We start from the raw sequence: 280,571 nt of genomic DNA on the forward strand, positions 1-280,571 counted from the left end.
TATTGACAACCACTTAATATTTCCTTCCATGGTTTTGTCATTAGTGACGATGTGAAATGCCTTGGTTTGTTTTTCTATTATTAGAGATTTGATACCGTGGGCATGTAAATCTCTGCTCTTCTATTCCCTTTAAAGTTGTACGCAGCGAGTGGTAATGACCTGGGGGTTGCTGCCAATGAGGGCGGTGGACGTGGAGAAAAAAAATAAATGATTTCAAAAGGAAATTGGATGGAAACTTGAAGGAAACAAACTTGCTGGGCTATATAGGAGTGGAGCTAACTCGGTTTCCCCAAAGTGAGTCAGCATCGACTCAATGGGTAGAATGGCCTTTTTGTGTGCTGTAAAAGGAGTTCCTCAGAGTAGTATCCGAGGCACAAGTATTTTCAGCTGCTTCATCAATGACCTACCTTCCATCATAAGGTCAGAAGGAGGGGATGTCCCCTGATGACTGCACAATGTTCAGCACCATTCGTGACTCCTCTGATAATGAAGCAGTCCATGTTCAAATTCAGAAAAACTGGACAATAGCCAGGCTTGGGCTGACAAGTAACATTCATGCCACATAAGTGCCAGGCAATGAGCATCTCCAACAAGAGTGGTTACAACCTCTGCCCTTTGACATTCAATGGCATTACCATCGCTGAATCCCCCACAAGTCACTCACCATCATGACCTGGAAATTCTTTCACTGTCACTGAGTCTGAAACCTAGAATTCCCTCCCTAACAGCATTGTGGGTGTACCTACACCACATGGACTGCAGAGGTTCAAGAAGGCAACTCACCATCACCTTCTTAAGGGAAATTAGGTATCGGTAATGAATGTTGGCCTCGCCAGCAACACACATTTAGTGATCACAGACATGTCTGAGGCGAGTGGATAAAGAGAATCTAATTTTATTACAAAGTAACAATCCTCTTCAGATCCCAGCCGGGTCTGACATGTCGGTTCCAAACCTGGCTGTCTTTTATATCACGGCTCCCCATCCCTCAGCAGAGGAGCTCATACTCAACGAGGCTCACGGGGAGACTCATTGCTTCTTCCCCGTAAGTCACGTGCGGGTTATAACAACCCACATCCCATGAATGAATGAAATGAATGACTCTCCGTGACTCTAACAGACATGACAATAACGAAAACGTTTGCATTAAGAAACTTTTCAACAAATGGCTCAGTCTTAGTATCTGTAAACCTAATTGTATTCCACTGCAAATTGATACCTTCCAACCCCACACTGCTTTTACTAGTTTTTGGCAATGAGAGGACATTTTAAAGATGACCCGGCAAGTTTTCAATTAAGACCATAACAGCTTTCATCAACAAAGAACAGCAGTTGGTTAATAGTCTATTAACTGATTATTAACACCTATATTGCTCTTTACTTATAGAAAATTGAAACTCACTCCACTTTATAAAGGACTTATGGACCTTTCATACCGTGCAGGGTAATGAAACAACCCTTTAGAAACTTAGGAAATTGTGCTATCATTCAAGTAACGTTGTTTTTGTCTTCTGAGTTCAAATCTGCAATGCTCTATCGTATCTTTTGTTAACACCTTAATAACTTGTCCCAGCTGAGAAGCTATTTCTGATTCATTGCAATAGGCAAGGGGGATTTTTGGATGCACTTGTGCCAGATTTCTATCACTGAGAAAAGGGTATCTCGATGTAGTCCATTCTATTCTCTCCTCTTCATCTCAAGTGTAAGAAGCTCATGAGCACCCACTTGCCACTTGCATTTTCCAGCTCTCACACTCGAACAAATAATTACAAAGGATCTGGCATTCTTCAGCTCTGAGGTTTCCAGCACAGAATGAGTCACAAAACCTCACCGTGACATCCGTGTCGATAGGAAAACTGACATGATTAAATTCTGTCTCAAATTACTGGTGGGACAACAAACACAGCTCATGCTGACTTTCATGTTACTTGAGATAGGGCTGAGTAACTGCACCTTGGGATACAAGGAGATTTGGCAAATTCGATCCAGAAATGTCTGAGTGCCTGGAAGCAGCGGGTGATGGTCGATGGGTGTTTTCCTGACTGGAAGCCTGTGTCCAGTCAGGCCCCGCAGGGATCAGTGTTGGGGCCCTGGCTATTTGTTGTTTATGTCAATGATTTAGACATGAACGTAGGAGGGCTGATCTGTAAATTGGTAAGTGGTAAATAGTGAGGAGGACAGCCTTTGGTAACAGGAGGATATAAACAGCTGGTCAAATAGGCTGATCAATGGCAAATGGAATTCAATCCGGATAAGTGTGAGGTGGTACACTTGGGCAGGACAAACAGGGTAAGGTATGATGAACGGCAGGACCCTGGGAAGCACCAAGGATCAGAGACACCTTGGTGTGCATGTACACTGGTCCCTTCATGTAGCAAGGTAGGTGGATACAGGGGTTAAGAAGGCATATGGAATATTTGCCTTTCGTAATCGAGGCACAGAGTTTAAGAGCAGCAAGGTTATGACGGAACTGTATAAAATGTTGGAATCTGAGATGCAAGTGAAACACTGCTTAACCTGGAATGAGTGTTTTGGGCCTGGGATATTAAGCATGGAAGAGGTAAAGGGGCAGGTGTTACACCTTCTGCAATTGCATGGGAAGGTGCCATGGGTGATGGGAGAGGTACTGAGTATGGTGGAGGAGTGGACTAGATTATCTCGGAGGGAACAGTCTCTGCAGAATGCTGACAGAGGGAGTGAAGGGAAGATGTGTTTGGTGGTGGCATCACGCTGGAGTTGGCGAAAATGGTGGAGGATTATGCTTTGCAGACGGAGACTTGTGGGATGAAATGTGAGAACTCGGGGGGGCTCTATCCTTGTTCTGGGAGGGAGTGGAGGGGGCGAGGGTAGTGACACAGGAGATGGACCGCACACTGTTGAGGGCGTTGTCCACAACTGTAGGTGGAAAATCATGCTTGAGGGAGAAGGAACACATTTTCGAAGCACCATTTTGGAAAGTGGCATCATCAGAACAAATGTGATGGAGGCAAAGGAGTTGAGAGAAAGGGATGGAGTCCTTACAGGGTGTAGGGTTCGAAGAGCTGTAGTCCAGATAGCTGTGGGAGTCAGTGGGTTTGTAGTGGATATTAGTCTATTGCCGGAAATGGAGACAGAAAGATCAAGGAAGGGAAGGGAAGTGTCTGAGATGGACCAGGTGAAAGTGATGGAGGGATGGAAACTGGAAGCGAAGTTGATGAATTTTTCCAGGTCCGGGCGAGAGCACCAAAATAGTCACCAATGTATCGGTAAAGGAGTTGTGGGAGGGGGCCGGATAGGCCTGGAACAAGGAATGTTCCACATACCCCATAAAAAGGCAAGCGTAGCTAGGATCCATGCGAGTACCCATTGCTACACCTTTGATTTGGAGAAAGTGAGATGAGGTATGTGAGGAAAACCATTTTCACCCATTAGGGAGTCTGGAACTCTTTGCCTGAAAGGGTGGTGGAGGCAGAGACCATCATAGCATTTAACATTCCAGCATCGGCAGTAATTTGCTTTTATCCAGTGTATAAAATGTTGGTTAGGCCACAGCTAGAATATTGTGTACAGTTCTGGAATCCACATTATAGGAGGGATGTGAAAGCACTGGAAAGGGTGCAGAGGAGATTTACTAGCATGTTACCTGGCATGGAGAGTTTTAGCGATGAGGAGAGATTGGATAGACTGGGGTTGTTTTCCTTGGAGCAGAGGAAACTGCGGGGGGGACATGATTGAGATGGGCATAGATAGAGTAGGCAGGAAAAAGCTTTTCCCCTTGGTGGAGGGATCAATGACCAAGGTGCATAGATTTAAGGTAAGAGACAGGAGGGTAAGGGGAAGGATGTTTAGAGGGTATGTGAGGGAAAACATTTTCACCCATTAGGGAGTCTGGAACTCACTGCCTGAAAGGGTGGTGGAGGCAGAGACCCTCATAGCATTTAAGAAGTATTTAGATGTGCACTTGCGATTCCAAGGCATAAAAGACTATGGGCCAAGTGCTGGAAATTTGAATTGTTAAGCTGCTTTATTTTACAGCAAATAAAGATACTTAATCATAGCAGTTGCATTGCAAATTCAATCAGTAAAAGAATGTACAGGCTACGTGCATATGCCACCTTGCATTATTTAAACAAAGCAACTTTGAACTATCCTGTTTTTTAAACCTCTGATTTTTACAAAAGGTTTCTGTGTTTAAGAAAAACCTGACTGGCAATGTTCATCTCTGTTCTGTCTAATGTCTTTACAACCTGTGGGTGGGCTGAAAGCTTACAACTCCTGATGGAAGTTCTAATTCAAGGGATGTGGGATGTTGATTATTAGAGACAGGCTAATGACTTGAAAGTCTGATGAAAGGTTAATGCAAACTTCAGACTAAGGAAGACCTGGATTTGCCCCCAAGTTCATATTGATTGAACTGATAAACCAGCATCTAGATCCTGTTCATAATGGGGCAATGCAGACAGAAATTCAGGCGTTTGGACAGGATTAGGCACAACAGTGATTCTCCAGGATTCAAATGAATAATGACTATTTTAGCAAAATGTAAGACAGCAGCAGGGGCCTGTTGGAAAATACAAGGTGATTAAATGAAAAAAGTCACTGAAGAAATAAACTGAGATGTTCTCTGCTTTCTGAATGAGGATGGCTTCGAAGTGTAGTGTCTCACAAAGAACATCAAGCTATGTTTTGAACAAAGCTAGTTTATTTATACTAAATAGATTTGACTTGCTTGCTAAGATATAAAAGATTACAGATTCACTAAAACTATGATTCTAATTACAGAGGTCCTGATAACATGACTATTCTCTACCTCGCCTAACAATCTTCTCCCCAAATCAAAAGTATCACGTGATCCACGTGTATGCGCTGGATCGCCATCCAGTGGTTGGATGCCGTGACAGTAAATTGTTAACCGTTTATTATTCTTACAATATGCATATTGTCACATAAACGAGAAAAGAAACAATTATAAATAAAGTGAGAAAGTAAAACCTGAATAAATGCAAGCCTAGAAATGGGAATGGAATGAATTAAATGATAAATGTAATATATTTTAAATGGTGCACCAAGTTTATTGTCATTTCCTTCCCCATCCCCATTATTATTATTAGGAATTTCCTGAAAGGACATTTCTGAACATTACATTGATTTGTTTGCTGATATTTTAAAAATCAAAAGTTGATCATTTTGCTCCAAACTTATAGGTCAGAATTTTGTGCTCAGCTTCGAGGCAGGAAGTGCATTTACTTTGGCAGAATGATGGCATACCACCTTCGTGCCTCTGCCAGAATGACGTTCTGGGCAGGATGGCCCAGGGTCAACCTTCCCTCCCCACCCCCCAAATGAGACACTTAAGTGGCCAATTAATGACCACTTAAAGGCCTCATCCAAGTTGTTACTAACCCAGGTGTAGCCAGACCTGTCGATGTACCTGACATGTTAAACTGTGCCGCCAGATTGTCACCTTCCGGCGATTGAATGGGTGGGGGGTGGGCGGTGTTGTTCCAATTAAAGACACTCAGTGCCTAATCGAGGGGACTCGACATTGGGAAGGGGCTGAGGTCCTCCCCCTGTCCCCTTGCTGTCTATCTCCCTGCATCCGTCTCCTTGCAGACCCAACCCATCCCTCCCCCCACACCCCCCATGTTACTTACCTGTGGCCTGGGTCACTCTGCGACCCTTGGACTTAGGAGCCTGTTGTTCTGACAGCAGCCATGCCTCCCAGTGGGGCCGCTGAGAACAAAGAACAAAGAAAACTGCAGCACAGGAACAGGCCCTTCGGCCCTCCAAGCCTGCGCCGACCATGCTGCCCGACTAAACTACAATCTTCTACACTTCCAGGGTCCATATCCCTCTAGTCCCATCCTAGCAGATCTCTGTAAGCAGGAGCTCCATCCCTGGGGTCTTGATTCCGGGGGAAGGCCTGCTGTCATCTGATTAGTGTGGTGGGACACCTTCCCGGAAGAAGTGTCTCACTGGCTCTCTAGCCAGTAGGTCAGATCCCTGGCCCCGCGGCATGATTCTGCCCATAAAGTTTAAAAGAAATGTGCATTTGTGTAACACTTACTGGAAACACCCTGCAAAAAAAGGTGTTGCGACTAAAAACTGATTATATTGCCCCAACAGTAATTGAAAAGCAAATAATTATTCAAGTAATTTCACAGGTTTAATTAAAATGTCATTTTAGATATAATGTAAATCATGTAAATCATTCAAACATTAATAGTTTCCCCAATTCTAATTCACAAGTTAGAATTACTGCGAAGTTGCTTTTGCTCAACTAAGAGAGACAAAAAGAAGGATTTCCAAGTGTTAGAAAAAGACTACACTGTAAGGACTGAAGGTCACAGAAATTCTTTCACAGTCATCAGTTTCTCAGACACTTCACTCTGCTTTGAATATTATTCATAGTTACTAGCCAGTGAGATCAACGTTAGAAATAGTTCAAGCATTGAACACAACATATGAAGAGTTTAACTTGAGCACGCTCTCTTCAATTTTGACAAAGACATTAAATGGCAGAGAGAAGAAATTGCTATATGTTGATGTGTAATATGATAACTGAAAGCATTTTGCTCCAGGAATATAACGCATTGTCTGTCTGCACAAGTTTTATTTTATGGACTGCCGTCTCGACTAGCTGCCTTGAAATTGAATTATCAAACAACTCTACTTGATTCCAGCTATTGTTATATTTGAAACACAGTCAAGTTGGTGTGGTAATGTAATTGCTACTTTTATTTCAAACTCGTTTTAATATTTTCTTTCGTTGGAACATACAATTGCAGTTCTTCTTTTATAAGGTAATTGTTTGCTCCCACCAGACAGCTCTCTGGAGTTCGATTATCAGAATGTAAGTGCAATATTTATCACAGCCCCCACCACAAAATGTTGAGGTGACAATAGCCATTTCCAAGAATAAACTTGACTAACAGCATAAAAAAAGGCTTTACGAAATGCTATCTACTAAAATGGTAAAAGGAAATAAAGCACTCTTCCAGTAATATGCAGGAATGATGGGTTATGCAGACACATAATGAAAACCATTACACTTGTAAATCACCATATGTCCAAACAATTTGACAGTTTCCTTTGATCTTTGAGAATATCTTTGAGTCAGTTTGACAAAGGGGAATGGGGTTTAATAATAACAGTACAAGGGCAGTGGATGATAACTTTGCAGGTTTGGTTTCAACACAATAAGGGTTTCACAGCTTTCTTTTGACACTGTCCCTCAGACATCACAATAGAATTAGGAACATCCTGGATGTGACTTCTTCATTAGCCATGGGAAGAGACAAAAATATCTATGGTTTCTGAGGAGTTGTAATAGCAATTTCTTTAACACGGTCGCACAGTGGTTAGAACTATTGCCTCATAGCGCCAGGGACCCAGATTCAATTCACAGCTTGGGTCACTGTCTGTGCGGAGTCTGCACCTTCTCCCCGTGGCTGCATGGGTTTCCTCCGGGTGCTCCGGTCTCCTCCCACAAGTCCCGGAAATGGGCTTGTTAGGTGAATTGGACAGTAAGAAGTCTCCCTCTGTGTACCCGAACAGGTGCCATAGTGTGGCGACTGGGGGATTTTCACAGTAACTTCATTGTAGTGTTAATGTAAGCCTACTCGTGACACTAATAAAGATTATTAAATTATTACGTAGCTGGGCCATCGGCAGCAGCTGACAATGGTGGAGAGCACCGAGCAGGGAAATTGGCTGACCCCTGTGGGGCCCCTCTCTGCAGGACGCATTGGGGTGAATTCTCCATCCACGTGCATTTCCCAATGGGATAGCGAATCGAAAAATCACATATTGAGTGATTGGAATGCACTTAGTGATTGGAATGCACTTACCTCTCTTTGATGTGGTATGATGATTTGTGGTGTGGGGAATGGGGTGGTCAGTCACGGGGTTCTGCTATCAGGCTGCCCGCTCAAAGTGGTGGCCCAATAGTATGGTTCCCTTGGGAATCCTCATATTCCACGCATGGCAAGGGATGCTGAATTGCTTTGCAACTTGTGCTCCCAGGGGGATCATAAACCAGTAACAATTCTCCTCCAGCGGGAGAAGTCTCCCAAATGGCAAGCTGAGGCGCAGAATCAGATGTCATGAGGCAAGGGAGAAAGCAGCAAGGACAAGTACAGGACTTTTGAGTGGCAGTGTGGCAGGAGCCAAGTCTGTGAATAGGGTAGATTGAAGCCCGTGAGGATGGTTGCAGGCAGGAATTGGAATAGGAAACTTAGTCAGACCGACTGCAAGCACCTCTGAGTCTAAGAAACCTCATCGAGAGAGAGAGAGCGGGAATGCGGACAGGAGCTGAAGCAGCAATTCAGAATCGGGAGTCACTGTATTGAGGAATCAAGGCTACAGATGAGACAGAATCTGGTGCAGATTCACAGGGTCCCTGTGGGGGGTCTCCCTATTACAGAGGTCCTGGGGGGTTGGGGTGGGGAGGGCATGGGAGGGTGTCTGGAGGAGGTGTGGGGAGACAATGCATTGCTGCAGGCGGGGGGGGGGGCCTCGAATGGGCGCGGGTGATCCCTACCAGCATGGCCCTGGCATGGTGGACGTCATGGTGGGCAAAGAGGGCAACCGCTGCCCCCATGGCCCACCGTGAGGCCCACTACAGCATGACCATGCTAATAGAGACCACAGGTGATCCACGCCCACTTGATTCCTGGCTATGGGGCCCGGAGAATCATGGGAGGCCGGATCATAGGGTGCCGGTCCGCTAATTAGATGCAATGGGTCATTAAGACCCATTGGCATTGGAGACTTCCGGTTGCGGCGATGCACTGCTAAGCCGCACGTTTCGGCAGCTCCCGTTTTAACTGAGTTTTGGGCTCTTTTCGGGAGCCCCAACGGAAATTATTTCAGACCAAACCCAGTGTGGGGTGACGAAGGGAGGTGTCCCCCCGGGGGTGTATGGAAAGGACCAGTGGCAGTGGCCAGATTGCAAAGGATCCTTTGAAGCAGCGGCAGAGAAGAGAAGGGAGAGGCAAGATGGTGGCGGATGGAGCCTAGACGACATGGGGCCCGGACCAGCAGGAATTCCTCCGACGGTGTGTGGAGGAACTAAAGAAGGAGGTGCTAGTGCCGATGCTATTGGCAATCGATGGACTGAAGGAAACACAAAAGGTCCAGGCGATAGAGCTCCACGGAGTGAAGGCAAAGGCAGCCGAAAATGAGGATGAGATACAGGGCCTGGTGGTAAAAACGGAGACGCATGAGGCGCTACATAAGAGGTGTATCGAAAGGTTGGAAGCCCTGGAGAACAGCTTGAGGAGGAAGAACCTATGGATTCTAGGTCTCCCCGAAGGAACAGAGGGAGCTGATGTTGGGGCTTATGTGAGCACGATGCTCCATACGCTAATGGAGTTGCTGCTTGCTGAGTGCAAGGGGGAGCTGTCAAGAGAAGAGGTGGTCGGGACGGGAAGGCGCCGCCTGGGGGACAGATGGGTGCGCGGGACCTGGACGGGAGGCTGGCCCAGAAAAGGGGATGGCTAGTCGGCGGGGGGGGGCAAGTGGCCCCCCCAATCCGGCTGATCACGTGGAATGTGAGAGGCCTAAATGGGCCGATTAAGAGGGCCCGGGTGTTCGGCACTTAAAAAGACTGAAGGCGGACGTAGTCATGCTCCAGGAGACGCATCTGAAGGTGGCGGATCAGGTTAGGTTAAGAAAAGGATGGGTGGGACAGGTATTCCACTCAGGGTTGGACGCGAAAAACAGGGTGCGGCGATACTGGTGGGGAAACTGGTGTCGTTCGAGGCTAAGAATATAGTGGTGGATAACGGGGGCAGATATGTGATGGTGAATGGTAGATTGCAGGGAGGGGCGGCCGTGCTGGTAAATGTATATGCCCCGAACTGGGATGACACGGGATTTATGAAGCGGATGCTGGGACGTATCCCGGACCTGGAGGTGGGAAGCCTGGTAATGGGGGGGGACTTCAATACTGTGCTGGATTATCTCGCGGAGCGTTAGAGAAAGGTCGGTCAGCAGCAGCAGCAACCTTGGGGGGGGAGGTGGAGGGGACGTCCTGGGAGGGGGGGGGGAGGGGGGGGAAAGGGGGGACTGCCTGGGAGGGTGGATGAGCAAGAGATAACATGAAGGGTTGGGGAAACTGGCACTTACGGGTGAGGGCCAGTGTACAAAGTTGTGTAAATATATCATTTTGCCATGTATATATCTTGCTCTGCGCGATTTCTCTTTTTTTTTTTGTTACGGGGGGGGGGGGGTTATTGTTTGTAAGGGAGAAAAATTGTGTTAAAAATCTCTAATAAATATATATATATATTTTTTAAATACTGTGCTGGATCCAGGGCTAGACCGGTCTAGATCCAGGACCGGAAGAAGGCCGGCAGCGGCCAAGGTGCTTCTGGGATTTATGGAACAAATGGGGGGAGTGGATCCGTGGAGGTTTGCTAGGCCGTTGGCCAGAGTTCTCCTTTTTCTCCCATGTCCACAAGGTATATTCCCGAATAGACTTCTTTGTTCTGAGTAGGGCACTGATCTCGAAGGTGGCAGGAACGGAGTACTCAGCCATAGCCGTTTCAGACCATGCCCCGCACTGGGTGGATCTGGAACTAGGAGAGGAGAGGGAGCAGCGCCCACTCTGGCGACTGGATGTGGGACTATTGGCGGATGAGGGGGTCTGTGGGAGGGTGCGGGGGTGTATTGAGAGATACCTGGAGGTCAATGACGATGGTGAGATCCAGGTGGGGGTAGTATGGGAAGCGCTGAAGGCGGTGGTTGGGGGAGAGTTGATCTCCATTAGGGCTTACAAGGAGAAACAAGAGGACAAAGAAAGGGAGAGATTACTGGGGGAGATTTTGAGAGTGGATAAAAGATATGCGGAGGCCTCAGACGAAGGACTATATAGAGAAAGGCGAAGACTTCAGACGGAGTTTGACCTGCTGACCACAGGAAAGGCAGAGGCACAGTGGAGGAAGGCACAGGGGATGAGATATGAGTATGGGGAAAAGGCGAACCGGCTGCTGGCCCACCAACTTCGTAAGAGGATAGCGGCGAGAGAGATTGGGGGAGTTAGGGATGAAACGGGAACTATGGAGCAGAGAGCAGGGAAGGTAAATGAGGTGTTTAAGACCTTTTATGAGAGGCTATATAAGTCCCAACCTCCGGAGGGAAAAGAGGGAATGCTACATTTTCTGGACCAACTAAGGTTCCCGAGGGTGGAGGAGCAGGAGGTGGCAGGTCTGGGGGCGCCAATCGAGGTGGACGAGGTGACTAAGGGACTGGGGAACATACAGGCAGGGAAGGCCCCGGGACCAGACGGGTTTCCGGTGGAATTCTACAGGAAATATGTGGACCTGTTGGCCCCGCTGTTGGCGAGAACCTTTAACGAGGCCAGGGAAGGGGGGGATACTATCCCCGACAATGTCGGAGGAGACGATATCATTAATCCTGAAGAGGGATAAAGATCCGCTGCAATGCGGGTCATACAGGCTTATCTCACTCCTAAATGTAGAGGCCAAACTGCTGGCAAAAGTGCTGGCGACAAGGATAGAGGATTCTGTCCCGGGGGTGGTGCATGGGTTTGTAAAGGGGAGACAACTGAATGTCAACGTTCGACGGCTGCTGGGGGTGATGATGGCGCCCCCAGCGGAGGGGGAGGCAGAGATAGTGGCGGCGATGGATGCGGAGAAGGCATTCGATAGAGTGGAGTGGGAGTATTTGTGGGAGGTGCTGAGGAGGTTTGGGTTCGGGGAGGGGTTTGTCAGATGGGTCAGACTCCTATATGGGGCCCCAGTGGCAAGTGTAGTCACAAACCGGCAAAGGTCGGAGTATTTCCGGCTACACAGGGGAACAAGACAGGGGTGTCCCCTGTCCCCATTACTGTTCGTATTGGCAATTGAACCACTGGCCATAGCGTTGAGGGACTCTAAGAAATGGAGGAGGGTGGTTAGAGGGGGAGAGGAGCATCAAGTGTCACTCTACGCTGATGACTTACTGCTATATGTTGCGGATCCTGTAGAGGGGATGCCAGAGGTTTTGCAGATATTGAGGGAGTTTGGAGATTTCTCGGGATACAGGCTAAATATGGGGAAGAGCGAGCTTTTTGTAATACACCCCGGGGACCAGGGAAGGGGAATAGACGCTCTGCCATTAAGGAGAGTGGAAAGGAGCTTCCGATACTTTGGAATCCAGGTAGCTAGGAACTGGGGAACTCTACACAGACTTAATCTGACGCGACTGGTGGAGCAGATGGAGGAGGATTTCAAGAGTTGGGATATGCTGCCGCTCTCATTGACGGGCAGAATGCAGGCGGTAAAAATGATGGTCCTCCCGAGGTTTCTTTTCGTGTTTCAGTGTCTCCCCATTCTGATCACGAAGGCATTTTTCAAAAAAATAGACAGGAGCATTATGAGCTTTGTGTGGGCAGGGAAGACCCCGAGGGTAAAGAGGGGGTTCCTGCAGCACAGTAGGGATAGAGGGGGACTGGCCCTGCCGAGCCTGAACGACTACTACTGGGCCGCCAATGTGGCGATGGTTTGCAAGTGGATGAGGGAGGGAGAGGGGGCGGCATGGAAGAGGCTGGAGATGGCGTCCTGTAAAGGAACGAGCCTAAAGGCGCTGGTGACGGCGCCGCTGCCGCTCTCCCCGAAAAGGTATAGCGCAAACCCAGTAGTGGTGTCAACCTTGAGGATCTGGGGGCAGTGGAGGCGACACAGGAGGGTGATGGGTGCCTCGGTGTGGTCCCCGATCAAGAATAACCACAGGTTTGTCCCAGGAAGGATGGACGAGGGGTTCCAGAGTTGGCAACGAGCAGGAATTAGGCGACTGAAGGACCTGTTTATAGACGGGACATTTGCGAGTCTGGGAGCGCTGGAGGAGAAATATGAGTTGCCCTCTGGGAATATCTTGAGATATATGCAAGTGAGGGCGTTTACGAGGCAACAGGTGAGGGAATTTCCGCAGCTCCCGACACAGGGGATCCAGGATAGACTGATTTCGGGGGTATGGGTCGGGGAGGGCAAAGTGTCCGAAATATATCAGGAGATGAGAGATGAGGGGGAGGCGCTGGTAGAGGAGCTGAAGGGAAAATGGGAAGAAGAGCTGGGGGAGGAGATTGAGGAGGGGCTGTGGGCTGATGCCCTAAGTAGGGTAAATTCCTCGTCTTCATGTGCCAGGCTTAGCCTGATTCAATTTAAGGTTCTACATAGAGCACATATGACGGGAGCAAGAATGAGCAGGTTCTTTGGAGTGGAGGACAGGTGCGGGAGGTGCTTGGGAAGCCCGGCGAACCACACACACATGTTCTGGTCATGTCCGGCATTGGATGAGTACTGGAGGGGAGTGGCAAAGGTGATCTCAAAGGTGGTGAAGGTCCGGGTCAAGCCAGGCTGGGGGTTAGCGATATTTGGGGTAGCGGAAGAGCCGGGAGTGCAGGAGGCGAAAGAGGCCGATGTTCTGGCCTTTGCGTCCCTGATAGCCCGGCGAAGGATCCTACTTATGTGGAAGGAAGCGAAACCCCTCTAACTTTGTTCGTTCACTATGTTATTTAAATAATGTTATTTATCAGTTATTGTATTATTTTTATGTTGATTTGTAAAAACGGAAAAATTTTGTTTGAAAACATTAATAAAATATATATTTTTTAAAAAAAGACCCATTGGCATTTATTTACATGCTCCCACTGGCTTGCGGCATGGACCTCATTCCCAGCGACATCGGGGGTCGGAGCATCGAGTTCGGGCGTCGATCCTAATTTTTCCCCAAGTCTGATTCTCTGTCCCATCAGTGAATGCATTCTGGGCATCCCGGGATGGAGAATCCCACCCATAGTCTCCCAAATGGAGAATTTCGCCCCAATGCTAATCAGCGCTCAGTTGAGGCCTTGCCGATGATTCCCGGAGACCGGGTAAATGCTGCAATGGCATACTTAAATGAGCCTAATAGCTCTGGATCATTATCTGTATCATGCCCAGTGAGGGAATGATCCAGATCCTGCCGGGGGCCATGAGTCATGAAACTCGCAGGCAACTCTGTATCTGTCTGAAGCCCGGTTTGGACCTCTTATGGGATTCACCGATCGTGAATTGGATACAGACCTGGCTTGGTCATAAAAGACAGGGTGTATCAGTGGAAGGGTGAGTTTCTGAATGGAGGGCTGTGACTAGTGGCCTTCCTCAAGGATCAGTGTTGGGACCTTGGGGACACGATTAAATGACTTGATGCGATTCATCGTAAGAGGCACTATTTCTTCTGCCGGGGGTCCAGAATATGAGGCATATCCTGATTGTTGGAACTAGGCCATTCAGGAAAGATGTCAGGGAATTCTACTTCATGCAAAGGATAGTGGAAATCTGGAACTCTCTCACTCAAAAACCTGTTGAATATTGAGATTGAGATTTCTTTGGACAAATTTATTAAAAGATCTGGAACAAAGGTGGGTAACTGGAATTAAGGTACAGATCAGCCATGATCTAACTGAATCGTAGAACCAGTACAAGGGGCTGACCGGGTCAACTCCTCCTCCAATATCTCACAATGTTGGCCAATCTCAACAGCCAAAGACCTGAGATTACAGGCGGGATTTACCGACCAACCTGCCACATGTTTTTCGGTGGTGGAAGCGGCTCGCCAGTCGGACTTACCGACCCCGCCGGAAACCCGTGCGCCGGCGTGGGACTGGATATCCCGACAGCGCGAACAGCCGGTAAATGACGCCCGACATTGCAAATGTTTTTCTGTCATACATGTTAAGATGACCATTGTGTTGTTGCCTAGATTAGATCTGTCGATGTTGTGGGTTCCTGAATCATTGCCAGCAAAGACTTTCAACAAAGAGTATTATATTCACTTGCCTACCAGCTACTTCAACACCTGTGCTCTGTTTACGCTCCTGGGGTAACTCTCGGCTGCCTGCTATCTGACCTCTTATGTAGACGGGTCATCACATTGTCATGCGGTCTACAAGATCTAATTCCTTTTAGTTTCCTTTTGACATGAGTGTTACATTTGTCTTCTCCAGTCCTCTGGCACAAAGTCATACTCAGCAAAACCTGAAATATATTTCTATGGCCTCTGGAATTTTCTCCTTCAACTCATTCAAGATCAAGGCTGTATCCTATTAGAACCAGGTTTTGTCTACCCTTAGCTTAATCAACTTATCAAAACCTTTTCTTTTGTCTACCACAAGATCACATATCTCACCCTCAACCATTCCATGATTCAACTTCTTCCCAATACCATTCCCTTTGTTCAAAGCCACTACAAAGAATTTATTAAACATCTCTGCCATTTTATAATCGCATCTACAAATCCTCTCAGGGATTCTGGGCGAGATTCTGTGATCCTGAGGCTAAATGTTGACACCGTCGGAAACGCCGTCGTGTTTCTCGACGGCGTCAACATGGCCTCAGGATCAGCAATTCTGGCCCCTACAGGGGGCCAGCATGGCACTGGAGCGGTTCACGCCGCTCCAGCTGCTAATCCTGGCGTGAACTGGGTGCCGCGGGATCCGTGCATGCGCAGTGGCACCAGCGCCCATGCGCGCATGCGCAAAGGCTTCCTTCAATTCGCACCGGTCGCGGGGATTCTCTAGCCCGGCCCCGGGCTGAGAGAATCCCACCCACTATCTCTCTTTTAACTATTTTCTATTTATGGATATATTTGTAAAATACTTTTCGTTTATTTTGATGTTTTTGAATTTATTTTCCTCTATTCCCTCTTAAATATTGTTATCTCATTCAACATCTTTACTCTTTATATTAGAATCCATAGAATCCGGTCAGTGCTGAAGGAGACTATTCGGACCATCCAGTCTTCACTGACCTTCCAAAAGAGCACCCTACCCAGACCTACTTCCCCATCCTATCCACCATGATCCCGTAACCCTACCTAACCTGCACATCTTTGGACACTAAAGGGGAATTTAGCATGGCCAATCTACCGAACCTGCACTTCTTTGGACTGTGGGAGGAAACGGGAGCACCCGGAGGGAACCCACGCAGACACAGGGAGAAAGTGCAAACGCCACACAGACAATCTGCTGAGGCTGGTATCGAGCCTGGGTTCCTGGCGTTGTGAGGCAGCAGTGCTAGCCACTGAGCCATTGTGCTGCCCATATTGGTTTAGAATTATTGATACCATCTTCATATTATTGATATCATCTCCAGAGGTCCGCTTGTTCAATTTTAACTTGTTTCTAATTTTGTTCTCCATCCATGGCAACCTAGGTTGCAATTCGTTCCCTCCTCCACCTCTGGAATATTCTTCCTCTGTACCACTTCAGTCTCTTTTGAAAAAAATATATCAAGCTGTTGCTGATCAGGTGTTCTTATGTGGCCCGCATCCTTAAGTTTAAGTTATTCATAATTATCTACCCTAATGAGCATTCTGGATGTCTTAGACAGTTTGGTTCCTCATTTGCAGGGTTGATAATTACAGCCTGTAACTTATACAGCTGTTTAATCCTGATAAATCCCTTCTCTGGTCTCCATTGGCAGGCCATGAATTTTGTTTCAGAATCTGAATATTTGATGTTGAATTGCATTATTTATCTTAAAGCTATTTCAACTTTGTGTCAAAACCTTATTTGAAATTGTTATATACTGTAATTTGAAGTTACAAATGTATTAAGTTTTTACTTTCGCGTAATGAAACTCGGCCTCCTTGCTACCAAACACATGAATGTTAAATGTATCGATCTGGATAGCCTTATGGTGTAATATAGTTAATGCCTTCTGAGTGAGTGTGATTATGCTTAATTTCTACTGCGCCTATTTGTAATCGTATTAAATGGTGCGGTTGTTCATGCCCTGCTGATAGCTAAGCACAAAATTACGAGTTATTACACTGCCAAGTTATTTTATCGTCAGTTTGCTCGGAGCTCAAGCCAGAAACAAACATCATTAAAACTCCCTGGCTAGCCCATATAGTCTGAGAGTATTGATAATTAACTGCTTGATTGCATTGCAAGGATCTTAGAACTATTATTGCCGTGTTACAGCATCTGGCATAATGACACCAGACCTTATAGTCCTCAGGCAGTGAGCCAATTGTCCTATTTTTTTGCTTTGTTATTAATTTAAAGAAAAATTATGCCCCACAATCATCCTCATAAAATCCTGTAACTCTTATTGGACCTTTTTGTGACTTTTCCGAAGGTAAGTTCTCGTTTCTCTTGGACTTCTTGCCAAAGCCACAATTACTGAACACATTTAAATATAGTTTATTTTTTTCTTGGTGATGAAGAGAACCTGCACTCACTTTCTTCATTGACACATCATAAACTCTGTTCTGACTAAACTAAATATTATTTTATTCCACTAATTAGGTATTTTAATGCCTGCACAGCTGTTGCACATGGTCAATCCTCAGTTGTTTGCCATTGTTAACTGCATCTGCCAAGGGGTTACATCTTCACATTAATTCCAGCTGTGATAAAACACCTTAATGTGATATTAATTTCTTTCTATTCCATAATGAGTGTCATCCTGTGATGGTTGTACTTCAGCTAATTTTTTTTTTACCTGTTTGCAGTTTCAGCTGCTTCGGGCTATAATATTTATCTTTTGAGATTAATGCTCGTAACTCTTGATATGGTTACTGACTTGAGTCTGTTTTCCGCTCATCTTTAATTGTTGCTGTGCACTCTATCTGCAGGACAGAAATCACACAAACTTTTCATACTTGCCTCTGTCCAAAAACACCACCTGCAAATTGACTCACCTAAGCTATGTGCTGAACTTTAATCTGTTTAATCTAACAGATTGTTACATTATGACCCAAGGTTTTGACCCAAAGAAAGCATTTGTAAAGACTAGAAGGCTGGAGACTGATGAAGTGAGGAATATAAGGAAAGGAGGAAGAAACTTCAGCAAGGAGCTAGGAGGGCTAAAAGGCGTCATGAAAAGTCATTGGCAAACAGGATTAAGGAAAATCTCAAGGGTCTGAGCAAGAGTGTAGCCAGGGAAAGTGTTGGCCCACTCAAGGACAGGGGAGAGAATCTATGCGTGGAGTCAGAGGAAATAGGCAAGGTACTAAATGAGTACTTTGTGGCAATATTCACCACAGAGAAGGACATGGTGAATGATGAGTCTGGGGAAGGATGTGTAGATAGTCTGGGTCACATTGAGATCAAAAAGGAGGAGCTGTTGGACGTCTTGAAAAACATTCAGGTAGATATGATCTGATGGGATCTACCCCAGAATAATGAGAGAGGCAAGAGAGGAAATTGCTGGGGCCTTGACAGGAATCTGTGTCCTCACTGGCTACAGGTGAGGTCCCAGAGGACTGGAGAATAGCTAATGTTGTTCCTTTGTTTAAGAAGGGTAGCAAGGATAATCCAGGAAATTACAGGCCGGTGAGCCTTTCATCAGTGTTAGGGAAATTATTGGAAAGGATTCTTCGAGAAAGTATTTACTTCTATTTGGAAGCAAGTGGACATATTAGCAAGAGGCAGCATGGTTTCACGAAGGGGAGGTCGTGTCTCACTAACTTGATTGAGTTTTTCGAGGAAGTTTCGAAGATGATTGATGAAAGTAGGGCAGTGGATGTTGTCTACATGGACTTCAGTAAGGCCTTTGACAAGGTCCCTCATGGCAGACTGGTACAGAAGGTTAAGTCACACGGGATCAGTAGTAAGATGGTTACAGAACTGGCTCGGTCACAGGAGACAGAAGATAGCATTGGAAGGGTGCTTTTCTGAATGGAAGGCTGTGACTAGTGGTGTTCCACAGGGATCAGAGCTGGCACCTTTGCTGTTTGTAGTATATATAAATGATTTTGAGGAAAATGTAACTGGTTTGATGAGTACATTTGCGGACGACACAAAGGTTGCTGGAATTGCGGTTAGTGATGAGGACAGTCAAAGGTTGCGGCAGGATATAGATCGGTTAGAGACATGGGTGGAGAGATGGCAAATGGAGTTTAATCCAGACAAATGTGAGGTAATGCATTTTGTAAGGTCTAATAGAGGTGGGCAAAATACAGTGAATGGCAGAACCCTGAAGAGTATTGACAGGCAGAGGAATCTGGGTGTACAGGTACACAGGTCACAGAAAGTGGCAGTGCAGGTGGAGAAGGTAGTCAAGAAGGCATACGGCATGCCTGCCTTCATCGGACGGGGCATTGGTTATAAAAATTGGCAAGTCATGCTGCAGCGTATACAACCTTAGTTAGGCCACACTTGGAATATAGGGCAGGATTCTCCGACCCCCCCCCCCCCCCCCCGCCTTGTCGGAGAATCGCCGGGGGTCGGCATGAATCCCGCAGTCCTCCTAATTCTCCGGCACCCCAAAAATCGGCATGGCATGAGTCGCGCCGCCCGCCTCGGAGAATGGCGGGGTCCGGCTCGACTCAATGGGCACCGGGGCAGCCCGAATTTTCTGGCCCGCGATGGGCCGAAGTCCCGCCCGTCTTTTGCCAGTCCCGCCAGCATAAATTGGAGTAGGTCCCTTACCGGCGGGACCTGGCGGCGCGCGGGGGCTCCGGGGTTCTTGGGGGGGCATAGGGGGATCTGGCCTTAGGAGGTGCCCTCATGGTGCCCTGGCCTTCGATCGGGGCCCACCGGTCTGCGGGCGGGCCTGTGCCGTGGGGGCACTCTATCCTACTACACCGGAGGCTGTACCGGTCCGCCATTCCCGGTGCGGAAACTAAGCCCTCTGCGCATGCGCGGGGATGGCGCCAGCACATGCTGATTTCCACGCCGGAGTGGTTCACGCCACTCCGTCCCGCCGGGACCATCTGCCCCGCCGGGTAGGGGTGAATCCCAGCCATAGTGTTTAATTCTGGTGTGGAGGCTTTGGAGAGGGTACAAAAGATATTTACCAGGATGTTGCCTGATAAGAAGGGCATTAGCTATGAGGAGAGGTTGGATAAACTCGGTTTATTCTCACTGGAATGATGGAGGTTGAGGGGCATGGGCAGAGTGGGTGGTGAGAAGCTTTTCCCAGGGTGCAAGAGTCAATTACTAGGGGACATAGGTTTAAGGTGCAAGGGGTAAAATTTAGAGGAGATGTGTGAGAGAGCTTTTTTACACAGAGGGTAGTGGGTGCCTGGAACTTGCTGCCAAAGGAGGTGGTGGAAGCAGGTACAATAGTGACGTTTAAGAGGCATTTTGATAAATACATGAATAGCATAGGAATAGGGGGATACTGGTCCCAGAAGTGTAAAAAGGTTTTAGGTTAGACGGGCAGTATGGTCGAGGCAAGCTTGGAGGGCCAAAGGGCCTATTCCTGTGTGGTACTTTTCTTTGTTCTTTGTTCTAGGGTGTGTATAAAGTTATAGCTATTCTAATAAATGGTTTGTTGTTGTTCAAACCTAGTGGTCGCCAATCACTCTGATACTGCATTGGCGATGAGGACCATCAAAGCAGCTTCGAATTGCCACGTAAAAGAGGAAACAGACCTCATGTTCAGATAATTCAAGTCAAGCCAGTCTACAACCAGTAAGCCACCAAAATGCCTCTTTATGGCAAATTCGACCCATTTGAGCCTCTCTCCGAAAATTGGATTCAATATATAGAACATCTGCAGTACTTTTTCCAGGGGAACAAAATGGGGGGAAGGAGAAGAGAAAGATCAGATTACTTACAGCCTGTGAAGCCCAAACTTACAATTCAATCAGAAATTTGACATCTCCAGACTTTCACAGAGTTAATAGATCTTGTGAAAGGGCATTACCATCTGAAGCCCTTGATAATTATGCAACAGTATAAATTTAATTTGACTACCAGAGCACCTGGAAAAGCCATTGCAGCCTTTGTGGCCAGATTAAGGCAAATAACAGATCACCAGCAGATATGGACCCGCCCTTAATGACATGTTAAAAGATCGTCTAGTCTGTGGAATAAATAACACTGCAAAATATTGGAAACTGTTGACAGATTCCGAGATAATCTCGAAGAAGGCACTGGAGGTTACTCTAGCTATGGAAAGTGCAGAACAAGGTGCTCTAGAGCTTTAAACCATGCAGGGCAGCCAAGTCCACCAGATCTGGAAAGAAGCTGGCAGCGGCAGCAACGAGGAGGTTGAGGATATGGGGTTGAATCAGCAGGCAAATGCAGAAAGTGAGAGATATAAAAGATCCAGTCAGCAGCCCAGGAGTAGTGAAGAGTGCTATAGACATGGGGGCAGTCAACTCACAGCAGAAATTTCAATTTAAAGTAGCTGAGTGTTTTGCCTGCAGTAGAATAGGGCACAGAAGACATAGGTACAGGAATAAGCAGTGCCTGCCCAGTGAAAGCAGAGTCAACAATTCAGCTCCAGTGCACAGCATGGAAGGTAACTCAGAAAATTGAACAAACATCTGTAGATCTAATAATATAAAGGTGGACTGAGAAACCCACCTGAGTTGCCAATGATAGGTGTGTCCAGAACTAGGGGTCCCAGCCTGACGATTCAAGTAAACAATTTCGGACAGAGATCAGGGGCGAAATTCTCCCCCAACGGCGCGATGTCCGCCGACTGGCGCCCAAAACGGTGCCAATCAGACGGGCATCGCGCCACCCCAGAGGTGCGGAATGCTCCGCATCTTTGGGGGCCGAGCCCCGACATTGAGGGGCTAGGCCGGCGCCGGAGGGATTTCCACACCGCCAGCTGGCGGAAACGGCGTTTGTTGCCCCGCCAGCTGGCGCGGAAATGACATATCGGGGCGGCGCATGCGCGGGAGCATCAGCGGCCGCTGAAAGTTTCCCGCGCATGCGCAGTGGAGGGAGTCTCTTCCGCCTCCGCCATGGTAGAGACTGTTGCGGAGGCGGAAGGGAAAGAGTGCCCCCACGGCACAGGCCCGCCCGCGGATCGGTGGGCCCTGATCGTGGGCCAGGCCACCGTGGGGGCACCCCCCCGGGGTCAGATCACCCCGCGCCCCCCCCAGGACCCCGGAGCCTGCCCACGCCGCCTTGGCCCGCCGGTAAATAGCTACTTTGCCGGCTGTGCCGGCGGGACAGGCAATTTCTTGGCGGGACTTCGGCCCATCCGGGCCAGAGAATTGAGCGGGGGGGCCCGCCAACCGGCGCGGCCCGATTCCCGCCCCCGCCCAATATCCGGTACCGGAGACTTCGGCAACCGGCGGGGGCGGGATTCACGGCGGCCAAAGGCCATTCTCCGACCCACTGGGGGGTCGGAGAATGACGCCCCAGGAGACACTTCTTCACATAAAGAGTGGTGAGCCTGTGGAATTCATTACCACAGGAAGTAGTTGATGCTAAAACGTTAAATATATTCAAGAGGCGGCTGGATATAGCATTTGGGGAGAATGGGATCAAAGGGCATGGGGAGAAAGCAGGATTAGGCTATTGAGTTGGATGATCAGCCATGATCATGATGAATGGCGGAGCAGGCTCGAAGGGCCAAAAGGCTTCCTCCTGCTCCCATCTTCTATGTAACCCCAATTACAATGGTGTTAAGGATCAATGGTCGTCTACTCGAAATGGAGGTGGATACAGGAGCCTTCACCACAATAGTTGGAGAGCAAATGTACCGATACCTCTGGGGAGGGGTTCAAGCCCTGAGATTTGTCATGTGAGAGTACCTTTACAAAATGGGTGTTTATAAATGGGTGTGTATATAAATATCTGTAGTGAGAGTCCCTTTAAGAAATGCATGCTTATAAATGGGTGTGTATATAAATATCTGTAGTGAGAATACCTTTAAGAAATGGGTGTTTACTACTGCAGTGATGTCAGAGAGTGGGTGGAGCTGGGCTGTCTGTCAGCTTTTTACTTTCGTTTTTGAGCAGGCTGCAGGGTGTGTTTTAGTTTTGCTTTCAGTATTGGAGCTGAAGCCAGACCAAGCTGGTGTACTGCTGTTCTCTCTGCCATCAAAAGACTATCTCTTGATCATTTGGTGAATTCAGAATTATAAATGTTTTCATTAGTGACTTTAACCTGATGTGCTTCTGATAAAGGTTTTGTTTTTAAGTCGTATAGATGTTAAAAAGGAAAGCTTAAAGGATTACTTAGTGTTGTATTCTTTGGGGGTTGTATTTGAATTGATGGTTGCTGAGATGTTCACTGTATGTTTCAAAAAGGTTAACTTGAGTTCATAGAATAAACATTGTTTTGCTTTAAAAAAAATACTTTTCCATTTCTGCTGTACCACACCTGTAGAGTGGGCCGTGTGCTCCCCACACCACAATCTAGTAAAAGTTGTGGGTCAGGTGAACTCCATGATAAACTTTGGGATTCTCTAAACCCTGGCCCATAACAGATTAAAGAACACTGTAGCCAAGCTGGCCACATATACGGGTGAGGCTATCAAGATCGTGGCACAACAACGATCCCTGTGAATTACAGGCGACAATCTGCCCAGCTCCTCTTAATCATAATTTCAGGCCGGAGACCATGTTTGATGGGGTGTGATTGACTCCAAGAAATCAAGCTAAACTGGCTGGAATTTTTAACATAGATGAAGGAAGCCTGTTTGAAGTCCGAAGGAAATACCAAGAGGTATTCCAGGAGGAATTTGGTAAAATCAGATTATTAAATCTAAGATTCATATGGGCGGCACGGTAGTACACTGGATATCACTGTTGCTTCACAGCGCCAGAGTCCCAGGTTCAATTCCCGGCTTGTGTCACTGTCTGTGCGGAGTCTGCACGTTCTCCCCGTGTCTGCGTGGGTTTACTCCGGGTGCTCCGGTTTCCTCCCACAAGTCTCGAAACACGTGCTTGTCAGGTGAATTGGACATTCTGAATTCTCCCTCAGTGTACCCGAACAGGCGCCGGAGTGTAGCAATTAGAGGATTTTCACAGTACTTCATTGCAGTGTTATTGTAAGCCTACTTGTGACAACAATAAAGAGATTATTATATAGATCCTGAAGCTACACTGAGATTCTATAGGGCCAGACATGTGTCTTATTCATTGCATGAAAAAGTGGAGACCAGGTTCAGGTGATTAGAGGATTTGGGCATCATCAAGCCCGTACAAGTCACAGAGTGGGCAGCACCCATTGTTTCTGTAGTTAAAACCGACAAGACCATTCACATCTGCAGAGACTACACGTTGATGGTAAACCAGGCAGCAAAATTAACAGGCGCCTAGAGGCTTTTCACAGTAACTTCATTGCAGTGTTAATGTAAGCCTACTTGTGACAGTAAAGATTATTTATTTATTTTATTTATTTTCAGACAGGTACCCCATCCCCAAAATAGAGGACCTGCATGCGAAGTTGGCTGAGGGTCTAACATACATCAAGTTAGACATGAGTCATGCATACCAGCAATTGGAATTGGATGATGCTTCCAGAGAATTTGTTAACATTAATACTCACAAAGGGCTACATCTGAATACTTAATTACCATTTGGGGTCTCGTCAGCTTGTGCCATTTTTCAACATACTGTAGCGAGTCTGCTGCAAGTTTTACCAAAAGTAATCATTTACTTAGACGATGTGTTGATAATGGGAGCCACAGAGAAGGAGCCTTTATCCAACCCTGGAGGAAAAAGATTCCAAAATGCTGGAGTGTGATTAAAGATTAGAAGTGCAATGTTCAAATGAATGAGGTGGCTTATCTAGGCTATAGAGTGGATGGACAAGGGTTACATCCAATGCAAAATAAAGTAAGGGCTATTAAAGAAACACCAGCCCAAGGAATACATCAGAGCCAAAATCTTTCGTCGGAATGGTAGATTACTATGGGCTGTTCATTCCCAATTTATCAACAATGCTAGCACCCCTGCATGCACTATTAAAAAATACCAGAAATGGTATGGAAAACACCGCAGATGGAAGTATTTAAGAAAGTGAAACAAGCCCTTCAATCAATGTGTTTACTAGTCCATTTGATCCTCCCAAAGAAACAATACTCACTTGCTATACGTCACCAGATGAAGTTGCGCTATTTTGTTACATACAATGAATGATGGGACAGAAAGATCCATTGGCTATGATTCAAGGACCCTCATTAATGCAGAGAGGGGATATTCACATATCGAGAAGGAGGACCCATCCATCATCCACGGTATCAGAAAATTTCATCAGTGCATTTATGGGTGGCACTTCACAGGCACCATCAATCATAAACCTTTACTTGGGCTTTTCAAGGAAGACAAACCAATCACCCCCAATTGTGTCTGCAAGAATACAGCATTAGGCTTTGCTATTGGCTGCTTAAGAGTACACTAGACAACATGAGCCAACGGCACACATCACCAATGCAGATGCCTTAAATTGTCTTCCATTACCAGAAAGTATGCCACCCCCATCCGTGCCTCAGGAAATCATCACAGCCTTAAATTTTCTTGATGCATTACCTTAATCTGCAAAACAGGTAGGTTACTGGACCCAGAGAGTTCTGATATTGCCAAAAGTCAAGTTTATGCCTCCATGTGATTGGTGTCATGACAGGACGTCAGAAGAGTTGAAGCCTTATCAAGCAAGAAAGATGAACTTAGCTTTGAGGACAGTATCCCCCTGTGGAGAGCAAGAGTAGTCATCCCCATACCTGAAAGAAAGCTATTACCTGATGATTTGCACAGCGGCACCCTAGAATGTCAAAGATGAAGATGTTGGCATGTGGTTACGTTTGATGGCCTGGGATAGACACAGAAATCGAAGGAATGGTAAATCAGTGCATCCAATGCAAATTGCAACAGAAGTTACAGCATTCCTGCTATTAGTCGACGCACATTCAAAGTGATTAGACATTTACGAGATGAAGTCCACCACGGCCTAGACTAGAGTGGAGAAACTGATTTGCCCTCCACAATCTGCCAGAGGTACTAATTTCAGACATTGGGACACCATTCACCAGTGCTGAGTTTCAACATTTCCAGTCATCAAATGGGATTGTGCAGACCTTTAAGGCAGCCATGATAAAACAACCACCAGAACCCCTGAAGACAAAATCGGTGCGTTTCTTCATTACTTCCATGCCACACATGACCACTGGAGTAACACTGCTCAATTAATGATGGGTTGTTGGTTAAGAACCAGGTTGAACTTGGTGTTTCCAAATTTGGAGGAGAAGGTAGAGTCAAGGGAAAGTGTTCAGAAGAAGAATCACCATGCTTCAAGGGATGAGAGGGCATTCGAAGTAGATGATCAATGTTTGTCGAAAATTTTGGAAGCAGGCCGAGCTGTGTCCCAATTGTTGCGGCGCCTGAATGGGCCCGCTATCATGAGAGGTGGAGGTACAGAGCAAGATCCACAAAAAGCACATGGATAATCTGAGGAGATGGGAGTCACTTTGAGAACCAGTGTGGGGCAGTCCTCTCCGATTGTATCAGCTGTTGGAGCTGTTAGTCAAGGAACTGAAGAGGCAAGTCAGCCTGAAGAGGGCCAAGTATTCTTCCAGTGGGAACAGTAGAAGTCAGGAGCACTGTTGCACCCTTGCAAGAACCCAACAGGCGGGATTCTCCAGTCCCCCAGTCACATGTTTCCTGCAGCGCGCCTTTCGCGGTGGTGGGCTTCTGTACTCCCGCCGCTTGTCAATGGGCAGGGGTGCACGGCCAGTGGGAACAGAGAATCCCACGGCCAGAGAACTCCGGCCAATCTGTTGAGCTACATCGCTCCCAGAGGACGAGGGAGTCCCCAGATAGACTGAGTCTGTAATGAACTGTGTTAAAAATATTTATTATTGACATTGCCTTGTAAATAGTTTAACTTTTTAGATTATGTTGTAGTAAGGGATTTAAGGGGGGAGAGATGTAGTAGCGGGCCCCTTGTAGGAACGAGGTTTTGAAGGTTCATGTGATCCAATCTGCCGGTTGGGCCGTAGCACTCTGTGTATAGTTATAATTATTCTAATAAATAGCTGGTTGCTGTTCAAACTTGGTGGCCGCCAATCACACAGATATCAGAGTGAATAATTACAGAAATGAGGAATGTAAATAAGCTGCCAAGAAAATACCTTTCTGCCAATATGAAAAATCATTAATAAAGACCATTGGGAAGCCAACAGCACTGACCCTGCCTGCCACCAGCTGGGAAGGAAGATAGCATAAGTCACAGGAAAAGATGGAGGGATTAAAATAAAGCATTCAGTTTCCAAACATCCTCTCAGAAATTGCTTGACAGCATGCACCCAAATATTTCCTTAATCTATGTGATGATATACGTAGAATACTGAGTGGGGCAAAGGAAAGAGGTTATGTTTATATGCTGTAGTGGAGCTTTTGACTTATAAATACGCATCGATGATTGAGACATTTTCCAGAGTAACTTGGCCGGATTCTCCATTGCTGAGACTAAATGTTGACGCCGGGGCAGGATACGTGGAGTTCTACGACAGCAAAACTGGCACCGCACCCACGTTTCAACGACCATCAAGGGCTATAATAGAATTTACAGTACACAAGGAGGCCATTCGGTTTATCGAGCCTGCTCCAGCCCCCGGAAAGAGCACCCACTTAAGCCCACACCTCCACCCTTTCCCCATAACCCAGTAACCCCACCTAACCTTTTTGGACACTCAGGGAAATTTAGCATGGCCAATCCACCTAACCTGCACGTCTTTGGGCTGTGGGAGGAAACCGGAGCACCCGGAGGAAACCCACGCAGACACGGGAAGATCGTGCAGACTCCGCACAGACAGTGACCCAAGCCGGGAATCGAACCTGGGACCCTGGAGCTATGAAGCAACTGTGCTAACCACTGTGCTAGTGCTGCCCCTTTCACCGGCGCAACGTGGAGCACAATCGATTCCAATGAGAAACGGGCGGGATTCGTCGGGTCCAGTATTGGCACTCAGGAGGCTGACCAGCTGCAGCCTCATATACACACCTCACTCCGCACACATACCATCCCAGCCAACAAGATGGTAGCAAGGCACGTGGCCCCGAGATTCACTGACGGGGAACTGGAGACCCTGCTGGGCGGCATAGAGGAGAGGTGGGCGACCCTGTACCCTGGGGTGGGAAGGAGGCTGCCTGCCGCCGCCATTCGCCATGCCCGGGTCCAGGTGGCAGAGGTGGTCAGCACCATGGGCAACATCATCCAGACTGGCACGATCTCCTCAGGGCAGCCAGGGTGAGTAGGCAGCACCGTGCCCCTGGCACCAAACCCCATCCCACACATCTGTAATCCTACCCCACCCCCCCACACCATATGCCGGAACACATATAAGCTGCCATGGCCCGGTGCACGGGCCACTGAGGCCCCATCTACCCACCCCCTGGGCCTTTACTGTGTCTCCCACAGAAAGTACAAAAGGTGCACTTTTAATACGCCATTTGGACGGTACTGCTTTCTCAGAATGCCGTTTGGCATAATTTCGGCCATCAGAAACTTTTCACCGTGCCATTAAGCACATAATCAAAGGCATCATAAAGTACGTGTGAACGTGAATGATATCATCATTTGGGGCTCAACCATAGAAGAGCACGATACGAGGTTACTTAAAGTTTTAATGAGTGTCAGAAGAAATGGGCTGAAGCTCAACAAGCAAAAGTGTCAATCTGGACGAACTGAGATCACATTGCTCGGTGGTTTCGGTCATTGGTCAACATGTCCAAGGCCTGGGGCAATCTGTGCAGGAAGTGGCCGAGGCCTAGGACAGGGCTGCCATCTCACAGGCAGCCATTTGCCAGAGCCACCTGGCGCTCTTGAGCGGAAGACACCCGTAGGATGCCAGAGCTCCAGGAGAATCAGGGGGCAGAAGTGAATGCAGTGGCCATCACTAAGGAGAAGGTTCTGGGGAAACTGAAAGGTCTGAAGGTGGATAAATCACCTGGACCGAATGGACTACACCCCAGGGTTCTAAAAGAGATAGCTGAGGAGATTGTGGAGGCATTAGTGGTGATCTTCAGGAATCACTGGAGGCAGGAAAGGCCCCAGAGGACTGGAAAGTGGCTAATGTAACATCGCTGTTTAAGAAGGGAAGGAGGCAGAAGATGGGAAATTATCGGCCAGTTAGCCCGACTTCGGTTATTGGTAAGATTTTAGAGACCATTATTAAAGATGAGATCCTGAAGTACTTGGAAGTGCATGATAAAATAGTGTTAAGGGCCAGGGTTTAGAGAACCCCAAAGTGTATCATGGAGTTCACCTGACCCACAACTTTTAATAGATTGTGGTATGGGGAGCACACGGCCCACTCTACAGGTGTGGTACAGCAGAAATGGAAAAGTATTTTTTAAAGCAAATCAATGTTTATTCTATGAACTCAAGTCAACCTTTTTAAAACATACAGTGGACATCTTAGCAACCATCAATTCAAATACAACCCCCAAAGAATACAACACTAAGTAACCGTTATTAACTTCCCAAACAACATCCAGAAGACAAAAGAAACACCTTGGGCAGGATTCGTCGACCCCCCGCTGGGTCGGAGAATCGCCCGGGGGCAGTGTGAATCCCGCCCCCGCCGGCCGCCGAATTCTCTGGCACCGGAGATTCGGCGGGGACAAAAATTGCACCTCGCCAGTCGGCGGGCCCCCCTCCCAGCGATTCTCCAGCCCGCGATGGACCAAAGTCCCGCTGCTGTCATGCCAGTCCCGCCGGCGTGAATCAAACCACTTACCTTAACGGCGGGACTGGCGGTGCATGCAGGCTCCAGGGTCCTGTGGGAGACGCGGGGCGATCTGGCCCGTGCCCCTCCCGGTGGCCTGGCCCGCGATCGGGGCCCACCGATCCGCGGGAGTGCCTGTGCCATGGGAGCACTCTATTCCTTCCGCTTGGCCATCGCCTTCGCGATGGCCGATGCGGAAGTGACCCCCACGCATGCGCGGGGATGACGTCAGCAGCCGCTGACGCTCTCGCGCATGCGCGGACTTCCGCTGGCCGACGAAGTCCCTTCGGCCCCGGCTGGCGTGGCGCCAAAGGCCTTTCCCGCCAGCTGGCGGTGCACCAATCACTCCAGCGCGGGCCTTGCCCCTCAAGGTGAGGGCTTGGCCCCTAAAGGTGCAGAGAAATCCGCACCTTTGGGCCGGCCCGACGCCGGAATGGTTCCCGCCACTCCATCCCGCCGGGACCCCCCCCGCCCTGCCGGGTCGGGGGTAATCCCGGCCCTTTTAACAGAAACACATCGGGCGCGATTCTCCACTCCCACGCCGAAGTGGCCGCGCCATCGTGGACGTCGTCGAGGTTCACGACGGCGCGGAACGGCCCCGATCCCGACCAATTCAGGGCCCGAAAAAGGGCTAGGATTGGGGCCGCGAGAACCTCGGGGGGGCATTCCGCGAAGGCCACGTCGTCACCGTGCGAAGCCCGAATGACGCACCGCTGTGTCATAAATTGCGCGAACCGCACACAGAGGACCCGGAGGAGAACTGAGGAGATGGCTGAGCCCCGAAGAGTCGCACCGAGGTTCCGGGATACGGACCTGGACACCCTGGTGGATGAGGTGGAGCATAGAAGGGACACCCTCTGCCCAACACGTGGGCATCGCCAGCCATCCAGTGCGGTGAGGCGCGGCTGGCGGGAGGTGGGCACTGCAGTCAGTGCGGTGGGGCAGACCCCCAGGACGGGGGAGCAGTGCCGCAAGAAGCTGCATGACCTTACCCGGGCTGCCAGGGTAAGTGCCATGAGGGTGCCCCCAGGCTCCCCCCCCCCCCCCGGCACGGGGGGGGGGAAGTGGGGTTGGGGGGCGTTGGGAGTGTTGGGGGGGGGGACTGGGGCATCAGGGGCAATGTTGGGGGGGTCAGGGGATTTGGGGGGGTCTCGGGGGGTTTGGGGGGGGGGTCACGGTGCCCAACTATCTACTCGACCCACATGAGCCCCGGGACCCCCCTGGAGCGAACCCATGGCGTGCTGTCTCCTGATCCAGCAACAATGTTGTCAATATCTGCATGCCCTGATGATACCCGCCTAATGGTGATGCTTTATCTGACCCCCCCCCCCAGGACAGGACAGCGCATAACCAGCTTGAGCGCATGAGAACCGGAGGGGGTTCTCCGCTCCTGCACCCCCTAACTGTTCACGCGCAGAGGGCCCTGGACCTCGCTGGGGGATCCGCCTCCCGGGAGGTCGCGCCATGCCAGGTCGGAGGCGCAGAAGCAAATGAGAGAACCCTGCATGTCCTCTCCACCCCCAACCCGTCATCGCCCCCCTCACCCTCTGGCCACTGCACCCCCGATCCCATCCCCCCTCACACTCTGGCCACTGCACCCCCGATCCCATCCCCCCTCACACTCTGGCCACTGCACCCCAGATCCCCTCCCCCCTCACACTCTGGCCACTGCACCCCAGATCCCATCCCCCCTCACACTCTGGCCACTGCACCCCCGATCCCATCCCCCCTCACACTCTGGCCACTGCACCCCCGATCCCCTCCCCCCCTCACAATCTGGCCACTGCACCCCAGATCCCATCCCCCCTCACACTCTGGCCACTGCACCCCAGATCCCATCTCCCCTCACACTCTGGCCACTGCACCCCAGATCCCATCCCCCCTCACACTCTGGCCACTGCACCCCAGATCCCATCCCCCCTCACACTCTGGCCACTGCACCCCAGATCCCATCCCCCCTCACACTCTGGCCACTGCACCCCAGATCCCATCCCCCCTCACACTCTGGCCACTGCACCCCAGATCCCATCCCCCCTCACACTGTGCACCCACCACCACCATACACCCGGGCCACCGTGTCTAACGAACCCCAAATCTTTTATGTTCCCCAGGGCCATCGTCCGAACCTTCAGGGACGTCTCGCCCAGGAAGCAGCGCAATGCCACCCACCGCAACGGCACCCAGGGACGCACGCCAGAGGTTGGCAGTTGTTCGGACAGGAGGGCAAACCTCACAGTCTGGGACACAGGACCGGGACGCTGAGACCTCCGGGACAGACATTAGTCAGGGGCACAGGGTGGACAGTCATGCCGAAGCCCACATCACGGCCACACACCCGCTGGATCTAACTGGAGGTCAAGACGACATGGCCCGCATGGAGCTTGCGCCGGGCCATGAGGGGGACCAGTACACACCAGACCTCTTGACGGATGATGACCTCGAGCTTGCGGCACTGCTGTCTCCCACACCGTTCACCATCGCAGAGACACTCACCTCGGTTGGGCATATAAGTGATGAGGCTCCCGGGTCACAGCCTGGTGCGCACCCCACAGCCGAGCCGGTACAGCAGGTGGAGTTTGGAGCAGCCGAGGGGCTGGACGGTCGGAGGGCAGCCCAGGCCCAGCAACCAGCTGCCACCCAGATGGTTCCCGGGTTCCTGGATGTAATTGACCCACCCGGACAACCGATGCGTGTGGACACCCAGGGACTGAGTAACGGGATGAGGGCCATCTTCCAGGACCTGCACACGCAGCTGGAGGAGTCTATCCGCGTCCAGGAGCAGCCACCCAGGCCGACACCGCACGGGTGGCGTCCGCGGTGGAGGCAATAGGTGAACGGGTTTCGGCCATGGGTCAGGTTCTGCAAGGCGTTGGGCTTCACGTGCACGCGTCATCCATGGTCCAGGAGAGGGCTGCCCTCTCACAGGTAGCCATGTGCCAGAGCCAACACGACATTGCCGCCGCTCTCCGGGCCCTGGCTGAGTCTCACCATGCCATGGCCCGGTCCCAGCAAGCGATGGCACTGTCCCAGCAGTCGGTTGCGGAGAGCATAGACCGCCTGGCGCACGTGATGGATGGCGTAGCGCACTCACAGGTCGCGATCGCACAGACCTTGGCAGGAATGTGGCCCTCCCTGGGCCCCGTCTCAGCGAACATTCGGACCGTGGTCGATACCGCTGCAGGCCTCCAGGACTGGCAGCGCCAGGTGTCGGGGGTGCGACGGGGCATGTCTCAGAGCACATCTCCGTCCCACAGTGAGGCCCAGGGGCCACCGGGCTCCCCGAGGGAGGAGGACGTTCTGGGGCCCGTCCCGGTAGCTCCACCAAGGGAGGTCCCAGTACACTCGGCCTCCCCCCGTTCCGTCCCTGGCACATCTGGTGGGGAGCGGGCAGGTCAGGGTGGCACCACGCCATCCAGCATGCCAGCAGAGCAGCCTGGCCATCGAAGCCGGGCCGCCCCAGGAAACGTGTGCCAACGGGGAGCCATGTCGAAGGGCGTGATTCACAGCAGTCCACCTCCACTCCTGCTGTACCATCTGGGAACACACCTAGACGTAGTGGTAGGGCCCGTAAGGCAAAGTCGTTAGGCACGTAAGAAGTTGGCACGGGTGCAGGGCACAGTCTAGTTGTAGTGGGTAGGGCACCTAAGTTTACCACACGAATAAACGCACTGTTAAATTTGATTTGTAAGACTGTGTGCTATATCCGGTGCCAGGGGGCTCGTGAGGGTGCCCGATTTGCGTAGTGGTATACGAGCCGTTCAAGGTCTGTTCCGGATGTGGTGACCCTTCCCCCCCGCCCCCCCATAATCGGACACCGTTGTCCTCGGTACACCAACGCCAGGCACCACACGGGCATGTGGTGAAATATCCGTCACGAAGGCTGTGACCACCGGAGTGCATGGTTCAGCTATAGCCATGAGTCAGACCTCGGCTGGCGAATCTGAGCACACAGCTCATCGCAGCTCATCGCAGAGCGGGCTGTCATCATTCAATGTGGCACTGTTCACACCCACTTACCCAATCTTCACTGTTGTGCAATCCCGTAGTGCCGCAGTGGTAAGGTGATGTGGAATTGTTGCCGTGACCGCAGTTTATGGGTGCGGGGGGGGGGGGGGGGGGTGGGTGCCCGTGTACAGGAGTGATGGTGCAAGTGGCAGTGTTCAGCGAATCCCACCCCCACAGTGCGTGAACCGTGCGGCCATCAACGCGTCGCGTGCCCGCTGTCCGCGGCGGTGCCGTCGCGCAGCCTCCTGGGCGTAACAAGCAGCCGGGCAGTGTCTGTGTCCTGCGCCCCTCCCCCACACTGATGCACCCCATCATCCTCATCCTCCGCATCCTCCTCTTCCCCATCCCCCTCGTTTGCGTTGGCTCCGGTGCCGTCGGGTCCTCCCTCCGACTCCTCCACCAGGTCATCTCCCTCTGCATGGCAATGTTGTGCAGCGCACAGCAGACCACAACCATGCGACCGACCCTGTCGGGTTGGTACTGCAGGGCCCCTCCTGATCGGTCCAGGCATCTGAAGCGCATCTTCAGCAGGCCGAAGCACCGCTCCACCACACCCCTGGTTGCTGCATGGGCCTCGTTGTATAGGCTCTCCGCATTGGTGTGAGGCCTCCGTATTGGCGTCAGCAGCCATGACCTCAATGGATAGCCCTTGTCGCCCAGCAACCAGCCCCTCAGCCGGGGGGGGCATCCATCGAACATTGCGGGGATGAACGACTGTGCCAGAATGTAGGCGTCATGCACACTGCCGGGGTACTTTGCACACACGTGCATGATCTTCATGTGGGGGTCGCACACCACCTGAATGTTCATGGAGTACGCGCCCTTCCTGTTCATGAACACGTCCCTGCTGTCTGCGGGCGGGCGCATGGGGACGTGCACACCATCGATGACACCCTGGACCATCGGTATCCCGGCCACCTTGGCGAATCCACGTGCCCGTGCTTCCTGCTGTGCTCGGTCCTCGGGGAATTTAATGTACGTGTCCGCGATGGCGTACAAGGCGACGGCCCTGATGCACCTGTGGACTGATGCCTGTGATATCCCGGATAGGTCCCCGCTCGACGCCTGGAAGGAATGGGTCGCATAGACGTTTAGGGCCACCGTCACCTTGACGGAGACTGGTATCGCGTGTTCTCCTCCCATTCCACGTGGTGCGAGGTGCGCCACGAGCTGGCATATATGTGCGACTGTCTCCCTGCTGAACCGTAGTCTCCTCCTGCATGTGATGTCCGGTAGGGCCTCGAACGACATTCTGTCACGGTACACCCTCGGCCTTGCTGGACGCCTGTGGCGCCCTGGCACCACCATCAGTGGATCCTCCTGCTCCACCTGCTCCTCCTCCTCCTCCTGCTCCCCCCCAAGCACTTCCTCTGCATTCCTCGTCGTCGGGGGGGTCAATGTTCCCCTCGGCATCCCCCTGAACATTGGGGTCCTGAGCGCCTGCGGCCTGCGCGGCGACAACGGGCCACTCCGCGGCCATCCCCTCTGCTGCACCGGCAATCGCTGCACCTGCAGCCACTGTGGGCCATCCGACTCTACGCTGCCGGATGGTAAACTCCAGAGCTGCGGCTCCAACCACGGCAGTGAACATCGCTGTCTGGTTGGCATACATGGTGACCTGCAGGAGGGTGGTGGGGGGCATAGAAACGACATGTCACACGGAGGTTCTTCCACACCTTGTCAGCCGGGCTGCATGGGATCCCTGTGTGCCCCGGTGGCCTGGTCGCGCTGCAGACACGCAGCCAGCCTAACACCTGGTCACTGTCTGCGCCCAACGGTCAGTTCACACCGTCCTCCTCACCAGTGTGCCACTCGCCTGTGCCCATCAGCCACACGCAACCTGCGGCCGTGTCCTCGTCACCGTCCTGCCATATCAGGGCGGCTGACATGTGGCATCCGCGGATGGACGATACCCTCCACACTCTCCCTCGCCCCCCTCCCACCTGAACACTCTCCCGCACCCCGCCTCCCACCTGAACACTCTGCCGCACCCCCCCTCCCACCTGCACTCCGCTCCCTCACCCCCCCACCTGCACTCCGCTCCCTCACCCCCCTCCCACGTGCACTCCGCTCCCTCACCCCCCCACCTGCACACTCTCCCTCGCCCCCCCCCCCACCTGCACTCCGCTCCCTCACCCCCCTCCCACCTGCACTCCGCTCCCTGACCCCCCCACCTGCACACCGCTCCCTCACCCCCCTCCCACCTGCACTCCCTCCCTCACAGGTGGGAGGGGGGGGCGAGGGAGAGTGTGCAGGTGGGGGGGTCACCTGCACATTCTCCCTCGCCCCCCCTCCCACCTGCACTCCGCTCCCTCACCCCCCCCACCTGAACACTCTCCCGCACCCCCCCTCCCACCTGCACACTCTCCCTCGCCCCCCTCCCACCTGCACTCCGCTCCCTCACCACCCCCACCTGCACTCCGCTCCCTCACCACCCCCACCAGCACTCTGCTCCCTCACCCCCCCCACCTGCACACTCTCCCTTGCCCCCCTCCCACCTGCACTCTGCTCCCTCACCCCGCCCACCTGAACACTCTCCCGCAACCCCCTCCCACCAGAACACTCTCCCGCACGCCCCCTCCCACCTGCACTCCGCTCCCTCACCCACCCCACCTGCACACTCTCCCTCGCCCCCCTCCCACCTGCACTCCGCTCCCTCACCCCCCCCACCTGCACTCCGCTCCCTCACCACCCCCACCTGAATACTCTCCCCCAACCCCCTCCCACCTGCACTCCGCTCCCTTACCCCCCCACCTGCACACTCTCCCTCGCCCCCCTCCCACCTGCACTCTGCTCCCTCGCCCCCCTCCCACCTGCACTCCGCTCCCTCACCCCCCTCCCACCTGCACTCCGCTCCCTCACCCCCCCACCTGCACACTCTCCCTCGCCCCCCTCCCACCTGCACACTCTCCCTCGCCCCCCTCCCACCTTCACTCCGCTCCCTCACCCCCCCCACCTGCACACTCTCCCTCGCCCCCCTCCCACCTGCACTCCGCTCCCTCACCCCCCCACCTGCACACTCTCCCTCGCCCCCCTCCCACCTTCACTCCGCTCCCTCACCCCCCCCACCTGCACACTCTCCCTCACCCCCCTCCCACCTGCACTCCACTCCCTCACCCCCCCCACCTGCACACTCTCCCTCGCCCCCCTCCCACCTGCACGCCGCTCCCTCACCCCCCCACCTACACACTCTCCCTCACCCCCTCCCACCTGCACTCCGCTCCCTCACCCCCCCCACCTGCACACTCTCCCTCGCCCCCTCCCACCTGCACTCCGCTCCCTCACCACCCCCACCTGAATACTCTTCCGCACCCCCCCTCCCACCTGAACACTCTCCCGCACACCCCTTCACATCTGCACTCCGCTCCCTCACCCCCCCCACCTGCACACTCTCCCTCGCCCCCTCCCACCTGCACTCCGCTCCCTCACCACCCCCACCTGAATACTCTTCCGCACCCCCCCTCCCACCTGAACACTCTCCCGCACACCCCTTCCCACCTGCACTCCGCCCCCTCACCCCCCTCCCACCTGCACTCCGCTCCCTCACTCCCCCCCCCACCTGCACACTCTCCCTCGCCCCCTCCCACTTGCACTCCGCTCCCTCACCCGCCCCCACCTGCACACTCTCCCTCGCCCCCCTCCCACATTCACTCCGCTCCCTCACCCCCCCACCTGCACACTCTCCCTCGCCCCCCTCCCACCTGCACGCCGCTCCCTCACCCCCTCCCACCTGCACTCCGCTCCCTCACCCCCCTCCCACCTGCACTCCGCTCCCTCACCACCCCTCCCACCCGCACTCCGCTCCCTCACCCCCCCCACCTGCACACTCTCCCTCGCCCCCCTCCCACCTGCACTCCGCTCCCTCACCCCCCCCACCTGAATACTCTCCCGCACCCCCCCTCCCACCTGAACACTCTCCCGCACACCCCCTCCCACCTGCACTCCGCTCCCTCGCCCCCCTCCCACCTGCAATCCGCTCCCTCGCCCCCCTCCCACCCGCACTCCGCTCCCTCACCCCCCCCACCTGCACACTCTCCCTCGCCCCCCTCCCACCTGCACTCCGCTCCCTCACCCCCCTCCCACCTGCACTCCGCTCTCTCACCCCCCCCACCTGCACACTCTCCCTCGCCCCCCTCCCACCTGCACTCCGCTCCCTCACCCCCCCACCTGAACACTCTCCCGCACCCCCCCCACCTGCACACTCTCCCTCGCCCCCCTCCCACCTGCACTCCGCCCCCTCACCACCCCCACCTGCACTCCACTCCCTCACCACCCCCACCTGCACTCTGCTCCCTCACCCCCCCCACCTGCACGCTCTCCCTCGCCCCCCTCCCACCTGCACTCCGCTCCCTCACCCCCCTCCCACCTGCACTCCGCTCCCTCACCACCCCCACCTGAATACTCTCCCCCACCCCCCTCCCACCTGCACTCCGCTCCCTCACCCCCCCCCACCTGCACACTCTCCCTCGCCCCCCGCCCACCTGCACTCCGCTCCCTCAGCCCCCCACCTGCACACTCTCCCTCGCCCCCCTCCCACCTGCACTCCGCTCCCTCGCCCCCCTCCCACCTGCACTCCGCTCCCTCACCCCCCTCCCACCTGCACTCCGCTCCCTCACCCCCCCCACCTGCACTCCGCTCCCTCACCCCCCTCCCACCTGCACTCCGCTCCCTCACCCCCCCTCCCACCTGCACACTCTCCCTCACCCCCCTCCCACCTGCACTCCGCTCCCTCACCCCCCCCACCTGCACACTCTCCCTCGCCCCCCTCCCACCTGCACTCCGCTCCCTCACCCCCCCCACCTGCACACTCTCCCTCGCCCCCTCCCACCTGCACTTCGCTCCCTCAACCCCTCCCACCTGCACTCCGCTCCCTCACGCCCCTCCCACCTGCACTCCGCTCCCTCACCCCCCCCACCTGCATACTCTCCCTCGCCCCCCTCCCACATTCACTCCGCTCCCTCACCCCCCCACCTGCACACTCTCCCTCGCCCCCCTCCCACCTGCACTCCGCTCCCTCACCCCCCTCACCTGAACACTTTCCCGCACCCCCCCTCCCACCTGAACACTCTCGCGCACGCCCCCTCCCACCTGCACGCCGCTCCCTCACCCCCCCCCACCTGCACACTCTCCCTCGCCCCCCTCCCACCTGCACTCCGCTCCCTCACCCCCCTCCCACCTGCACTCCGCTCCCTCACCCTCCTCCCACCTGCACTCCGCTCCCTCACCACCCCCACCTGCACACTCTCCCTCGCCCCCCTCCCACCTGCACTCCGCTCCCTCACCCCCCTCCCACCTGCACACTCTCCCGCACCCCCCTCCCACCTGCACTCCGCTCCCTCACCACCCCCACCTGAATACTCTCCCGCACCCCCCTCCCACCTGCACTCCGCTCCCTCACCCTCCTCCCACCTGCACTCCGCTCCCTCACCACCAACACCTGCACTCCGCTCCCTCACCCCTCACCCCCCCACACCTGCACTCCGCTCCCTCACCACCCCTACTTGAATACTCTCCCGCACCCCCCTCCCACCTGCAATCCGCTGCCTCACCCCCCCACCTGCACTCCGCTCCCTCACCACCCCTCCCACCCGCACTCCGCTCCCTCACCCCCCCCACCTGCACACTCTCCCTCGCCCCCCTCCCACCTGCACTCCGCTCCCTCACCCCCCACCTGAATACTCTCCCGCACCCCCCTCCCACCTGAACACTCTCCCGCACACCCCCTCCCACCTGCACTCCGCTCCCTCACCCCCCTCCTACCTGCACTCCGCTCCCTCACCCCCCCCACCTGCACACTCTCCCTCGCCCCCCTCCCACCTTCACTCTGCTCCCTCGCCCCCCTCCCACCTGCACTCCGCTCCCTCACCCCCCCCACCTGCACACTCTCCCTCGTCCCCTCCCACCTGCACTCCGCTCCCTCACCCCCCCCCCACCTGCACACTCTCCCTCGCCCCCCTCCCACCTGCACTCCGCTCCCTCACCACCTCCACCTGCACTCCACTCCCTCACCCCCCCCCCCCACCTGGACACTCTCCCGCACCCTTCCTCCCACCTGAACACTCTCCCGCACGCCCCCGCCCACCTGCACTCCGCTCCCTCACCCCCCCCACCTGTACACTCTCCCTCACCCCCCTCCCACCTGCACTCCGCTCCCTCACCCCCCCCACCTGTACACTCTCCCTCGCCCCCCCTCCCACCTGCACACTCTCCCTCGCCCCCCTCCCACCTGCACTCCGCTCCCTCACCACCCCCACCTGCACTCCGCTCCCTCACCCCCCTCCCACCTGCACTCCGCTCCCTCACCCCCCCCACCTGCACACTCTCCCTCACCCCCCTCCCACCTGCACTCCGCTCCCTCACCCCCCCACCTGCACACTCTCCCTCACCCCCTCCCACCTGCACTCCGCTCCCTCACCCCCCCCCACCTGCACACTCTCCCTCGCCCCCTCCCACCTGCACTCCGCTCCCTCACCACCCCCACCTGAATACTCTCCCGCACCCCCCCCACCTGAACACTCTCCCTCACACCCCCTCCCACCTGCACTCCGCTCCCTCAACCCCTCCCACCTGCACTCCGCTCCCTCACCCCCCCCACCTGCATACTCTCCCTCGCCCCCCTCCCACCTGCACTCCGCTCCCTCGCCCCCCTCCCACCTGCACTCCGCTCCCTCAACCCCTCCCACATTCACTCCGCTCCCTCACCCCCCCACCTGCACACTCTCCCTCGCCCCCCCTTCCACCTGCACTCCGCTCCCTCACCCCCCCACCTGAACACTTTCCCGCACCCCCCCTCCCACCTGAACACTCTCGCGCACTCCCCCTCCCACCTGCACGCCGCTCCCTCACCCCCCCCACCTGCACACTCTCCCTCACCCCCCCCACCTGCACTCCGCTCCCTCACCCCCCTCCCACCTGCACTCCGCTCCCTCACCCCCCCCACCTGCACACTCTCCCTCACCCCCCTCCCACCTGCACTCCGCTCCCTTACCACCCCCACCTGCACTCCGCACCCTCACCCCTCACCCTCCTCCCACCTGCACTCCGCTCCCTCACCACCCCCACCTGCACTCCGCTCCCTCACCCCTCACCCTCCTCCCACCTGCACTCCGCTCCCTCACCACCCCCACCTGCACTCCGCTCCCTCACCACCCCTACCTGAATACTCTCCCGCACCCCCCTCCCACCTGCAAACCGCTGTCTCACCCCCCCACCTGCACTCCGCTCCCTCACCACCCCTCCCACCCGCACTCCGCTCCCTCACCACCCCCACCTGAATACTCTCCCGCACCCCCCTCCCACCTGAACACTCTCCCGCACACCCCCTCCCACCTGCATTCCGCTCCCTCGCCCCCTCCCACCTGCACTCCGCTCCCTCACCACCCCCACCTGCACTCCGCTCCCTCGCCCCCTCCTACCTACACTCCGCTCCCTCACCCCCCTCCCACCTGCACACTCTCCCTCGCCCCCTCCCACCTGCACTCCGCTCCCTCACCCCCCCCACCTGCACACTCTCCCTCGCCCCCCTCCCACCTTCACTCTGCTCCCTCGCCCCCCTCCCACCTGCACTCCGCTCCCTCACCCCCCCCACCTGCACACTCTCCCGCGCCCCCTCCCACCTGCACACTCTCCCTCGCCCCCTCCCACCTGCACTCCGCTCCCTCACCCCCCCACCTGCACACTCTCCCTCGCCCCCTCCCACCTGCACTCCGCTCCCTCACCCCACCCAACTGAACACTATCCCTCGCCCACCTCCCACCTGCACTCCGCTCCCTCACCCCCCTACCTGCACACTCTCCCTCGCCCCCCTCCCACCTGCACACTCTCCCTCGCCCCCTCCCACCTGCACTCCGCTCCCTCACCCCCCCCACCTGCACACTCTCCCTCGCCCCCCTCCAACATTCACTCCGCTCCCTCACCCCCCCCACCTGCACACTCTCCCTTGCCCCCCTCCCACCTGCACTCTGCTCCCTCACCACCTCCACCTGCACTCCACTCCCTCACCCCCCCCCCCCCACCTGGACACTCTCCCGCACCCTTCCTCCCACCTGAACACTCTCCCGCACGCCCCCGCCCACCTGCACTCCGCTCCCTCACCCCCCCCACCTGTACACTCTCCCTCACCCCCCTCCCACCTGCACTCCGCTCCCTCACCCCCCCCACCTGGACACTCTCCCTCGCCCCCCCTCCCACCTGCACCCCGCTCCCTCACCCCCCCCACCTGCACACTCTCCCTCGCCCCCCTCCCACCTGCACTCCGCTCCCTCACCACCTCCACCTGCACTCCACTCCCTCACCCCCCCCCCACCTGGACACTCTCCCGCACCCTTCCTCCCACCTGAACACTCTCCCGCACGCCCCCGCCCACCTGCACTCCGCTCCCTCACCCCCCCCCACCTGTACACTGTCCCTCACCCCCCTCCCACCTGCACTCCGCTCCCTCACCCCCCTCTCACTTGCACTCCGCTCCCTTACCACCCCCACCTGCACTCCGCTCCCTCACCCCTCACCCCCCTCCCACCTGCACTCCGCTCCCTCACCCCCCCCACCTGTACACTCTCCCTCGCCCCCCCTCCCACCTGCACACTCTCCCTCGCCCCCCTCCCACCTGCACTCCGCTCCCTCACCACCCCCACCTGCACTCCGCTCCCTCACCCCCCTCCCACCTGCACTCCGCTCCCTCACCCCCCCCACCTGCACACTCTCCCTCACCCCCCTCCCACCTGCACTCCGCTCCCTCACCCCCCCACCTGCACACTCTCCCTCACCCCCTCCCACCTGCACTCCGCTCCCTCACCCCCCCCCACCTGCACACTCTCCCTCGCCCCCTCCCACCTGCACTCCGCTCCCTCACCACCCCCACCTGAATACTCTCCCGCACCCCTCCCACCTGAACACTCTCCCTCACACCCCCTCCCACCTGCACTCCGCTCCCTCAACCCCTCCCACCTGCACTCCGCTCCCTCACCCCCCCCACCTGCATACTCTCCCTCGCCCCCCTCCCACCTGCACTCCGCTCCCTCGCCCCCCTCCCACCTGCACTCCGCTCCCTCAACCCCTCCCACATTCACTCCGCTCCCTCACCCCCCCACCTGCACACTCTCCCTCGCCCCCCCTTCCACCTGCACTCCGCTCCCTCACCCCCCCACCTGAACACTTTCCCGCACCCCCCCTCCCACCTGAACACTCTCGCGCACTCCCCCTCCCACCTGCACGCCGCTCCCTCACCCCCCCCACCTGCACACTCTCCCTCACCCCCCCCACCTGCACTCCGCTCCCTCACCCCCCTCCCACCTGCACTCCGCTCCCTCACCCCCCCCACCTGCACTCCGCTCCCTCACCACCCCTACCTGAATACTCTCCCGCACCCCCCTCCCACCTGCAAACCGCTGTCTCACCCCCCCACCTGCACTCCGCTCCCTCACCACCCCTCCCACCCGCACTCCGCTCCCTCACCACCCCCACCTGAATACTCTCCCGCACCCCCCTCCCACCTGAACACTCTCCCGCACACCCCCTCCCACCTGCATTCCGCTCCCTCGCCCCCTCCCACCTGCACTCCGCTCCCTCACCACCCCCACCTGCACTCCGCTCCCTCGCCCCCTCCTACCTACACTCCGCTCCCTCACCCCCCTCCCACCTGCACACTCTCCCTCGCCCCCTCCCACCTGCACTCCGCTCCCTCACCCCCCCCACCTGCACACTCTCCCTCGCCCCCCTCCCACCTTCACTCTGCTCCCTCGCCCCCCTCCCACCTGCACTCCGCTCCCTCACCCCCCCCACCTGCACACTCTCCCGCGCCCCCTCCCACCTGCACACTCTCCCTCGCCCCCTCCCACCTGCACTCCGCTCCCTCACCCCCCCACCTGCACACTCTCCCTCGCCCCCTCCCACCTGCACTCCGCTCCCTCACCCCACCCAACTGAACACTATCCCTCGCCCACCTCCCACCTGCACTCCGCTCCCTCACCCCCCTACCTGCACACTCTCCCTCGCCCCCCTCCCACCTGCACACTCTCCCTCGCCCCCTCCCACCTGCACTCCGCTCCCTCACCCCCCCCACCTGCACACTCTCCCTCGCCCCCCTCCAACATTCACTCCGCTCCCTCACCCCCCCCACCTGCACACTCTCCCTCGCCCCCCTCCCACCTGCACTCTGCTCCCTCACCACCTCCACCTGCACTCCACTCCCTCACCCCCCCCCCCCCCACCTGGACACTCTCCCGCACCCTTCCTCCCACCTGAACACTCTCCCGCACGCCCCCGCCCACCTGCACTCCGCTCCCTCACCCCCCCCACCTGTACACTCTCCCTCACCCCCCTCCCACCTGCACTCCGCTCCCTCACCCCCCCCACCTGGACACTCTCCCTCGCCCCCCCTCCCACCTGCACCCCGCTCCCTCACCCCCCCCACCTGCACACTCTCCCTCGCCCCCCTCCCACCTGCACTCCGCTCCCTCACCACCTCCACCTGCACTCCACTCCCTCACCCCCCCCCCCACCTGGACACTCTCCCGCACCCTTCCTCCCACCTGAACACTCTCCCGCACGCCCCCGCCCACCTGCACTCCGCTCCCTCACCCCCCCCCACCTGTACACTGTCCCTCACCCCCCTCCCACCTGCACTCCGCTCCCTCACCCCCCTCTCACTTGCACTCCGCTCCCTTACCACCCCCACCTGCACTCCGCTCCCTCACCCCTCACCCCCCTCCCACCTGCACTCCGCTCCCTCACCACCCCTACCTGAATACTCTCCCGCACCCCCCTCCCACCTGCACTCCGCTCCCTCGCCCCCCCCCCACCTGCACACTCTCCCTCGCCCCCCTCCCACCTGCACTCCGCTCCCTCACCACCCCTCCCACCCGCACTCCGCTCCCTCACCCCCCCCACCTGCACACTCTCCCTCGCCCCCCTCCCACCTGCACTCCGCTCCCTCACCACCCCCACCTGAATACTCTCCCGCACCCCCCCTCCCACCTGAACACTCTCCCGCACACCCCCTCCCACCTGCACTCCGCTCCCTCACCACCCCTACCTGAATACTCTCCCGCACCCCCCTCCCACCTGCAAACCGCTGTCTCACCCCCCCACCTGCACTCCGCTCCCTCACCACCCCTCCCACCCGCACTCCGCTCCCTCACCACCCCCACCTGAATACTCTCCCGCACCCCCCTCCCACCTGAACACTCTCCCGCACACCCCCTCCCACCTGCATTCCGCTCCCTCGCCCCCTCCCACCTGCACTCCGCTCCCTCACCACCCCCACCTGCACTCCGCTCCCTCGCCCCCTCCTACCTACACTCCGCTCCCTCACCCCCCTCCCACCTGCACACTCTCCCTCGCCCCCTCCCACCTGCACTCCGCTCCCTCACCCCCCCACCTGCACACTCTCCCTCGCCCCCCTCCCACCTTCACTCTGCTCCCTCGCCCCCCTCCCACCTGCACTCCGCTCCCTCACCCCCCCCACCTGCACACTCTCCCGCGCCCCCTCCCACCTGCACACTCTCCCTCGCCCCCTCCCACCTGCACTCCGCTCCCTCACCCCCCCACCTGCACACTCTCCCTCGCCCCCTCCCACCTGCACTCCGCTCCCTCACCCCACCCAACTGAACACTATCCCTCGCCCACCTCCCACCTGCACTCCGCTCCCTCACCCCCCTACCTGCACACTCTCCCTCGCCCCCCTCCCACCTGCACACTCTCCCTCGCCCCCTCCCACCTGCACTCCGCTCCCTCACCCCCCCCACCTGCACACTCTCCCTCGCCCCCCTCCAACATTCACTCCGCTCCCTCACCCCCCCACCTGCACACTCTCCCTCGCCCCCCTCCCACCTGCACTCTGCTCCCTCACCACCTCCACCTGCACTCCACTCCCTCACCCCCCCCCCCCCACCTGGACACTCTCCCGCACCCTTCCTCCCACCTGAACACTCTCCCGCACGCCCCCGCCCACCTGCACTCCGCTCCCTCACCCCCCCCACCTGTACACTCTCCCTCACCCCCCTCCCACCTGCACTCCGCTCCCTCACCCCCCCCACCTGGACACTCTCCCTCGCCCCCCCTCCCACCTGCACCCCGCTCCCTCACCCCCCCCACCTGCACACTCTCCCTCGCCCCCCTCCCACCTGCACTCCGCTCCCTCACCACCTCCACCTGCACTCCACTCCCTCACCCCCCCCCCCACCTGTACACTCTCCCTCACCCCCCTCCCACCTGCACTCCGCTCCCTCACCCCCCTCTCACTTGCACTCCGCTCCCTTACCACCCCCACCTGCACTCCGCTCCCTCACCCCTCACCCCCCCCGCCACCTGGACACTCTCCCGCACCCTTCCTCCCACCTGAACACTCTCCCGCACGCCCCCGCCCACCTGCACTCCGCTCCCTCACCCCCCCCACCTGTACACTCTCCCTCACCCCCCTCCCACCTGCACTCCGCTCCCTCACCCCCCTCTCACTTGCACTCCGCTCCCTTACCACCCCCACCTGCACTCCGCTCCCTCACCCCTCACCCCCCTCCCACCTGCACTCCGCTCCCTCACCACCCCTACCTGAATACTCTCCCGCACCCCCCTCCCACCTGCACTCCGCTCCCTCGCCCCCCCCACCTGCACACTCTCCCTCGCCCCCCTCCCACCTGCACTCCGCTCCCTCACCACCCCTCCCACCCGCACTCCGCTCCCTCACCCCCCCCCACCTGCACACTCTCCCTCGCCCCCCTCCCACCTGCACTCCGCTCCCTCACCACCCCCACCTGAATACTCTCCCGCACCCCCCCTCCCACCTGAACACTCTCCCGCACACCCCCTCCCACATGCACTCCGCTCCCTCGCCCCCCTCCCACATGCACTCCGCTCCCTCACCACCCCCACCTGCACTCCGCTCCCTCACCCCCCTCCCACCTGCACTCCGCTCCCTCACCCCCCCCACCTGCACACTCTCCCTCGCCCCCCTCCCACCTTCACTCCGCTCCCTCGCCCCCCTCCATCCTGCACTCCGCTCTCTCACCCCCCTCCCACCTGCACTCCGCTCCCTCACCCCCCCCCACCTGCACACTCTCCCTCGCCCCCCTCCCACCTTCACTCCGCTCCCTCGCCCCCTCCCACCTGCACTCCGCTCTCTCACCCCCCTCCCACCTGCACTCCGCTCCCTCACCCCCCCCCACCTGCACACTCTCCCTCGCCCCCTCCCACCTGCACTCCGCTCCCTCACCCCCCCACCTGCACACTCTCCCTCGCCCCCCCTCCCACCTGCACTTCGCTCCCTCACCCCACCCACCTGAACACTATCCCTCGCCCACCTCCCACCTGCACTCAGCTCCCTCACCCCCCCCATCTGCACACTCTCCCGCGCCCCCCTCCCACCTGCACTCTGCTCCCTCACCCCCCCCCCCCCCGCACCTGAACACTCTCCCACACACCCCCGCCTCCCACCTGCACACTCTCCCTCGCCCCCCCCCCTTTGGCCGCAGCCTTCTCAGGGATGCCGACCCGGTCTCCGGGCGCTGCGCTACAGTCCGCTCACCTCTTCCCTGCTCAGTCGTGCTGGCTGACGACTTTAAAAATCAGGTGTGAACGGCGTCGGGACTTCGGCCCGTCCGGGCCTGAGAATAGCAGGGGTGCCGGAGAATCGCCGTTTTGGGTGTTTCGGGCGATTCCCCGGCCTGCAGCTCGCGAAACTCGACCGTGCCGTTCCCGCCGCTTAGGAGAATCGCGGGAGGGCGTCGGACCGGCGTCGCGGGAAATTTTGGCGGCCCAGGCGATTCTCCCAACCGGCGCGGGAGTGGAGAATCGCGCCCCTTATGTTTACATTCACTACTGAGAACATTTATAATTCTGAATTCCCCAAATGATCAAGAGATAGTCTTTTGAAGGCAGAGAGAACAACAGTACACCTGCTCTGTCTGGCTTCAGCTCCAACACTCAAAATGAAGCTAAAACACACCCTGCCGCCTGCTCAAAAACAAAAGTAAAAGCTGACAGACAACCCAGCTCCACCCAGTCTCTGACATCACTGCAGTAATAAACACCCATTTCTTAAAGGTACTCTCACTACAGATACTTATATACACACCCATTTATAAACACCCATTTCTTAAAGGTACTCTCACATGACAACAGGTTGATACTGATTTTGGAAACCAAGCTTTGATTTATGAACTAATTCATTATCATCTGCCATTTCTGCTGCTAATCTCACAGTTTTAACCCTCTGCTCTTCCACATGAGTTCTCACTACATCAGGAATTGAATTTTTTAACTCCTCCAAAATTATCATTTCTCTGAGAGCTTCATACGTTTGGTCTATTTTCAAAGCCCTTATCCACCTATCAAAATTACTCTGTTTGAGCCTTTCAAACCCCATGTATGTTTGATCAAATTCTTTCCTTAAATTTCTAAACCTTTGGCTGTAGGCTTCAGGCACTAGTTCATATGCACCTAAAATTGATTTTTTTCACCTCCTCATACGTCCCAGATACCTCCTCTGGTTGTGATGCAAATACTTCACTAGCCCTACCTATCAACCTTTTTTGAATCAGTAATACCCACATGTCCTGTGGCCATTTCATTTGTTTAGCTACCTTCTCAAATGAAATGAAAAAGGCTTCCACCTCCTTCTCGTCAAACCTTGGCAATGCTTGCATATATTTAAATAGATACCCACCAATCCTTTGACTATGACGCTCTTTCTCACGTTCCTCATCACTGTCATCCAACTGTATGTTTCCCTTTATGTCTTCCTATTTTAACTGACTGTCATGTTTCATGGCCATTTTCTGAAGTTCAAACACTCTCTCTTTATCTTTTTCCCTGATCTGTATCACCCTTTCTCTTTCTTTTTGTTCTGCTAGGGCTATTCTTTCTTTTCTTCTTTCTTCTCTCTCTCTTTCTTTTTCCTCTCTATCTCTTTCGTCTTCAAGCTGCTTTAATTCTTTCTCATGTTCCATTTGCTTAAGTTGTAACCGAATTTTTGCCATTTCCAATGAGTCAAACTGTATTTCAGGCAATTTTAAATGCTTAGCCACCGCCATAATTACCTCATCTTTTTGCATTTTGTCAGGTAATGTTAACTGCAATGTTTTTGCCAAATCTAACAGTCTGCTTTTATTCTCTGTCCATAAGGTACTGCGTGTAAACGTCTACACCCTCAAAAACTTCAAAGCCTCTGAAAGCCATTGTCCACAACACACTCCCTACTTAAACTAAAATACCACACCTGAAAAGCAACCACAATATGCTCACCCCTCATTGTCTTTAAGTTCACTGGACTTTTATCCCCCTCGAGCCCCCAATTTGTTATGGGCCAGGGTTTAGAGAACCCCAGAGTGTATCATGGAGTTCACCTGACCCACAACTTTTCATAGATTGTGGTATGGTGAGCACACCGCCCACTCTACAGGAGTGGTACAGCAGAAATGGAAAAGTGTTTTTTAAAGCAAAACAATGTTTATTCTATGAACTCAAGTTAACCTTTTTAAAACATACAGTGAACATCTTAGCAACCATCAATTCAAATACAACCCCCAAAGAATACGACACTTAGTAATCCTTAATAATTTCCCAAACAACATCCAGAAGACGAAAGAAAAACCTTTTAACAGAAACACATCAGGTTTACATTCACTACTGAGAACATTTATAATTCTGAATTCACCAAATGATCAAGAGATAGTCTTTCATGGCAGAGAGAACAACTGTATACCTGCTTTGTCTGGATTCAGCTCCAACACTGAAACAAAACCAAAAAAACACAGACACACCCAAGCTTTTCTCAAAGTGAAACTAAAAAGCAGAGCCAGAGCTCAGCTCCACCCACGCTCTGACATCACTGCAGTAACATGAGCAGCCAAACATTTCTTAAAGCGACATTCTCATGACAATAGGACTGAGACAGCACGGCTTTGTCAAAGGGAGGTCATGTCTGACAAATCTGTTAAGAGTTCTTTGAGGAGGTAAGGAAGTTAGACAAAGGAGAACCAGTGGATGTCGTTTATTTAGATTTCTAAAAAGCCTTTGACTAGGTGCCACGTAGGAGACTGTTAAATAAGTTAAGAGCCCATGGTGTTAAGGGTAAGATCCTGGCATGGATAGAGGGTTGGCTGACTGGCAGAAAGCAGAGAGTGGGCATAACGGGGTCTTTTTCAGGATGGCAGCTGGTGAGTAGTGGTGTGCCTCAGGAATCTGTGCTGGGCTCACAACTTGTCACAATATATATTAGTGATCTGGGGGTCATCAATATCCATCACCAAGAATGGCTTGGTAGTACCACCTCAGATAGTACAGACCAAGCTGGATGGGTCTTAAAGGACATAGCTGCTAGACTGGGACTTCAGAAGGTGATGAGGAAACCAACAAGAGAGAAAAACATACTTGAGTTGATCCTCACCAATCTGCCTGCTGCAGATGCATCTGTCCATGACAACATCAGTAGAAGTGACCACCACACAGTCCTTGTGGAGACAAAGTCCCATCTTCACATTGGGGATACCCTCCATCTTGTGTGGCACAACCACCGTGGTAATTGGGATAGACTTCGAACAGATCTAGCAATTGAAGACTGGGCTTCCACGAGGCGCTGTGGGCCATCAGCATCAGCAGAATTCTACTTAACCACAATTACAACCTCATGGCCTGGCATATCACCCACCCTACCATTACCACCAAGCTGGAAGATCAACCTGGTTCAATGAAGAGTGCAGGAGAGCACGCCAGGAGCAACATCAGGCAGACCAAAAAATTAGGCATCAACCTGGCGAAACTACAACACAGGACTACTTGTGTGCCAAACAGCAATAGCAGCAAGTAATAGACAGAGCTCAGCGAATCCACAACAAACGCATCAGATCTAAGCTCTGTAGTCCTGCCACATCCAGCCATGAATGGTGGTAGACAATTAAACAAATATCCCCATCCTCAATGATGGAGGATCCCTGCACATCTGTGCTAAAGACAAGGCTGAGGCTTTTGCAACAATCTTCAGCCAGAAGTGCCGAGTGGATGATCCATCTCGGTCTCCTCCGGAGATCCCCAGCATCACAAATGTCAGTCTTCAGCCAATACGATTCACTCCACGTGATATCAAGAATTGGCTGAAGGCACTGGATACTGCAAAGGCTATGGGCCCTGACAATATCCCAGCAATAGTACTGAAGACATGTGCTCCAGTACTTGCCGTACCCCTACCTAAGTTGTTGCAGTACAGCAACAACACTGGCATCTACCCGGCAATGTGGAAAATTGCCCAAGTGTGTCCTGTGCACAAGAAACAGGAAAAATCAACCCCAGCCAATTACTGCACTATCAGTCTACTCTCCATCATCAGCAAAGTGATGGAAGGAGTCATCAACAGAACTACCCAGCAGCACCTACTCAGCAATAACCTGCTCATGGACGCTCAGTTTAGGTTCCGCCAGGGTCATTCAGCTCCTGACCTCATTACAGCCTTGGTTCAAACATGGACAAAAGAGCTGCATGCCAGGGGTGAGGTGCGAGTGACTGCCCTTGACATCAAGGCAGCATTTGATTGAATATGGCATCAATGAGCCCTAGCTAAACAGGAGTCAATGGGAATCGGGGGAAACTCTCCCCTGGTTGGAATCATACTTTGCACAAAGGAAAATGGTTGTGGTGGATGGAGGTCCATCCACCAGGGACAGCACGGTAGCATTGTGGATAGCACAATTGCTTCACAGCTCCAGGGTCCCAGGTTCGATTCCGGCTTGGGTCACTGTCTGTGCGGAGTCTGCACATCCTCCCCGTGTGTGCGTGGGTATCCTCCGGGTGCTCCGGTCTCCTCCCACTGTCCAAAGATGTGCAAGTTAGGTGGATTGGCCATGATAAATTGCCCCTAGTGTCCAAAATTGCCCTTCGTGTTGGGTGGGGTTACTGGGTTATGGGGATAGGGTGGAGGGGTTGACCTTGGGACGGGTTCTCTTTCCAAGAGCCGGTGCAGACTCGATGGGCTGAATGGCCTCCCTCGGCACTGTAAATTCTATGATCTATGTCAGCTCCAGGACATCACTGCAGTAGTTCCTTGGGGTAGTGTCCCAGGCTCAACAATCTTCAGCTGCTTCATCAATGATCTTCCTTCCATTATAAGGTCAGAAGTGGGGATATTTGTGAATGATTGCACAATGTTCAGCACCATTTGCGACTCCTCAGGTAATGAAGTGGTCCATGTGCAAATGCAACAAGACCTCGACAATATCCAGGCTTGGGTTGACAAGTGGCAAATTACATTTGCGCCACACAAGTGTCAGGAAATGACCATCTCCGACAAGAGAGGATCTAACCATCACCCCATGACATTCAATGGCAATATCATCGCTGAATCCCCCACAATCAACATCCTGGGGGGGGTAACCATTGATCAGAAACTGAACTGAACTAACCACATTAATACTGTGGCTACCAGGGCAGGTCAAAGGCTAGGAATCCTGCAGCGAGTAACTCACCTCCTGACCCCCCAATACCTGTCCACCATCTACAAGGCACAAGTCAGAAGTGTAATGGGATACTCTCCACTTGCCTGGATGAATGCAGCTCCAGAATTGAGCTCAAGAAGCTCAACACCATCCGGGACAAAGCAGCCTGCTTGATTGCTCCCCTTTCCACAAACATTCAAACCCTTCACCACCAATGAACAGTGGCAGCCGTGTGTACCATCCACAAGATGCACTGCAGTAACTCGCAAAGGTTCCTTAGACAGCACCTTCTAAACCCATGACCACTATCATCTAGAAGGACAAGAGCAGCAGATACCTGGGAACCCCACCACCTGGAGGTTCCCCGCCAAGTTACTCACCAGCCTGACTTGGAAATATATCGCTGTTCCTTCACTGTTGCTGGGGCAAAATCCTGGAACTCCCTCCCTAAAAGCAAAGTGGGTGTGCCTACACCACCGGGACTGCAGCGGTTCAAGAAGGCAGCTCACCACCACCTTCTGAAGAGCAATTAGGGATGGGCAATAAATGCCACCTAGCCAACAAAGCCCATATCCTCTAAATGTATTTTAAGAAAGTAGGCGTAATCTCGCTTTCGCCAGAATGACAAAAGTTCAAACCTCAATCCAAAAACTTGTGCATGTACTTTTAGTTGATGTTGTTGTATGTTAGTTGTGACTGGATGGCGAATGATTGCTGAGATATTGGTATGTCTGGATATAACTGGCTCATTGGATAAACATAAAGATGTTCAGATATACATGACTTGGTGTTACTCTAGATATGCTAAAATAGCTCTCGATATATTGTGTCGTTTGTTTGCTGCCTGTCAGTTACCAGAGCAAAATGTGTCCGACGTTGGACCTAGGTTTTGTTCAGTATAATGAATAAATTTTGTGAGAATGAATGGAGTAAAACACACTGGAGTTCCACCATATCATCCTGCTTGAAATGGAGCAGCAGGGTGCAGAGTACAAATTGTTAATCATGCTCTTGTTGAACAAATGTGAGATACAAATGAGAAGATAGGTTATGTATCATAGCACACCTCACAGTACCACAAGCAGAATGCCAGCTGAATTGTTTCTTAGAAAACAGCCCAGAATTAATTTTCATTGCTGAAGCCACATTTAGCACAGATAACAGAAGAAAAACAGTCCAGGCAGAAAGAGAGCCATGATAGGGGTAGAGTGAGAGAAAGAAGTTTGAAATTGAAGCAGAATATTAAGCTGAAAGAGGATCATCATAACACCACAAGAAATAGGAACAGGAGTAGACCGTTCAGCCTCTCGAGCCTGTTCCGGCATTCAATAAGCATTGCTGATCCGACATTTCACATGTCCACTTTCCTGCCTTTTCTCCATAAACCTTGATTTCCTTACTGATCGCAAGTCTATCTCAACCTTAAATACCTGTGGCAAGGAGTTCCAAAGACTCACAACCCTCTGGAATTGGATTTGGATTTTGTTTATTGTCACGTGTACCGAGGTACAGTGAAAAGTAATGCGAGCAGCTCAACAGATCATTAAGTAGATGAAAAGAAAAGAAAATACATAATAGGGCAACATCAGGTACAGAATGTAACTACATAACACCGGCATCGGGTGAAGCATACAGGGGTGTGATGTTCATCAGGTCAGTCCATAAAAGGGTAATTTAGGAGTCTGGTAACAGCGGGGAAGAAGCTGTTTTTGAGTCTGTTCGTGCGTGTTCTCAGACTTTTGTATCTCCTGCCCGATGGAAGAAGTTGGAAGAGTGAGTAAACCGGGTGGGTGGGCTCTTTGATTATGCTGCCCACTTTCCCGAGGCAGCAGGAGGTATAGATGGAGTCAATGGGAGGCAGGTTTGTGTGATGGACTGGGCTGTGTTCACGACTCTCTGAAGTTTCAGAAATCTGGAAGAAGAAATTCCTCCTCATCTCAGTCTTAAATTGACACCCCTTTATTCGAAGACAATGCCCTCTGGTCCTAGACTCCCATGAGAGGAAATATCCTCTCAGCATCTACCCTATCAAGACCCTTAAGAATCCTATATGTTTCAATGAGATCACCTCTCATTCTTCTAAATTCTAATGAGTAAAGTCTCAACCTCTTCAACCTTTGCTCGTAAGACAATCCCTCCATATCGGGGTTCATCCTAGTGGACCTTCTCTGAGCTGCCTCCAATGAAATATCTTTCCTTAAATATGGGGGCCAAAACTGTGCACAGTCCTCCAGATGTGGTCTCACCAGTACATTGTACAGTTGCATCGAGATTTCCCGACTCTTATACTCCAACCCCCTTGAAATAAAGGCCAACATTTCATTTGCCTTCCTGATTACCTGCTGCACCTGTGTGCTAGCTTTTTGTGTTTTGTGCACACGTGCCCCCAAGTCTCTTTGTATTGCTGCTTTCTGCAGTTTTTATACATTTGAATAATATTCTTTTCTTTTTTTCTTCCTTCCAAAATGAACTTCACATTTTCCCACAATAAACTCGATTTGCCAACTTTCTGCCCACTTACTTATCTCTTTCCAAACTGTTTGTATCCCTCTCACAACTTGCCTTTCCACCTATTTTGTGTCATCTGCAAATTTGGCGACAGTACATTTGCTTCCTTCCTCCAAGTCATTAATATAAATTGTAAACAATTGCAGTCCCAGCTCTGATCCCTGTGGAACCCCATTGGTTACACGTTGCCCTTATCCCCACTCGCTGTTTCCTGCCCATTAGTCATTTCTCTATCCATGCCAATATACTACTTCCAACACCATGGGCTCTTATCTCATGCCTTAACCTTTTGGTGAGGTACCTTGTTGAAAGCCTTCTGGAAGTCCAAATTCAACACATCTACTAATTCACCGCTATCCATCCTGGTTGAGATTCCTTGAAAAACTAATAAATTAGTCAGACACAATTTCCCTTTCATACAGCAGTACTGACTCTGCTTGATTGGATTGTGATTTTCCAAATGTGCTGCTATTACTTCCTTAATAATTGATTCCAACATTCTTCCAACAATAGATATTAGGCTAATTGGCCTATAGTTACCCCCTTTTTGCCTCTCTCCCTTTTTGAATAGGGCCGTCAGTTGGCAGTTTTCCAATCTTCCGGCACTTCAAGGATTTTTGGGAAATTACAACCAATGCATCCACTATCTGTGTAGCTGCTTCTTTTAGGAACCTAGGGTGCAAGCTATCAGGACCAGGGGACATATCTGCCTTTAGCACCATTAGTTTGTCGAGTGCTGCTTCTCTATTGATGGTGATGGTATTCTTTAATATTATTGGGATTTTCAAAGTATCGTCCATCATAAAGACTGATGCAAAATATCTGTTTAACTCCTCTGTCATTTCTTTGTTCCTTTTCACTATCTCCCAGATTCATTTTCTAAGGGGCCAATGTTCACTTTGACCTCTCTTATTTTTTATTTATTTAAAGAAGCTCATTGTCAGTTTTTATATTTCTCGCTAGTTTCCCTCGTAGTTTATTTTCTCTCTTTATTATCTTTTTAGTCCTCCTTTGCTGGATTCTGAATTTATCCCAGTATTTGGGGCTTTGCCAGCCTTTTGCCTTCTTTTTATGCTTTTTCATTCAACTCTATATTCCCCTTAACTTCCTTGTTTAGCCATGGTTAGTTTATCCCAATCTTTGAATCTTTCCTCCTTACTGGAATACATTTTTGCTGAGATTCATGAATTACCTCCTTAAATGTCGACGTCTGCTTGTTTACTGTCTTTCCTGCAAATCTATCTGCCCAATCTACTTTAGCTAACTCTATCCTCATTTCATTGTATTGCCCCTTATTTAAGTTAAACACAGTTGTTTCCGGCCTGCACCTCTCACTCTCAAACTGAACATTAAATTCCGTCACGTTATGATCACTACTTCCCAGGGGATCTTTTACTCTGAGGTCATTTATTAAACCTGCCTCATTATCCATTGCCAAATCCAAGAGAGCCTGTCCCCTGCTTGGTTCCATGACATAATGCTCCAGGAAATAACCCCTAATGCACTCTATGGCTTTGTTAGTGTAGCTCCCCTTTCCAACTTTATTAAACCCATCAACGTGAAGATTAAATTCGCCCATAATTATTAATCCCAGAGTTGAGGGGGTTGGATTACGAGGCGAGGTTGAGTAGACTGGGACTGTACTCATTGGAATTTAGAAGGATGCGGGGGGGATCTTATAGAAACATAAAATTATGAAGGGAATAGATAAGATAGAAGCGGGCAGGTTGTTTCCACTGGTGGGTGAAAGCAGAACTAGGGGTCATAGCCTCAAAATAAGGAGAAGTAGATTTAGGACTGTGCTTAGGAGGAACTTCTTCACCCAAAGGGTTGTGAATCTATGGAATTCCTTGCCCGGTGAAGCAATTGAGGCTCCTTCATTAAATGTTTTCAAGATAAAGATGGATAGTTTTTTAAAGAATAAAGGGATTAAGGGTTATGGTGTTCAGGTGGGAAAGTGGAGCGCAGTCCACAAAAGATCAGCCATGATCTCATTGAATGGCGGAACAGGCTCGAGGGGCCAGATGGCCTACTCCTGCTCCTAGTTCTTATGTTACAACAAAGAACAAAGAACAAAGAAATGTACAGCACAGGAACAGGCCCTTCGGCCCTCCAAGCCCGTGCCGACCATACTGCCCGACTAAACTACAATCTTCTACACTTCCTGGGTCCGTATCCTTCTATTCCCATCCTATTCATATATTTGTCAAGATGCCCCTTAAATGTCCCTATCGTCCCTGCCTCCACTACCTCCTCCGGTAGTGAGTTCCAGGCACCCACTACCCTCTGCGTAAAAAACTTGCCTCGTACATCTACTCTAAACTTTGCCCCTCTCACCTTAAACCTATGCCCCCTAGTAATTGACCCCTCTACCCTGGGGAAAAGCCTCTGACTATCCAGATTATTACTTTTTTCTCTTTACATTCTCCTCTTATTTGTTGATTTACACACTTTCCTATTATGTGGGCTATATTGTGGCTACTGTTTGGGGGTCTATACAGTCTTCTTTCCCTTGCTGTGTATTACCTCTACCGAAATAGACTCCACATCATCCAAGTCTAGATCATCTCTCACAACAGTCCTCATTTCATCTCTTACTAACAGTGCTACCCCACCACCTTTTCCTTCCCTCCTTCCCTTCCGAATGGTCAAATATTCCTCGATATTAAGTTCCCAGTTTTGATCTTCTTGTAACCATGTTTCGGTATTGACTATTAGATCATATCCATTTACCTCGGTTTGCGCTGTCAGTTCATCTACCTTATTCTGAATGCTTTGTGCATTAAGGTACAAAGGGCTGGATTCTCCGCAGCCTCGCGCCGAAATCACGTTTGGTGCAGGGCCGGAAAATCGGCGTTCCCGATCAGATTGCGACTGGTGCTGCTCCGGTGATTCTCTGGGCCCCGGAGAATCGTTCATCAGTCAATCACGCGCGCGGCTGGGGGGCCATTGCCAGAGGCCCTCCCAGCGATAACCCAATCCAGACCGGCCGATTTCCCGACGGCGTGGTTCTAACCATGGATGGCCGGTCGGGACTCTCGCGCAGCGGCTGCGGACTCAGTCCGCGACCGCCCTGGTGGGGGGATCCAGCACCAGGGGGGGCCTTGCGGGTGGCCGGGGCAGCGATCGGGCCGGTCCGATGCAGGGGCACGGGGCCAATCGGGGGGGCCTTGTTTGTTGGTCTTGGTCCGCGGTCCGAATCCATCATGGCGCTCAGCGCAGCCGCTGGCTTGCACATGCGCAGACTCGGAACCGGAAGTGCGGAGGCCCGTATCCGCAGACAAAGCTGCGTGAGCTCCCTGGGACCCTGCTAGCCCCCTACAGGTAAGCTCTTTATTTTTTGCGGAAACTGGGAGTGAAACACCAGCATTCTTACGCCAGCATGGGGACATAGCCCATTTTTGGAGAATCCCAGCCCAAAGTCTATAGGCTTACCTTTATGCCATTTTTAATCATCCTAACTTTTCTTTGTACTGTGGTCCTATTTTCCTCTTGCCCTTGATTACCCTGTCTACCGTTTTTGCATGTTACTGTTCTTTCTTTCATTACGGTCCTTGTTTCTCTTTCCCTTGTCACCCTGCTTAGGTTTCCACCCCGAACCATTCTAGTTTAAACCCTCCCGAACCATACTGGTAAATACTCGCCCTAGGACATCAGTCCCGGTTCTGCCCAGGTGCCTGAAGTTAAGTACAGGTTGTCATAGTTGATATGTGTAGTTTAACCACTAGTGTTTATGTTGCATGATAATTGTGTGTGTAAATAAAGTATCCTTGATCTTGAACTAACTAACTGGTGTTTGGCTCTTTGATCGATATCCGGTTGAACCTTGTTGTGGTATCATTTGATACCTGGTGACTCTGAGCAATATAATATCGATATCAAAAGAAAGAAGGGCAACCTCATTGATTGCCATATCTATAGTAGGTAAAAAAGGCAACACTTCGCACCAGGAATATCATGCAGCTTTCTCTTAAAAGCATATTACAACAGAGTGCAGAACTTGAAGAATTTAGATTCCATGCAAGCTTTTAAAAATGAATTGGACATGTATTGAAGAGAACTTATTACTTGCATTATTGGGGAAAATATTGGGATGTGGGCTTAAATTGAACAGCTTTTTAAAAATATCGTACATACCCTATGAACCTATGGCCACTCTCTGCGCTGTAGATTTCTATGATTTTATGAGTAGAATGGCCCCACTCGCTGAAAGCTCCCTTTCCTGTCTGATGTTGCTGTTCACCAATAACAAGCTACAAAGTGATGGAGGCTGCATTCTTTACATAGGCTGCAACATTACAACACTGAAGTTCCCTGCTTTTGAACAATAGTCCAGCAACTTCCAGGGCCAGTTGGTACAGATTCTGTAATTGGCATGGTTATTTTTCACTGACATTCAGTCATGTCGCCACCAGAGGGAGACAGTAGCTACAATAAACTGCACAAAATTAAAGTTTCAGGACTTTTATAACATATAAACTTTCAAAACTGATAAGGTAAATGCGGTTCTAACCACATTTTTTTCCAACATTCTGTTTGAAAAATATATAAACTATGTAAATATATATGTGGTTAAAAAGTAGATAAATGTAACTAAATCATATTTTTTACTCTTCACTCCCCTGACAAAACTATGACAGAAGCAACTAGCAATGCAGTCTCATTGCTTTAATATCATATGTTAAATATCATGTTAATTGATTCATTTTGAAAGCATGATTTAACTAGTTTACTCTGTAAACTAATTAATATTAATTTTACCAAGTGTAAGAAATAGCCTGGTTTGAAGTTAGCACCCATTTCCCAACAGCGTTTATATTTCTCCACAATTTTCTACTTTTACTATATGTCATTGAAACATAGAAACAAGCCTCTCAAGTCTGCTCCGCCATTCAATGCGATCATGGCTAATCCTCGATCTCAATGCCATATTCCCACTTTCTCCCCATACCCCTCGATGCCATCAAAATATAAAAAATGATCTATCTCTGTATTGAATACATTCAGTGACTTGGCCTCCACAGCTTCTGTGGTGGAGAATTCCACAGGTTCACTACGCTTTGAGTGAAGAAATGTTTCCTCATCTCAATCCTAAATGGTCTTTCCCATATCCCGAGACTGGCCCCTGGTTCTAGATTCCTTGACCAGGGAAAACATCCTCCCAGCATCTAGTATGTCCAGCCCTGTTAGAATTTTATATATTTCAAACAGATCTTCTCTCACCCTTCTAAACTCTATTGAATACAAGCCCAGTTGAACCATTCTATCCTCATCGGACAGATCCGCCAACCCCGGCAACAACCTCATGAACTTCCGCTCTTTGGAAAATATATCCTTTCTTAGATAGGAAGAACAAAACTGCACGCAATACTCCAAGGCTCTGCATAACAGCAATGAGACATCCCTACTTCTGAACTTAAATCTTCTTGCAATGAAGGCCAACAAGTCATATGCCTTCCTAATTGCTTGCTGCACCTGCCTCTCCACTTTTATTGACTGGTGCACAAGGACACCCACTTTGTACTTCCACACTTCCCAATATATAATCAATTAAGTAATACTCTTCCTTTCTGTTTTTCACACCAATGTGTATACGTTCACATTTGCCACATTGTACTGCATCTGCCATGTGCTTGCCCACTCACTCACTAAATCACATTGAAGCCTCCTTGCATCCTCCTCACAACTCACAATTCCACCCGTTTTGGGCAATCAGCAGTCTTGGAAATGTTACATTTGGTTTCCTCATCCAGGTAATTTATATATGGCGTGAACAGCTGGGGCCAAAGCACTGTTCCCTGTAGTACCCCACGAGCCACTACCTGCCCTGCCTGCCACTCAGAAAAAGACCCATTTATTCCCACTTTCTGTTTCAGGAACGATATTTCTGTACACCAAGATACACCGAAAAACTTGGCATCTAACGAGTGTTGGTCATTCTCCAGAAATCATTCTTTTATGATTGCTTAAAAAGAGGCTAAACACGAGTGGCACGGTGGCACAGTGATTAGCACTACTGCCTATGACGCTGAGGACCCAGATTCGATCCCGGCCCCGGGTCACTTTCTGTATGGAGTTTGCACATTCACCCCGTGTATGCGTGGGTCTCAGCCCCACAACCCAAAATATGTGGATTGGCCGCACTAAATTGGGTTATATAAAAAAAAGAGGCTGGATTCTCAGTCGGTGGGATTCTCCGTTTCGTCGTCGGCGCACTCATCACCTTGGATTTCCCGACAGCGTGGGGGTGCCCACAATGGGAAAACCCATTGGCCGGCTGGTGGGACAGAGAATCCCGCTGCTGGTGGGCGCGCACCACACTAGAAAACGGGTGTGACGGGACAGAGAATCCCGCCCAATATGTTCTTTTTTTGTTTAATTGTCTTTGGTTTCCTAGTGACCAGAGACAGATAGAAAGACGAGTTCAACAGCAGCACAGACAAGGCTTGCATTAGCTTTTCTTTTTTTTTAAAATATGTTTTTATTAAGAATTTTTCAATAACAATATTTTCAACCTTACAAACAAACCCTCCCCCCCCCCCCCCCCCCCCCACCCCGCCCCGGTAACAAACAAAGAAAAAAGAACTCGCGTGGCCAGACATGAACGTGGCAAGTCAATAAGATACAAAACTTTGTACAGTGGATTTTTCCCGTACATGTCAGTTTCCGGATCCTACCATGTGTTTTCTTGCTCAAATGCCCCCCAGAAACCCCCCCTTCCCTCCCCTCCCTCCCCTCCCCCCCTTCAACCGCTGTCTCCCCCTCCCCCCCCGCGCCCCCTCCTGGGTTGCTGTTGCTGCTGTCCGACCATCCTCTAACGCTCTGCGAGATGGTCTAGGAACGGTTGCCACCGCCTGTAGAACCCCTGCACAGACCTTCTCAAGGCAAACTTTATCCTTTCCAACTTGATAAACCCAGCCATATCATTTATCCAGGCCTCCACGCTGGGGGGCTTTGCCTCCTTCCACATTAGCAAGATCCTTCGCCGGGCTATTAGGGACGCAAAGGCCAGAATACCGGCCTCTTTCGCCTCCTGCACTCCCGGCTCGTCCACTACTCCAAATAGTGCTAGCCCCCAGCTTGGCTTGACCCGGACTTTCACCACCTTAGATACTGTTCCCGCCACTCCCCTCCAGAACCCCTCCAGTGCCGGACATGACCAAAACATATGGACATGGTTCGCCGGACTTTCTGAGCACCTCCCACATCGGTCCTCCACCCCAAAGAACCTGCTCAGCCTCGCTCCCGTCATATGCGCTCTATGAACCACCTTAAATTGTATCAGGCTAAGCCTGGCACACGAGGAAGAGGAATTAACCCTACTTAGGGCACCAGCCCATAGCCCCTCCTCAATCTCCTCCCCCAACTCCTCCTCCCAGTGCTCCTCTACCAAAGCCTCCCCCTCTTCTTTCATCTCCTGGTATATCGCCGACACCTTGCCCTCCCCGACCCATACGCCCAAAATCACCCTATCTTGAATCCCCTGTGCCGGGAGTAGCAGAAATTCCCTCACCTGCCGCCTCACAAACGCCCTCACTTTCATTTACCTGAAGGTGTTTCCCGGGGGTAGCCCAAACTTCTCCTCCAGCGCCCCTAAGCTCGCAAACGTCCCGTCAATGAACAGGTCCCCCATTCTTCTAATCCCTACCCGATGCCAGCTCTGAAATCCCCCGTCCATCCTTCCTGGGACAAACCGATGGTTGTCTCTAATCGGGGACCACACCAAGGCTCCCGTCGCACCCCTATGCCGTCTCCACTGCCCCCAGATCCTTAGCGTTGCCACCACCACCGGGCTCGTGGTATACCTTGTCGGCGAGAGTGGCAGCGGTGCCGTCACCAGCGCCCCCAGGCTCGTTCCTTTGCAGGACACCATCTCCAACTTCTTCCACGCCGCCCCCTCTCCCTCCATCACCCACTTACGGATCATTGCCACGTTGGCTGCCCAATAGTAACCCTCCAAATTCGGCAACGCCAACCCTCCTCTATCTCTGCTACGCTCCAAGAACCCCCTCCTTACCCTCGGGGTCTTGCTTGCCCACACAAATCCCGTAATACTCCTGCTTACCCTCTTAAAAAAGGCCTTAGTGATCACAATTGGGAGGCATTGGAATACAAAAAGAAATCTCGGGAGGACCATCATTTTAACCGACTGTACCCTACCCGCCAGCGAGAGTGGCAACATTTCCCACCTTTTTAAATCCTCCTCCATCTGTTCCACCAACCGCGACAAATTAAGTTTGTGCAGTGCCCCCCAGCTCCTAGCTACCTGAATCCCCAAGTATCGAAAGCTCCTTTCCGCCCTCCTCAACGGTAGGTCGTCTATCCCTCTTCCCTGGTCCCCCGGATGGATCACAAAGAGCTCACTCTTTCCCACATTGAGCTTATAGCCCGAAAAGTCTCCAAACTCCCGTAGGATCTGCATAACCTCAACCATCCCCTCCACTGGATCCGTCACAGACAGCAACAGGTCGTCTGCGTACAGCGACACTCGATGTTCCTCTCCCCCTCAAACCACCCCCTTCCATTTCCCCGACTCCCTTAACGCCATGGCCAAAGGTTCAATTGCTAATGCGAACAGCAGAGGGGATGGGGGGCACCCCTGCCTCGTCCCTCGGTACAGCCGGAAATATTCCGACTTCCGCCGGTTCGTGACCACACTCGCCACCGGGGCTTTCTACAGGAGCTTAACCCAACTGATAAACCCTCCCCCGAACCCAAACCTCCTCAACATTTCCCAGAGATACTCCCACTCTATCTGATCGAAGGCCTTCTCTGCGTCCATGGCTGTCAATATCTCCGCCTCTCCCTCCACCGATGGCATCATAATCACATTTAGGAGCCTTCGCACATTAGTATTTAACTGCCTACCCTTTACGAATCCCGTCTGGTCCTCATGAATCACCCCCGGGACACAGTCCTCAATCCTCATGGCCAACATTTTTGCCAGCAACTTAGCGTCTACATTGAGGAGCGAGATCGGTCTATACGACCCACATTGCAGTGGGTCCTTAACCCGCTTCAAGATCAAAGAGATCGTCGCCTCCGACATTGTCGGGGGCAGGGTCCCCCCCCTCCCTTGATTCATTGAAGGTCCTTACCAGCAACGGGGCTAAGAGGTCTACATATTTCCTGTAGAACTCCACCGGGAACCCATCCGGCCCCGGGGCCTTCCCTGCCTGCATGCTCCCCAGTCCTTTAACCAGCTCCTCCACCCCAATTGGTGCCCCCAAACCAGCCACCTCCTGTACCTCCACCCTTGGGAACCTCAACTGATCCAAGAATCGCCGCATCCCCTCTTTTTCCCCAGGGGGCTGGGACCTATACAGTTCCTCATAAAAGGCATTAAAAGCCTCATTCACTTTCCCTGCCCTCCACACCGTAGTTCCCCTGCCATCTTGGACTCCACCTATTTCCCTCGCTGCCATCCTCTTACGGAGCTGGTGTGCCAGCATCCGGCTCGCCTTCTCCCCATATTCGTATATCGCCCCCTGTGCCTTCCTCCACTGTGCCTCTGCCTTCCCTGTAGTCAACAGGTCGAACTCCGTCTGGAGACTTCATCTCTCCCTGAGCAGTCCCTCATCCGGAGCCTCTGCATAACTCCTGTCCACCCTTAAAATCTCCCCCACTAACCTCTCCCTCTCCCTGCCCTCTCTCTTCACTCTGTGAGCCCTGATGGATATAAACTCTCCCCTGACCACCGCCTTCAGCGCCTCCCATACTACCCCCACCTGCACCTCCTCGTTGTCGTTAGCCTCCAGATACCTTTCAATACACCCCCGCACCCTCCCACTCACTTCCTCGTCTGCCAGCAGTCCCACATCCAACCGCCACAGCGGGCGTTGGTCCCTCTCCTCCCCCAACTCCAGCTCCACACAGTGCGGGGCATGGTCTGAAATGGCTATGGCCGAATACTCCGTTCCCTCCACTTTCGGGATCAATGCCCTGCCCAGAACAAAAAAATCTATCCGGGAGTCGGCCTTATGAACGTGGGAGAAAAAAGAAAATTCTCTGACCAAAGGCCTGGCAAATCTCCACGGATCTACTCCCCCCATCTGATCCATAAACCCCCTAAGCACCTTGGCCGCAGCCGGCCTCTTCCCCGTCCTAGATCTGGAACGATCTAATGCTGGGTCCAGCACCGTGTTAAAATCACCACCCATTATCAAACTCCCTACCTCCAGGTCCGGAATATGCCCCAACATCCGTTTCATGAATCCAGCATCATCCCAGTTTGGGGCATATACATTCACCAGTACCACCTCCGTCCCCTGCAACCTACCGCTCACCATCACGTATCGACCTCCCTTGTCCGCTACTATGTTCTTGGCCACAAACGACACCCCCTTTCCCACCAGTATTGCCACCCCTCTATTCTTCACATCCAGCCCCGAATGGAATACCTGTTCCACCCATCCCTTCCTTAACCAGACCTGATCTGCCACCTTCAGATGTGTCTCCTGAAGCATGACCACGTCTGCCTTCAGTCCCTTTAGGTGTGCGAACAATCGGGCCCTCTTAACCGGCCCATTTAGGCCTCTCACATTCCACGTGAGCAGCCGGATTGGGGGATTACCTACCACCACCCCCACCACCCCCCCCCCCCCCCCCCCCCCCCGGCTAGCCAGCTCCTATCTTAGGCCAGTCCCGTGCCCGCGCCTCCCGCACCCTCCAGTCCCCCAGGCAGGGAACCCCCGCCCCGACCACCTCTTCCATTTTCAGTTCCCCCTCGGAAAATGCAGCAGCAAACCTAAACTCCCCCCCCCCCCCCCCCGCTAGATCCACATCTAGCTCTTTTGCTCCCCCCATATTACTTCCGTGAGTCAGCTGACTTCTGCTGACCCCGGCTTCTCCCGCCTTCCCGTTGATCTCCCCTGTGTGGGAGTCTCTCCTCCTCCTTACCTTCCTCCATCCCCCCCCTTTTGGCGCGGCAAAAAGCCCGCGCTTTCCTGAGCCAGCCCCGCCCCCTATGGTGCAGCTCTTATTGCGGCCATTATCCCAGTTCCCTCATCCCCGAGTCTCACCTCCCTCCAGCACCGACGCCCACATTCCCCATCATCATCTTGTTTGCAGAAAAGAAAATTGGAAATTTTAGGAATTTTAACCCAGGACTCTACCCACATCCCCATCCATCATCCCACCCATGCAATATTCTTTACCCTTATTTACAACTCCCAGTACAACCACATCTCCTCAGTTCGAGTCCAGTTTTTCCGTCTGAATAAAGGTCCAAGCCTCTTCTGGCGTTTCAAAATAATGGTGTCTGTCCTGATAAGTGACCCACAGTCGCGCAGGCTGCAGCATGCCGAACCTGACTCTTTTTTTATGCAGCACCGCCTTGGCCCGGTTGAAGCCAGCTCTCCTCTTTGCCACCTCCGCGCTCCAATCCTGGTAGATTCTGATCACCACGTTCTCCCATCTACTGCTCCGCACCTTCTTGGCCCATCTCAGCACACTTTCTTTGTCCGCGAAGCGGTGGAACCTTGCCACTATCGCGCTTGGCGGCTCATCTGCCTTGGGTCTCCTCGCCAGGACCCGGTGAGCCCCTTCCAGCTCCAGGGGGGTCGGAGAGGCCTCCGCACCCATCAGCGAATGGAGCATCGTACTCACGAACGCCCCGGCATCAGCTCCCTCCACTCCACTCCAGAATCCGGAGGTTGTTCCTTCTCGACCTGTTCTCCAGGACCTCAATTCTCTCGGCCCACCTCCTGTGCACCGCCTCGTGCGCCTCCATTTTTACAGCCAGGCCCAGGATCTCGTCCTCGTTGGTATTCACTTTATCATTCACCTCACGAAGCTCCACCGCCTGGGTCTTCTGGGTCTCCTTCAGCCCCTCAATCGCCAACAGCATCGGCGCCAGCACCTCCTTTTTCAGCTCCTCCACACATCACTTGAGGAACTCCTGCTGGTCTGGCCCCCACGCTGCTCGCTCTCCGCCCTCCGCCATCTTGTTTTTTTCCCCTCGTTCTGGTCTCTGCTCCAGGGCCTCTTTCCTCGTCGCTCCACTGCTGATCTCTGCCATATATTATGAGGGGAGACCTCACTGCATCTTCCCACACGGGATTAAATCAAAACAGCCCTGTTGGGGCTCCTCAGGAGAGCCCGAAAGTCCGTAGTCGCGGGAGCTGCCGAAACGCGCGGCTTAGCTCCGCATCGCCGCAACCGGAAGTCTGCATTAGCTTTTCCACATTCTTCTTGATCATTAACAGTATGAATGCCTGAGGTATGAGAGGAAACCAATTCAAACATATTAAAGTAATTAAATATGAATTCACATAATGTTAGGTATGAAAATTACTCTAATGTGTAGATTTTGTAATGCGTATGATGTTAACACATCCCATAGTGCACTGTCTTGACCGTCAAGGAACCACTGCTATGTTGTCCGCAGTTAGAGAAATGCCAAGAGCAGAACATGTTGACTTGACCAAGGCCTTTGACACAGTCGAGGGCCTTTGGAAGGTAATGGGGAAATGCAGCTGCCAAATGGTTTGACAGTTCCATGGCAACCTGCTTGCGTGTGTCCTGAATGATGGTGAGTCTTCTGCCCCATTACCAGTCACTAATGGAGTTAAGAGGGGCACCCCTTTAACATGTTTTTCTCCACCAGGCTTTCTTATGTCTTCCATAATGACGATCCTAGCATTGAAATCAAATACTGCATGGCGGGAATCTGTTCAGTCTGAAACAACTCCAAAGACAAAAGTGAACCCGCGCTGCTGGTCTATGTTCTGCATTACAAGCCAGCTGTTTAGCCCACTGTGCTAAACCAGCCCCTCTGTGGTATCCTGCCCTATTTGCAGAACCTTCCTGTTGCAAGTGGGGTTTAGTGACCACCTACATACCCTTTGGAACCTTGCGAAATGCCTCAGATGATTGATATGGTCTTCTTTACTTTTTTATTCAATTATTTTTTTCTTTATTTTTAAATAAATTTTAGGGTATCCAATTATTATTTTTTTGCCAATTAAGGGGCAATTTAGAATGGCCAATCCACCTAACCTGCACATCTTTGAGCTTTGGGAGTGAGACCCACGCAAACATGGGGAGAATGTGCAAACTCCACATGGACAGTGACCCAGAGCCGGGATTCGAACCCGGGTCCTCAGCGCCGGAGTCCCAGTGCTAACCACTGCATCATGTGCCGCCCTTATGCTCTTCTTTACTTTGAAGGACAAACCAATACCCGACATGGTGCCAACTTTGAAGGACAAACAACTAACTATCCTGCACCAACTGAATTTTGCTAAAGAAATCACCTTGCTTTTATTGAGAGAAATTGCTGTAATTTCAGATAAGAGTTCTGGGTTTTTTTCTGGTTCACAGAGACTCTTTTTAAGTAGACTGTGGATAGGTTGCTGGTTGAAGGTTGCTCTAGCTCATATTGAGACTCTTGAAGCCTGTGATTGGTGATTTCACTTGAGCCTCTGAGGGTCCAGCTACAGGCTGCTGCATCTTGACTGCTGCTGTCTCACTCTGGCCAAACTTAACTCATTGGCACCATGTTGGGTATTGGTTGAAGAGGAGGCGAAAGTACAGATAGGCCGACAGCACCAGTGCCACTCATGTGAGACCCGTCACTTCCATTTATCCTCTGGAAAGGGGATTGCAGAGGAAGAGTGACTCTTTAATGCCATCCATTTGATCCAGGAACCTGTCCTAGGTGAGCCTCTCCCTCAACAATTTGGAGGTCCAAGCCTGATGGGCAGCTATTTAACCTTCTCCCAAAGCTGCAAAGACTGGGGACTTGGTCTCCTGTAGTAAGGACAGCAATGGGGTGATGTGTTTTCCAATGTAGACTGAGGAGACTGCAAAGTGAGATGACACTTGTATCACTAATAGTCAAGGCTTCCCACTCAGCTTGGATGAGCACTGTGCTATCAACGGTACCTCTCCTGGTCTTGATCCTGTCTCTGGCTGTTTTGCATAAGAGAGGGCAATACTGCGCAGTTAGGTTACAGATCAGCCATTATACCACTGGAGGGCAAAACAAGCTCAAGGAACTACATGACCAACTCCTGTTCCCATGTTCCCAGTTGCTGGCTGTGCAAGTGCTAGAAAGTGAGAAGAGACTATTGTTAGTGTGTGGTGTGACAAAGGAAAAAGACATGTATTTTCATAACACCTTTCAGAACCTCATCACTTTCCAAAGTACTTCACAACAAAGTACTCCTGAAGTGTAGTCACTGCTGTAATGTAGGGAATTTGGCAGCCAATTCACACACAGAAAACGTCCACAGATAATCTGCTTTTGTGATATTGATTGCGGAATAAACGTTGACAAGGACATCAGAAAGATCTCCCTGCTCATCTTTGAAATAACGCCATGGGGTCTTCTACACCCACCTGAGAGAGCAGATACGGCCTCAGTTTAAGCGTCTCGTCCAAAAGGCAGACCCATTGACAGTGCAGTGCTCCATCAGTACTGCACTATCATGTCAGCCTGGGCTTCTGTGTTCGAGAGCCTGGAGTATGACTTATCCTACAGCCACCTGACTCCAAGGAAAGGATGCTACTCAATGAGCTGACGGCACAGGGAAAAGTGTTTGTGGTTGGTGCTGCTGAGAGATATTGAGAAATGAAGAGCTGTGTTAACCATTGCTGCTTTCGGGAGGACCTGGAACCTCTGTGTACATTGAATCCATGCCCTGAAGGGAATGCTGTTGGCATTGACCCTCTCAGTCCTTTCTGCCCAGGCTTGCTGGACAGTAACCCCTGGTTTGTTCCTGGGGATACTGAAGGAGCAGCGCTTCCCTCTTTATCTTCTCCTCCAAGACTTCCAGAAAATCTGGGAACAGCCCTCTGATTCATTACTGTCTACAAACTGTAAGCTACAACTTATCTCATGATTAATTCTCAATTGTAGCTCCGATCTTCCCTTGTGATCTACACAAATACTTGTTTGTGTTTTATCATTGCAAAATAATCGGAAAGTAGGTAACGCAACCTCACTTCAGACTAGTTAGTTCCAGGTCAAAATATAATTTTTTTTTAAAAACAAAGCAAATTTCCCTCAGGACAGCCTATTTCACTATAAAATGGGAGGTTATTTGAACAGAAATAACCCCCCCATAAAAGCAAGGTGGCCCCTTTCTCCCACAGGTGATGTCTAAAGGTTTAACTCTTTACCCGTCCTGATATTATAAACTTGTGACACGCTCTACTTTTCAGAATAAAAGCTGTATGAGTTCAGATTTTAGCATTTTTGTAACACCATGAAAACAAAACAGTGTTTGCGATGTCTGCAAATGTTTACACTTCCAGCAGAGGGCAGACTAACTGTGTGTTCTATTTATTTTCAGGCAGGCTCCGCAGCAGAGGTTTAGGGATTAAGTTTTTGTTCAACTGCACGTATCGTGGTTAGGATAGTAAATATTCGGCACTTGTCTTAGGGGCAGAAAATCTATGGCCCTTGCCACAACTCTAGCGGAAGTGTTGTGGAAACGAAGGGAATGAGTCAGATACAACAATCCAGGTCCGGATCCTTTGGTATCTGTCACATATTTGGGGGTGGGGGCAGGGGTAGGCACGGCCAATCCTCCTAACCTGTGCACCTTTGGAGTGTGGGAAGTAACCGGAGCAGCAGGAGGAAACCCAGGCAGACACGTGGAGAACATACAAACTCCACACAGACAATGCTGGAATTGAACCTGGTGCTGTGAGGCATCAGTGTTAACCACTGTGCCACCCATTCCTCTCTGTGTACTTACTCACATTTTCATCTTTCTATCCTGCACTGACACACATATTGTTACGGACAGGGGGGGAGAGGCAACCTGAACACCATTCTTTTTCTCGCCATGCGTCCATTCACGGTAGGGGCAGGGGCAGCACGGTAGCACAAGTGGATAGCACTGTGGCTTCACAGCGCCAGGGTCCCAGGTTCGATTCCCCGTTGGGTCACTGTCTGTGCGGAGCCTGCACGTTCTCCCCGTGTCTGCGTGGGTTTCCTCCGGGTGCTCTGTCCGGTTTCCTCCCACAGTCCAAAGACGTGCAGTTAGGTGGATGGGCCATGCTAAGTTGCCCTTAGTGACCAAAAAAAAAAGTATTATTCATTCACACATTCAAAGCTTGGGGGTGGTCATCGCAACTACATCTACACACACAAGCAGGAGATCAGAAAGAAAAGTGTTTTACAACTAGGAATGACTTAAAGCAAAAAGAAAATATGGAAATTAATTCAAGTGAATGGCAGAGTCCAGAGCTTCAGAGACCAGTAAGGATTCCTTCACATCGGACTGAAGATTCAGGCGTGTTCAGCCAGCTCAAAGCACGATTTGCTGGAATACTTCAAAATTGGTAACGATGCAGCAAGGTGAGGTCGGTATAGAGGCTCAGCCTTCTCTACAGACAATGGCAGGAATCTTCCAGAAAACCAGGCTTTGAGAAGGATTAGTCTTGAGGCAGGCCTTGTTGTCAGCCTGGATTCTTGCTTTGGATGTTAAAAGAAGACTGTCTTGGGAGCCCAGGTGTTGTCCTTTGATGTGTCAGCTTCAAGTTGACAATCAATTTCTATGGGCGGGATTCTCCATCCAGCAACACCGTAATTGCGAGGCATGATCTGGCGTAGAATCACGCCTCAGCCAGATATCAAGGCAGGAGCCAGGCGCCTGAAGGAATGCCATGCTCCGGTGCCTCGACAGTGGCGTGAATGCGTTCTGCGCCGTACGTACAGTAAACAACAGAGGTATCTCATCAACAGGCCCGTCCTGGTATTCTCTGGGGCTCCCGCGATGCCCCGCCTCCACCACGAGGAATTACTAACAGCGAGGTTCACGGGACCGGGGTGTCCACTCAAGGACAGCCATTGCCGTGGCTGTACACCATCATGCTGTACACCCTACTGACCGCCCAATGTGGCCTGTAGTTGTGCAGAGCGTCACCAGTCGTATGGGGCCAGGATGGGCAGGGCATAGGGTCCGGGCAGCCACAAGAGGTTGCACAACATATGCACCAGGGACACTCTAATCGTCTCCAGGTTCACCGACTAGGGGGTCTGGCCGATGGCGGCACAAACATCCCGGCCCCCACTCCCCCCCCCGGCCCGGCCGACCATCCCTCCCCCTCCCATATCCATCCTCACTGGACCCCACCCCCGCCATGCCTGCAACCCCCTCCGCGATTCCTACCTGCCTCACCATGGGGTACTGGCCCTGGGTTGGCAGTATCAGCAGGTCTGGTCAATGAGACAGAGGATGATGACAACCTGCTCTGCGATGATCTCTGGTGCTCCGCATCATTTGACAACGTTTGACTCCTGCCCACGTAGCACTTTCCACCATCCACCTGAGTGATCTCTGCATGCGATCTGGCCATTACATCATGCGGTCCCACCGAACCAATCGGTGTTGGAGTTGGGATGGGGTCCTGGGAGGGGGTGAGGGGGAGGGGTGAGGGTGAGATGGCGAGGGAGGGGTCCGGGCTGGGTACCGGCGGGATATGCGGTGGCTGACCTACGTGTCCATGCCCTCTCTGCAGCCCGCACGTCCCTCTCACCCTTCTGACAGAGCACCGAGGCTGGTGAACAGGTGTTTATTGTGAACAGCTGAACATGTTTCCACAGGTTTGCGCCCTAGCCTCTAACACTACCCTGTGTGCTGCACCCATACCGACTTAACTGGTGTCTAACTTTACTGTCGTGAAAGTCCACAAATTCTGCGTCGGTTTCAACACTTAATCTCAGAAACTGAGAATGCCGCCCCTTTGTTCTTTTAGAAGATTGTAGTTTGGTCGGGCAGTATGGTCGGCACGGGCTTGGAGGGCCGAAGGGCCTGTTCCTGTGCTGTACATTTCTTTGTTCTTTGTTCTTTGTTCTTTTGTTTCATGATCCTATGATGAAGGACTTGTGGGTGGCAAATAATTACTATTTATGATTAATATAATTGTGTTTAGTAATGTTTATATCCGAGTTTTAACTTTGCCAGTGCAATTAACTCCTGTATTCTGGAAAAGCGATAGTATGATGACATTAGATGAAGATCAATAGTATTCTAACTCTTATCAAACTATGAAAGAATTATAAAAGCAAATAACAGAAGCGAGGCAACCATAAGGCTGAGCTCTTTCCAATAGATGGCAGTCTTATACTGTTAACGAAAATGAAACTGGAAATATCCGAAATACGTAGAGGGTTTGAGAATATGCATAAACACAAATTATGTTCATGCTTAAGGTTTTTAATATTTTAGAATAATCAGCTCTGGTTGTTCGTATTCCTGTCTTCAGTCTCATGAGCTGAACTCTCACCTCCACTTGCCCTGCCAGTCAAACAACCTTTCTTCCCATCTCCAATATGTTTCGAACTTGGAAGCAAAAGTCTTCCTCACAAATTATTTTTTAATGCCCCTTTAAACTTACTGCATCATTTCTCACAGCGTGTTCAAGGTACTGGGGGCAAAACTCAATAGATCCTGAAAACAGGCACCGAACTAGTCAAGAACAAAATGGCACCTTCAGAAAAAAAAAGGCTGTGCGAACAGCCAAAGGTAAAGGTTGATGAAAAAGATGCTGAATTAAAATGCTGGAAAGAGAAGAAACCGTATCACACGACCTGTGTACCAGAAACAGTAACACGACCATTCCTTCACACGGGACAGATAAAGATTGTGAAAAAACTGTCAAGAACATATTTAGAACTGTCCATAGTTAACGCCGACCAATGAAAGTGTTTAAGTTTAAACAAAAAAGCCTCCAGGTCTCATCAATAAGACAGCTCCCCACTGCAAGAATAAAAACCGGTATTAAGTACATAATATGAAACTTCGGTAGCAGATCACGTTAGACTGGAATTATTGTCTCTAAGACCGGACCCCTGTTGTACCATGTAGACATGGAGGGACAGATCGTTCGTAAACACATGACCACTTGTGGAGTAGAGAGACGCTCCAGCAGTCAGTGGTGCCGTCAGCAACAAAGTACCTGATCAACCTGTTTTAAATATAACTGATGTTTCCGTGGAAACAAGTAGTACTGAATCGCCTGTGTGAGAACATAGAACATACAGTGCAGATGGAGGCCATTCAGCCCATCGAGTCTGCACCGACCCACTTAAGCCCTCTATTCCACCCTATCCCCGTAACCCAATAACCCCTCCTAACCTTCTTGGTCACTAAGGGCAATTTATCATGGCCAATCCACCTTACCTGCACGTCTTTGGAGAAGAGGTACTCGTATTTGCCATTCCTGCTAATGTTGATGCTGTGGAAGCATCTCAGACTACAGAATTGTACTTCTCTACATCAAACAGAAAAAACCCTCAAAGACTTGATTTATAATTGTCCAACAAGGACTGAGTAACTTGGTTATTGACGGTTATGTAAAGGAGTTAAAGAGGGAGAGTTGTGGTGATTGTTCCTTTAAGGGAAACACAGCTGAGTAAGGGTCACCATGCTTTGGTGGGTCTCTGAATTGAGATTTGTTGTCCACAAATTGTGTGCAGTTGGAGGTAGCCGGCACTGTGCGGAAGCTCACCATCAGGGCAACCTCTACCTGCTTCTCTCTGGGAAGAGAGAAAGGAATGTATTCCTCTCTACTGGCCCCTCTATAGAATATCAGGCAGCTGCCTTACATAACGGTGGGTCATAACTGCTCCCCCCACTTCAGCCTGGAAGCAGCCTAACATGAAGAATTTCCTGGCCACAGTTTGGTCTACAGTCACTGGCAGTGCTCTACTCACCCTGCTCCGAGACTGCAACAAGTGCCAGACTTCAGTGAACACGTCCTTCATGAAACAAAAGCACCTGATTCGCTGTTCCCTGCTGAGACTCAAGTAGAATGGCGCCCCAAAGACCCGAGATGGATTTGGTCTCCTGCCAAGAGCCCTTCCCCCCCACCACAAACCCCCTCCCCTCTTCAAGCAATTTGTCCTCCTCTGTATCACTTCTGCTCATTCTTCTGGCATACTTGAGGCAAAGGGAGATTGAAATGATTTGCCTTGTGACAGGGAATAAGTCGTCCAAACAGAACCCTTGAAGTGAGAACCGAAACCTTCATCATGTGTTTACCACTCCCTTTAGACCTCACCCATTTTAAATAATATTACGGCCTTTCAAATGCTTCGACTGACTTAGCATCATCCAGTAGGAATCAACCAGCACCTAATCTGGGAGTGTTTAATGACCCCTTTAAATAATCATGATGGGGGATTTGCCAGGGTGGGGGTTGGGGGGGGGGGGGGCGGTGGAGGTTGCGTGGGATGGCGTGGGGGGGGGGGCATTGGGCGCTCCGGAATGCAGGTTTAGTTGTGCAAGGTTAAGAGATGGCAGTGGCTGGAGTGTTGAGGTTGAAAATGGCACTGCTGGCCTCAAAGCAATGCTCGACGCTGACTGATGGTATGTTCCGCTGACTCGCCATATTTTTGGTACCTATTGTTATGCGCGTGCCCGTACCTATTGTTATGCCCTACCCAAAATGATGTCCACATCAGAAGCTATTTTGGACCTGAAACCGCACCTACAGTACTGAAAATATAGTCATGAGGAAGAGACATACCGACTTGAAACGTTGAGTGGGATATTTGGGCCATTCCCGTCGGTAAGATTTTCCAGTCCCACCGACAGTGACCCTTCCCCACCCCCCATCAGCCAATGGCGGGCCCCCTCCACCACCGCAAAACATGCTGGGGTTTTGGGGGGCTGAGAGGGGAACCCACCCATTGACACTGTTTCTCTCTCCATTGACACTGCCAGACCTGCTGAGTTTATCCACCATTTTCTGTTATTACATCTTCAATTTTTGCAGTCTCTGGGGTGGTCCTGCGAGGCATGCAACTAGAGCCAGAACCTGACAAATAAAGCAAGTTTTTTTACTGGCACTGAATAGAATAGAAAATTGGCAAGAAGGAGAAATTAAGATAATCGCTGCCTGATCAAATGTGTCTATTGGAAAACCAGAACGAGGTGAGAAACAGTGGAAAGTGATTGAAGACATGAAAAGACAAAAGAGCATAAAATAGCTAATCAGAGAAACTATACATTCTGGGGACCTGAAATTTTAAAAATAGCACATAATGCTCACAGAGCAAGCTGCCAACAATTGTAAATGGAAAAAATTGTCTAATGTTCTGACTTAAAAATTCTTGTTCAAGCTGTAATCTGACACCCACAATGCAAACCTGACACTCCTTCTCCAGACACCTTTTTACTCTTAATATTTTGTTATAATTTTCCCCTTTCAAACTCCTGTTTCACTCAATTCTGCTAACCTATACCAAGGGGTGAGTGGGGGAAGAAATATTGTACAATATCCAAGTCACATTAAACAAGGCCACCCTGCAGCAATCACATGATGTGGACACCATGAATTTAGTGAGAGTGGGATGTCTGCTCCTCTGTGAGGAACTAAGACCTCACCCTGTTAATTATTTTTAAAACAAATAGAGATATGCTCATTGTTATCTTAAAACATTTCAAACTGAACAAGGATCTAAAATGACTGCCTTTATGTCTCTCTGTGACCCTGAGAAAAAGAAGCTCTGGACATTTGACAGAGAAGAGAACAAAACATAAAATAGCAAATAAAAATGATACCAAATATTTGACCAATATGTTTTGTCCAGCCTGTTTAACTAGCCAAACCCGAACTACTCCTAATGCCCAAAGAAAGACAAGTGCTGTTACATGCTAATGGATGCTTGATTAGGAATCTCTAAGTTAGTTAGGCTGCAAATTATGCTTTCGTGAGAAGCTCTATCCAAAACATAACAATGGCATTATGATATGTTACCCGGCCAGCAATTTGAGAAATTTTTCGTATTCAACTCAATCCGAGGAATCTCCCAAAAGCCTGCCGTGTTCTGAGAAGACTTAGAAATGGTGAATATCGTTAAGGAAAAGGTTAATGCACCAAAACATTTAAGTGAAACATATCCCTGTGGAAAAGTAAACAGTGAAGTGGGGAATGATCTAAACCAGTTAGGAATGTGTTGGGGACAAAGCGCACAGCAGAGGAAGAAGCCTGCGGCAAGGGACAGCAAGCTATTTTGGTCAGGGTGAGAACCATAGATCAAGAGCACAGTATACAAAGGAACAGCATAAGAAATAAAACATTAGGCTAGACGCAGAATTTAATTTTAAAGACGTCTTAGCTAACATAGACTTAACTACAGGTTAATCTAAATATCCCAGGTTACATCACCTTTAGAAAGAACAAGTAAATTAGAAAAGGAGGATTAAAGGAATTCCAATAAAAAGACAGTGAAAACATTAGAAAAATGGGGTGTCAGTTGCATAATCAGTCAATGGAAATGCTGTGGTTTGAGTTAAGAAACAGCAAAAGATGCAAGACTGGTAAAATTGTCAATGGACATGCTAATGATAGTTGGAGTACGTGCATATACAGAGGCCAGAGAAGCATGTGCCAAAAATATGAAGTAATAATAAATTATACTTTCACACAGACAAGGAGTAGATGAACAACTCAATTAGCAAAACAATAAGTTTCTGGAATGTATTCAGGAGAGTTTTGTAAAACAATAAATTGAACCATGTAGTGTGCATTGTTCAACTCTATTACTCTGTGGGACAGAGAATTCCAAAGGTTAACAACTCTCAAAAAGATGAAATTTCTCCTCCTCTCTGTCTTAATTGGGCATTTCATTATTTCTGAACTATGCCCCCGGTTTTAGTTTCCCCCACGAGGTGAAACATCATCTCAGCATCCACTCTGTCAACCCGCCTCAGAATTGTATATGTTCCAGTAAGATGGCCTCTCATTCTCCTAAAGTCCAATGAGTATAGGCCCAAACTGCCCACCCTTTCCTCATAAGACAATCCATTCATCCCACAATTCAACCTAGTGTCCCTTCTCTGAACTGCATACAATGTAAGTATATCCCCCCTTAAACAAGGAGAGAAAAACATTTTGCTGTCCTCCAGTTTTGGTCTCACCAATGCACTGTTGTTGCATTTTGGTGAGGAGGGCTAGAATGGTTCGCCTCTTTTCCTACTCCTCGTTTGACCGCAACAGGCTTGTTTGCAAACATGTTTGCCAATTCTGTGAGTGTTGCGTGTTGTGATAATAAAAGACACAAACAAACAAGTTTCCTTGAGATTTATAAAATGAGAGCTTATTTATTATTTAACCAAATCTAATAAAAATTATTCAACATTCACAAGCACAAAACACATCCGAAGTTTGCACACACAAAAATAGATTACAGAGTGGGAGGATAGATTAAGCAATAAAGGGTACATGGTAACTTAGCTTATTTCATCAGTCCTTGGTTCAGCATCGAGGCGATTTACATATACATGTACGATTTATCTGGTCTTCTGGTGACAGTGGCTATTAGATTGAGTTTGTTTTCAAAATCTCTGTCTGCGGCACATGAATAGTCGCAACTGAAAACAAGGTTCAAAAATTTGCAAGTTTGATGAAGAGGGAGAGAGAGGGCCCCTGTAATGGTTTTTAGCGATCTATGCCTCAATCACTTGTCCTGGTCTGTGGGGAGGAAAACAGATGCTTAAGCACAAAAAGGGTTGGCTTGTCACATAATCATCTCTCACCAACTACCCAGTGACTCAAATATGGCCATCGCTGGTGTATCCTAGTTGTAACTTGATTAGGTCATAGCTGGGAATTCCTTTCACAGCCAGAGTTCCATAGTCTATATGATTATATCCAATAATTTGTCTCCGCCCAATTGTCTGGATGTTTTGCTAATGGGATAATAGATGACCCCCATTCATATTCCTTCAAGGCAATTGTTCCAGGGTGAGGTTTTGCAGACAGGTTCATTCTACTTAATGATTGTGGAATGTAGAAGGTGCAGTGTTGCAAATGTGTAGCCATCTTTGACTATGATTTTAAGTTCCATAATGTAGCTTTAGTCTTTTGAAAAGATTTAATTAATGGTTTCCAACCAGTAAATTCAAAAATCACTATTTGATGTAAAGCATGGTTTTACAACACTTTGAATTTAAATTCAAACTCAGCAAGTCGATTCTGATTGATATTAAACAGCACATCCCTTCAGGTGTTCACAACAGGCAAGTACTAACGTACTCAGCTAGCCCACATTTGGAAAACTCAGAACATAGGTCCAACATTTGATGTGATTCTTTTCCAAAAAATCTAAAGTACACAAATTCATTTTTTTCTAATTAAGGGGCAATTTAGCATGGCCAATCCACCTACCCTGCACATCTTCCGGTTGTGGGGGTGAGACCCACTCAGAGACGGGGAGAATGTGCAAACTCCACACGGACAGTAACCCGGGGCTGGGAGTGAACCCGGGACCCTGGCACCGTGAGGTAGCAGTGCTAGCCACTGTGCCACCGTGCTGCCCATTTGATGTGATTCTGAGATTGGACAACTTACCCTGATTGTACCCTATGAAAATAGCACAATGTGCATTACATGTTAATGAGGACTGAAGCAGTCACCAAAATCAGTGTTATCATCTGTTCAATGTTATAAATGACTACTGGGATATTTGTCAAATTAACAATATTACACAATGCTATTAAACAAACCAGAGAAGTCATGTTGGGATCACTGATAGAGTGCACACAAACTAACACTGCATTATAAAGTTGCTGCTGTTAATTTTAAAGGCAGCATATATATCAGACAATATTTGTAACTGATGACATTGGCAGGCTTTATCATTTTACTTGGACCTTTCTGTGATTGTCTGGTGAATTAATTAGAGAATCTTGAAAGGGGGAAAAATATCATGCATTATTGACGGGGAGGGTTAATGTGGGCAGGGAGGAAATAAGGGGCCTGGAAGCAGGAAAAGCATCAGGACCCATCACTTTTCCCCCTGGCCCAAGGGAAGGTGGTCTAGGGTCTGTTGTGGTCGTGAAGGGGGAGACTCCAAGCAGGGCGAGTCGTGAAATTGAGCCAGGATATACCCATGCTCCTCCTGCCCCGCAAAAGGAATGTAAAATGCTTACTTGGAGAACCTCTTTACATTCTTGTGCCTTCACCTGGAGAGAGCTTCAAATTGCTATCAAGGACTGATCCTATCTTTGGACCTAATTAACATAGTTGAATTAGGACCCAGCCAACTTTAGCCGTCTGCCTAGAATTATTATTTAATATTGGCAATGTGGACATTTGCTATTGGTAAACTGGGTTATTTTAACTGCCTACCCATCCAGTCTCTGAGGAATGGTTAGAGAGGAACGGAGGAAGTCATGCCAAATAAACACCAGATGTTAGGAACTAAATCAATAAATGGGGCCACAGAGTGGTAGTCTCAAGAACCATGCAGCAATTGGTATAGAGATAGACAGATCAGAGAGCGGCAGTGGCGCAGTGGTAATATCAGTGGACTAGTAATCCAGAGACCCAGCGTAATGGCTGGTTTAGCACAGTGGGCTAAATAGCTGGCTTGTAATACAGAACAAGGCAGCGTGGATTCAATTCCCGTACCGGCCTCCCCGAACAGGCGCCGGAATGTGAAGACTAGGGGCTTTTCACAGTACCTTCATTGAAGCCTACTTGTGACAATAAGCAATTATTAATGCTCTAGTGACTCGGGTTCGAATCCCACACATGGCAGATAGTGAAATTTGAATTCAATACAAATCTGGAATTAAAAGTCTAATGATGACTTTTGTTCATTGTTGTAAAAACCCATCTGATTCACTATGTCCTTTAGGGAAAGAAATCTGTCGTCCTTACCCAGTCTGGCCTACATGTGAGTCCAGCTTCACAACAATGTGATTGACTCTGAAATGCCCTCAGCAATGAGCAATGAATGCTGGCCCAGACAATGACACCTGTATCTCTTGAGCGAATAAAAAGTATGTATGGCTGAAAAGATGTTGGACATCTTGAAGAGCAGCATGTTGGAGATTGTGGAGAATCACGGGTTAATAATGAAACCTCTTTGTATCTTGGAAGCAACACGTTTTCCAAGATAAACAGTGTGGCTTTGAAGTACCATTAAAAGGATTGACGTCTTTTCTTCTGCTTTTCGTGTCTGAGTGTTGTATACAAGGACTGCTTCGGCAAGGGAATAAATGGCAGGAATGACAACAACTATGAAGGAGTAACATATAGCCTTTGTGGTAGGTGCAATAGACGTAGATCAAGGAATTTATTAAAGACAACGATTTAAAAAGCTACACTTCAAAGGAATCAGGAATAGTTAAGTTATGAAGATTCCTCTGAGGAAAGTATCTTTGTAGTGCACAACAATGACCATTTATGGAAGCTTTTTTCCAAAGGATTCAAGAACAAACATGTCATGAAGACTTGATAGCAAGTGTACCTTTGAAGTAGCCAAATAAGGTGTAAAATGTAGTATGATTTTCAACAGTTCTTCAGAGGTTCTAAAACATGCAATGATAAAAACTGAAAATCTACTCTCCCTGCATGGTGTAATCTCCTTTGCTGCATTGGTGCATCATATCTGTTCTGTTTACTGTACCGTCAAGTGCCTCTCGTTCACTCTAAGTGTATCATTGTGAACCTTAAGAGGAAGGAGCCGAGTTGAATGATGAGGAGGAGAAGTTCCCTCTCAAAGATTCATAAAATCATAGAATTCACAGTGCAGAAAGAAGCCATTCGGCCCATCGAGTCTACACCAGCCCTTGGAAAGAGCACCCTACCCTAGCCCACACCTCCACCCTATCCCCATAACCCCAACTAACCTTTTTGGGGGATACTGAGGGCAATTTAGAATTGTCAATCCACCTAACCTGCACATCTTGTGACTCTCATGTGATACTGGCACAGCTACTGGGAAAAGGAGGAGCTGGGACAGGCCCCTCATGAACTGGAACTGAACCTGGTCCTAGTCGTATAGATAAACGGGACTGCGGATACAACTTTAAACTAATGAGACTCGGGGGGGTCTGGTGAAAATAGTGTAAACCATGTGTTTGACCACATCCAGTCTGTATGCTTAAAAGAGACTTTTAAGATAATAGAAATAGTAGATGAGAGGGAACAGTAGCATAGGAGTCATGTTGCTGAACTAGCAATCAAAAGCCTGTGTTAATAACCCAGAAACACATAGTTCAAATCCTAATCTAGGGAATTTGAAGACCCAAACTTAATCAATAAATCTAGAATAAAAAGCTAGCATTAGTAATGATGAGAGAAACAATTAAGTTAAACAAATTAAATTGCCAGTTTTGCAATCTTCACAACATCCAAAACAAAATTGGAGGTGGAGACAATAATTTGCAATGATGCAGTCGGAATAATTGAGACACGGTTTAATAAGGAATAGTGCAGGCAATTAAATATTGCATTTAGAAAGATTATAAAAGGAAGAATGGCTTCACTAATTAGTTAGAACATAATGGCAGTAGAAAAATGGACATAAGTAACATCAAGAAATAAACAGAACAGGCTTGAAAGAAATGATATGAAGGGATCAATCATGTTATACCAATTCTGAATTGCGGAAGAGAAATTGACAAATAAATATGCAGGAAGATCTATGAAATTAGTTTTAAAAAAGCATCAGAATGATAATCATTGGGGATATCAACTACTCCCAAATAAACGGGCAAGAAGCAGCAAGAACAGAGTTACAGAGCCACTAATTCGTTTTAACAACAAGGCAAATTGTTCATTCAACGTGGAAAAATTGGATTATGATACAATACGCATTTACTCCTTCCCCCTTAGCTTAACAATTACACACAGGTTTTAGGATTAACATGGATGACAAAGTACATCTTAAGCTACAATAGTCTCATTCACAGAAAGTCTCTTTTAAGCATACAGACTGGATGTGGTCAAACACATGCAATTCATTCTGAAGCCAAGTTAGTGTCTGTGGCTGGCTGTTTCTTCAGAATTCCCCAAATCATTGTCACTTGTTTCCAAACTCAATTCCTAAAAACATGCTTTAAAATCTTCGCTCATAATTATGCTTTCCCTTAACGGTTTGCATTCCGAAATCCAGACCAGGTTTTCCAAATGACACTTCTAAACAAAGTGCTCCAATTTTAACTGTGAATTCAGTCCAGGATTTTACACCACCCTTTTAGGTTCCTTTTGTCTTCAGTGCCTTTGCATAAACTCTGAGATTCAGCCATTGATTGCAATAATTATTTCAATGGACTTTCCACATGTTGTCGTAAAATCTCACAAATCTGAAAATCATTTCAGTTATCTTTCTAGCATCAGCTCTGTATGTCTTTACTGAACAGTGCTCTCTTCTAGTACCTACACCCTCGGACTTCTTTGAAACATCTCTTCATTTCTCTAGTTTCTTCAACTAGCTGCTCTTTAGATTTCTGCATATGTTTTCTGAACCATTACTCCATGGTCTAGCTTTGCTACTGCTGAGAGAGATGTTTCGTCTTTAGCCTTCTAAAAACAAGTGTTTCTAGCAGAACTATGAGAGCTGCCTTCTCTCTCACTACCTATCTTCAACTGCAATCAAATTAGCTAACTAAGCTTAAAAGCTTCTTGATCTTACAAGCAACACCTACATGCTTTTATTTATTCTTCATGCCATAAGCTTCTATAAGCACAGTAGAAACAAAGTGGAACTTAACTAACTCCCACGGATGCAAACATCTTTGTCCAGCATGAATTTAACTATAGGGTTACCCTTCCAGGCATAGAAGCATTAAATTAAACCTATTTGAAGCTATATTCTATTTATAATGTTTACCAATACAACTATAAATCTCTTAAAATTACCTTTTTTTCCGAACTGTATCATCATGTTTGGGTTACATGAAGACATAAGTAAGACAGATACCAACCACATTGGAAAAATATTTTGAAGGAATGAGAATGAGCAAATCAAACAAATCGAGGTCACAATAAACCAGTCAGTTGGTCATCGGAAGAAAGAGAGTGAAAACTTTACTCAAAGATGCAGAGAAAAACACGTAGAAACCCCACAAAAAATTAGTTAGGATGGATTTCAACAGGAAAAGTCACGTTCAGCTAAGCCTATTGAATTCTTTGGAGAAGTAACAGAAATAATAGGGTAATATAGTAGATGTGATATATTTTGATTTTCAAAAACCTTCGATCGGTGAACGTGGAGAGGATGTTGCCACTAGTAGGATAAACTAAAACCCGAAGGCACAGCCTCAGACTGAAGGAATAATCCTTTAAAATAGAGATGAGGAGGAATTTCTTTAACCAGAGGGTGGTAAATCTGTGGAACTCTTTGCCACAGAAGGCTGTGGAGGCCAAATCACTGAGTGTCAAGACAGAGGCAGATAGCTTCTTGATTAATAAGGGAATCAGGTGTTATGGAGAGAAGGCAGGAGAATGGGGATGATAAACATATCAACCATGATTGAATGGCGGAGCTGACTCGATGGGCTGAATGGCCTAATTGTGCTCCTACATCTTATGGTCTTTATGGTCTAATAAGGTGTCACTGGACACTAAAAATACAATAGTGAACACATTATTAAGGTCAGTGTCTCTAGAGTCAGGGGCCAGGCAGCAGAATGGATAGTCAGCTAGATACAACACAGAATGCAGACGATAGAGGTTAAGGGCAGTTGCTCAGATTAACTAAAGATGGGACTTTGTGTGCATAGGAGGGATTGGCATTAGCTCAGCTGGTGGTCACAATTTGCAACAATGATTTAGAATTGAGAATGTGTGGATGCCACCAAATTGGGAAGTGGAGTTTATATAAAACAGTGTGACAGTACGAGAAGACATGGACCTGGACCTTTCGAGCAGCAGCAGTGATGGTCAGAATGCCACTGTGCTTGGAAATTCCCCTGACTTGATGCTGCTACACATCTCTTCTGGGGTTCTTCTTGGCCTGCTTTTCACAGAAATGTGCAGCACTGTAGGGAGCCTTGCAGAACTCGGTCAGAACAGAGTAGTGTGAGAAGGTGAGAAGTCGGGATGTTCGCTGATATTTACACAGTGTTCAGTACCATTCAAAACTCCTCAGATACTAAAGCAGTTCATGTCCGTGTAAGATCTGAACAACATTCTGAATGTTGTTCAGATCTTACACGGACATGAACTGCTTCAGTATCTGTTATACCGTCAATTCACTGTGAGACCGTGAGAATGAGTGAATACTAGGCTTTATTATCCAGGAACTCGCCTGCCAGTGGCCGGTCTCTATATCCCCTGGTGAGGGCGGAGCCAGAGGCGGAGCCCACCGGGGTTCCAGTACAGTACCTGGAAGTAGACCGTATTATCATTTCCAGGTCATAGGTCACAGCACGATACAGACAGTTCATACTTAGGTGAATACATTCACCACATTCACCGAACAGTGTGAAGATGTTAAAAAAAATCAAGTCCAGCGGGGGTGACGTGGGGTCATCAAATGTTCAGTCTGTCTGGAGGCCGGATCGTTCTTTTAGACCTCCTCAGCTCTGGCGATGCGGCGGGCACGGTTGTTGCAGGTGGTGACTCCGGGGGCGTGTTGTCTGGAGCTTGAGCTTCAGTCCGGCGTGTCGGAGACGATGGAAGGGTGGGGGTAGGCAGGGGGGTCGTGGGTGGCGGCAGTGCAGGTGCGGGGCAATACAGGAGACCCAGGGGGGAGTAAGGGGTGCTGGGGGTGGCGGTAGGCAGCGGGGGGGGGGGGGGGGGGGCACGTTGACAGGGAAACCAGCTGGCGCCAGGTCCCGTAGAGAGACCATATCTTGCCGTCCGTCCTGGTGCGCGACGTAGGCGTACTGGGGGTTGGCGTACAGCAGCTGGACCCTCTCGACCAGGGGGTCGGTCTTATGGCTCCTCGCAGGCTTCCAGAGAAGGACAGGTCCCGGAGTTGTCAGCCAGGATGGAAGCGAGACCCCGGAGATGGACTTCCTAGGGAAGACAAACAAGCGGTCGTGAGGAGTCTCGTTCGTGGCTGTGCAGAGGAGTGATCTAATGGAGTGGAGGGCGTCGGAGAGGACCTCCTGCCCAGCGAGCGATCAGGAAACTTCTAGACCGGAGGGCCAGAAGGACGGCCTTCCATACCGTCGCGTTCTCCCTCTCCACCTGCCCGTTTCCCTGCGGGCTATAGCTCATAGTCCTGCTCGAGGTGATGCCCTTACTGAGCAGGTACTGACGCAGCTCATCGCTCATGAACGATGTGCCCCGGTCGCTGTGGACACTTGACCTCCTTAGTGGAGTCGGGCAGGTTGCGGGCCTTAATAAAGTGGGCAAGCTGGGTAAACCCCGGGTGACAGAGGTAATCGTAGATAGCTCGAAGTCGGCTATCTTGCGCGCTGGCGCATGTGCCGAGGGACAGGGCATCTGGGGACTCATTGAGCTTCCCAGGACGATACTTAATATCATAATTGTAGGTGGAGAGTTCGATCCTCCACCTCAAGATTTTGTCATTCTTAACCTGCCCCGTTGTGCGTTGTCAAACATAAAGGCAACCGACCACTCGTCGGTGACGAGGGTGAACCTCCTACCGGCTAGGTAGTGCCTCCAGTGCCGCACGGCTTCCACTATGGCTTGTGCTTCCTTCCCGACCGAGGAGTGTCGGATTTCGGAAGTGTGGAGGGTTCTAGCGAAGAAGGCTACTGGTCTGCCCACCTAGTTGAGTGTGGCGACCAGGGCGACGTCTCTACCTGGAAGGGAACGGACTCGTCCACCGCGTGCATTGCAGCCTTAGAGATGTCGGCCTTGATGCGGCTGAAGGCCGAGTGGGCCTCAGCCGTCAGGGGAAAACTGGTGGTTTTAATAAGTGGACGGGGCTTTGTCCGCATAGTTGGGGACCCACTGGGCATAGTAGGAGAACAGCCCAGACATCGTTTGAGGGCCTTGAGGCTGTGGGGGCGGGGGGAGGGGGGGGGGCGGATTTCCGTGAGAGGGCACATGCAGTCGGGGTCAGGCCCTAGGACTCCGTTCTCCACGACGTAACCGAGGATGGCTAGTCGGGTAGTGCGGAAAACGCACTTCTCTTTGTTATCTGTGAGGTTGAGGGATTGGCCAGCCTGGAGGAACCTCTGAAGGTTGGCGTCATGGTCCTGCTGATCGTGGCCACAGATGGTAACATTGTTCAAGTACGGGTATGTAGCCCGCAACCTGATCCACCATTCGGTCCATCGTTCTCTGAAAGACCGAGACCCCGTTAGTGACGCCAAAAGGGACCCTGAGGAAGTGGAAGAGTTGGCCGGCTGCTTCAAAGACAGTGTAGTGGCGCTCTTCCGGGTGGATTGGGAGCTGGTGGTAGGCCGACTTCAGATCGACCGTGGAGAACACCCGGTACTGTGCGATCTGGTTGACCATCTCCGCTATGCGGGGGAGGGGGTACGCATCCAGTTGCGTGAACATGTAAATTGTCTGGCTGTAGTCCACAACAATCCGATTCTTTTCCCCGGTCCGGACGACCACCACTTGAGCTCTCCAGGGGCTGTTGCTGGCCTCGATGATCCCTTCCCTCAACAGTCGCTGGACCTTTGACTTGATAAACGTCATGTCTAGCGAACTGTACCGCCTGCTCCTGATGGCGACGGGCTTACAGTCGGGAGTGAGGTTCGCAAAGAGGGAAGGACGAGGACTTTGAGGGTCGCGAGGCTGCACACCGTGAGGGGGTAAGGGTCCGCCGAATTGTAGGGTCAGGCTTCAGTGACTGCATTGGAAGTCTAATCCAAGCAGTAGGGGGGGCAGAGGTGAGGGAGGATGTAAAGCTTAAAACTAGCGTACTCGGCGCCTTGCATCACGAGGTTAGCGATACAGTACCCCCGGATCTGAACCGAATGGGATCCGGAGGCAAGGGAGATTGTTTGGGATGCGGGGTGTCATAATATACAATAATGTATACAATGGAGTGCAGACAGGCAGTGATTGACACACAGGATGACCAGTAAGCACACAGAACAGAGCAGCCAATCACAAGACAGGACACGACCACTATAAAGCCAGAAGGCACCAGTTTTCCCGCTCTCTTGGGACCCAGCCTCTGAGACAGTCAGAGCTCATGAGCTAGTCAGTGCCCACACCATGTGGTAGCTAGGTTAGTCTGGTCAGGCTAGTCATAGATTATCATCGAATTTACAGTGCAGAAGGAGGCCATTCGGCCCATCGAGTCTGCACCGGCTCTTGGAAAGAGCACCCTACCCAAGGTCAACACCTCCACCCTATCCCCATAACCCAGTAACCCCACCCAACACGAAGGGCAATTTGGGACACTAAGGACAATTTATCATGGCCAATCCACCGAACGTGCACATCTTTGGACTGTGGGAGGAAACCGGAGCACCCGGAGGAAACCCACGCAGGCACGGGGAGGATGTGCAGACTCGGCACAGGTCTCCAGTCAAGTCAGCATAGTGTCAACCCACAGTTGAACATGTATAATAGTTTGGATGTTGAATAAAATCTGTTGCGTTTGATAAAGTTTCCCATGGCAGATTGATGGAAAAAGTGAAGCCGTATGGGGTCAGGGTGTACTTGCTAGATGGATAAAGAACTGGCTGGGCAATAGGAGACAGAGAGTAGTGGTGGAAGGAAGTGTCTCAAAATGGAGAAAGGTGACTAATGGTGTTCCACAGGGAGCCATGCTCAGACCACTGTTGTTTGTGATATACATAAATGATCTGGGCGAAGGTATAGGTGGTCTGATTAGCAAGTTTGCAGATGATACTAAGATTGGTGGAGTTGCAGATAGCGAGGAGGACTGTCAGAGAATACAGCAAAATATAGATAGATTGGAGAGTTGGGCAGAGAAATGGCAGATGGAGTTCAATCCAGGCAAATGCGAGGTGATGCATTTTGGAAGATCTAATTCAAGAGCGGACTATACGGACAATGGAAGAGGCCTGTGGAAAATTGATGTACAGAGAGATCTGGAAGTTCAGGTCCATTGTACCCTGAAGGTGGCAACGCAGGTCGATAGAGTGGTCAAAAAGGCATACAGCATGCTTGCCTTCATCGGACGGGGTATTGAGTACAAGAGTCGGCAGGTCATGTTACAGTTGTATAGGACTTTGGTTAGGCCACATTTGGAATACTGCGTGCAGTTCTGGTCGCCGCATTACCAGAAGGATGTGGATGCTTTAGAGAGGGTGCAGAGGAGGTTCACCAGCATGTTGCCTGGTATGGAGGGTGCTAGCTAGGAGAAAGATTGAGTAGATTAGGATTGTTTTCATTGGAAAGACAGAGGTTGAGGGGGGACCTGACTGTGGTCTACAAAATTATGAGAGGTATGGACAGGGTGCATAGCAACAAGCTTTTTCCAAGAGTGGGGGTGTCAATTACAAGGGGTCACGATTTCAAGGTGAGAGGGGGAAAGTTTAAGATGTGCGTGGAAAGTTTTTTACGCAGAGGGTGGTGGGTGCCTGGAATGCTTTGCCAGCGGAGGTGGTAGAGGCGGGCACGATAGCATCATTTAAGATGCATCTAGACAGATATATGAACGAGCGGGGAACAGAGGGAAGTAGAATCTTGGAAAATAGGTGACAGGTTTAGATAAAGGATCTGGATCGACGCAGGCTGGGAGGGCCGAAGGGCCTGTTCCGGTGCTGTAATTTTCTTTGTTCTTTGTTCTTTGTTTGACGTGAGCCAGGACGGTATTGGGGCGGTGCTCCTCCAACGGGATGACTCCTCCTCATGGGCCCCAGTTGCGTATGCCTCCAGAGCCATGGCGCACACTGAGCAACGGTATGCTCAGATCGAGAAGGAATGCCTGGGCCTCCTAACGGGAATCGACAAATTTCACGACTATGTGTTTGGCCTCCCAAAATTCACGGTTGAGACGGGCCACAGGCCACTAGTCCAAATAATCCAGAAGGATTTGAATGACATGACGCCTCGGTTACAACGAATCCTTCTCAAGCTACGCCGCTATGATTTTGAACTTGTCTACATGCCAGGCAAAGAACTCATTGTAGCAGATGCCCTGTCCAGGTCTATCACCACACCATGTGAACATACTGACTTTGTCTGCCAAATCAATGCACAGGTGCAATTGTGTGCCCCCAACCTTCCGGCCACTGATGAGAGGGTCATCCAAATTTGTGAGGAAACGGCCAAGGATCCTCTGCTGCAGCGTGTGATGCAGCACCTCACGAATGGCTGGCAGAAGGGACAGTGTCCCCAGTTTTACAACATCAAGGACGACCTGACGGTGGTGGACGGCATCCTCATGAAGCTCGATAGGATTGTGATTCCGCAGAGCATGCGAGCTATGGTGCTCGGCCAACTCCATGAGGGTCACCTGGGGGTCGAAAAATGTCGACGCAGAGCTCGAGAGGCAGCATATTGGCCGGGCATCAACCAGGACGTTGCCAACACAGTCCTCAACTGCCCCACATGTCAGAAATTTCAGCCACCTCAACCGAAAGAAACTCTGCAGCAACATGAGATAGTGACCTCCCCATGGTCCAAAGTTGGTGTCGACCTTTTTCACACCAAGGGGCGTGACTATGTCCTCCTGGTCGACTACGTCTCCAATTACCCTGAAGTGGTGAAATTGTCCGACCTCACGTCGAAGGTGGTGATTAAAGCATGCAAAGAAACGTTTGCCAGGCATGGGATACCGCTCACGGTGATGAGTGACAACAGTCACTGTTTTTACAGCCAGGAATGGTCTGATTTTGCCCGCCTATACAACTTTCGTCACGTAACCTCCAGCCCCCACTACCCGCAGTCAAACGGGAAGGCCGATAAAGGGGTCCATAGCGTCAAGAGATTACTATGCAAGGCTGCAGACTCAGGTTCCAACTTCAACCTGGCGCTGCTGGCATACAGAGCATCCCCTACTCTGCGAACAATGGTTCCAGCCATCCATGTTCCAGACCTTGACCACCTCACGGTCATACAAAAGATGCAGCAGTCTCGGGCCCAACGGAAATCAGCATACGACGCTCATGCCACGGATCTCCCCGAGCTGGTCCCAACTGATCGTGTTCGTGTGCAGTTGCCTGACGGCGGCTGGTCCGCCACAGCTATGGTGGTCAAGCAAGTGGCCCCGAGATAATTCCTCGTCCGCATGGCTGATGGCTCCTTCCTACGACACAACAGACGGGTGCTGCGCTGAGTTCCACGCCCGCCACCTAACCAAGATGTCCTGCCTCACACAATGCTTCCTCCGGACGTGCCCTTCCACGAGGCCACCGATCTACCAGCAATCCTGCCGACCTCTGCGACCACCGCATTGGCGGCTGTCCCAACTATCCAAGTGCAGGCGGCCTCTGATCCACCCTTGAGGTGGTCAACCAGGATTCGTTGCCCGCCGCAGCGACTAAACGTATAGACTGAACCTTTGCACAACTGTGTTACTTTATCGTTTTGAGCTCTGTAAATATCGTTGTTACCGTTTCATCTGCCCTATATCTGCACTAGCGACACCTTCCTGTGTTCATAAGGTCATTTTAGCACATTCTGTGTCTCGTCTCGTACCCGTTGACCCGGACGACCATCATGGAATTTTTCAGGTGCTCGTCCAGCGATTCCCAGGCGCATTGACGGAAAGTAGTGAGGAGGTGTCGGGCAAACACCTCGTTTACGGCCTACACGAAATGCACTTTGAGGGTCGCGACCACCGCCTCGTACGTGGCAGCTTTCTCTATCATTACGGAGATTCGATGGCTCATCCGAGCATGGAGGAGTCGCAGCTTGAGGGTTTCAGAGGGAGGCATTGTGGAGGAGTCGAGGTAGGCCTCGAAACAGCGAAGCCAGTGTTCGAAAATCTCCTTGGCCTCTGTCGCTCACACGTCGAGTTCGAGCTTATCTGGCTTTAGAGCGGCTTCCGTGGTGCTGACACTGGTTAATAAATTATTATACCGTCAATTCACTGTGAGACCATGAGAACGAGTGAATACTAGGCTTTATTAACCAGGAACTCGCCTGCCAGTATCTGTTGTACAAACGAGTGCCACCCACAGGTGGCCGGTCTCTATATCCCCCGGTGAGGGCGGAGCCAGAGGCGGAGCCCACCGGGGTTCCAGTATAGTACCTGGAAGTAGACCGTATTATCATTTCCAGGTCATAGGTCACAGCACTATACAGACAGTTCATACTTAGGTGAATACATTCACCACAGTATCTGAGGAGTTTTGAATGGTACTGAACACTGTGTAAATATCAGCGAACATCCCGACTTCTCACCTCACATTACTCTGTTCTGACCGAGTTCGGCAAGGCTCCCTACAATGCTGCACATTTCTGGTTTTAAAATACTCAATGACTGAGCATCTACAACCCTGTGGGATGGGGAATTCCAAAGATTCAGAAACATTTGAATTAAGAAACATTTACCATTTTAATGGCCCGTTCCTTATTCCGAGACTGTGACCCCATATTCTAGATGCAGCAGCCAAAGGGAAACATGCCCTCGCAAAGGATCCAGGTCCCATGTGTTGCTTATCTGATGTTCAAGAACTGCTACCTCTTTGGACAGGCAAGGAGAAGTAGCAGTTACCTGTAGAATCAAAATCGCTCCCCCACAATGTCAGATTCAAGCAAATGGTTGTTGGCATCCAAATCAACCATCTGTGGCAGATTTGGTATTCTGATATCGAAACCAAGCGTTGTCAGTAGTTTAGCACACTGCTAACAATTAACCAGCCAATCTGACTCACTGATTGAATCTGGTAAAGTAAATCTAACACAAGGGCTTGGAATTCTTCCCACTCAGCTCCAGATGATCCCTTAATGGATAGAGTGATGCTACCTGCACAAACAGTGAGGAGCTTACCAGTGTTCTCTAATAGTCTTTCATCAACTTAAGCTTTTAAATTTCATCAGCCTTTACTTTGGAGTGCCTGAGTCATGGCTTTGTCCACCCACTCTAAGCTCTCTTTAGTTAGTAAGTGATTCATTGAATCATAGAATTGTTACAATTCAGAAGGGGATAATTTGGCATATTGGGCGGGATTCTCTCAGCCCAGGCCGGGCCTGAGAATCGCCGGGCTGGGCGCAAATCGTGCGACGACGCCCCGACGCCGGTCCGCAGATTCTGCGGAGAATCGGCGCCATTGGCGCCGGCGCGGTCACGTGCCGCCGGTCGGAGGCTGCTCTACGCAGCCTCCCCCCCCCCCCCCCCCCCCCCAGGTGATTCTCCGCCATAAAAAAAATCCGAGTCCCGCTGGCGCCGTCCACGTGTGGTCTTACCCAGCAGGACCTTGGCGTGCATCCATCCGGGGGCGGCCTGGCGGGGGGGGGAGGGTGGGTCCGACAATGGGGGGGGCCTCTGCTGTGGCCTGGCCTGCGATCGGTGCGTACCAATCGGCAGCCTCTCGGGCTGGGGGCCTCTTTTGCTCCGCGCTGGCCCCTGTAGCCCTACGCCATGTTGCGTCAGGGCTGGCGCGGAGATGGGAGCCACCGCGCATGCGCGCATTGGCGCCGGTCGCACTGCACATGCGCAGACCCACGGCGCCCATTTGGCACTGGTATCAGCAGCTGGAGCGGCGAGGGTTGCTCCAGTGCCGTGCGGCCCTCTGTGGGGGTCAGAATCATTGCTCCTGGGGGCATGTTGACGCTGTCGTGAAACGCAACGGCGTTTACGATGGCGTCAACACTTAGCCTCAGGATCAGAGAATCCCACCCATCATGTCTACACTGGCTCTCTAAATGAGCATTATGACTTAGTGCCATTCCTTTGCCTTTTCCCTGTGCAATTGCACATTGTTTCTATTCAAGTAATCATCGAATGCCCTCTTGAATTGCTCGATTGAAACCTCCACCACACTTCCAGGCGGTGCACGCCCTGACATGAACCGCTTATGTGAAAACAAAATTCCCAGCTCATATTTGTTTCTTTTGCAAATCACTTTAAATCTGTGCCTTCTCCTTCTTGATCCTTTGACAAGTGAAAACAGTTTCTCCCGATCTGCTTCGTACTGCCCCATTATTATTTTGAACATCTCCTCTTAACCTTCTTTTCTCCGAGAAGAATAATCCCACCCTAAACAGCCCAGAGGCTAAATCGCTGGCTTTGAAAGCAGACCAAGGCAGGCCAGCAGCACGGTTCAATTCCCGTAACAGCCTTCCCGAACAGGCGCCGGAATGTGGCGACTAGGGGCTTTTCACAGTAACTTCATTTGAAGCCTACTTGTGACAATAAGCGATTTTCATTTCATTCCATTTTTTTTTCATTTCATTTTTTTTCATTTCATTTCCAATCTACTCTCATTGCTAGGTAATTTGGGCATTCTGAATTCTCCCTCAGTGTACCCGAACAGTGTGGCAACTCGGGATTTTCACAATAACTTAATTGCAGTGTTAATGTAAGCCTACTTGCAACACTGATTAAGATTATTATTATAACTTAAGTTTCTCATCCCTGAAACCAATCTTCTAAACCTCTTCTGCAATCTCCCAAATGCATTCACATCCTTCCTACAGTGTGGCGCACAGAACTGTACACAATATTCTAGCTGAGGTCTATCTAATGTCTTGTATAAGTTCAGTATAACCTCCCTGCTCTTGTACTTTAATAAAGCCAGAAGACATGATGCTTTATTAACGTAAACGGGTATGAATAGATGTTAAAGGGTATGAATTGGCGTAAATGGGTATGATATAATCAGGATTATGGAGACATGGCTGCAGGATAACCAGGGATGGGAACTGAATGTCCAGGGGTATTGAGTATTAAGGAAGGACAGACAAAAAGGAAAAAGTGGTGGAGTGACAGTGCTGGTTAAAGAGTGAATTAATGCAATAGTGAGGAAGGATATTAGCGCCGACAATGTGGAATCTGTATGGGTCGAGCTGAGAAACACCATAGGGCAAAAGCCATTAGTGGCCGTCGTTATATAGACCCCAAACTGCAGTGGTGATGTTGGGAATGGCATTAAACAGGAAATTAGAGATGCGTGCGATGAAGGAACATTTGTAATTATGGATGATTTTAATCTGCATATAGATTGGGCAAATCAAATTAACCACAATACCGTAGAGGAGGAATTCCAGAAGTGTATACGGGATGGCTTTCTGGACCAATACGTTGAGGGACCAACTAGAGAACAGGCCATCCTAGACTGGGTAATGAGAATGGAATAATTGGCAATCTAGTTCTGCGAGAACCCTTGAGGATGAGCGACCATAATATTATATAATTTTTCATCAAGATGGAGAGTGAAGTAGTTGATTCTGAGACTAAGGTCCTGAAACTTAATAAACGAAACTACGATGATATGAGGCATGAGTTAGCTTTGATTGATTGGGGAATATTTCTTAAAGGGATGACAGTGGATAGGCAATGGCAAACATTCAAGGAGCGCATGGGGGAACTGTAACAATTATTTATTCCTGTCTGGCACAAAAGTAAAATGGGAATGGTGACCAATCCATGACTTACAAGGGAAATTAGAGATAGTATTCCATACAGGGAAGAAGCATACAAATTGACCAAGAAAAACCACAGGTCTGAGGATTGGGAGCAGTTTAAAATTCAGTAAAGAAGTACCAGATGATTGATTAAGAAGGGGAAAATAGAGTATGAGAGTAAGTTTGCAGGGACCATAAAATCTGATTGCAAAAGTTTCTATAGGTACGTGAAGAGAAAAGGATTGGTGATGTCAAGCTTACAGTCAGAAACAGGGGAATGTATAATAGGGGACAAAGAAATGGCTGAACAACTAAACACATAGCTTGGTTCTGTCTTCACAAATGAGGACACAAATCAGATACCAGAAATGTTGTGGGAACGCAGGGTTTAGTGAGAGGGAGGAACTGAAGGTGATCAATATCAGTAGAGAGATGGTGTTGGCGAAATTGATGGGATTGAAGACTGATAAATCCCCAGGGCCCGATAATCTACATCCCAGAGTATTTAAGAAAGTGGCTCTAGAGTAGTAGGTGCATTGGTGGTCATCTTCCAGGATTCTATAGACTCCGGAACAGTTCTTGCAGATTGGAGGGTAGCGAATGTAGCTCCACTACTTAAAAAGAGAGGCGGAGAAAAAGCAAGGAATTACAGACCAGTAAGCCTGACGTCGGTAGTGGGGAGAATTCTAGAATCTATTATAGCAGAGCGCTTAGAAAATAGTGGCATGATTAGACGGAGTCAACATGAATTAATGAAGGAGAAATCAAGCTTGACTAATCTATTGGAATTCTTTGAGGATGTAACAAGCAGAGTTGATGAGGGGGACCTGTGGATGTGGTATATTTGGACTTTCAGAAGGCTTTTGACAAAGTCCCGCATAATAGATTAGTGTGTAAAATTAAAGGGCATGGGACTAGGGGTAGTGTATTGAGATGAATAGGAAACTGGTTGGCAGGCAGGAAACAAAGAGTAGTAATTAACAGGCCTTTTTCAAATTGGCAGGTAGTTACTAGTGGGGTATCGCAGGGATCAGTACGAGGAACCAAGCTATTTACAATATATATTAATGATTTAGATGAGGGAACAAAATGTAATATCTCCAAATCTGCGATGACACCAAGTTGGGTGGGAGGGTGAGCTGTGAGGAGGATGCAAAGATCCTTCAGTGTGATTTGAATAAGTTGAGTGAGTGGGCAAATGAATGGCAGATGCAGTATAATTTGGAGAAATGCGAGGTTATCCACTTTGGTTGCAAAAACGAGAAGGCAGACTAGTAGCTGAATGGCCGTCAATCAGGAGAAGGGACTGTGCAATGAGACCTGGGTGTCCTCGTACACCAGTCACTGAAGGTAAACATGCAGGTACAGCAGGTGGTAAAGAAGGCAAATGGTATGTTGGCCATCATAGTGTCATGTGAGAGTACCTTTAAGAAATGGGTGTTTATAAATGGGTGCATATATAAATATCTGTAGTGAGAGTATCTTTAAGAAATGGGTGTTTATTACTGCAATGATGTCAGAGAGTGGGTGGAGCTGGGCTGTCTGTCAGCTTTTTACTTTCGCTTCAGGCTTTTTGCTGCAGAGTGGGTTTGGTCTCATTTTAGTTTTGGAGAAGCTGAAATCACAGCAGGATGTATATGAATCTCTGCCAGTTTATGAATGTTCATTTGGGGTTTTCAAAGTGGTAACTACTCTCAGTAGTGAATTTAAACCTGATGTGCTTCTGTTAAAAGGTGTTTTTAAGTCTTATGGATGTTAAAAGGAAAGTATTAGTGTTGTATTCTTTGGGTGTTGTATTTGAATTAATGGTTGCTAAGATGTTCACTATGTTTTAAAAAGGTTAACTTGAGTTCATAGAATAAACATTGTTTTGCTTTAAAAAATACTTTTCCATTTCTGCTGTACCATATCTGTAGAGTGGGCCGTGTGCTCCCCATACCACAATCTATTAAAAGTTGTGGGTCAGGTGAACTCCATGATACACTTTGGGGTTCTCTAAACCCTGGCCCATAACAATAGCGAGTGGATTTGAGTACAGGAGCAGTGATGTCTTGCTGCAATTATACAGGGTCTTGGTGAGGCCACATCTGGAATACTGGCCGGGATTCTCCGACCACCCGCCGTGTCGGAGAATCCCTGGGGGGAGGCGCAAATGCCGTCCCGCCGCCCAAATGGCGGCTGCTGTATTCTCCGGCGCCGTTTTTCAGGTGGTGACGGGAATCCCGCCATGCCGGTCGGGGGCCGTTGGCAGTCCCCCACCCCCCCCCCCCCCCCCGGCGATTCTCTGGGCCCCAAGGGTGAGCGGCCGTCCATTTTTGGCCAGTCCCACCGACGTGAATTACTCACCTCAAGCACGGCGGGACCTGGCAGGCGAGTATGCAGGGGCGGTCCTCGGGGGGGGCGTGGGGGAATCTGAGCCGGGGGGCCCCCACAGTGGCCTGGCCCGCGATCGGGGCCCACCAATCTGCGGGCAGGCTTGTTCCATGGGGGCACTTGTTTCTTACATTCCGGGCCCCTCTAGGGCTCCGCCATATTGCCCGAGGTCCGGCACGAAGAAGCGAAAATACGGCAGCCGGTCTGTGCACGCGCGGAATCACGCCGGCCTTTCTGCGCATGCGGGAACTCGCGCCCGCTCTTCTGCGCCGGCTGGAGCAGTGACAACCACTCCGGTGTCCACTTCGCCCCCTAGAAAGGTGAGAATTCCTCACCTTGGGGGGCCGTTGACGCCAGAGTCATTGGCGCCGGTTTTCCTGCCGCGTGGGGACTTAGTCCCCAGAAGCAGAAGGGAGAATCCCGGCCATTGTGTGAAATTCTGGTCTCTTCATCTGAGGATGGATATTCTTGCTATGGAGGGAGTGCAGCAAAGACCTGCTGATTCCTGGGATGGCAGGACTGACGGATGAGGAGATATTGAATCAGTTAGGATTGTATTTACAGGAGTTCGGAAGAATGAGGGGGGCTCTCATAAAACCTATAAAGTTCTAACAGGACAAGACAGGGTAGATGCAGAAAGGATATTTCCAATGGTGGGGGTGTCCAGAATCAGGGGCGTCATTGTCCGTCCCCCCGCCGGGTCGGAGAATCGCCGGGGGCTGGCGTGAATCCCGCCCCCGCCGGTTGTCGAAGTCTCCGGCACCGGAGATTCGGCAGGGGCGGGAATCGCGCCGCGCCGGTTGGCGGGCCCCGCCCGCTCGAATCTCCAGCCCGGATGGGCCGAAGTCCCGCCAATAAATTGCCTGTCCCGCCGGCGTGGATTAAACCACCTTTAGAACGCCGAGACAAGGCGGCGTGGGCAGGCTCCGGGGTCCTGGGGGGGGCGCGGGGCGATCTGGCCCCAGGGGGTGCCCGCACGGTGGCCTGGCCCACGATCAAGGCCCACCGATCCGCGGGCGGGCCTGTTCCATGGGGGCACTCTTTCCCTTCCGCCTCCGCCACGGTCTCCACCATGGCGGAGGCAGAAGTGACTCCCTCCACTGCGCATGCGTGGGAAACTGTCAGCGGCTGCTGACGCTCCCGCGCATGCGCCGCCCGGGGATGTCATTTCCGCGCCAGCTGGCGGGCCAACAAAGGCCGTTTCCTCCAGCTGGCGGGGCGGAAATTCCTCCGACGCCGGCCTAGCCCCTCAATGTTGGGGCCCGGCCCCCAAAGATGCGGAGCATTCCGCACCTTTGGGGTGGCGCGATGCCTGTCTGATTGGCGCCGTTTTGGGCGCCAGTCGGCGGACATCATGCCGTTTCGGGAGAATACGCCCCAGGTGTCACAGGTAGAGGATATGAGGTAGACCATTTTGGACAGAGATGAGGAGAAATTTCTTCACCCACAGTATGGTCAGCCTGTGGAATTTGCTACCGCAGGAAGTAGGTGAAGCCAAAACATCATGGGCGGAATTCTCGGGTCAGCCAGTTACGTTTTCCTGCGGGGCGCGTCCTCACCGCCAGCAGGATCCTCCGTTCTGGCAGCCGGCCAATGGGATTTCCCATTATGGCCACCCCACGCTGTCGGGAAACCCGTGGATGTGGGTGCATTGCTGATGGAGTGGAGAGTACGCCCGATGGTGCATTCCGCCCTTTATGTTTTCAAGAAGCAGTTATATATCGCACTTAGAGTGAAGGGGATCAAATGATAGGGGGGGAAAGCGGGATTAGGCAATTGAGTTGGATGATAATCCATGATCATAATGAATGGCAGAACAGGCTCGAAGGGCTGAATGGCCTCCTCCGGCTCCTATTTTCTATCCTTCTATATTTTTAACTGCTCTCTCCACCTGTCCTATCAGCTTCAATGATCTACATCCAGGTCCTTCTACTCCTGCGCCCCGTTAAGAATTTTCTCACATGACAAGAGATTGCATTCTCCACATCAGGCAAACAGAAACCTCTACAGTTGTAGATATATTCGTACCGTGACTTGTAAACATAGATTTCTGCATGTGTCAGGCAACTGGATGATCACCAGACTAGTAAAATAATTTCCAATGTTCTTGCCACTCCTCAGTTAGAACATTATTCTTTGATTTCTCCAGCAAGTTGCTGCATAAGTATATCTCTATTAATGTGATTTGATTTGGGGAGAATAGATTTCCACTGCCGCTTTCTCAATACATTTGCACAAGTTAAAAGAGGCAGATCACCTGCATCAAAGTGAAAATATCAGAGAATTCTTCACAGTATTAATCACAAAGGTGATTGTCAATTTATTCCATCAAATTTTGGAACTTTGAATTCAAAGTTCATTGTCAACATTATATTAATATTTTGAATCGCCCAGAGATGAATTGTGATATTTTCATTGAACCTGGGATATCAATTCTGGAACTTGTATAAAATACCATACACAGTACAAATAAGTGTCAGGTTTGAGGTTTGCAGATAACAGCTCATGGTGATTTAATATTACTGCTAAGTGTTCAGCTAAACTGATATGTGATGTGTACAGTAAGTTGGTTCAATGTTGACTGCAACTGGATGCAGTGAAACTCGAAACAGGCTTCTGACACAGGAGATGATCCAACACTGTTTTATTGAACTTCCTGATTGCTGTACATAGTCTGCTGTGGGTTGACACTCTATCAATCTAACTGATAACCTCCTACTGGCTTGACCAGACTGGCTCTCTACCTCATGGTGATAGTGCTCACTGGCTTGTGCACTCTTACTATCTCAGTAGCTGTGTCCTGTAGAGAGAGGGAGAGTCTTAATGCCCTGTGTGCTTTCTAGTGGTAGTGTCCTGTCTGGTGATTGGTTGTTATGTGTCGTGTGTGTTCATTGGTTATCCTGTGTGTCAATCACTGCCTGTCTGCATCTCATTATATACATGAGTGGATATTATAACATCTCCCCTTTTTGAAGTAAATTTTGGAACGTGGTGATATATATACAAGCATGATTATATACAAGTGGTGAGTGAATGAACATATGTACATGGGAAGGTGTCTGTCATGCAGATAACAATATGGACCCCTTTTTCGGCCTTCCCGTTTGATTGCGGGTAATGGGGACTGGATGTGATGTGACTGAAGTGGTAGGATCGTGCAAAGTCGGACCACTCTTGGCTGTAGAAACATGTGCCATTGTCACTCATTACTGTGAGTGGTATGCTGTGCCTGGCAAAGGTCTCTTTGCAGGCTTTAATCACTGACTCGGACGTGAGGTCTGACAGTTTCACCACTTCCGTGTAGCTGGAGAAGTAGTCGACCAAGAGCACGTAATCACGCCCATTTGCGTGAAAGAGGTCTATCCCCACCTTGGACCACGGAGAAGTCACGATCTCGTGCTGTTGCAGTGTTTCCTTGGGCTGAGCTGGTTGAAACTTCTGGCATGTTATGCAGTTGAGGACCGTGTTCGCAATGTCCTGGCTGATGCCAGGCCAGTAGACTGCCTGCCGAGCTCTGCGTCGACATTTTTCGACCCCAAGGTGACCCTCATGAATCTGTCTGAGCACCATGGCTTGCATGCTTTGGGGAATGACAATTCTATCTAGTTTAAGAAGGATCCCCTCGACGACCGTTAACTCATCCTTAATGTTAAAGAACTGGGGGCACTGCCCCTTTTTCCAGTCATGGGCAAGGTGTTGCATCACGCGCTGCAGTAGAGGATCTTTGGCAGTTTCTTCACGTATCTGGACAACTCGTTCATCAGTGGCTGGGAGGTTTCTGGCACACAACTGCACTTGTGCCTCGATGTGGCGAATGAAGTCGCCCGGTTCACACGGCATGGTGATGGATCGGGATAGGGCATCCGCAACGATCAGCTCCTTGCCCGGTGTGTAGACGAGTTCGAAGTCATATCGGCGGAACAAAGAAGAATTTGCTGCAGTTGAGGTGTGGACTAAAGGCCTGTGGCCTGTTTCCACCGTGAACTTCGGCAGGCCGTATACGTAGTCATGAAACTTGACTATTCCTGTCAGGAGATCCAGACACTCCTTTTCGATCTGGGCATACCATTGTTCGGTCGGAGTCTTGGCCCTGGAGGCATATGCCACTGGAGCCCAGGGCGAGGAATCGTCTCGCTGGAGAAGCACCGCCCCAATGCCGTCCTGGCTTGCGTCTGTGGATATCTTGGTATCCTTGGTTGGGTCAAAGAACACCAGTACTGGGGCTGTGGTGAGCTTCGCCTCCAGCTCAAGCCACTCCGCTTGATGTGCGGGAAGCCACTGGAACACTGTCGACTTTTTAACGAGATGCTGGAGGGCCGTGGTGTGGGATGCCACGTTGGGAATGAATTTTGCAAGAAAATTTACCATCCCGAGGAAGCGGAGGACCGCCTTTTTGTCCTCTGGTGTCTTCATGGCATTGATTGCCAGTACCTTTTCGGCGTCAGGTTGCACACCTTGCTGCGGAATGTGGTCACCTTAAAACTTGATAGCGGACCGCCCAAACGAGCATTTGGCCCTGTTGAGCTGGAGGTCATTTTCATGAATCCTCTGGAAAACCTGTTTGAGGTGAGCAATGTGATCTTCGGGCGTCGTGGACCAGATGATCACGTCGTCCACGTAGACTCGCACGCTCTCGATACTCTCCATCATTTGCTCCATTATGCGATGAAATACTTCGGAAGCTGATATGATACCAAAAGGCATCTGGTTGTAGCAATACCTGCCGAACGGAGTGTTAAAAGTGCAGAGCTTCCGACTGGACTCGTCCAGCTAAATTTGCCAGAAGCCATGGGAAGCTCCCAGCTTGGTAAAGAATTTGGCGTGAGCCATCTCACAGGGCAATTCTTCACGCTTCGGGATCGGGTAATGCTCTCGCATGATGTTGCGATTCAGGTCTTTGGGTATCAATGCAAATGCGGAGTTCGCCAGAGAGTCTCTTGACGCAGACCATGGAGCTGACCCAGTCTGTGGGTTCCGTGACCTTTAAGATGATGCCCTGGTCTTGGAGCTCTCATAGCTGCGTTTTCAGACGATCCTTGAGAGTAGCCGGCACCCGGCGTGGTGCATGGATGACTGGGGTGGCATTCGGCTTGAGCAATATCTTGTAGCGATATGGGAGCGTGCCCATCCCATCAAACACACTGTGGTATTGTGTGAGAATGTCGTCTATCTTAGCCTGGAGATTCGCATTGGGCGAGGCCGTCGCCGGTGTCGAGGACATGGCACGAACTCACTGTACCAGATTTAGGGGTTTGCATGTGCGAGCACCAAGCAGGGATGCCTTGTCAGGCCAGACGATCTTGAATCTCAACGTCGCCTTGATTGCCTTGTGAGAGACACCTAGCTGACACGATCCACTGGCAGCTATGACATTACCATTGTAGTCAAGGAGCTGGCAGGCTGGTGGAAGAATGCTAGGTTGGTGTCGGATGTTGTCGAGGTCCGACTGTGATATGAGGTTCGCAGACGCGCCAGTGTCCAATTTAAATCGGATGCGAGACTGGTTGACCGTGATGACGGCACACCACTCGTCCTCAGGATCCACACTGAGGGTTGAAAGGCGGTTGGCAGGCACGGTAGAGACCAACTCGCGTGTGGTGATGATGCCCACCCTATATGGAGACTCGAGGCAGTCAGCATCGGGGTCTGTTGGGCTGTCTGGATCAGAATCCTGCATGCCTTGTTGTACGCAGCGGACACGTCTGCGCTGCAGCTGGGATCGCTGGCTGTTGTTCGGTGGAACAGACCTGCAGAAGGCCGCGAAGTGGCCAGCCTTTCCACACTGTAGACATCGCCTGCCTTTGGCTGGACATTGCCACTTTAAATGGGCGGAGCCACAATTCGGACATGTCATGACGCTGACGTCAGCACGTTCTGTGCGCCATCGCGCATGCGCACTGCAGTCGGCCGACGTTCGCGCATGCGCCTCAGGGTCTTCAGCCTCATCGTCCACCGGTCGTGGCGCGCATGTGTGGGGACCTGAGAAAAGCGCGTGAAACGGCTACTCTCCTCGATGCTCAGGCCTTGCATTTTCGCTATGGCCTGCACCCTTTCTGCCTCCTGGGAAGCCAGTTTTGAAGTTTCTGCCTCCCTGATGCGGGAGTAGCGACTTCTGGCATGCTCATCTGAGGCTGTTTAGCACAGGGCTAAATCACTGGCTCTGAAAGCAAACCAAGGCAGGCCAGCAGCACGGTTCGATTCCCGTAACAGCCTCCCCGAACAGGCGCCGGAATGTGGCGACTAGGGGCTTTTCACAGTAACTTCATTTGAAGCCTACTTGTGACAATAAGCAATTTTAATTTCATTTCATTTCATGGACAACGCACGTTTTGATGGCAACGGAGAGGGTCAACTGTTTGATTTTGAGGAGCTGCTCCTGCAGGGAGTCGGACTGGACCCCGAAAACGATCTGATCCCGGATCAGTCGTCGAGTCATAATTACATGACTGCGCTAGGATGCAGAGATGGGTCAAGAAGGACTGAAAAGGTTAATCCTTACCCTGAAGCCTCTGTTGGAAGATGTACCGTTCAAAGCTCTCATTCACCTCAATGTCGCAGTGGCTGTCGAATTTCAGCAGAACTGTCTTGAACTTTGTCTTGTCTTCGCCATCGGCAAATGTAAGCGAGTTGCAGATGTGGATGGCGTGATCCCCCGCAGTCGACAGGAACAGCGTGATCTTTCTGGCATCCGATGCTGCCTCGAGGTCGGAGGCAGACTTTCCAGTTAAAGACTTTCCAGTTGGCGCCGAGGTTGCTGGAGATCCGGAGTTGCGAAGGAGGCTGGATGTTTTCCATGCCGCTGGATGGCTGCTTGCTGGTCGTTGCAGATGCACTCGAATTAGGTTCGTTAGGATTAATAGCACTCTGGTACCATGATGTGTTAAGTAAGTTGGTTCAACATTGACTGCAACTGGATGCAGTGAAACTAGAAACAGGCTTCTGACACAGGAGATGGTCCAACACTGTTTTATTGAACTTCCTGATTGCTGTACATAGTCTGCTGTGAGTTGACACTCTATCAATCTAACTGATAACCTCCTACTGGCTTGACCAGGCTAACTCTCTACCTCATGGTGATAGTGCTCACTGGCTTGTGCACTCTTACTATCTCAGTAGCTGTGTCCTGTAGAGAGAGGGAGAGTCTTAATGCCCTGTCTGCTTTCTAGTGGTGGTGTCCTGTCTGGTGATTGGTTGTTATGTGCCGTGTGTGTTCATTGGTTATCCTGTGTGCCAATCACTGCCTGTCTGCATCTCATTATATACATGAGTGGATATTATGACAATATGATCTGTTGATATTAATGGCTATGGAAGGTTACACAAAAAGATTTGCTTGTGTAAAAGTAATTATATCATTTCATCAAAATAATGATAAATTCAGCTCAATTAACATTTATTCAGAATATTTTTTATGGAGCAAGTATTTCTCTGTGCAATTTAGTGACGATTTTCTGGCCCCTACCATCAATGGCACTGGTTTAAATCAGGTAAAAGGTCATTGGGGTGTTTTGAAGATGAGCTAGCAGGACCTGAAGCAGAGGGATCAGGATTTTCTTTTTTGGCATTCATCCTCTATTTGTCATTGTCTCACAATTGGCAACAAACAAGAGGAATGATAAGCATGGATAAATGAATTGCCACTGTCCTTTCCAAATTCAATACAAGCCAGTAGATAAGGGAATTCAGAATGTAATGAGATGACGATCATGAATGCTGAAGGAGTGGTAGAGTTAAAAGAAAATTCCCTTTTCGACCTTCCCGTGAGTTCCAGGTCTTCTACTGCTTTTGGGGTAATAGATTGATGGTTGAGGAATGCCCTGTTTACTGCCTTTTTTAAGAAGAGAGTAGTTAACATTTGTTAACATATAGAATTTGTGTCAGGTAGCAAAACAAAATCTGGGGTTAATTTGTTACGAGACCAGACTAGACTCCCAAATTTTAGTATGATTCCGGACAAGACCCCGGATTTCCATACAATCTGGTTAAAGACCAGTATGTTTTTTTCTTAAAGTGGACAAAATTTGAAATCCCAGTGGCTCACTGAGAGAATAAAGCCACCAGATTCCAGGGTTTAAAATAAACAGAAGAAAAGCAAAGCAAACAGGAAACAGTGGGCATGATTTACCACCAACGTCCCGCTGGAATCGGGATTGGACGGGCTGGTAGATCCGGCGAGAGGCCACTTCCGGGATTCCTGGCGGTCGTTACGCCTCCAGGCGCTGGGATCTGGATCCCATCCACGATGGGTGGGACCCAGATTTGCAGAGTTAAGTGAGCTTAACTCTGCCAGCCGGTGTCAGATCAGATCTAACCGGCTCCTGGGATCTACCAACACTGCCGAGGACACCCCAGCAAGGCGCCGTTTAGCCTGGTCCCCACAAACGGGGACCAGGAGAATGACATTTGGGGGGGGGGGGGGCTCTCCCAGGCAATCGGAGGCCTGCGGGCAGTTGGTATCTGAGCAGGATGACACCCGGTACTGCTGTGCCACCTGGGCACTGCCAACCTGGCATGCTGCCAATGCCACCTGGGCACCCTGGCAGTGCCCCCTTGGCACCCTGGCAGTGCCACTTGGGTGCCAGCCTGGCACTACCAGGGTTCCCAGGTAGCACTGCCAAGCTGACAGGAGCATTGGCAGGGTGTCAGGTTGGCAGTGCCCAGGTTCCCAAGTGGCACTTTGCCCATGCCAGGGATCCAGCCCAAAAGGTTCCCTGCCCATAAGGGATGGGGTGCGGGGTGCTCAAGGAACCCCAAGTTGGTGCAATGGGGGTGTTCCAAGGGTCACATCGGGAGGGTCAAGAGATCAGGGCGCCATTTTGAAACATTCCCCATTGAGACCCAAGAAACACAGAGTGTCGTTAGATAATCCCACCCAGAATGGACTCTGGTTTGTTTTGGTTAGCACTGTTGCTTCTCAGCACCGGGGTCCCAGGTTCGATTCGCTGCTTGGATCACTGTCTGTGCGGAGTCTGCCCGTTCTCCCCGCGTCTGCATGGGTTTCCTCCGGGTGCTGGAATTTGGTTCCCTCCCACAAGTCCCCAAAGACATGCTTGTTAGGTGAATTGAACATTCTGAATTCTCCCTCAGTGTACCCGAACAGGCGCCGTAGTGTGGCGACTAAGGGATTTTCACGGTAACTTCATTGCAGTGTTAATGTAAGCCTACTTAGGACAGTAATAAAGATTTTTAAAATTTAAAAATAAAAAATATAACAGAGTATGATCTCAGTGCATCCATTGAAAAAAATCAAGAGATTTGCCCTCGAACTTGCCATGCTTAATTTTGAAATGCCTTTGAAGTTTTGAGGGTTTTAATCTTTCATTTGCCAGTACTTCCTTACAGATGACACAAACAGACTTTACATCCTGATTAGTAGTGGCACAATTAATAAATCCATACCTCAAGAAATCACCTTTATACTGTGTGGTAAACCACTGTTGCACCTATATTAGGTGATGTATGGTAGGACCTGTACTATAGGTACGACGGTAGTCCCTGCCTGCGAGCTCCGCCCAGTAGGCGGAGTATAAATATGTGTGTCCTCCGTGCAGCAGCCATTTCGCCAGCTGCTGTGGGAGGCCACACATCTTAGAGCAATAAAGCCTCAGTTGTATTCAACTCTCGCGTAATTGATCGTGCATCATACTGCTTTGTTCCTGTTTTCAGCTTCTTGTTAATGGGTTGTTCACCAGAAGCTCTGGAGCTCACATCACCGCTGCTGGCAGCTACAAAATGGAGGAATCTCTCTTGCGCCCAGAGCATTGGACATCAGTGTGGGCACATGACCTGCTCTCTGCCGTCACTTCTGGAGAGAAGACTCCACCGATTTTTTTAAAGAATCTGCATCTGAGTCAGCGCGCTGCCACGAGGAGGAGGTGTTCTGCCTCGCTGGGCTCCGGGCCTGCGCACTGCAGAGGGGGCACACCTGCGCAATTTGGCTGGCATTCTGAAGGCGCCGATGGCCCTGCGACCCTCCCGACACCTGCCCGTGACCCACCCGCAGATCCCGACCCTGACTTTGAAAATGATTGCTGGACAGGCTGATTTGTCAGTGACAGACCTTTGCGCATCTGGCGCAGAAGAATAGTGTTGGCCTGAGGTTGACTGATGATTTTCCCTTCCAGCGGGGTCTCTTTCTCACCATCTGATCATTTAGTTTGTCCTCAGCTTTTTCCATGCTCTTCCCAAATGCTAGTCTTCAGGGCGCTCCGAGCAACAGCAATAACTTCCCTTGCGCCAACTCCAATTCGGATCAACTTGAAGTCTAACTTGCAGATATCTTTGTATCACATACACAGGTGATCTGTTGGTCTCGTGCTGAGAGCAAGCTTGCCATGAAGCATGTCTTTGGGGATGCAGCCATCATCTACTCAGCTCACAAGACCCAGCCAACGAAGTCGCCGCTGACTTGAGAGGGCAAAGCATGTTGGGGCTCCATGCACATTAGTCTACTTACTACTTCCATAATAGGCATTTTGTCTTGCCACAATATGTCCAACACTCATCTGAGGCAGCAGAGGCGGAAGTCATTCCGCCATTTTTCATGACTTGTATAAATTATCCATGTTTCACTACTGTAAAGGAAGGTGCTGAGAACACAAGCTTGTGACACACAGAGCCTTGTATTTTCAGTTAGTTTGCTGTTGACCCGCACTTGACTCCTCAACTTTGACATGACACCTACAAACTTGTCAGTCCAGCTGTTGATTTCAGCATCAAGACACAGGTTGCTGATGATTGGTGAAGTTGTCAATGACCTCCAGAGTGTGGTAGTCACCACTGTTGTATTGTATATATTGCATACAAGGGTATTACGGTAAGGCCCCTGTACTACAGATACGGGGGTAGATCCCTGCCTGCTAGCTCCACACAGTAGGCAGAGTATAAATGGATGGGCTCTCCGAACTGCAGCCATTTCGGCAGCAGCTGCGGGAGGCTCCACATCTCTGTGTAATAAAACCTCGATTACTCTCTACTCTCGTCTCGTCGTAATTGATAGTGCATCAATTTATTACGCAGAGATTTTACAACGATGGTCCTCCGCATCAAGGCTGATCGCCTACAGCTGCACCCTCAAGCAGACAACACCAAGTTGGCCTTCGCTCATTGGCTAGCTTGCTTTGAAGCCGACATCGGATCGGCGACAGAACCACCCTCAGAGGCACAGAAGCTCCAGATCCTCTACACGCGGCTGAGCTCCGATACTTTTCCCCACATCCGGGATGCGCCGACCTATGCTGAGGCCATGGCACTACTGAAGGAGAACTACACTCAGCAGACTAACAAAATCTATGCCAGGCACCTCCTGTCCATTTGGCATCAACTCCCCAGTGAGTCTGTGGAAGATTTCTGGCGTGCCCTGCATGTCTTGGTGAGAGACTGCGATTGCCAGGCCGTTTCGGCCGCTGAACATTCTGACCTGCTACTTAGAGACGCGTTTGTTACGGGCATAGGGTCGGCCTACATCCGCCAGCGCCTCTTAGAAGGGGCTACCCTCGACCTCGTGGCAACCAAGAAACTAGCGATCTCGCTCACAGTCGCCTCACGCAATATACAGGCGCATGCCCCCGACCGCATGGCCCACCCCTCCTGTGCATCGTGGACCCCTCCAGCGAGCACCCCACCGTGGACCCCATCAGTGACCGCCCCCAACCAACCCCAGGCCTGCGCCGCGCGGCAGCCAACCAACCCCGGGAGACCCAAGTGCTACTTCTGTGGACAGTCAAAACGCCCCGGCAGTGCTGCCCGGCACGGAGCGCGCTCTGCAAAGCCTGCGGAAAGAAAGGACATTTTGCTGCTCTGTGCCAGGCCCGCTCGATCGCCGCTATTGTCCCTGCACCCCCCACGTGCGACCTGTGGGCGCCGCCATCTTGCTCGCCTCAGACCACGTACGGCCCGTGGGCGCCACCATCTTGCTCGCCTCACAACACGTGCGGACCGTGGGTGCCGCCATCTTGCCTGCCTCAGGACACGTGTGGCCCGTGGGCGCTGCCATCTTCCTCGCCTCAGGACCCCTGCTCGTCGGGCACCTCATCGGGCCACTCATCGCATGCAACTGCCGCCGACCAGCTATGTCTGGCCTCCATCACGATCAACCATTGCCGACCGCACAAGCTCGCGACCGCGGCGACGACATTGAAGGTCGACGGGCACAAGATATCCTGCCTTCTGGACTCCAGGAGAACTGAGAGCTTCATCCACCCCGATACGGTAAGGCGCTGATCCCTCATGGTACACCCCATCAACCATAGAATCTCCCTGGCCTCCGGCTTCCACTCCGTGGCGATCCGGAGGTATTGCATCGCCACCCACACCACCCAGGGTGTAGAGTTCAGCGGCTTCCGGCTCTACATCCGCCCCAACTTCTGCGCTGCCTTGCTACTGGGCCTGGACTTCCAGTGCAACCTCCAGAGCCTAACCCTGAAATTTGGCAGGCCCCTACCACCCCTTACTGTCTGCGGTCTCACGACCCTTAAGGTCGACCCACCTTCACTGTTTGCGAACCTCACCTCGGATTGCAAACCCATCGCCACCAGGAGCAGATGGTACAGCGCCCAGGACAGAACCTTCATCAGGTCTGATGTCCAGCGGCTGCTGCGGGAAGGTATCATCGAGGCCAGTAACAGCCCCTGTAGAGCCCAAGTGGTAGTTGTGAAAACTGGAGAGAAAAACAGGATGGTCATTGACTACAGTCTGACCATCAATCAGTACACGCAATTCGACGCATACCCCCTCCCACGCATATCTGATATGATCAATCAGATTGCACAGTACCGGGTCTTCTCGACAGTAGACCTGAAATCTGCCTACCACCAGCTCCCCATTTGCAAGGCGAACCACCAGTACACCGCGTTTGAAGCGGACGGCCGCCTTTACCACCTCCTTAGGGTTCCCTTCGGCGTCACTAACGGGGTCTCGGCCTTCCAACGGGAGATGGGCCGAATGGTTGACCGGTACGGACTGCGGGCCACTTTCCCGTACCTGGATAACATCATCATCTGCGGCCACGACGAGCAGGACCATGACGCTAACCTTTCCAAATTCCTCCACACCGTCAAACTCCTCAACCTAACCTACAACAAGAAGTGCGTGTTCAGCACGAACCGATTAGCCATCCTCGGCTATGTGGTTCAGAACGGAGTTCTAGGGCCCGACCCCGATCGCATGCACTCCCTCATGGAACTCCCCCTTCCCCACTGCCCCAAGGCCCTCAGACGATGCCTGGGATTCTTCTCGTACTACGCCCAGTGGGTCCCTAACTATGTGGACAAGGCCTGCCCACTCATCCACTCCACCGTTTTCCCACTGATGGCCAAGGCTCACTAGGCCTTCAACCGTATCAAGGCCGACATCGCCAAGGCCGCGATGCACGCGGTCGACGAGACGCTCCCCTTCCAAGTCGAGAGCGATGCATCAGACGTCGCTCTGGCCGCCACCCTCAACCAGGCAGGCAGGCCTGTGGCATTCTTTTCCCGCACCCTCCATGCCTCTGAAATTCGGCACTCTTCTGTTGAAAAGGAGGCCCAAGCGATCGTTGAGGCTGTGCAGCATTGGAGGCATTACCTGGCCGGCAAGAGATTCACTCTCCTCACTGACCAACGGTCGGTTGCCTTCAAGTTTAACAACACACAGCGGGGTGGAGGATCGAGCATTCCACCTACAATTACGAGATTTTGTATCGCCCTGGTAAGCTTAACGAGCCCCCCGATGCCCTATCCCGAGGTACTTGTGCCAGCGCACAAGTGGACCGACTCCGGACCCTGCACGACGATCTCTGTCACACAGGGGTCACCCGCTTTTATCACTTCATAAAGGCCCGCAATCTGCCCTACTCCATCGAGGAAGTCAGGGCCATCACCAGAGACTGCCAGGTCTGCGCAGAGTGTAAACCGCAGTTCTACCGGCCAGACCATGCGCGCCTGGTGATGGCCTCCCACCTCTTTGAACGCCTCAGTGTGGACTTCAAAGGGCCCCTCCCCTCCACCGACCGCAACACGTACTTTCTTAATGTGGTCGACGAATATTCCAGATTCCCCTTCGCCATCCCATGCCCTGACATGACGTCTGCCACCGTCATCAAAGCCCTCAACACCATCTTCGCTCTGTTCGGTTTCCCCGCCTACGTCCACAGCGACCGGCGATCCTCATTTATGAGCGCGGAGCTGCGCCATTACCTGCTCAACAGGGGCATTGTCTCGAGCAGGACGAACAGCTACAACCCCCGGGGAAACGGGCAGTTGGAGCGGGAGAATGGGTCGGTCTGGAAGGCCGATCAGCTGGCCCTACGGTCCAGAAATCTCCGGCCTCCCGCTGGCAGGATGTCCTCCCCGACGCTCTCCACTCCATTTGGTCGCTCCTGTGCACTGCAACTAACGAAACACCCCATGAACGTCTCTTTGCCTTCCCCAGGAAGTCCAACTCCGGGTTTTCGCTCCCAACATGGCTGGCAGCTCCAGGACGCGTTCTCCTCCGCAAGCACGTGCGGATCCACAAGGCGGACCCGTTGGTTGAGAGGGTACAGCTACTCCACGCGAACCCGCAGTATGCCTACGTAGCGTATCCCGACGGCCGCCAAGACACAGTCTCCCTCAGGGACCTGGCGCCAGCTGGGTCCCCACACACCTCCCCATGCTACCCCGGCGCCACCCTCCCTCCCCCAGCACACCCCACCACAGCCCCCGCTCCAGGACGATTCGTCCTCCCCTTGGTCCCACCCGGGGATGAAGCTGAGGTCGACACGCTCCCGGAGTCACCGACGACCGAACCAACGCCTGAATCACCACCAGAACTGCAACGCTTGCAACGATGGATCAAGGCGCCCGATCGTCTAAATTTGTCAACTCTTTCTAAAATTTTAAACATCCTGTATGTAAATAGTTTTCCACCACCCCCGCTGGATTCTTTTCTAACAGGGGGTGAATGTGGTAGTCACCTCTGTTGTATTGTATACTGCATACGAGGGTATTACTGTAAGGCCCCTGTACTACAGGTACGGGGGTAGATCCCTGCCTGCTGGCTCCGCCCAGTAGGCAGAGTATAAATGTGTGGGCTCTCCGAGCTACAGCTATTTCGGCAGCAGCTGCGGGAGGCTCCACATCTGTGCGTAATAAAGCCTCGATTACTCTCTACTCTCGTCTCGTCATAATTGATAGTGCATCACAGAGTGAAGTTGTCAAGCTGATGGAAGGTGGAGTTTCTTCATCCTGACCCACACTTTGGTCCTCCTGATGCTGATTATCAGTCCAAGCTGTTGCAAGTGATCCTCAGCGTCAGATACCAGCATGGCATCAGCAGCAATCTGCAACTGCTGGACTAGCACATTACTGACTTTGATCTTGGAGTTGAACAGCTCAAATTAGCTCTGGCATACAAAGGGACGCCCTCATTTGAGTTGCCAAAAGAACACAGTAGCAGCATGGAGGAAAATATGCCAATGATACGGCAGGCTGCAGCTCTGCTTTCCCCCATTGCTGATCTTGAAAACCTCCAATGATGCTCAATTGTAACTGATGAAATTTTACATATTCTCATGGAAAGAAGAGATGACAGCCAGGAGTCCAGATGGGCAGCCTATTTTCTGCAGCAATTTAAAGAGTCTGCCACTGCTGACCAGGCCAAAGACCTTGGTAAGGTCTATGAAAGTAGTGTAGAGTGGTCAATGCTGTCCATGGCACTTCTCCTGTAACTGTCAGTGAAAAATCATGTCAACTATCGATCTGCCAGCTCTGAAACTGCACTGAGTCTCAGGATAAATGTGTTTCATCGGTGTCTGCGGTCTGGTCAGAGCATCGCAAGAAAATATCTGCCCCACAATACTTTGCAAGGTGAAGCCTCGGTGCTTGTTGCAGTCACTGTGATCCCCTTTCTTTTTGTTTTTACACCATGCCATGTCTCGAGACAGAACTCTTTCTTTCTAGCAAAGACACAAAAGTTCATGGAGGTGACACAGCAGTGCTGGTTTTCCACTTTTGATAGTTTCCTAGAGCTTTACCACTGACAAGAATTCAATGGCCGTTTTGAACTCTTTATGGTGGGCTCACAGTCCAGCCCCTCCATGACAGGAAAGTCTGGATTGGCACTGAGAGCTGCTTCAGTGACAACGCTCTCCATTACACAGAGGTCACGTTAATGCTCCACCCAGCTTTCCACCTGCTTTGTCTTTCTGTTCAAGGGGCTGAATTGGTTGCTGCTGGGCCAGTTGTTTTTGATTCCTTTATACATCCCTCTAACATCCTTGGATTCAGCAGCAGATCGTTTGCCACTGCAGGGTTACCAAGTCAATATCTTGGAATTTGTGTTGAATCCATCATGAAAACTCAATGAGCACATGGACTACAGTGACTGAAGCAGGAAACCCACCAACAAATTCTTAGGGCAAATCAAGGCGGAATTGGTTTGACGCAGAGTAAACTGGATATGTACTGGCTAATTAATAATGTGTGCCTATATATAATGAGCTTTGGGGTCACTGGATTGTAACCATAAGGCATAAAGCATTACAAATTGGGACTACTGCTGCAGGTTAACAAATAGAAAATCATAAGACATGCACACCTGAGTTCCCGATCTGTACGACTGGAGGTTGAAGCTTCATATTGGCAATGCAAATTCATAGAGTTACCCGTTATGTCCCATCAAGCAGTCAATGGAAGGCAAATCAAGCGCATTGAACAATGCGTGAGATGGGGGAGGGCTGAGGGATGAGGGTGAGGGGTGGGTGCAAGTTGTTCTGCCGTGTTCCCACCCTGGTGCAGAAGCTGAAAATTCTCCCTCTCAACCAGCAACCCTCCCCCGTGCCCACATCCCCGATAGTTTCAGAAAAGAACAGGAAATAAATCAGGGGAAAGCGTTGGGGTCATGGACGGAATTACACAAATGATGTTGAGAATTCTACTTGATCTGGTGGTTTTCTGTCTGATTCCATTATTCCTTTTCATCTTGCCTGTCTCAACGATGTAGCAGCTCATGACCTTCCTGTTGTTGCCACGACCTGCTTCCTTCAAAGCCTCTTTCATACCTGCTGGCCATCAAGTAATGACCAGTTCGAGGAAAATGGAAACATTGAAACAAAAATGTTTGAGTAAACACGAGAGATGAGAGCAAAAGAATGAGATGAGAATGGACAAAGTAAAACCAACAGAATTTCAGCAAATTAAAGACAAAGAATATTTCCACTGCTAGCAGCAATGATATTCATATTAAAAAGGAGGAAAAACAAATAGAAATGTGAGCTGGTATTTGAAGCTCTTTGTTTTGCTTTTCACCATATCAAAACTGATTCTCTTTTTAGTATTCTTTCATCACATCCTGTTACTACCAATGACAATTAAGATTCGCCAATGTTCCAAATCACAACTGATGGTATAAGTTCTTCAATGTTCATAGCCTGAAGTTGGAATCACTGTGACTGGGGTGTCTTATTTTGCTCTGTCATATATTCAGTAGGACAGATAGAAAGGATCAGTTGCAGGCACCCAGGGCACACCAGGACCCTCAACATGGCAAGCCGGTTGGGAGAACGGTGTGGGCCCGGTGCTCTCGAAGACGTTGAAAGAGAAGACTGCAAACATTATCAAAGTCATAGATGACAAACTCGGTGTTTTGACACAGAACATTAATGCTCACTCAGATGAACTGCAGAATACCGGCAAGAGGCTCAGGAAGGTAGAATCCTTAATGTCGAGAATGTCACTTCTTCCGTTGAGGCAATCCTTAGAGAATCAGCTGCATGGTATGTCAGATATCTTGATGGATCTGGAAAATCCAGGCCGGAGGTAGGATAATCCTGTGATCGGTTTTCCAGAAGGAGCTGAAAGCAGGCTCCTGGTTAAATCTTTTGATGGCTGGCTGCCATTTTATTTTAACCTCAACACGAAGGCAGGGCAGATCAAGCTCGAAGGGGCGCATCATATTCAAAGCTCAAGGCCCAAGAACAACCATCGTCCACAGCCTATTATCATTCATTTCCATAGCTTCAGGGACTACCAGAGAATTTTGGAGGCTGCCAGGCATGGTGGGACTTGACTCCATGATGGGGCAAAAGTCTCGTACTTTCAGGACTTGTCAGCGGCAGTGCAGCAAAAACGTGAAGGCTTCAAAATAGTCAGGAAGCTTTTGATGGCTTTTGGAATTCATTATGCCCTGCACTACCCTGCTGCCTTGGGGGTCACCATCAAAGAGTCCATGAGGACGTTCAACAACCCTGCAGAGGCTTTGGCTTTTTTAGAAGCCGTAAAAGACAATGATTCGTAATCACAATCCACAATTGCTTGTTAATCCTGAACTGTATCGCCATAATTACTTCCCTGTGTTGATCCTGTATTGTGCTTGAGGCACGATCAATTTGACTGGAGACGAAGTTGAATCCAAACTGAGACTTTATTAGTGTCAGATGTGTGGCCTCCCACAGCAGCTGGCGAAATGGCTGCGAGCTGGAGGCCACGCATATTTATAACCCGGCTCCTGGGCGGAGCTAGCATGCAGGGGCCACAGGTGAACCTGTAGTGCAGGTTCTACCGTACAACCTCTAATATCAGAACACAGTGGTTTACCACATTCGCCCCGTTAAAATTGAGTCCGGCGGGGGTGGTGGACAACTATATACAATTAGAAATTTTTATATTTACACAGCAGCAAAAAAAATGTCTCTTGGCATCCGGCGGGCTGGTCAGAGGTTCAGCCTGTCCGGTGCCTTGATGGTTCTTTGAGATCGGCGAAGTGGTGACAGTGATATGGGCGCTGTCGTGGTCAAAGTTGACTCCGGGAGCATGCCGAAATCCTCTTCATCGTGGGCAGGGGGAGGATGAATGGTCCTAGGGGGGGTGATGGGAGCAGCGGGTAGGGGAGGGTGGCACCAGGGGAGACGGGGTGGTGTGAGGTTGGAACCTGCTGGTGCCAGGTCCCTGAGGGAGACGGCATCCTGGCAGCCGTCGGAGAATGCCACGTAGAGGTGCTGGGGGTTTGCATGGAGCAAGTGTACCCTCTCCATCAACAGATCCGTCTTGTGGAGCCACACATGTTTACGGAGAAGCACGGTTCCCGGAGCTGTAAGCCAAGTTGGGAGCGATACTCCGGATGTGGACTTCCTGGGGAAGGCAAAAAGACGTTCATGTGGTGTACTGTTAGTGGCAGTGCAGAGTAATGGGCGAATGGAATGTAGTGCATCAGGGAGGACCTCTTGCCAGCGGGAGGCCGGGAGATTCCTGGACCGCAGGGCCAGCTGGACGACCCTCCATACCGTCCCATTCTCCCTTTCTACCTGTCCGTTTCCCCGGGGGTTGTAGCTCGTCGTTCTGCTGGAGGCGATACCCCTGCTGAGCAGCAACGGACGTAGCTCATCACTCATGAATGAGGATCCCCTGTCACTGTGGATGTAGGCGGGGAAGCCGAACGGAGTGAAGATAGAATTAAGGGCTTTAATGACGGTGGCAGACGTCATGTCGGGGCACGGGATGGCGAAGGGACACCGGGAGTATTCATCGATCACACAGAGGAAATATGTGTGTCGATCGGAGGAGGGGAGGGGCCTTTGAAATCCACGCTGAGGCGTTCAAAGGGGCGGGAGGCCTTCACCAGGCGCGCACGGTCGGGCCGGTAGAAGTGCGGCTTGCACTCCACACAGACCTGGCATTCCCTGGTGATCGTCCTTACTTCCCCGCAGGAGTAGGGCAAATTTTGTTCCTTAATGAAATGGTACAACCGAGTGACCCCTGGGTGCCAAAGACTGTCATGCAGGGTCTGGAGTCGGTCTATTTGTGCGCTGGCACATGTACCTCGGGATAGGGCATCTGGGGCTCGTGAGTTTGCCAGGGCGATACTTAATCTCGTAATTATAGGTGGAGAGCTCGATCCTCCACCGCAAGATTTTATCATTTTTGATCTTGCCCCACTGTGTGTTGTCGAACATGAAGGCTACCGACCGTTGGTCTGTGAGGAGAGTAAATCTCCTGCCGGCCAGGTAATGCCTCCAATGTCTCACAGCTTCAACGATAGCCTGGGCCTCTTTTTCGACGGACGTGTGCCGAATTTCAGAGGCATAGAGGGTGCGGGAAAAGAATGCCACGGGCCTGCCTGCCTGGTTGAGGGTGGCAGCAAAGGTGACGTCCGATACGTCGCTTTCTACTTGGAAGGGAAGTGTTTCGTCTATGGCGTGCATTCCAGCTTTGGCAATAGCAGCTCTGATCCGGGCGAAGGCCTATTGGGCCTCGGCCGTCAGGGGGAAGTAAGTGGACTGTATGAGCAGGCGGGCCTTGTCCGCATAGTTTGGGACCCACTGCGCGTAATATGAGAAGAACCCCAGGCAAAGTTTGAGGGCCTTGGGGCAGTGGGGGAAGGGGAGCTCCTTGAGGGGGCGCATGCGGTCGGGATCGGGCCCCAGAACTCCGTTCTGGACCACGTAGCCTGTCATAATATACACCAGTATATCATGGTGCAGACACACTGATGGACACACAGTGGGACCAATCAACACACACAACACCGCAGCCAATCACCAGTGAGCGCACACGCACTATAAAGACAGGGGGCATCAGAGTTCCCGCTCATTCGAGTTGCAGCTAGCTAGGAGGGCAGAGCTCACAGCCTGTAACACAGACATTCACCATGTGCTGAGTGCATCGACTGGTTAGGACAATGCAAAGGTCTTTAGTTAAAGCTAGTATCATATTCACCCACAGTCTGAGTATGTTTAAACAGTTAATGATTCAATAAAATAGTGTTGCACTATTTCAAGTGTTGGTGACCTGTATGTGATCCAGAACACCCAACACATCATGATATCAGGAGTTGAGGGATATTAGCACTTCTTAGACCTACCTGCAAGTGATCTGCCTTCCGCCAGCATTCCGTCATCCTGCAACATGGACAACATCAGCCCACCGCCGCCGCTCTGCATCGCCGGCAACCTCTGGGCCAACTGGAAGATTTTCAGCTCTTCCTCAAAGCCACAGACAGGGAGGGTGCCTCGGATACCAGAAAGATTGCTCTTCTCCTCTCCATGGCCGGGGACCATGCCATCCACATTTTCAACTCTCTCACCTTTGCGGATGATGAAGATAAATCGAGGTTCAAGACGGTCCTCCTCAAGTTTGACACTCACTGCAGCGTAGAGGTGAATGAAAGTTTTGAGCACTACGTGTTCCAGCAGCGTTTGCAGGGTAAGGATGAACCTTTCCAATCCTTTCTCACACACCTCCGCATCCTTGCGCCGTCTTGCAGCTACGGGCCCACCTCCGACTCCATGATACGCAACCAGATCGTTTTCGGTGTTCAGTCGGACCCTCTACGTCATGGCTAAGCGGTTTGTGCGGAACACACACTTGTTATATGTGAGGTTGAGGAGAGTGGTGGTGCGGAGAAATTTAGCGAGGTTGGTGTCGTGGTCCTGCTGGTCATGGCTGCAGATGGTCACATTGTCTGGGTACAGAAACGTGGCCCGCAAACCCTACCGGTCGACCATTCGGTCCATCGCCCTTTGGAAGACCGAAACCCGAAGGGGACCCTAAGGAAGTGATATAGCCGGCCGTCTGCCTCGAAGGCGGTGTATGGGCGATCCATAGGCGGATTTCAGGTCCACCGTTGAGAAGACCCGGTACTGTGCAATCTGGTTAACCATGTCAGATATGCATGGGAGGGGGTACGCGTCGAGCTGCAGGTACCTGTTGATGGTCTGGCTGTAGACCACGACCATTTGGTTTTTCTCCCCAGACTTAACCACTACCACTTGAGCTCTCCAGGGGCTGTTGCTGGCTTCGATTATGCCTTCCCGAAGCAACCGCTGGACCTCGGACCTGATGAAGGCCTTATCCTGGGTGCTGTAACATCTGCCCCTGGTGGCGCCGGGTTTGCAATCTGGAGTTAGATTGGCAAAGAGGGAAGGAGGATCGACCTTTAGGGTCGCGAGGCCGCACACAGTGAGGGGTGGTAAGGGCCCGCTGAATTTAAGGGTCAGGCTCTGGAGGTTGCACTGGAAGTCCAGGCCAAGGATAAGTGCAGCGCAGAGGTTCGGGGGGACGTAGAGGCGAAAGCCATGGAACTCTATGCCTTGGACTGTGAGTGTGACCGTGCAGTACCCCCGGATCGCTACGCGATGGGATCCGGAGGCCAGGGAGATGTTTTGATTGGTAGGGTGTACCTTGAGGGAGCATCGCCTTACCGTATTTGGGTGTACAAAGCTCTCGGTGCTCCCGGAGTCCACTAGGCAGGAGGTCACATGGCCATTGACTTTCACGCTGGTGGATGCGTTGGTTAGGTTATGTGGTCGAGACTGGTCGATTGCCATGGAGGCAAACCGTGGTTGATCGTCGGGTAGTGAGGCGGCCATTGAGTTGAGGTCCTAGAATGCCGTTGGTATCCATGTGCTGCAGGGTGGACAAGATGGCGGCGCCCGGAGTTCCTGGGGGTTACAAAATGGCACACCCATGGAACGCACGGTGCGGGGGTGGAGCAAGCTGGCGGCGCCCATGAAACGCAAGTGTTGCGCGGACGAGAAGATGGCAGCGCCCATTGGTCGCACATGGCCTGGGGAGGAGAGGCGGATGGCGGCGCCCATTGTCCGTGACCGGGGGGGGGGGGGGTGCAGTGACTGCGGCCGCTGAGCGGGCCTGGCACACCGCAGCGAAGTCGCCCTTCTTCCCACAGGCCTTACAAAGGGCAGTGCGGGCCTGGCAGTGTTGGCGGGGGTATTTTTGCTGGCTGCAAAAGTAGCATTGGGGCCCCCCGGGGATCGCTGGCTGGTGCATAGCGCAGGCGCATTTGGTGGGTAGTGCCCCCGCTGGGGCAGCTGCGTGTGGGGCCCATGAAGTGTAGGAGGAGTGGGCTGCGCGGTTAGAGGCGTAGGGCCGGGCATTGCGCAGGGCAACCGTCATGGAGAGCGCTAGTATTTTAGTCTCTGCGAGGTCGCGCATGGCCCCTTCTAGGAGCCGCTGCCTGATAATACCAGACCCAATCCCAGTCACAAAAGCCTCCCGCATAAGGAGATCTGAATGCTCCTTAGTTGTAACGTCCTGGCAGTCACAATCCCGAACTAGTGGGATCAGGGCCTTCCAGAAGTCCTCGATTGACTCACCAGGTAGTTGCGTATGAGTTGCGAGCGCGTGCCTGGCGAAGAGCGTGTTCGTCTTCTATTCATAATTTTTTTTGTGTCAAGTCATGGCATCAGCGTAATTGGGCGCATCCTGGATCAGCGGGAAGACTTTGGAGCTGAGTCTGGAGTACAATATCTGGATCTTCTGAGCCTCTGGAACAGGGGTTGGCGCCGCATTGATATACGCTTCAAAACAAGCTAGCCAGTGCTGGAAGTCCTTTCTGGATTCGCTTGAGTGTGGATCCAGCTGCAGGCGATTTGTTTTTTTATACAGAGGTCCATCTTCTGAATCTGATACTAATAAATTGAGGCACGATCAATTTGACTGGAGACGAAGTTGAATCCAAACTGAGACTTTATTAGTATCAGATGTGTGGCCTCCTACAGCAGCTGGCAAAATGGCTGTGAGCTGGAGACCACGTATATTTATACCCCGCCTCCTGGGCGGAGCTAGCATGCAGGGGCCACAGGTGAACCTGTAGTGCAGGTTCTACACTACAACCTCCAATATCAGAACACAGTGGTTTATCACAGTGCTTTTTCAGGTTGACAGGGAGCAATGCGGGGAATTCCGCCGATAATCTTGTCTAAAGTCATATTCTGCAGTTTGCCGTTAATCTTCGAATGTATTCCCTGTAATTGCATCTCTTAGCTGATCCGGTTACATGATTTATCACATGGGTAGGGACAATCCTATAAATTAGCCGCTAGCGAATCGTCGCTTGATATCCTGAGGATATCCTGGTGAGTTCAAGGACGCTCATTCAACCTATCCCTGAATTGTTTTCTTGATTGCCCTTGTTATGTGATTTATCACATTGATGGGGGAAATCCTGCGAGTGAGCACAATCACAAATTCGCGCATGTTATCCTGTTATCCTGAGGCGAAATTCGGCAACCATCTTGCAGTTCTTCGTCAATCCTCTTAATCTGTGAGCGTATGCCTTGTAATTTATTCTCTTAATTAATCTTGTTCGTTGATTTATTACATTGATGGGGCAATCATGTGAATGAAGAATCTTTGCTGGCCAATAAAAGGTATCCTGTTATCCTGATGTCCTGATTAGTCTAAGGACAGACATCCTTACCACCCCCTCCCCCCTCCCACCGTAATCTCATCTCTTGATTGATCCTGTTACGTGATTCCATCACATTGATCAGGGAAATCCTGTGAGTGTGCATGATAGAGAATTTTCGCTTGTTATCCTGTTGTCGTGATACGCTGATGTACCCAGGAACATTCACTTATCCTTAATGGAGTGCATCCTGCAATGTACTTCTTGTTCCTAAGGAGTGTGTTGTGTGGGTTGTAAGGTATTAAAGCTGTGCCTATTTTTAAATCTTTTGAAGTCCTTGCACATGTAGCAGTAGACTTACACCTAGTATCCTTCATTTCAATTCTATATTATGTCAACTTTTACATGCCACATTTCCAGCTCACAGAGGACGAGGAACCCCCCCCCCCTAGAATTCTATATTAAAATTAGTAGCACCATTAGCAGAAGGAAGGTGGGCAAGTGGTTTATTATGAATGTGGTAGGTAAGGCCCTACGAGTCCTCACAGAGGACAAGGAAAAAAAACCCTAGAACCTATGGGCTTGCGTATTTCATATATTTTGGTTGTTTTGGGGTTATGGAATTCTTGTTTAACTCCTGTTATGGTACAGACAGACCACATATCCGGAGAAGAAATGTGGCATTGTATCATCGGCACCTCCAATATAGCTGGGGTTGAGGGAAGCTTCCTGCAGGAAATGTGGCATGAAAGTCCATGGCGGTTTAACTGCCATTTTGCCTGTAATAATCTCCTGTATTTTCTGTGGTTAAATGGCAATAGCTACTATAAAGATATATTCCTGGAATGTGTAGGGAATTCATCACCCTGTATAAAAGAAAGAAGATTTGTCTTTTCTTAAGAAGGAGAAAGTTGACATAGCTCTGTTGCAAACACCTCATCTGGATGACAAGGAGGGAGTTGAGAGGGACTGGGTGGAACAGGTGCTTTTTGCTTCTTTCTCCACCAGCAGTCGAGGTGCACGCAGTGTTCGTTAAGAAGAATCTGCCTTTCAGTTTGGAAAGCTGTGTGAAAGACAAAGGTGGGCAGGTATTTTTTTTTACCAAAGAGCTGGTACATGGGGAGAATGTGTCGATAATGAGTGTATATGATCCCCTAATTATTCCCTAGATTTTGTCACAAAGATCTTCATGGACCTTGACGAACTGGCCTCTGATTATTAATTGATTGGTGGTGATTTTAATTACCACCTGAACCCGCTGATTGACAAACTCCCAATCACAAGGAACCCTCCTACTTTGCAAGCTGGGGCATTGGCTTCAGATTATCTTGATGTGTGGAGAGCTTTGCATCCCAAGGATAAAGAGTTCTTTTTTTTGGCCCCTCATTGTTGTCATACCAGGATTGGCTACGTTTTGGTCCCAAAGTTGACCCTGCAGTCGGTTGTCTCTTGTACCATAGGTAATATTGTGATCTCTGGCTGCGCTCCTGACTTTTCAGAATTTCTTCTCGAGAGGGCCCAGGACCTGGAGATTTGATGCACCTTGACTTAAAGATCATAATTTCATTTCAGACTTCAAACAGAGTTTGATGTTTTTTATTTTGATGTGAGCCCCTATTCTGCAGGAGACCTGCAAGGCCTTTGCTCGAGGTTTGATCATCTCGTTCTCAGCCACAAAGGCGTAGATTGATGGAGCAGCAGTGTCAGTGGTCCAGCTAGCCGAACTGGAGAGGAAGAATGGGAGGAATTGTTATCATGCACCAGGTCTAATGGACCATGATTTTGATAACTAGAGGGACAGAGGTCTCTGTAGACTAAGGGACATGTTTGACAGTGCTACCCTGTTATCTTTTGAGCTGCTGTGTCAACGGTTCATTATCTGAAACACTCCTTTTATAGATATTTGCAACTTTGGTAATTTATCCTGAGTAAGACAACTATTCTCTCTGATGCTAAGATTTCCCCGGTGAGGAACTCCAAGCTTGCGGTACAGGTTTGACCTCACTGTACCCTCGTTGTGCCAGAAGTGCAAGGTAGACACAAGGGATTACCTGCACCGTCTTTGGTTCTGTGTCAAGATTAAAGCCTATTGGTTTAATATTCTGATAGAGCTTGAGAGGATCTTTGATACGGCCTTAGAGTTCAATCCTTTGCACCTGACACTGGGACTTCCAGACCAACAATGTTTCCCCCGTGGTCCTCGCGAGGGTTATAATACTGAGAATAGGAAAAGGCTGCGGGATATCCTAACATTTGCAGCACGGAAGAATATCCTTTGTTCATGGGTTAGTGATAAGCCCCCTCCAATTTGGAATTGGCATAAAATCATTCTGGAATGTATACCAATGAAACTTTTGATTTCTTTACTTTGAACTAAATCGGATGCACTCTGTAAAGTTTGGGACCCTTATCTTAGAGTTCTGGGTTACACTTTGTCTACTTTACTCCTGCAAGGTTTTCCATAGGTTCTGTGGCTCTGTCGCCGTTATGCTGTGAACTTGGCTGTCCATCGCTGAGCCAATTGTGGCTGTACCTTGTTATTATGCTATCCTTCTTTTTAATAAATTAGAGTACCCAATTACTTTTTTCTAATTAACGGGCAACTTAGTGTGGCCAAGCCACCTACGCTGCACATCTTTTTGGCTTGTGGAGGTGAGACCCACGCAGACACAGGAATGTGCAAACTCCACACAGACAGTGACCCTGGGGGGCCGGGATCGAACCCGGGTCCTCAGCGCCGTGAGGACTGAGGTGCGTTGCGTCACCTTGCCGCCCTGAAACTTTTAATTCCAGATTTATTGATTGGATTTAAATTCTACCACCTGATGTGGTGGGATTTGAACCCATGTTCCCCAGAGCATTAGTTTGAGACCCTGGAATTTTTGTCCAGTGACATTACCACGATATCACTGTCTCCCCTGTTATTCTGCTATCCTGATATCCCAACGTCTGATATATCCTTTTATTACTTGTGGAAGGCGCTGGATCGAGTAAATAATCCAAACCAACTGTGTTATTAATTTTCTTTTCTCTCTCTCTTGCTATATGTATTTGTTTGAAAAAGATCTTGCTGTACCCTACCAATTTCTGAGAGTTTGTTGCGTTATTAACATAAAATGAAAAATCTTCAATAAAAATATATTTTTAAAATATATAAATAAATCAAAGGGCTCCTCATTCCCTTAAAAAGTAAAAAATGAATGTTGCCCATCAAAGAGGCCTTTCTGTGCCTTCCCAATGTACGTGCTAGTCATTCCAGAAAGGTGCTCCCTGTACCCAGGTTTAAAGTCAGCAGATGGCATATGTTGGTTAAAGCACGTGGCAAGTCTGAAACTGGCATTGGCACAGGCAAATCAGTGTCAACATTAGCTCCAAACTATCGGAAGTTTTCTCTCAATACAAGCACAGCGGCATCACATGGAAAAATGTCAGCATTTAGTAAACCAAAAAAAGTAGATCAAAGTCCCAAAGATGAAAATATTAAAATCTATCCAGTCTTTATTTAAGAATATCTACAAATAAATATTGTGCCAAAATCAAATGTAGTCTCCAAGTTAAATGGATTTAGAAGATGAAGCATACTAAATCAAAGTGGCAAGAAGTGACTCAGTTCCCATTTTAAAATCACTGGAAATTCCTATGACCACCACCTCACACCAATTGCTCGCAAGCTCAACATTCTATACTACCCCAGAGCTGATAACCCCATACTCTATCCACTCCAACGAGCATTTACCTTCACCTTGGTAATATTGTTCATCTCCACCCCAGCCTTAGCTTAACTGAACTGAAATCATTATCTAGGCCTTTCCCACCTTTAGACTTAACTGTTCCATTTCTGTCCCGGCAAGCCACCCCTCCTCCACACCCACAGCAAAGTGGGACTCCAAACTGCTCTCTGAAATGACTTACATGTTTGTGTGGAGGTGGACACTAAATGCTTGCTTTGCCAGCAATGCTTATGTCCTATGAATAAAAAAATAAATTCCTCCTTTTAAATACCTCTTTCTTCTACTTAGCTTCCTCTCTTCCCTTTACCTACCAAGCACCCCCCACTCTACACCACACTGACATCCTCTTAATTGGAGTCCAATCTGCAGACATAACCCGCAACATGATAGCTAGATAGTTAAGACTACAAAATATACAAAGAGATCGTTCTTTACATTATGTTTGAGGTTGGTAAAGTTGGCCAAAGACAGCCTTGAGCGTAAGATTGAAAATGCACTTTAATCTTGAAGCTGGGGGATCTAAAGGTTTGTATATTGTGGCTGATGGACCACCAGAGTACATCTGTGTGATCTAACAAGCTGTTTGACATATTTGGCGTGCTTTTAAGGGAGAGAAAAATGGTCTCTTTCCTAAACTAGTGACCGGCATTGTGCTTATTACCAGAAATCGTATAGTTGTTGATATTCAGTGGTGACATCATTACCTTTACTTTCATCTGTCTTCTTGCTTCTAACTATGAGAAAAAGTTTTTCCCATATTTTGACTTGTCTTTGAATCAGGCATCAACATTTTTTTTAAAAAGGTTATCATATACATTTAATCACACCAGTGCTGAACTAGTGATTGAATTTCTAGGCTGATGAAACCAGATTTATAATCCATTGTGTCCAAACCTTACATAGCATGCTTAGGTGACCATTAAAATAAGCTGAAAATAAAAAATGAGCCTAATTTCAAGAGGGCATTTTGTATAGTGTACACATTATCATTAACTTCAGTTTTTGAAGAAGCAGTTTGTAAGCCTCATAAACTGACAACTGATGTTCTTTCCTTTGTGAAATTATCACAGCAAACTAAACCTTGACTGTTGAATTGTCTTCAGCTGTTGATGCCTTTCTAATTTTAAAGCATAAAGTGCAGGTGCTGTGAAGCTTCATCTCTTTCTATAGTATTGCTCTCTGGTCGATGAGTAAAAGAGATTTGTGACCATATGCTTCCCCCTGATATATCCATCATTTTGAGTCCCAACTTTGGAGCCATGTGTATGAATTGGCATCATGATCTTAAGTATCGACTAACTGGTGTTTCCATAAATAATTACCTGATCCCCAAGATAAAACCAAATGCCAAACACGACCAAAGGCTGAATTTGCATGTTTTGAGTTTTTCCTTGTTTTTTTGGTCACACTGAAGAGGGAAGTTTGCAAATGTAGCTTCCTGGAGTGGGGCGTCGCTTGATAGGTTGGCATGTAGTCCTGCAGACTTCAATTTACAAATGATTCTTTTGGATATTTGAAAATAGTGAGTGCGATGAGTTATCCACACTGTCTTCCGCCAGTAATTGGGATATAAAATGTAGAAGTTTATTTTCATTATTTGGTTTCCTCCAAAAGAAACTGAGTGCTGAAACTTGACGCTTTATTTAAATCGGCGCTTTCGTCCTGCTGCTATTGTTCTGCTGAAATGCCAAGATAAATGGTTGCATGATGGGCCATTTGAACTGAATGAAAGCTTCGGGGAAATAATTGCATCAAGTGAAATTGGCAGAACCTGACCAACATCATTGATGGCAATTGTGCGCCATGTGAAAATCATGTTACATCATTGACCAAAGATTAAATGCTTTGCTTTCTTATATTTTTATTAACTTTTGTGCAGAGTATATACACACACTGGCTCACAAGATTAAAAACCAACAAGATTCAATGAAATTACCCCACACAGTTGCCCACCTCCTCTGTAACATAATTCTACCATTGCAGGGATATGTGTGAATTAATTTCAATGTAAACTTCCTTTACTTTTTAATTGTGTCATACCATTAGTAGCATGTTTTTCTTTGGCCTCTCGCTCAATCAACATCAGCAAAATTACTATTCTTACATTTCTAATAAATATGCCTATTCATTTTCTACTGGTGGTGAGTATTAACTGCAACTGAACAGACATGAATCACATATATAGCAGAAATAATTAGGCTACTGCTTGCAAATGTGTGGGACATCATCAGACACAGCAAAACATCACTGCCACCACTATCGATGCCATGAATACTAAATGTGACATTTCGATGTGACATCGAAACAAACCTGTTGGACTTTAACCTGGTGTTGTAAGACTTCGTACTATGAATACTAAAGACTGTTTTGATTCTAATACTGAAAAACTCACTCAATTAATACACCAAGGGACAAAATAACATCCTGCCGCATAACTCTCTTCGTAAAGAAAATCCTGTTCGTTACTTAGAGATTTTAATTCAGAAATGAATTTTTTTAAATGGCAATTGTTTCAGGATTTTGTTAAAATTGTGGCAGAGGAATTTCATTCCAAGAGCATCCACCTAAAGTCAGCCCATTTTCAATGATTTTTCAACATGATTAATATCCACTACTTTAGAAATTGAGATGTTTAAGCCACACAGTAAGCAAACGCCACACTACTGCTTTAGCTTGTGGGTCAATTGCTCTGAAGGTTTTTATGAATCCAATTTTGTTCTTTTGAGCCCTGACACATTAAATATCTTATGATCAACTGCAATGTAATAGGTGATCACAAAAGATTTTTTCTTTAATATTTTGTATATTAGGTTCATCCACTAATAACGACAGTGCGTTAAATGTCAAGTGGCACAGTTGTAACTTCGCTGTACCTGAAAAATTCAACCAGGTATTATTTTTCTTGCTGTTCTCACTCTGGCTGCTGTATTTTAATGACCCAAGTGTTTTAACTTTTTCTGCTGTGCTTATTAGAATGCATTTAGGAATTGGCTCATCCAAAGGTTCAGCCAGTTAATCCAGTTAGTTGCTGAGCCATAATAATTGGGAAGATTCCAGAATAGATGACCAGCATTTATTAAGTTTGCCAAGCTCAGCTGGGGCAGTGATGGGAACCTACAAGCAGCCTCAGCTTCATGAGTTAAAGAACACTGGGGTAGCCAGTCCTTTCATTCTTCAGCGAATGCTACTGGAAGTGCCAACATCCAGACAGGGTTGAGGGTTGCCTTCCTTTGTGCGCGAATAGGCGGGCAATGTTCACTGTCTCGCAAATAAACAATGAACACTTGGGCAGGATGCTGGACAATAACAGCGCCGATAAATTTATAAATAATTTTTCTCCTAGCACTTTTCATCATGTTGTTGCTCATTTTGTGGTACTTTTTATAATTGTCATAGAATCGGTACAGTGCAGGAGGAAGTCATTTGGTCGATCGAGTCGGCACCAACCCTCTGAACGAACACTTCACCCAGGTCACTCCCCGCCCTAACGTTTTTGGACACTAAGGGGAAATTTAGCCGGCCAATCCACTTAACCTGCCCATCTTTGGACTGTGGGAGGAACCCAGAGCACCCGGAGGAAACCCACCAGTGCCACCGTGCCGCCCAATTAAGTTTTATTTTGCCACATTCCTGCAGCCAAATGTTTAACAGTTTGTTCTGAGGACTACCCCTCCCTCCTCTTTGGGTGATTTAAATGTGTACTCAAAGGACGTTAGTGTTCAAGGTAGTGCTGCTATATTTTAACCTAATTTACCAACCCATAGGACATGTAGCACCATGTGATTAGCCCATTAAACTTTTGGAAACTGATGTTGTTTATTCAACGTTTATCAGTGACATTTGCTGTAACTCTAGACAGGAGAGCACACAAGAAATATATTTTCTCTGCAAAAACAGAAAACCTTGCCATTTGACCTGTACCTATGGAAGCTCTCCCTTCACTGCTATAGTGTACTGGTCCAGTCAACACAATCACCAAGAGCATTTCTTTATTACATCTGTTTGCGAAAGGTACATTAGTAGAGTTATTTTGATCTTACTACAGTTGAGCAACGTAAGCTAAACAGTGACTAAGAACAGACTGTTTTTATCAGGTATTTCAGCTACTAATATCTAGTTTCACATTTTCAGCATCGATAGCATTTTAAATAATATTAACTTTGTGCAAAATACATATCTGAGCAATTCCACAAATTATTGAAATCATTCCAGAATTTACTGAAGCCTAACATAATTGCCTTTGTTTCATCACAGCTCTTGTTGCAATTAAAGTCAGTCCATATTAGCGTTGGGTTGCTTCTTCCCGCCTCCTTTTCAAGCCTGTCAACTTTGCAGCTATTATGAACGTAACACCTGTAAAGACCTCGGCAATGAATGAGATCCATGCCAGAGCCAAGGACCATCCAAACCTGATGGTAATATCTTCCAGAATCTTCCTTCCAGACAGACAAACAGCTTCTTTAAACGCTGCTGCAGAATATCCGATATACACACTGACCCCGCCAAGAGTTACCAACGCTGAATTAAACAGAAGACAAGGCTTTTGTTAGTAAGTACTAGCATGTCCATTCCAATTCTCTTCCCACACCTAATGGTGGACTAAGGCAGATTTGCATCCCTTTCCATAGCGAGTAATTCCTGGAACAGATCACTAGTCTGTCACCAGGAGACTATAGCTTGAGGGGCGTCACTCCACATCAATCATGGTTGACCAGGAGTCTCTACCACTCTTACCGCCAGCCATCGGTGTGTTTGGAAGGATTTACAGCTTGACACACTCAACCTGTTTGACTGCATTATGATGGCTCCTTCCTTAGTTATCATGTCCTGGGGTGGGACTCGAACCTGGGGGTTCTGGATCAGAGGTAGGGATGCTACCCACTATGTCACAGGACCACCTATTGTACTGGCATATAAATCATGTATTTTCAGACTTCACATTTCATAGCCATGTTGTTTTTCACCAATATATCATGTTCAACATTAAATAATGTAGCAAAGATAAATGATTTTTATTAAGGCAGTATTCCTTTTTAATCATGGTTTAGAACAGGCTTGTCCAACCCACATTTTATTCTCACTGAGCAAATTTTTAAAATGAATAAGGGTTGGTACAAAATTAAACACGGATTTCAATGAAATGTTTGGATATGAAGGAAAGAAACAGTTTGCTGAGCAAAAATGAATCAATGTTAAAACACTACATTGATAGTTTAAAATAATGAGTAATTATAAAGATGACCATTAGTGTGTGAGAGCGTCGAATGCAGTTTCTCCACCTCGCTCTCGGTCTCAGGGCTCACCCTCACCCATTGTGTGAGATGGTGCAAAACAGAAAATGCTGGACAGTCTCAGCAGGTCTGACAGCATCTGTGGATAGAGAACGAAGCTAACATTTCATGTCTGGATGACTCTTTGTCCAGTGAGTTGGTGCAAGCGTGTTGGTGTGTCGGGGTGAGAGTGAGTGCGATCCTTGAGACTGAGAGGAGATGCACACACACACACTAATACACACTAACACACTCTCTCTCTCTCTCTCTCACACACACACACAGTTCCTTCTCCCCCACCAACAGCCAGTTTTCTTCCCCTCCCACCAGCAGACGTCTCCCCCCTCCCCCCCCCCCCCCCCCCTCACCACCTTGCATTCACTTTGCCCTCGCCCGGCAGCCACTCTGTCCCCTCCCCTCAGTAGCCACTCCTTCCCCCCAATCGGTAGCCACTCCATCCCTGCTCGGCAGCCACTCTACACATAATTATTTTTGTACTTCCCAATGTATTCCCGCACACAGCTCTATGTGACTGTAATAATTATTTTCGGCCATTTTGATTTTCATCCAGAAGCTACTTCAATAATTTATCCCGATTTCCTATTACTTCCTCATTGTCCAATCTTATTTGAGGAATGTCAAAGTCAGAATCATCTGGATTTATCTCATCTCCCTGAGTTACCATGACTATTTCCTTCTCTATCAAAATACCTTTTGAGCATATTAACATATGCTCAAAATGGGCTGGTTTAGCACACTGGGCTAAATCGCTGGCTTTTAAAGCAGACCAAGGCAGGCCAGCAGCACGGTTCGATTCCCGTACCAGCCTCCCTGAACAGGCGCCGGAATGTGGCGACTAGGGGCTTTTCACAGTAACTTCATTGAAGCCTACTCGTGACAATAAGCGATTTCCATTTCAAATTCTCATTTTCAACATGACACACTTTGTGAATTTTCCTGCTACCCACATGGTCTTTGGCCTATTCAATTGTTTAACCACTTTCTCAAATGAGAGGAAAAAGGCTTCCATATCTTTCTCATCAAATATTGACAGTGCTTGAATATATTTAAACATTCCGAACAAAGCTTTTGACTAGGAAGTATTTCCCCTTCCTCTAGACCTTCCTCAGCTTCTGCCTTTAATTCCAACATTTTCCGTTGTGTGACAAATGCAGAATTTTAGATTTATTGGATTATAAACATTTGGCAATTTAAGGGTTAAAAGCATGGGTTAGACTGTGTTTGATTGCAGTAGTCATGTTTTGGGTGAGATTATCCATTTGGGAGACTATGTTCTCCCACTGGAGATGAATTGTATGTGATTTGTGCTCCCAACAGTCTCCCTCGCCTTGCAAATTTATGTAAAGCAAGGGTTACAAAGGATTCCTAAGGGAACCCCGTTATTGGGTTGCCATTATGAGGGGAAAGCTGAGAGCAAAACCCTGCAGCTGGCCACATTCCCCGCACCATAAATCAGCCCCCTCCCACATTGCAAAGCAGCCCCCACCCCTGGATTTTCTGGAAGCCTCCCCTTCTCCAGCTATGGGGGTAACCCAGCCCTTCCCACCAGAGAGTCCATAAATATGGAGACCCCCAGGGAGCAGCAAAATAGGGAGACTTCCAGGAATCCCCTAAATAAGGAGACCTCCCCAAGGACTCCATAAATAGGGCCCCCCCTGGAGATCCCCTAACTAAAGAAACCCCCCACAGAGAACCCCTTAACTAGGGGAACCCCTACAGAACCCCCTAAAAACTGGGATCCCCCACAGGGACCAGCTAACTGGAGGAGCCTCCACAGAGACCCCTAACAAGAGGAGTCCTCACAGGGACCGCTTAACTCAAGGGGCTCCCCACAGAGACCCCCTAAATAGGAAGCCCCTCAAAGGGACCAACTAACTAGAGGAACCCCCTCAGAGACCCCTAACTAAAAGGACCCCCCCTCAGGGACCACCTAAATAGAGGGACCTCCCACAGAGACACCTAACAAGAGGGGCCCACACAGGACCGCCTAACTAGAGGGGCACGCACAGAGACCCCATAAATAGGGGGCCCTCCAAAGGGACCAACTAACTAGAGGAACCCCCACAGAGACCCCTAACTAAAGGACCCCCCACAGGGAACCCCTAAATAGAGGGACCACCCACAGGGATCCCTTAATTAGAGAGACACTGTACAGGGTCCCCTAACCAAAAGGAACTCCATAATGACCCCGTAACCAGATGGAACCCCCCTCCCCCCCCCCCCCCCCCCCGGGATCACCTAAATAGGGAGGACCCCCCCCACAGGGACTGCCTAACTAAAGGAACTCCCTAATGTAACTGCCTAACTAGAGGAACCCCGCCCCCCCCCCCCCCACCCCTGACCTTCCCAGGAAAAAGACTCCTGTCCAGCAGTCCAGACAAGGACAGTGAAAATGATTCCAGTTGTAATGCTTACCTGGAAGCACCACATGTCCATTCTTGGAAGGAGAAGAGCTGTGACATGTTTTTAAACCCCGAAGATCCATTAGCTGCAAACCATTCATTCATTTCTGGTAGTGGGCTGTGATTGACAGCTTCCACAACCCAACTGAGAGCCTTGCTTGATTCATCTTCTTCATAAATCGGCAAGTCTAAGTGCTGAAATAACAATGTTTGCAAACATCAACTGGAGCAAAGAGAGTTAAGTGCTGTCAATTTTCAGCACAGCACTTCAAAATCACTCACGTGTAAAGTAGCGTGCTTGGAATGCACTTAACTCTCTTTGATCGAGTTGATATTTGTATATTTTTCCCTGACACCCAATTCTCTGCCACATCAGGGACCTTGCTACTGCTGGTGGGCAGCGGAGAATTCAGCCCTTTGTTTTGCAAGACCAGAAAGATTTTAGGAACCACGAGGGAAATTGACTGAAGTAAAAACAGCTGGCTAATGCAATGTTGTTTGACTAGGGGGAGTCCATGTGTTTTCAGCCTGGAAAGTTAATTTGTTTTAAGTTTGGGGAAATGATGTTATTGCTGGTTGGAGCTAAGGTATTCAGACATTTTGAGAAAGCTTTTTGAGTGGAGTTTGGATCTGGCTACCCTTTAGACCACAAGTAAAGTATTTTATTGTCACAGTTAATAGTATTTAGAGCACTGCAAATGTGACTGAGGACAAGTCAGTTGAAACAGCTTTTTGAAGACATCCAGCCAGGGCCTGCAGGGGTTCTAACAGGAACCAAATCGGTTCTAGAAAGCAAATATTACTCTGTGTCTTTGGGTTATTGGATGGATTGAGAGCTGTACATTTTTCCTTTCTTGTTCTTTAATTGGGAATAGGGATAGCAATTAAGGGTATTGTATTTACTGTATTGAGCAATATTGTTTAAGGGGTAATTAAGCATATTTTGGTGTGATGTTAAAGAGCTTAATATTGTGCTAATAATGAAGTATTGATTTAAAATACCAGATCCCTATTTCTTTGTGCAATCACTCCTGGAGCGAAGTCTTCTTTCCCACAGTCTTACAAGATAAACTAAAATATTGGTGTTTCGGTCCAGTATCCTAGCCACTGCTGGGGTCTGGTAAGCGATTGTTATCATAGAATCATAGAATTTACAGTGCAGAAGGAGGCCATTCAGCCCATCGAGTCTGCACCAGCTCTTGGAAAGAGCACCCCACTTAAGCCTACTCCTCCCCGTAATCCCGTAACCCCACCCAACCCAACCTTTTTTGGACACTAAGGGCACTATGGCCAATCCACCTAACCTGCACATCTTTGGACTGTGGGCGGAAACCAGAGCACCCGGAGGAAACTCACACACACACGGGGAGAAAGTGCAAACTCCGCACAGACAGTGACCCAAGCCGGGAATCGAACCTGGGATCCTGGCGCTGTGAAGCAACAGTGCTAAGCACTGTGCTACCGTAATAGTTAATGTTCTCTTTGCATTCTAGTTTCTGAAGTTCAAATTTTCTCTCCCTTTCCTTTGCTTCTGCCATAGCAAATCTCTCTTTTCCTTATCCCTTTCTTCCTTTGCTAATCCTTCCATTTCTACCTTAAGCATCCTCCTTTCCTTTTGAAAACCTTCTCTTTTTCCTTTTCTTCTCTTTCTAATTTCTTCAGTTCTATTTTTTTCCTTTTTATCTTTTTCCTGCATTTCCAGTTGTTTCATTTGTAGTTGAATTCAAGCTAATTCTAAGGATTCAGACTGTGTTTCTGGCACATTTAAATGCTGAGCTATTGTTTGTATTATCTCCTTCTTCCTTATCCCTTCAGATAAGGTTTACTGCAGCTTTTCTGCCGAACCCTAAATATTTCTATTAGTCACCCTTTCTAAACTTTCCACACCCAGGAAAACCTAAAAGAGCTATCTCTGGTCACCTGATTTAAACTTCAAGAACTGAAAGAAAGCAACTGTTCCATACACACTCACTGTCTTTAAGTTCAATAATCACAAGCCAAACAAGGAATTATACTTTATACCAATTTTATTACAATTCCAGACCAGACCCCAACAGTGGCTAGGATACAGGACAGAAATCCCAATATTTTATTTTAATTTTGTAACACTGAGGAAAAGATAGCTCATTCCAGGGGTGATTATATGAAGAAATATGGGTATGGTATACTGTGTCATGTGAGAGTACCCTTTTAGAAATTAGTGTTTAAGAAATGTACCTTTAAGAAGTGGAGCGGCTCATGTTACTGGAGTGATGTCAGAGTGTGGGTGGAGCTGAACTCCACTTCTGCTTTTTGAGTTTCAGTTTGAGAAAGCTTGGGTGTGTCTGTGAGCGGCACTGCTGTTGATCTCTGCCATGAAGGACTATTTCTTAACCATATGGTGAATTCAGAAGAATTATAAATGTTTTCAGTCTTGAATGTAAAGCCTAATGTGCTCCTGTTTGAAGGTGTGTTAAGCCTTTTGGATGTTAAAAGGATGGCATACAGATTACTTAGTGTTGTATTCTTTGGGGGGTGTATTTGCTTTACTGGTTGCTAAGATGTTCACTGTTTGTTTTAGAAAGGTTAACTTGAGTTCATAGAATAAACATTGTTTTGTTTTAAAAACCACTGGTCCATTTTCTGCTATACCATACCTGTAGAGTGAGCTGTGTGCTCCCCATACCACAATCTATTAAAAGTTGTGGGTCAGGTGAACTCCATGATACACTTTGGGATTCTCTATAACCCTGACCCATAACAACTGCAACAAATTTTATTGCGAACACAGTATTAAAATCTTTAACATCACTCCAGAAAATAGCTTACAATTACCCCTTAAACAATACTACTCAATATAGTGAACACAATACCCTTAACTGCTATCTTTATTCTGACTTAAACAATAAGAAAAAAAACCTTCTCAGCTCTAAATCCACTGTAACTACCAATGGCACAGAAGAATACTTGCTTTACAGAGATGCTCTTTGAGAAAGAGAGGTCTTTTGACACTGCTTGAAATAAAAGACCTGACTCCTGTCAGACCCATGCAGAAATGGTGGTATGCTTTCAGAAGATGCTTCTCAGCTTGCTTCAGCTCTCCTTTGTTCTCAGACAAATCTACACTGCTTTAACCTCTTTTAACTGAACTGCAGTGAGAGAAAAACTGCTTCACTTCTGGGCACAACTTCACTCAGATCATAACTGAATTGTTTTCTACAAAATGCCTGATTCCTCAGCTCCAACCAGCAATGGCATTGTCATACCAAGCTGAAATCTAATTAACTCCACAGGGAATCCCTTAATCAAAACAAAATTATATTAGGCCAAGTTTTTTACAATTGTTCAATTGTGCCCCTGGCCCCCAACCTTTCAATCCAAGATTGTTTTCAAACACGATTGCAGAATTCACACACACACACTAACCCAGATTTTTGAACCCTTACTGCATCAAATAATTATAATACAACACATCTGATATTCCTACATTCATCACAGATAGGAACTGTCTATGACATCAAATTAGGCTGGGGGAAGTATAAAGAAAGGAGAGAAGAAAATTATATGTGAAGAAGGTATGGAGAATTTGAATGCTAAACCGATGAGCCTCAAATGCCTGTAAGTGTGATAAATTCAAGGTAATGAAAAGAGGGAACTGAAATAAACAGGAAATCTAAATTAAATAGCTCAAGGCTACTGGAAATTGTACAGGGGGTGGCACTGAAGAATGGTAGATAGTTCAATGATAAACTGACATCAGTAAGGTAAGGAGGGCTAAGGTTTTGGAAACACAACATGGTACCAGGCGTGCAGAACATTTGAGGGTAACAACAGAAGAGATGAGGCTAAGTAGGTTGAAGACTGAAAAATAAGAAATTTCTCCGCCAACCTGGTGAACTACAGCTATTTGCAAATCAAATTGTGTGGCAGCACAGGGGCGGCATGGTGGCAGAGTGGTTAGCGCTGCTGCCTCACTGATCCTGAATCCCAGGTTCAATTCCGGCCTCAGGTGACTGTGTGGAGTCTGCACTTTCTCCCCATGTCTGCATGGGTTTAGCTCAGTGGGCTAGACAGCTGGTTTGTGATGCAGAACAAGGCAGCAGCATGGGTTCAAATCCCGTACCAACTGAGAATTATGAATTCTTCCTCTGTGTACCCAAACAGGGTTTTTTCACAGTAATGTCATTGCAGTGTTAATGTAAGCCTACTTGTGATAATTTAAAAATTATTGTTATTATTATTGTTATTATTGTTATTGTTATTATTGATTATTATTGTTGTTATTATTGATTATTATTGTTATTATTATTATTTTTGTTGATTATTATTTGTTTCCTCCGGGTGCTCTGGTTTCCTCCCACCATCCAAAGATGTGCAGGTTAGGTGGATTGGCCATGATAAATTGCTTCTTATTGTCCAAAGGTTAGGTGGGGGTTACTGGGTTACGGAGATAGGGTGGAGGCTTACTCTTAAGTAGGATGCTCTTTCCAAGGGCCGGAGCAGACTTGGTGGGCTGAATGGCCTCCTTCTGCACTGTAAATTCTATGATTCTATGAACATATACAAAAGCAAACTATTGCAGATGCTGGAAATCTGATACAGAAACATAAATGTGGAAGATAAACAGCAAGTAAGGCAGCATCTGTGGAGAGAGAGAGAGATGATTACCATTTCAGGTCTGTGAGCCAGTGTCAGAACTAGGGGAAATTGGAAGTGTGGCAGGTTTTAAGTAATTCCGTAAGCAATGAAAGGGGGAGGTGATGAAAGAACAAAGGGAAGGTTTCTGATAGGGTGGAAGTCATGAGTGATATAAATAGGGATCATGATCAAGGCAAAAGTGAGAGGTAACAGTGCAAGTAAAGAAATAAAGGCTTGGTCTAAAGGAGGTGTAAATGGAAACAGTGGATATCATTTCCAATAGGTTCTGCCTGAAAACGTAGTGATTATGATCTGAAAATGTTAAAATTAGTACTTAGTCTCGGGGCATTCTCCATCAGCAGTGACCCTCTCTGCCAGTGGAGCTGTCATGACTTTAGGGCTGCTTGTCCTCTGGGCCAGCATCATCTACATCCCACCTGCTGTCCTTGCAGCTAGCTCAGATGTGACTGCCTCTGGGAATATCCCTGGCTTCCAACAAGTGCGGGCTCAGGATTCCCATTTGATTCTGAAGCCATAATCCAGAGGCACATGGGAAATCCTGCCCTGGAAGACTGTGATACAGTACCTCATGTAAAGCTGAGTGGCTGTTCCTTCGAGTGTCCACTGAGCCTTAATAGGGCAATATTGAAGGTCCAAAACAGAGAGGACAGAGTGGGGGCTGGGCAGAGAATTAAAATTAAAAGATTGAAACATACAACCAGAGTGCAAATCTCAGAATTTGTTAAACGAGTCTGCACTGTACTTGATTAAAAAGGGGATCCAATAGTATTCCCATTTATATCCTTTTTTGCTTCTGTTTACTCAGTCATTAGCATACAAATTGTTCTTGGTTTTGCTCTTGACAATTTGATTCTGTTGGTGATGAATACTAATAGTTCTGTAGTTTCCAGACGAGATTTGTTTTTTTTCTGAAAATACATATTATCTTCACTTGTTTATTATCCAAGGGATCTCTTCAGCTTTCAGCCACTGTCTCATAATCACTGTGAGCATCCCATGAATCTTTGCCCTAATATTTCTCAGTATACTGGATTAGGTACGATCTGTTCCTGAGATTTTTTACTTTTGAGTCCCTTAAGCCTCTCTATATTCTTCTCTATATTCTTGTCGATGAAAACAAACAAAATTAGACCAACATGATTGACAAGTGAAGCATACATTTTGTAATGGCAGAAACATCTGTAATATAATTAGCAATGAGTTAAAATTTAAAAATATCACATATAGGCAGACTTAATGCAACACTTCACCATCATGCCTTTTCCACTGTGCCTATCATCATATCCATCAAGGTATTTATTATTCTAATACCTGATTGAGGCCACCGAACTGTGTCTCCAGGATAGGAAGCACTGTCTTCTAAGAGCCATTTAGCTGAGGTCTGTAAAAATTCTTAGCCTGATGCTTCTTCCAGCTTTCTCTCCAATTCCAAAATGAGTCCAGAGATGGTTTTTCCTCACTTCTCATTTGTCTAGTGTTAATTAATTCTAGTGTTAATGGGCAGCATGGTAGCACAGTCGGTAGCACTGTTGCTTCACAGCTCCAGAGTCCCAGGTTTGATTCCCGGCTTGGATCACTGTCTGTGGGAAGTCTGCACGTTCTCCCCGTGTCTGCGTGGGTTTCCTCCGGGTGCTCCGGTTTCCTCCCGGAAGTCCCGAAAGGGTCTTCGAATTAGGTCATTTGGACATTCTGAATTCTCCCTCAGTGTACCCGAATAGGCGCCGGAATGTGGCGACTAGGGAACTTTCACAGTAACTTCATTGCAGTGTTAATGTAAGCCTACTTGTGACAATAAAGATTATTATTAGCATTATAATGTTTAAATCGTGCTGCAATAGAGTAAATGCTTTAAGTAATTAAGAGCAGCTATCCCCAGTTGGGAAAGTATTAGGAATTTATTGCAAGAGAATAAAAACATTTATCATAGAGGTTGGGGAGAATTGGAAAAGTCTGTGTCCTTACTCCACAGGCTAGGAAATAAATCAATCATAACATCCAGACAGGCTTCAGACTCATTCTTTCCTCAGTGTTTAGGTTTTTAAAAGGCAATCTTACTAAGTGTACAACCTGGCTTGCTGTAGTCATAGGATTCTGCCATGCAGCAAGTTGACTACAGGTTGCCACTTTTGTTGAGTTCAATAAAGTCTCTCACAGAGACAAGACACTAAAGGGCACTGCTGTCCTTATACATGAAACGTCAGAAAGAGGAGAGACCTGGAAATTATGCTGAAACCCAAGAACACTGGTTCAAATCAGCAAAAAAGCTGCTGAAAAAAGGACGAAAAAAAAGAGCTGCAAGTACAATACTGGCTATAGAGAAGACACAGCTAAGACACGCGGAAACATTCAAAGATTCAGACAGCTACTACAAAAGGACAACGGAAAATCAGACACAAAAGGAACGCAACTAAAGGCTGCAAGTAAATTAATGAATGAGTAAAAATGGCTGCAGTAAATTTTCCACTCACATCTCCAGTTGAAATGCACAGTGATGTGTGGCAAAACTGACATTTTTTCCACTTACAACGGCAAAAATATGAGGTTGCAACAGAATTAATTAACAAGCCAGATACAAAAAGAGTATCCCACATTGTCAACACTGCTGGGGAGGGACTGCGAAAAAGTGTGAACCACCCTAATTTTTAACAGACAAGCAAAGAGAACAGGCGGTAGAGATTTTGAAAAGCCTTGAATGCGTGTTTTGAATGCACTGCCAACCTGGCACTGCCAACCTGTTCCGGGGGAAGTGCCAGGGTAGACCCTAATGGGAGCCCCATGGGGTGGCCTGCTTTGATGTGTGGTGGGCAAATACTAAGGGGAAGTGGGGATGTGCTGGCTATAAGTCTGCATTGCTAGTGGAGGTCGCAATTCCGGTGATGGATATCCATAGAATACCTACAGTTCAGAAGGAAGCCATTTGATTCATCGAGTCTGCGAAGACACTTCGAAACAGCATGCTGCCTAGGCTCACAACCCCACCCTATCCCTGTAACCCCATACATTGATCATCGTCAATCCACCTAACCTGCACACCGTCGGACACTAAGGGGCACTTTAGCATGGTCAGCGCACCTAGCCTGCATATCCTTGGACTATGGGAGGAAACTGGAGCACCCAGAGGAAACCCACGCAGATATGGAGAGAGCATGCAAACTGCACAGTCACCCAAGACCGGAATCAAACCCGGGTCCCTGGTGCTGTGAGGCTTTGATGCGAACCACTGTGCCCCCATGTCAGTGTGGGGGTTTGCTGGAGATGAATGTCGGGTGAGGGGGGCGTTTGCTGGTGCGGATTTTGGGGGGCGGGAAAGGGCCGCGGATATCTGTGTGACGGGGCTTGGGCTGTTAGGATACATCGCTGATCAGGGCGCACTTTAAAGATAGTGCCCCGATCTCTTTGGCGCTGGGACCAGGCTCTATGAGGCCCCACCCTACCAGAGTGACAGTGTGAACCACGCCCATTCACTTTTTTTTGGCAAAGAGGCTCAAGATTCCATAAGCTGGTCTTTGGAACTGAAGAGGTGCACACACCAGTTTTCTGTCTAGGCCTATCACTTTGCCAAAATCTGGTAAGATTCCACCCATTGTTTTAATTAATTATATCTGTATTTGTGTTTGACGGCAATAATTAAGTTTAAATTATATTTCTGCAGTTGAGTGTTATGAAGACTTCAGTTTTGGTTCAAGTTTGAAAAAAATGTTTGTAAATGTGTGGGTTTGTTTAGATGCCTCCATTTAATTAGGTTTTTACAGCTCTAAAGCAAACCCGGGGTATTAAAAAAACTGGGCCATTGCCAAGCAACAGAGAGGCCATAGGGGAACGGAAAACAATTTTAGTTCAATTGGCACAAGGTGGCCCAGAAGGAAACACCAGTCCCCAAACACTGCTGAAACAGACAGAGACATGAAGGGAGGCTGCAGAGAACAGGCCTCAAACTGAAGAAACCAATGAGAGGAACAAAAGGAAATTCCAAGCAGATCTTCTAGTCAGAGGAACAATGTTCAGGAATATGGAAAACAGGTCCTGTTCAGTGAAGCTAAGGGTGAGAAACATGGAGAAACTCCAAAGAGACAAAGCTGAAGGAAGCAGGTGTAAAGCGAAATGGTCGTGTGTAAAACCAGAGATCCAAGTAGACCCAAAGGTTAGTGACTCTTTACTATGGCCCTTTGAAGCACTGGTATTCTATTGGCATGGCTGGGTATCTAAGAAATTGTGTGGAAGATGAAGCTTGAATGCACATGGTGCTCAAGAACAGAGGAACATCAGAAGGAGAGGCTGAAACCCTGGAGGTGGATACTTGGTGGAGACATCCAAGAGAAAGCCTCATTTGGGAGAAGATCCCAAGGTGAATCTTTGAGAGTGGAGGTGGTTTCCTTTTGCACGCGGAGGAACACTTCTCATTCTCTTGGTCCATAAAGAAAGGAAAAAGACTATGGCATCATTTAACTGAACGGTAGAGCAAGCGTGAAGGGCTGAATGGACTACTCCTGTTCCTAACAGATATAGGGTAAGCCCGAAAGCCATAGGATTCAGGTCCAGCATGTTGATGTGAACAATGAGGAATGGTCAATACCCTTTTCTCATTCTATATACTTTGAAACTAAAGTTACTCCAATATGTAGTACCACAATTGTAAAAGTGGTGTTATATTTTACTCCATACAGTAGTTAAATAGAATTAAGATGTAAGATGCATATTATTTAGTCATTCTACCTGTGTTAGAATGGAGAGTTGCGAAACAGAGTGAAATAAAATCTAATTTTCTCCCAGTGTTCTGGTAAGAATCACTATTTGTTGCAGCTATTGATATTCTTGATTCTTTTTTATTAACTTGCATTTGTGAAGAGAGGTTGCTTAGATATTAATTTCCTGTGTGCTCCAGGAGCTTGGAAGGAAATATCGTACAAAGAAGACTGAGACAAATGGAGAACAATTATCAGCCCCCATGTGTCTACTCTTTTGGGATTCTTCCTTCGAATGAGAATGCAAATTAGTTTAGGCTATGTACGAAATTAGTTTCCAAATGCAAACCTCTACTCCACTAAACCAGTACTTTTTCCAAACAACCCCACTGAGCTACACTGCTGGCCAGTCACGATGGGGTTTCTGCATCCAAAGCCATGCAGTTTCACATTACCTTGGTACAGAACTTAGGGTTTCATGTTGCCAATTTCAAAGCGATTCAATTATTTTCCAATCATTATGAGACACTCCTTGAGCGCACACACATTATGGAAAGTTGAAACCAGTGGGTAGTTATGTTGTGAAATGGCTTTTATATTTTGGTTGCTATTTTTGTTATCTTAAATGTGTGTCTGGATATGTGTAACCTTACCATTCCACACTGAACATTAGTGCATCAGTGAAATATATTTACTACAGAGGGCAAAAATGACAGTTTCTGAAATAAAGGTCATTACCAAGTATGTGAGGCACCAGCAGGGTGCAGGGTTGCAGACAGTGGGTGAAAATTGAAAATCGACCATTGTTGACCTCTGGCAACAAGGCATTAATTTTCCATCAACTGATTTGGAGGCCAAAATATGACACAGCACTATCAACGCCTCTTTTTAACATGTCATTATATCTATTTTTAAGAAGTCCCATCTGAGCCCTGTGACTGCAGCTGGGTCTCCAAACAAAATGTTTGTGCGGATTTTCGCCAGTGTTATGATAGGCTTGAATGAATCCAATGGTCAGATGGATGTGAAACACAGCTTTCTCAAGGTATTGGGCTTTCATGGGGTGCACTGCATTGTTAATGGTACCCAAGTGGGCTACAGAGCTGTTTGTACCAGACACAAAGCATCCATAAACAGAAAGAGTTTGCACTCAGTCACTGTGGCCAGACCTTTACCGTCTCTTAGCTGTTGGGCAGGGAGACAAGACGGTTGGAGAAATGGTGTAAGAAGGTGTAGGGGGGCATGCCCATTTTGTCCTTCCACCAAGACATTTTTCCAGCAATGAGAAGGATGGTCACCCACCGGGAGGCAATTCAGTCACTGACAGTGGCCAATTAAGGGCCACCTTCCGCCCCTGTGGGCATTTTGCCTGCCACAAGGGGAAACTGCACGGTGAAACCTAGGGATGGCTTCCAAGTGAGCTCTAAGTAGGTGGAGGTCTTGTTTTGTTGGACAATTAAAGGCCCACAGAAGAGGCGGCCTTCCCCACCACCTCCTTTCCTCACTAATCACCACCCCCCATAGACAGTGACCAAACATGAAGACTGAGATTACCACACACACCCACCCAATGACCACGGAGCCTGCTGCTGAACCCTGGCATCCCATGACGCCATATAACACTGTTCAGTCTATCAGGCACCGTCTCTGCCCAGCTGCAGCCTCAGCCCTGCTCCCCTGCCCACTGTTAGCAGCGATGCTTCTGATGTTGCGACACTGCCAACCCTCTGATTGGGCAAATAATGTGACTCCCTGGGTCCCCCCACTGGCCTGAGTGGGGTTGCTTCCCGTACTCGGTCCCAGCAGCAGGTCTTCAGCCATCCTTGTGAAATTTCATTCTGTGCCTGAATACCGTACATGTGACAGTGACCATCATTCAACAAGCAGTCATGACACCTTCACTGTGCAGCTGGCCACAGTTTACACTTTCTATGAAAGGGAAACAAGCTGTCGCATAGCATCCCCCCACCCCCGGATTTTCAGGACGTCCCCCTTCCCCTATGTACATTGGTGAATCGACCCACCAGCCCCCCCCCTCCCCCGGGAACCCCCTAAATAGAGGAACCCCCCCCCCCCCCAGAGACTCCCTAACTAGAGGGGCCCCCACGGGGACCCCCTAACTAGAGAGATCCCCCACAGGGACCCCTTAAATAAAGGGACCCCCCCACAGAGTTCCCCTACATTTTCCGATTGGTGTTCAAGCAGGAACTCCAATCCCACCGCCAGGAGACCAGAGCAAAGCGGTGAGTTTGGCGTGCGGCATGAACCTCGATTTCAGCCAGTAGTCCAATTCTCCGCATCAAGGGCCGGAGAATCCAGTGCACCATCTAACAGCCTGGATGTTTATGTATCTATGGATTCTGTCTCCACCTGCAGAACAACTGCAGAACAACAGACCCCTCCCAGGGTAGAGGGGTCAATTACTAGGGGGCATAGGTTTAAGGTGCGAGGGGCAAGGTTTAGAGGAGATGTACGAGGTAAGTCTTTTACTCAGAGGGTGAATGGAACTCGCTGCTGGAAGAGGTGGTGGAAGCAGGGACAATAGTGACGTTTAAGGGGCAGCTTGACAAATACATAAATAGGATGGGAATAGAGGGATACGGACCCTGGAAGTGTAGAAGAGTTTAGTTTAGAAGGGCTACATGGTCGGCGCAGGCTTGGAGGGCCGAAGTGCCTGTTCCTGTGCTGTACTTTTCTTTATTCTTTGTTCTTTGCGCCATGAAGTGCAGTTGGGGCAGCACGGTAGCACAGTGGTTAGCATAGTTGCTTCACAGCTCCAAGGTCCCAGGTTCGATTCCCGGTTTGGGTCACTGTCTGCGCGGAGTCTGCACGTTCTCCCCATGTCTGCATGGGTTTCCTCCGGGTACTCCGGTTTCCTCCCACAGTCCAAAGATGTGCAGGTTAGGTGGATTGGCCATGATAAATTGCCCTTAGTGTCCAAAAAGGTTAGGTGGGGTTACTGGGTTGTGGGGATAGGGTGGGGGTGTGGGCTTAGGTGTGTTGGTCTTTCTGATGTGGACCCAATGGGCCAAATGGTCTCCTTCTGCACTGTAAATTCTATGAAGCGTGGATACAATTAAAAGTCGGTGCAAAAGGACAATGCTTAAAATGATAGCTCCCAGAGGATTCTAGAGGATTCAGCTTCAGTTTTCAATCACAATTGATGGGTCCATCAGAAATGGAAACACAAATGCAAAGCAAACTTATCTTTTACTTCTTCACCTGAGAAATTTGTGTGAGGGCATGGACTCTTGTTGGCAGCTGTTATAAGCCGCACGAGATGTACAGGTTTGGAGCAATTAGTCTCCCCGTGGGCCTCGTTGAGTCCGAGGTCCCCCGCTGAGGGGCGGGGAGCCCATAGACAGGATAATAGACTTTGATATAAAAGTCGGCCAGACTTGAAACTGACACCTCAAACCCGGCTGGGGTCTGAAGAGTATTGGACATGTTATTACTTTGCAATAAAACTAGCTTGACTTTATCCACGTGACTCATTTGTGGTCACCAAAGCAGCCTTCCTCTGGGCACTTGTACTTCTACTGGTGAGTGGCCTTCTAACTCTATGTTAGTAGCCTACATATATTAGAGGAAGAACAATTTTTGCAACATTCAATGCAGCCTATTCTGAGTTCCTACCATTGTTCAGTAAAATTCCCTTTTTATCCAGCTCGTTATTGAGGCTCTCAGCGATGTTCACGGCACATACACTATTATCAGTTATTTACCACTATAGCAAATCATATAAAAGTGGACTTGTTTTCTGAGAACTTGTCCACAGTATCCACACGGGGCTATCGGCTTCATGTGATTTAATGTCGGCAAAACTCTACAGTTTGAGGTGAACACTCTATTTCATCTTGGATTAATTACAACAAAGCTCTGGAGACAATGGGGATCAATTAATTGTCTTCATGACTTCAATTATTTTAGGACTTCAGAATAATTTCTCTTCACTATTCCCTGTTTCTTCATTTACTGGTTGGCATAACTTCTATTTTCATTGTTTGAAGTAGCTTAGGTTGTTTTAAACAGCAAGACAATTTTGAATATCAGACTGTGAAATTGGGCATGTACCTGTGCTAGGCAACGCGAGGTTGTTGAGTCGGCTTTGCTTCATTGTTTTGCCAATGTTGTAGGAAACAGCACCTCTATTAATACCATTTCTGTAACTGTACTTGATGCAAGTGCAAAACCAGTTGCAACATAATGAAGGTGACATTTTTTAAAATTTAGATGAAACAAAGGTTTTGGAGAGATTTTGGGAACTTGTTTGTGGAAGGAAGCTTTGCCAGCTTTAAGGAGCAGTCAGAAAAATTTCAACTCCCTGGTTCCAATCTGTTTAGATATTTTCAGATTTGTTATTTTTCGCATGAGGCTTTTCCCTCTTTTCCCTTGGTACACCTTCCTCCCTGTTGAACAGAATCTTGGCCAGATCTGGGAGGGGGAGCATCTCGGGTATTTACAGCCAGCTCCTGTCAGCGGAATCCGCTCCGTTGAATGAGATGAAGGTGAAATGCGAGTGAATTGGGTCCGATTCTGGATGATGAGTTGTGGAGCAAGGCTCTTCACAGAGTCAACTCCACATCCTCTTGCGCTCGGCTTAGTCAGATCTAGTTCAAGCAAGGCTCATTTGATGAAGGCGAAGATGAGCGTTTTTTTCTTTGGGGTGGAGGGCAGGTGTAAGCGTTGCTCTCGGGGTCTGTTAACCACATGCATATGTTCTGGTCTTGTCCCAAGTTGGGTCTCTTTCTTTAGCACCATGTCAGTGATTCTTAATGTTGATCTGTGGCCATGCCTATTGGTGGCCATTTTCAGGATATCAGACTCACCAGTCCTGAAAATCGGGTTGAAGGCCGATATCCTCGCCGTTGCCTCATTAATAGCCTGGAGACGAGTTCTGCTTGGGTGGAAATGTTCCTCTCCCCCCAGTGCCTCGGCTTGGTTGGGTGACCTCATGTCACTCTTGCATTTGGAGAAGGCGAAGTACACCATCAGGGGGTTGGTAGAAGGGTTCTACCTAAGATGGCAACCATTCATTTCCTTTTTATTTATAAATTTAGAGTACCCAATTATTTTTTTCCAATTAAGGGGCAATTTAGCGTGGCCAATCCACCGACCCTGCACATCTTTGGGTTGTGGGGGTAAGACCCACGCAGACACGGGAAGAATGTACAAACTCCACACGAACAGTGACCCAGGGCCGGGATTCGAACCCAGGTCCTCAGCGCCATAGGCAGCAGTGCTACCCATTGTGCCACCGTGCTGCCCATTTCCTTTTTTAAACAGTTAGTCACCGTCAGTTGTTAAGGGGTTTGGTTAAATGTTGGGGGGTTAAGTTAGTGTGGGTTCTTGATTGTTTGCGATCTTCTTAAATTGTAACTTGTATTATAATTGTTTTATATTATTGTGTTTATAATGAAAAATATTTAATAAAACTAATTTATTTTAAAAATCTCACGAATGCTTATTAAAAATGTGACTCTCTGGAATCACGCAGCCCCTCCCAATCTAACATCAGTGGGAAATTAGGCCAGTCTGAAACACATTTGGATATATGTGGCGTGCAATTGTCAGCTCTCACTTCAGTCCTGATTTTGAGCTAAGAGCAACACTCAAAGTCTACCTGCAGCAGCGCCACTCCGGATTTCTAACAAAGCTAGTGAGACACTACATTGGTGGGTGCAGGGTTGTTTGCTTCACTTGTTTCCTTTATTGTTTGGGAGGGCGCTATCTGGGTGCTTAGGCAGGGAAGGAACCCAATTAGAGACCAGCATTGTGATTAGAGTGGGGGTGGGGAGGAAGGAGGCACTCGGGCAGTGGGCAAAGATTGGGTTGGGGAAGTGGGGGAAGGACAGAAGGAGGTATGGGGACAATGGGTAAAGATGATGTTGGAGGAGGGGGAAGGAGGGAAAGAGAAATAGCGGCAATAGGCAACGGTGGTGTTATCAATTAAGGGGCAATTTAACATGGCCAATTAACCTACCCTGCATATCTTTGGCTTGTGGGGGTGAAACCCACGCAAACACGGGGAGAATGTGCAAACACCACACAGAGAATGACCCAGAGCCGGGATCAAACCTGGGACCTCGGCGCCATGAGGCAGCAATGCTAACCACTGCGCCACCGTGCTGCCCTAGGGTGATGTTAACTTAAGGAACTTGAGGTGAAGGAACCCTGAGGGGGCAGTAACAGCAATATAATAGAATTCACCCTGCAGTTTGAGAGGGAGAAACTGGAATCTGATGTAACAGTATTACAATTGAGTAAAATAACTACAAAGACATGAGGGAGGAGCTGGTCAGAGTTGATTAAAAGGTGAGTTGGGCAGGGAAAATGGTGAAACAGCAATGGCAGATGTTTTGGGGGTTATCCGGGAGGTGCAATAGAAATTCATTCCAAGGAGGAGGAACATGCTAATGGGACGATGAGGCAACCAAAAAAACAGCGCTGTTTAAGAAGGGAGGGAGGGTAAAAATGGGAAATTATAGACCTGTTAGCCTGACTTTGATCATTGGTAAAATTTTAGAGTCCATTATTAAGGATGAGATTACAGAGTACTTGGAAGTGCGTGATAAAATAGGCCTCAATCACCACGGCTTCGTCAAGGGGAGGTCACGCCTGACAAATCTGTTAGAATTCTTTGAGGAGGTAATGAGGAGTCTAGACAAAGGAGAACCAGTGGATGTGATGTATTTGGATTTCCAGAAGGGCTTTGACAAGGTGCCTTTTAGAAGGCTGCTAAATAAGATAAGAGCCCATGATGTTAAGGACAAGGCACTGGCATGGTTAGATGATTGGCTGACTGGCAAAAGGCAGAGAGTGGGATAAAGGGGTCTTTTCAGGATGGCAACCAGTGACTAGTGGTGTTCCGCAGGGGTGAGTGCTGGGACCACAACTATTCACGATATACATTAACGATCTAGAAGGAACTGAGGGCATTGTTGCTAAGTTGCGGACGATACATAGATATGTAGAGAGACAGGTAGTGTTGAGGAAGCAGGGGGCTGCAGAAGGACTTAGACAGGCGAGGAGAATGGGCAAAGAAATGGCAGATGGAATACAATGTGGAAAAGTGTGAGGTTATGCACTTTGGTTGGAAGAATAGAGACATAGACTCTTTTCTAATGGGGAAAGGCTTTGGAAATCTGAAGCACAAAGGGACTTAGGAGTCCTAGTTTAGGATTCTCTTAAGGTTAACATGCAGGTTCAGTTAGCAATTTGGAAGTCAAATGCAATGTTAGCATTCATGTCGAGAGGGCTAGAATACAAGATCAGGGATGTACTGTTGTATAAAGCTCTGGTCAGACCCCATTTGGAATATTGTGAACAGTTTTGGACCTCATATCTAAGGAAGGATGTGCTAGCCTTGGAGGGGGTCAAGAGGAAATTCACAAGAATGATCCCGGGAATGAAGGTTTTGTTATACGAGGAGCGGTTCAGGACTCTCGGTCTGTACTCGATGGAGTTTAGAAGGATGAGGGGGATTTTATTGAAACTCACAGAATACTGAGAGGCTTGGATAGAGTGGACATTGGGAGATGTTTCCACAAGTAGGAGAGACTGGAACCCGAGGGCACAGCCTCAGACTAAAGGGACAATCCTTTAAAACAGAGATTGGTGGAATTTTGTCAGCCAGAGGGTGGTGAATCAGTGGAACGTATTGCCACAGAAGGCTGTGGAGGCCAAATCACTGAGTGTCTTGAAGACAGAGATAGATAGGTTCCTGATTAATAAAGTACTCAAGGATTATGATGAGAAAGCAGGAGAATAGGGACGAGAAACATATCAGCCATAATCGAATGAGGAAGCAGATTCAATGGGCCGATGCTCCTATAACTTATGGTCTTATGTTGGAGGAGGGGGAAGGATGGAAGGAGACACTGGGGACAATGGGCAAATGTGGCTTTGCAGAAGAGGAAAAGGAGGGAAGGAAGCACTGGGGACAATGGGCAAAGGTTGGGTTGGGAGAGTGGGGGAAGGAGGCAAGGTGGCACTGGGAACAATGGGCAAAAGTGATGCTGAAGGAGGGGGGTTTGATTGATTGATTGATTGAGAGATGATGGAAGGCAGAGTGGAGACTGAGGGCGAGGAAGCTGGAGCCCAACATGAAAACAGGAATGCAGAACAGAACAGCATGAATTGGAGGAGAAGCATGTGCACTCGGGAATATGAGAGGGGGCTGGTGGTGTAAGTTTGGCTCAGAGGTTAAGACTTGGATAAAGACTCATGGAGATGGGGAAGGGAAAGGAGTCCGTATGAGGACAAGGTTGCACAGAGACGGGGGAGTGTTTGTGAGCAAACACACTGTGTTGTCAGCAGGCAGGAGAGAATGTGAGAGCAAAGAGAAAAGCAGACATAGTTCCTGGTCTGGGGCCAAGTAGTCAGCGTGTCAGAGTGAAGTCAGTCCTGGGGCTTTTTTAGGCCATGCTATAGAGTAATGCATGGATTTCACATTGTAGTCCTGCTCCAGGGAGGGGCAAGGCTGTGTGTTCAATTGTGAAAAGGCACATTTTGGCTTTCAAGGCATGTGTCATGGTCTTGTTTTGCCTTGTACTGGCCTACAGATGGAATGGTCAGAATGAGAGGCAGCCTGTAAAGGAGGAAATGTAATAGAAAGTGGGTTTGTGAAACATTTCTGGTGAGGGGCCGTCTTTCTACGTGACCATATACAGAGCCTCAAGATGGGGAAAGGTGTGGTCCACAGTGGGCATTGGGACATTGACTGTCATAGGTTCAGGTGAGGAGGGTTAGAATATTCACAACAATGACTATTGGAACCAAGCTTATTGTGGAAGGCTGGAGAATATCTTTAACTGCATACTATGGGGTTCCAGGAAGATTGGTGGCACAGGACAGACACGGAGGGAGGGTCAGACTGGTCTTGAATTAAAATCTAAAAACCACCATCTTGATAACTCAATTTGGTGTTTTTTTTTAACGCATTTTATTCAAACTTGTATTAAAGCAGGTTACAGCAAATAAACACCCCGGGAAAGGTCCTTCCCAACAATCAACTAGACAGTTTGTACAGATTTTTCTCCTTTTTCACTCCCCCCCCCCCCCCCCCCCCCCCCGCCCCCACGATGAACAGCTCCTCAAACACGGTCACAAACTTCCTCAAATTTTCTCAAACTCCCCTGCTGAGCCCCTTAACTCATACTTTATCTTCTCTAACCGCAGGAAGTCATACAGGTCACCCAACCATGCTGCTACCACCGGTGGCGATGCCGACCGCCACTCCAGCAAAATTCGGCGCCGTGCACTCAGAGAGGTGAAGGCCAAGACATCGGTCTTCCTCCTCTCCATGAGCTCCGGCTTCTCTGAAACCCCAAATATCACCACCAAAGGGTCTGGGTCCACTCCCTCCTCCACTATCTTGGCTAAGACCGCGAACACTCCCACCCAGAATCTTCCCAATTTTTCACAACCCCAAAACATGTGCGCATGATTCGCTGGCCCCCGCCCACACCTCTCACACTCATCTGCTACCTCCTGAAAGAACGCACTCATTCTCGCCTGAGTCATATGCACCCTGTGCACCACCTTAAACTGTATCAGGCTCATCCTTGCACAAGAGGAGGTCCCGTTTAGCCTTCGCAGTGCCTCACTCCATACGCCCCAATTGATCTCCATTCCCAACTCCACTTCCCATTTCTCCTTGATCTTCACCACCCGCTCGCCTCCCTGCTCCCCTTCTATATATCCCCAATTCTTCCCTCCCCTTCCACATCCGGAAGCAGCAGTCGCTCCAGCAGGGTGTATCCCGGCAATCTAGGGAACCCCTTCCAGACATTTCGTGCTAAGTCCCTAACACGTAAATACCTGAACTCACTACCCCTCAGCAGCTCTACCCTCTCCCTCAGCTCCTCCAGACTGGCGAACCCTTCCTCCAAATACAAATCCCTCACGTTGACCAGCCCCACTTCCCTCCACCTCCTGTATACACTATCCATCCCCCCGGCTCAAACCCATGATTCTTGCACAGCGGCGTTAGCACCGACATCCCTTCCACCCTAAAATGCCTCCTCAGCTGATTCCATACCTTCATCGTGGACTGCACCACTGGGCTCCCTGAATAACTACTCGGAGCCATTGGCAATGCTGCCGTCACCATAGCCCTCAAACTAGACCCCTTACAAGATTCCTCCTCCTTCCTAACCCACTCTACCCCTTCTCCTTCCCACCACCGCCGCACATTCACCGCCCAATAATAATGAAGCAAGTTTGGCAACGCCAACCCCCCTGCTGCCTCTGCCTCTGTAGCAGGGTCCTCCTCACCCTCGGCACCTTCCCAGCCCATACAAAGTCAGAGATAGTGGGCAAAATTCTCCGGTATCGGCGCGATGTCCGCCGACTGGCCCCCGAAACGTGCAAATCAGTCGGGCATCGCGCCGCCCCAAAGGTGCGGAATGCTCCCAACCTTAAGGGGCTAGGCCCGCGCCGGATGAATTTCCACCCCGCCAGCTGGCGAAAAAGGCCTTTGGTGCCCCGCCAGCTGGCGGAAAAGGCCTTTGGTGCCCCGCCAGCTGGCGCGGAAATGACATCTCTGGGCGGCGCGTGCACGGGAGCGTTAGCGGCCGCTGACGGCATTCCCGCGCATACGCAGTGGAGGGAGTCTCTTCTGCCTCCGCCATGGCGAAGGCGGAAGGGAAAGAGTGCCCCCACGGCATAGGCCCGCCCGCGGATCGGTGGGCCCCAACCGCGGGCCAGGCCACCGTGGGGGCACCCCCCTGGGGCCAGATCGCCCTGCCCCCCCCCCCCAGGACTCTGGCGCCGCCTTGTCCCGCCGGTAAGGTAGGTGGTTTAATCTACGCCGGCGGGACAGGCATTTTAGCGGCGGAAGACTTCGGCCCATCCAGGCCGGAGAATCGCGGGGGGGGGGTGCCCGCCAACCTGCGCGGCGCGACTCCCGCCCCCGCCGAATATCCGGTGCCGGAGAATTCGGCAACCGGCGGGGGCGGGATTCACGCCAGCCCCCGGCGATTCTTCGGCCCAGTGGGGGGTCGGAGAATCCCGCCCCTGTTGTGCTTAGAGAGGGTTATGGCGTTGTGCTTAGAGAGGGTCTCCGCCGGGTCGAAGAATCGCCGGGGGGTCGGAGAATCTCGCCCAGTGTGTCCGCTTTCGGAGAATCTCGCCCAGTGTGTCCACTTTCCGAAAAAAGGCCTTTGGCACACAGATCGGGAGAGCCTGAAAGATAAATAAAAACCTCGGCAGAATATTCATTTTCACCACGTGGACCCTCGCCGCCAACGTTAAGTGCAGTGTATCCCACCTCTCAAGATCCTCTCTGGCCTCCTCCACCAGCTTCGTTAAGTTCCACTTATGGAGCCCCATCCATTCCATCGCTACCTGAATCCCCAAGTAGCTAAGCCTATCCCTCGCTACCGTAAATGGCATCCCCTCCTAAATTAGCCCGCTGTGCCAGCTCATTCACCGGGAATACCTCGCTTTTCCCTACATTCAGCTTGTATCCCGAGAAACCTCCAAACCTCCCCAACAGGCCCATAATCCTTCCCATACTCTCCAACGGAACCGAAACATACAGCAAGAGGTCATCGGCATAGAGCGACACCCGATGCTCCCTCTGTCCCCTCATTATCCCTTGTCACTCTGCCGACCCTCTGAGAGCCATCGCCAATGGCTCTATGGCCAGTGCAAACAGCCGTGGCGACAGCGGGCACCCTGCCTCGTACCCCTGTGTAAGTCAAAGCTTCGTGAGCTCAAATCATTCGTCCTCACCCTCGCTCTTGGCGCCACATATAGCAACCGCACCCATGCCACAAATCTCGGCCCAAACCCAAACCTTCCCAAAACTTCGAACAAGTGCCACCACTCCACCAGATCAAATGCTCCGTGTCCATGGACACCACCACCTCCGGTACCAGAGCTCTCGACGGATTCATCACCACATTCAACAGGCGTCTTATATTACCCGCGAGCTGCCTGCCCTTCACGAAGCCTGTTTGATCTCCATCCTCCTCGCCAACAACTTAGCCAATACTTTCACATCCGTGTTCAATAGTGATATGGGTCTATACGACCCACATTCCACCGGATCCTTCCCTTTATTTAGGATTAGTGTGATTACTGCCTGCTTCATCGTCTCCGGTAACTCCCCCTTCTACAGTGCTTCATTAAACGCCCCCAACAGATGTGGTGCCAGGTCCGCTGCAAATTCCTTATAAAATTCTGCCGGGTACCCATCCGGCCCAGGGGCCTTCCCCGACTTCATACCCCTGATACTATCCAGCACCTCCCTCAGCCCCAGCTCCTCCAACGCCTGCCTCTTTGCTTCCTCCATCTGGGGAAATTCCAGCTTGTCCAGTTGATAACTCCATTTTACGGCACACGTAGAAATCAAAACAAGAAAAGAATCTGGACAGGAGGGGTTGGAGTCAGTGTGGGAGGAGCCCAAGGCAGCAATCGGGGCTGCACTTCCTGGAGCAGCCTCAAGCTGCTTGCCACTCAAAGCATTGAAACGTAATCAGGGATGAGAGAGAAGTGGTAGATCTCCTCTAGAAGGCTTCATTGGAGTCATTGGCATTTCTGGTACGATAACAAGAGACTTCAGGAGTGATGGGCTTCACAATACAGTTGTCCAATTACAGCATTAAAACACAGCGATGTGAAAAAATGGATGCTGGCAATCATTAAGGAATATCCCGAAACAATTGACGCCTCTAGAATGTGGTTTTCCAATTGAGATGGATAATAGCCCAAAGAACATCCAATTATAAATGAGAAATGAGTGTAATCAGTGTACCAGATCTGAGATTGGAGGAGTAGGTTTGATAATATGACCCCATTCGTGCCTCCAAATCTTTTTTATTAGGGGTAATACGGTATCTGTGAAGCCGAGAGGCTATTGGCTGACAGGTCCCAGGTCCTGGTTGGATCTGCTGCCTTCTGGCTCCGCCCTGAAGGCGGAGTATAAGAGCTCGAGTTCTCCCAGCAGCCGCATTCTGTAACTGAGCTGCTGGGGAACAAGTCTTGCTTAATAAAGCCTCGATTGATTTCATCTCTTCTCGACTTGAGTGAGTAATTGTTGCGCTACATAGGCAAACATGAAACCACTTCAGGCACATCTACAAGGCTCCCTTGCACTGTGATGGGAGTAGATTATGGTTTCCCATGGCTCCACATCCACCTCCGTACTGACCCTGCAAAAGTTCCAATTTAACTAAAACAAAATAGTTCTTTCAAGGATTGACACTACTCCTCAATGGGGCCCACACATATCCTTGTGGATGCAGATAGATCGCCCTTCATTGGCTTACAGGCTGCCAATCAAACACCAGGGCCCATTTGAGCAGCAAGAGCATGTAACCCCAGCTTTGAGTATCCCCATCTCCCTCATATCCATCATTTGCCTTGTAAGAGGTCGAACAAGCTGCACAAAAAGTCAATACAATAACTCTCAGATCACCATCAGTTCACTGATGATTCCAATGACCTCCCCCTGGAGTTATGGGCATTATTTCAGGTCCATAATCATCATCGGTTGGACAAGATTACATGAATTGCAAACAAAATGTGGCTCTTATTTTTATTGTCAGCTTGCAACCTTCAAATCATTTTCAACATATAGCGAGAAAAGATTGTTTGAAGATTGCTCTTCCTCAGCAGTCCTTGAATCTGAACCCAATCTAGTCATGCACGAGAACAAAGTACTTTGCAGTTTAGTGGGCATTGTGAGTCACATTCCAATTCAAGGCACACATAACTATGACATAAAAAACAAAAGTAATTCATGACTACCACAAAAAAGTAAAAAGTCAAAATTGTGAATGAAAAGCAACATGGGTAAATCAAACTCTTCAGTAATTGTCCTTCAATTAAGTTGACAAAGAGTTGATCCTTTTACTTTTCGAAAACAATTGCAAAGGATTTGTTTGAAATCACCCACTCAAACCTACCTTTATTCTGTTTACCACAAGCAGCTGAATTTTAGTCTTCCAGTCTTCAGGGGACCTCCTGTTTATTTCTAACATCCTATTGAGAGGAATTTGACTTCTCAGTTTATTTTATTTTTGTCATCTGAACCATCAGTTTATTTTGCCACATCCAATAAAGAGATTTGGGAGGGGATTCTCCGACCTCCCGCCGGGTCGGAGAATCGCCGGGGGACGGCGTGAGTCCCACCCCCGCCGGCTGCCGAATTCTCCGGAGCCGGGGATTTGGCGGGGGCGGGAATCGTGCCGCGCCGGTCGGCGGCCGCTAACAGCGGCACCCTCGGCGATTCTCCAGCCCGCGATGGGCCGAATGGCTGCCCGTTTTATGCCGGTCCTGCTGAATTAGAGTAGGTACTTACCGGCGGGACCTCGCTGCGCGGGCAGCCTCCGGGATCCTCGAGGGGGGCACAGGGGGATCTGGCCCCAGGAGGTGCCCCCATGGTGGCCTGGCCCACGATCGGGGCCCACCGATCCGCGGGCGGGCCTGTGCCGTGGGACACTCTATTCTTCCGCATCGGCTGCTGTGGTCCTCCGCCATGGCCGACACGGAGATGAACCCCCTGCGCATGCGCTGGGATTACGCCAGCACACACTGGTGCTCCCGCGCATGCGCCAACTCGCGGCAGCCAGTGGAGGCCCTTCGGCACCAGTTGGTGTGACGCCAAGCCCCTTCCCCGCCGGCCGGCACGGCACAAACCACCCTGGCGCCAGCCTAGCCCCTGAAGGTGCGCACCTTTGGGGCGGCCCGATGCCGGAGTGATTCACGCCACTCCTTCCTGCCGGAGTTGCCCGCCCCGCCAATTCCCGCAGAATCCCGCCCATGATTTCTCTTCTCTCCAATCTTGTGAAGGTGTTGACTCATGTTGTTTGTCTTTTATCAGGTAATGTCTGCACCCTCGTACAATACCCAAATGCACATTTATGCCCAGGGCAGGGCTGGGAATTCACGCTGCAAGTCAATTGACTTTTTGCTGGACCGCCAATTTTTCCATCCCGCCCTTAATGGGTCTCACCACGGGCGGCACTGGAATGTCCCGGTCAAAGTGATTGTCAGCCAGTTAGTTGGTGACAAGTAGCATCACAACTGAACCAAACCCAGTGGTGGATTTTCATCTTTTCTGTTTGGGCAGTGATCTAGCACGCCTGTTCTTTGTAGAACCTACTGGATATCTATTCCATTGCGTTCAGTGGTTGAAAATTAAGCGAGTTCCGTAAAGGATAAGAAATATGCCATGACACCCTCACCTGGCAAATCGCCCATGTCTAAATTTAAGATTCAGCCTTCTTGTTCTGGATTCTCCCACCGGAGGAAATCGATTCATTGCATCTATCCTATTGGGTCCCGCTTTCATGTTGGGAACCTCAATTAGATCAGTCTTTAACCTTCTATAATTCAAGGAATGCAAGCCACATGTAAGCAGCTTTTCCTAGTAATTTAAGGTGGGATTTTCCAGTCCTGCCATACAATAGCGGTCAATGTTGTGGGTGAGCCAGGAAAATGTAGAGTGCTAACAATGCCTGCTGGTGGCAGGACTGTAAAATCCTGGAATTTATTCTTAATAGAGACAGATGTCAGCTTTGGTGAGGCAGATTCTTGGATAGACTGATGGGGCAAATGAAGAGGGGCTTGCAAGGCGTTGCTTGTGTTCTGCAATCTATTTTCCCACACTGACCCACACCTGCAGCCTGCCATTGGCCGGCAGTGGAATCTTCTGGCCCCGCCACTGTCAACGGGGTTTCCCGTTGTTCGCACCCTCTGCCATGGGGAACCTATGGCGGGGGGCCGCCATCGTCGGGATCTTCAGTGGGAATGGCCGGAAAATCCTGACCATTGAGTTAGGAATTAAAATCAACACCTTTATTTCATTTGTAAAGTCGGTTTATAATTTGTTCCCATTATGCTGCCTTGTTTTGAATTTCAGAAAGTCAATGTGATAGAAGTTCGCTGAATAGTTTTGATGTTCTTTAATGTGGATTCAATGCTTTATAAAGGGCATCAAAGCTGGTTAATGCTGAGGGGATATTTGAGACTATTCAAATAAGAGGATTCTGGAGGTCTTCTGAAGTGTTGCGCTATCATCTGCTCCCTGACCTTCCTAACTCCAGTGTGCTCTCATGTCACTGCTTCTTGTGGTTCTCCCTTGCCTTCATCAAATTGTTTCCTGACTGAGAAAATACACAAGGAGATGATTGAAATGAAAATCAGGTGAGATGTACCTCAGCAGGTCTGGCAGCATCTGTGGATAGAGAAAGGCAGTTCACGTTCCGAGTCTCCATTCTGTGGAAGGGTCACATGGATTCGAAACATTAACATTCTTTCTCCACTGATGCTGCCAGACCTGCTGAGTCTTTCCAGGGTATTCTGTTTGTATTTAAGATTTCAAGCATCTGCAGAATTTAGCTCTTATTTGAGAAGTACATCTCATCTGATATCACCACTTTATCACTGATATACAAGGGCAAAATTACCCCCCAAAGTTGGGCAAAATTTATAAAATACTGACATTTCTGCCCGTCCTGAGTATTAGGATGGGGCAATAGAATGAATGCCTTTCAGAAAGGTTTTATGGTCGTTGTTATTATTCAAACTCTGACAACCATGTCTCTGAACCAATGCCTGTCAGTGATTTGTTGAAGATCAGAAAGACTTCAAAGCCTAATGGTCTTGTCAATAATGAAATCATGATGAACTCAGTTCCGAGGAGCTGAACAAAATGGTAGTTGTCAATCACTTGAATAGTCATGTTATTGCCATTACAATGGACTGTTCAGAAATCAGTCAGTCATTATGTGAAATTGTAAGCCGGGATAATGAATGAATTTAATCATGAATTTAAAAATAACGAGGCAAAAATGGCATCGCCAAGAAGTAAATGCCAGTTAGTGGAAAAGTTCCAATTAAATGCTATATAATTCAAAGCTTTCTCCAACATCCACTGTATATGAATTTTCCTATGTGGGGTGTTTCATGTCATTGAAAACTTTTCCATGAAGCTAATGGAAAATAAAACCTCATTATAATATCTGTCTCACCTGTCGGTAGCATTGCAATATGTTAACCCTACATTTGTCACACAAATGGATCTTACTTAGATGAGTAAACAATGTGAAGTTGATCATGTTGGCAGGAAGAACAAAAAAGCAGAGTATTATTTAAATGGAGAACAACTGCAGAATTCCAAGGTGTAGAGAGATCGAGGTGTTCTAGTACATGAGCATGCAGGTACAGCAAGTAATTAAGAAGGCTAAAGGAATTCCATCCTTTATTGAGAGGAATTGAATTTAAAAGTAAGGATGTTATGCTTCAGCCATACGGGGCATTGGTGAGATAACATAAGCGGGGGGTGAGGTTTAAGAGTAGACAATATTGGGTCGGTCATTCATTATAAATTCTAGCCCATTTTCCAACAGACCCAAGGTTTTCGCCACTTATGTGGTTGCCTCAAGGGTAGATGAGTAAACTAACCAAAGCATCATGGAACAGATTGTCATTCAAGTAGGGGAATGAAAAGTAATATGATAGTAAGAGCATAAGACCATAAAATATAGGAGCAAAAGTAGGCTATTCGGCCCATCGAGTCTGCTCTGCCATTCAGTGAGATCATGACTGATGAGTGTGAGGGGACAGTATAGTGAAGGAGATAAATGCTACTTTCTGCAGCATCGACTGAGAGTTCCAAAGGTCCGGTGCCAGGGTTACAAATACCACCGTGCAGCTGGAGAATAACTTAGAAGAGGTAGGAAAGGAGAAATTTGTTCTGATCCATATAAGAACCAATGAAATAGGGAGAACTAGAATGAAGATTCTACTGAGGGAGTTTGAGGAGCACAAATTAATGAACAGGAACTCAAAGGTAATAATCTCTAATTACTACCTGAGCCTCTTGTAATTTGGCACAGGGTCAAACAGTTTAGAGAATTGAATGCATGTCTTAATGCCTGGTGTGAAAGACTGGGGTAATGGTTAATAAGGCTCTCGTATCAGCACTGGGGAAAGAGGAATGTGTCCTACTGGGATGGACTCTACTTAAACTGGATTAAGGCCAATGTCTGATACATTTTCAAGGTGCAGGATGGAACAAGAGGTAACTTTTCCTCCATTGATTTCAGTGGAAAAAAGTTAAATAGGTACTATAAAGTGTGTGCAACCTAACAGTAACAACCCCCCTTCCTCCCCACCACCACCTAAACCCCTCAATAGACATGTTTGGGAGCAATGGCTCTGCTCTGATAACATTGGGAAAGGTCAAGGTAAGTATCGGTAGAATATCCAGGTTTATTAAATTCGATTTTTTGAGTTTTTACTGATACTGAAATAATAGATAAATCAGGGTTAAGGTGGGCCCCATACGCACAATGTGGTCTCACAAACTGCACAATCCCGAGCCATAATACACTCGCAGTTTCACTCCACATTTAGTGCAAGCACTCAATAAATATTAACATAAAAATAGTCTAATTCAGAGGAAATCAGAACATGATCGGCTGTCAAAACACTTCATGATTCTTAATACTTCATGAGGTTTGCAATTTTAAGGAAGTCTTGATGCAATTTTACTGGACTATGACGAGACCACGACTGGATTAATGTACGCCATTTTGTTTTCCATACCCAAGGGAAGATATGCTTGCTTGAGAGGGAATTCAAATAAATTTCAGAAGATGATTTGCTGGGATAAGAAGGTGGTCCATTGAGAAGGGATTGCGTCGGATGGTTTCTGAAGTTTTGAAGAATGAGAGGTATATCTTTCAACTATATAAGATTTTGAAGGGACTTTGATATGGTAGATCTTAAGAATCTGTTTCCTGTGCGTTACATTGCAAGATGATCGACACGGTGGTGTTAAAACACAACAGAGGTTAATTTAACTATGAAGAATTATACACACAGGACAGCATGACTACTCCACAGGTCTTGTTCCCATGACTCCAGGGCTAATGCTGACCAAACCCTAACAGCCAGATCTGCAGCTAAACACCTGGTAGGCTAACTATAACGTGCTCCATCCCCACAGGCTCAGGGCCAATAAAGTGGCCCACAAAGTATCACCCCTTAAAGGGGCCATGCTACCACACTATGGTTTGAAAGTCTAGAACTTGAGGTCAGAGTCTCAGGATAAGTGGTTAATCATTTAGAGCTGAGACGAGAATGGTTGTGAATTTTTGGAATTCTCCTCTCCAGTGGGCTGAGCATGCTCTGCCTGGGGATATATTCAAGACTGAGACAGAGTATGAGGAAGCAGTGGTGCAGTGTTAATGTTACTGGACTAATAATCCAGAGGCCCAGGGTAATGCTCTGGGGATCTGAGGGATCCCAATTTGAATCTCACCTCGGTAGATGGTGGAATTGGAATTCAAATAAAAATCTGTAATTTAAAAATAAAGTCCAATGATGACCACACATGAATATCCATCTGGTTCGCTATTGTCCTTTTGGAAAGAAAATCTGCCATCCTTACCTGGCCTGGCCTACAGGTGGATCCAGATCCACAGTAATGTGGTTGACTCGTAAAATCCCTTTGAAAGAATAGGGGCTGGTATAGCACAGTGGGCTAAACAGCTGGCTTGTAATGCAGAACAATGCCAGCAGCACGGGTTCAATTCCTGTACCGGCCTCCCTGAACAGGCGGTAGAATGTGGTGACAAGGGGCTTTTCACAATAACTTCATTGAAGCCTACATGTGGCAAGAGGCGATTATTATTATAAATAGCCTAGCAAGCCACTCAGTTCAAGGGCAATTATTGATGGGCAATAAATGTTGGCCCAGCCGGCAATGCCCACATTCCCTGAATAAAATAACAAAAGGATTGATTCATCTTATAGATGCCAAAAATCTATCGATTTGGGAATTATGCTCTTGTTGAAAGGCAGAGCAGGTTCAAGGGAATGTATGTCCTTTACCTGTCCCTATTTCTTACATTGTTTAACTTATGTTATATTTCCAAATTAGACATCATAGCAAGTAGCAGTCTTTACAAACTTGACATTTAATTTATTTGAATCTTTGGCAAGTGCTGTGTCCTTCCTCACAACAGAACAGAATGAACTTTCATTGTTCTCTTCCTCATGTCAACTTCAAAACAGGTATAAATAAAACACTCTGAAATGTAGTTTAGAAAGTTGTTCTAGCATTATTCTCTCCAAGATTATTAAAAAAAGAAATTCATATTGTGTGCAGTTTTGACTTGATGTCCTTATCTGAGGAAGGATGTTCTTGCTCTGGAGAGAGTGCAGTGAAAGTTTACCAGACAGATTCCTGCGATGGCGGGACTGCCATATGAGGAGGGACTAAATCGGTTAGGATTATATTCATTGGAGTTTAGAAGTGTGAGAGGAGACCTCATAAAAACTTACAAAATTCGAACAGGATTAGACACGATAGATTCAGAAAGAATGTTCCTGATGGTGGGGGAGTTCAGAACTAGGGGATCATAGTTTGAGGATTTCTTCACCTAGCGAGTGGTGAATCTGTGGAATTTGCTACCACAGAAAGTAGTTGAAGTCAAAACATTGTGTAATTTCAAGAAGGAATTAGATATAGCTCTTGCGGCTAAAGGGATCAAGAGTCAAGGGGAGAAAGCGGGATCAGGGTAATGAGGGTATTGAACTTGATGATCAGCCATGATCGTAATGAATGGCGGAGCAGGCTCAAAGGGCCAAAAGGCCTTCTCCTGCTTCTATTTTTATTGTTTCTATAAGCAATGCTAGGATCATTATTACTTAATTTCTAGTTAACTAAACCTACGTTCCTGTCACTAACATTTCTTCTATTTGTCATCAAGCAAAATGTTTCTTTCTCACCTAATCAGGGCAGCATGGTAGCACAAGTGGCTAGCACTGTGGCTTCATAGCGCCAGGGTCCCAGGTTCGATTCCCCACTGGCCCACTGTCTGTGCGGAGTCTGCACATTCTCCCCGTGTCTGCATGGGTTTCCTCCGGGTGCTCCGGTTTCATCCCACAGTCCAAAGACGTGCATGTTAGGTGGATTGGCCATGCTAAATTACCCTTAGTGTCCAAAAAGGTTAGGAGGGGTTATTGGGTTAGGGGAATAGGGTGGAAGTGAGGGCTTAAATGGGTCAGTGCAGACTCGATAGGCTGAATGGCCTCCTTCTGCACTGTATGTTCTATGAATTCTATGAATGTAAATTACATTTCATCAAACAGATTTGCCTATGCAGCACTGTGGAATTGAATATTTTGGATTTAAGTAGCTTTGAAGGCAATTGTGTACTTTTCTACCCTTCATTGCATTGAGCTACTAAACAAATTTGGCACTGAATGTACTTTAATAAGAGTTGATGTCACATTTTCTTTAGAATCAACTGCAATAAGATAAATAAAATTGTTTAATCTAACCTCCTTGGTCCAAAGGACAGATAGCTACAAATGATGTGGGTACACAGTTGATATCTAAAGCTAGTAATCTGAGGAGTATTATATAGTTTCCTCTCCAACAAATGTCACATTGCGAATGCTTTCCTCATAATATTATTATACCGTGGTATTCTCTGTAATAACCTTGGAAGACTTTCTCAGCATCAAGGGAGATTTGAGGTCGATAGTGACGAAACAAACACCACCAGCTAAAATTATGTTTTACCTGAAGGAATAAATTTCAATTTTTTATATTGTTCACCATCATACAAATTCTGGCAAACCTGTATATTTCCAATATTTCAGTTTTGCAGCCCATTCTTAAAGTGCAATTAAGCATTTGGCTTAATCAAAGTAAAAGAGACAAACCGATCTTGGAAAAATGGTCAGTGCTGAAGCTAATTAAAATCCTATTATTTTAAGCATTCAAATAAAAAGCCCATCGTCTCAGCTCACAATTCTAAGTCAAGCAATTACCGATAGTAAAGAAATATTCTTTCCAATGCTGAGGAATCAGTGCTGAAGCAATGAATCTTTTGTGTTCTGAATCACTGAAAAGAAATGATTCGCATCAAGAAATGATATCCTGTACATATCTAAATTGTATACTCTTAGTGTTATGGTTTCAATGGTGTTACAACTGGGCAGGAAGATTCCAGAATGGAACGCTGGTTCAAAAGATTGTGGGCTGGATTCTCCACTTGAGAGACTAAGTGCTGACACCGGGACTGAATGGTGGGTGTTCCACGGATCCAATAACGGCGCCAGACCTGGAGCAATTCAGGACATGCTAATGGGCTAGCACTTGTGCCACATGGAAACCGTGCAATTCCAACCGATGCCGGCATCGGATTAGCTGCATTCAGGATTGGCACTGGAGAGCCTGACAAGCTCGAGCTGCATATAAGCACTCCACTCTGCACACACTCTCATTCCAGTCTAGAAGATGGCACCCCGAAGCGTGGCCCCAGGGTTTGTAGAAGCAGAGCTTGAGATATTGCTGATGTCATGGAGGAGAGGCAGGCCACCCTGTTACCCAGGGCGGGAAAGAGGTTGCCACCCATCGATGTCAACCGGGCCTGGGCGCAGGTGGCAGAGGCTCTGTGCGCCGTGGGCCCCATTGCAATGACTGGGCAGCTGAGCCACTCCCCCAGCTCCCACCAGGCGGACCGGTCGGCAGTGTTGGGTTAGGATGTGCAACCCCCCACCCCTCAACTCCATTCACCCAGCCCCCATGCGGCTCCCACCAGACGGACCGGTCGGCAGTGTTGGGTTAGGATGTGCAACCACCACCCCCCCCACAACTGCCGGGAGAGAGAAAGCACCAGAGGGGGCCACCGGACCTGCGGACCCTCACTATCGCAGAGAAGAGGATGTTGGATCTGGTCAGCGGGGTGGGGGAGCAGGCAGTCACTGAGGCGGAGGTCAGCATGGGACAACCACGTGATTGTGATGTCCCTATGGCACGTTAATCATCCCTCCCCTATACCACATCACACCTGCACGCGATTATTATTATCTCACCATGCGGCTTGTATTGTGGGACCGACTTCTTGGGCATTTTAGTGAAGAGGCTCCAGGGACACTATCTGGTGCACACCGCACACATGCAGTGGTACATCAGGTGGAGCCCCTGCCCCCGCACTCTTCACTCCACAAGGCACTCCTGGCCCCGCTGGTGCCTGTCACTAGGGGGCCTCCTGCCCGCCACCCATGGGAGCAGGGGCGCAGTGGGCAGGCGGTGCTTGGTGATGGCCGCTGTTCCTGCAGGGTGTACTAGCTGCTGGTGCCACCAATGGGCCGTCCACGCATTGGGAGGGGGGAAGGGGCAGTGTTCCGAGGAGGGTGGCAAGGGCCACAGCGCATGCGTCCCCTGTTCGGGCTGCACCCCCCCCCCCACATCACAATGGGTGCACTGATGGGTGCCAACACCTGGTAGGCCACTGGTTGTGCTGGGCCACATCCCACTGTTGGGTCAACCAGGGTCTGAGGGTTCCTGTGGGGTGGCTTGGGGGGGCACCCATATGGCTGGAGGCATTCCACACATTTACGGGACACAGTAGGGTGTCAGTGGGGTGTGCAGCCAGATCATGGCAATGGCGACCCGTGTCCAGACACCCTAGTCCCGGCGCGGGGGGGCCCTGAGTTCATGGCCGGGGGTGGGGGGGGGGGGGTGGTATCCACGGCCTGTCTCTCAGTGTCCCCCTGCTATTCCCCATAGTCCTGTCAATGCCCCCTCCCCAGGCAGTGGCACGACCAACAGCCCTCAGTTGCACCTTTGGAAACATCTCTTACCTCCTCTTTCACCCTCAGCAGCCACGGTGCCCAGTTCCCATTTTTAAATACCATAAGTGAACCCCGCCAGCGTCACTCCCACCTGGAGGAGGCGGAGCATCGCAGGAGGCCAGAGACTACCGGGTCGGGCCCGTTAAAGACCTACTAATGGCCGTTACTGTACGATTTGCATGCCCGTGCCAGCATGGGGCATGGAACTTCGTGCCGCAATTGAGGCGTTGGAGCATGGCCATCAATGCGTTGGAGCATGGCCATCAATGCATTGGAGCATGGCCATCAATACGTTGGAGCATGGCCATCAATGCGTTGGAGCGTGGCCATCAATACGTTGGAGCATGGCCATCAATGCGTTGGAGCGTGGCCATCAATGCGTTGGAGCATGGCCATCAATGCGTTGGAGCATGTCCATCAATGCGTTGGAGCATGGCCATCAATGCGTTGGAGCATGGCCATCAATGCGTTGGAGCATGGCGTACCGTTGGGTGATTTTCAGCTGACTCCCGATTCTCCGCCCGATTGTCATTCCAGTTCAACAGAAAATCCCGTCCTGTAACTTTTGCTTATGTTTACAAAACGTGAAGGTACAGATTCACAGACAGGATTGTTAATTGGTTTCTAACAAGAAAAAAATATTTATTAAACATGATTGATAATGATACTATTGTAATATTCCTTTACTCCCCCCTCAGCTTCATAAATGTTTACAGTTTTCAAAGATAACACCCCACTTAGAAACCAAATGGCCGGTGCCACTCAATCAATCTTCCATGGATTTCTCTCACAATCCCCCCCCAGATGATTGCCACATGAGTGTTTCCAAACAATAATCCCAAAGAGTCGCACTGTAAGGACCAGAATTCTCTGGTGGTTGGGATTCTCTGGGCCTGCTGGCAGCGCACCCCCACCTGTGGGTTTCTGGGTGGCATTGGGTGGTTTCAATGCAAAATCCCATTGACAAGTGGCAGGAAGATAGAATCCCACCACCAGCGAATGGCACCCGGCCAAAGAACACACGGCTGGGGAACCAGAGAATCCAGCCCAAGATCTTATTTCAAACAATGTTTTCCAGCAGCCATTTGCATTAAGAATCCATTTCAGATTTTCCCATTATCCTTTCAAACAAAGCTCCCGCTCCACCTTTTAACTAGGAATTCAGCACTAGGTTTTCCACCTCTCCTTTCAGGTCTCCTTTGTCGAAATGCTATTCCACAAACTCTGATACTCAGTTCCCAGCAGAATATTCTTGCTTCAAGCACTGGAAATAAGGATACCAATTGTTTCAGATATGTGGCTTGTCTGCAGCCACATCAACTCTTTCATTCCCAGGTCAGACTATAACTTCCTAAATAGTGTCCTGTTCCCAAAGGCAGTTCCTCTTTGTTCATTTAACATCAGACCTCTTGGAAACTTCTCTCCATCTCCCTAGTTTCCTTAACTAGCTGTTCTTTAAGTTTTCCGCACTTGCTTTCTTAACCATTACTCCGTGGTATGGATTTTTTTCTTGTAATGCTGAGAGAGCTGTTCCCTCTCTAGAGTTCTAAAACCATCTGCTCAGTTAAATTCAGTTAAAACTACGCTGAACAAGCATTCCTACCCTAAAGATAGCCCCGGTTGCCAAGCAACAACATCTACTTCTCCCAGCTGGTTTACTTTTCACGCCATAACCCTCTCTAAGCACAACAGGGGCGGGATTCTCCGACCCCCCGCTGGGTCGAAGAATCGCCGGGGGCTGACGTGAATCCCGCCCCCACCGGTTGCCGAATTCTCCGGCACCGGATATTCGGCGGGGGCGGGAATCGCAGCGCGCCGGTTGGCGGGCCCCCCCCGGCGATTCTCCGGCCCGGATGGGCCGACGTCCCGCTGCTGGAATGCCTGTCCCGCCGACGTGGATTAAACCACCTCTCTTACTGGCGGGACAAGGTGGCGCGGGCGGGCTCCGGGGTCCTGGGGGGGGGGGGCAGGGCAATCTGGCCCCGGGGGGGGTGCCCCCACGGTGGCCTGGCCCGCGATTGGGGCCCACCGATCCGTGGGCGGGCCTCTGCTGTGGGGGCACTCTTTTCCTTCCACCTTCGCCATGGTTTCCACCATGGCGGAGGCGGAAGAGACCCCCTCCGCTGCGCATGCACGGGGATGCCATGAGCGGCCGCTGACGTTCCCGCGCATGCGCCGCCCGGCAATGTCATTTCTGTGCCAGCTGGCGGGGCACCAAAGGCCTTTCCCGCCAGCTGGCGGGGCGGAAATCATTCCGGCGTGGGCCTAGCCCCTCCAGGTTAGGGCTCGGCTGCTCAAGATGCGGAGGATTCCGCATCTTTGGGGCGGCGCGATGCCGGACTGATTCGCGCCGTTTTTGGCGCCAGTCGGTGGACATCGCGCCGATTGCGGAGAATTCCACCCCAGAAGTCCATTTCACCTTAAACCAAAAACCTCAGATACCAGCACCTTGCTCTCATGAATCTAACAAGAGGTTTACCCTTCCTTGTATAGACACACTGAATTTAACCCACTGAAAATTATACCTTATTTCTAATATTTAACAATGCAAATATAGATAATCTAAAATTACTTCTGTTTTCCTGACAGTAAATCTACATGTCTGACGATGATCCACAGCACACTCTTCATACTTCAATGGTAAAAATATTAAATTGAAATATTGTCACCGTGAGCAACATCAAAGGCTTGGAGGGCTGGATTCTCCGCCAGCGGGATTCTCCATTTTGCCGACGCCCGGGGGGTTCCCGACGGCGTGCGGCTGCCCCAAAATGGGAAACCCCATTGACCGGCTGACGTAACGGAGAATCCCGCCGGATGGCCGGGGCAGAAATGTGGCGCGGCGGGCGGAGAATCCAACCCCTTATACTCATTCTGTTCAACATGAAAAGGAAACCTTTTTTGGCACATTACATGGCTTACTCTATTACTTTGTACATGTCGAACTCAGTCAATATATTTAATTCACGTCGGCAAATCCAAGCACATTAAAACAGCTGTAAATGATGGAAGAATTTAATTCACTCCATTTTGAAGCAACTACAGAGTATTTGAAGTGATTATATTATTGCGGTCTAATTTTCACACTGCGAATGTGTCTGTGCTCAGAAGCCTGTGATAATTGCATACTTCATGCTGGATGTCATGTTCTGCCAACAGACCCAGGCATACAAAACGCTGTTGCAACTCAAAGGGCTGCACTTCTGCCATTATAAACTGAAGATGAATGCCTGAGCTGCAAGAGATTATTGTAGACTGGAAAGCACGAGAAGAGATTACGGCTTTGCTTCAGAGGGAGTTCAGTCTTTGTGAGACTTCAGTTTTGAGATGTTATTGAACAGGGTCTGTTTTCCCTGCAATCAATAGTTGGGCAAAGAGAGTAGAAGGGATTTTGCTTCTAGCGGGTGTTTGATGTTAATGGGAGGTTCAGGATTCAATTTTAAGTTGGGCACAAAAGGGCAGTTTAGTCAACCCTCCTGCCATGTGCAATCCATTATGGTAAGATTATCTCTGCAGTATAGGATCTGTATGATTGAGCAGCAGTTGGATAAACTCTGCAGCATTAGAGATAATTAGATGTTTATGAATCATGGGGAGGGGGGGGATTTTCCCTTTCTGTTTTCTTTAGGCGGGATCGGCGACACAAGCAGAAAATTCCGCAAAAAGCCTAAATTGCGTTTTGCGCCAACTTTAAGGGTGATTTTGCAATCCCGACATTCAACATGGGGATCACCTTTAGAATAAATTAGCATTTGGCTATCAGGCTCCATGCCTGATAATCCCCCCCCCCCCCACCCCCCCACCCTATTACTACTTGGGCAGTGCCCGGGGGTATGGGGGAGAGATGATGCGTGGCTCAGTTTGTTCTATTTTTTATATTTTATATTGACGCAGACTTTTAAAAATGGCGCCCCGATCCTTTATAAAACTAAGTTGCCACGAGATGTCATGGGGCACGCCCCTTGCAGTCTTTTTATCAATCAGCTGAACGATACGGCAGACAAAGGTGCTGTTAGGGCTGAAGCCTTCAATCCTGCTTTTCCTGCCCTCTGCGGAACTTTGTATATTTTAGGCAAAATCCCTTCCATACTTTCCAACACCTCCTAATTTACTGGAAAGAAAACAAATACAGCAGGTAAGAAACAAGAAGAAACCCTGATGTGTTTGCTTGTTGGCTTCTAGAGCGCGGTGAGGCGGCCCCTTGCTCAAAGGCACTCAGTGCCTGATCAAAGGACCTGGAAATGGGAAAGGGAGCTAGCTGAGAACCAGTCCCCAACCCCTTCCTTGTTCCAGGATACCCTGATCCTGGGGTAAGGCCAGGTGGTGGTAGCCAACTGCCTGATTGGCGCATAATACTCCGGGCCTTCCTGAAAAGAGGTGATGCAGGGCTGTCTCCGGATCTCCAGCCATCGAACGAGACCCCCATCACAGCACAAGATTCCACCCGTCAATTCTGTCCTCCACCACGACTGATAGGAATTTCACTTCTTCACCTTCCAGATGATGTATGACCATAGGCAGAGAATACTTAAATATTCCAGTGTCATAGCAACAGTCATGAAGCTTTCATTCTGTGGCAGACCACTGTCCAAGCTACACTTGAACCCCCCATGGCTGCTTGAGAACAAGAGCTATCTATCCTCTGTCAACATTGGTTGATGACTCCGGTGCACATGTGCAGCATACACATGAAGGAAGCCATGCTGCCAAAAGAAATGCAACAGAGCAGCCCACATGCCCGGTGAAACAACAATTCCGTTGCCTGGATCATTCAGTAGGAGCCCTGCAGCACTCACTCAACCAATTCATCATGGTTTCCTGCAGCAATATGTTGTGGAACCAACAAGGTCTACAGCTATTTTAGATCTAGTATTGTGCAATGGGGCAAATTTAATTAGTAATGTCATTAGTAAAAGATCCACTGAGAAATAATGATCATTGTACAATGAATTCCACATTAAATTTGAAAATTACATACTCCAATCACAAAAAAGAATTTTAAACAAAGCCAATTACATAGGAATGAGTATATTTGGCTTCTGAAGGAAATTAAACATAGTAATAGATTAGAATATCATAATAATAAAATAAAATAATGCCAGGAAGAATCAAGTTTGAGGCTTACAAGCTTTTTTCAAACCAACAAAGGGACATCAAAAAGTTGCAAATTTGAAAAATACAATATTAGAGCTAGCCAAGAATATAAAAACAGATTGTAAGAGCTTTCACAAGTATATAAAGGGAGAGAGTAGCTAAATTAAGCATTGGTCCTTTAGAAGCAGAGGCAGGAGAAATTATCATGGGAGTGAGGAAGTAGCAGAGACATTGAACAAATATTTGGTGTTTGTCTTCACAGTAGAAGACCCAGGTTACATACCAGAATAAAGGATAAAGTAAGAACTAATAAGAATGAGGAACTTAAGAAAATTAATATCTGCAGAGAAAAAGTACCAGACAAATTCAAGGGACCAAATTCCAACAAATCCCTAGGACCTAATGGACTACAGCATAGGGTTCCAAAATTGATAGCTACAGAGATAGTGGATGCACTGACTATAGTTTTACAAAATTCCCTGGATTCTGGTCTAATCCCAGCAAATTGAGAGTTATATAAATGTAACACCACTGTTCAAGAAAGGAGGGAGAGAATAAACAGGGAACTATAGGCTAGTTAGCCTGACAACAGTCTTCAGGAAATCATTTAGGAAAGTGCTGGAATTTACTGTTAAGGAAATCTTAGCAATGCACATGGTGGCACAGTGGTTAGCACTGCTGCCTCACAGTGCCAGGGATCTGGGTTCAAGGGTAATTGGCTGTATGGAGTTTGCACATTCTCCCCATGTTTGCCTGGGTTTCCTCCTGGTGCTACGGTTTCCTCCCACAGTCCAAAGATTTCAGGTTAGGTGTATTGGCCATGATTAACACGTGGAGTTACTGGGATAGGATGGGAGAGTGGACTTGGGTAAGGTGCTCTATCAGAAGGTCGGTGGAGACACAATGGGCCGAATGGCCTCATTCTGCACTTTAGGGATTCCCTACGGATTCTATGGAAAAGCATATTGTGATTTGAAAAAGTCAATATGGTTTTACAAAAGGGAAATTATGTTTAACAAATTTATTACAGTTTTTTGAGGATGGAACGAGTAAGGTAGATGAAGGGGAAGCAGTAAATGTAATATACTTGGATTTCCCAAAAATATTTGGCAATATGCCACCCAAAAGGTCAATGTAAAAGGTAACAGCTCATGGGGTTGGGGTGATATATTAGCATGGAGCGGGGATTGGTTAACAAATAGGAAGCAGAGAGTAAGGATAAATAGGCATTTTCAAATTGGCAGGATTTTCAAATTCAGTGCTGGGGCCTGAGGTATTCACAATCTATATTATCTATAGTAAATGAAGAGGCAGAGGGCAATATAGCTAAGGGCTGATGATCTACAGCTAGGTGAGAATGCAAGCTGGGAGGAGAATATAAAGAGGCTGCAAAGAGATATAGACAGGTTTTTGAGTGGGACACAACAGGCTGGATTTTCCATTTGGGAGACTAAGGGCTGGATTCTCTGTCGGCGGGATCCTCCGTATCGCCGGCAGCGTACTCACACCCGCAGATTTCCCGACGGCGTGGGGATGCCCACAATGGGACATCCCACTGGCCGGCTGCCGGGACAGAATCCCGCTGCCTGCGGGGATGCCCAATGTTCCCCGGCCAGAGCTGAATTGCACCAGTTTTACGATCCCCTTGGGGTCATAAAGTGAGATGAAATTCAGTGTTCCACACCATTCAAATTTATGCATGGTGTGGAACACAAGGGATTCACTGGGAATCCCGCTTTCGGACTGCCATCTTTTTGTGTGGGCGGCCCAATAGCGAGGTCCTGCAGCCGGCCATGCCCAACCACCTCCCCCCCCCCACCCCACCCCACCACCACCCCCACACCACCACATCCCAAATTGGCCCTGAACCCCCCCATTCGGCACAGAAGCCCCCCACCCCGGATTGCCTGGGTGACCCCCACCCCCAAGGCTATTGGTGGTCAGGATGGTACCCTGACATTCCCACTGGCACCTGGGAACCTGGCACCCTGGCAGTGCTACCTGAGGCATATTTGAATTGCTGACAGTGTGTGCAAGTTGTAAGGTGTGAGTAGTAAATTAGTGATGGATTTGTGGTGCCCGGGGCAGTGTCAGAGGCTCCTCATGCAATTAGTAGAATGTAGCATCTGGGCGGAATTTTGCGCTCTGTGCACAGAGTGCTGACTGGGGCAGGAAAACCGGCGTGTAGCTTTCCAGCTGCACAGCCAAGTTTTCTCTCCAGATTCTCTGGCACTCTGTGTGCAGTAAATCTGGGGGCGTGGTTTGCGCCATCACATTGGTGGGGCGGGGCCTGATGGAGCCGGCACTGATATAAAACAAAACCCCACCCACCGACCCCCACAATCAACAGGGCGCTTGAATCTCGTTTTGCAACTCGCAGTATTTTGGGCCCATGTGGCGTACACTCTCACAGCCAATGTGGGCTCAAAATCAAAATCCCATTGTCCCCCACCTTTTCAGGTTGTATGCCATTCTCCCATAACCTATGAAAGATGAGCTTAACAATCGCAGAGAAATTCATCAGCAGCTCTTTTACAAAAGTCTGATCCACAGGATTTGGAACTGAATGTCAATTTTAAATCATAAGTCCTGGCTTATAAAGTGGAGATGAAATTGTTCGACAATTATACTTGCACATTTATTACCAATAATATTGGAAAAATGCGAGTGAGGAAAATAGTTATTCCACTGGACCCCAGGGATGGGGTTGAAGAAATCTTTCTCCCATCTTGCTCCACTCGTCATGTAAGTCTACGCATTCTTTTGCTGATGAACTTGCAATTCATCTTGTTCTGGACAGGGTTGGGAGAGAAGCAAAACCCTTGCACCCTTTTCTTCACCGTCCATAATCAGTGTGGCATTGGAGAGAAAGTTGTGTGTTTCTTAGCCCCCATGGGCATGCGGTCAATTTAAATAACAGCAGCAAACTCTCGTTTATTTGAGTAAGTAAGATTATTTAATCACACATTCACCCTGAAAGTCTAAACACTACATCACGCACACACAAATCCACCCACAACACCACCATCAACCCCCCCACCCCACACACACACACACATACACATAAACACACCCATAGACACACAGAAAGATTCCATGCAACAAAATAGCAGTTTTACAAAATGTATTCAAAAAAATAGTTGACTTGTTTGGTTCGTCATTAGGAAAAACAGTCGATGCAGGCTCAGCGAAGGTGACATTTTCACACCGAAATATTCTCCGGGTCTAAAAAAATCATGGGTGTACTGTGCTGCTGCTGATGTCTTGTAGCTGATGACCTGTGTAGAGTGACTGAATAGTTTCTGCCTGATTCTTCGAATAACAATAGTCTTGGTATCAGAAGCTAGTTTCACTTACATGATGGCAGGTTTTGGTGCCTTCCATTGTCCCCATAATGGGTTATAGCCAGGGTTATGGGTACGCAATGGGGGAATAATTAGTAACCCACCAGCATACAAGCTTGATTAGCTTACTGGAAGTTCTTATTTGATAATCCATCCTCAAAACGCCGACATGTCTGGCAGTGATTGTTATTAGATCTCTTCCTTTGAGCTAGTTATCATAGATCATAGAATTTTCAGTGCAGGAGTCCATTCGGCCCATCAAGTCTATACCAGCCCTTGGAAAAAGAATCCTATCCCTGTAACTCAGTAACCCCACCAAACCATTTGACACTAAGAGACAATTTAGCATGGCCAACCCACCTAACCTGCACATCTTTGGACTGTGGAGCACCCAGAGGAAACCCACGCAGACACGGGGAGAATTTGCAAACTCCACACAGTCACCCAAGGCGGGAATTGAACCGGGGACCCTGGAGCGTGAGTCAGCAGTGCTAACCACTGTGCCAGCATTCCACCCCTTACACATGAGAAACCAATTTGCATTTGAGAACATCCCAGACGCATGGTCAGACGTCAGTTAAATCGTTTGTGCAGAAACCGTTAAAGGCGCCTTACCCTTGGCAGCCAATTTAATTCTCTCACTGGTGTCCATTTTCAAATAAAAGACCAGAGGCGGGATTCTCCCCTACCCGGCGGGGCGGGGGTCCCGGCGGGATGGAGTGGCATGAACCACTACGGCGTCGGGCTGCCCCAAAGTTGCGGATTTCTCTGCACCTTTGGGGCCAAGCCCTCACCGTGAAGGGCTAGGCGTTCGCCGGAGTGGTTGGCGTGCCGTCGACTGGCGGGAAAGGCCTTTGGCGCCACGCCAGCCGGGGCCAAAAGAACTTTGCTGGGCGGCGGAAGTCCACGCATGCGCAGGAGCGTCAGCGGCTGCTGACGTCATCCCCGCGCATGCGCAGGGGGGGGTGTCTCTTCCACGTCGACAATGGTGAAGTCTATGGCAGAGGCGGAGGGAAAAGAGTGCCCCCACGGCACAGGCCCGCCCGTGGATCGGTGGGCCCCGATCGCGGGCCAGGCCACCGTGGGGGCACCCCCCAGGCCAGATCGCCCTGCGCCCCCGCCAGGACCCCGGAGCCCGCCCGCGCCGCCAGTTCCACCGATAAGGTAGGTGGTTTGATTCACGTCGGCGGGACTGGCATGACAACAGCGGGACTTCGGCCCATCGCGGGGCGGAGAATCGCCGAGGGGGGCCCGCCGACCAGCGCGGCGCGATTCCCGCCAGCGCCAAATTTGCGGTGTCGGAGAATTCGGCCAGAAATTATATACTTAATGCAGTCTACTATTAAAGTTTTGAATAGAGCATAGCTTCACTGGGTATGAAGGTTTCCTTTACACTGAACGGCTTAATGGTCACATCACAGCAGTTCTGCCGAAATGCAGCATGTTGGAGCATTTTCTCTTTATTTATTTTTTATGTGAGTTTTGTCAAAAGTCATTAATCTGAGCTTTGACAAAGGGTCACCTGGACTCGAAACGTTAGCTCTTTTCTCTCCCTACAGATGCTGCCTGACCTGCTGAGATTTTCCAGCATTTTCTCTTTGGTTTCAGATTCCAGTATCCGCAGTAATTTGCTTTTATTCTCTTCATTTACGTTTTGGTCATCTATGGAGTGGTAAATACCTGCTTCATTCAATTCTTCAAAGACACAAACAAATAGATTTTCATTTGCCTCCTACCAGGCTTGAAATTGGTATTGTGGATCCAGAGCCCATTATCGAAAGCAAGCAATTTCAATTCCATTGACGAAGATCAAAATGAGAATTGACTGATGGCACAGGTGCACCTGTTTCCTTGTGCGTCAACCCTATAAAGTATCCGCCTGCCCAAGATTTGAAACTTGCTTCCATACTTTGAATGCTCTTCTAAACCTCTTGCTTTCTTCCTGGATAGGATACCACTAATTTTTGCCAATTTACTGATATGATGCCTCTCTTAGTTCTGATCCCCAAAAGCATTTTTCTCCATCGCAACCTTGTTTCTGTCTCTCCCACTCGGCCTCAATCTTACGGATGCTAAGGTCACTGCTTCTCTGAAGCATCTGCAATTATCCTTTCTATGATCCAAATACACTACGCTGCTGTCTGATCTGTACCTGAAATGCTTTCTAATTAAAACACATTGCAACGTCTCCCCTGCCCAAACTAACTATTTTCCAAGAATTCAGTTTGTGTAGAACTCCTGACCTCCCTCGAGGCTCAGGCTTTTAAAACCTACATTTGCCAATCCTTAGCTACGGAGTTCCGGCATATTATTGTTAACCTCCTGCAGTAAGGGCCTCAATCCTTCACCTTGGTTTCCCATCAAGAAAAAATAAGAACATCATGCAGATCCAAACTTGCTTAATCAATGTTGCTATTCGCAAAAAGACTCTTTAGCGCACTCAAACAAAGAAAGATGTCGCACCAGTTTCAAACAGTGCTCAATACAAATACTTCAAATCTAATGGTGAGAAAATACACTTTTATTCTGTCTGGAATCCCACAGATTCCATTTACTAAATGTCATAGAAACATAGAAAATAGGAGCAGGAGGAGGCCATTCAGCCCTTCGAACCTGCTCCGCCATTCATTATGATCATGGCTGATCATCCAACTCAATAACCTAATCCCGCTTTCCCCCCATATCCTTCGATCCCCTTCGCCCTTCACCTGTTCATATTAAGTGTGCATATAGTGTTTGCCTGTTCATATAAAGTGTGCATACCTTTTTAATTTACATTTGGCAAGTTATTCATTTAGGTATACCTGTAAAGAACTGAATACCTGCAGCTGTTCTATAATCTAAAACTTCAGTTTGGGATTGCTAACACAAGTATTTGATACTCTGGTCTATTTAATGGCTAGTTACTATGGTAACCCTCTTTGTAACCAAGCAAAATGGTGCAATCTAAGAAATACCTATGGTGTGGAGCAAAAGGAAAGGATAATGCAAAACTCTAAACTGACTGTGAGATTAAATTAAAGCAGCTGAGCGTTTGTTTTGTTCTTTGTAAACCATACTCCAAAATTCAATGTCAGAGTGTGAACCACAGAAGAATAGGAGATAACGTACAAGGCCAGTGATCAAATGAAACTTAGGCAAATTGTTACTTTCCTTTTTTTTCAGGGACAGACTCGCTTCCAATACAGACAGACATAATAGCATGAAGACTTTGCCATGTCACAGTGTCAACAGAAACAGATTGGTCCATATTTGTACCTATTGGATATCTCCTGGTCAGTGTAATTATATGTATACATATAGATAACTAAAGGGTTAATTATAACATCTAGCTGTAACACTACCACACTAGAGGGCACCACTAGATCCCACTATAAGTATCAGCTCCCAGAGGATCTTGGTCTCTTTCAACTCAGGAGTGACTAGACAGCAGCAGAGTGGGATAGATAGATCACAGCACAGTTAGCACGTGTAGTTTTGAATCAGTTAATACATTAATATTTAATTACTTGATTACTAGTGATAGTTCTGCAGAGTATCTGTAGGTGTCTGTAGAGTGTCAAACTCAATTATAATTAATCGTGACTTAATAAATTAGTTTGCTTTAAATTGAAGACACGTGGTTTCTTCAGAATCACACCTTCTGGATATACAGCAAATGGTAACGAAACATATTACTGAACCCAGTACTATAACAACCAGGACAAGTGCAGGGATTTAAAATCTCCCTCATGGGAGAATCTGGGACAGCACAGTGGTGCAGAGGTTAGCATTGCTGCCTCACAGCGCCGAGGACCCGGTTCGATCCTGGACCTATTCACTGTCCGTGCGGAGTTTGATCATTCTCCCCTTGATTGGGTGGGTCTCAACCCCACAACCCAAAGATGTGCAGGGTAGGTGGATTGGCCATGCTAAATTGCCCTTTAATTGGGAAAAAAATAATTGGGTGCTCTAAATTTATTTTTAAAAAGAGGTAATCTATAATGAGGGGGGTACCCTTTGAAAATGAAGGTGACCTATTTAAGATAGAGATGAGGAGAAATTCCTCCACTCAGAGTCATTAATCTTTGGAATTCTCTTCTCCACACAGCAGTGGAGGCTGGGTCAGTGAATACATTCAAGGCTGAATTGGACAGATTTTTGATTGACAATGAAGTCGAGGATTATATGGACATGCGGGAGAGTGAAGTTGAGGCCACAGTCAGATCAGACATGATCTTATTGAATGGTGGAACAGGCTCGAGTAACAAAATGGCCTACTCCTTGCTCCTAGTTTTTATGATCTCATTAGTAGTGTGGTGATGTGCATCAATGTAAATGCATGTAGGCTAGCTAGACAGTAGAGGGAGCACCAAAGACATCACACACACACTCAACCAATAGATCAAGTAGAAAGGACATGACCAATAGACATTCACGATACACAAGGAGGTGACACGACCACAGGGGGGCATTACACCAACCCATATATAAAGGACACCACACACATGATCTGCCTCTTTCCAGTGGAGACAGTCAGTGAGTACAGACACAGGGTTGATTCAATATTACACCCACCATGTGGATTGCAGCAACTGGTTAGTCAGTCTGGGTAGCTATAGTAGGATTAGCAGTAGTGTCGAACCCGAGTAATAGAATTGTAAATAGTTTAATAAACGTGTTGAAGTTATCTCCACGTCTGAACCTTCCTTTGTCAAGTGCACCACAAGGAAGCCGCTTATGTTACACCTAGAACATAACAAATCATGGTACCAGAAGTGAACTGTTTCAATCCACATAGCCATACCTCAACTCTGGTCGATCATGATGGAGGCCAGATATGGCTGGTCGGTGGCGCTTGCAGGCGATGAACGGCCCGATGAGGAGCCTGATGAGCAGGGGTCCTGAGGCGAGGAAGATGGCGGCGGCCACGGGCCGCACGTGTCCTGAGGCAGACAAGATTGTGGCGCCCATGGGCCGCACGTGTTGTGATGCGGGCAAGATGGCGGCACCCACGGGCTGCAAGCGTTGTGAGGGTAGCAAGATGGCGGCGCCCACGGGCCGCACGTTGTCTGAGGCGCAGAAGGACATCGCACAACCTCGCGACCGCGTCGACGACAGTGAAGGTCGACGGGCACAAGATATACTGCCTTCTGGACTCCGGGAGCACTGAGAGCTTCATCCACCCTGATATGGTAAGGTGCTGCTCCCTCACGGTACACCCCATCAACCAGAGAATCTCCCTGGCCTCCGGATCCCACTCCGTGGTGATCCAGGGGTATTGCACCGCCACCACACCATCCAGGGCATAGAGTTCAGCGGCCTCTGGCTCTATGTGCTCCCCAACCTCTGCGCTGCCTTGCTACTCGGCCTGGACTTCCAGTGCAACCTCCAGAACCTAACCCTGAAATTTGGGAGGCCCCTACCACCCCTTACTGTCTGCGGTCTCATGACCCTTAAGGTCAACCCACCTTCCCTGTTTGCAAACCTCACCTCGGATTCCAAACCCGTCGTCAGGAGCAGACGGTACAGCGCCCAGGACACGACCTTCATCAGGTCGGAGGTCCAGCGGCTGCTGCGGGAAGGTATCATCGAGGCCAGCAACAGCCCCTGGAGAGCCCAACTGGTAGTGGTTAAAACTGGGGAGAAAAACAGGATGGTCGTTGACTACAGTCAGACCATCAATCGGTACACGCAGCTCAATGCGTACCCCCTCCCACGCATATCTGATATGGTCAATTAGATTGCACAGTACCGGGTCTTCTCGACAGTGGACGTGAAATCTGCCTACCACCAGCTCCCCATTCGCAAGGCGGACCGCCAGTACACCGCGTTTGAAGTGGACGGCTGCCTTTACCACTTCCTTAGGGTTCCCTTCGGCGTCACTAACGGGGTCTTGGTCGTCCAACGGGAGATGGACCGAATGGTTGACCGGTACGGACTGCGGGCCACTTTCCCGTACCTGGATAACATCACCATCTGCGGCCATGACCAGCAGGACCACAACGTTAACCTTTCCAAATTTCTCCACACCGCCAAACTCCTCAACCTAACCTACAACAAGGAGAACTGCGTGTTCAGCACGAAACGATTCGCTATCCTCGACTATGTGGTTCAGAACGGGGTTCTAGGGCCCGAACCCGATCGCATGTGCCCCCTCATGGAACTCCCCCTCCCCCACTGCCGCAAGGCCCTCAAACGATGCCTGGGGTTCTTCTCGTACTACGCCCAGTGGGTCCCTAAATATGCAGACAAGGCCCGCCCACTCATCCACTCCACCGTTTTCCCACTGACGGCCGATGCTCACTAGGCCTTCAACCGTATCAAGGCCGACATCGCCAAGGCCGCGATGCACGCGGTCGACGAGACGCTCCCCTTCCAAGTCGAGAGCGATGCATCAGACGTCGCACTGGCCACCACCCTCAACCAGGCAGGCAGGCCCGTGGCATTCTTTTCCCGCACCCTCCAAGCCACCGAAATTCTGCACTCCTCTGTCGAAAAGGAGGCCCAATCTATCGTTGAAGCTGTGCAACATTGGAGGCATTACCTGGCCGGCAGGAGATTCACTCTCCTCACTGACCAACGGTCGGTTGCCTTCATGTTTAACACACAGCGGGGTAAGATCAAAAATGATAAGATCTTGAGGTGGAGGATCGAGCTCTCCACCTACAATTACGAGATTCTGTATCGCCCCGGTAAGCTCAACGAGCCCCCTGAAGCCCTATCCCGAGGTACATGTGCCAGCGCATAAGTGGACCGACTCCGGACCCTGCACGATGATCTCTGTCACCCAGGGGTCACCCGCTTTTATCATTTCATAAAGGCCCGCAATCTGCCCTACTCCATCGAGGAAGTCAGGACTATCACCAGAGACTGCCAGGTCTGCGCGGAGTGTAAACCGCACTTCTACCGGCCAGACCGTGCATGCCTGGTGAAGGCCTCCCGCCCCTTTGAACGCCTCAGCGTGGACTTCAAAGAGCCCCTGCCCTCCACCGACCGCAACACGTACTTTCTTAATGTGGTCGATGAATATTCCAGATTCCCCTTCGCCATCCCATGCCCCGCTATGACGTCTGCCACCGCCATCAAAGCCCTCAACGCCTTCTTCGCTCTGTTCAGTTTCCCTGCCTACGTCCACAGCGACCGGGGATCCTCATTTATGAGCGATGAGCTGCGCCAGTACCTGCTCAACAGGGGCACTGTATATACTGCATACAAGAATATTACGGTAAGGCCCCTGTACTACAGGTACAGGGGTAGATCCCTGCCTGCTGGCTCTGCCCAGTAGGCGGAGTATAAATGTGTGGACTCTCCGAGCTGCAGCCATTTTGGCAGCAGCTGCAGGATGCTCCACATATCTGTATAATAAAGCCTCAATTACTCTCTACTCTCTTCTTGTCGTAATTGATAATGCATCAATACTCTCCACTGTGTCTGGTCTCTGTGGCTGTAGAAATGAGCTCCGGGGGCGGGGAATCTTTGGAAGAGACGGTCTTCTGGACCGAACGTGGAGTACATGCTTGCGCTGGAGACGATCCTGGGCTTGCACCGGAAAGAGATGGGACCCGTTCGGCGAAAGATAATGCCAGGGACCCACTGGGCACCACCAGCAAAATGTCGAACGGAGTCTAGGTCACCGGGTGCAAACTGCCTAATCGGCCGTGCCGAGAAAAACCTTGTCCCTGCCATTCTTGAGTGCGGCGTACTTTTGCGCCAATGTTCGGGAAAACTATGCTAAGGCGGGTGCAAAGTCTGCGGACCATTAGGAGTCCCGCGGGAGCTACCCCAGTCACCGCATGTGGAGTGGTCCTATATGAAAACAAAAAACGAGCCAGTCTCGTGTCCATCATTTGAATGTCTGCACTGCGCGCTCCGCCAACCCATTGGAAGCTGGGTGATATGGAGCGGTGCGGATATGGCGTATGCCGTTCATTTTCATGAACCTCGCAAACTCCTCACTTGTGAACGGAGTGCCGTTGTCCGTGACCAGCACCTTGGGGAGACCATGCGTACTGAAAGACAAACGCATCTTCTCTATTGTTGCGCAGGACGTTGTGCCTACCATCCTATGCACCTCTAACCATTTAGACTGGGCATCGATTAATAGAAGGAACATGGATCCTTGAAAAGGGCCGGCGAAATCCGCATGCAAGCGTGCCCAAGACCGCCCTGGCCATTCCCAGTGATGTAGGGGCGCGGCCAGTGGAAGCTTCTGATGCTCCTGACAAATGGAGCAGTTTTGGGCCACCTTCTCAATGTCGGTGTCGAGGCCTGGCCACCAGACATAACTCCGGGCCAACATTTTCATTTTGGTCACACCCGGATGCCCATTGTGCAAGTCCCTTAGTATCAGCTCCTGTCCTTTTTCCTGGACAATCACACGCGTCCCCCACAAGAGGATACCGTCTTCCACGCTAAATTCTGACAGCTTGGAGGAAAATGCCGCAACTCGCCTGGGAGCTGTCTATGCTGCCCACCATACAGGACTATGTGCCGAACCTTTGACAGGACTGGCTCTGTCTGGGTCCACTCACGGATCTGTGATGCCGTGACAGGCAAGGAGTCCATAACACTTAGGGTTGCAACCACCTCACCGGTTGAGGGGGTCGACATGGGGCCGGTCGATAAAGGCAAGCGGCTCAGTGCGTCGGCATTCTCTATCGGAGTTCCTGGTTTGTGATCCAGAGAATGCTCATAGGCAGCGAGAAACAAAGCCCAGCGCTGGATCCGTGCGGAAGTAATGGGCGGTATTGGCTTATCCTCTCGGAAAAGTCCCTGCAGAGGCTTATGATCAGTCACGATAGTGAAGTGGCGGCCATACACATACTGGTGGAAGCGTTTCACCGCAAAGACCACTGCCAGGCCCTCCTTCACGATCTGCGCGTACTTCTTTTCCGCTGCAGTCAATGTGCGGGAGGCGAAAGCTATCGGCTGCTTGGCCCCGTTCTCCAACTTGTGGGACAGGACGGCCCCAATACATGGAACATAGAACATTACAGCGCAGTACAGGCCTTTCGGCCCTCGATGTTGCGCCGACCTGTAAAACCACACCAAAGCCCATCTACACTATTCCCTTATCGTCCATATGTGTATCCAATGACCATTTGAATGCCCTTAGTGTTGGCGGGTCCACTACTGTTGCAGGCAGGGCATTCCACGCCCTTACTACTCTCTGAGTAAAGATCCTACCTCTGACATCTGTCTTATATCTATCTCCCTTCAATTTAAAGCTATGTCCCCCCGTGCTAAACATCACCATCCAAGGAAAAAGGCTCTCACTGTCCACCCTATCTAATCCTCTGATCATCTTGTATGCCTCAATTAAGTTACCTCTTAACCTTCTTCTCTCTAACGAAAACAGCCTCAAGTCCCTCAGCATTTCCTCATAAGATCTTCCCTCCATAACCAGGCAACATTCTGGTAAATCTCCTCTGCACCCTTTCCAATGCTTCCACATCCTTCCTATAATGCGGCGACCAGAATTGCACGCAATACTCCAAATGCGGCCGCACCAGAGTTTTGTACAGCTGCAACATGTCATGGCTCCGAAACTCAATCCCTCTACCAATAAAAGCTAACACACCGTACGCCTTCTTAACAACCCTCTCAACCTGGGTGGCAACTTTCAGGGATCTATGTACATGGACACCGAGATCTCTCTGCTCATCCACACTGCCAACAATCTTACCATTAGCCCAGTACTCTGTTTTCCTGTTATTCCTTCCAAAATAAATCACCTCACACTTTTCTGCATTAAACTCCATTTGCCACCTCTCAGCCCAGTGCTGCAGCTTATCTATGTCCCTCTGTAACTTGTAACATCCGTCCGCACTGTCCATAACTCCACCGACTTTAGTGCCATCTGCAAATTTACTCACCCATCCTTCTACGCCCTCCTCCAGGTCATTTATAAATATGACAAACAGCAGTGGCCCCAAAACAGATCCTTGTGGTACACCACTAGTAACTGGACTCCAGTCTGAACATTTCCCATCAACCACCACCCACCTAATACCATACAGGGATGCATCACATGTGATGAGCAAAGGCTTTCCAGGATCATAGTGGGTTAGTAACCCAGACGACGACAATTGTTGTTTCACCCGTTGGAAAGCAGTTTCTTGCGGCTGACCCCAAACCCAGGTGTGATTCTTCTTTAGCAGAAGGTGCAACGGGGCCAGTGTAGTTGCCAGATTGGGGAGGAACTTCCTGTAATAGTTTACGAGGCCGAGAAAAGAACAAAGATGCGAAGTGTCAGTCGGGGCGGGGGCCTGTTGAATTGCGGCACCTTCTCTGTGACGGGGTGCAAACCTTTGTGGTCCGCCCAATAACCCAGGTGGACTCCTTCTTCGCCTGAAAGACGCACTTTGTGCGACGTAAACGGACTCCAGCCTCTGAAAAGCGTCTAAGGACAGCCTCCAAATTTTCCAAATGTTCCTGCTCCGACGTCCCTGTAATCAAAACGTCGTCTCAGTCGACAGCGACACGCGGTAAACCTCTCAAGATGCCCTCCATGACACACTGAAAGAAGCGCAGGCAGAAGATACCCCAAAGGGCAACCGTGTATATTCAGACAGGCCCCGGTGTGTATTAGTAGTTACATGTGGCCGGGAGGCAGGATCCAGCTCCAACTGTAGGTAGGCGTGTCTCATATCTAATTTTGTGAACGAGAGTCCGCCTGCAAGCTTCGCGTAGAGATCCTCTATGCGAGGCATTGGATATTGGTCAAGCCGGGAAGCCGTATTCACTGTAAGTTTATAGTCGCCGCACAAGTGAACTGTGGCACCTGGCTTCATTACAGGTACAATTGGTGCTGCCCAGTCAGCAAAACGGACAGGCCTGATAATACCCAAGGTCTCCAAACGAGTGACCTCCCCTTCTACCTTCTCGAGCAAGGCGTAAGGCACCAGGAAATAGCATGGCGTGGCTCCTGGTTCGACTTGGATACAGGCTACGGCCCCTTTTATTTTCCCCAAACCGGGCTGGAATATATCTGGGTACCGTCCTAGCACCTCAGTCAACCCTCCAGAATCTGTTTGGAGGATGTGCTGCGCCGCGCAACACGATAAGTGGGAAACACCCCTCCTGGTGTCCATAAACAACAGGGGCCATCGTAGTTCCTGCAATGTCCAATGGCTCCCCCGTGTAGGTGGCCAACCTGGCCTGTGTGTCGGTTAATGTAAGAGTCTGGATACCCTGCTTGATGCGGTCGAATGTCCTCTGGGCGATCACGGAGACCGCTGCGCCACTGTCCAACTCCATCTCAAGCGGATGACCATTGACCCGTACTGTCACCTTAATGGGGGCCACACGGGGAGCTGCCACACAATACAGCTGCAGGCAGTCGTCCTCCGTCTCCACGTCCTCAGGAGTAGTCGCCGCAGATTCATCCAAAAGGAAGGTACGGCCCATGGGCTGGCCTCAGTTTCTGTCGGAACGATGGCGCCTCTGCCCCCCCCCCCCCCCCCCCCCCAGGACTGGCGTTCGCGACGGGGTCGGCGCCCACAAGTCCGACACGGACGTGGCTCCTCGATCATTGGTTCTGGAGAAGGCTCCCTTCGGGAAGGAACGTCCGACGGCCACTGCCGTCGATCCGGACGTCGCCTCGCCCAAGGTACCGCAGGGGTGAGGGAGGTCGCTTTTGGATGGAAAGGGTCGTGTCCCAAGGCGTGCACTTCCATTCCCTGTAGCTCCTGCACTCCTCGTTCTGCGCTCTCTCGGGCCAAGACTATTTGAATGGCCTGTTGAAAAGTCAATGTTGGCTCAGCTAACAACTTTCTCTGGGTGGAGGCATTGCTAATACCGCAAACCAAACGGTCGGGTAACATTTCTGACAAGGTCTCAACATAGTCACAGTATTCCGCAATCCTGCGTAGCCTGGATAGAAACTCTGCAAGGGATTCTCCTGGGGTCCTCGCAGCGGTATTAAACCGGTAACACTGGACCATCGTGGACGGGGTTGGGTTAAAATGTTTCCCCACTAAGTTCACAAGTTCATCAAATGCCTTAGTGTCCAGCGCAGCTGGGTACGTAAGGCTCCTAATCACCCCAAACGTATGCGGGCCACAGGCTGTGAGCAAAATGACCACCTGCCGCTCGTTTTCGGTGATGTTGTTTGCTCGGAAATAGTAATGCATCCGTTGTGTGTACTGATTCCAACTTTCCAGCACAGCATCAAAAACATCCATACACAGGCATGGTGTAACAGAAAAACTTCCAACCTGTAGCCAACAAAAATCCAGGGAGGTGGCTTCAGCAGCGTAGACAGCTATCCACTTTAACCCTCGTCGCCAGTTTTGTGAGGGACACGAAGAATCCAGCACAAATTGAAGGATAGAAAGAAATAACTTTTATTTACAATAACATATATGTGCGGCGGCGGCAGCGGCAGCGGCAGCGGCGGCAGCTCCCTTGCTGCTCACTCCTCTCTCTAGCTGGTTCCAAACTGGCCAGCTATATTTATGCAGGGAATCTGCTAATGATTTCTCCGCCACCCTCATTGGGGAAGCTCATACTCCCAAAGGAATGCGGGATTGCCATTAGTCCCCAGCCAGTGGTAAGCAGGCAGGTTATAACAATGATGCTCTTGGTAGGAAGTGCTCAGCATGTCACAAATGACAACTGTCAAACTAGTCACTCACAACTTAGTCATTACAGCTCTAAGTCATTCTCCTGGTTATATAAGCTCAGCTACTGTCTCAGAAATGAGCAGCTATAAGTGAAGTTTTAATTGTGTGAAAACTGGAAAAGTATACGTGTAGAGTTTTATAAGTGGATTAAGTTCTCTGTTCATATCTAGGATGTGCACTGTTCCAGAAAAATATGATTATTTTTTCCACTGCATTCACATTGCTACATGTAAACGCCTCATTTAACTCCGCTACACATGTATATAATTGAGTGCATGTATTCTATTTAATGCAGGTCTCATGTGGCACACAGTGAAACTGCGACCCACAAAACATTTTCAAGTACAGAGGCTGTTGCGATATTTCTATATCGATAGCCCAATCATGTTGATGTTAATTGCCTGGCTCCATCCCCAGCAGCAATGGGTGTTAAAAGGGTACAGAGCAGCGGCCAATAAGCAGAAATGGATTCTTGTGGGAAAGAAGCTAAAGATATTGTAAGTTAGGGGAGGCGATAACGTTTCTTTAGAGGCCAGCATGGACACTCCACTTTTACCTGGTCTCACTAAGGGAAGTGTTCAACTAACCTGAAGGGCTTTTTCTTCCCTCAGAGCAGTTACAACCTGCTTTTGCCTTGTTGACACACCACGCCAGCCTCTCCACTCAGATCCTCTGTGAAGCAATGCGCAACTCAGACTTTTCTATGTGCAATGAACATGTTCCATTTTCATAACTCAACACAATTACATTTCCAGTCTTTATACAATTAAAAATCTACTTGCAGCTTCTCATGGGAAGTGCAAACTTGTTTATCATCAAAATTGCTTATTCCATTTCTGATTGGAAACTGATCAGTGCCATTTACAAAGCCAAGCATTTTATTAAAAGTATTGCTTTGCAGATTCATATCCTGCAGTGCCATTCATACATTTTTAGATAGACTTATCCTTGACTGCATTGGGGTGCTGTTGATGCAATAGGACCAGGAATTGTATAACTTGATAATGCTCTCTTCAGCTTTAGATTACAGCCCCATCTGCCAAAAAAAATCCTCAGGTTGATATTGCAAATGGTTGGAAATAAAGTGGATACATAATCTATTAATATTTGGCAGCACAGTAGCACAGTGCTTAGCACTGTCGTTTCACAGCTCCAGGGTCCCAAGTTAAATTCCCGGCTTGCGTCACTGTCTGTGCTGCGTCTGTACATTCTCCCCGTGTCTGCGTGTTTCCTCCGGGTGCTCCGGTTTCCTCCCACAGTCCAAAGATGTGCAGGTTAGGTGGATTGGCCGTGCTAAATTGCCCTTAGTGTTCAAAAGGTTTAGGTGGGGGTTACTGGGTTACGGGGGTAGGGTGGAAGCGTGGGCTTAGTGCTCTTTCCAAGGGCCGCTGCAGGCTCGATGGGCCGAATGGCTCCCTAGTGCACTGCAAATTCTATGATTCTATGATTCTATGAACTACCCACCTGTCCAACTGCTAATCTGCATACATCACTTTATTTTGCACATCTACCTTCATTCAAATAGTGTTGTTGAGCTTCCATTCCATCTTGAACATGTTTTAATAAAGACAAAGGGAGTCCACACCGAGTAAAAATTAAGAAACAAAGTTTTTATTTACAGCACAATATATACACAGCCTGGTAGATCCCTACCGGGTTCCTTTCTGGTCTGTGCCTGAGACAGAGGTGAATGGAGATCCCCCGCCCGTACTCCACAAGGGCCATAGGCCACATGTGGGCTATTACATGTGTCATTTCTCAGACTGATTCTGCCCTCCAGCGTAATCATGGCTGACCTGCACCTAACTCCATATAACCACCTTTACCCCTCATCCCTTTACAACTTTGAGTGACAAAAGTCTGTGAATCTCAGTCTCAAAATTAACAATTGATCTGGCATCGATTGCAGACGAAAGTTTCAAACTTATAATCTGCTTTGTGTGTAGAAATATTTCCTTAATTCACGCCCTTAAATCATTTGACAAAAACCCTAATCCTAAATGCTTGGAATATGTACAGACGCTACCTCAAGGCCCTGGCGAGGTGCCACCAACGCTGTCTGAGATGGATTCCCTGCATCAGCTGGGCGGAGAGGAGTACTAACATCAGTTTGAAGGAGGCAAGGACACCATCATCGAGGCCATGATAATCCAAAACCAATTCCGCTGGACCGGTCATGTGCTTTGGATTACAGAGTCCCGACTGCCAAAGCAAATCTCAAGGAAGGCTTCTGGACAAGAGGAGGAGAAAGGAAATGCTTCAAAGGCACCCTGAAGTCTTACCTCAAGAAATGCATCATCGACATCAATGCCTGGGAGACCCTTGGTCAGAAGAGACCTACTTGGAGGAACCTCCTGATTGAAAGGGCACAATTCTTCGAGAACACCCGATGACAAGCGGAGGCATGGAAAAGGAGCCTGAGAAAGAAATACCAGCGATCTAGAGTCAATGGCCAATCCCACCTCCCGGAAACACCTGACAAATGTGCGGTCGAAGATGTAACTCTAGGATGGGCGCTCATCAGACATGCAAGAACCCACAGATCCCACGACCACTAACACAGAGTTTCTTAGGTGGACAATCATACCTGTTAACAAATGATCGCCAAAAACACCCTGTAGACTTCAGCAACTTTAATGAGCAGGAGAAATCACTAAACTCTTCTACAATTTCAGCAACAGCCAGAAGAAATCAATTAACAACTAACCTGAAAATAGATGATGATTGCTTTAAATAACAGTGGTGGGTGTCCCATGGCTGCTGAATACATATTCTGTTACACAAAGTTAAGAGAGGGCACTGGCTACAGTGTTCAGGCCAAAAACGGTGTGACTGACATCAAGCCAGGCTGGCTGACTAACTACCTGCCTTGAATATTTCCAGTGCACTCCACTCACCCTTGCTCACACTAATACCCACACTAGTGTCAAGTGCAGCCAGCATTTTGGACCAAAAATTGCAAACTCAGCGCCAGAAAATATGGGCACAACGCAACAAATTATTGCAGCCATTGTATGCCTAGTTGTTTTATTATATACCACAATGCAAATAAAAATGTAAAACTTAATTTCGCCTTCCATTCATGATTTAGTTAGTTTAGTATGTGTTTATTGTAAATATTTCAAAATGAAATATCCATCTAATTATGAAAGCTAAACAGGCATTGTAAAATATTCCAGAGACTCAATAATAAATTAACTAATAGTTACTCTGCAAAACTGAGCTAAATTATACAGACTGATTAATATAGTTGTCACCGATAATTCCATACTGGTAATACACTTTCTCTTTTGAAATGAATCAGAAGGAAAAAATAAAGAATGGTTGGCATGACAATCCTTCTACCTTTCAATGTAAGTGCTAGAGATTCCCATCACCATAAATGCCAGGGTTTGCTCTACTTGACCTTAAGGATAGCTCAGTGTACGGCATGCAGTAAAAGCTATGGGTTCCTATCAACATTTTGTTAGGATCCGGAACAAGATTCCAACATTTGTTAAGATACCGAACAAGAACCCCAAACATTTTTTAACTTGTAAAACTGTGAGGAAAGGATACTTCACCCCAGCAGTGATGACTCTGATCAATAGGTACCTTTTATGTTAAAATAAACTTTTAACTATAACACAGAATTAACCACATTAACATCAAAGAAAATAGCTTTACAATTATCAGTTAAACAGTTCTTAAACTTAAACTTACTATCCATACCTGCTACTAACTCCAATTAAGCAAGCCAATACAGTTCCAATGCCATTTATAAATAAAGTCAACTAACAGATTACTTGCTTAGTTATGTAGAAACTATTGGAGAAAGAGACCCTTTCGGGAGCAGTGGCAATGCATTTCTGCTCAATCTAGCAGCATTTGTCAAAACTGCTGTTCAACTTAAAATCCTTCTGTCTTATCAGACTCAAATCCTATGGCAAACTACAAAACTAGACAGACCTGGCTTCTCCTGTTAATTACATTATCTGTATCCCACTAAGTTCCATTACCTGCTTAGCTAGGATTAAATGTATCTACTCCCCAGGAAATCCTCAATAAAAACAGTGTTTCATTATCTCTCCTTATATGTACAAGTAAATGGTTAGAAGCCATCATGACCTCACATTTTACAACTCCTTAATTATCGCATTAGCAGACAAAAAGACTGGATAACTTAACCTAGGTCCTTTAATAATATTACTGCATCAAATGTACATCTTAGTTCAGACTTTTAAAAACCTTACTGCAACAGATATAAAATACAATATATATATCAATTCCATATGTTTGTTACAATTTCACTTATAATGCTAAAGATCTGCACATCAGAACTAATTCCCACAACCAAGATTTTTTAACAGAGTTATGACACTGACATCTACCTGACGGACGATGGCCCAGTACGTAATTTTCATTTCCTATGAGACAAATATAACACATCAATCCCTGCTATATTAGCCTTCTCCCAATCATCAAGTAAACGATGGAAGGAGGCATCATTAGAGGTACTCTCAAACAGCAACTAATCACCAATAATCAGCTCACTAATATTCAGTTTGGAGTTTGGTAGATCCATTCAGTTTCACGGCTCATTGGAGTTTTATTTCAAACAAAAAGCAGGCAAGAGTAGCTGCCTTTAACATCAAGGCAACATGTGACTGAGCATGGTACCAATCAGTGCTAGAAAAATTGAAACCAATGCAAGAACACCCTCTAGAGCCTGATTATGTCTGATACAAACGAAGCTGGGTCACAGATACTGAAGTACAAAAATTGTAACCTTAAGATATTGCTACAGAAATTCCTCAGGGCAACGTCATCACTGAATCGCCTATGTTGCTTCATCAGGGCCTACCCTCTTTTATAACATCAGGAATGGGGATTTCCCTTGAATATTCCAGTATTCAGCTCTATTCAGAATGCCTCCATTAATAAAGTAGCCAATACCAGCTTATAATATGGCAGCCACTTGCCACATAGAGAATGAGTTGTTAGCAATTATGACCTGAAGAAAAGGTGAAGAATATAGTTTAAGCTAATATTGCAAGTCTGCACTCTCAGCGAGGGCCTTATTTATTAGCAGCACATCTCAGAAATTAAGGAGCACACTGACTAAGATCGCAGAATTGTTATGGCGCAGAAGGAGGCTATTTAGCCCAATGGCTCTGCAAACGAGCATCATGACAGCGCCACTCCCTTGCCTTTTCTCCATATCCCTGCACATTGTTTCTATTTAAGTGATCATCTAATACCCTCTTGAATGGCTTGATTGAACGTGCCTCCACCACACTTTCAGGCAGAGCATTCCAAACCAAAACCACTCCTATGAAAAAAAACTTCTCTCAGCACATTTGACTTTCACGTCAGATCTTCTTACCCATTCTATGTTGAATATATACCTTGAATAAATTTGTTGTGGAAAATTCATTATCTTTATTGTTTCCCCTGAACACCTTTACATACTTGTCTCAACATAGCATCCTGGAAAGATAAACAAGAATGCTAGAAATATCCAGCAGATCAGGTAGCATCTGTGGAGAGAGAAACAGAGCTAACACTTCAGGTCAGAGTCACTAGGGGAAAGTACCTTACCTCGAGGACAAATGCATGAGGCATTTTTGCTGCATAAATGAGGTTTGGACTGTAATCTGCCAAATGCTGTGGCCATACCTGTAACCTTCAAGGTGATCATGAGTCTGAGCCATTATGTGTCAGGATCCTTCCAGGCTGATGCTGGAGCTATAAGTAATATCTCACAGTCTGCATAAGAGGTATCACTGAGGCTTTCTATATACAGACATAGGTTAGGGTTTTCCGACCCTTACTGCAGATGGGATGTTCCAGTCCCGCCGAAGGTGGCCTCCCACGTTGGGTTCGCCAGCGGTGTGACCATTTGACAATGAACTAATTCAGCTTGACAAATTGTGCCTGATCATTAAATTTCTACCTGCACTGCATTGATGTTCTTGGTGCAACACTCCTGACATTAATCTCCACTGCTTTGTCTTCTCACTGCTTCCTGCCCCGCACGACTCCAGCAAAGACAAGGTGCTTCACCTTCTTTCCATCTCTTAAACCACGATCTCCAGTGTGCTGTCAGTAAAACTCTCTCATGTCTTCAGTCGTTCCTCTAAGTCATCGTTTTTCAAACTGCGGGTTGTGACCTGCGGGTAGGTCACGGGCAGGTGTCAGGAGGGTCATGGAGTGATCGGTCGCGGTGTTCCTGATCACAGGAGAAGTGCCAATGGTCAAGACTGGTTTTTAAGAATGCCGGCCGCGACCGGCCTTTAAATAGGAACAATAGAGTCTTCCCACCGGAAATGACAGCAGGGTGCAAGTCACGCACCCGGCACTTATACTGATGCCACGTGTCCTGTATGTTCCTGCTTTGGGCGCAAAATCACAGAGGAGAGATTCCTTCATGTTGTAGCTGCCAGCAAGCAATCAACAGAACTGGGAAGAACTGAAGATGGATCGTTTTGTAATAAGGAAGAGAGGGTCAAAGACACAAACAGCCAGGCTCTCACAACTGAATCTGCTGCAGAAAGCTGCTGAGGAGAGTCCACAGCAGTGCTGGTGTGAGATGTATCCAGAGCTCCAAGGCCTCTGCTGAACAACCCATTAAGAAGAAACTGAAATTGGGAACAAAGCAGTACAAAGATGATTTGTTGAGGTATGGCTTTGTTAATTGTATCAATGCAAATCAAGATGCAAACCCCTTGTGTATTACATGCAGGGAGGTACTGGCAAATGAAAGTGTAAAACCAGCAAAACTTCTTTATCTTTTTGTGATGTAACTTGCAGCTGTTTTACTACATTAAAGGTGCTAAACAAATGGCTGTTGTTATTGTGGTGATGGGAAAGGCAGCGATAAATAGGCAACAAGAGGAATCTTTATTGGATACCTTGTAGCAGCCACAACAAATTGTCTAAAACCTAGTTTGTCCATTGTGAGCATCATTCAGAGTTTACAGATTATTTCAAGTTTTTTATAATTTATAATAATAATCTTTATTGTTACAAGAAGGCTTATCACTGCAATCCCCAGCAACAGGGTTGGGCCAGACCATCTGCAACATTAGCATCCTACTAGACTCCAAGCTCCATCACAAAGACTGATCACTTTGTAATATTGCTGAGATCTGCCTGTACTTTATTCTACCAGCCCCTGAAACTCTCACATATTCGCAATTTATCACCTCCAAATGTGACTATTCCAATTCTCTTCCAGCTTCCCACCCTCCACACTGTTAATTTAATCTCATTCAAAACTCCATTGCCCTTGATCTATGAAACCCTCGTCATTGAAACATATTAAATGGGAGCAGGCATAGACCATTCTCCTCGTTAAGCCTGCTCTGCCATTTAATGTGTTCATGACTGATCCTCAATCTCAATGCCACACTCCCGTTCTCCCCTCCTACCTCTTGATGGCTTTAGTGTCTAGAAATCTATCTATTTCTTTCTTAAATACGTTCAATGACTAGGCCTCCACAGCCTTCTCACCCAACCTCTGAGTGAAGAGATTCCTCCTCATCTCAGTCCTAAGTGGCCTACCCACCACCTTGACACTGTGACCCCTTGTGCTAGACCCCTAGCTAGTGTAAACATCATCCCTGCGTCCAGGTCTGCCAGAGTTTTATATGTTTAAATTAGATCCCCTCATTCTTCCAAACCCCAATGAATACAGGCCCAGTCAACCCAATCTCTCCTCACACAACAATTCTGCCTTCCCAGGAATCAGTCTGGTGAACCTTCACTGCACTCCCTCGATGACAAGTATACATATTTTTTAGTCAAGGAGACCAAACTGCACACAGTAATCCAGGTTAATACAGCTGCAGTAAGGCATTGTTGCTACTGTACTCAAATCCTTTTGCATTGAAGGCCAACATACCATTTGCCTTCCTAACTGCTTGCTGCATGCGTGTATACAATGACTGGTGTACAAAGACACCCAGGTCCCTTTATGCATCAATAGTTCCAATTCTATCACCATTTAAGCAATACTCTGCCATTCTGTTTCTCTATCTGAAGTGGATAACTCCTCCCCTTGATTCTCAGCTTTTCAATGCCTCTAGTTTAAAATTTTCATCTGGAAATTGAAATCCTTTCATGACCTTGCTCTTGTCTATCTCTGTACACTCCTCCAGTGTTACAAGTCCCTCCTGGCTCAGAACCCTCTTTCTTAAACCTTCTCATGTGAAACTGAGAACGATACTGGATACTGAGCAGCAGACCTACATCTAAGTTCCAGTGTTATTCTCTGGTTATGGCACATGCGCTTGCTTGCACTTTTTAAATTCAACTTTCTATTTGTTGCAGTAACCAGAAGTTTCCTCCGCCCATTTGGCCACCTGCAGTTAACCCAAATTCGACTATGCTTTGCTACAATACCTAGAACTCATCTACAATGGAGCATTGGGCGTGTTTCTCTGCAAGATACCATTGGAAGAATATTGATGCACAGAAAGAGGTTCACAAAATAACACAAAGAATGTATCAGAAACTCAAAAATGTAGACTTGTTTTCCCTTGAAAATACATTGATCCAGTTATTGAGATGCTAGAACATATGAGTCTCAGCAAATGACTGAACTTGCAATGCAGAATTAAAGAACAGGTACATAATTAATAAGTACCAGGACCATTAAAGAATTGTATAGTAGTTAAGGCACAGAAAGAGGCCATCCTGCCCAACAGGTCAATGCTGCTCTTTCATAACCTTAAAGCCCCATATCACATCGCTTCCTCAGTCTTTTCTCCAGATGAATGTGCCCCAGCCTGTTCAATCTTTCCTGACAGGTGAAACATCCCAGTTCTGTGCTCATTCCCAGTGGATCGAGATTCCTGTCCTGCTGTCTTCTGTGAAATGCATCAGCTCAGCGTTCAAGTATTAAGGTTCATTCTCATTTGACTTGAACAATTTCTCCCACATTGTATTCATAAGTGAAATCTTGAGCATTCATTCGAAGGACACACATTGCTTGGAACTTTCTGAAATGTGATTTGGTGCTAATGTACAGAATTTATCATAACAGTTGTACCTGAATATCCTTCCATTAGAATCATAGAATCACTACAGTGCAGAAGGAGGCCATTCAACCTGCCAAGTCTGCACTGACCCTCTGAAAGAGCATCTTATCTATCCCCATAACCCAGTTACCCCACCTAACCTTTTGGACACTAAAGGGCGATTTCATGGCCAATCCACCTAATCTCCACATTTTGCTAATGATGCGGTTGCATTACTGTGGTGTTTTATCCCACTCGACCTACATGGCAACACCAGGAAAAAAAAGGTCCTTTTAAAAAATTCTTTCATGGAATGTAGGAGTCACTGGCAAGGCCAGCGTTTGGGTGCTCAGCCATTTCAGGGGGCAGTTAAGAATCAACTACATTTCAATGGGTCTGGAGTCACACATAAGCCAGATGAAGCAAGGGCAGCAGATTTCATTCCTTAAAGGCTATTAGTGAGCCAGATGGGTTTTTATGACAAAGGTTTTGATGGTCATAATTAAACTTTTAATTCCAGATGTTCTTTTAAAATTGAATTCACACTCCATCACCTGTTGTGGTGAGATTCGAACCCAGGTGCCCAGAGAATTTTCCTCTGGGCATTACTAGTCCAGTGACAATACCATTACGCCACCACATCCCCCCCCAAACAATATTTGTGCCATTTTTCTGGCATTTTCACAAACAACTGTTCTGAAAAAGGTGTGGCAGATAATGAAGAGCAGCTCCAGAGTAGGTCACCATCACTGTGTTTTGTTTGCTTTGACGTTAAACCTCCTCCCACCCACCTCGCTTCATGGCCGGTTTGGAAACTGTCCATTGCCATTATTTGGGCAGCAGATATCAGGGATTACCAGTGGCCTGCCGAGGAGGGGTGGCAAGTTTATTAATGTATATAAATTGGTCTTCTATAACGAAACTGAGATCCTGATTTCAAATTAAATCATGCCGCAAAGATTTCCTAGAATTCAGAAATTCAGCTGTGAATCAGGCTTATCCAGGTAAGTAATTCTTTCAGCACATTTTGTGGTTCAGGAGGAGCAAGAGTCCCGAGCCTCTCGAGGAAGCCTTCAGCCTCCAGCAGACCCGCTTTCTCACCTAGCCCCCATCCCCGGACTCTATCTTTGCATGTCTATCGCTTCCCTGCATCCACGACTGTCAAATACTCTCTTCTCTCCAATTGCTGACCTTCTACCCACTCCTGATTGCTGTCTGGCAGCTTCTCCTCTCTTCCATTGCCTCCTGATTGCCGATCCCAGTCTCTCTTGGATGCCTCGATTGAATCTGCCACCACCACACTCTCAGGCAGTATATTACTGATCTTAGCCACTCGCTGCGTGAAAAAAAAATCCTCCTGTTGCCTTTGCTTCTGCTGACAATCACCTTAAATCTGTGCCTACTTGAAGCAAACGTGAGGGCCAATGGGAAAGACCAAACAATTGTAAAAGCTTTGTTGGGGGTGTAAGTGTAAAAATTGAAAGGGAGGCACTGGTTGAGCAAATTAATATCAACAAGCGAATCATGGTTATTGGACCATCAAGGGATGGGCAATTGGGAGTTAAAATGCAGTTTTAAGAAATTGAAGCAGTTTTCTCCAGAAGCACAAAAAGAAGGAATAGGATTGGTAGGAGCTTGAGGGATGTGCGTGGTGAGGGATACTATTGCCATGATACCCTGGGCCAGTGTGTGGTCAATTCCAGCCCCACTTAACTCAGAGTCGCAACACAGGTGAAATTAGATTTAATTTACAATACCCGAGGTCCTTGGTTGAGCCCAATAAACTGCAGTCACCTGGTTTATAGCCTTAACACACAAGTAACATTTTATTATGTACAGTATTGTAATTAAACAGACAGAAAATGTAACTGACTATCTTTAAGCCTTTTCCAATGCCATCCCCCAAATTGCTCCACTCTCTACACACACACACACAGGCAAACAAAACAAAGGAGAATGGGTAGTAGAAAGGGAAATAAAATATTAATAAAAATAAAAGGATAAGGATCTATGATGCACTGGGATGACTTCCAGTCAATGTCATTCTGATGTTTAAGCTTCCATTTTGGTACTTCTTGATTCTAAGCCTGAGATGGTTTTCTCTGGCCAGGTTGTCTACTTTCCCTGCAAGCTCAGCATCATTTCAGGTTCACAGCAAAGCTTGTGACAGGTACACGCTGCTTTCAGAATAGAGTGAGAGAGTCTTCTTTTCACTTCCAAAGTCTAAACACTTATGTCAAGCTCTCTCAGACAGTATCACGCAGGAACCAATCAACGACCATTGTCAGGCAGAACACTGTCCACGTCCAACCCACCAGTTGCCAGTTAACCAATTGAATCAACTCCCCCCAACTTGCTCCTAAGATCCACCCGGTGCCAAAAATTCTAGCTTATCCGCTCCCAAAGACAAAACTTGGGAACACAATGTCCTGGCAAGCAGACTGTTTCAACTTCGCGTCTTCTGTTTAATGGCACATCCCGATTATGGGTTCATGGACAAAAACAATAAAATAAAAGATAAATAAACACGGAGGACTCTTACACAATGCAGTGGTGGTCAGTGATTGAGACCGCAGGAATAGAGTGTCCATTAGAGATGGTGAGGCTGAAAGGCCATACATATGAGCAGACAAATTTATGCAAAGGGAGAGATTTAGGGAGGGCAAGAGAGTAATGAGTTCAGAGGGGAGAAGACGTGGGGATGGTTAGGATGTAAAATTACCAAGGATGAGGAGTGACTCAGTGCAGTGACCAAAGGAGGATTCTCAGGGACAATGACAGGGGAGGCTACAGCCAATGGTGGGGGACCAGTGATCGGTAAATGAAATAAACGCAGAAAAGGAAAACAGGTTTTCTTTTTAAGTTCTTACCTCCAAATAGGAAAAGACTTCCAGTCAATAGCAGTAACGCATAGGCTCGTGCTAAAATGCTAATAAATCCAACCATTCCTCCAAAAATCATCAGAATGAGACTGAGCGGAAGCAGAACCACAAACGTTCCATGCATATCTGTAAGAGAAGCAAAAATCAACATGTTTTTCATCCAACAAAAAAATGCAAGATGCATTTCTGCAACATTGCAATAGCGATTGTGGATCAGGTCAAAAACTATGGGAGGGATTTTCCACTCCCACTTTCAGGGGACGGGATCGGCAGCGGACGTGGCAAATCCCATGGTTTACATCGGTTAGATTTCCCGTTTCGAGAATCCCACCCTCTCCAATGATCTAACTGGAATCCCGACGTTGAACATCAGGGGCGGGATTCTCCGATATCGGCGCGATGTCCGCCGACCGGCACCAAAAACGGCGCGAATCAGTCCAGCATCGCACCACCCCAGAGGTGCGGAAGTCTCCGCATCTTGAGGGGCCGAGCCCGCACCTTGAGGGGCTAGGCCCGCGCCAGAGTGATTTCCGCCCTGCCAGCTGGCGGGAAAGGCCTTTGGTGCCCCGCCAGCTGGCGCGGAAATGACTTTGCCGGGCGGCGCATGCGCGGGAGCGTCAGCGGCCGCTCACGGCATCCCCGCGCATGCGCAGTGGAGGGGGTCTCTTCCGCCTCCGCCATAGTGGAGAACATGGCGAAGGCAGAAGGAAAAGAGTGCCCCCACGGCACAGGCCCACCCGCAGATCGGTGAGCCCCGATCGCGGGCCAGGCCACCGTGGGGGCACCCCCCCGGGGCCAGATCGGCCCGCGTCCCCCCCCAGGACCCCGGAGCCCGCCCGCGCCGTCGTGTCCCGCCGTCCCAAAGGTGGCTCAATCAACGCCCGCTGGCGTGGGTTGACAGCGGCGGGACCTCGGCCCATCGCGGACTGGAGAATCGGCAGGTGATTCCCGCCGACCGGCGCGGCGCGATTCCCGCCTCCACCGAATATATACGGTGGCGGAGAATTCTCGACACGGCGGGGCGGGATTCACGCCGGCCCCCGGCGATTCTCTGACCCGGTGGGGGGTCGGAGAATCACGCCCCAGGATCCCCATTTGAATGTATTTAAATATAATTATCAGGCCTTTACACATAATAGCCCAAACACTCTGCCCCCTACCCCTCCGTTGGAATCACGACAAGTCGCCCCTGACATTCACTGGCAGATGGGACCTGCAGGAGGTTCGCAAGTCAGTACATCCCCCAGGGGGAGAAGGCCATGCCCGGGCAGTACCCTGGCACTGTTACTCCCCACACTGTCTCCCGCACTGCTCCCTGGCACTTCCTGGGCAGTGCAAGGGGCAGTATTGGGTCGCACTGCCAGTGTACTGCCAGCGGGATATGCCATGTGTGGGGAGAGGGTGGAGCTTGGGTGGGTGTTCCATAGCAAGGAGTGGGGGGGTTCCATGTGGTGCAGGGTGTAGGTTCTATCCTTTACTTTTAAACAAAGTCAATCAGAGCCTGCCCTGCCATGGTGACAATGTGGATGCCACCCCTTAACCTGTTTTGACTAAGAGGCTAAGTATAAGGCAGAGGAAGCAGCACTTGGGGCCAACAGCTTCCACATGTTTTTCCTGCCTGCTGCACCACTCTGCCTAAAAATTAGAAAACTGTGCCCTATATAGCTATTAGTATACATGTGGTGGTATGTATTAGGGGTAATACGGTACACCACGTGTCGACAGGCTATTGGTGGAGGGATGCCAGGTCCTGATAGGATCTGCCACCTACTGGACTCCACCCAGAAATGCCGGTATAAGAACCCAGTTTTTCCCTCCATTTCCCTCAGCAGTTGTATTCTGTAACCACGCTGCTGGGGATAAAGTTCTGCTTAATAAAGCCTTCAATTGACATTACCTCAACCTGCCTCGCGTCATATTGACGGTGCTACAATACAACAAGGCATGTTCGAATTTGTTAGCTCGTTTCCACCAGGCAAGTATGTTCAAGATCAACTCTTTGAATAGATCTGTTAGACACTAACCCACTGAATGGCAATGGCAGAACAGAGGCATAGAAGGTGACACATCGAGCCTGTGTTGGCTCTTTCAAAGGACGATCCAGTTGGAACAGCTCCTCTGCACTTCCCACATGATGCTGCAATTGTTTTTGACCTTCAAGCATTCATCCAAATCCTTTTGAAGGCTGCTATTGAATTCGTAGTCCTGGATTTTCCATTGCTAAGCTCGGCATGCTGATGTTTCTACATCCAGCCTCTGGGTGGGGTTCTCTGGCCCTTCCCGACAAAAGGGTCTTCCAGTCCCGCTGAAGGCACAGCCCTGCAGCATGATACTCGGCGGCAGGACGGGCAAGATACAAAACTCCATAGGCTTTGGTGGCACCGGAAGACCAATCGACAGCCAATGGTGAGCCTTCTCCACACCTGGAAAAGACACTGCGGGGGTGGGGGTCCGAAGAATCTCGGCCTATGTCTGTTTATTGTTTGGTTTCCTTGTGCCACATGCTTTTGTTATTTCCCAGACCAGGACAAAATCGTTACTACCCTTCAGAGGTTGTTTTAATCCCTCGGTAATATTTATTCCTATTCTCATATGCACTTGATTGGGCAGATGAGAAAGTGCTGAGGCCACAGACTGCATGCAACAACTGAACCAGCAAGATCAGAGGGAGAAGGAGCAAAAGCATAGCGAGAAAAATAGTTCCTCTGATTGGGAAGGCTAGAATAGGCTGGAATCGTTTATCGGATATACACTGCATCAACAGCAGCATTAAAATGTTGTCCTTATGATGTTACAATGTACTTATATGAATGAGATGAGAAATTCTTTTTCTCATAATCTGACCATGTAAACCTTTATTCTGATGTTACATTCATGAACATGGCATCAGTCAAAAACTTGCATGAATACTTCAGGAGCTGAGATATCTTATTGAGGAGATTACTGTAGCCGTAATTCAGGTAATCTTTCAAATCAAATAGTAAATGCACAGATTTTAATTTGACTTCTTATCGGAGCATAATAAAGTTGGATTTGCCAGAGGGCCTCAGTGGGAATTTCATCAGAAGTTGCTTTGTTGTTTTACTATGAGCAGATTGCATCTCTCAAAGTGTTGCAGAGTGTGGTAGCATAGCCCCTTTAAGGGGTTAGCCTGATGGGCCATGTGACTGGCTCCGGACCAATCGCACCGGAGTGTGCAAACGCTGGCCAATAGCGAATTTGCACTATTGGACCCTGGAGCTGAAGAGACAAGACTTATCCTATTTTGTTCTTTGCCTGTATAATTACCAGCCTTTGCCTTTCATTAATAAGCCCCTTTGTTACTACTGGAAGGCCCGAGAGTGACTCTCGAGCTACCACAGTGCACATCCTACAGGCTCTCCAGTGCCAGCCCATCTGCTGTCTTTAATTGGACAGCAAGCATAAGGCCAATCCTACGAAAATTGTATCCCAAACAAAAAATGCATCTCTCATGCAACGGTTCTCCAACTTTAATAACCAAAAAATTCAGGGTACACAGAGGTCAGGGGAAATTAGCCACAACAGGTCTGCTTGTGAGAAATGAACATTCTGTGTTGTTTTTGTGTTGTTTTTACATGTATATACTCTGGTTCACAATTAAGATGTCAACAATGAAGCATGATGGGAAAATTAACATGTCAAGTTCTGAGTAAGCTATAGTGAGCGAATTATTATAACGATGTACCAGGATGACCTTCGGGGGAAGAACGGAATGAACAATAACAGAGCTTGCTAAGCAAGGGGGAGATAGCAGGTGCAAGCAAAGGGCCTCATTCTTATCTTTAACTGCCGGTCCAAGGATGCACCAGGAGCGGATAGAACTCACTATGCAAGGGAGAGACCAAATAAGAGATCACTGATAAGGGAACTGCCCTTTCTATAGTTTGTGGGATGTGTTTCTCAGGGATGGTTTCCCACGGATTGTATTTTCATGGATTGTATATAACAAAGTGATGCTGTGTGAATTCTGTGTGTCTGCTATTGCTTACTGGAGGCACCCGCTCTTGCAAGATCGATAATAAATACTTCTTCAGAATTTGACTAAGTGTAAATCTTTTATTAAGTGAGCAGTGTTTCTCACAATTGGGGGCTCGTGGCCGGGATAGTTTTTCATTGATCGGGGGGGGGGCGGCTCAAGAGGAACCGAGAAGACGCGTCCCGTTATTTAAATGGTCTCGTACTTCATCTTGAGTAGTCACCCACGGTCAACTGAACACGTTCCTAGGGTAGTCATTCTGTAGAAGCAAGTAACGGATTATAGTGGCAGGCACGCCGTGAGTGAAAGTCAGGCAACTCTGTGCACGGAGCAAGGTAAGAAAAACGGCTTTTAAGTACTACCTTGTTGACTTGGGTTCGTATCTAAACATCCGCAGAGGCGGGTTGATGATATAAGGACTCTGGAGTTTATATCTAAACATCCGTATAAGTGTATGGGCGGATTGATGATATAAGTGCTTTCAGGATTGTGATTGTTGTGACAGGGTCATAACTGGACACTTTACTTAGAAATAAGTGAAAGTTGAGTACATTACAATGGGAAGTAAAAACTCGAAACAAGGTTGTGAGAAACAAGGAGTCGGCGTTGATAAGAGAATCCCTAAGAATATCCCACCAGAAAGCCCAGTCTGATGATAGTGAATTGGGATTTTGAGAGCCACGTACAAGAAATAAGGACAGGAAAACAATGATAAAATGCTGTTGCTTCATATGGGTCAAAGAAGCAATCCGTAAACCCTCAGTCTTTTGGCCGAAATACGGTTCGGACGAAGATTGGGTGTGCCAAATTTTGAATATATATGTCAATGATAAAAGACCCTGTTCAGATAAAGAAGTAAGTTACGCGAGTTGTTGGCTTCCCAGCAGGAACACCACCCGAATATATCCATTAATCCCACAGGGCGAAGACGTTCGCACAGCCCCTCTTAAATGGGACGTCCTAGATAATTTGACACCCCCCCTATAAGAATAAGTCAAACGACAAGGACTCGCCAAATGACCAACAAATGAATAAAGGCAAATCAGAGAAAGTCCCTGAAGAAGAAGGAGGGAGTAAAATGATATTAAGATCCACAAAAGGACAGATAAAGGAACCAGAAATAACGAAACTGAACCCCCTTCGGGAAGTCCCGATTGGAGATGGAGACATAGGATTTATAAATTCTCCTTTAAATTCAGGAGAAGTCAGAGCATTCAAAAAAAAGAACAGAAAACGAAAATGATGGTTGCAACTGTAAATGAGGTAGTGAGCAAACACAGACAGAGAGAGAAAGAGACAGAGAGAGAACAGAGAGAGAGAGAGAGAGATACAGAAAGAGAGAGAGAGACAGGCAGAGAGAGAGAGAGAGACAGAGATACAGAACGAGAGAGAGAGACAGGCAGAGAGAGAGAGACAGAGCGATACAGAGAACAGAGAGAGAGATACAGAGAGAGAGAGAGACAGAGAGAGATACAGAGAGAGAGGCACAGAGAGAGAGATACAGAGAGAGAGATACACAGAGAGAGAGAGAGAGAGAGATACAGAGAACAGAGAGAGAGAGAGAGATACAGACAGAGAGAGACAGAAAGAGAGAGAGAGAGACAGAGACAGAGAGAGAGAGAGAGAGACAGAGAAGGCTGCAACATGCCTGGAGGCACTGTTTCAATACAGAGAGAGAGAGAGAGAGAGAGACAGAGAAGGCTGCAACATGCCTGGAGTCACTGTTTCAATACAGAGAGAGAGAGAGAGAGACAGTTAATACTGAACTATCACCCGTGAATAGGCTGAAATAATCATTCGGGAGCAAATAGTTCCCCGATACGGGTTGGTAGAAAATATAGACTCGGACAGGGGAAGTCACATTACCTCTAACCGCAGTGTCAGTTCCCTGTCCGGCAAGTTCCCAATATAGCATACAACCCTGCCAACCGCGTGCCGGCATCGGGGCGGCGTGGCGTGATTCACGCGGCCCGCCGGCGATTCTCCGACCCCGCGCCGGGTTGGAGAATCCCGCCCAGGGTGTTTAAAGGCTGTGGCTTGCTTTGACAACGGGAGCACTAAACATTAGGAAGGAGCTAATCTTCCACCAAAGTGAGAAGAGGAATCTTGCCACTACCAAGTACAGTTACAGGTGGCTGAGGATGTGAGCAGTAAGAATATTGTGGCCTGTACCTGGATCCAGTGCAGGAAGAAACAAGCCAGGAAAGATTAGTACAATTCCAGATTCGCCCTACATCCTGTGGTGCACCCCAGCAGCCCTTTACTCTGCCTGATCAAGGGTAATTCATCACATCACAGCCACTTCTTTGCAAGGCTACACATCCTTCCCTTTCTATCCACTTCCTCATAGTTCAATCCATCCATTCACCACTGCTGCTCACCCTGATCCTAATTTATGTCATGCCTCTCCCTGATAGTCTATTCGCAAAATACACTTCACCAATCCAGTGAACAAATGCCAAGATAGTCACTCAGAGGTCTGTTATTTTCCCCAAATCAGGGGAAGAAAGCACAACCCCCGCCCCCCCACCCCCCCGCCGCAGCATGTTTTGTGGAAGCCATTGGCCAGTGGTGGAGTCCCGCCGTGGTCAACAGGTTTTCCTGTTGTTCCCACCCTCTGCCACCGAGGAACCCATGGCAGGGGGGGTCGCCATTGGTAGAAGCGGAAGATCCCGTCGGACGGAGTGGCTCCAATATTTCGGCCTGAGGGAGAGGAAGAGAATGGGAGATCCGACACCGACCTCATATATTAATGGCGTTCAAAAGGCATCTTGAGAAATACATGGATCGGATGGGTATAGAGGGATACGGCACAAGTAAGTTCTGAGGGTTTTGGTCAAGGTTGGGATCATGACCGGTACAGGCTTGGAGAGCCAAAGGGCCTGTTCCTGCGCTGTATTGTTCTTTGTTCTCATAACTGACAACTGTAGAGGTGTAAGCACCGGGGATGTGGGCTCTCAGCATGCCTGGCCATCCGAGATGGGAGATGGGGAGCTCCCAACCGCCTGGTGACAGAATGAAATATCTTCTTAGACTATGTCATACAAAACTCAGCCATGTTGATTTGACTCAAGAAGCAAACGAAAGACTTCCGGTTGCGGCTATGCGGAGCTAAGCCGTACGATTCGGCAGCTCCCACGATTACGGACTATCGGGCTCGCTAGAGGAGCCCCAACGGAATTTTTTTTACAGGCAACCCGTGGGGAAGGGGAAAGAGAGGTCCCCTACTGACTCTTATGGACCGGACCGGAAGTGCAACGGCCAAAAAAGCGGCATTGGAGCAGCGGGAGATGCGAGGGAAATAAAACAAAATGGCGGCGGCCGGGGACAAAGAGGCGATGCAGGAATTCTTCAAGCGCTGCTTCAAGGAGCTGCGTAAGGAGATGCTGGCGCCTATGCTGGTGGTAATTGAAGGACTAGGGATAACCCAGAAGGCCCACGAGGTGAAGATCCAGGAGGTCCAGAAAAGAGTGAGTGAGAATGAGGACATGCTCTTAGGCCTGGCAGTGAGAGTGGAGCGGCACGAGGCGCTACACAAGAGGTGGGCGGGAAGACTCGAAGATCTGGAGAACAGGTCGAGGAGAAATAATCTGAGGATCCTGGGTCTCCCAGAAGGAGAGGAGGGGTCCGATGCTGCGTCATACACGGGCACGGTGATCGGGGCGATGATGGGCGCGGAGGCCCCTTCAAGGGCGCTGGAGCTGGACGGGGCGCACTGGGTGCTGGCGAGGAAGCCCAAGGCAACTGAGCCGCCAAGGGCTTCACCGGTTTACGGACAAGAGAGGGTCCTGAAATGGGCCAAGAAGGAGCGGAGCAGCAAGTGGGACAATGCAGAGATCCGAATATATCCGGACTGGAGCACGGAGGTTGCCAAGCGGAGAGCGGGTTTCAACCGGGCCAAAGCGGTGCTGCATCGGAAAGGAGTGAAATTTGGAGTGCTGCAGCCAGCGCGACTGTGGGTTACATACAAGGACCAACATTACGACTTCGAAACGCCTGAAGAGGCGTGGACCTTTATACAAGCTGAAAAGTTGGACTCTAACTGAGGGTTTGTGAGGGTGGGGTGTTTAAGGGTTGAAGTATGATGGTTGTTGTATATAGAGGGTCAATCACACGCAGGAAATGTTATATGGGTTGGGGGAGAGAGACTAGGCCGCGACAGGAGCTGCGCAAGAGGGGCTGGGGCAGGCTTTGGAAAGCGCGGGTTTTTTTTCCCGCACGCGGGAAGAAAGGCGGGTAGGGGAACGAAGGATCGATTGGGAGATTCCCACACGGGGGGGGTCAAAGTGACGGCGGGGGAAGCCGGGGTCAGCAGGTGTCAGCTGACTGACGGGAGTGATATAGGGGAGCAAAAAAGCTAGACAGGGGTCTAGCGGGGGGAGGGGAGGGGGGAAGGGGGGAGGGGGGAAGGAGGGGAGGGGGGGAAGGGGGGAAAAAGGGTTGCTGCTGCACTGGCAGAAAGGGTTCGGACTCGAAAAATAGAGGGGTGGCAATTTTGGTGGGAAAGCATGTGTCATTTGAGGCCAAGACTATCGTAGTGGATAATGGAGGGAGATATGTGATGGTGAGTGGTAGGCTGCAAGGGACGTGGGTGGTGTTGGTAAATGTATACGCCCCAAACTGGGATGATGCTGGATTCATGAAGCGCATGTTGGGGCGCATTCCGGACCTGGAGGTAGGAGGCCTGATAATGGGAGGGGACTTCAATACAGTGCTGGACCCAGCACTGGACCGTTCCAGATCAAGGACGGGAAAGAGGCCGGCGGTGGCCAAGGTGCTTAGGGGGTTTATGGATCAGATGGGGGGAGTGGACCCATGGAGGTTTGCAAGACCGCAGGCCAGGGAATTTTCTTTCTCCTCCCACGTGCACAAAGCCTACTCCCGGATGGATTTCTTTGTACTGGGCAGGGCGCTCATCCCGAGGGTGTAGGGGACGGAGTATTCGGCCATAGCCATTTCAGATCACGCCCCGCACTGGGTGGAAATGGGGCTGGGAGAGGAGAGGGACCAACGCCCGCTGTGGCGGCTGGATGTGGGACTGCTGGCAGATGAGGTGGTGTGTGGGAAGGTGAGGGGGTGTATCGAAAGGTACTTGGAGGCCAACGACAACGGGGAGGTGCGAGTGGGGGTGGTATGGGAGGCGTTGAAGGTGGTGATCAGGGGAGAGCTAATCTCCATCAGGGCTCATAGAGAGAGGACAGAGGGCATGGAAAGGGAGAGGTTAGTGGGGGAGATTTTGAGAGTGGACAGGAGATACGCAGATGCCCCGGAGGAAAGATTACTTGGGGAAAGACGACGGTTCCAGACGGAGTTTGACCTGTTGACCACGGGGAAGGCGGAGGCACAGTGGAGGAAGGTGCAGGGGGCGACCTATGAGTACGGGGAAAAGGCTAATCGGATGCTGGCACACCAGCTCCATAAGAGGACGGCAGCGAGGGAAATAGGGGGAGTCAAAGATGGAAGGGGAGCCACGGTGCGGAGTGCGACGAAAATAAACGAGGTATTCAAGGCCTTCTACGAAGAGCTGTACAGATCCCAGCACCCAGGGGGGGAAGAGGGGATGAGACGATTCCTAGACCAACTGAGGTTCCCGAGGGTGGAGGAGCAAGAGGTGGCTGGTTTGGGGGCACCAATCGGGTTGGAGGAGCTGAGCAAGGGTTTGGGGAGTATGCAGGCGGGGAAGGCCCCGGGGCCGGACGGGTTCCCGGTGGAGTTCTACAGAAAGTACGTGGATCTATTGGCCCCGCTACTAGTGAGGACCTTTAACGAGTCAAGAGAGGAGGGGACCCTGCCCCCAACAATGTTGGAGGCGACAATTTCTTTGATCCTAAAGCGGGACAAGGACCCACTGCAATGTGGATCATACAGGCCGATCTCGCTCCTCAATGTGGACGCTAAGTTATTGGCAAAAGTGCTGGCCACGAGGATTGAGGATTGTGTCCCGGGGGTGATTCATGAGGACCAGAAGGGATTCGTAAAGGGCAGGCAATTAAACACTAATGTGCGGCAGCTCTTAAACGTGATAATGATCCCATCAGAGGGAGAGGCGGAGATAGTGGCAGCTATGGACGCGGAAAAGGCCTTTGACCGAGTAGAGTGGGAGTACCTCTGGGAGGTGTTGCGTAGGTTTGGGTTCGGGGGAGGGTTTATCAGCTGGGTTAAGCTCCTTTACAGAGCCCCGATGGTGAGTGTAGTGACGAACCGGTGGAGGTCGGAGTACTTTCGGCTGTACCGAGGAACGAGGCAGGGGTGCCCCCTGTCCCCCCTGTTTTTGCATTGGCGATCGAACCCTTGGCCATATCACTGAGGGAGTCTAATAAATGGAGGGGGGTGGTCCGAGGGGGAGAAGAGCATCGGGTGTCGCTATACGCGGATGACCTGTTGCTGTACGTGGTGGACCCAATGGAGGGGATGGTGGAGGTCATGCAGACTCTTAGGGAGTTTGGGGAGTTCTCGGGCTATAAGCTCAATGTAGGGAAGAGTGAGCTCTTTGTATTACAGGCAGGGGACCAAGAAAGAGGGATAGGGGACCTACCGCTGAGGAGGGCGGTGGTGAGTTTTCGGTATCTGGAGATCCAGATAGCCAGGAGTTGGGGGGCCCTACCTACACTGAATCTGACGAGGTTGGTGGACCAAATGGTGGAGGACTTCAAAAGATGGGACATGTTACCGCTCTCGCTGGCGGGTAGAGCGCAGTCGGTCAAAATGGTGGTCTTTCCGAGGTTTCTGTTTGTGTTTCAGTGCCTTCCCATCGTGCTCACCAAGGGCTTTTTCAAGAGAGTAGGTAGGAGTATTATGGGGTTTGTGTGGGCGAATAAGACCCCGAGGGTAAGGAGAGGGTTCCTGGAACGCAGTAGGGACCGAGGAGGGTTGGCGCTGCCAAACCTAGGGAGCTACTACTGGGCAGCAAATGTGGCGATGATCCGCAAGTGGGTTATGGAGGGAGAGGGGGCGGCATGGAAGAGGATGGAGATGGCGTCCTGTAAAGGAACAAGCTTGGGGGCGTTGGTGACGGCACCGCTGCCGTTCTCGCCATCAAAATATACCACGAGCCCGGTGCTGGCGGCAACGCTAAGGATCTGGGGCCAGTGCAGACGGCACAGGGGTGCAGTGGGAGCCTCGGTGTGGTCCCCGATCAGGGGTAACCACCGGTTTGTCCCGGGGAAGATGGACGGGGGGATTCCAGGGCTGGCATCGGGCGGGGATTAGAAGAATGGGGGACCTGTTCATTGACGGGACATTTGCGAGCCTAGGGGCACTGGAGGAGACATTTGAGCTACCCCCGAGAAATTCATTTAGATATATGCAGGTGAGGGCATTTGTGTGGCGACAGGTCAGGGAATTCCCGTTGCTCCCGGCACAAGAAATTCAAGACAGGGTGATCTCGGGTGTATGGGTCGGGGAGGGCAAGGTTTCGGCAATACACCAAGAGATGAAAGAAGCTAGCAGAAGAGTTGAAGGGTAAATGGGAGGAGGAGCTGGGGGAGGAGATCCAGGAAGGTTTGTGGGCTGATGCCCTGGGTAGGGTCAATTCCTCCTCCTCATGTGCCAGGCTCAGCCTGATACAATTTAAGGTGGTTCACAGAGCGCACTTGACGGGGGCGAGGTTGAGTAGGTTCTTTGGGGTAGAGGACAGATGGGGAAGATGTTCAGGGAGTCCGGCGAACCATGTCCATATGTTTTGGTCATGCCCGGCACTGGAGGGGTACTGGAGAGGAGTGGCGGGAGCAATATCTCAGGTGGTGAAAGTCCGGGTCAAGCCAAGCTGGGGGCTAGCAATATTTGGGGTAGTGGACGAGCCGGGAGTGCAGGAGGCGAAAGAGGCCGGCATTCTGGCCTTTGCGTCCCTAGTAGCCCGGCGAAGGATCTTGCTAATGTGGAAGGAGGCGAAGCCCCATAGCGTGGAGGCCTGGATAAACGACATGGCTGGGTTCACAAAGCTGGAGAGGATTAAGTTTGCCTTAAGGGGGTCTGCGCAGGGGTTCTACAGGTGGTGGCAACCGTTCATAGACTATCCCGCGGAGTGTTAGAGGAAGTTCTGTCAGCAGCAGCAACCCTGGGGGGGGGGGGGGGGGGTTATTGTTTGTAAGGGAAAAAATTGTGTTGGTAAAAAACTTTAATATTTTTTTTTTAAAGAAGCAAACGAAAGAAGAAGCAGCAAATGTCTGCCAACAACTGACATGAAAAGTTCAACCCTTGGAACCACTGTTATTCTGAGAGGTCATGGACTTTACGCCTCTGCCTGCGCACTCCCTGACGCAGGCACTGCCTCCGACTTCATCCCTCTGTCCCTTCCCTCTCTGCTCACCCCCTCTGCTGCTGCACCTCCCTGCTGACCTGCAGGCTGTTGCTGCTGCTGATTATTTTGTGCAGAGTAAAGGGTTAACTCTAATAATATATATCTCGAGGATTACAATAAAATGGGCAATCTCCTCCCCCAGCTCCTCCTCCCATTTGCCCTTCAACTTCATTTGAAGCCTACTTGTGACAATAAGCGATTTTCATTTTAATTTTCATGTGGCAACTAGGGGCTTTTCACAGTAACTTCATTGCAGTGTTAATGTAAGCCTACTTGTGACAATAAAGATTCACTTCTTACCTTGCTAAGAAAAATTACCTTAGGTTATTTAATTTGTTCTCATAGCCCAGCAATCTAATGCAGCACTTGAATGGGTGGTCTAGAATTGTCAACATTTTGTCAAAGTTTAGCCCAACATTCATGGCAGTTATGCTGACCAGGATCTGGAAATTCATTTCAAGGGCACTAAGTGTGTGCACACATATGCCCCTTGTCAATGGCTGCAGTTAGCAATCCAAGAAAGGAAATTTACTTTGACATTTGAACATTTCTGATGCCGAAATGCCATGTTTTGAAGGTTCCTTTGTTCTCCCTTCTGCCCTTCTAATCCATCAATGTCTCTCATATTATTCTACCTACAATGATACCAATGACCTGTTATTCACAGCTGTCTATCACATTACATATAAATATTTACGAGGTATTATTGGTCATGGTACAGTCACAGGTTGCACTGAGATTCTCTATTTGGGTGAAAGATGGAGAAGAAAATCCTGGGGCGGGAATCTCCGACCCCCCCCCGCCGGGTCAGAGAATCACCGGGAGGCAGAGTGAATCCCGCCCCGCCGCTCTGAAGCCGGCTGCCGAATTCTCCGGCACTGGTTTTTGGACGGGGGCGGGGATCGCGCCGCGCCAGTGGGGGGCCGTTGGCAGTGGGCCCCCCCCCCCCCCCCGGCGATTCTCCGTGCCCCGATGGGCCGAGCGCCGCCCGTTTTCGCCCAGTCCCGCCGGTGTGATTAGACCAGGTCCATACCGACAAGACCTGGCTTTGAGGGCGGCCTGCGGAGTCCTCGGGGGAGGGGGGAGGGGGGGGGGGGCAAGGGGGGATCCGGCCCCGGGGTGGCCTGGCCCGCGATCAGGGGTCACCGATCTGTGGGCGTGCCTGTGCCGTGGGGGGCACTCTTTCCCTCCGCGCTGGCCTCTATAAAACTCCGCGATGGCCGGCGCGGAGAAAAAAAACCCTGTGCATGCGCAGGAAACACGGCAGCGGTTCTGCACATGCGCCAGAACATGCTGGCGCTCCTGCGCGTGCACCAACTCGCGCCGGCTGGCGGAGGCCTTTCGGCGCCGGTGGCGCATGCCAGCCACTCCAGCGCCGGCCTACCCCTGGAAGTGCGGAGGATTCCGCACCTTCCGGTCGGCCCGTCGCCAGAGTGGTTCGCGCCACTCTTTGGCCCCGGTACGGCCCGCCCAGCCGATTGCAGGAGAATCCCGCCCCAGTTCTTGCTCCACAGTAATCTGTAAATCATAATAATGTTTAGCCGGCCAGGAAACAGAAAAGGCGTTACTTAGTTTGACACTAAGAAGTCTGAATTTCCATCATTCTTTTGTTGTATATGTCTTGTTGAACATATATTATTTTACTTAAATATGAATATTGCATTCCCAAAGCAATTGGCTCACCACATTTCAGCTTTAGGTATTTAAATTCTATGTCTATGAATGGTATTCATTTGTGTCTTTATTTTGCGCTCACTTGAACATGAATTACTAGTCAAGGTCATTCCTTGCTTACAGCCAAACTTCAAATGATTTCATCTCATTACTCATCATTCTAGTCATGTCACTATTTAATGTCAGTCAAGTTTCATATTATTCAGTTAGATGTCACTCAATGACTGGGACTTTACAAGGCCTTACACCACCAATGGGCCTCACATGAAATGGGTGACATATTAGGTATTCTCAGATACCCTGCCTATAATTTTCCATCCATGATTTTAACGTGAGGAAAATCATTAGCAAGCCACCCACAATTTTTCAATAAGCTATCAGATGTCGATGATGCCTTACCACTGACAAAGAAAACTCTGTCTATTGTATTTTCAAAGAAATGAACAATTATGATCATTTTTGTTCCAGACTACAACCAGAATTCTCCGTTTGGGAGACTTTTGATGGGATTCTCCGGTCCGCCAACCACGTTTTCAGACTCTCCCACCGGCAGCGGGATTCGCCGTTCTTGCAGCCGGCCAATGGGGTTTCCCATTGTGGGTACCTCACCGTCGGGAAGCCCGCGTGTGTGGGTAGGCGGCCGGAGTAACCCACTGACGGAGAATTTTGCTGTCTGTTCTCCCGCTGGAAATGAATCGCCTCTGATTTGCTCTCTTGCTGGGAGCGCAAATCAGAGGCGAGTCACTGTCCTCTACCATTCAAATGTATACATGGCGGGGATTGCAAGAGATTCCGTCGTGATTCCCGCTATCGGGCTGCCATTTTGAGCGGATGGCTCACTAGTGAGGTCCAGTGGCTGGGCCCCCTCTCCCCGCAAAACATTCTGCCGCACCACTATGGGATTTTCTGGGTCACCCCCCCACATAGTACAGGGGTGACCTGACCACCCCCCCCACCAGAGACCTAATTTACAGAGCTCCACACCAGAGACCTTCCCATAAGAGAAGCTCCCAATAAGAGAGGCCCCCGCCAGAAGAGAAACCCTCACCAGAGACCGCCTTATAAGAGAGACCCCTACCTGGAAGCCCCCCATAAGAGAGACCCCTACCTATAGACCCTGCCTGGAAGACCCCCAATACAGAGACCCCTGCCTGGAAGCTAGAAAGCAGTCCAGACAGAGACAGTGAAAGAAATCAGTGCTCTAAAACTCATCCGTGCAATACACCTGCTGGCTCAGGTTGAGAAAGCACTAGCTGTAACTTCCTAGAAATGGAAAACCACATCAGCTTGTTTTGAACCCCCTCATATCTTTGATCTGTTAGGCTTTCATTCACACCAATGTGAAATTGATTTTACTGGACTGTGATTGACAGCTTGCATGCAGCCAGCTACCTGGCTTGTATAATCTCATTCGCCTTCATGCTTGAGTGGATTTCAAGTAGCCAGCTGTGAAACTAGCTATAATGTTTATGAATATCAAGCAATGATTGACAACTTTTAGACCACATCAAAAACAGTTAAGTCCTTTCTGCAGAGAAAAAGAGGAAATGCTTCTGACTAGTTCTGGTGATGTAAAACCACCTGGAAATTCTGTGAGGAACAAAAGGTCCCACGAGGAGTTTATTGAGGAAACCTTTGTGTTATAGAAGAATGCACTTCACCAAAAAGGCATTTAGAGAGCTCTGTCACCTATGCATGAAAACTTGTAGCCATTAACACTTCACATCAGGCATTCATAAGGATTCTCTGTTAAATAAACCAGGTTGCAGAATGATTAAGAGAGTACAAAGTGGTCTTTGAGCAAGGAAGATCAAATGATAAAATTAGGCGTCACAAGGCTGAAGTAAAAAAAAACAAAGGACAAAGTATAGCTGACATTTTGCAAGGCGAGGCCAGTGCCTTGGGCACAGTTAGAAGCAGTAAGTAAAGTGCACAATAGAATAGAAAGAAATAGTCCAACACTCTGGGAAAGAGTGCGTGAATTTATTTGAAGTGGAAGGGAAAGAGCACCTTGTTTTACTCAATGACTATAGCAAGTGGATAAATGTTCAGCCTATGCCCAATACTACAAGCGCTGAACCATTGAGTTTTTAGGATGTTTCTTTGCAATGTCTGGGTTGCCAGATGTGTCGGTGTCAAATATAGTCTGCAGATTATATCAGAAGAGTATAAATATTTCTGAGCAAGAGTAGTGCAAACACACTCTAATACCACCATATCATCTAGCATAAAATGTGCTGCAGGAAGAAGTATATAGATTGTGAATAGGTCTTTGCAGAAGTATTTGCTGGTTGTAGTAATTTCCATGTTTCTCTTCAACAAGACAATTTACTTTTTCTGGAAGAATAATTCCATACAGGGAGTTTAGTTTACTTGAATAAAAGAAAAATACTATGGAAATCTCCAGTGGTAATTAAAATCTAAAGGAATGAGATCTCATGCTTGTAAAGGATGACTTTCATTAAGACTTGTCATGGTGTCAATATCTTACTCAATGGATCAAACAAGCACTAACTATTTCTATTGAGTTTAGTATTTATATATCACATGTGAACAGTATCTTCATACCCACCTATGTATTGCAAATCAAAGTCTCAGTGCAATACTTCTGCAGGAGAAGAGTAAATTGAGCAGCAACTTCCTGATTTCCACATTTTACTGTCTATGTGCGATTGCTGATAGTTTTTGTCCAATTTACATCTAACAATGGTGAGCGCTGTTATCTTCACCATTACTCCTACAGAAAAATCCAGTCCAACATTTTTCATTAAGTCAATTTGGCAATCAAAGTAGTCTTACAGTTCCTCCTTATTGTTAATTAAAGAAAGTTTCTGCACTCTTCAAAACTGTTTGTGATTCTCAACATACAACTTGTATTGAAATCAAAAGAAATAATGGGCAATGTGTAAAATATTAATGTAAATGACCCCACAGTCCCAGAGACTGCTCTTCCCTTTGAGAGCTGACTGGTGGCAATTTAACCTGAAGGCCACCACACCTCAGGTAAGGTTGAGAAGCTGACAAGGGAATTGATCCCACTCATAGAATCATAGAATTTACAGTGCAGAAGGAGGCCATTCAGCCCATCGAGTCTGCACCTGCTCTTGGAAAGAGTATCCTAATTAAGCCCGTACCTTCACCCTCTCCCCGTAACCCAGCAACCCCATCTCACCTAAGGACAATTTAGCAAGGTCAATCCACCTAACCTGCACATTTTTGGATGCGTCTTGTCTTGAAGGGTCACCACCAGACACTTTGGAACCAGCTAGTATCCCCCAACCCCAGTCTCAGCCCCGTGGCTCATTGAGCAACGAGGCAGGACCATTCGGCCTCCAACATCCCTAGCCCCAACCTCGCAACACCCCCAGACCCTCTTCCCTCTGCACTGCAACTCTGGCCCTGCTGGGTACTTGACACCGGGGGGCCTCCTGCCCCGCCACCCATCTCTGCTAGCGTTACGCTCTATAGCCCCTGTCCCGTGCCCTCCTGTGGGGTCTACCATGAGTGCCCTCCTTGGGTGGGCCGCGTGCTACCCCACCAGTAGGATACCACATGGTTGCGGGAGGGCACCATGTGCCACCAACCGGTGCCATATTTGGTGGCATGCATGCAGGCAGGGACCACAGATGGGGCATGGTGAGGGTGGTAGGCACCCATTGGGACTGCAATTGTAGTGTGCCATGGGTCCTATGTGTGATGCATGGGTTGTGCCTACCTGTCCAGGAGCAGGATGGATGAGAGCAGGGGCACAGTGGGCAGGTTGGGTTTGGTGCCGGCCGGTGTCCTGTAGGGTGAGCTAGCTGAATGTGCCACTGGTGTGGCATTCACCCACGGCCCATCTCCTGGTCACCCACTGCTTCTCCCTCCAGCCCTGGACGTCAGCTCCCCCCCCCCCCACCCCCCAGCCAGCGGCAAACTGGAAGCACATGTTAGTGCCATTGGAGACTTTTCTTACCTCCCCTCTCACCCTCAGCAGCCACAGCGCCCGCTTCCCGTATTTAAACATTATAAGTGAACCGCATCAGCGTCACTTCTGGCTGGCGGAGATGGAGCATCGCGGGAGGCCGGAGACTACAGGTCGGGCCCGTTAATGATATGCTAACTGTACGAGTTGCATGCCCATGCCAGCACGGTAATGGAACACATTCACACTGCCATCGAGGCGCCGGAGCATGGCGTTCCGTTGGGCGCCTGGCTCGATTTTCGGCTGACCTCGATTTTCGGCTGACGCCCGATTCTGCGTCTAATCGCGATTCCGGCATCGTAGGACGGAGAATCCTGCCCATAATACTTTATTCCGCAGATACATTTCTTAGTTACAGCTACAGTTACAGTTTAGTTACAGTTACACTTTGTAATATAGTCACTCTAAGACTAGATCCCTTGAAGATAATTTTCAAGCCATTGGTGTACAAAGTTTGTATGATAACCAATCCAACCGCCTAACCATTATGTTGTAAGTCGGTCATAATGATTGATGTCGCAATCAAGATTAGAAGGCCATGCCCCATGAGATATAGTGTGGTGAAGTATAAAATTTTGATATTGAAAATTGTTGAAATAACATTAGCTACAGAAGAAAACACTACACAAATTACCTCTGGCATAATAATATTGGCCATGTCAGTCATGGGGGAGGGGGGATATGGGGGAGGGAGGGATATGGGGGAGGGGGGATATGGGGGAGGGGGATATGGGGGAGGGGGGATATGGGGGATATGGGGAGGGGGGATATGGGGGAGGGGGGATATGGGGGATATGGGGGAGGGAGGATATGGGGGATATGGGGGAGGGGGGATATGGGGGAGGGAGGATATGGGGAGGGGGATATGGGGAGGGGGGATATGGGGGAGGGGGGATATGGGGGATATTTATTTTCTTATTTTAGGTCTAATTTAGACTTCAACATTTTTGAATGACAGGCCATGGTGGCTCATAGTCCACACAATGAGCTGAACAGAATAAAAGTTAGGTAAATCGGGGAATGAGGACTATATAATGCCCAACTTGGGCTTTAAAAATTGTTAGGAAAAAGAAGCTGTGAGGCAGGTAAGGATTCACAGATTGGGGAAATAAGGAGATTGTACAATGTCGCTGACTGTAACATAATGAGAATATAGAAAGGAGGATTGATGTGCTTGGCCAAATCAATGGAATAGAGAAAGGCAAGCTTGTGACAGATATTGAAGGTCAGAGGTGACAAAGGGATCACCTATTATGTGAAAAGATTTCAATTGTATTCTCTGAACAAGTGTGAAGGATCTTATCCAGAAAATGCATTAAAGTCAGACAGGTTTGGGACTATTATTGAGAGAACAAAATATAACTTAAAATACATTCAGAACATTTGTGTTGTCACCACTTTCACTATCGGTTCCAAAGTCTTTAGACGCCAGCCTGTTGCATAGCACCTGAGTTTTGAAATACTAGCATCTTTCAAAAATTAATAAGGACTGAATATTTACAATTCACAACATATCGTCGGTATTGCCTGGGACTTGCTGTTATTTGTTTGATCTCAGTATGCCATTCAGTTAATGACCACAAATAGATTATCTATTAAATGTCTTGCATACTTCATGTACTCTACTGAAACCTGTTACATAAGTATTTCCTATAGGACATCAAATATTAAAACACACAGTCAACCGGCAAAGAGCCAGATCAGCTGTGTACTGGATAGACATCAACAAAACCATGGAAGGAATAGTGTCCACAAACTGTGTGGTCAAGTGGGGAAACCTCACAACAAGGCTACAGGCTAAGTGCTGGAAAATGGGATTAGAGTAGGTAAGTGCTTTATGACCAGCGCAAACATTGATGGGCCGAAGAACCTCTTCCTGTGTCGTAAAACCTCTATGACTCTATTACCTGTCTTGGGGGGAGGTGGTACAATAATGGTCATTTAAAAGCTAAATGTAAAACTGCTTTATAATAATTAGCTTTCAGGTCATTAGGTGGTGCTGTGTGATCTTTTCCCCTGAAATCATTAAAATTGTTTTTTGAAACAGTTACGGTGCCAAGCTAGTCACACTGCCCCTTTGAGTTGTTGATTGTACCATGGTAACATGGTTACCGGGTGAGGCAAAGTTCAGTTCCATTGGAGTAGCTGAACCCAAACTCATCATGGACAGATCCTCCATGGTGACAAGGTGGTAGTCCCTGATCTGGGGCAAAATTCTCCGTTATCGGCGCAAAGTCCGCCGATCGGCGCAGAAAACGGCGCAAATCTGACTAGCATCACGCCGGAAAAATGGTTCAAAAGTCTCCGGCCCAAAATGGGCTAGCAGCGACGTGGCGGGATCCACACTTGCGCACATTGTTCACGCCGTGCAGCGTCATACACGCCACACGGCGTGACGGCTCATAAGGCCGCGCTGCTCCCCCCCACCCGACCGGAACACCCGACCGGAACACCCGACTGGATGGCTGGCCGCCGCTCAGCCCCGAGGTTCCAGTCACGGGATGTGGAGGCGCTCCTGGATGCAGTGGAGCAGAGGAGGGACGCCCTGTATCCTGGGCACGGCCGCAGAGTTGCCCCACACCACAGCCGGCGTTTGTGGAGGGAGGTGGCAGAGGCCGTCACCGCTGTGGCCCTGACACCACGGACAGGCACCCAGTGCCACAAGGTGAACGACCTCATCAGAGCAGGCAGGGTGAGCCTCCCCCATATCCCCCCTCCCCCATATCCCCCCTCCCCATATCCCTCCCTCCCCCATATCCCCCCTCCCCCATATCCTCCCTCCCCATATCCCCCCTCCCCATATCCCCCATATCCCCCCTCCCCCATATCCCCCCTCCCCCATATCCCCCTCCCCCAAATCCCCCCTCCCCCATATCTCCCCTCCCCCATATCCCCCCTCCCCCATACTCCTCCCTCCCCCATATCCCCCCTCCCCCATATCCCCCCTCCCCCATATCCCCCATATCCCCCTCCCCATATCCCCCCTCCCCTATATCCCCCCTCCCCCATATCCCCTCCCCATATCCCCCCTCCCCATATCCCCCTCCCCATATCCCCTCCCCATATCATCCCCCCCTCCCCCATATCCCCTCCCCCATATCCCCTCCCCCATATCCCCCCTCCCCCATATCCCCCCCTCCCCCATATCCCCCCTCCCCATATCCCCCCTCCCCATATCCCCCATATCCCCCCTCCCCCATATCCCCAAGTGAATCCAGCCCTAACCTTAACCTCTGCAATGCACGCGCAACCGATGGCGTGCATTCATATACCTGCACAACACTGTTGCCTTTTACCCCTGCCACCATCCCCACCCATCCCCCCCCCCCCCACAGGAGAAGCGCGCACACAACAATAGGGAGCATGTGAGGATTGGAGGAGGCCCCGCTGATGAGAGGCCACTGACCGAACACGAGGAAAGGGCCCTGGAACTGGCTGGCGGACCTGACGACCGGGAGGTTGCTGATGCAGAGGTCCGGGGCGTACTAGCAAGTGAGCCACCGACAGCCCGTCCCCATATTCCCCCTCCCCCATATCCCCCCTCCCCCATATCACCTGATCACTGCCTGCGTGTCTAACCATGCATGCTTCATTGTGTATCGCAGGAGCAAACGTCGAGGCACCCATCCCCGCAGATGCAGACCGCCCGCAGGATGCCCCTCGGAGGCCACAGGAGACGGAGAGACCCGGACCCTCCGGCATGCGATGCCCGCAGGATGCCCCTCGCACACCACGGGAGACGGAGAGACCCGGACCCTCCGGCATGCGACGCCTGCAGGATGCCCCTCGCACACCACGGGAGACGGAGAGACCCGGACCCTCCAGCATGCGACGCCCGCAGGATGCCCCTCGCACACCACGGGAGACGGAGAGACCCGGACCCTCCGGCATGCGACGCCCACAGGATGCCCCTCGCACACCACAGGAGACGGAGAGACCCGGACCCTCCGGCATGCGACGCCCGCAGGATGGCCCTCGCACACCACGGGAGAGGGAGAGACCTGGAGCAACAGGGAGACGACACCCCCGTCACGTGCGGGAGCGACGAGGCAGGCGTGTGCCACCCAGTGACGAGGGGGGCAGCCACAGGCCCCCGTCACATCCGAGCCAGGACACCACTACCCAGGACACCACTACCCAGGATACCACTACCCAGGTCACCACTACCCAGGACACCACTACCCAGGATACCACTACCCGGGACAGCACTACCCAGGAAGACGAAATACCGGACAGTGACTCAGAGTGGATGGGTGGAGACGAACCCCCACCCCAAAGTGCCATGGACTCAGAGTGGGACGAAGAGCACGACACAACGCCACTACTGTCACCAACACCCTCCACCATCGCAGAAACACTCACCTCGGTTGGGCACTTTAGTGATGAGGCGTCTGGTACACTCACTGGTGCGCACAACACAGCCGTCCCGGTACAGCAGGTGGAGGTAGGAGCAGCAGAGGGGCCGGGCGGTCGGAGGGCAGCCCAGCCCAAGCGAACATCTGCCGCCCAGATGGGTCCCGGGTTCCTGGAGTTTCCACACCCACACATAGATCCGATGCAACCACCGACCCGGAGACGAGCGAAGAGGGTGACGGCCGGCTTGCGGCGGCTGCAGTCGCAGGTGGAGGAGTCCACCCGCGTCCAGGAGCTGGAAGTGGTGCCGGTCATGTGTGCCACCCAGGCCGACACCGCACGGGTGGCGTCCGCGGTGGAGGCAATGGGTGCGACGGTGTCAGACATGGGGAACGGTTTGCGAGGCCTGGGGCTTTCCGTGCAGGCGGCGTCTGTGGCCCAGGACATGGCTGCCCTCTCACAGGAGGCCATGAGCCAGTTCCAGCGCCAGATGGCAGTGGCGCTCAACACCATAGCCCAGTCTCAGCAGGCCAGAGCCCAGTCTCAGCAGGCCATGGCCCAGTCTCTGCAGGCCATGGCCCAGTCTCTGCAGGCCATCGCTGAGGGCATCGGCGCCTGTGGCCATGTGCGAGCCGGCGTCGCACTGTCACAGACAGGGTTTGCCAACCCCCTGGGCTCCATGGCTGCAAACCTGCAGACCCCTGTCGATACCAGCATGGGCCTCCAGGACTAGCAGCGCCAGATGCCGGGGGGGCGTCGGATGGCCAGTCCGTTCGCATCCCCCACCTATGTAGAGGCCTGGGGGCATCGGGCTCCCCGAGGGAGGAGGAGGTGGTGTAGTCCGTCCCGGGTCCCCCTGTAGGGGAGGTCCGGGAACACCGCGACACCTCGGACTCCCCCCCTTCCGTCCCAGGTGCATCGGGTGGGCAACGGGCAGGACAGGCTGGCAGCTCGCCATCCCAGTCGCCTGGGCCGCAGCCTGGCCCATCTAGGCCAGGACGCCCCAGGAAACGGCCGCCAAAGGGATCCAGTGTCAGAGGGCAGGAATCACAGGAGTCCACCTCCAGTTCTGCTGTACCATCTGGGGAACCACCTAGACGTAGTCAAAGGGCCCGTAAGGCCAAACAATTAGACACTGAGTAAGTTGGCACGGGTGCAGGGCACAGATGAGTTTTAGGGGCTAGGGCACGTGCATGAACTCCTTTGGTTAGTAAAGTCAATGTTACACCGACAGAAGCTGCCTTTGTGCTCTGTCCAAAGCGTGCGGGGGTGTCTTGTACGTTGAGCGCAAGTGTGTGTGTGAGGGGTGGTCTTACCTCAGCCCCAGGTGAGTCTGCCCCCTTCCCCCTGGGCCGCCATCAACATCCCCCCGGGCAGAGGACGGGACCGTGCGCTGCAGTGTCACAGCCGCATGCAGGAATGGTCCGGGTGGATGGTGGTACTGTGGCCATGGGTCAGACATAGTCTAACGATGTGGAGCCAGGAGCTCACCGCAGGGCGGGTTGTCATCATCCTCCATGGCCTGCAATACACACGCGTCCACCCGCAACTGTGTGAGCCCGGCCATTGTGCCGCAGGTGGATCGACAATGGGGGGGGTGGTGTGCATGCGGGTGGGGTGGGTGGGGTTGGGGAGGTGGGTGAGGGTGCTGGGTGGGTGGATGGGTGGGGGGTGTGGGTGGTCGGCTGTTGCCATGGTGTGCGGTCTGTGGCCATACTACCCGATTCCCACGCCCATCTAGTCAGTGAAGCGGGCGTCTATCAGTCTGTCCCGTGCCCGCAGGGCCAGCCGGTAACGGTGGACAGCCACCCGCCTGTGTCTACCCCGTCTGCCCTGACCATTGCCCCCATCCCCCTCATCTGGGGAGGACTGGTTCCTCTTCCTGCTGCTCCTCCACTCCGCCCTCCTCTGCCTGCGGCACATCGCCCCTCTGCTGGGCTATGTTGTGCAGGACGCAGCACACCACAATGATGCGGCCAACCCTATCTGACCGATACTGGAGGGCGCCCCCAGAGAGGTCCAGGGACCTGAAACGCATCTTCAGCACGCCAAAGCACCTCTCTATCACTCCCCTTGTCACTACATAGGCATCATTGTAGCGGTTCTCCGCCTCATTGCGTGGCCTCCGTATAGGCGTCATCAGCCACGATCGCAATGGGTAGCCCCAGTCGCCCAGCAACCAGCCCATCAGCCGGGGATGGCGTCCCTCGTACATGCCGGGGATGGATGACCGCGACAACACGTATGAGTCGTGTACACTGCCTGGGTAACGGGCGCAGACGTGCAGGATCATCATGCGGTGGTCGCAGACCACCTGTATGTTCATCGAATAGGTCCCCATCCTATTGGTGAACACGGCCCTGTTATCTGCAGGTGGCCGCACGGCGACGTGCATCCCATTGATCGCGCCCTGGACCATGGGAAACCCGGCCACGGCAGAGAAGCCCATGGCCTGGGCATCTTGGCTGGCCCGGTCCACGGGGAAGCGGATGTAGCGGTGCGCCATGGCATATAGGGCATCTGTCACTGCCCGGATGCACCGATGCACCGATGTCTGCGATATGCCGGACAGGTCCCCACTCGGTGCCTGGAATGACCCCGTTGCATAAAAGTTCAGGGCAACCGTAACCTTGACGGACACGGGGAGAGGGTGTCCCCCGCCAGTGCCACGCGGTGACAGGTGTGCCAGCAGGTGGCAGATGTGTGCCACGGTTTCCCGACTCATCCGGAGTCTCCTCCTGCATTCCCGGTCCGTGAGGTCCTGGGATGACTGCCGGGGCCGGTACACATCGGGTGCCTCCGTTGCCGTGGGGCCGCGACATCCTCCTCCCCCTCCTCGTCCTGTCGGTCAGGTGTCCCTCCAGCGTGGGCGGCTGCCGCCTGCCCCTCTGCGGCAGGCTGCGCCGCCTCTCTGGCACGCTCCTCCTCCTCCTCCTCATCCAGGGCAACATGGACATTAGCAGCTGCCGCCACGGCGGCCAACATCGCTGGATGATCGGAAAACATGACGGCCTGGTTGGGGGGGGGGGGAATGACGACATTTCATCATTGCCCATATCCCCTCCTTCCCCCCAGCCAGGTGGCATGGACCGCATGGGTCCAACTGTTGGAGGCATGAACCTGGCCAGGTGGACCAACTCACTTGCCCCACCATCCCCCTCCCCGGCACGGACCCCAACCTCCTCCCCGGCATGGACCACCCCCCCAACCCCTCCCCTGCACGGACCCCCCATCCCCCTCCCCAGCACGGACCCCCCCATCACCCTCCCCGGCACGGACCCCCCCCCCATCCCCCTCCCCGGCACAGACCCCAACCTCCTCCCCAGCACGGACCACCCCCCCATCCCCCTCCCCGGCACGGACCCCCCCCCCCCACCCCCCTCCCCGGCACGGACCCCCATACCCCTCCCTGGCACGGACGCCTCCCCATCCCTCTCCCCGGCACGGACCCCCCCCCCCATCCCCCTCCCCGGCACGGACCCCCCATCCCCCTCCCCGGCACGGACACCCCCCATCCTCCTCCCCGGCACGGGCCCCCCCATCCTCCTCCCCGGCACGGACCCCCCCATCCCCCTCCCCGGCCCGGACCCCCCCCATCCCCCTCCCCGGCATGGACCCCAACCTCCTCCCCGGCACGGACCCCCCCCATCCCCCTCCCCGGCACGGACCCCACCCCCATCCCCCTCCCCGGCACGGAACCCAACTTCCTCCCCGGCACGGACCCCCGCCCCATCCCCCTCCCCGGCACGGACCCCCCAACCTCCTCCCTGGCACGGACACCCCCCCATCCTCCTCCCCGGCACGGGCCCCCCCCCCCATCCTCCTCCCCGGCACGGACCCCCCATCCTCCTCCCCGGCACGGACCCCCCATCCCCCTCCCCGGCACGGACCCCCCATCCCCCTCCCCGGCACGGACCCCCCCCCACCCCCCTCCCCGGCACAGACCCCCCCCATCCCCCTCCCCGGCACCGACCCCCCCCATCCCCCTCCCCGGCACCGACCCCCCCCATCCCCCTCCCCGGCACCGACCCCCCCCCCCCCATCCCCCTCCCCGGCACCGACCCCAACCTCCTCCCCAGCACGGACCCCCCCATCCCCCTCCCCGGCACGGACCCCCCATCCCCCTCCCCGGCACGGACCCCCCATCCCCCTCCCCGGCACGGACCCCCCCCATCCCCCTCCCCGGCACGGACCCCCCATCCCCCTCCCCGGCATGGACCCCCCCTATCCCCCTCCCCGGCACGGACCCCAACCTCCTCCCCGGCACGGACCTCCCATCCTCCTCCCCGGCACGGACCCCCCATCCCCCTCCCCGGCACGGACCCCCCATCCCCCTCCCCGGCACGGACCCCCCCCCACCCCCCTCCCCGGCACAGACCCCCTCCATCCCCCTCCCCGGCACCGACCCTCCCCATCCCCCTCCCCGGCACCGACCCCCCCCATCCCCCTCCCCGGCACCGACCCCCCCCCCCCCATCCCCCTCCCCGGCACCGACCCCAACCTCCTCCCCAGCACGGACCCCCCCATCCCCCTCCCCGGCACGGACCCCCCATCCCCCTCCCCGGCACGGACCCCCCATCCCCCTCCCCGGCACGGACCCCCCCCATCCCCCTCCCCGGCACGGACCCCCCATCCCCCTCCCCGGCATGGACCCCCCCTATCCCCCTCCCCGGCACGGACCCCAACCTCCTCCCCGGCACGGACCTCCCATCCTCCTCCCCGGCACGGACCCCCCTCCCGGCACTCCCCCGGAGCCCAGCCCACTCTAACCACCCCCCGCCGCACACACACACACACACAACCCGAGACACACCTCTCCCCACACATTCAGACTGCGGCCACGCCATCGCCTGCCCAGCGGCCAACCCCCCAGGCCGTCACTCACCTCCACGCTGGTCGGCGTAAACCTGGAGCACAGGTTCATGACGATGAAAAGGAGGTTTGATTTACGTCGACATGAACGGGTCATCACGTCGACAGGACTTCGGCCCATCCGGAAGGGAGAATATCGGCAGGCCCAAAATCGGCTGCCTTGCGCAGACCCGTGACATTCTCCGACGTCAGCGGCGCCATTAACGCCCCGCCGACTTTTCTCCCTTCGGAGACTTAGGCAACCGGCGGGGGCGGGATTCACGGCGGCCAACGGCCATTCTCCGACCCGCTGGGGGGTCGGAGAATGACGCCCCTGGTGTGAGTACTGTGCCCTCTGTAAGTTGCCCAGCGAGCACTATCAAAGATTCGGGATTCACATTGTGTGCCTGTAAAGCCTTATGTACCATACACCATCCATCCAAATGGCACTGCCCTTCCCAGGTTAAACAAATCCTTCTTCTATCTAAACAGCAGTTTAGAGTTCATTTTTCACTTACACCTCGGCTTAGCCCACAGAATTCTGCACGGTTTCTTTTTCAGGATAGACTTTTTTCAATGTCTTCAACTTCCTTAATATCTTTTGTTTTTAAAAAGTATTTTCCCACAAATGTGCTTGTGCCCATCTAGGCTGTAAGACAGCCCTTACCACTCTTCACAGCCTTGTACACACACACACCCCTCTTCAAGGGAATCTAGTTTCTAACTCAGTAATGGAGGTGAATATCCTTCACTGCGCCTTGTATTGAAAACGATGCTTGATGACATGCTCTGCACATAGCGGCCAGCCGCTTCACACATAAATGATCATTAGTTAGATGGGAACTAAAACTTACTTAGAAGTTGTCTTTGTGAGGCCGTGAAATTTGTATTCCCTTGCCAGAATGGATTAATTAAGTGGAAACATTTGCTTTGAACTGTAAACACACACAAAAAAACACACGGTAAACACAAACATCATCAACGACATGCTGGAAATAAAGCAGGAAAAAGGTCAACATTGTCCGACAGTGAATGACAGTTTGACGAAATATTGCAAATGTCTCTCAGGTTAAAAAAATAAACAAATTGCTGTTAACATTTGAAATAGGAAAGCATCTGATATTTCTCCAGAATTTGAAGGGTCTCTTACATTTGCAAGTTCTCCAAAGCCCAGAGTGGGAGCTGAGCTGGTCGGAGGAATTGGAGAAGGTTTCCAGTTTGGAGGCATCGATAATGTACCAGAAATCTGTCCCAATTGCCACCACCAGAAATACGAAGCTCATCGCACCGGTCAAAGCAACGGAGATGGAGAGCATGCCGAATGTTAACTTCATCCTGGGGGATTGGACAAGCAAGCAGAATGCCTGTACCCTCAGTCACTGCGCCGTCTGGGTGCCAGAAAAACTACAGTGGCACCACACCTTACTCATGGCTTGTTCGATGAGATGATAGCACCTTTCCGTGGCGAGTGCTCTTTGTTTTGTTTTTCTGCTTCTGATCTTCGCTGCGGCGCCAAGATGAAATGTGTGTGTGAGACATAAACTCTGCAAAAACTGCTGCTGTGTGAATGTGTGTGGACATGTCTCGAGAACGAAGCCGGACAATCCACCGGTACAAGTATCTCCATTGCTATTAGTGAAGAACCCTCACCGTTTACTGGGGGGGGGGGGGGGGGGGAGAGAACTTTGGGATTTCCAGTTATCTGGGCAGTTTTGTGTGTGTATGTGTGAGAGAGAGGAGACTCAGGAGTTGAGGGCTGCCTTTAAAGTAATGTTTACAGCAGGGCTGCACAGCTGAGGTCTCCTTGAAATGCTTCTACAGTCTCCTCGTGAAAAGATAGCACACTACTTCACAATTATACAGTGGATGTAAAGAGGGAGCAATGCGGTCAATCTGAAATAAACATAGAGAACACGTTAAAAAAACACACACACGGAGAAAAGGAAACACTGTGAAGTTTGGATTGAAACACATTGGTTTATGCTTGGAGTTAAATTACGATCAGAAACAAAACTAATGCTATCTCATTTAAACAAATGGGGCTCTCAATTCTGAGGATTGGTGTGTATTGCAATCGGTTTGTTTTTAATAGGAATAACTTGAACCCTATAAGTATTTGACATTTAATTTGGTTCTTCTATTTTGCAAATGCATTCACAATTTTAATAGCAGCTGCTCAGTCTCTGTACTTCTTTTTAAGGCAGTTTTACTGGTTTAGCACAGTGGGCTAAACAGCTGGCATATAATGCAGAACAAGGCCAGCAGCGCGGGTTCAATTCCCGTACTGGCCTCCCCGAACAGGTGGCAGAATGTGGCGACTAGGGGCTTTTCACAGTAACTTCATCGAAACCTACTTGTGACAATAAGCGATTATTATTATTTTCAAATCCCTGAATTAATAAATACAAACCGCATTGACTTCTTACTCAGTTAAAAATAAACACAATTCCATAAATGGAGTTCGCAGTCAATGACACCGTTTGCCCTAATTACTGTTGGTTAGATCATGGGCAACTAACGTTCAGAAAACAGGCAACGTTCTGCTATCCTTTTAGTCAGAGTCTGCAAAGATGCTGTGGAAACAGGTTGGTGTCAGCATCTGGAAGATACACTGCAGCAACTCGCCAAACCTCCTTCCTCAGCAACTTTAAACTTGCAATCTTGGCCATCTAGGAGGACAAGGGCCGCCTATCTATGGGAACACCTTTCCCTGCACCTTCCCCTCCAAGCCTCACTTGGGAATGTATGGTGGCCGTTCCTTCACTGTGGCTGGGTCAAAATCCTGGAACTCCTGAAGAGCACAGTGGGTGTACCTACACCACATGGACTGCAGCAGTTCAAGAAGGGAGCTCGCCGTCACCTTCTCAAGAGCAATTAGGGGTGGGCAACAAATGCTGGCCTAGCTAGCGATGCTCATGAACACATTAGAAATGATTAATGCTAAGGGGAAGAAAATAACAATGTGCGGGAAACATTAAATCAAAACACCCCAAGTCATAACTACTGCAAATGTTGGGAAAGTCATATATTCAACAGGTTTCTAGTTCATTTATAGCCCACCATTCCTAGTGAATCCCCACCTGGAGTACACGCTGAAGAAGAATCATAAAGATTGGAAGCAACTCTGTCTCGCTCCACGGATGCTGACAGACCTGCTGAGTTATTCCAGCATTTTCTATTTTTATTCCTGGAGCACTGTGTCGAGTTTTGTTCTCCTTGCCTATGGGGTGTTTGTCCTTTGAGGAGTGATTGAGTAAACCAGCCCAATATTCCCCTGAGTTTAGAAGAATGAGAAATGATCACATCACACAGAAACATATACAATGTGTAAGGGGATTGACAGGGGGGAGGATAGAGAACTAGGGGATCACAGTCTCAGAGTAAAAGAGTTGCTATTTGGGACTGAAATCTTCTTTCAAAGTGTTGTAAACCTTCGGAATTCTTTGCCACAGAGAAGCTGTGGATAATCAGTCATTGAGTATATACCAGTCAGGGAGTGACAGGCTCTTGAATAGTAAGAAAATCAAAGGCTATGGGGGGTTGCAGGATGGTGCAACTGATATAGAAGATCAGCCAGGATATTTTCGATATGCAAAAATATACTTTAGTCATAAAATATATGAAAGAATTTTACAAAACATTTCAAAATTTCAAAATGGTCATCGCAGAAAGCGCAGTGATATTCAAACTTCCTACATAGATCATATTGCACTCTGAGGAGCTTCAATACATTTGTGATACGTGCAATATTTACTGTTTCTATTCAATCTGAGTCATACAGCCCAAGGAGTTCTTTCCAATATCCAGCCCCCGAGTGCATACAGCTATCAGCACTGATGTTAAAATCCCACGCCAGGGCTCGAGCACAAAAATCAAGTCCGACACTCCAGTGAGGGACCATCTCACTATCGAAGATGCTGTCTTTCAGATGTGATGTTAAACTAAGGCTCCAATGGGCTGTCCGGCTGGATATAAAAGATTCCAGGGCACTATTTTGAAGAAGAGCAGAGGAGTTACCCCTGGTGTCCTGGCCAATATTTATCCCTAAAACAACATCACAAACAACAGGTTATATCTGGTCATCATCACATTACCATTGGTGGGAATTTGCTGGGTGCGTACTGGCTGCTGTGTTTCCCAGATTACAACAGCGACCACACTTCAAAAAATACTTCAAAAAGCACTTTGAGACACCTGATGGTCATGTAAAGTGCTATATAAATGTAAGACTTTCTTTCTTCCTAATGGAATGGTGAGGCATGCTCGAGAGACTGAATGGCTTCTATTTAGTAAGTTATTTGGACAATCTTAAACTACAATATGAAATCTGACTAAATTACTTGACTTGCCATGGTAACAAATTTAGCTATGTAGATCAGTTTCAAAAGTATTAATTGACCAAATATTTCTTAGAAGCTAACATTTCTACTGGACATCTCAAAGTGCTTTGTAACCAATTAGGTATTTTTTGACATGTAGTTCCTGTTGCAATGTCGGGAATGCAGCAGCCAATTTTCACGCAGCATACTCACACAGACAACAATGTGGAATCTTTTACATCCGAATGAGCAGCCAGGTGGGGCTAAGGTTTAACATCACTTTCAAAAGACAGCAATTCCGACAGTGCAATGGTCCGTCAGTTCTGCACTGGAGTGTCAGACTTAATGTTTGTGCTCAAGCCCTGGGGTGGTGTTGCTCTTTTTAGCCTTAGTCTATTGGCTCTGATTACGTCACCTTTGCTCACGAGTCGCCAAGTATCTTTCTGATACCGCCACGTGGTTCAAGTTCAGGTTATGATTAATAATACAGCACACCGCTTAGTAAGGATTAAAACAACGGTCGTTTATTATATACAACAAGCAATATTAATACACTAATACTACTATCTATATAATAAACCTATCACTAATGGCCAATACTTAACTTAGGAAGAGCCCACCAGGTCAGGGAAACGAATGGCTTGTCCAATCAGATCTGGCCCGCGGGATTCAAAAGGCTGCTACAGGTCGGTGGCTAGGTGTCTCTACCGGATAGCGATCACTGGATTCAAACTTACAGTTGCCGGTTGCTGGTCTTGCGAAGATTTCGAGCAGGTGAAGAGGAGAGAGAGAGAGATCTGAACTTGGCCCCTCACTTTTATAGGGCCCAAGGGCTTCCCGCCTCCCGGGGCGGCCCTTGACCCTGAGTCCCAAGTGATTGGATTTGTTCCCAATCCCTGGGGTCGATGTGTCCAATGGTGAGGCAATTCCTCGGTCGGGAGGTGGTCGTTCACCCGTCTTTGTTTCAGCCACTGCAGGCGCCGACAGGTCTGGCCCGGTATTCAATTGCTAATATGTTGCAATTGTTCCCGGGGATAGCCGATTTAACTGCAGATGTCCGGATAGATGGGCTGCAAACAGTCCTGAATGTAACTGCAAATACCTGGGTTGATGGGCTGTTGATAGCCCTGAGTATCGATCTGGGCTAACTTCCCCAGAGCCAAATATGCAATATTGTCCGCAGCTGCCTGCTTGTGTCTTGTTAGCTGCTTTTCCCAGCAGTCTTTCGGGTTAGCAATTTCAAACTGGGTTTTGGCCAGATTAATCGGAACGCAGCCATTTTACGTGGCTACAGGGGATCTGAATCTGGAACATTGATAATACCATAGCTGATCCTCTACCTCAGCTACACCTTCCTGCACCATTCCCAGATCCCTTGATTCCCTTAATTGTTTTTTGGATTATATCAGCCCTCTTCAACATGTTGTGAGGGACTAAGACCTCATACTGCATGTTTTGTAAAACATATATAGATATCCTCATGGCTATATCTAGATTTTTTTAAACTGGGCAAAGACCTGTAAAAATGGCTGAATCTCTGTCTATTTGTCATCCTCAAACAAAAGAATCTACCTGGCAATTTTGGGGTAGCCCGCACACTGTTATATCTGGGGAGTTTATTACCAGCTCTAAAAATTTCAAACTGGATAATGACCTAATATGGCTGAATCTATGTCTGCCTGTGACCTCAAACAAAATAAACTATCTGGCAGTATTAGGAAACTGGCATATTGTTATCCCTGTAGAGCCATTAATGACACCTGTGGGCTACCCAGATTAAATTCAGAGAGTGCAATACAAAGGCCATTTGCCTAATTCACTTTTCTGATGGTGTTGCATTCAGACAAGAAGCTCTGCCCAGGCTGAGCGCCTGGCCCCATCTACATTGCTTCTGTGAGAAATTCCATACCATTGCTTACAAGACTGATTCATCATTGCATGCCTATCTCATTGTCTGAATTCAACACCGCCAGAACGTGAATTAGACAGCATCAGTTTTCAACCCACAGACCTCCGTGAAGGAATACCAAATGGGATTTTGATTCTGAACTCTGGAATACAAGTGAAATAATATTTATTTTCCCTGTGACCTCTGAACTATAATTTTTTTCTTGTCTTTACCCCTCTCTTTACTATCTGAAGGCACGGGAGGCGAGAGGGGCAGGTGGGGTTAGGGATCTTGCGAACCCACTTTTTGCATTTTGTGCGTCAGCAAATAAACTAATCCTTTGAGTTCATACTGTCTCAAGTTTGCTGTGGCTTTGTTAATAGAAAACTGGATTGCATCAAATCTGAAGGGTTGTGGGAAATATGCCACTGCTTAAAAGGAGGAAAACAAATCAAGACACAGTTCTGTTTAGTGATGGGTGGTGTGAGGCGAAATTAGTGCTGTTTAAATTAACCCCCTCCTGCCCATTGCAGTGCAAAACATTTGAAACATAGCAGTAGAGAATCACTTTTTAAATTATTCTAACAAAGACATGTTTGGTCCTGCTGTAGCTATTTAAGAAAACATAGATTCACATCAACATCACTCTTTGGCTCTTTTATTTCCTACTTTGAGTCTTGGGCATGTAACAATGTGCATAACCGCAGCGCAACTATAATTTGATGTGGAGATGCCGGTGTTGGACTGGGGTGGGCACGGTAAGAGGTCTTACAACACCAGGTTAAAGTCCAACAGGTTTAGTTGGAATCACTAGCTTTCGGAGCGCAGCTCCTTCATCAGGTGAGTGAAGAGGTGGGTTCCATGTGTGTTTGTGGAACACATATGTGTTTCTGGAACCCAACTTCACTCACTTGATGAAGGAGCTGCGCTCCGAAGGCTAGCGATTCCAAACAAACCTGGTGGACTTTAACCTGGTGTTGTAAGACTTCTTACTTCACCTACGATTTGGCATGCCATCTTTAAACATTTCATCAGATCCTAGTTGTGCTTCAACAGCCAAGTCACTGTTATGTAAGTGGATTAAGACAAATTCATTGCAGGGAACGTTGGCTATTCAACACAATATCATTGTGTTGCTCACTGTCAAGACTCAAAATGCATACTGGGTGCTTTGATGAACTGACTGGACCCCAACAAAGAGTCAACGATATTCAAAAAGGAAGAGCTGGGAAGGGTGTAAAAGTCAGCAAGGAAAACAATGGAAAACAATGTGGAGGTATTTTCAAGATGTACTAAATAGATAAACTTTAATAAAGTTTCTGTGTGGCATGGTTGTAATAATTGTAATTACATATAGATTTTTCACTGTGATTTACTTCACAATCCAGTGATGAATAGTAATTGACTGCTCCATTTTGATTACACAACAAGTACAATGGGTTTTCATTGATCAGGACAAAACTGCAGATTGCCACAAGGTGGAAGAGAAAGAAATTATTTCATATGTTGAGCTTGTGCCAATAATGATTGTCACTTTAGAAATTGAAGACATATGGCTGTTGGGAATATGTTTGTTATAATTATAGTGTGACAATGTTGCTCAGCTGCGTTACTGCACCACAAACCTATATGTGGAGATGTGGAGATACCCTTCGTCGTCCAGTATTTCCCCGGAGCGGAGAAACTACATCATCTTCTTCACAGCCTTCAACACGTCATTGATGACGATGAACATCTTGCCAAGGTCATCCCCACACCCCCACTACTTGCCTTCAAACAACCGCGCAACCTCAAACGAACCATTGTTTGCAGCAAACTACCCAGTCTTCAGAACAGTGACCACGACACCACGCAACCCTGTCATGGCAATCTCTGCAAGACGTGCCAGATCATCGACATGGATACCACTATTACACGTGAGAACACCACCCACCAGGTACGCGGTACATACTCGTGCGACTCGGCCAACGTTGTCTACCTCATACGCACAGGAAAGGATGTCCCGAAGCGTGGTACATTGGCGAGACCATGCAAACGCTGCGACAATGAATGAACGGACATCGCGCAACAATCACCAGGCAGGAATGTTCCCTTCCAGTCGGGGAACACTTCAGCAGTCAAGGGCATTCAGCCTCTGATCTCCGGGTAAGCGTTCTCCAAGGCGGCCTTCAGGACCCGCGACAACGCAGAATCGCCGAGCAGAAACTTATAGCCAAGTTCCGCACGCATGAGTGCGGCCTCAACCGGGACCTGGGATTCATGTCACATTACATTCATCCCCCACCATCTGGCCTGCGAAATCCTACCAACTGTCCTGGCTTGATACAATTCACACCTCTTTAACCTGGGGTTACCCCATCTCTGGATCTGTAAAGATTTAATCACCTGCTAATGCTCGCATTCCTAGCATTGTTTGGCATCTTTGAATTTGTCTATATATGTGTTTCTGGATCAGACCTCTTCATTCACCTGAGGAAGGAGCAGCGCTCCGAAAGCTAGTGACATCGAAACAAACCTGTTGGACTTTAACCTGGTGTTGTAAGACTTCGTACTGTACAAACCTATATATTTCAGCTTAATTTAATGTAATTTTTTTTTCTTCAGAAATATCTACATATAGTGAAATTCCTAGACAGGCCTCATAGAATCATCAATCAAATACAATGGAGAGACTCTTTTTATGTTGAAAAGACTTGTTTTTGACATGCAGTTGGGCTAGTTTCACAAAAATGTGGATATATCGACAGATAAAACTCGTTTTAAATTACAATTACAGAAAACATAACTTACCTAGAAAAATAAAGAATAAAATTGATATGGGTATAGAGTATATTTTCAGCATATGCACTCACTTGACTGTGTTTAATAAACTTTACATTCTTGAATGATTATTGTAATTATTGCAGCTATATGTATACACATTGTTGAACTTTTCTAAAGAATTCAGTGAATCACAGAATTTACAGTGCAGAAGGAGGCCATTCGGCCCATCGCGTCTGCACCGGCTCTTGGAAAGAGCACCCTACCCAAGGTCAACACCTCCACCCTATCCCCATAACCCAGTAACCCCACCCAACACTAAGGGCAATTTTGGGCACTAAGGGCAATTTAGCATGGCCAATCCACCTGACCTGCACATCTTTGGACTGTGAGAGGAAACCGGAGCACCCGGAGGAAACCCACGCACACACGGGGAGGATGTGCAGACTCCGCACAGAAAGTGACCCAAGACGGAATCGAACCTGGAACCCTGGAGCTGTGAAACAATTGTGATATCCACAATGCTACCGTGCTGCCCAACATAACAAGGTGTAAAACAAAAAGGCATTCAACTTATTCCTTCCAATATATCTTAGTTAAAACTAACCGTTCCAATTTAGTTCATCTCATGATGGACATGAATACTTTAGAAGAATTTTACTGTATCGTCAAAGATAAGTTAGTGGAAGCTTCATAAAAGCTGTAATTCATAGAATCACTACAGTGCAGAAGGAGGCCATTCGGCCCATCAAGTCTGCACTGATACCTGAATGAGCACCCAACCAAGGCATTTGCCCCCACCCTATCCATGTAACTCAGTAACCTCACAGTAACATTTTGGACACTTAGGGGCAATTTAGCATGGCCAATCCACCTAACCTGTACATCTTTGGATTATGGGAGGAAACCGGAGCACCTGGAAGAAACCCACGCAGACATGGAGAAGAACATACAAACTCCACACAGTCACCTAATGCTTCTCCATCCGTTCACGCCAGTGAGATTCCCCAGTCTCGCTGCAGTGAATGGAGTTTTGGCTGAGTGCCAAATTCTCCGTTCTCACTGGCAGTGGGAATGGGGCGAACTCAGATCAGAGAATCCCGGCCAATATTAATCAATATTTGTGACTATTATACGGTAACAGATTGTTTGTTTCATTGTTGTTTGTGGGAGCTTGCTGTGAACACATTGATTGACATTTTAAATTAATAACAATGATTCATTTGTTGCCTGTGAAGCACTTTGGGATACACTGAGGATGGGAAAGGCACTATATAAATGGAAAATTTTCTTCCAACTCGAAAGCCTTTGTGCAAATGCTGTTGGTTTTCTGGTAACTCAAGCTCCCTGTTGACCTGCATGCCTCCATGCTACAATAAAGAAACCGTGCACATTATGAACTTCGGGAGTGAGTCAAAAGATTACGAATTGAACTCTTAAGATTCTGGACTTGTTTCAGTTGGCGAGTTACGCATATGTGCAATGATTTACACTTCTTTAACCGTAAGCACTAATAGCCTCATTGTTATTCCTACAGCAAAATCCAACTATCCCTTTATTTCATTTGCACCTTTGGTTTATATGTTCTTCTTGTTACAGCTGGTTAGTTTGCATCACTGATATGAATTTTGGCTGAATGGTTTCATTGGCATTCAGAAGAAGGATGTAGGTGCAACAATATATGTTAAAGCCTGGGCATGCTGAGGTGCTTTTTGTGACTTTTCAGACATGGGTGTTAAGGAGTTCACTGAAGGTGCTGTGATATTCACTGTCCTCTCTGTGATGTGTCTTCTGCTTCTTCTTTCACCTTCATCCAATTCCTCCCCATCCAATGGTGCCTCTTTGTTTTGTGTCACCTCGAGATTCTCTTTCCATTGACTGGTTGTTCCAAACATAGCAAATTGCAAAGGTATGGCCCACATTGTCTGGAGCCTATTGAAAGGAGCACCCAGAACAATTAAAGCACCTGAAACCTTGCTTCAAAATGCTAGTGGTGAGTTCTATTGTATTCCTGGTGGTATCAAAGTTCTCCTGTACATGCGTTGCTGGGGACCAGTGGGCTTGTGGAAGAATGTCATCGGCCTGGCGTATATACAGAATGTTGTGTCCCTTCACAGCTAGAATGTGAAGGAAGTTGGCACTACTGCAATTTTTCCAAGCTCCCTCAATCTGGCTGTTGGCATCCAGTGCGAAGGCAAGGGTTTACTCTATCAAGGAGGACACTGCAACCTGAGATATGCTTTTGATGTCCCTTGTAGAAGCCAGGAAGAAGCCTCTCACAAAAAAAAAATTAAGGACGGTGATTACTGTGAGAACATCTTGAAAACATGGGTCACTGATGCAGCAGGCAGTTAGTACTGCTGCAGCAAGCCACAGTCATCAGCAGTCTGCCTGGTGAAACACAGCCTAATCTTCTACTGTTTCTCAGAAAATCAAAACACGGTTTGTCAGCCTGTGGACTGGGTAAGGCCTTCTATGAATAGCGCCCCTCAACTGCTCCCTACAAACAGGCCCGACTGCTGCTTTTCTTATAAATGAAGCTGCTGTTGCTGCTCTACATTCCAAATATTCATCCATCCAAAGGAATGGTGCAGAAACAGCACCCATGATAAGCGAGGAGTGCTTATGCAAGGGTAGTTGAATCGGCGAAAAATCATACAGTATCAAAGTGGACGCTCCGAACTGCCTTGGAAATGCGTTACTCAGAGTGGCGAATAGATTCAAATAACCTGAACTCCCAGTCAAGTCAGTCAGTTTGTGTAGCCAATCCCAAATATTTTACTCAACAAATGTGGTGCTGGGTAAGACTTCTGACCCGCCCACTTAAAATTGTATTGCACGCTAATGGATGTTATTGGCCCCAGATTTGTATTTACTTCCAGCTACTCACTGAATCTGCAGCTAAGATGGAAATCAGTGGGTTTAAGTTAAGTTTCAGGATTCTAACCACCAAGTTCCACCGAGTGGCATTTAATTTTTACATCAGGATCTTGGTTTTGAGTATTTTGAATGCTACAAGAAATTGATAATATATTTAATAAAGGACGATTGTGGAAATACATCAATCCTTCTTGAAGGGGAAAAATTATAGTCACTATTTATCATGCATTTCTAAATCTAGTTTCATCTGATCTATGTAAACTGTGAACTGATTAACTGAAAGCATCAAACCTGGCTGTCTCAGTGATATACTGCCTTTGCTCCAGCTGCCGTGATTCAGCTCATACAGAGAATTGGCTATTTTCTGATGCACAATTAGATGGGTAATGGATATCAAGGGTAATGACCTAAGGCTAATTATTTGTTTTCATCCTCATCATCAATCTAAAAAGATTATTTGCGACAAAGTGTGCCAGAAACTCCACTGTTTTTCTTTATAAACTCCCGAACCTGCATCCTGAGAAAAGCTTCAAAACTTGCATGTCTGTGAACAATAGGATTGAAGACCCTGTCCAGTCAGAACAAAACACATTTAGAACATGTAGATTAAAGATGCCTCTTTAGTTGAAATGCTAGGAGCACTGCATATTGTAGATTCAAATATGCATTGTTTCATCCGGACAGAACCATTATGCTGTGGTGAATATCTAGTTCAAGGTTCATGTTAATACTTTGGAGGGTTTTCTTTTAGATCTGGGAAGACTAAGTTTGTAAAGATAAGGTAATTAAAATGCTGAGCTTTAGAAATTGCTAGAACACCTAAATAAATGGCTGTTCAAAAGATGACCCATGTTTATTTAATAAATTCAGATAAGAAGCAATAGAGCTATAAAATAGAAGATCAACTTAATTAGCTGGGAAGCTGGAGATGTGACAATTCAAATCCTTGCAGTTAGGGCAGTCCAAAAATGTTTGTTTTTGGAAATAAAGCTAAATTAATTTAAAAGCATTTAGTGACCACTTAAAGGTTGTAAAACCCATTTCTTTCATTGGATCGAAGAAGGAATTTTAAATATAGGATACTAATCTAAAGGTCAATTAGAGGACATCCCAGAGCAGGAGATGTCATCATGGAGATGGTAAGAACTATTACAACACCAGGTTAAAGCCGAACAGGTTTGTTTCAAAACACTAGCTTTCGGACCACTGCTCCTTCCTCAGGTGAATGAAGAGATAGGTTCCAGAAACATATATATAGACAAAGTCAAAGATGCAAGATAATGCTTTGAATGCAAGCATTTGCAGTTAATTAAGTCTTTACAGATCCAGAGAGAGGGGTAATCGCAGGTTAAAGAGGTGTGAATTGTCTCAAGCCAGGACAGTTGCTAGGACTTTGCAAGCCAGGCCAGATGGTGAGGGGTGAATGTAATGCGACATGAATCCAAGGTCCCGGTTGAGGCTGTACTCATGTGTGCAGAACTTGGCTATAAGTTTCTGTTCGGCGATTCTGCGTTGTCGCGCATCCTGAAGGATCATCAACATGGGTACCACCATTACATCTGAGAACACCACCCACCAGGTACGCGGTACATACTCGTGTGCCTCGGCCAACGTTGTCTACCTCATGAGCTGCAGGAAAGGATGTCCCGAAGCGTGGTACATTGGCGAGAACGTGCAGACGCTGCGACAACGGATGAATGGACATTGCGCGACAATCACCGGGCAGGAATGTTCCCTTCCAGTCAGGAAACACTTCAACAGTCAAGGGCATTCAGCCTCTGATCTCTGGGTAAGCGTTCTCCAAGGCCTCCTTCAGGACACGCAACAATGCAGAATCGCCGAACAGAAACTTATAGGCAAGTTCCGCACATATGAGTACGGCCTCAACCGGGACCTTGGATTAATGTCGAATTACATTCACCCCCCACCATCTGGCCTGGGTTTGCAAAATCCTACTAACTGGGGTTTAGTTGGGCTGGTTTAGCACAGGGCTAAATCGCTGGCTTTGAAAGCAGACCAAGGCGGGCCAGCAGCACGATTCAATTCCCGTACCAGCCTCCCTGAACAGGCGCCGGAATGTGGCGACTAGGGGCTTTTCACAGTAACTTCATTTGAGGCCTACTTGTGACAATGAGCAATTTTCATTTCATTTTTCATAACTGTCCTGGCTTGAGACAATTCACACCTCTTTAACCTGGGATTAACCCTCTCTCTGGATCTGTAAAGATTTAATTACCAGCAAATGCTCGCATTCAAAGCATTGTCTTGCATCTTTGACTTTGTCTGTATATATGTTTCTGGAACCCACCTCTTCATTCACCTGAGGAAGGAGCAGTGCTCCGAAAGCTAGTGTTTTGAAACAAACCTGTTGGACTTTAACCTGGTGTTGTAAGACTTCTTACTGTGCTCACCCTAGTCCAATGCTGGCATCTCCATATCATCATGGAGGTGGGCGGAGCTAAGGCAGATTCTCCAGTTTCAATTCATCTGGATGTTTGTTGAAAGATTTAGTTCCAGTTGGGACCTCATGTAGTTTGCAGCTCATTGATAAAAGATAAACAAAGTAAATGGCAGTTATACAGACCTGCAAAGTAAGCAGATTTAAAAACTTATTCTTGCTGATATTATGGAAGGTAATTTACAAATTCATTGGAATTTCAGAGACTCATGATGAAGCAGCAGGCTCAGGGAGCAGGAGGTAATGTTACAATAATGTGAAGAGGGGTAAACATTGACTCCCCTAATTTACAACTCAAAGTTCTGATTTTAGGAGGTTCAAAGAATTTCCACAAGGTCAGTGTTTAACTATTTATATATGAGTTGTAAAGTGAGTCTCTCAGGCTTTCTTGATTTTTTTTATTAAAGGGGGTTAGTTTTTATTGAGTTACAAGTTCACCCATTATAAGATCGCAACATGTTTGAAAAGATAAACCCATGCTCCCCAATCTTTTCGTAATTCACATTCACACATGTGTAAGCATTCAGAAAGAAACAAGTTATACTGGAGATGGTTACATTCTTGACCAAATTAAAAGTTAATGCTCAAAAGGTATGAAAATGGAAGTTCACAGTTTGAGTCCTTGGCAATGGCAGAGATTTTTCCTGGTTCCTTTAAAATCACAGAATTGAATTGAAGTCCATGTAACCGCACTTGCTAGAGACAATTTCCATTTAATCCGTAAGCCATCTTCTCCAGAAGTTGATAAGATATCTCCTGAGGTTCTTTCCGATGGAAATTAACTATTACTTGTGATGGAGTTTTATACTGTTAAGAGATAGGGCTTTACTTAACTTGAGAGAAAGCAAAATTCCTCACTGCTCCATTAGTAGCTTCACCAGACTACCTTGCTTCTGAGCTCTCAACTGTACTTAGAAATTTCAAAATGGTCATTTGAGTCATGTGACCTCCTTCATCCACTCTGATTTCATAAATGGCTTGTTTATCTAGTATGTGCATCTGGTTTGTATTCTATGGGTTATAACGTCTCAGTCATTAGTTTCTAAAGGAGCCATTATCCATTTTTATGACCCCCTTCCAGGTAAATATCGTCTTGGTAGACTCTCAGTCTCCACAGGGGTGGTAAGCTCATAAAGAAGCAAAGACATGCCTAGTCTTTTCAATAGTTCCTTTTTGAAGTGAACCTTGACATCATCAAATGCAAAGCGCCATGAGAAATATATCAGAGCATGTGTCGTGGAAATTATAATAAAGACAAATTCCTCGAGGTTCGATTTAAGGAAATTTATTTACACAAATATATTTGCGGAGAGACAGTGTTCCAGCTGCAAAGCCAGTGCACTGCACTCTGAGATTCGATTGAAGGAAGCATATCTTTATAGTCTGAAATAACAGCTTGAAGTAACCAGGCATGTTTATATTAAATAGACCTTGGAAAGTATGTACAATGAAATACGTAGTACGTATGTTCTTGCCCTTGGCTAAAAACAACTTGAGTACACATTTTGTTATCTTTCAGAGGACAATGTGTTTTCATAATAAGGCCAAGACCAGAATATTAAGCAGTATTTCATTGATGTCACCTGAGCTACTTATTTTCATTCAAAAGCAGTGTTGAACTATAGTCAAGCATTTCCCAGCATGCTTCTAAGTTGGCAACTCATTAATTTCCCTTCCACAGCATGTCTGCAGTGCAATTTATATTGTAACTTTGCAGAAGTGGTCAACTTACAATTCATGACATCAGATGATTTGTGGCAGCCATCCTTTGTCAGTATTTCTTTCTTAAATCTCTGCCTCTTTAAACAGTTCAGTATGCTTTTGGTGAAGTTATAGGTGGATATCATGGAGTACCAGTTTGCTGTTTCCATGATAATAAGAATGTTTAGCAAAGTAGGCTGACTATCATCTTCTTGTAATGGATAGCTCATGTGTAAATATATATCACTTTTCATACATATCTTCCTGTGCAGGACACCCAGAGATAATAGCAGAACATTGCAAGGAGGCAGAAAAAAAGGCAAACAATTTCCATCAAACAGATATTCAAAATATCCTGGATAAGATGCAGCAAAGGAGGAGAAGACTGCTGGATTCCCATTGGAGGAGACAGCGGAAAACTGTTTTGTGATCCATATGAAGGGAAGTGACAATGGCATTGAGTGCCACATCTAACACCACTGCAGACCAGTCATCATCCTTTTGCTTCTTTGGCCATTAAGGGCACCAGCACACTGTCTATCCTTAAAATAAATAGTTGTGCAAATATCTCTTCACACTACACTCTGATTAAGGGGATCACCAATAATGGAAGAGGAAAGCGCAGTGGTGCTCTAGTGGGGCAAAAGAGGCAGTGAGGGATGTTAAATGGGCAGAAGATTCCCCAAGAAGGGAGGTGCTAGAGTCCAAGACCTATAACGGTAAGTGCTGTAGCCGAATTGCAAGAAGGGGCCTCTACTTGCAGACATTGTGTTACTACCACTGCCGCCTCATTCAAGGCCCACTCATACCAGTGGAAGGGTCATAAGGAAATTTGTTTTTGTTCTTTGCAAAGCTGTGACCCATTTGTAGACATGGCTATCTGTTTCAAAACAGTGGGTATCATTTAAGTTCATGTAAGGATACAAGAAAACTTTAGTTATGAGCTGAAACCTATTAGGAAACTTTCGCTCACTAAAACAAAATCTGTGGAATGATGAGCTTTGTTTCTGCAAAGTAAGAGTAACATTAGCTGAATACTGAACCAGCCGCTGAGGAGATAATGATGTACCACTGTCAACACGAAGGAAGCCTCAATGGTGAACCACCCCCTGACTTAGCTCAGCAATTATAATGTGAAGCTTCCTGCAGCACTCACATCATTGTGTCTTGTACATGAGTATCTATTTCTCTAATAAATCTAAATAGAGCAGCAAATTTCTTTCCCTTAACGTGGCTGAATATTACGTAAACTTTAAACCCTCCTGGAGATGCTGCTGTGCCTCCAGCTGCTTCCAGCGCTGCCCAGCAGCGCACTCTCTCGGGAATGGTACCCATGCAGGTATCCCCTGAGTGCGCCAGAAATACCTGAATTTGCACTCTCCCGGCATCATTCAGCCCAACTGGCTGACATGCCACCAGACTTCCAACTTTGTTCCACACAGCTCAATTTAATGAATTTGTGCATCACTCTGCAATAAACAAGTATCGAGTTGAAAGGCGAGCCTTGCACCAACTGTATTTAAAGGGACATCTCACAGGCAACTCGGAAGATCTTCTGCTGTTGCAAAGTCTCTGAAGTACTCTGGGATGTTTGTGGGATGCTTGTGTTGGATTTGTCAGGGAGTGTTGTTGCCTCTTCTCAAGGATGGAAGAGTTGTTGGATGACTAGCTCACATAAAGTAATGGAGGTTGCTCTTTCATTCCCCTTGTCTTAAATTGCAACAATAAGCTACAGTGCAACTTCCCTTTAAAAGGGACAAGCTCCCTTTACGAGCACCACAATGCTGCTTATTCCCGTGCAGAGCCCAGAGGTAGCCAGAAGCCCGGCATGTGCTTGACTTTCTGCTACAATTATGTTCATGAAATGGCAGCGCCAAATTTACATACTGGCCACTTCCAACGAACCAGGCACAGGAACCTTGTGAGTCGTGAGGTGAGTTATACGCTAGGAACCCGACAGTGAGTAACTCACCTCCTGACCTCCCCAAAGCCTGTCCACCATCTACAAGGCACAAGTCAGGAGTGTAATGGAATACTCTACACTTGCCTGGATGAGTGCAGCTCCAGCAACACTCAAGAAACTCGACACCATCCAGGACAAAGAACCCGCTTGATTTCTCCACCTTCCACAAACATTCAAACCGTCCACCACCGCCGAACAATGGCAGCCATGCGCACCATCTACAAGATGCACTGCAGTAACTCGCCAAGCTTCCTTAGACAACACCTTCCAAACCCATGACCACTACCATCTCGAAGGACAAGAGCAGCAGATACCTGGGAACTCCACCACCTGGAGATTCACCTCCAAGTCACTCACCACCCTGACTTGAAAATATATCGCCATTCCTTCACTGTCGCTGGGGCAACTTTCTGGAATTCCCTCCCTAAAAGCATAGTGGGTGTATCTACAGCTCAGGGACTGCAGAGGTTCAAGAAGGCAACTCACCACCACCTTCTGAAGGGCAACTAGGGATGGGCAATAAATGTTGGCCTAACCAGTGACACCCACATCCCGTAAATTAATTTAGAAGAAAGAACCCCGTGGCAAAAAAAACAGGGTATGCCCATTTCTAGTCCTCTGCTCTGAGAAATGTCATTCCTGCCAGAGAGACAACTATTATTTATAAATGTGATGATGTTTTGTGCTTGCTGACAAATGAGGTAGCAAATAAGTGTTACTCAAAATTTTATCTTATTTATACTGGTATGAATATAATTTGCACTATGTTCCATAAATATGATTTATATGTATGTCGCCTGGATGACATGGATAAGCTAAGACATGAGTCAAGCTTGTTCTCCACCTTTGTTCAGCATAGCTGCATGGCATAAGTTGCATTTTGTTATATTATCCTTACAGATGTTTCTTGATAAAATCCATTTGCTAACAAAACCTTTGTAATTTGAAGAGATCTCTGGGGGTTGTTACTGGTGATCCACCTTTATTTAGAAATGTGTACGATATTCCCCTTAATTTGTTCTCTAAAGCTATCCTTGCAAGGTTTAATTCATGTTCATTGTAACTCATTATATTTAATTATGTACGTTCTTGTTGGATCACACTTCAATTTATCTCCATGATTAGGAATAATGATCTAACTCTATAAGGTTTCTTGAAGTAACACATGGAATACCTCTTCATAAACCTCTTCAAACATTCATTTAAGAAAATATACTCCTCAGAGTCTCATTTCAACTTAAAACTCTGAAGTGAGGAGTTTTGTTTTTTAAACGCAGCGTAGGTACTTGTTTTCCTAATAGGGGCAATGAGTAGTTCCTATGCTTTTGAAACACTTGTTTCGAATAACTTCAAGAGAAGACTCCAAGAAATCCTAGGAAAAGAGGGTCCTGAGCCCTTGCTTTTTCCTGTGATTTGAGTGCACATTAATGATTCAAGGCACTTTGTGAAGAGTGCATTGCTCCCTCAGTTAAAATTATTGTAAATGGGCAGCACGGTGGCGCAGTGGGTTAGCCCTGATTCCTCACGGCGTCAAGGTCCCAGGTTTGATCCCGGCTCTGGGTCACTGCCCATGTGGAGTTTTCACATTCTCCCCGTGTTTGTGTGGGTTTCGCCCCCACAACCCAAAGATGTGCAGGGTAGGTGGATTGGCCACGCTAAATTGCCCCTTTTTTGGAAAAAATGAATTGGGTACTCTAAATTTTAAAACAAAAATTACTGTAAATAATCAACTGACCATTCCCTTCACAAAAAGTGAATGTTATTTGTATATGGTAGCTGCTGTACTGGCCTGCATAATGACAGTCGGTAGCACGGTAACATTGTGGGTAGCACAGTTGCTTCACAGCTCCAGGGTCCAAGGTTTGGTTCCCGGCTTGGGTCACTGTCTGTGTGGAGTCTGCACGTTTTCCACCTGTGTGCGTGGGTTTCCTCCGGGTGCTCCGGTTTCCTCCCACAGTCCAAAGATGTGCAGGTTAGTTGCATTGGCCATGCTAAATTGCCCTTAGTGTCCAAAAAGGTTAGGTTGGTTACGGGAATAAAGGGGATAGGGTGGAGGTGTGGGGCTTAAGTAGGACAGTCGCTGTCCTTTGAAAGTATTTCATTGTATGGTCAACAAAAATTAAGTTGTAAAATGCATCATATGAAAATGAAATGAAAATCGCTTATTGCCTGGTAGTGAATACAAGTAGACTTCAAATGAAGTTACTGTGAAAAGCCCCTAGTCGCCACATTCCGGCGCCTGTTCGGGGAGGCTGTTACGGGAATTGAACCGTGCTGCTGGCCTGCCTTGGTCTGCTTTCAAAGCCAGCGATTTAGCCCTGTGCTAAACAGCCCCTTAACATGCAAGCATTGGCAAATATGATTCTAGAAAGCATACTACCCCTTAGATCAGATGACTATCTGTAACCTTGTGATGGACTGTCTTCTCTATATCCACTCTGTCAGAGTTCAGAGAGCCAAAGGGGAAACTAGGAAGAAGATATTGAACTGAAAAGTGATGGTTATTTTCGAATTACTATTCAGCTTTATGAAGCCTGTAACCAAGTTAAATCACTGTACTGTAACTTTTATCAGCTGGTCTTGGTTTGTGTGAGATTATCAGCAATAACCATCTCAAATAAAGTGTAAATGTCACACCTTAATTCCAAACAGCAGCGCTTTAATTTATTTTTTTACCGTCATTTTGTAAAGCAACATTTCAATATTTACTCTAGAAAAAACAAATGTCAGTTGAACTTTCCAAAGGGTATGGTTTTCTGGCAGGGAAAAAAACTGGATGACATGGAGAAGTCACATAAAGAGCTGATATTGCTGAGGTTGCACTGATCTCCGGCCAAACTGTAAGGCCTTTGTTTTTGATTTAATTTCAATTTAGTTGTCTCTTTGTTGGAGCATTTAAGGTGTCCATGAACGACTAACCCTAATAGATGAGAGGCGATAGTGTAGTAGTATTGTCACTGCGCTAGTAATCCAAAAACCCAGGATAATGCCTGTATTCGAATCCCATCATGGAAGATGGTGGAATTGGAATTCAATAAAAAAATCTTGTCAATTGTTAAAAAAAACCATCTGGTTCACTAACCCAGTGAGTAAAAACAAAAAAAATCCCCATACAACAACAGTCCCCCACACCGTTACTGAAGATCTCGGTCATAAAGCTGAACTTAAAAAGCACCACAATGCAAACAAATATTCAATATTCCATACATACGTCCATGAGTGTTTATCTTGCATGTGTCTTTGCAGGCAGTGATATCCCAGGGGCTACAGCATGATTGGTGGAAAGCTGCTGACTTTCAATGGAGTAGATGGAGAATGGCCTTGCAATATCCTGGATGAACAGGGATATCCACTGCTTGCTGAAGTCTAGGTCTGAGGCATTCAAGTCAGGCTACCCTGACCTATACAAGAAAGCCAGATATGATCTAAAGATATCCATCAAAGATGCCAAAAGACAGTGGCGGACCAAGCTCATGTCCCAGGCTAGCCACACGGACACCTGTCGTCATTGGCAAGGTCTGCAAGACGTGACGGGCTACAAGATGAAGGCATGTAAAATCGTCGGCTCCAATGCACCCCTCCCTGATGATTTCAATGCAGTCTATGCACGCTTTGAGCAAGAGGTCAGCGAGAGCGAGCCCTTCGGATGAAATTGTATATGAGATCACCATTGCAGATGTCAGAGCAGCCTTCTCGAAGGTCAACCCACGGAAAGCCACTGGCCCGGATGGGGTACCCGGACGAGCACTCAGGTCTTGCGCAGATCAGCTGGTGAGGGTATTCGCAAACATCTTCAACCTTCAACCTCTCTTTACAACAATCTGAGAGGTCCTTATCTGCTTCAGGAAGACGACCACCATCCCTGTACCAAAAAAAAGTCAAGCAGCGTGCCTTAATGACTTTCGTCCAGTGGCTCTGACATCCATCATCATGAAGTGCTTCGAAAGGTTCGTCATGGCACGAATCAACTCCAGCCTCCCAGATTGCCTTGATCCACCACAGTTCACCTCCCGCTGCAACAGGTCCACAGTAGACACCATCTCCATGGCCCTGCACTCTACCCTGGAACACCTAGATAACAAAGACACCTATGTCAGACTCCTATTTATCGACTACAGCTCAGCCTTCATTCCTACGAAACGCATCTCCAAACTCCATGGCCTTGGCCCCGGCTCCTCCCTTAGCGACTGGATCTTGAACTTTCTAACCCACAGGCCACAATCAGTAAGGATAGGCAACAACACCTCCTCCACGATCATCCTCAACACTGGTACCCCACAAGGCTGTGTCCTCAGCCCCCTACTATACTCCTTATACACCACTGACTGTGTGGCCAAATTCCCCCCCCAACTCGATTTTCAAATTTGCTGATGACACCACCGTAGTGGGTCGGATTTCAAACAATGGCGAGACAGAGTACAGGAATGAGATAGAGAATCTGGTGAATGGTGCAATGACAATAATCTCTCCCTCAACGTCAACAAAACAAAGGAGATTGTCATCGACTTCAGGAAGCATAGTGGAGAACATGCCGCTGTCTACATTGTTAAACGTTTTAGTTGCTGCGATATGAAGAGTCTAAAGTTCTGTTCCTTTTTCACAAACACACATTTATTTCATTCCAGCAGCCTTTGCACAAAACTCTCACTATACATCACCTGACAGAGGCCACCTGAAGCCCCTTTACATATCAGTGTCAATTAATGGATACTTAACATAAATGAGACAACTAATTGCAATGTCTCTTAACCCATTACTTAACAGTCTCCCCTTCCTTGGAGAAAAAAAATAATTAGGTGAAAACAAAATTTCAAGAAACTCAAAAACACACATGATTTCCCCCCTTTTTTTTTGTTTGGACGAGAAAGAGAAAAAAACAGTCACAGACACAAGCGCCCTTCATTAACAATATCCAAAAGTTTCTGTGAACTCGCCCTTCTTTTCGTAAAACAGTCTGACAGTTGATAGCTCCTGTCGACGCATTTAATTTTTGTTATTTCCCCTCTGTCCAACATCTGCTTCAAACTTGTGAAGTCTATCCGTAACCTCTTTTCATTGACACTTTTGTAGAGTGCACATTTTCCCACAGGGATTTATTGTCAATGTGACAGTCAATAGGTATATTACCCAAATCCCCTAATCCCAAAATTTCTATCAATATCATACTTATATAAAAGGCCATATCCACCACCTCTACAAGGCTTGACGTCTTAGCAGCCAAAGTGCTTTTTACCACTCTCCTCATTTTCTTTGTTTCCCACACAAGCGGGCAACATTTACCATTGTTCCCCAAAAGGAAAATTATAAAACCTCCTGCGCTTGAAACCCCATCACATAAATTTGCATAGGACGCATCACGAGAAACTATGAGTTTCAAGTGCCTAAGGTCACCTAAAACCGGGAACTTCAAAACACACTCCTGCATTTTCAGTTTGGCCAACGCTTTATTTGCTCTTATTATGTCTTCCACTTTGGGATCATTCATTTTTGTACTCAACTCTAAGACATCAAAACTCACGTCCGATCTAGTCTGTCTCCCTAACAAGTTCAGTTGCCCAATTAAACTTCGCAGTTGCTCTTTTCTATCTTTGAAACCATTGCATCTTTTTGTGAAACTCGGCCATGACTAATTGCGATTGGGCTGATGCTTTCCAAATAAGATTGCTGACGTAAAGTTGCCCCTAACTTAGTCTGTCTAATTTCCAGTCCAATATATTTAAATGCACCGGAAGCCTGACTTCCAACCCTGAATTCTTTCCTCAAACCAGAGATTACAATAGCTTCAAAATCACTAGTCCCACCCCACAAAAAATCATCGACATGCATCATAAAAATGCCAGAAAGATTTCCTTTATCGTGCCAGTAAAACATTGCAGGATCTGCTTTCAACTGGCAACAGCCTAACTTTAACAAAACTGACGTTACCGAAAAATACCAGACTCTAGACGCATCATTTAATCCATATACACATTTGTTCAACTTCCAGAGTACCCCTTCTGTGTTAGCCGCTTCTTCAGGAGGACGGAGAAAAATGTCTCTCTGGAGCTGATGCCCCTGCAAAAAGCCAGCTTTTATATCTATAGATTTGCATTCCCATGCCTTTGTGGCTAATAGAGCCAAGAAGATCTTGAAAATAACCTTTCCTGCTGTAGGTGAATCCCCTTTCTTAAAATCCCCTTGCCACAAGCCTGGCCTTTGCCTTATAAGTTCCATCCGGAAGAACCTTTTCCATGCAAATCCATCTGTGGGATAGAGCTCTTTGTCCCCTATCAGGTACTTCCGTGTATACCCCAAATTCACTCCAACTATGCAATTCTTGCTGTTTAGCTTCTTAGATAACTTTTTCATCTAATTTATTTGAAGCCATCAAAATCTCACGTGCATGTGGGCTTCTACTCCTATTAGTATTCGTAGTCTCACTCATGTACCGAGATCTTGATAAACTATGTCCCCTCTCCCGCCTGGTATCTCGTTCTGTACTGCTACTGCTTGATCTTTCCCTTCTGCTGTGGGATGTCCTTTCAATAGTTCTCGACCTTTTCCTGCGGACCTGTTCACTATCCGATGTACTATCTGAACTGGCACTGCATTTCTGTGCCCTCCATTTTTGAACTTTGTTTTCCCAATCCATTGTCTTGACTCCTTCCCTTGAATGCTGTACATTCAACCAATGTTTATACTTTCCAGTGGCCTTCCCTGCTCTACTAATAACAGTTGCATACTTCCATTGACTAGACCCTTCAGGCAAGTATGTCACTTTTGTCCCAACTTTTGGCAGTTGCTCTTTCGGAAAAATGGCCTGTTCCAATTCATCAGAAGTGTTGTGTTCCTCCACAGAAACCCTGTCTATATCAGTTAATTGGTCCTCATAGTTCTGTAACACATGCGAACCAGATGACTCTGGTTCCTCGTCATGTCTGTCTGCTCTGTCTAAGTTTGAAAATTTGTAATCTGTACCCATTATCTTTGACGAATGTACCCCAACAGTTTGATTACCATGTTGCAAAATAATTGTTTTGCCATCTATGCCTATGATCTTCCCTGGGCCTTTCCATTCATTAGAATTGTCTCTCTTACAGTACACCATGCCTCCTTGCTGAAAAACGGCATCTGATGGCCGTACGTCATGTCTTAAAGCTCTGCGAATTCTTTCAGAGACTTCTGCTTCCAAAATAGCTTTTCTACTGCGATGTAATGCATTTAAATGTTCAGCAAAACCTGAGCTAATTGTAGTCCCCTCCCAAGCTGAAGGCTGGTCATCCAAAATGGATGGAATTTTAGGATTTCGACCAAACGCTAATTGATAAGGAATATAGCCCTCAACCACCTGCAATGAATTCTTTGCATGTACTGCCCATTCTAAAGCTGAATTTAGCCTGCAATTTGGTCGATCTGCCAAAATTTTCCGAAGCATGTCATCGACGACAGCATGATTTCTTTCACAGACATCATTACTAAATGAGCTTTCTGCAGCCATATTCATAACTCTGATATTCATGTTTTCACACATATCCCTAAACTCATCATTAGCAAATTCTCCCCCATTGTCCGTAAGGAATTTTGCCGGTGAACCCATTCCTGTCCCTATCCATTTTTCCACGATCTGATCCAGAATTACTCTCTTTTCTTTACTTCATACAATCGTTGATTGACTAAATCTCGTTGCTAAATCTACAAAATGCAAAATAAATATATTATTTGCTTTATCCCACGTCTTAAGGTCCATGGCCACAACGTCGTTAAAATCCCTGGCCAAAGGTAGGGTTACTATCGGTTGTGCTGGTGTCCTTCTGTACTTCCTACAAACTTCACACCGGTCACTAACCTGTTCTATCAGTTTAGTATAGTCGTCATCCCTTACCCCTGCATCCTTTAATAAATTTTTCAGCCTCCGAGGAGACGGATGTGCAAATTGCCTATGCAGCTTTAATACCACAAGCTTTTTATCAGCTCAAGTCCCATTTTCAACTGCCATTAACACATCCTTAACCACTCTACTTGAAATATTATTTGTCAGTAATGGAATACAATAGTGTGCCGACTGTGTAAATTGTAAGTCCACTGTCTTTCCAAAAACTGTTGCCTTATCCTGTTCCATATCCAGTTTCATGTGTGCTTTCTTCATCGACGGTCTGCTCAGAAGCAAAGGTATCTCACTTGATACAACATCCGTGCTAATGAAATGATTCACTCCGGCAATATTGGAAGGGATCACCACTCTTTTCAGCGACTTCAGAGTATTATCACCCCCAAACCTGAAACTTGTGGAACTTTCAAATTCCTTAACCTTGTTACGATTTTCAGCATTCAAAGAGTCCAGGTAACATTTTAACCAGTCAATTTCACACACAGTAGATGTGCAGCCACTGCCCAATACAGCACAGTTGAAGGATTCTGCAACCAACACCCTCATTACCGGCGTAAAACTGCTTGTCAATAGGACAATGCCTTCTTTCTGGTCACTATCTTTTTCCTCTTCTGACTCTTCCGTGTCATGTGTCACTTCAAACGCTCTATCATAATGAGTTGGACAGTTGAAAGCATAATGGTATTGAGAGTCACATCGAAAACATCGATTTATCATGCCCCGTGCATTTCTGGGGTTCATCTTCCTATTGTAGGTTCTAACTGGGTTTCTGTCTTCATAATTTACTTGTCTCGGTCTCCTTCTGTAGTCTTGAGCCCTGTTCGTAGCCATACGATTTCGCCATCTTGTTAGTAGTGTATCTTCCATATTCTGCCTTATTGCAGGCTGACCTATTTGGGTCATCAGAGCCATCAGAATCGAATGTTTCATCAGAAACTTTTGTAAAGCTTTTGTCATCTGTTCGAATAAGGTATCCTTATCAGTAAACTGAACTCCTGTCAAAACCAGGAGCCTATCCATGTTGCTCACTCTAGCACAGTCAAGTAATTTAAAGGCCAACACAGACTGTGGAAATTCCAGGTTGTGTTTCTGCAGTCTTTTTCATAGTCTGCCAAATTCCATTATATAGTCTTCCATGGAGATATCCTCCATTTTCCGGAACTTATCAAAATCCGACCATGCTTCATACGCACAAGTCATCTTTCTTATAAATCTTATCCATATAATGTAATAAAGTCTCCAGACCTTCTTCTGAGTCCAACTCTTCCAATTCCAGCTCAGAAAGCACTTTGTTTCGGATTTTACTGCCATATGGTAGAGAAAGAGCCAATGCCATACCTTGTTTTCTCTTTCCCAAAGCAGTTACCTTAGTCCACATAACTACTGCACTTCTCCATTGGTCGTACGATTCCCTTTCAGAAAATAAGGGAGGATAGTCATATCCAGCCATCTTTATCCTCGGTTCAGCCATATATCCCTTCTTTTTTTTTTTCTCACTCATTCCTTGGTTTGATCTGGAAAGTTGTATCTTTCAACCCTTCACATTTACACAGCAACCATCCTCTGCTACTAATTGTTAGACGTTTTAGTTGCTGTGATATGAAGAGTCTAAAGTTCTGTTCCTTTTTCACAAGCACACATTTATTTCCTTCCAACAGCCTTTGCACAAAACTCTCACTATACATCACCTGACAGAGGCCACCTGAAGCCCCTTTACATATCAGTGTCAATTAATGGATACTTAACATAAATGAGACAACTAATTGCAATGTCTCTTAACCCATTACTTAACATAAATCAATGGGAACGAAGTAGAAAGGGTCGAGAGCTTCAAGTTTTTAGGTGTACAGATCACCAACAACCTGTCCTGATCCCCCCCCATGCCGACACTATAGTTAAGAAAGCCCACCAATGGGCTTCCGGTGACGGCGGGCGGGAGGCGGCCGCACAATGGAGGGCTCCCGGTCGGCAACGGTATTTTTGGGGCTTTAAGCCCGGTCCCAGGGTCCGCGGAGGCGGCAGAAGAAGGGAGAAGGCACGGAGGAGGCACAGTGAAGACACAGGAGGAAAAAAGGAACAAAGAAAAATGTCGAGGGTGAGCAAGAAAACGGCCGGAAAAAAACAGCTGGAGGTCCGTCGGGGAGTGGAAAGGTCACCGCGGGGTCACCAGGAAAAATGGAGGCTGGAGCACCAGGGAAGGCCGCACTGCTTCCGGCTGAAGAAATAACCAAGGTGATGGCTGCGGAATTTGAAAAGCAGTTGGCGCAGATTGCGAAATGCATGGAGACGGTGAGGAAGGAGATGAGGGAGGTTTTGAGTGTGCTGGTGGAGGAGGCGGTTTCCCCGGTGAGGACAGAGGTGGCGAGCGCAGTGGTGGAGGTGCGAGAGCAAGGGGAGGCGCTGAAGGAAGTGGAGGAGATGTTATTGCAGCACGGTGATCAACTTGCCTCGATGGGGAAAGAGATGCAGAAGGTGATGGATACTAACAAGGATCTGCGAGGAAAAATGGAAGACCTGGAAAACAGATCCAGGCGACAGAATTTGAGGATTGTGGGGCTGCCCGAAGGAGTTGAAGGACCGAAGCAGACTGAGTATTTTGCCGCGATGCTGGCAAAATTATTGGGGGAGGGGGAGGACCCCTCCCGATATGAACTGGATCGGGCTCATCGGTCGTGGAGGCCTATACCAAAGGCGAGTGAGCCGCCAAGGGCAGTGACTCTGTGCTTCCGTAGGTACAGGATGAAGGAGAAGGTCCTGAGCTGGGCCAAGCAGAAGCGGGTGGTGCAGTGGGCTGGAGCTGGTATACGTGTATACCAGGACTTTACGGTGGAGCTGGCAAGGAGGCGGGCTGCCTTCAACCGGGTGAAGAGGGCATTGTACAATAGCAAGGTGCGGTGCGGCATTGTATATCCAGCGAAGCTGAGGGTGACTTACAAGCTCAGGGACTTTTATTTTGGAACGGCGGAAACAGCGGAGGAGTTTGCGAAAGCAGAAGGACTGTGGCAGAACTGACAAATTGAGGAATGGCCATGTGCCGATGCAACCTCATGACTGTATTTTCTTCTTTTTTGTATCACTGCGCGTGGGTGTAGAGACTAAAGGAGCCAATGTGGTATATATTTGGACAAGGGAAGGGACGGGACTTTCACTCGAAATGAGAGTTCTTTGGGGTGTAGGTGGATAGGCGGGGTTTGTGTGCTAAAAGGGGATCTTTGGGCTTTCCTAGGGCCGGGCAAGTGGGAAAGGGACCCGGGCGGGGGCCTCCATGCTGGCCGGTTTAAGCCGGCCAGTGAACGGGAGTGAGGTGGGGGGAGGGGCTACGGCCATCGGAGCCTGGCAGAACAGGGTCCGAGGGGTCTAGCCAGGGTGGAAAGTGGGGGGAAGGAACCGAGGTGGGGAGGAGGAGTTTTACAAGAGGCAGTGGACAGGAGGAGCTGGAGACCTGCGGTGGGGGGTGTGGGGGGTGGGGGTGGGGGGGGGTGTAAGATTAAGGGTGACTACGGGTAATCCCTGATTCCTTTTTGCCATTTGTTTATGTAAACATGCGGGTTGAGGTTTGGGGGTTGGTGGGTAGATGGGATCGTTGTTATTATGGGGACTGACATATCTTGCTGATTATTGTTTATTGTTGATGGATGTAAATGTGGGAGAAAATGTGAAAAAGGAGGAGAATAAAAACAAATTAAAAAAAAAAAGAAAGCCCACCAATGACTCTACTTTCTCAGAAGACTAAGGAAATTTGGTATGTCAGCTGCGACTCTCACCAACTTCTACAGATGCAGCATAGAAAGCATTCTTTCTGGTTGTATCACAGCTTGGTATGGAGCCTGCTCGGCCCAAGGCCGCTGGAAACTACAAAAGGTCGTGAATGTAGCCCAGGCCATCACGCAAACCAGCCTCCCAGCCATTGACTCTATCTATAATTCCCGCTGCCTCGGAAAGGCAGCCAGCATTATTAAGGACACCACGCACCCCGGACATACTCCCTTCCACCTTCTTCCGTCAGGAAAAAGATACCAAAGTTTGAGGTCACGTACCAACTGACTCAAGAACAGCTTCTTCCCTGCTGCCATCAGACTTTTGAATGGACCTACCTCGTATTAAGTTGATCTTTTCTCTACACCTTGATATAACTGTAACATTATATTCTGCAGTCTCTCCTTCCTTCCCTATGTACGGTATTGTTTGTACAGCATGCAAGAAACAATACTTTTCATTGTATACTCATACATGTGACAATAATAAATCAAATCAAATACAATCTCATGTAGCTCTCGCCCAATGTGGTAAACCACTGTTGTACCTCTATTAGAGGATGTACGGTAGAACCTGCACTACATGTTCGCCTGTGGCCCCTGCCTGCTGGCTCCGCCCAGGAGGCGGGGTATAAATATGCATGTCCTCCTGCTCGCAGCCATTTCGCCAGCTGCTGTGGGAGGCCACACATCTGATAGCAATAAAGCCTCAGTTTGGATTCAACTTTCATCTTTAGTCAAATTGATCGTGCCTCAATTTATTGCTATCAGTTTCGAAGGATGGACCTCCGTATTAAACCGGATCGCCTGCAGCTGGATCCTCACTCAAGCGACGCCAGAAAGGACTTCCAGCACTGGCTAGCTTGCTTCGAAGCGTATATCAATGCGGCAACAACCCCTGTTCCGGAGGCTCAGAAGATTCAGATCTTATATTCCAGACTGAGCTCCAAAGTCTTCCCACTAATCCAGGATGCGCCAAACTACGACAAAGCCATGACTCGACTCAAGGACAACTACAAGCAGAAGACAAACACGTTCTTCGCCAGGCACTCGCTCTCAACTATCTGGTGAGTCCATTGAAGAATTCTGGAGGGCCCTAATCCCACTAGTCCGGGACTGTGACTGCCAGGACGTTACAACCAAGGAACACTCAGATCTCCTTATGCGGGACACCTTTGTGACTGGGATTGGGTCAGATACCATAAGCCAGCGGCTCCTAGAAGGGGCCACGCGCGACTTCGCAGAGACTGAAACGCTAGCGCTCTCCATGACGGTCGCCCTGCACAACATCCAGTTCTACGCCCCCAACCGTGCAGCCCACCACTCCTATGCTTCGGGGACCCCACAGACAGCCGCCCCAGCAGGGGCGCTGCCCACCCAATAAGCCTGCGCTACGCGCCAGCCAGCCAGCGAACCCCGGGGGGCCCCGATGCTATTTTTGCAGCCAGCAAAAGCACGCCCGCCAATGCTGCCCGGCTCGCGCTGCCCTTTGTAAAGCCTGCGGGAAGAAGGGCCACTTTGCCGCGGTGTGCCAGGCCCGCTCAATAGCCACGATCGCCCCCCCCTCCCCCAGTCACGGACAATGGGTGCCGCCATCTCCTCCTCCCCCCCAAACCACATGCGACCAGTGGGTGCCGCCATCTTCCCCTCCACGCAACACGTGTGTTTCATGGGCGCCGCCATCCTGTCCCACCCCTGCAGCGTGCGTTCCATGGGCGCCGCCATTTTGTAACCTGCAAGAGCTTCGGGCACCACCATCTTGTCTATCCCCCAGCACATGGGCACCACCAGCGTTCCAGGACCTGAACTCAATGGCCGCCCCATTACCCGACGACCAAACAAGGCTCGCCTCCATGTCACTCGACCAGTCTCGCCCACATAACCTGACCAACGCATCCACCAGCGTGAAAGTCGACGGCCATGTAACCTCTTGCCTGCTGGACTCCGGGAGCACCGAAAGCTTCATACACCCGGATACGGTAAGGCGCTGCTCCCTCACGATACACCCCGCCAATCAAAAAATCTCCCTGGGCCTCCGGATTCCATTGCGTAGCGATCCGGGGGTACTGTAAGGTCCTGCTCACGGTCCAGGGCATAGAATTCCACGGCTTCCTCCTCTACGTCCTCCCTAACCTCTGCGCTGCACTAATCCTCGGCCTGGATTTCCAGTGTAACCTCCAGAGCATAACCCTGAAATTCGGCGGACCCTTACCACCCCTTACTGTGTGCAGCCTCGTGACCCTAAAGATCGACCCACCTTCCCTCTTTGCCAATCTAACTCCAGATTGCAAACCCGTCGCCACCAGGAGCAGACGATACAGCACCCAGGACAAGACCTTCATCAGGTCCGAAGTCCAGCGGCTGCTTCGGGAAGGCATCATATAGGCCAGCAACATCCCCTGGAGAGCCCAAGTGGTTGTAGTTAAAACTGAGGAGAAACACCGAATGGTCGTGGACTACAGCCAGACCATCAACCGGTACACGCTGCTCGACGCATACCCCCTTCCACGCATATCTGACATGGTTAACCAGATTGCACAGTACCGGGTCTTCTCAACGTTAGATCTGAAATCCGCCTACCACCAGCTCCCCATCCGTAAATCGGACCGTCCCTCCACCGCCTTCGAGGCAGAGGGCCGCCTATACCACTTCTTAGGGTCCCCTTCGGCGTCACTAACGGGGTCTCGGTCTTCCAAAGGGAGGTGGACCGAATGGTCGACCGGTACGGCTTGCGGGCCACCTTTCTATACCTAGACAACGTCACCATCTGTGGCCATGATCAGCAGGACCACGACGCCAACCTTGCTAAATTTCTCCACACCGCTACTCTCCTAAACCTCACTTACAACAAGGAGAAGTGCGTGTTCAGCACGAACCGCTTAGTCATCCTCGGCTATGTGGTCCAGAACAGAGTTCTGGGGCCCGATCCCGACCACATGCGCCCCCTCATGGAGCTCCCCCTTCCCCACTGCCCCGAGGCCCTCAAACGCTGCCTGGGTTTTTTTTTCATATTACGCTCAATGGGTCCCAAACTATGCGGACAAGGCCCGCCCACTCATACAGTCCACCCACTTTCCCCTGACGGCCGAGGCCCAACAGGCCTTCGCCCGGATCAGAGCTGATATTGCCAAGGCCACAATGCACGCTGTAGATGAAACACTGCCCTTCCAAGTAGAAAGTGACACATCAGACGTCGGCCTTGCCGCCACCCTCAATCAGGCAGGCAGGACCATGGCATTCTTTTCCCGCACCCTTCATGCCTCTGAAATTCGGCACTCATCCGTCGAAAAAGAGGCCCAAGCTATCGTTGAAGCTGTGCGGCATTGGAGGCATTACCTGGTCGGCAGGAGATTCACTCTCCTCACTGACCAATGGTCGCCAGCCTTTATGTTCAACAACACACAGCGGGGTAAGATCAAAATGATAAAATCTTGCGGTGGAGAATCGAGCTCTCCACCTATAATTACGAGATTATGTATCGCCCTGGCAAACTCAATGAGCCCCCAGACGCCCTATCCCGAGGTACATGTGCCAGCGCACAGGTAGACCGACTCCGGACCCTGCACGACAGCCTTTGTCACCTAGGAGTCACACGGTTGTTTCACTTCATTAAGGCACAAATTTTGCCCTAATCCGTCGAGGAAGCAAGCCGCACTTCTACCGGCTGGACCGCGCACACCTGGTGAAGGCCTCCTGCTCCTTTGAACGCCTCAGCGTGGACTTCAAAGGCCCCCTCCCCTCCACCGATCGTGACACATATTTCCTCAGTGTGATCGACGAATACTCCCGGTTCCCCTTCGCCATCCCTTGCCCCGACATGATGTCTGCCACAGTCATTAAAGCCCTCAATTCGATCTTCACTCTGTTCGGTTTCCCCGCCTACATCCACAGTGACAGGGGATCCTCATTCATGAGCGATGAGCTGCGTCAGTTCCTGCTCAGCAGGGGTATAGCCTCCAGCAGAACGACAAGCTATAACCCCTGGGGAAACGGACAGGTAGAAAGGGAGAATGGGACAGTATGGAGGGCCGTCCAGCTGGCCCTACGGTCCAGAAACGTCCCGGCCTCTCGCTGGCAAGAGGTCCTCCCTGATGCACTACATTCCATTCGCTCATTACTCTGCACTGCCACTAACAATACACCGCAAGAAACATCTTTTTGCCTTCCCCAGGAAGTCCATATCCGGGGTGTCGCTCCTGACTTGGCTCACAGCTCCGGGAACCGTGCATCTCCGTAAACTTGTCCGACTCCACAAGGCGGACCCATTAGTGGAGAGGGTGCACTTGCTCCACGCAAACCCCCAGTACGCCTACGTGGCATTCCCCGACGGCTGCCAGGATACTGTCTCCCTCAGGGACCTGGCACCAACAGGTTCCATCCCCACACGACCCCCGTCGCCCCTGGCGCCACCCTCCCCTCCCCCGCCGCTCACAACACCACCACCCACAGGACCGCCCCCCCCCCCCCCCCGCCCCCCCCCCCCCCCCCCCCCCATACCCAAGCCCGTCGATGAAGAGGATTTCGGCACGCTCCCGAAGTCACCTTCGACCAGGTCGACCCCAACATCGCCGTCACCACTTCGTCGCTCCCAAAGGGCCATCAAGGCCCCGGACCGGCTGAACCTCTGACCGGTCCACCGGACGTCAAAGGACATTTGTTTTGCTTTATAAATATTTAAATCATTATTGTATATAGTTATCCACCACCCCCGCCGGACTCAATTTTAACAGGGGGTGAATGTGGTAAACCATTGTTGTACCTCTATTAGAGGATGTACAGTAGAACCTGCCCTACAGGTTCGTCTGTGGCCCCTGCCTGCTGGCTCCGCCCAGGAGGCGGGGTATAAATGTGTGTCCTCCTATTCGCAGCCATTTCGCCGGCTGCTGTGGGAGGCCACACATCTGATAGCAATAAAGCCTCAGCTTGGATTCAACTATCGTCTTTCGTCAAATTGATCGTGCCTCAATTATATTCTGCAGTCTCTCCTTCCTTCCCTATGTACGGTATTGTTTGTACAGCATGCAAGAAACAATACTTTTCACTGTATACTAATACATGTGACAATATTAAATCAAATCAAATACAATCTTGTGTAGCTCTCGCCCTAGAAGGCACCATCTTGACATGGGCAGCTGCAGCAGTCTAGGTTGACTGGCTAATGGACACTGACAGAGTGGCAGTGTTTGGAGAATGAATGCTGAGTAAGGTCTGTGCTGCACAGAGGTCCTGCCATTGCCCTGGGGCGGTACCTCAACAATCTGAGTAATCTGTGGGAGGCGAGATTGCTGGATTGCTCTGAGACCCCAAAAGCACCATTGTACATTGGTATTGGCAGGCATGAACACTCTGAACCTGAATGACGACAAGCTGACCTAGCATGACCTTCCACTGCAAAAACCAGGTGTTGGGTGGCTTCTGCCTGCGCTGAAGTGGCAGGTCAAGCAAGGTCAGTTTGTCGTCATTCAGGTTCAGAGTGTTCATGCCTGTCAATATCCATGTACAAAGGGGCTTTGCGACACCAGCCAGAGGACACGAATCATGGGTGGGTCCACAGCGTGGCAATGGAGTTGGCCATCATTTCCACAGTGAGACAATGGGCTCCAAGGTCCATGTGAGGTTGGTGCTGAGCTCTTCCATGCTCCGTGACAATGGTCACTGGCTTTCTGACTGATTGGTCAACGCACCAGGCATTTCAGTATGCCGTAACTCGTCAAAAGTCCTCATCTAAGTTCTCTGCAACAGAACTTGTACATGCCCTCAGTCTCCAGTGAACTGATGCCTATGCCCCCTTACCCCGTCCCGTGACATCAGGCCATTCATCTCTCACCATGTGTAGTTTAGATCCCACCGTTAAGTTACCCACTGTGTCTGAGATATGGCTGTGAGTCTGAGGGCAGGTGATGGTGGTTTTTCACATCATCAGTCTCCTCTTCTTCAATTTCTTGCTGTTGCATGATGGAGATTAAAGGGTTAATGGTTATGTTACTGAGGTGTAAGCATGTCATCAAGAGTCAGATGACCAAGAAGCTCCAGGAGAACAAAACAGAATAGCCTGTATCTGGAAAAGCATGAGGTCCTTAATAAATAGTTTCAGAAAAAACAAATACCGACCATCTTCAAGTCACTTGTAGAATAAGCAAAACCTCATCAAAGCATTGTTATAGATCAAAACATAGTGGCAGTTTAAGAAACTGAGATCACAGACTGGCCTTTGGTCTGGAAAACTTTGGAACAGCTCGACTTTGCAATGAAGAAGATTAAAACTGAAACTTATCTTAGTAGGGGACAGTGAATCACGCACAATGTTGACAGCAATTGAACAGTCATTACCCTTTCCAGGCCTTTTAACACATTGAGGGTCCACAGCCAGGACTGTGATGGGAATTCCAGAGGAGACAGTTTGGAAGTTCACAGAGTAAGACAGGTCTACAGCACAGAAAAGGCTCTTTGGCTCATGGTGCCTGCACCAATCAAAAAAACCCCACCTAACTACTCTAATCCCATTTTCCAGCACTAGGCCCATAGCCTTTTATGCATTGGCATCGCAAATGCACATCTACCAGTTCCCCTTTATTCAAGGCATAGGCTACTTCCTCAAAACCCCAATAAGTTGGTTAAACATGTTAATTCTTTCCCAAAACCATGTTGACTCTGCCTGATTACCTTGAGATTATCCAAGTGCCCTACTATAACTTCTTTAATAATAGATTGCAACATTTTCCCTACCACATATGCTAAGCTAACTTGCCTACAGTTCACCGTTTTCTGTCTTCCTCCCTTCTTGAATAATTGAGTTACATTTGCGATCGGTCAATTTAATGACAAGTCTCACGTCTGTTTTGGGGATTTCGAATTTTGCAGCCTATGTGTCAATCACCCATTCAAAGTAATCATGGACTGCACACTGACAGAAAGCAGGAGGCAAAGGGTACATACAGGGGCATCCTCCAAGTGCACCAGAAGACTGAATCAGTACCATCCTGACATCACACAGACAATCGGCTGGCCTTCTATTCGGATTCCATATTTGGGCCACTAGTGTCTTGTCCACACAATTGCTCATTACTCTTCAAAGATCGATACACGATGGATCCTGCACCAGTGCTTCTTAAAGAACCAGGCACCCAAATTGAAGTTAAAATCATTTTGGTAATTTTATTCGAGTGCAAGCTGTCTGCAGGTACTCTGGAGTGTTTCTGAAGATTTTTTTTTTAGTTGAGCTCCTGGATTTGCTGCAAAGTGTTGCAGTTTCCTCACAGGGAGGGCAGAGGAGCAGGTGACCTATTCACACAAAAGTTGCAGCTGGTAGGGAGCAGCAGTATCAATTCCTGTTTGAAGCACACAAGGAGACAGAGCAGAGGCTGTGGAGAGGCCAAGCTCTGCTTGATGTCCTCTGTCAAGGTAGAGCCAGACTCTTCCATGATCATTGACAGTGACAGGGGATGGTCTGGCAAGCCAAGCAATGCACCAAGCATCTCAGTGTCCATACACATCAATGCACTCCTGCCTGCCACCCCATCAAGGTGAGTCCTCGGCAGTAGACATCATCTGCAACCTCACCCTCTGGTGAGCTGACAAACTGTTATGATCCCTGGAGGGAAATGTAAACCAAAATAACCAAATTTACTGAATGACCTCCAAATGAAGAAATTACCAACAAGATTGCTGTTTGTAGCTTTCACGTTAACACGTCTCAGATCCCACATAACCCAAACATAATGATGGTGGTCATCCTTCAAGTTTGAGGAAGACAAAGAACAAAGAAAGATGAGTTTGCGCAAAAACCTGTGCGGGAATGCTTTTAAAATGGGAGAACCATTGCACAGAAGCAACCCAACTTTCTCGGCCACAGAAGCCTGACTTCAGCGGCACGGAGAACCGTTGCAACTGACGTCTTTTTTGGCTGCAGTGGATGACCACAACTTCTTTTGTGCCTTGTCATGCTCTTCATGCTCCATAGCATTGTGCTGGACCATCCACATGACCATTGAGTCAATCAAGTGATTTCTTCTGCCCAGTCCACTGGAACAGTCTTCACATGCTAGAGATAGGCAAATCCCAAACTCACCAAGTGTTTGAGGCCTGTCAGTTACCGTCAGCTTGTTTAGGCCGCTTGCCAATGTGAATGCCGGTGGTGTTGCTGTTGCTGCATGCAAGCAATGGTTAAATTGCAGTCAGTACAACTATAAATGACACAGCAGTAATAGTCTTTGTTGTATCTGCTATTCGATAAGATTACAAGCATTTATATCACTTCCTGCACAAAAAGGCACTATGTGCAAACTCTCAGTCTTTCCAACTCAACCTCTGAAATGTAGGATCTCCCATTTTTCTCACTCCATGTGCGGGATTCTCCGTAGCCCGACGCAGAAAACAGGATGGGCGGAGAATGGCTTCCGACGCCAGATCCGGGCCTGGCGGCAGTTTGATGCCGGTTCGCACTCACCAAATCGGCTTCATCAGGACGCACCCGCGCGTAGTCGCAAGGCCGTTGTCACATCTTCAGCCGGCCCACCCACGATGCTCCGCCCCCGATGGGCCGAGTTCCCGATGGCACGGGCCACGTATGATGCCAGCAGTCGGGAACCTGGTGTGCCGGCATACGGACACTGTCCAGCACTGCCACATTCGTCTAGGATCCGTGGCGCTGACCGGGAGGCTTTTCCTAGGGTTGGGGTGAGTAGTGGGGGGGGGGGGGGCAGTGGGTGGGCGGGTTAGGGTTCCAGCACGGTAACGCCATATTTTCTGGCGTGACCGGTGCTGCTCAGGTTTGGCACCGGCCCGGGACCCGGCGATTCTCCGGCCGTTTTCCACGTGATCCGCAGGTGGTTCACACGGCGTGTGTGCTAGCCCCTCACCGGCACCAGAATCGGCGAGGTGTTCACGCCAATTTTCCCACTGTCATCTAACCACGGATTCTCCGTTGGCGCCGGTACTTAGCCGCTGGAATAGAAAATTCCGCCCAATGTTTTTAGTCCTCGAGTCACCTCCAGATGCACCTCCACTCCATCCAAATACCCAAGAGATAATTGTCAGCCAAACTGCACAGTCCTGTAGAACCTCCTCAGCTAGGTTCAGAACAATCTTGATGGATCAGATTTCCCAGAAACCCTGTTATCTTACTCCTTTAATAAACCTCATTAAACGGCCTGGTCAAATTCGGCAAAGCTGAAGTACAGCTGTAGAATTCTCTAACTCACAATCTCTGCTCTAACCCTGCCTTCAGGTTTCGGTCTTGCACCTTGTCAGTGTATATTCCCTATTCCTCCCCTGCTGCAGCTTTAGTATCTGAGCTTCCTTCCTATTGCAGGGTCGCCAGGTATTCATTATTATTCAAGATATTGACAATTGATCCCTTTGCAATATATGCAAACTCTTAAAAGTCCTTTCAATCATTCTTAAAAGATAAATGCAGGTTCCCTAGACATTTTAAAGATATTACAGGTTTTTCTGACTGTAATGCTTCCAAGTCAAAGGATTCCACACGAACTACCCTTTCCCCTCAGCGGTTGTAGGAGCTCGTTTTGTCACTGGGCTGTTAATCCAGAGACTGGTTTGAATGACACCATGGCAGATGGTGACATTTAAATTCAATGGAAATCTGCAATTAAAAGTCTAGTGCTAACCATAAACCATTGTCAATTGTAAAAAAAAACAATCTGGTGAGCTAATGCCCTTTAGGGAAGGAAATCTGCCACCTTTACCTGGTCTGGCCTACATGTGACTCCAGATCCACAGCAATGCGGTTGACTCTTAACTGCCCTCTGAAATGCTAGAAAACCACTCAGTTCAAGGGCATTTAGGGATGAGAAATAAATGCTGGCCCAGCAACAATGCCAAAGCCCTTGAATGAAAAAAAAGCTCCTGCCCACATGACTCACCGTATGCTTATTCCAACTATACAATAGCCTCTAGGTATGAACTGCCAATATCTGAGCTGGTGGCTGCAATTGCTTGTTTGTTTGTTTGTTGTCACGTGTACCGAGGTACAGTGAAAAGCATTTTTCTGCGAGCAGCTCAAATATATCATGGTTGTCTGGAAGCAGGAAATTAGAAGGTAGTTATTTTGAGGAAAGCGAGTGGGCTGTAAAGCAAGAGGGCCATGGCCTGCAGAGTGCCAGACAGCTTGGTGTGGGTCTATTGGGAATTGAGTAGAGACATAAGGCAGGAACTTACCATCATCTGCACGGTAGCACAGTGGTTAGCACTGTTGCTTCAGAGTGCCAGGGTCCCAGGTTCGATTCCCGGCTCAGGTCACTGTCTGTGCGGAGTCTGCACGTTCTCCCCGTGTCTGCGTGTTTCCTACGGGTGCTCCGGTTTCCTCCCACAAGCCCCGAAAGACATGCTTGTTAGGTGAATTGGACAGTCTGAATTCTCCCTCAGTGTACCCGAACAGGCACCGGAATGTGGTGACAAAGGCATTTTCACCGTAACTTCATTGCAGTGTTAATGTAAGCCTGCTTGTGACACGAATAAAGATCATTATTATCATCCTCAATGTTCTCAGTGACGTGAAAACATCACGTATCTGTTTGGGTTTTGAAATGTAACCAGTCTGATTGACACTTCAGGCATTCCATGGTCATATGATCATGTCATGAGTCTCCCTCTGGAGGCAGCCACCTTAAGATAAGTTGAGTAAAAGCCTCTCACCGAAAAACATGAATGGACACTGCTATCCTTTTACTGGCAATAGGGTGTCAGGAGCAAAAAATAGATTTTTGAAATTGTAAAAGGAGAAGGGGAGACACTGAGAAGCCGGGAACAAGTTTAAAATCAGTGAAAAGCTTCTGAAAAGAACAAAGGAAAACAGAAAAAGGCTGCAAGTGAGATAGCTTGAAAAAACACACATGGGCTATGTGGTAGTATCAGGTATTGCAGTACCTGAGAGGCTGTAGACCATTGGGTAAACCTAGGAGTTTACCATTGGCTGTTTGGTATGGAGCTCCGCCCTGATAGGTGGGGTATAAGAACAGGTGCCGTCCCAGCAGCCCTCAGTCTGTACCGAAGCTGCTGGGGAACAGATCTAGCCTATTAAAGCCTTCAGTTATGATATAACCTCGTCTTCGAGTTTAATTGATCGTGCATCAATTTAATAGACTACTCTTGAGCTGAAAGAAAGAATCTCCGAATCAAGCCAGAGTGTCTACAACTCAGCCCCCACGCGGAGAACTCGGCTGCGATTTTTAAGCACTGGCTGGCGTGCTTTAAAGGCTACCTCGAGACGGCCGGAGGCACCCCCTCAGGAGAACAAAAACTGCATCTCCTGCACTCGAGAGTAAGCCCTTGAATCTTCTCCCTCATCGAGGAGGCGGAGGACTTTGATGATGCGATCAAACTGTTAAAGGGACATTATATACGCCTTGTAAACCAGGTCTAAGCACGTCACCTGCTTGCAACTAGACGGCAAAGCCCTGGGGAATCGCTGGAGGACTTCTACCGTACGCTACTGGTGCTGGACAGAAACTGTGGCTGCCCGCAAATTTCGGGCAGCGAGCACACGGAACTTCTAATCCGGGATGCCTTCATAGCAGGTATGAGCTCTTCAGAGATCCGCCAAAGACTTTTAGAAAAGGAAACCCTGGGACTGAGAGAAGCACGGGCCCTGGCAGGGTCCATGGATGTTGCCTCCAGAAACGTGCAGTCCTATGCGCCCGACCACGCAGCGGCTCCCTGGGCTGCGTGGCATCCCGCAGCGGCAGCCCCACTGATCTTCCCCGTGTCCCCGCAGGCCTGCGCTGTAAGACAGCCCACTAGCTCCGTCATGCCCCGTTGCTTCTTCTGCGGGCAGGCAAAGCACCCCCGCCAGCGCTGCCCAGCCCGCACCTCCACCTGCAAAGGGTGCGGCAAGAAGGGCCATTTTGTGGGGGTCTGCCAAGCACAAGCCGTGGCCGCAGTCTCCAACGACTCCGGACCACTGTGGCAATCTTCCCTTCGGGCCCCAGGCGGGCAGCACTCACCGCCACACCCCTATCCGAGGGCCACGCACGACCCACGGCCGTGGCCATCTTGCCCCTCGGACGCCACGCTGGATGGATGGGCGCAGCCATTTTGTCCATCCCCGTTGCCATTTTGTACATCCCCGACCACTATGTGCGATCCATGGGAGACGCCATCTTGGATGGGGCCCCAGGCCCCCAGCACAGCCGACTACATGCTGCCCGATCACAACCCACAACTGCTCCATCTGGCCTCGGTGACGCTGGACCAAAATCGACCTTGGACACTCGCAACAGCAACGACGATGATCTCCATCAACGGCCATGAGACATCTTGCCTGGTCAACTCTGGGAGCACGGAGAGCTTTATACACCCCAACACGGTAAGGCGCTGTTCACTTGTTACCCACCCTGTAAACCAAAGAATCTCCCTGGCCTCCGGGTCACACTCAGTGGAGATAAAGGGGTTCTGCCTAGCAAACCTCACTGTCCAAGGCAGGAAATTCAACAATTTCCGCCTTTATGTCCTGCCGCACCTCTGCGCGGCTACACTCCTGGGGTTGGACTTCCAATGTAACTTGCAAAGCCTCACTTTTAAATTCGGCTGCCCTATAGCCCCCCTTACTGTCTGCGGCCTCGCGACCCTTAAGGTCGACCCGCCTTCCCTGTTTGCGAACCTCACCCCGGATTGCAAACCCTTCGCCACCAGGAGCAAACGGTACAGTGCCCAGGACCAGACCTTCATCAGGTCAGAGGTCCAAAGGCTACTGAGGGAAGGGGTCATTGAAGCTAGCAACAGTCCCTGGAGAGCTCAAGTAGTGGTGGTAAAGACCGGGGAGAAACATAGGATGGTCATTGACTACAGTCAGACCATCAACAGGTTTACGCAGTTGGATGCGTACCCTCTCCCCCGCATATCCGACCTGGTAAACAGGATCGCGCAATACAAGGTCTTCTCCACGGTGGATCTCAAGTCCGCCTACCATCAGCTACCCCCTCCGCACTAGTGACCGCAAGTACACTGCCTTCGAAGCAGATGGGCGGCTCTACCAATTTTTAAGGGTTCCCTTTGGTGTCACTAATGGGGTCTTGGTCTTCCAACGCGAGATGGACCGAATGGTTGACCGGTACGGCTTACGCGCAACGTTCCCGTATCTTGATAACGTCACCATCTGCGGCCATGACCAGCAGAACCACGACACCAACCTCCAAAAATTTCTGCAACCGCGAAAATCCTTAACTTAACATACAATAAGGATAAATGCGTCTTCAGCCGTTTGCCACCTGGGGGTCACTCGTTTTTTCCACTTCATTAAGGCCCGCAACCTGCCCTACTCCATCGAGGAGGTCAGGACCGTCACCAGGGACTGCCAAATCTGCGGGGAGTGCAAACCGCACTTCTACCGGCCAGAGAGGGCGCACCTGATAAAGGCTTCCCGTCCCTTTGAGTGCCTCAGTATGGATTTCAAAGGCCCCCTCCCCTCCACCGACCGCAACACGTATTTCCTGAATGTGATTGACTAGTACTCCCGGTTCCCGTTCGCCATCCCCTGCCCCGACATGACCACAACCACTGTCATCAAGGCCCTCCAGGGTATCTTTACACTGTTCGGGTTCCCCGCGTACATACACAGTGATAGGGGGTCCTCCTTTATGAGCGACGAATTGCGTTAATTCCTGCTCAGAAAGGGCATCGCCTCAAGCAGGACGACCAGTTACAACCCCGGGGAAACGGGCAGGTGGAGAGAGAGAACGGAACGGTCTGGAAGACCGTCCTACTGGCCCTGCAGTCCAGGCCTCTCCCCATCTCCCGCTGGCAGGAAGTCCTCCCGGAGGCCCTCCATGTCATTCGGTCGCTGCTCTGTACAACTACCAATCAGACACCTCATGAACATCTCCTTGTCTTCCCCCGGAAGTCCTCCTCCGGGACCTCACTCCCAACCTGGCTAGCAACACCCGGACCCATCCTGCTTCGGAAGCACGTGCGAGCGCACAAGTCGGACCCGTTGGTCGAGAGGGTCCGCCTGCTGCACGCTAACCCCCAGTACGCCTACGTGGCGTTCCCTGACGGCCGGCAAGATACGGTCTCCCTATGAGACCTGGCGCCCGCCGGAACCCCACGCGCACACGAACCATTACCCCCCCCCCACAGCACCTCACTGGAGGGTCGGTCCTCCCGCCGCTCCTATCTAGGCCATTCCACCCACCAACGCCCCCTACAGGCACCCCCCTCTTGTGTCAACCGTTTGCCCCACCAGCGCCGTCTAGGGGTGACGAAGCTGCCATGGAGGACAAAGCCACGCTCCCGGAGTCGCAGACGCCCGGACCCCCACCAGAATCACCACAGAAGCTCAGACGATCCAGGAGGACGACCAGACCACCCGACCGACTGATTGCTACACTGTAACTGTAAATGAACACTAACTGTATATATCTTCCACGCTTGTAAATATTCACGGTACCTCCATACCTGATCATACCATGTTAAATGCAATTGTAACCACTGGCCACCACCCCGCCGGACTCTTTTTTAACAGTGGGTGAATGTGGTAGTATCAGGTATTGCAGTACCCGAGAGGCTGTAGACCATTGGGTAAACCTAGGAGTTTACCATTGGCTGTTTGGTATGTAGCTCCGCCCTGATAGGCGGGGTATAAGAACAGGTGCCGTCCCAGCAGCCCTCATTCTGTACCGAAGCTGCTGGGGAACAGATCTAGTCTATTAAAGCCTTCAGTTATGATACAACTTCGTCTTCGAGTTTAATTGATCGTGCATCAGGCTATAAATGAAGTTACTAGCTACAGAGGAAAAGGAAACATAGCCAAAGACAACAAGCAAATTACTGAGTGAGTAAAAATGGCTGCAGTAAATATTCCAATCCCATTAGCAGTTACATTGGACTGTGATGTAGACAAACATAGCAGCTTTTCCATTTACAATGGTAAAACAATGAGACGGCAAAAGACTTAATTAACAAGCCTAAAAAGGTAAGAGTAGCTTTACTTTTAACACTGCTGGGGAGGAACTGCTACAACGTGTAAACCACCCTTAATCTAAAAGATGAGCAAAGAGAACAGGCGGTAGAGATTTGGAAAGCCTTGAGTGCATATCTTGAACCTCACATGAATGTAACAAATGAACAATAAATATTCAACACGAGAGTTCAGAGGAAAAATGAGACCATTGAATGGTACATAGCAGTAGTAATAAGACTAGCAGAATCATGTGAATTTGGACAGCTAAAAGATGATCTGATTACAGATAGATTAGTCCTATGTTGTTAGAGACACCACAGTGAGAGCACGTTTACTGAAAATGGAGAAACTGATGCAAAGAAAGCAATAAATGTGTCTCAAAATGTGGAAGTTGTGAAACGTCAGCTAGAGCGTATGTATGGCAGAGCAGACCAGGGGTTACATTATGCTGAGAGACAGTCCAAGCCACAAGAGTTGAGCAATCGAAGACAAAGGGCAGGATGCAAATACTGCAGAGGGCAGCATGCACAGGAAAAAAATAATTACCCCGCATGGGAAAAGCAAGGCGTCGTGTCTCGAGACAGACATTGGAGGCTTCCAGTAGTTAACAAGGGGTTTACTGATGAAAGGCAAAGACAGATAAGCATCAGGCACAGAACTCAATATAACAGGTCTAATCATGTTCCACAGTGTCCGGGATCCTGCTCCCAGGGCTCCACGCAAACTGGCAGTTGGCCCCGTGAAGAATTCAGCCAATACACAAAGGATTGTGAAATTCAGCATTACATCATCTCCTCTCCACCCTCAGTCAAATGGAAAGGCTGCAGAGTGTGGTAGTCACCACTGAAACGGCCTGGCAGTCACAGTCTCTCACTAGGGCGAGCAGGGCACGTCAGAAATCTTCCACAGATTCACCGGGAAGTTGGCGCCGCATGGATAGGAGATGCCTGGCATAGATTTTGTTGGGCCGCTGAGCGCAATTTTCCTCCATGGCTTCTGCGTAGGTCGGCGCGTCCTGGACGAGGGGAAAAATGTTGGAACTCAGCCGCATGTACAGAATCTGGAGTTCTGTGCTTCTGGGATTGGGTCTGGTGCAGACCCGATGTAAGCTTCAAAACAGGCTAGCCAATGTTCAAAGTCTTTTTTGGCGTTGTCTTCTTGAGGATGCAGCTGCAGGCGATCCGGCTTGATGTGGAGATCATCAAGACCTTCGTCCGTATCAAGGCTGACATCGCCAAGGCTGCGATGCATGCGGTCGACGAGACGCTCCCCTTCCAAGTCGAGAGCGATGCATCAGACGTCGCTCTGGCCGCCACCCTCAACCAGGCAGGCAGGCCCGTGGCATTCTTTTCCCGCACCTTCCATGCCTCCGGAATTCGGCACTCCTCCATCGAAAAGGAGGCCCAAGCCATCGTTGAAGCTGTGCGGCATTGGAGGCATTACCTAGCCGGCAGGAGATTCACTCTCCTCACTGACCAATGGTCAGTTGCCTTCATGTTTAATAACACACAGCGGGGCAAGATCAAAAACGATAAAATCTTGAGGTGGAGGATCGAGCTCTACGAGATTTTGTATCGCCCCAGTAAGCTCAACGAGTCCCCCGATGCACTATCCCGAGGTACATGTGCCAGCACACAAGTGGATCGACTCTGGACCCTGCATGACAATCTCTGTCACCCAGGAGTCACCGTTTTTACCACTTCATTAAGGCCCGCAATCTGCCCTACTCCATCGAGGAAGTCGGGGCTATCACCAGAGACTGCCAGGTCTGCGCGGAGTATAAACCACACTTCTACCGGCTAGACTGTGCACGCCTGGTGAAGGCCTCCGCCTCAGCGTGGACTTCAAAGGGCCCCTCCCCTCCACCGACCACAACACGTACTTCCTCAGTATGGTCGACGAATATTCCCGATTTCCCTTTGCCGTCCCATGCACTGATATGATGTCTGCCACCGTCGTCAAAGCCCTCAACACCATCTTCGCTCTGTTCGGTTTCCCCGCCTATGTCCACAGTGACCGGGGATCCTCATTTATGAGTGATGAGCTGCGCCAGTTCCTGCTCAACAGGGGCATTGCCTCGAGCAGGACGACCAGCTACAACCCCAGGGGAAACGGGCAGTTGGAGCGGGAGAATGGGACGGTCTGGAGGGCCGTCCAGCTGGCCCTACGGTCCAGACATCTCCTGGCCTCCCGCTGGCAGGAGGTCCTCCCCGACGCACTCCACTCCATTTGGTCGCTCCTGTGCACCTCGACTAACGAAAGCCCCCATGAACGTCTTTTTACGTTCCCCAGGAAGTCCACCTCCATGGTTTCCCTCCCAACGTGGCTGGCAGATCCAGGCCCTTTCTCCTCCGCAGACACGTGTGACTCCACAAGGCGGACCCGTTGGTTGAGAGGGTACAGCTACTCCACGCCAACCCGCAGTACGCTTACGTAGCGTACCCCGATGGCCGCCAAGACACAGTCTCCCTCGTGGACCTAGCACCAACTGGTTCCACACACACACACACCCTGCCCTGGCGCCACCCTCCCTTCCCCCAGCACACCCCACCGCAGCCCCTACTCCAGGACAATCCGTCCTCCCCTTGCTCCCACCCGGGGATGAAGAGGATTTCAACATGCTCCTGGGGTCACCGGAGACCAAGCCGATGCCTGAGTCGCCACCAGCACTGTTGCGCTCTCGACGACAGATCAAGGCACCGGACCGCCTAAATTTGTAATATTCTCTGCGATTTTTAAAAGCAACTTGTCTGTGTATAGTTCTCCAACACCCCCGATGGATTCATTTTTAATAGGGGGTGAATGTGGTAGTCACCACTGATGTATTATACTGTATATATATGGGTTTTACGGTAAGTCCCCTGTACTACAGGTACGGGAGTAGATCCCTGCCTGCTGGCTCCGCCCAGTAGGCGGAGTATAAATGTGTGTGCTCTCCGAACAGCAGCCATTTCGTCAGCCTCCTATAGGAGGCCACACATCTCTGTGTAATAAAGCCTCGATTACATTCTACTCTTGTCTCGTCGTAATTGATAGCGCATCACAGAGGCAGTGAAAAGCACCAAAGGACTTATCAAGTCACAAGGGCCACAAGTACAACATTCTCCAGACAAAAAACAGCACCCAGAAGAACAGTCAACAAACACTTGATCCATTGAGAGACCTCTGCAGTTTAAAGGCTACATCCAACATTTTTCAGCCCCGGCCTCACGGTGGGTTGTCCCATTGCAGAGGTGGATTGTCATTGCCGCCAGTAGGATTTTCCCGTCCCACCGAAGTCAGTGGAAACTTGCATGTTCCCTGTTTGGGGTCGGCTTCGCCAGGAGATCCCGCCCTCAATATGTAATGTACGGTTAGGGTATGCCAAGAGATCAAACAGTTGTTATTGCATAGGAACAGTGGTAAAACTGGGTAACTCACGGTTACACAGGATCGTGCATGCAAATGTATCTTTTGTTTGCTCGGAAAAAAGTGGGTATTTGTATCTTTCGCTCAATTTGAAAGAGGGGTGCTTGGGTTTTGAAATGTAACCAGTTTGACTGACACCTGAAGCTTTCCACAGTCATGTGATCATGCCATGAGTCTGCCTCTAGGGGCAGACATCTTAAGATGAGTTCAATGTAGCCTCTCACAGAAACACTCCTGAAGACTGCTTTCCATTTACTTGCAACAGCAGCTGACCCCATGATTTTGTGTGCCTTCTCCTCCAAGTCCTTCTTGCTGAGCACTGAGGGTGCAGGCAGCATTTGTGGGGGGACAGCAGCCGCACCACGTAATTCTAAAATCGTTCAAAATAATAATAATCTTTATTGTCACAAGTAGGCTTACATTAACACTGCAATGAAGTTACTGTGAAAAGCCCCGAGTCGCCACATTCCGGCACCTGTTCGGGTATGCAGAGGGAGAATTCAGAATGTCCAATTCACCTAACCTGCACGTCTTTCGGGACTTGTGGGAGGAAACCGGAGCACCCGGAGGAAACCCACGCAGACACGAGGAGAACGTGCAGACTCCGCACAGATGGTGACCCAAGCTGGGAATCGAACTTGTGACCCTGGCGCTGTGAAGCAACAGTGCTAACAACTATGCTACCATGCTGCCCAAAATCCCACGTTGCCCACCTGAATCTGAATGGGCAGGTTGTGAATAGCTTGTGGTGAATGTATTATACCAATAATCCACCATTGTATCAGTACCATGCTTTGCCTTTGTATTTGCATCTATGCTATGCTGTTGCCCTTGTGGGCTCCACCTATGGGCCATTGTATGGCATCATCCATCGGGGAACATGTTGGGACACATATGGGCTCCGCCCATGGCTCCTCCCCTTGAGGGGGGTATAAAGAGCAGTCGACCTGTAGGCGGCGCACAGTATTGTTTCAGTCGCAGGCAGGCACTGTTCTAAGTTGATTAAAGCCACGGTTTACTTTTACTCTTGTCTCGAGTGAATCGATGGTCGCATCAATTTAATCAACTTAAACGCAACTAGGGAATCAGCCCTCAAACCTGACCGACTGGAACTCGATCCGCAGGCCGCGGAGGCGAAATAAATGTTTTCGCACTGGCGTCGATGCTTCAAGGTGTATCTCGCAGCCGCCTCCACGCCTTCCGTCACTGACGAACAGAAGCTGAGCCTCCACCACACACGGGTGAGCCATCGAATCTCTGTTCAACTTGACGAGGCCTCCTCCTACGCCGATGCCCTCGCGATGCTCGAACGCCTCCATGTACGGCCCGTGAACGAGATCTACGCGCGACACATCCTCACCACTCAGATGACTACCTACGTGACGTCAAAGCCCTCGCACGCAACTGCAATTACCAGGCCGTTACGGCCACTCAGCATATGGAACTCGGCATCCGAGACGTCTATGTGGCGGGAGTCTGGTCTAACTACGTGAGACAACACCTACTCGAAAAGGGGGCCCTGGACCTGCATTAGACGGTAAAGTTAGCCTCCTCTCTGGAAGTGGCGTTCCAGAGCCTTACCGCGTTCTCGGCTGACCACGCGGCCCCCTCGTGGACCCCCGACCACAGACTACCCCAGGCCTGTGCCGCGCGGCCACCCGCCCATCATGGGGGGCTACCCTGCTATTTCTGCGGCCAGTCCCAACACCCCCGGCAGCACTGCCCGGCCCGCAACGCGAACTGCAGCAGCTTCAGGAGAAAAGGACATTTCGCCAAAGTCTGTCTGGCCAGGTCTAAGAACTCGAACTCACAGGCTCGATCCTCAGACTCACAGGCCCGCAGACCCCGCAGTGTGGCAACGTGTCTGCCGACTCTGCCCCCCTCATCAGCCTTGTGCTATCAGTGGGAGCAGCCACCTTCCAGTCCTCACAGTGCGACTCACGGGGGGCCGCCATCTTGGCCATCCTCCTCCACGTGTGATCCATGGGGGCCGCCATCTTCCTCGCCGCCTGCCACGCTCGATCAACGGAGGCCGTCATCTTGGCCGCCATCTGCTACGCCGCTCGACGCTTATGATCAACATGGGCAGCCATTGCGGAGCCGCCCAGCACCTCCGACCAAGCCGGCTACCCGCAACTCAGCGCGGTCACCCTGGACCAGTCGCGACCCAAGCACCTCCGGAGCTCCATGATGACCGTCCAGTTAACGGGCATGAGACGCCTTGCCTCTTCGACTCCGGGAGCACAGAGAGCTTCATTCACCCGGACGTAGTAAGAGCTGCTCGCTCCCAATTTTCCCGGCGCACCAAACCATCTCCCTCGCCTCTGGGTCACACTCGGTGCAAATCCAAGGGTGCACTACCCCAACCCTAGCAATACAGGGCGCTGAGTACGCAAACTTTAAATTATATGTACTCCCAGACCTCTGCGCTCCTCTCCTATTGGGACTCGATTTCCAATGCAACCTCATGAGCCTAACCCTCAAGTTTTGGGGGCCCCTGCCCCCACTCACCATATGCAGCCTCGCGACCCTAAAAGTCGACCCTCCCTCAGTCTTCGCAAACCTCACCGCTGACTGCAAACCAGTCGCCACCAGAAGCAGGCGGTATAGCATACAGGACAGGACTTTTATTAGGTCTGAGGTCCAGCGTCTCTTGCAAGAGGGAGTCATCGAGGCCAGCAATAGCCCCTGGAGAGCTCAGGTGGTGGTCGTCAAGACCGGGGAAAAGTTCCGGAGGGTTGTTGATTACAGCCAAACCATAAACCAGTACACGCAACTCAATGCATACCCCCTTCCCCAGATTGCAGACATGGTAAACCAGAGCGCACACTACCGGGTGTTCTCCACGGTGGATCTGAAGTCTGCATACCACCAGCTCCCAATCCGCCCGGAGGACCGCCACTACACGGCTTTTGAGGCAGTCAGCCGCCTTTTCCACTTCCTCTGGGTCCCCTTTGGCGTCATGAACGGGGTTTCGGTGTTCCAAAGAATAATGGACTGAATGGTGGACCAGTACGGGCTGCGGGCCACATTTCCGTACTTGGACAATGTCACCATCTGCGGCCATGATCAGCAGGACCACAACGCCAACCTCCACCGATTTCTCCAAACCGCCCTGTGGTGATACACCACTGTACTTCCCTACCATTGTACATAGTATATAATAGTTGTGTGTAACATGGCCCTGTAATACTGTGTATTGTACTGTAGCTCTGCAGAGGTTCGGTCACTGGTAGGTAACCCGACCTGGCCATGGAGAGCTCCGCCTTAGCCACTCCCCCGGGAGTTAGTATAAGAACCCTCTTCTGGGACCGGCCCCATTCAGTCTGGGGTCGTCTGTGTCGGGTAAGCCTCCCATGTAGTATATTAAAGCCTGAGTTAAAGTCTCACATGTCTTTGTGGTTCTTGACGCTTAGCGCATCACGCCCAAACCCTCAATCTCACCTACAACAAGGAGAAATGCATTTTCCGCACAACCAGACTAGCCATCCTCAGCTACGTCGTGGAGAACGGGGTCCTAGGGCCCGACCCTGACCGTATGCACCCCCTCCTGCAACTCCCTCTCCCTCACTGCCCCAAGGCCCTGAAGAGGTGCCTCGGGTTCTTTTCGTATTATGCCCAGTGGGTCCCCAACTATGCGGACAAAGCCCGCCCACTAATCAAGGCCACCATCTTTCCACTGACAACTGAGGCCCGCCAGGCCTTCAGCTGCATCAAGGCGGACAACATCAAAGCCGTGATGCACGCGGTGGACGAGTCCGTCCCCTTCCAGGTGGAGAGCGACGCATCAGTGGTTTCTCCCGCCACTACCCTCAATCAAGCGGGCAGACCGGCGGCGTTTTTTCGCGCACACTCACCACTTCAGATGCAGTATAATTTGGATAAATGTGAGGTTAAAGATTGAGAGAGGGGAATGTGGAACAAGACCTGGGTGTCCTCGTACACCAGTTTCTGAAGGTAAGCATGCAGGTGAAGCAGGCAGTAAAGAAGGCAAATGGTATGTTAGCCTTCACAGCGAGAGGATTCAAGTACATGAGCAGGGATGTCTTGCTGCAATTATACAGGGCCTCGGTGAGGCCACACCTGGACTATTTTGTGCAGTTTTGGTCTCCTTATCTGAGGAAGGATGTTCTTGCTCTTGAGGGAGTGCAGAAAAGGTTTACCAGACTGATTCCTGAGATGGCAGGACTGAGGGGTGGGAGAGATTAAACCGGTTAGGATTGTATTCACTGGAGATCAGAAGAATGAGGGGGGTATCTCGTAGAAACCTATAAAATGCTAACAGGACGAGACAGAGTAGATGCCCAAAGGATTTTCCTGATGGTGAGGAACTAAGGGTCACACACTGAGGATACGGGATATATCATTTAGGACAGAGATGAGGAGAAATTTCTTCACCCAGGGGGTGGTGAGCCTGTGGAATTTGTTACCACAGGAAGTAGTTGAGGCTGTAACATTGTATGTTTTCATGAAACAGTTCGATATATAACACTTGGGGCGAAGGGAAGCGAAGAATATAGGGGCAGGTGGGATCAGGTTATTGAATTGGATGATCAGCCATGATCATAATGAATGGCAGAGCAGGCTTGAAGGGCCGAATGGTCTCCTCCTATTTTCTATGTTTCTGTTGGATCAAATGCTCCTATGCAGGCCCAGAATGCCATAAGTGTGAAAATAGATAAGTCACCTGGGCCGGATGGGATTTATCCTAGGATTCTGATGAATATTTTTCATCAGTATTCACACAGGAAAAAGACAACATTGTTGAGGAGAATACTGAGATTCAGGCTACTAGACTAGAAGGGCTTGAGGTTCATAAGGAGGAGGTGTTAGCAATTCTGGAAAGTGTGAAAATAGGTAAATCCCCTGGGCCGGATGGGATTTATCCTAGGATTCTCTGGGAAGCTAGGGAGGAGATTGCTGAGCCTTTGGCCTTGATCTTGAAGTCATCTTTGTCTACAGGAATAGTGCCAGAAGACTGGAGGATAGCAAATGTTGTCCCCTTGTTCACGAAGGGGAAAAGAGATAACCCCGGTAACTATAGACCAGTGAGCCTTACTTCTGTTGTGGGAAAAATCTTGGAAAGGTTTATAAGAGATAGGATGTATAATCATCTAGAAAGGAATAATTTGATTAGAGATGGTCAACACAGTTTTGTGAAGGGTAGGTCGTGCCTCACAAACATTGAGTTCTTTGAGAAGGTGACCAAACAGGTGGATGAGGGTAAAGCAGTTGATGTGGTGTAAATGGATTTCAGTAAAGCGTTTGATAAGGTTCCCCATGGTAGGCTACTGCAGAAAATACGGAGGCATGGGATTCAGGGTGATTTAGCAGTTTGGATCAGAAATTGGCTAGCTGTAAGAAGACAAAGGGTGGTGGTTGATAGGAAATGTTCAGACTGGAGTCCAGTTACTAGTGGTGTACCACAAGGATCTGTTTTGGGGCCACTGCTGTTTGTAATTTTTATAAATGACCTGGAGGAGGGCGTAGAAGGATGGGTGAGTAAATATGCAGATGACACTAAAGTCAGTGGAGTTGTGGACAGTGCGGAAGGATGTTACAAGTTACAGAGGGACATAGATAAGCTGCAGCGCTGGGCTGAGAGGTGGCAAATGGAGTTTAATGCAGAAAAGTGTGAGGTGATTCATTTTGGAAGGAATAACAGGAAGACTGAGTACTGGGCTAATGGTAAGATTCTTGGCAGTGTGGATGAGCAGAGAGATCTCGGTGTCCATGTACATAGATCCCTGAAAGTTGCCACCCAGGTTGAGAGGGTTGTTAAGAAGGTGTACGGTGTGTTAGCTTTTATTGGTAGAGGGATTGAATTTAGGAGCTATGAGGTCATGTTGCAGCTATACAACACTCTGGTGCGACCGCATTTGGAGTATTGCGTGCAATTCTGGCCGTCGCATTATAGGAAGGATGTGGAAACATTGGAAAGGGTGCAGAGGAGATTTACCAGAATGTTGCGTGGTATGGAGGGAAGATCTTATGAGGAAAGGCTGAGGGACTTGAGGCTGTTTTCGTTAGAGAGAAGACGGTTAAGAGGTGACTTAATTGAGGCATACAAGATGATCAGAGGATTTGATAGGGTGGACAGTGAGAGCCTTTTTCCTCGGATATTGATGTCTAGCACGAGGGGACATACCTTTAAATTGAGGGGAGATAGATATAAGACAGATGTCAGAGGTAGGTTCTTTACTCAGAGAGTAGTAAGGGCGTGGAATGCCCTGCCTGCAACAGTAGTGGACTTGCCAACACTGAGGACATTCAAATGGTCATTGGATAGACATATGGACAATAAGGGAATAGTGTAGATGGGCTTTAGAGTGGTTTCACAGGTCGGCGCAACATCGAGGGCCGAAGGGCCTGTACTGTGCTGTAATGTTCTATGTTCTATGTTCTATGTTCTGAAATTCGACACACCTCGGTCAATAAAGAAGCCCAAGCCATTGTGGAAGCTGTACGGCACTGGAGGCACTACCTCGTTGGTAGGAGGTTTACCCTCGTCATCGACCAACGATCGGTAGCCTTCATGTTTGACAATACGCAGCGGGGCAAAATCAAGAACGATAAGATTTTGAGGTGGAGGATCGAACTCTCCACCTATAACTACGATATAGTATATCGTCCTGGGAAGCTCAACGAGCCCCCAGATGCCCTATCCCACGGCACATGCGCCAGCGCACAAGATGACCGACTACGGGCTGTCCACGATGACCTTTGCCAACCGGGGGTCACCCGGCTTATCCACTATATCAAGGTCCACAACCTGCCCTACTCCACCACGGAGGTCAGAGCCATGACCAGGGATTGCCAGATCTGTGCGGAGTGTAAACCGCACTTCTATCGACCTGATAAGGCCCACCTGGTAAAGGCATCCCGGCCCTTTGACCGCCTCAGTATCGATTTCAAAGGGCCCTTCCCCTCCAATAACCGCAATACATATTTCCTCAATATTATTGATGAGTTCTCCCGCTTCCCCTTTGCAATTCCTTGCCCCGATATGACCACGTCCACCGTCATTAAACCCTACATAGTGCCTTCACCCTGTTTGGTTTCCCCAATTATGTCCACAGTGACCGGGCTCGTCGTTCATGAGCGACAAACTGCATCAGTACCTGCTCAGTAAGAGCTTTGCCTCGAGCAGGGCTACCATTTATAACCTCAGGGGAAACGGGCAAGTGGAGAGGGAGAACACGACGGTCTGGAAGACCGTCCTCCTGACTCTGCGGTCCAGGAATCTCCCAGTTTCTCACTGGCAGGAGGACCTCCCCAATGCGCTCCACTCTATTAGGTCCCTACTTTGCA

The 280,571-nt window shown here is 49.1% G+C and overlaps 1 protein-coding gene across 1 annotated transcript; it reads right to left on the reverse strand.

Moving 5' to 3' along the window:
- Positions 1 to 126,542: 126,542 nt before the first annotated feature.
- On the reverse strand, positions 126,543 to 226,905 carry LOC140394238 (transmembrane protein 114). Its single transcript, XM_072481268.1, has 4 exons — positions 226,498 to 226,905; positions 226,202 to 226,282; positions 198,198 to 198,335; positions 126,543 to 129,171 (listed from the first exon to the last, which is right to left on the reverse strand). Exons 1-4 carry the CDS (start codon positions 226,679 to 226,681, stop codon positions 128,936 to 128,938), a joined length of 639 nt encoding a protein of 212 aa, XP_072337369.1. The 5' UTR covers positions 226,682 to 226,905; the 3' UTR covers positions 126,543 to 128,935.
- Between the last annotated feature and the right edge of the window lie 53,666 nt (positions 226,906 to 280,571).

Source organism: Scyliorhinus torazame, chromosome 17, assembly GCF_047496885.1.
Source record: "Scyliorhinus torazame isolate Kashiwa2021f chromosome 17, sScyTor2.1, whole genome shotgun sequence".
NCBI classification, from domain to species: Eukaryota; Metazoa; Chordata; class Chondrichthyes; order Carcharhiniformes; family Scyliorhinidae; genus Scyliorhinus; species Scyliorhinus torazame.

Coding starts and splice junctions, on each gene's coding strand:
- LOC140394238 (XM_072481268.1), bottom strand. CDS start 226,681: ATGAAGTTAACATTCGGCATGCTCTCCATCTCCGTTGCTTTGACCGGT. Junction 198,336..226,201: donor CTCACAAAGACAACTTCTAA/GTAAGTTTTAGT, acceptor CTTCTCTTACAG/ATATGCATGGAACGTTTGTG. Junction 129,172..198,197: donor AAGTCTTTTCCTATTTGGAG/GTAAGAACTTAA, acceptor TGTTTAATTCAG/CGTTGGTAACTCTTGGCGGG.